Source organism: Pogona vitticeps, chromosome 3 (genome assembly GCF_051106095.1).
Source record: "Pogona vitticeps strain Pit_001003342236 chromosome 3, PviZW2.1, whole genome shotgun sequence".
NCBI lineage: Eukaryota > Metazoa > Chordata > Lepidosauria > Squamata > Agamidae > Pogona > Pogona vitticeps.
The window spans coordinates 132,587,736-132,876,093 of NC_135785.1; the positions used below are offsets into that span (position 1 = coordinate 132,587,736).

Below are 288,358 nucleotides of genomic sequence, written 5' to 3' on the forward strand. Positions count from 1 at the left end.
TGAAGGAAACTATCAGTCTTTGCATTGTTTCACATCGGTGGCGTGGTGCGTCCTTAGGCGCCTTTCATCTTGGATTAGGCGACGTATTTCCTCTACCCGTCTTGAGTGATTGGTTGTCAAGGAAATCCCTTCCGTGGGCTTTCCTGAACAGAAGTGGTGATTTCTCTTCTGTTCAAAGACAACATCAGGCTTGGCTTCGTCGTAATTGGGGGGGGGGCTGGGTTCGTAGTGCGATTTTCATTACGAAAAGGATTTCCTTTACCCGTCCTGTGTGATGGGATTTCTAGGAAATTACTTTTATGGCTTTCTTGAAGAGAAGAACTAATTTCTCTTCTGGTTGAAGGAAACTATCAGTCTTTGCATTGTTTCACTTTGGTGGCGCGGTGCGTCCTTAGGCGCCTTTCATCTTGGATTAGGCGACGTTTTTCCTCTACCCGTGTTGAGTGATTGGTTGTCAAGGAAATCCCTTCCGTGGGCTTTCCTGAACAGAAGTGGTGATTTCTCTTCTGTTCAAAGGCAACATCAGGCTTGGCTTCGTCGTAATTGGGGGGGCTGGGTTTGTAGTGCGATTTTGATTACGAAAAGGATTTCCTTTACCCGTCCTGTGTGATTGGATTTCTGGGAAATGACTTTCATGGCTTTCTTGGAGAGAAGAAGTAACTTCTCTTCTTGTTGAAGGAAACTATCAGTGTTTGCATTGTTTCACTTCAGTGGCGTTGTGCGTCCTGAGGCGCCTTTCATCTTGGATTAGGGGACGTATTTCCTCTACCCGTCTTGAGTGATCGGTTGTCAAGGAAATCCTTTCCGTGGGCTTTCCTGAACAGAAGTGGTGATTTCTCTTCTGTTCAAAGGCAACATCAGGCTTGACTTCGTCGTAATTGGGGGGGCTGGGTTCGTAGTGCGATTTTCATTACGAAAAGGATATCCTTTACCCGTCTTGTGTGATGGGATTTCTAGGAAATGACTTTTATGGCTTTCTTGAAGAGAAGAACTAATTTCTCTTCTGGTTGAAGGAAACTATCAGTCTTTGCATTGTTTCACTTCGGTGGCGTGGTGCGTCCTTAGGCGCCTTTCATCTTGGATTAGGCGACATATATCCTCTACCCGTCTTGAGTGATTGGTTGTCAAGGAAATCCCTTCCGTGGGCTTTCCTGAACAGAAGTGGTGATTTCTCTTCTGTTCAAAGACAACATCAGGCTTGGCTTCGTCGTAATTGGGGGGGCTGGGTTCGTAGTGCGATTTTCATTACGAAAAGGATTTCCTTTACCCGTCCTGTGTGATTGGAGTTCTAGGAAATGACTTTCATGGCTTTCTTGAAGAGAAGAAGTAATTTCTTTTCTGGTTGAAGGAAACTATCAGTCTTTGCATTGTTTCACTTTGGTGCCGTGGTGCGTCCTTAGGCGCCTTTCATCTTGGATTAGGCAACATATATCCTCTACCCGTCTTGAGAGATTGGTTGTCAAGGAAATCCCTTCCGTGGGCTTTCCTGAACAGAAGTGGTGATTTCTCTTCTGTTCAAAGGCAACATCAGGCTTGGCTTCGTCGTAATTGGGGGGGGCTGGGTTTGTAGTGCGATTTTGATAACGAAAAGGATTTCCTTTACCCGTCCTGTGTGATTGGATTTCTGGGAAATGACTTTCATGGCTTTCTTGGAGAGAAGAAGTAACTTCTCTTCTTGTTGAAGGAAACTATCAGTCTTTGCATTGTTTCACATCGGTGGCGTGGTGCGTCCTTAGGCGCCTTTCATCTTGGATTAGGCGACGTATTTCCTCTACCAGTCTTGAGTGATTGGTTGTCAAGGAAATCCCTTCCGTGGGCTTTCCTGAACAGAAGTGGTGATTTCTCTTCTGTTCAAAGACAACATCAGGCTTGGCTTCGTCGTAATTGGGGGGGGGCTGGGTTCGTAGTGCGATTTTCATTACGAAAAGGATTTCCTTTACCCGTCCTGTGTGATGGGATTTCTAGGAAATGACTGTCATGGCTTTCTTGAAGAGAAGAAGTAACTTCTCTTCTTGTTGAAGGAAACTATCAGTCTTTCCATTGTTTCACTTCAGTGGCATGGTGCTTCCTTAGGCGCCTTTCATCTTGGATTAGGTGACATATATCCTCTACCCGTGTTGAGTGATTGGTTGTCAAGGAAATCCCTTCCGTGGGCTTTCCTGAACAGAAGTGGTGATTTCTCTTCTGTTCAAAGACAACATCGGGCTTGGCTTCGTCGTAATTGGGGGGGATGTGTTCATAGTGCGATTTTCATTACGAAAAGGATTTCCTTTACCCGTCCTGTGTGATTGGAGTTCTAGGAAATGGCTTTCTTGAAAAGAAGTAATTTCTCTTCTTGTTGAAGGAAACTATCAGTCTTTGCATTGTTTCACTTCGGTGGCGTGGTGCGTCCTTAGGCGCCTTTCATCTTGGATTAGGCGACATATATCCTCTACCCGTCTTGAGTGATTGGTTGTTAAGGAAATCCCTTCCGTGGGCTTTCCTGAACAGAAGTGGTGATTTATCTTCTGTTCAAAGACAACATCAGGCTTGGCTTCGTCGTAATTGGGATGGGTGGGTTCATAGTGCGATTTTCATTACGAAAAGGATTTCCTTTACCCGTCCTGTGTGATTGGAGTTCTAGGAAATGGCTTTCTTGAAGAGAAATAATTTCTCTTCTTGTTGAAGGAAACTATCAGTTTTTGCATTGTTTCACATCGGTGGCGTGGTGCGTCCTTAGGCGCCTTTCATATTGGATTAGGCGACGTATTTCCTCTACCCGTCTTGAGTGATTGGTTGTCAAGGAAATCCCTTCCGTGGGCTTTCCTGAACAGAAGTGGTGATTTCTCTTCTGTTCAAAGGCAACATCAGGCTTGGCTTCGTCGTAATTGGGGGGGCTGGGTTCGTAGTGCGATTTTCATTACGAAAAGGATTTCCTTTACCCGTCCTGTGTGATGGGATTTCTAGGAAATGACTGTCATGGCTTTCTTGAAGAGAAGAAGTAACTTCTCTTCTTGTTGAAGGAAACTATCAGTCTTTCCATTGTTTCACTTCAGTGGCATGGTGCTTCCTTAGGCGCCTTTCATCTTGGATTAGGTGACATATATCCTCTACCCGTGTTGAGTGATTGGTTGTCAAGGAAATCCCTTCCGTGGGCTTTCCTGAACAGAAGTGGTGATTTCTCTTCTGTTCAAAGACAACATCGGGCTTGGCTTCGTCGTAATTGGGGGGGATGTGTTCATAGTGCGATTTTCATTACGAAAAGGATTTCCTTTACCCGTCCTGTGTGATTGGAGTTCTAGGAAATGGCTTTCTTGAAAAGAAGTAATTTCTCTTCTTGTTGAAGGAAACTATCAGTCTTTGCATTGTTTCACTTCGGTGGCGTGGTGCGTCCTTAGGCGCCTTTCATCTTGGATTAGGCGACATATATCCTCTACCCGTCTTGAGTGATTGGTTGTTAAGGAAATCCCTTCCGTGGGCTTTCCTGAACAGAAGTGGTGATTTATCTTCTGTTCAAAGACAACATCAGGCTTGGCTTCGTCGTAATTGGGATGGGTGGGTTCATAGTGCGATTTTCATTACGAAAAGGATTTCCTTTACCCGTCCTGTGTGATTGGAGTTCTAGGAAATGGCTTTCTTGAAGAGAAATAATTTCTCTTCTTGTTGAAGGAAACTATCAGTTTTTGCATTGTTTCACATCGGTGGCGTGGTGCGTCCTTAGGCGCCTTTCATATTGGATTAGGCGACGTATTTCCTCTACCCGTCTTGAGTGATTGGTTGTCAAGGAAATCCCTTCCGTGGGCTTTCCTGAACAGAAGTGGTGATTTCTCTTCTGTTCAAAGGCAACATCAGGCTTGGCTTCGTCGTAATTGGGGGGGCTGGGTTCGTAGTGCGATTTTCATTACGAAAAGGATTTCCTTTACCCGTCTTGTGTGATGGGATTTGTAGGAAATGGCTTTCTTGAAGAGAAGTAATTTCTCTTCTTGTTGAAGGAAACTATCAGTCTTTGTATTGTTTCACTTCTGTGGCGTGGTGCGTCCTTAGGCGCCTTTCATCTTGGATTAGGCGACGTATTTCCTCTACCCGTCTTGAGTTATTGGTTGTCAGGGAAATCCCTTCCGTGGGCTTTCCTGAAGAGAAGGGGTGATTTCTCTTCTGTTCAAAGACAACATAAGGCTTGGCTTCAATATTCGGGCGGGGGACATATGTCTCAGACCCTATCTGTGTTCGATGTCAAGGAAATGCTTTTCATGGTCTTCCCTGAAGAGGATTCAGTCAGTTATTACGAGTCTCTCTTGGTGTAGAGAGGAGAAAACACCTCTGATAGACTGGATTTCATTTTCCCTTATATACCCAAGAAAATAACATTCCTTTCTTCTCATTCACCTCCATTAAGCAAATAAACCCCTCTTGTCCATCCCTCTTCACTCCCAGGCCCACCCCTTTCCTTTCACAAACCCTCCCGCAATGCCCCCTCTGCTCCCCGCTGCGTGCCCTGCCTACCACAAATCCCCCTTCACCCCCAACCCTCTTCTCTCTCCTCCCCTCAAGCCCCCTCTATCCCCACCCTGCCTTTCTGGCCCAACCCATGCATGGTCCCTCCCACCCGCCCTGCTCTCTTGTCAGTCCCTCCTCGACACATCTCAACTAATGCCCATGGTCTTTTCCTGCCCACCTGAAGTGCGGTTCAAAACCCTCCCCTACCTACAAATCCCTGGCTAGAGTTGCTATAAGTTGGAATTTAATTGATGGCAAACAATGATTATTATCGGACATAATGAGTGCCAGGGCTTGTTTATTTTATTTAATTTTACTTGATTTACTTTTCTGTACTGCAGTAGCTGGAGGCTAAATTTAGACTCTTGAACTGGTATCATCCTTCAGCCATGAATTAAAGAAACAATTTAGTTATGCTTACAAAACGGGAGCATTCCCAGAAAGCATACGGCAAACTTGGCCACCTCCCTGCTTATCCCTGCCTCCAGGTCATTTCTGAACAGATTGAAAAGTACTGGTCCCAGGACAGATCTCTGGGGCACACTGCTTTTCACCTCTCGCCATTGTGAAAATTACCTGTTGACTGGACCTACTCTCCTGGTTTCCTGGTTCTCAACCCATTCATAAGAGGACCTCCCTACTTATCCCCTGACTGTGGGGTTTTCTCAGCAGCCTTCGGTGAGGGACCACGTCAAACATCTTCTGAAAATCCAAATAGATAATATCTAATGGTTCGCCCACATCCACATGCCTGTTGACCTTTTCTACGAATTCTAAAAGGTTTCTCCCTGGAACAGACGTTGGGCTAACTGGCCTGTAGTTTCCCGAGTCCCCCCTTCCTCCCTATTTACAGATTGGTGTGACATCTGGCACTGTGACTGTTTTAAGAGACAAGGTGTATATTTTAGTTAAGAGATCAGGAACTTGATTTCTCAGTTCCTTAGTAACCCTTGGGTGGCTGCCATCTGGGCGCAGTAACTTATTGATCTTCCGTTTATCAATTAGGTCTAAAACATTGTCTTTTTTAACCTGTATAATGATTATGTATTATGATATGAATAAAAATGTGCTGTAGAACAGAAAAGATAGAATTAGATTTTCTTTTCAGTACTTGTGAGAAGTATGACTCTCAGAATAACAGTATGCTGCCTGAAAACCAGGATGCTTGTTTCGTTTCCTTGCTTATTTATTCTATGACGGAAATCCTGTTGCATCGTTAAACAAAAGATGTAGCATTTGGAATTGAATGGTTGTAAGTTAAGAAATCTCTGAGAATGTATCGGTTGCATGCCAGTTTGTGTAACTCAGTATCAGACTATGGAAATTTCTTAACATATAGCAGTTTACTTTCAGAAGTTATATCCTTTGCATATCTGCAGATTCCCTGCTCTGCCTTTACAGGTACATTATTCCCAGTGCAGCAACAGCAAAAATCTTTTGACTTGCATATTGTGGGCTTATTGTGATGCTTTCCACGTAGCTCCATTTCATGCTGCACTCCCCTGCCTGATTGTTTTTGCTTTATTATTTGGGTTGTGTTTCTCTTGTCTGGATTTGTTATGGCCCCAACCAACCAACCAACCAACCAATTATTCCTATTGTGCTGATGTGACACAACCAAGCAGAATTACTGGCAAAAGTGGCAACAGAGGGAGGACAGGATCAGCAGCGCAGACAGTCCTGTTTTGATTTTCCGTCTGCTATGTCTTGCACATTCTTTTGCTTATCGGTCAAAACTTCTGTTGTCCTCTCCCACCTTACAAGCAAGCAGGTTTGGATCTGTAGATGGAGAAATGAAGCTTGGTTGTTCCGTATCATTATAACCCAAAGACTCTCCAGATTAGTCAAGGACAACAAAAGGGAGAAAGCATGAGGATTTACAAGCTCACAATATCTGGTATCACCTGATTTGTCACAGACGGTTTCCTTGCAATTTGCTGGTCATGGCTGTGGCATATCTGGAATGTTGTTGGTATAACCAACCTTGCATCAAATATGAGAGACCAGGGCTGGGGACCCTTTAGCCCTCCAGATACTTTGCATTACAAATGTCCATTGTCATTTATCATTAGACATGCCGTAAGAACTACTGGGAACTGCATTGCATAATACCGGGAGGACAAAAAAAAAAATCCCCATCTTAATGATAGCAATTAAGCTAGTGCTACTCAGCTTTAGGGCTAATTTGCTAGAAACATTCTTATAATTGTCATCTGCAATCATAACAGAAGAATATGTACATGCATATCATTTGCACGGCTCTTTCTTTCCAGTAAATGCAAATTATGAGATTATGAGTTGTCATATCATACGGTTCTTCTTGACACAACTTCAGCCAGGAGAAGTGTGTTTCTTCCTTCCTTCGCAAACAACTCTTTGGAGAGTAGGTGTCAGATAACTGTACAGGGCAAACAAGTTTAGCCCACTTAATTTATCTGTGTAAATCATGCCTTGTGTGCGCTTGAACATCCCTGCCCTGGCAGTAAAAAGGGAAGGAGCTTTTTCGAAGATGGGGTTGTTTGGAGTCTTTACAACAAGTGGTTGTATTCTGGGTGCCGTGACCAGATGAAGTAGCCTAGTCGTGTGTGTCCTCCCCCCGTGGTAAAACATCCACCCCCACACAAAGTCACTCACTCTGTTTCTTCCTTGATTGGAAATGAAAATTGTAGGCCAGAAATTAACACATTCCAGATATTGCCTTGAGAGACCCCTGAATACCATAAATAAGGTGTGGGCCGGGGCCCATGGGAGGGGGGAAAGGGGAATTTTGGAAGATTTTCCGACCTGCTTCTTGACTTTGGAACACTTTGTGCCTCTAAATGTGTCTCTAGAAAGGATGAATAGCCTTAGGGAGAAGAAATCTGGGTGGTGTTTGGAAAACAGTGTGACAACTTGGGTGCCCATGTGCTCTCCATCGGAGGTGACCGAGTTCAGCCCAGCTTACCGAGAGGATGCATGCCTTTGTTTGGGGAGGGTTTCCGAAGATGTCCTTTACCTGTCCTGACCTGTGCTGGCCTTCCTCCCACCCAGTTCTAAGGGATGCTGATGTCAGTCGCTTCCTTTCTTCTCACATTTCCTTCCTGACCCTCGGGGTGGGGGTGGGGGTGGGGGTGGGGGTGGGTGGAGGAGAAGAGGAGACATCTTGCCTTTGCTTTCAAGAGCTAAGGAGGCAAATGTAGCTCCTTCAATCTGCATCTGAGTGAATTAGAACCAGGAATCCTATCATCTTTTATATATCAAAGTATGCCTCTAAGACATACTAGCTTTATACATTTTTCTCCTAAACCAATGTCTGAATGTGATTTCTTTCTAAAAGTAAAGAGGCTTCCACTAACCACCTTTTGATGGTCAGGGGCTGAATCCACAGGTTAAATCTACTGCTCTGCTAGCACTGTAGTGGCGGTTAGAGGTCTTGACTGGAGCTCAGAAAGCCAGCTTTGCTTCTTAGTACCTTTAATTAATTGCATTTAATGTGGTGGCACGGCGGGTTAAACCACAGAAGCCACTGGACTGCAAGGTCAAAAGACAAGCAGGTTGAATCCACGCGACGGAGTCAGCTCCCGTCGCTTGTCCCAGCTCCTGCCAACCCAGCAGTTCAAAAGCATGTTAAAAACGCAAGTAGATAAATAGATACCACCACGGTGGGAAGGTAATGGTGTTCCGTGTCTAGTCGCGCTGGCCACATGACTACAGAAACTGTCTTTGTACAAACACTGGCTCTACGGCTTGGAAACGGGGATGAGCCTCATGCCCTAAAGTCGGACGCGACTGGACTAATTGTCACGGGGAACCTTTAACGTTACTCTAACTTTAATTCATGCTGCCTTTCTACTAGGTCTGGGACTGAAAGCAGCTCACAGTTTAATAAATACACTAAAATAAAGTATGGGCTAATTCAGACAGGTATTGTTTGATGTGCTTCAGGAGCAAATGGTTTGCTCTTTTTTCTTACAACCACATAATGTAACTGCTAGTGTGAACCAATTTGCCCCTACAACCCCCCAACGTGCACAGTTTTAAATCCCTGTCAGGGGCTTCTATATTTTAGGTGCAGGTTTGTGCAACTCTAGTCTGTTCCCCGTGTGTGTAATTGCTGGGAATGCACTGAAATTTAGCCTTGCAGCTCCATAGTCAGTGTCAATGTCCAGTATTGTGAAATGACTTTAAAAATAAGCTGCTTCAAGATATTGGCAAATTGAACACTTCCCCTGATCCTATGTGGAGGGACAGGGGAATAATAATAATAATAATAATAATAATAATAATAATAATAATAATAATAATAATAATAATAATAACAATAATAATAACAACAATAATAATAACAATAATAATAATACATACATACATACATACATACATACATACATACATACATACATACATACACCAGGCAATCAAAATTTTAAAAATATTGACTGCCATTCTTTGGCTGGGGGCAAGAGTTTATAGAAGTTTGTAGAAAACAAAAACTCCTCCTTCTCCGCAATAGTTCCATGACAAATTATCCCCTAATTCTGAGACCTTAACTATGCAGCCAGAATGGGGTGGAATGTTGACTTCATTTTCAACTGCTCCAGTGCCCCCCACTGGATAAGCCATGGTGCTGGCAAGCTGCTTTTTTCTGAAACTTGGCCTTTCTCCCTTACTCCTCCCATCATCTGGGTTGTGCTTGCTCTTTCTGAGCACGTAGAAGGGCAGGGAGTCTGTGGTTATAAAATCCAAAATATTTAGGCAGACTACCCACGAATGGGGCAGCCTGTTTATCTAAACCAATATTTTCCAGTCATTGCAGTAGTTCTGACTGACTACCATAGGCTAGAATCAACTTAGGTTGCCCTGTTTTGTGTATATATTTAACTTGACAGCTGCTCCAAAGAGGTTTCTGCAATCTGAACAGTGAGTGCAAAAAAGCTATTCATAAAAAAGATGCTTCTGTTTAGTAATGGCAAGGGTTTGTTGATTATTCTGGCTTGTGCAGTTGGCTGCCAATTAGAGTACTCCAGCAGAAGTTAAAAAGTTACTTTTAAGAAGAATGAGTGTAGTTACAGGCTACAGCTAAGCAACAGAAGGATAGTGCTTTGAGGCAGCGGTTCACAAATATATATAGACACACAGAGAGTATATTCCTAACAGTGTTGTTATTGCATGCCATTGAGTCACCTCTGACTTAGTACATAAAAATAGAGTTTAAGTTGTAGGCATGCACTTTCATTTGAAATACAGGAGCATAATATTTTTTAGAGTAAAAACTGTTTTGAAAGTAAAAAAGAACAATGAGAATGTGTTGAATTCATTCTAAAAAATATAATGGCTTATAGCCTTAAAATAAGGCACAATAAAACAGCAGAAAACAGAAATATATCTCTTACAGTCTTGAAGTTTTAAAATGTAAAAACATGTAAAGTTTATGCACACACACACACACACATACACTTAGCTCTAAGCATTTTTAAACACACAGAAAAACATTTCTAAATAAAGCTCACCTATTTACTTTTTTTCAGTTTAAGTGAAATCCAGACTTACATCACAAACCTCTGCTAGTAAACAGCCATAGCAATATATGTGCACCATTTACCCATTAGATATCAGCATTTCCTATTTTCAAGGGAAGGATTCGTCTGAATATGCGAAGAGGTCCTCACTGCCGCCTCTCTTCGTGCCATGGAAGACAATTTACCCATGTTGACCAAAGCTTTCCTCTTTAGACGGTCACTCCAGATGCAAGGAGACCAACAAGGGCTAGAAGTCTCACCTTCCTCAGGCATTCAGTTTAACCCTTTTCTGAACATCTGGATGGGGCAATTATGACTGAGCTACATTTCAGATTTCTCTACAGTATATGAACTGACAACCTATGTCCTCTATTGCAGTGATCCCTAACCTTTTCCAAACCGTGGACTCTTTGGGGGGACGGGGCACCTGTGGGGGTGGGTGGGCCATGTGTGCAGTGGGTGTGCGTGCATGTGAGGGGGTGTTCATGCAGGGGGGGCAGGAGATCTGTTTCCACGGCCCGATCCTGACAAGGCCACAGCCCGGTTACCAGGCCATGGACCGGGGGAGTTGGGGACCCCTGCTCTGTTGGCTCAATACTGGCAATCGAAAGGAGGGACCAGACAAGCAACAAACATCCAGTAGTAATTCACTGCATACAGCAGCACCTCTCTTCAATATAAGAAAATAAAATTTCAGAACCAAAAGGAAGGGAGATCAGAGGCTCAAAGGAAGGATGGAACCCCCCAGTAGATGACAATGGGGGAAATAACATGTATGTGCCCAGCCAGAACTTAGCACGTTAGGAAAAGCACTTATCTGCATTGATGCCCTGGTCCCTCTGGGATCCAGCCAATCCTTTGCAGAACTTGAAGAGTGACTTTCAAGGAGATGGCTGAAGCCGTTCATAGCCGAGCAACCATATCCCTGATAAAAAGACATGAGATAGGTGTCAACATCCTCTCTAGGATAGACTACTTTGGACATGGCTCATTCATAGCAATTGTACCTACAACTTTGCTCAGAGCTGTAAGGATTATTTTAAAGCACCGTATAAAATATAGAAGCAATGTGGAAAACAACTTGAAGAAATTAAAAACTTTTAAAGTTGCCTGGAATTATTGCAACAAAGAAAATACCTACACTTAAGGTAATCAGATGAAATTTTGAAATGCTTGTTCATGATTGTCTGATTTCATTGTGGAACTAAACTTTTACTGGGGTAATGTCAGCTATGATGAACCTAGAAAACCTTGGTCATCTATAAAGGCGTCTCTGATTTGCCCTTTAGGTCTGCTTTTAAGTTGGCACGTAGGGGGAATTGTACTGAGCTCTCCCAAATAGGGTCGGAACATAGTCATGGTCCGTGCTGGCCGGGGGATTTCTTGAGGCACAATAATAAGAGTAACAATAACAACATGTTTGCCAACTTAATTCATTAATTAAATCATTCATTCATTCATTCAACTGGGATGACCTTGTGGGTCAGGCAGATGACATTAAGGAGAGACACTCTGACAAGTAACATGGGCCCAAACCACGGAGGGCTTTGTATGTGATTGTCAGAACCTTGAACCTAATCCAGAACGCGATGGGCATCCAATGGAGGCGAGCTAGACCTGGAGTGGTCAAATTTACTTGCAGCAACCCTCAGTCTGGTTGCCGCATTCTGGACCTGCTGAAGTCTCCAGATCAGGTTCAAGGCCATTGCAGCAGTCGATGTGGGAGATGACCGGGGCCTGCACCAAAGTCCTGAAGGAGTCCTTGTCTAGATAGGGGCAACATTGGGTGATTAGCCTAAGCTTTTTGAAGGCTGATCTGGACATGGCTGCAATTTGGGACTGCCAAGAGAGAGACAGGTCCAGAAGAACACCCAACTTACGCACTTGGTCTCTAAACTGGAGGTGAGTATCATCCAGCCTAAGGACCACCCCCCAACCTATCAGAGGTCTCCCCAAGGAACAAAATCTCAGTTTTGTCTGGGTTCAGTTTGAGCCTGGGTCCATTCCAGTACTGTGACCAGGCAACGCTCCGGCTTCCAGGCAGCATCCACTGCAGAGGGGTTAACAGAGATATAGAGTTACATGCTCATCAGCAACCTTTCAGGGTGGGGCAAATTCTGCACACCAGCTCCCCACCGCACCGCGACTGTGCTGCGCATCGAGGACTGATGTTGCCACTGCTGCGGCTCCACAGATGACTTCTTCCACCTTTTGCTGAACTCCCAGCGGCTGCAACAATCAGCCGAGGAAGGGACACGAACATCTGACAGGTGAGGACCCTTGGCTAGGAAGCTGTGAGTGACTCTGCCCCCCCCCGATTAGCGGTGAAGAGGAGAGCGGCAGGAGCAGCGAAAAGGGGCAGCAAGTCACTCCGGCACCAAGGCTGGTCTCCAGCCCTTGTCCATGGTTGGGAAGCGCAGAGCGGCTATGTGACCACATTCTGCTGAAAGAATCGATCAAGGGGCGTTTGCTGTTCGGTAGGGAGGAGTGTGTTAAATGTCATGTCGTTCCTCCCCTCGACTTTATCAGACCCTTTGCAGTCCAGTTTACCCTACACCAAATGTGCAGTGTAACAGGATACCTTTCAAAACACACAAGTAGTTAGGTAGCATAGCATTCATCAAATCAATCGTTGACAGCTACAACAGCCCTGTAAGGCGGGACATCCGGGCAAGGATCAACCCTGGCCCCCTCCGCCGGAAGGGGCGGGGTTTGGGGTGACGTCAGGGGGTTGTGGAGGCCCCTGTGGACCTATAGGAGGTTTACCTAGAGTTGGGGGACCCCCGTGACCCTAGGGAGACCTGAGGATTGGCTCCTGAAGGGTAGGGCCAGCCTGCTTCCTTGTAGACCAATAGGCGCCGTTGGAGTGTCTGTGTAGAAAAGTGGGTGGTCCTAAGGCATGCCCTGAGGCTTCCTGGGTCTGAAACTCCACAGCGGCGAATTCGGGGCCCTTCTGCACGCACTTGTTGCTCTTTGCAGGGGCTGTGACGCTTTGGAGATGATGGGCAACAAGGAAACCTGGAATAAGTTCAAGAGTACAGACAATAAAAACCCACATTTGTAGTGAAACTATTTTATTTATTTATTTATTTATTTATTTATTTATTTATTTATTTATTTATTTATTTATTTATTTTAATTTAATTTAATTTAATTTAATTTAATTTAATTTAATTTAATTTAATTTGTGTGTGTTTAGTCGTTTAGTCGTGTCCGACTCTTCGTGACCCCATGGACCAGAGCACGCCAGGCCCTCCTGTCTTCTACTGCCTCCCGGAGTTGTGTCAGGTTCATGTTGGTTGCTTCGCAGACACTGTCCAGCTATCTCATCCTCGGTCGTCCCCTTCTCCTCTTGCCATCACACCTTCCTAACATCAAGGTTTTTTCCAAGGACTCTTTTCTTCTCATGAGATGGCCAAAGTACTGGAGCCTCAGCTTCAGGATCTGTCCTTCCAGTGAGCATTCAGGGTTGATTTCCTTTAGAACTGATAGGTTTGTTCTCCTTGCAGTCCAGGGGATTCTCAAGAGCCTCCTCCAGCACCACAATTCAAAGGCATCAATTCTTCGGCGGTCTGCTTTCTTTATGGTCCAGCTCTCACTTCCATACATCATGACAGGAAAAACCATAGCTTTGACTATTCGGACTTTTGTTGGCAAGGTGATGTCTCTGCTTTTCAAGATGCTGTCAAGATTTGTCATCGCTTTCCTCTCAAGAAGAAGGCGCCTTTTAATTTCAGGGCTGCTGTCTCCATCTGCAGTGATCATGGAGCCCAGGAAGATAAAATTTGACACTGCCTCCATATCTTCCCCTTCTATTTCCCAGGAGGTGATGGGACCAGTGGCCATGATCTTAGTTTTTTTGATGTTGAGTTTCAGACCGTTTTTTGCACTCTCCTCTTTCACTCTCATTACAAGGTTCTTTAATTCCTCCTCACTTTCTGCCATCAGAGTGGTATCATCTGCATATCGGAGGTTGTTGATATTTCTTCCGGCAATCTTAATTCCGGCTTGGGTTTCTTCCAGTCCAGCCTTCCGCATGATGTATTCTGCATATAAGTTAAATAAGCTGGGGGACAATATACAGCCTTGCCGTACTCCTTTCCCAATTTTGAACCACTCAGTTGTTCCATGACCAGTTCTAACTGTTGCTTCCTGTCCCACATATAGGTTTCTCAGGAGACAGATAAAGTGGTCAGGCACTCCCATTTCTTTAAGAACTTGCCATAGTTTGCTGTGGTCCACACAGTCAAAGGCTTTCGCATAGTCAATGAAGCAGAAGTAGATATTTTTCTGGAACTCTCTGGCTTTCTCCATAATCCAGCGCAAGTTAGCAATTTGGTCTCGAGTTCCTCTGCCTCTTCGGAATCCAGCTTGTACTTCTGGGAGTTCTCGGTCCACATACTGCTGAAGCCTACCTTGCAGGATTTTGAGCATAACCTTGCTAGCGTGTGAAATGAGTGCAATTGTACGGTAGTTGGAGCATTCTTTGGCACTGCCTTTCTTTGGGATTGGGATGTAGACTGATCTTTTCCAATCCTCTGGCCACTGTTGAGTTTTCCAAACTTGCTGGCATATTGAATGTAGCACCTTAACAGCATCATCTTTCAAGATTTTAAATAGTTCAACTGGAATGCCATCACCTCCACTGGCCTTGTTGTTAGCCAGGCTTTCTAAGGCCCACTTGACTTCGCTCTCCAGGATGTCTGGCTCAAGGTCAGCAACTACATTGTCTGGGTTGTCTGGGATATCCAAATCTTTCTGATATAATTCCTCTGTGTATTCTTGCCACCTCTTCTTGACGTCTTCTGCTTCTGTTAGGTCCCTCCCATTTTTGTCTTTTATCATGTTCATCTTTGCGCAAAATGTTCCTCTAATATGTCCAATTTTTCTGAACAGATCTCTGGTCTTTCCTTTTCTGTTATCTTCCTCTATTTCTTTGCATTGTTCATTTAAGAAGGCCCTCTTGTCTCTCCTTGCTATTCTTTGGAAGTCTGAATTCAAGTTTCTGTAACTTTCCCTATCTCCCTTGCATTTTGCTTCCCTTCTCCTCTCTGCTATTTCTAAGGCCTCGTTGGACAGCCACTTTGCTTTCTTGCATTTCCTTTTCTTTGGGATGGTTTTCGTTGCTGCCTCCTGGACAATGTTACGAGCCTCTATCCAAAGTTCTTCAGGCACTCTGTCCACCAAATCTAGTTCCTTAAATCTGTTCTTTACTTCCACTGTGTATTCATAAGGGATTTGGTTTAGATTATATAATTTATATGCCAACCACTCTACCCAGAGACCAGTCTAGAGTAAAACATTTCCCACATTTTATACCCATGGTCTTTTCCTAGAACCTGTCTGTGTGTGTTTTTAATTTTCTTTTTATTATATAAAATCCATCCCTGTTGATTTAACATCGTGTCACCTGGGTACAGCTAATAATCATTTGTTAAAACAAATACCATATACATGACACTCCTAATGTATACAACATCCTTCTAACCATTGATAGAACAAGGCCCATGTTTGATAATATTTTGTATCTTCTTTTCCTTTGATTTTCAGTGTTAGTCTATCCAACTCGGCGCTGTCCGATATCTTTTTAGTTACTGTATTTCTTGATCTGTAGCTGTTTCTTCATTTTTACCAGTACTGAGCATAGATAAGCCTCGCATCTGTTGAAATATGCAGTAATAAATATACATTTTGTTTATCAACACTTTTTGGTATTATACCTAACAGAAAGAGCTGCGACCTAAAACCTGCATGTTTTTGGATTTTTTTCACAAACCATGTGTGTATTTTGTTTACGTGTGTGGGTGGGTGTATTAAACCCCCTTTTTAAGGGTCTAGGAACCATCCCCTAGTTTTAAGCCAAAGGATTCAGACAGAGTTTGAACAGCCATTAACAAGCCACAAAAGACAGCTTTCATAATGCCTACAGACTTTTGAAAAAATGGTGTAACTTAAAGACAATATGTAACTATCAAAAAAAACAACAGGCGGCTCTGTAGACCAACGGGTTTGTTTGAAGGGATTGTGTAGAAAAGGGGATGGTCATAAGGCATGCCTGAACAGGCCTTAGCCGCTCAGAAAGTCCCACAGCCGCGTTTTTGGAGAGTTCTCCGGTGTTGACCTTTCTTTGCAGTAGAAACCTGCAATAAGTTGAAGAGTACAAAAATAAAAAATAAAAACCCACATTTTAGTAAAACTGTTTTAAGACTGTCCAAAGTAAAACATTTTCCACATAACAACACACAAAATAGACAACACTCATAAGGACTACACATTTTTTAAAAAAGCTTGCAACTTAAAGACAATGTGTAATTATACAAAACATCAGGCGGCCCCTATAGTCCAACGGGGAGCGATTGGAGGGGTGGGGTGGGGTGGTTTGGTTTGGTTAGAAAGGGGTGTGCCATGTCTCAGCATGCCCTTAGGCAAGCCCACAGAGGTTGCTGAAAAGCCACGGAGGTGTTTTCGGGGCCATTCTGCGTAACTTGTAGCTCTTTGCAGAGATCGCTGCATCTTGGAGGAGATGGAGGACAAAGAAAACCTGATCCCCGCAACAAGCCAAAAGGATACAGGGAGACCCAAAAGGCGTTTGCGACCTCTAGGTTACTACTATGGGCCTGTGGGTTTTTCCCAGCCCTTGTGTCCCTTAGTAGTCCCTCCAAGGCCTAGGGAGAGCCTGCCTGAAGAAAAGCTAAGAAGAAAAGGCAAGTCTGCAGAAGACCTCTTTGTCTTTACCGCAAAATCCAAACAGGAAAGCAGAAGAAAGATGGCCTGTACTCTAATGGGGGGTGCTGAGGAAGATGAGGAGACTACAGAGCATCAAGTCAATGAGTCTCAAGTCAACATGGTAAGATCAATTTTCTAAAAGACGTAGCTAGGGTCTGTTATAAGGGCTTTAAAAAGCCATAGTTAGGGGATTTGTGCTAGGGTTGGGGGTTTAAGGTCCTTTTAGAAATGACTAAAAGCTTGTTTCATTTTCAATCACAGGAGAGCTTGTTTCAAGCTCAAACACAGGAGGACCCTGGGCATGATGATGATGGGCTTGAGTGCGACTGCGGGTATGGGCCGCACAGAAATTACCTGAAAGAGGCAGACGACAATGTTTCGAACGCATCCACTGGAGAGGGTCAGGCTGTTGATGATGAGAAATCGCCCTGCAGGAATATAGAAACTGTAAATCTGTCCTGTATTTCATGTGTTTCTACAAACCCCTGAGGTTTAGATGTATGTTTTACAATACCCCTTATAATATACTGTTTTTAATAAAGTTTTTATTCTACCATAACTTGTGCATATTTGTAGATATTTATAACAGGTTAAAACAAAATTAAGCTAATCTGAATGTCATGTCAATCCATGAAAGAGGATTGCTTTACAATATACTTTTAATAGGTCTTCTAATAAACAGGCTTTTAGTATTGTACCATACCTTGTGTATATATGCATACATTTAGAAGAGGTTATTTCAGACATTTGAACTCACGTCAGCTCAGGACCAAATAGGTACAAAACCGAACTGTCAAAAGGGTGCCCCAGAAAGATCTGTGAGGGAGTGCCCGCGGTATATGAATGAAACTCAGTTTCAATATTCAGAATCCTCAGTGCTTTCCTGCAGCACACAAAGGGAAAAGAAGTGTTTGTTTCTTTGCAGAGGCACATCTAGTATAAGTGAAACTCCAGCCATGGCGCATGTAAAAGCAAAAAGCTACATAACCTAGCTTTAACCAGTAGCCCTCATAAAAGTAAGAACCAGCAATCGTTTGTCTAAGGCTTTGTCCGATTCATGAATTCCACAGGTTACTAGAGCTGTAGTGATGAAAAGTTTTGAAAAAATGGTTCAGAGTTATAATATACCAGCTCTCACTCAGAGTTTTGATACCCATCAGTGTGCATATAGAACAAATAGATCAGCGGGGTGGGGTGGGGTGCTGCAGCGTTTTAATTTTTATTATAACAGCATACTGTATTGTCACACGTGGTGCAGTAGAGGAATTATGTACAGCTGATTTTGTGGACTTCAGATCGGCCTTTCATAACAGCCACCCTCAGAGGCTGATGGTTAAACTAGGGGGCGGTGCATGACATTTAACACTTCTATGTGGATAGTTTGTTGTTGAGCCTGTCCAGCAGACAGTACACTTTTCCTGCAACACAGAAAGGGAAAAGAAGGGTTTGTTTCCATTTTTCCCCTGAGGACAGTCAGACTGCTAGAGTAGCTCAAGAGGACAGGTATTATACAATCTCACCAGCGGGGAGTTTTGGTGGTCTGAACCCAACCCTCTCTTTTAGGGCAGCCAAAAAACAGATCAGAACATTGAAGGCAGGGGATGCTTCTCAAATGGTTTTATGATCAAGAGGCCTATACAGTGTATAGAGAACACTACAAAAACCCCACATTTTAGTAAAAGTAATTTAAGACTATTCAAAATAATTTTTCCACACCTTTTTACAACCAAACCAGCAAGGCTGCTGTTCTGTGAGATGTAGTCTAAATTCTGAATTAATATAAATAATAGTCACAAAGAACTAAAAAATATCAGCTGTAATTTTATGTTGGAGTTATTTCAGCCTCATATGATGCCTTTTAGTAGATTTTGATTGGGAGATACCTTTCTGGGGGTGAGGTGACTATCAGTAACCAAAGGCTTCCAGGCGTTTGCTACCCTGGCTCTGTTTATATATTTTAACTCTAAGATAAGTCTGTATCATCATTCCATTCTACAAATATGAACTGTAGCTGAGAGAGGTGGTGTTCCTAGGAGCACCTAGCAAGGTGAATGTTGATTTGAACCAGGGGGTGTCACACAATTGATATCCTAAGAAAACAGGGCACTGATAAAAACAGGATAATAAGCATACATCTAGAATATCACCTTGCTTATAAGATATTTGGAAATCTAAATTTACTTAAATCACGACTTCCCCCATTTTTTATTCCTTAACAATGCAAAAATCTGCAATAAGATGAAAGCAGTAATTTCCAAGCAAAACACTGAATTTTCTTGGGTATTTTTTCCCCATTAATTAATTACTAAGCATTTGTTTGCATGTGTGTTTGATTTTTACAACTAGGTCAAGCTAATAACATAGACTTTTTCCTTGCAGGAAAAAAGTGCAATAGAAAAGTAAAAAACTGTAACAATGTAAATGGTTTTACCTTTTAAAAGAACTTCCCATTACCTGATTTTAAAGAGCAAATATATACAAAAGGATGAGAAAAATCTAGAAAATAAAAATCTAGAAAATAAAAATCTGGAAAGAGCTTTCCCAGTAACATCCCTTAATATTTAAAGAAAACAATTCACCTTTTTTCCAGATGTACGTATCTTTTATTTTTGCTTTTTGTAAACTTTGTCCAATATGTTTGTCTTTCATAGGAAATAGTGGGCAATTAATTTGATTTCATATAGTGTTACAAAAATATTCTGGTTTTGCCAAAATAAATCCAAAATGCCAATTGCCAGGTTCAGACAATAGAAAGATTGAAGTTGGTCACAGAGACAAAACTATTCACAAAGTTCACTGACTGTAATTTACTCAACAAAAAGAACATCATACTAATGCAGATAACATAACCTATTTGAAATTCCACTGGCTTAACTAATTCTAATGTAAACATATAGAACGGGGGGGGGGGGGGATATAGCCAACCTCTACTTCCATAAATTATTTCCGAAGCAAGGAGACACACAGAGAGAAATGGGGGTATGGGGGGGGCACGCTGAAACATAAAGAACAAACAGAAGGTTGTAACATTTTGTGTGTGCCAATTAATGAATCAGCAGCATGGAACTGTTTAAAGGAAGAAATCATAGGGGTATAATCTGCTTTATAGTTAAGAGGCATAAAGAAAGCCTCTTCTTGTTTAGAAGACAAGATGCCTTGTTAAGCATTGGTAAGAAAAGAAAAAAAAGGCCCACGTTAGTGGAAAGAGAACTAGGAGGCACAATACATGTATGAAGAACAGTACCCCTATAGCTCTGCCGCTTCTCTCTATTGCAACATCTAGAAATGCCAACTGAGGATGAGATACAAACATGTTGTGACTTTTTCTGCTACCGTTCTTTTTCTTTTGCCATCTATGAGTAGGAATGGTCATATATTTTGTATTATTAGGGGGTTCATATATTTTGTATTATTAGAGGGTGCAAGGCAGAAAGAAGGAGCCAATCATAGGCTACTGTTTTCAGTGGCAGCTACGTAGATGCCAGAACAATTCAGACCTGCCTTAGAATGTGATCCTAACTCAGACCTGTTGATTGGAGGCAAGCAAGCCTGTTTGTTGATGGGGGAAAGTACCTGTTGGTCCCCAGTACAGTCCTAGAAAACTCTGCAGGTACAGAGCTATTGCTAGCAGTAGGGCCCTCCTAAAATGGCAATGCCGGGGTGAGCCTGCTAGGCCTTGTAGTTCTACACAGCAGACAGAGTCTCAAGAACACTCACAATGCTCAGAACCTGTGCAGGCTCCTGAGAGCTCTGAGGCTGCTAGGCAGTGGGGGGATTCAAATAAATTAACAACAGGTTCTAAGTCCTAATGACAAACAAACAAACAAACAAACAAACAAACAAACAGACAAGTAAATAAATAAATAAATAAATAAATAAATAAATAAATAAATAAATAAATAAATAAATAAATAAATAAATAAATAAATAAATAAATGCCCAGGGCAGTGGGATCCGATGAGGGTTTCTTCCACAGTGGTCTCCCTACTGCCTATCATCATAACTACTTCTCACATGATTAAGACATCTAGAGAAGTGTATCTGTTTGGGCATACCACTGCTGTTACCCTCACCGTGGGCATGTGCCAAACACACACAAACAAACACACACCTCACAGTGGGTGCTTATGACCAAGTTTGACAGAGAACTGACACATCTCGTCTTCCCTTTACCTCCTATTTCACCCTATAGCTCACCAGTAAAAATTGCTTCCATCCCCTTTCCTGCTCCTGAAATGACTGATAGCCCTGCTTGTTATTACCTGGAGGCTGGCCGCCTTTGCGCACCTGTTGTGGAGTTCTTCTCCCCCTCCCCCACTTCCTTCTGGCTTGGAAGGTATGGTGTCTTTTCAATCTGTCGCCACTCCACCTCAACCCCACCACTTCAATCGGTCCTTCAGTTACTGACTCCTCTGAGGTCTCCTCCTCCTCCATCTTTACCATCCACCCTGCACCCACCGCTTCTCCTCGCCAGTTGCTTTGAGGGGCGTTGGTGTTGGTGGCGGCGCTGGTTGTGATGATGACTTCCCTCAGAGCCCTGGCAGGCTCCACCTCCCCCACTCACCCTCAGCAGCCACTTCCTCCTCTCATTTCCCTCTTTCCCTTCATGCCACCGTGGCACACGTGGCAGGGCTGGTGAGTTGTCCTCATAGCACACCAGACTCATGGTACATCCCATCCAGCCATGGTACATCCCATACAGTACCCACCATGGCGGGTAGGTGCTTTTGACTGTGGCACCTACAGCGCCCTTCGGTGTCACTGAGCTCCAGCTGTCCAGAGGGGCAGGTCAGAACTCCCTCTCCCCCCCCACATACACACACCCAATGCCCAGAGTGCAGGCTCTGCACCGGGCACTTGCAGCTGTGCCTGAGCATGGAAGGGTCTGCCGAGCCTTCTCTCACAAACGCACCCTGCTCTTCCCCCTGCTGCCCTCTCTGTTTTGGATGCCTGTCCCCCCCCGCACCCCACTATTCCCTGCTTCCATGCCGATCTCTCCCCCCCCCCCGGCATGCCATAAAATGGGTAATTCAAGGTTGAAGCTCCCCCCCTCCCGAAACACCTCAGGGAGTGGCAAAGAGGGGAGGAGAGCAGCCTTAGTTGCCCAGCCAGAGGAACTGGTCGAATTAGGTGGCACCGTGCCCAGAGGGAGAGAAAGAGGGAGCGGGGAAATGACTTTTCCCATGAGTGAGACAGACGGACACGGAGACACCAGTCCGGTGACAGTGTCTCAGAAACAAAAGGCGGCTGAGGTATGGGAAGCTGGTGGTGGGGCAAGTTCATGGAAACTGGCACACACGATTAAACTATCCTCTGAGAGCAACAAAGAGAAGCAGTGTTGGATGGAGAATGAAAGGCATGGCATAATAATAAGGAAGAGCGGGGCACTCCGACCCTGGAGCGGTCAAGCAGGAGCAGGCAAGGCACAGGGTCAGGATGGAAAAAGGTAATAAAGAGCACAAAAGCTCATCTCCCTTCCCACCAACAAACACACAGATAGTACGGATCCAAATAACTGTTTCCTATTCATTGGAGAGGGCAGCTCTTGTTTACTTCAGCCTCCAGCATACACTCAGGGTGCAGGGTTAAATCTGAACGCGCAGATAGTCAACATGACAATCTTCCTAAGCTGGGTCCCAAAGAGAGTCCCACAATGCCCACAGCTGTATTGAGCCATGGCAACAAACAGGTGCTAGCAATTTTCATTTCCACCAGGGACAGGTATTTTGTCAAGTTTATGGGTTTTAACTGTCAATTCCAGACCAGCCCATCTCCAAATGCTGCATATTATTATTATGACAGGAGGGATCACTCGCAGCAGTATGTTGTTGTTAGAAATATGGATTTCCCCACCACCAGCTACTGTGAGAATTGCAGCTAAATTCAGGAAACAAAAAGGGGGTGTTGCTTCGGGTTGGAGAAGATCCGTTGGAGCTGCTTTCCTGGGGAAGTCAAGAAGATAACTATTTATCCTGCCCTGTGCCTGCCAGGCGGTTTACAGAACTTCAATAGAACTCGAGGTGTTCCCCCAGAAAGAACTCCGGATTCATCATATGGAAGTTAAACTCGCTTTGACTCACTCCAAAAACTCTCCCCCCCCCGTAATCTTCCGGTTTATAAATGATATTTAATCTATGCACAACCGGATCTCTCCATATTTACACAGGAGAAGTCCCCTTGAGATCAAGATGGTTTAAGTAAGGAGAATACACCTGTTTCAATTCACACGTGCATAGACACAAACAGCCATGCTTGGATCATCCCTTTTCCCCTCCTGCTAAGAATGGAATCAATCCTGATAATGTTCAGGGGATGGCCTTCCTTTCTCCTTTTACACCCGGGATTTCCCCCCCACACACACACAGAAATGGTATGGCCTGTACTCATTTTGGTCAATATAGCACCTTGGAAAGGTTGTGTACCATTCTACATATCTATATTTCATCATATGCTAAATTACATGTCTCATATTTTTAAAAAAATCCTATGAACAAAAAGAAGCATTCTTACTTGAAAGTAATCTCAGAAATGAAAGCTTGAAAGTCAATCTCAACACTCCAGTCCTCTGAAAATGCCGGCTACAGAGACTGACGAAACGTCAGGAAGAACAACCTTCAGAACATGGCCAAAGAGCCCGAAAAACTCACAACAACCAATATCAACAAATGCTTGATTAGTATGCTCTCATGTATGTCTTTTCTGGAGAATGCTGCCTTCTCATGATGGTCCCTCCCCCTCGGAGTCCCTCCAGCCCCCACCCACCCCCCATGTTGACCTGTGGTCAAGATGCGCCTGAATGTCTGGAGAGAAGAGTTTAGATTCCCCTTATCTATTTATATGTTTATGTGTTTTCTTTTCTTGGCCCTGGATATATGGCTTTCAAGAATAGCAAATCTTACTAGTGTTAAAATACTGATAGCTATCTTCCTCTTTCTAACAGAGTGGGCCATTTGTGTGCCATTTGTCTCCCGAAATTGTCAGTTTTGGGGCAGGAGGAAGAGTTCTTTGTTATTCTAAATGAGGCTTGGAGGTTTGGGTGTGATCTCTTTGTGGTGTGAGTGGCTTTTCTATTGCATACCTTGCTTGCATGGATCAGTGAGACCGTCATCGGTTCATGCATTGGATATTCTCTGAGATTTAAAAAAAACTGTTTCTAGGCAGAGCAACAGTCTTATGTGGTACCTTTAACTTGAAAAAAATCATAGTAAAACCAGGACGGTTGGGTGTTTGACTGAAGTGGTCTCACCCCAAAACTTTTTCCATCTGTGTCCTGCCCTCATGCCTTGTCAATCACCCCCCGCCTCGAGGCCATCCAGTGATGTCAAGGACTCATCCTCCCCCCTCTTTCCCCCAGTGACGCCGCTGCTCTTTCCAGGGCTTTATCTCTCTCACCCACACCTCAACTCAGATGGCTCAGTGTGGCGTGGGGAGGGAGGCAGCTAATTGTGCCCCCTCCCCCCGCTCGTCGTTGGTCACCTGGCCCCTCCTCCTTCATTCATCTCAGGCCAGCAAACGGTTCTAAGAACCAATAGTACATTTAGGAAGCGGTTCTATAGAATAGGTGCGAACCTGCTGAATCCCACCTCTGCTGCTAGGCCTTGTAGTTCTACACAGCAGACACAGTCTCAAGAATGCTCACAAGACTCAGAACCTGTGCAGGCTCCTGAGAGCTCTGAGGCTGCTAGGCCTTGTAGTTCTACACAGCTGTTATATTGTTACATCTTTATTAACACACGGAAATGGGGATTGTCAATATAATTGTTAGTAGGTTTATTTAAAATTAAAATGGCATGAATTATAAATGTTTCTATAGAACATGGCTCTTTAAAACACATGTTTTGAGACCTTTTCCAAGAAAATGGGGTGGATTCCTTCAGATAAACGACAAACAGGGTGGGATGGGTGCCCCCGAAAAACACCCTCCACACCCTTCTAATCTATAGAACACATATTGGCCCAGCCCTTGAACTACATGTTAGCCCATGTGGCTTTTCCTTAAGGCTAGAGGGTATAAAAGCTCTGTGTGTTTTTGGGGTGATATCCCACGTGTCTGGTGGGATCGAGCTTGCTCTCTCTTGAAGCTGTGAATGGTCAAAGCTCATTGCTGTTACAAGAGTTCTTATATCTGACTCACAGAAGATATGGCTAAGGTAAGACTCTTTCAAAAGTTACTATGGCAAATGGAATATTTTGTAACAATAATAGGTTTAATAGCCAATATTTCTATGCTCTTTTTTCTTTCTTTCTAGAATTTCATCACCAAGCCCCAGGTTCATTACAAAGGTGAGAGAATGTCTGTTTTAAAGATGTTGTTCTGTTACATTAAGTAGCATAAGACAGATCCAGGTTTTAAAATTTTAATAAATGAACCTAAGTCACTTTATATTGTGTTTTGTACTGGCAGGAGTTGTATTCTGGCAGTGTGGCAGGAAACAAATACAATAAATAAAGTTTATTTCCTGTTTATGATAACGTAAAATGTCTTCTGCCATCTGAGATGTCCCAACTGTAGGTTAGACTGGGTTCCACTCTAAAATCAGGCAAGGAGGTCCAAGAAAAGATCTGTGGAATTTTCTCTTTAAAAAGGGAACACTTGGGAGGAGGAGCTTCGTCTTGGTGAAGCTAGCGGCTCTCGGGAATAGCTCCCGGGGAAAGCTAGAACCACTTCGGTCTGGGACCCTTCCAGAAATGGGGGGGACCAAGGAAGAGTCAGGAGAGACCCTTCTGCAGCAGCTGGTGAGACACAGAAGTTAGAAGATTGGGCAACAACTCAATTTGTCTTTCTTCTGGAAATTCACATTAGCACAGACGAAGATGGGCGCCATTTTTGGCAACTAGCCAAAGACAGCTCCGTTCGCTGAGAATAAGAAAACAGAAGCACGGCGAAAGTATACATCAAAGTAAGTGGAAGCCCTTGTTCTATGAAAAACCTCATTAAATGAAGAACAAGTGATTGTGTGCAAATTTATGACCAAATGAGATAAGGAGCGGCATTCCTAGCATTCCAGCTTTACCCAAGCTGAAGGTCGAGTTATTTCGAAAGGAACAGCCAGGCAGAAATAGCTCGTGTTTCCATTAAAGGAGGAAAAATAACTCTTGAAGAATCAACTGACGGGCCTTGAAAAAATAAATTCTGTTGCAAGCTGTTCACTTTGGACCCCTTTTCCTCTGTGGTTATATATTTTTAGACTGTGTGGGACTCTGCTTTCCATGGATAATATATTGCCGGGACTCTGATTGCTGGATCTCCCTGTTCGGGGGAGGAGAAGGAAGTCTTTGGAAGTAAAAGGAAGAAACGGACTGTGAGCTGTGAACTGGGGGCTATGTGGTTTGAACTGAACTGGGATCTTGACAAATGACATTCTAATGATAGAGTCTTGCCGATAAGGAAATTGAGGTTGAAAAGCAAACTTTGAATGATATTGTTTCCCCTTTTAAAATATGGAAGAAACAAGAGTCGCAGAAACAAAACAAGCACAGGGAGGAAAGGGGAGGGGAGAGCAGGATTTATATTATTTTGGGTCTGCTGAGTGTATTCTCAAGAAAAAAGGAGGGTGAAAGAGGGGATATATTTCACAATTGGCCTTGGTGTTCTGATGCTGTGGGAATAACATAGATTTAAGCTGTATTATACGTATAAGTTGAAAGCTAAAGAGGTTAATACATAGACAAAATAGTCAAAAGAAGAAGAAGAAAAAGAAGAAAGATGAACCTTTATCGGAACATGAATAGATTAGATGTTTATATACTTGATATGTAAGATTGAATGATTATGCATTTGATGTTTTCTTATTCTCAAAACCCTTTTTCCATTCCCCCCCACTGCCCTTTGCCTTTTGTATTCCTTCCCCATTACCCAATAGTTTTGAAAATAAAATTAAAAAAAAAAACATTCACCTTGCTAGGTGCTCCTAGGAACACCACCTCTCTCAGCTACAGTTCATATTTGTAGAATAGAATGATGATACAGACTTATCTTACAGGATTGTTTTAAATTTTGAGGGAAGCACATGCAAATTAGCTCTGGCACTTAAGATTTATTTAAAACAAAAACTTGAGTAATTTCTTTTAGCCTGTTGGCCCTGTATCAACCCCACAATAGCAGGATTCTTTCAGAGTACAGTTCTTGTCATATTATGATAGCCTGAAGACGAATTGCCCCTACATATGCTATGCAGTTCATTTAAAATATAATGCAGTCACTTCTGTTAGTGGTGGGAAGTGGATGGATACAAAGCAAAAATGTAACAGCAATTCTACAAAATCTTTGGAAATGTTAGACAATCCATCTATCTGAAATGTTATTCTCAATCTCTTTTTAAAATGCCTCAAGCGGTAGTCAGTATTTCTTTCCTGGCAGCCTCTGTGAATCTCAGTGGAGACATCTGCTCCACAGCTTCCCAGACTCTGTCTGTGTTCACATGAGAAGAGCTTGATCCAAAGGCCTTGCTGGAGTTCCACTGCGTAGAGTTAAAATATATAAACAGAGAGCCAGGGTAGCAAAGGCCTGGAAGCCTTTGGTTACTGATAGTCACCTCACCCCCAGAAAGGTGTTGTGAGTGGGCCAAGATGAAACCTTATTTTAACAAGCAATATTATGCTTCATTTTATGCTTCATTCTTATTTATAGTTAATGCTTGATGTATATTTTCCATGATAGATTTTTCTGTAATGAGTCTTAAGCACTGTATGGGTTATGTAGTCTGTAATCAAAATACCTTGTAACCTTTGGTGTATGTATATCTCTTTTCTGGGTGCCTTTAATTCAACCCGGGAACTCCTGACCTTTGGGCCAGAAAGACTTACACCTAGCATTTCACATTCTTGCATGTCAAAGCAGATAATGTCTCCAAGAAGAGAGTATTTGGGTTTCTTGTTTCCAATAACAATTAGAGACTGAATTGCATCAACAAGGGTTGTTATGAAGACAATTCAGGAGATAGATGGCCCATCGGAATGAGGGGGGCAGGAAGCTACAGTCATCTGGAGTTTAACACATTGAGGAGAATTGCTTCTTTTGAAGGCCATATATCAAGGCCCAGGAAGACAGACAAGAGTTACATAAACATGCGACTAGAGATAAGGGAAATCCAGACATGCTCAGAGTAGACACGTTGACACTTTTTGGGGTAGGGACACAAGGTACTAGATGAGAGATTCAAACGGGACCAATAGAATGAATTTACAAAATATCTTTGGCCAATAACAGGCAGGATTGAAAGGTATGGGTTCAAGGCACCAATCGTAATACTTCTCTTTATGGCTGTTTGTCTGTAACCATTATAAAACATAGGCTCACTCTTTATTCTGGGTCTCCCTCTGCTTTTAAGATGGGAGGCCCAGCTGAACTTTTGTACTTTAATAAAATTGGCTTGTTCAGCTGTCTTCTGTCTTAGCCTGTGATCCTTGCCAGAGAACTCGAACCCACTACTGCTCTAATCTCAATTCAGATTTGGCCGGTAACAGTATCTCCCAATCAAAATCTACTAAAAGGCATCATATGAGGCTGAAATAACTCCAACATAAAATTACAGCTGATATTTTTTAGTTCTTTGTGACTATTATTTATATTAATTCAGAATTTAGACTACATCTCACAGAACAGCAGCCTTGCTGGTTTGGTTGTAAAAAGGTGTGGAAAAATTATTTTGAATAGTCTTAAATTACTTTTACTAAAATGTGGGGTTTTTGTAGTGTTCTCTATACACTGTATAGGCCTCTTGATCATAAAACCATTTGAGAAGCATCCCCTGCCTTCAATGTTCTGATCTGTTTTTTGGCTGCCCTAAAAGAGAGGGTTGGGTTCAGACCACCAAAACTCCCCGCTGGTGAGATTGTATAATACCTGTCCTCTTGAGCTACTCTAGCAGTCTGACTGTCCTCAGGGGAAAAATGGAAACAAACCCTTCTTTTCCCTTTCTGTGTTGCAGGAAAAGTGTACTGTCTGCTGGACAGGCTCAACAACAAACTATCCACATAGAAGTGTTAAATGTCATGCACCGCCCCCTAGTTTAACCATCAGCCTCTGAGGGTGGCTGTTATGAAAGGCCAATCTGAAGTCCACAAAATCAGCTGTACATAATTCCTCTACTGCACCACGTGTGACAATACAGTATGCTGTTATAATAAAAATTAAAACGCTGCAGCACCCCACCCCACCCCGCTGATCTATTTGTTCTATATGCACACTGATGGGTATCAAAACTCTGAGTGAGAGCTGGTATATTATAACTCTGAACCATTTTTTCAAAACTTTTCATCACTACAGCTCTAGTAACCTGTGGAATTCATGAATCGGACAAAGCCTTAGACAAACGATTGCTGGTTCTTACTTTTATGAGGGCTACTGGTTAAAGCTAGGTTATGTAGCTTTTTGCTTTTACATGCGCCATGGCTGGAGTTTCACTTATACTAGATGTGCCTCTGCAAAGAAACAAACACTTCTTTTCCCTTTGTGTGCTGCAGGAAAGCACTGAGGATTCTGAATATTGAAACTGAGTTTCATTCATATACCGCGGGCACTCCCTCACAGATCTTTCTGGGGCACCCTTTTGACAGTTCGGTTTTGTACCTATTTGGTCCTGAGCTGACGTGAGTTCAAATGTCTGAAATAACCTCTTCTAAATGTATGCATATATACACAAGGTATGGTACAATACTAAAAGCCTGTTTATTAGAAGACCTATTAAAAGTATATTGTAAAGCAATCCTCTTTCATGGATTGACATGACATTCAGATTAGCTTAATTTTGTTTTAACCTGTTATAAATATCTACAAATATGCACAAGTTATGGTAGAATAAAAACTTTATTAAAAACAGTATATTATAAGGGGTATTGTAAAACATACATCTAAACCTCAGGGGTTTGTAGAAACACATGAAATACAGGACAGATTTACAGTTTCTATATTCCTGCAGGGCGATTTCTCATCATCAACAGCCTGACCCTCTCCAGTGGATGCGTTCGAAACATTGTCGTCTGCCTCTTTCAGGTAATTTCTGTGCGGCCCATACCCGCAGTCGCACTCAAGCCCATCATCATCATGCCCAGGGTCCTCCTGTGTTTGAGCTTGAAACAAGCTCTCCTGTGATTGAAAATGAAACAAGCTTTTAGTCATTTCTAAAAGGACCTTAAACCCCCAACCCTAGCACAAATCCCCTAACTATGGCTTTTTAAAGCCCTTATAACAGACCCTAGCTACGTCTTTTAGAAAATTGATCTTACCATGTTGACTTGAGACTCATTGACTTGATGCTCTGTAGTCTCCTCATCTTCCTCAGCACCCCCCATTAGAGTACAGGCCATCTTTCTTCTGCTTTCCTGTTTGGATTTTGCGGTAAAGACAAAGAGGTCTTCTGCAGACTTGCCTTTTCTTCTTAGCTTTTCTTCAGGCAGGCTCTCCCTAGGCCTTGGAGGGACTACTAAGGGACACAAGGGCTGGGAAAAACCCACAGGCCCATAGTAGTAACCTAGAGGTCGCAAACGCCTTTTGGGTCTCCCTGTATCCTTTTGGCTTGTTGCGGGGATCAGGTTTTCTTTGTCCTCCATCTCCTCCAAGATGCAGCGATCTCTGCAAAGAGCTACAAGTTACGCAGAATGGCCCCGAAAACACCTCCGTGGCTTTTCAGCAACCTCTGTGGGCTTGCCTAAGGGCATGCTGAGACATGGCACACCCCTTTCTAACCAAACCAAACCACCCCACCCCACCCCTCCAATCGCTCCCCGTTGGACTATAGGGGCCGCCTGATGTTTTGTATAATTACACATTGTCTTTAAGTTGCAAGCTTTTTTAAAAAATGTGTAGTCCTTATGAGTGTTGTCTATTTTGTGTGTTGTTATGTGGAAAATGTTTTACTTTGGACAGTCTTAAAACAGTTTTACTAAAATGTGGGTTTTTATTTTTTATTTTTGTACTCTTCAACTTATTGCAGGTTTCTACTGCAAAGAAAGGTCAACACCGGAGAACTCTCCAAAAACGCGGCTGTGGGACTTTCTGAGCGGCTAAGGCCTGTTCAGGCATGCCTTATGACCATCCCCTTTTCTACACAATCCCTTCAAACAAACCCGTTGGTCTACAGAGCCGCCTGTTGTTTTTTTTGATAGTTACATATTGTCTTTAAGTTACACCATTTTTTCAAAAGTCTGTAGGCATTATGAAAGCTGTCTTTTGTGGCTTGTTAATGGCTGTTCAAACTCTGTCTGAATCCTTTGGCTTAAAACTAGGGGATGGTTCCTAGACCCTTAAAAAGGGGGTTTAATACACCCACCCACACACGTAAACAAAATACACACATGGTTTGTGAAAAAAATCCAAAAACATGCAGGTTTTAGGTCGCAGCTCTTTCTGTTAGGTATAATACCAAAAAGTGTTGATAAACAAAATGTATATTTATTACTGCATATTTCAACAGATGCGAGGCTTATCTATGCTCAGTACTGGTAAAAATGAAGAAACAGCTACAGATCAAGAAATACAGTAACTAAAAAGATATCGGACAGCGCCGAGTTGGATAGACTAACACTGAAAATCAAAGGAAAAGAAGATACAAAATATTATCAAACATGGGCCTTGTTCTATCAATGGTTAGAAGGATGTTGTATACATTAGGAGTGTCATGTATATGGTATTTGTTTTAACAAATGATTATTAGCTGTACCCAGGTGACACGATGTTAAATCAACAGGGATGGATTTTATATAATAAAAAGAAAATTAAAAACACACACAGACAGGTTCTAGGAAAAGACCATGGGTATAAAATGTGGGAAATGTTTTACTCTAGACTGGTCTCTGGGTAGAGTGGTTGGCATATAAATTATATAATCTAAACCAAATCCCTTATGAATACACAGTGGAAGTAAAGAACAGATTTAAGGAACTAGATTTGGTGGACAGAGTGCCTGAAGAACTTTGGATAGAGGCTCGTAACATTGTCCAGGAGGCAGCAACGAAAACCATCCCAAAGAAAAGGAAATGCAAGAAAGCAAAGTGGCTGTCCAACGAGGCCTTAGAAATAGCAGAGAGGAGAAGGGAAGCAAAATGCAAGGGAGATAGGGAAAGTTACAGAAACTTGAATTCAGACTTCCAAAGAATAGCAAGGAGAGACAAGAGGGCCTTCTTAAATGAACAATGCAAAGAAATAGAGGAAGATAACAGAAAAGGAAAGACCAGAGATCTGTTCAGAAAAATTGGACATATTAGAGGAACATTTTGCGCAAAGATGAACATGATAAAAGACAAAAATGGGAGGGACCTAACAGAAGCAGAAGACGTCAAGAAGAGGTGGCAAGAATACACAGAGGAATTATATCAGAAAGATTTGGATATCCCAGACAACCCAGACAATGTAGTTGCTGACCTTGAGCCAGACATCCTGGAGAGCGAAGTCAAGTGGGCCTTAGAAAGCCTGGCTAACAACAAGGCCAGTGGAGGTGATGGCATTCCAGTTGAACTATTTAAAATCTTGAAAGATGATGCTGTTAAGGTGCTACATTCAATATGCCAGCAAGTTTGGAAAACTCAACAGTGGCCAGAGGATTGGAAAAGATCAGTCTACATCCCAATCCCAAAGAAAGGCAGTGCCAAAGAATGCTCCAACTACCGTACAATTGCACTCATTTCACACGCTAGCAAGGTTATGCTCAAAATCCTGCAAGGTAGGCTTCAGCAGTATGTGGACCGAGAACTCCCAGAAGTACAAGCTGGATTCCGAAGAGGCAGAGGAACTCGAGACCAAATTGCTAACTTGCGCTGGATTATGGAGAAAGCCAGAGAGTTCCAGAAAAATATCTACTTCTGCTTCATTGACTATGCGAAAGCCTTTGACTGTGTGGACCACAGCAAACTATGGCAAGTTCTTAAAGAAATGGGAGTGCCTGACCACTTTATCTGTCTCCTGAGAAACCTATATGTGGGACAGGAAGCAACAGTTACAACTGGTCATGGAACAACTGAGTGGTTCAAAATTGGGAAAGGAGTACGGCAAGGCTGTATATTGTCCCCCAGCTTATTTAACTTATATGCAGAATACATCATGCGGAAGGCTGGACTGGAAGAAACCCAAGCCGGAATTAAGATTGCCGGAAGAAATATCAACAACCTCCGATATGCAGATGATACCACTCTGATGGCAGAAAGTGAGGAGGAATTAAAGAACCTTGTAATGAGAGTGAAAGAGGAGAGTGCAAAAAACGGTCTGAAACTCAACATCAAAAAAACTAAGATCATGGCCACTGGTCCCATCACCTCCTGGGAAATAGAAGGGGAAGATATGGAGGCAGTGTCAAATTTTATCTTCCTGGGCTCCATGATCACTGCAGATGGAGACAGCAGCCCTGAAATTAAAAGGCGCCTTCTTCTTGAGAGGAAAGCGATGACAAATCTTGACAGCATCTTGAAAAGCAGAGACATCACCTTGCCAACAAAAGTCCGAATAGTCAAAGCTATGGTTTTTCCTGTCATGATGTATGGAAGTGAGAGCTGGACCATAAAGAAAGCAGACCGCCGAAGAATTGATGCCTTTGAATTGTGGTGCTGGAGGAGGCTCTTGAGAATCCCCTGGACTGCAAGGAGAACAAACCTATCAGTTCTAAAGGAAATCAACCCTGAATGCTCACTTGAAGGACAGATCCTGAAGCTGAGGCTCCAGTACTTTGGCCATCTCATGAGAAGAAAAGAGTCCTTGGAAAAAACCTTGATGTTAGGAAGGTGTGATGGCAAGAGGAGAAGGGGACGACCGAGGATGAGATAGCTGGACAGTGTCTGCGAAGCAACCAACATGAACCTGACACAACTCCGGGAGGCAGTAGAAGACAGGAGGGCCTGGCGTGCTCTGGTCCATGGGGTCACGAAGAGTCGGACACGACTAAACGACTAAACACACACAAATTAAATTAAATTAAATTAAATTAAATTAAATTAAATTAAATTAAATTAAATAAATAAATAAATAAATAAATAAATAAATAAATAAATAAATAAATAAATAAATAAAATAGTTTCACTACAAATGTGGGTTTTTATTGTCTGTACTCTTGAACTTATTCCAGGTTTCCTTGTTGCCCATCATCTCCAAAGCGTCACAGCCCCTGCAAAGAGCGACAAGTGCGTGCAGAAGGGCCCCGAATTCGCCGCTGTGGAGTTTCAGACCCAGGAAGCCTCAGGGCATGCCTTAGGACCACCCACTTTTCTACACAGACACTCCAACGGCGCCTATTGGTCTACAAGGAAGCAGGCTGGCCCTACCCTTCAGGAGCCAATCCTCAGGTCTCCCTAGGGTCACGGGGGTCCCCCAACTCTAGGTAAACCTCCTATAGGTCCACAGGGGCCTCCACAACCCACTGACGTCACCCCAAACCCCGCCCCTTCCGGCGGAGGGGGCCAGGGTTGATCCTTGCCCGGATGTCCCGCCTTACAGGGCTGTTGTAGCTGTCAACGATTGATTTGATGAATGCTATGCTACCTAACTACTTGTGTGTTTTGAAAGGTATCCTGTTACACTGCACATTTGGTGTAGGGTAAACTGGACTGCAAAGGGTCTGATAAAGTCGAGGGGAGGAACGACATGACATTTAACACACTCCTCCCTACCGAACAGCAAACGCCCCTTGATCGATTCTTTCAGCAGAATGTGGTCACATAGCCGCTCTGCGCTTCCCAACCATGGACAAGGGCTGGAGACCAGCCTTGGTGCCGGAGTGACTTGCTGCCCCTTTTCGCTGCTCCTGCCGCTCTCCTCTTCACCGCTAATCGGGGGGGGCAGAGTCACTCACAGCTTCCTAGCCAAGGGTCCTCACCTGTCAGATGTTCGTGTCCCTTCCTCGGCTGATTGTTGCAGCCGCTGGGAGTTCAGCAAAAGGTGGAAGAAGTCATCTGTGGAGCCGCAGCAGTGGCAACATCAGTCCTCAATGCGCAGCACAGTCGCGGTGCGGTGGGGAGCTGGTGTGCAGAATTTGCCCCACCCTGAAAGGTTGCTGATGAGCATGTAACTCTATATCTCTGTTAACCCCTCTGCAGTGGATGCTGCCTGGAAGCCGGAGCGTTGCCTGGTCACAGTACTGGAATGGACCCAGGCTCAAACTGAACCCAGACAAAACTGAGATTTTGTTCCTTGGGGAGACCTCTGATAGGTTGGGGGGTGGTCCTTAGGCTGGATGATACTCACCTCCAGTTTAGAGACCAAGTGCGTAAGTTGGGTGTTCTTCTGGACCTGTCTCTCTCTTGGCAGTCCCAAATTGCAGCCATGTCCAGATCAGCCTTCAAAAAGCTTAGGCTAATCACCCAATGTTGCCCCTATCTAGACAAGGACTCCTTCAGGACTTTGGTGCAGGCCCCGGTCATCTCCCACATCGACTGCTGCAATGGCCTTGAACCTGATCTGGAGACTTCAGCAGGTCCAGAATGCGGCAACCAGACTGAGGGTTGCTGCAAGTAAATTTGACCACTCCAGGTCTAGCTCGCCTCCATTGGATGCCCATCGCGTTCTGGATTAGGTTCAAGGTTCTGACAATCACATACAAAGCCCTCCGTGGTTTGGGCCCATGTTACTTGTCAGAGTGTCTCTCCTTAATGTCATCTGCCTGACCCACAAGGTCATCCCAGTTGAATGAATGAATGAATGATTTAATTAATGAATTAAGTTGGCAAACATGTTGTTATTGTTACTCTTATTATTGTGCCTCAAGAAATCCCCCGGCCAGCACGGACCATGACTATGTTCCGACCCTATTTGGGAGAGCTCAGTACAATTCCCCCTACGTGCCAACTTAAAAGCAGACCTAAAGGGCAAATCAGAGACGCCTTTATAGATGACCAAGGTTTTCTAGGTTCATCATAGCTGACATTACCCCAGTAAAAGTTTAGTTCCACAATGAAATCAGACAATCATGAACAAGCATTTCAAAATTTCATCTGATTACCTTAAGTGTAGGTATTTTCTTTGTTGCAATAATTCCAGGCAACTTTAAAAGTTTTTAATTTCTTCAAGTTGTTTTCCACATTGCTTCTATATTTTATACGGTGCTTTAAAATAATCCTTACAGCTCTGAGCAAAGTTGTAGGTACAATTGCTATGAATGAGCCATGTCCAAAGTAGTCTATCCTAGAGAGGATGTTGACACCTATCTCATGTCTTTTTATCAGGGATATGGTTGCTCGGCTATGAACGGCTTCAGCCATCTCCTTGAAAGTCACTCTTCAAGTTCTGCAAAGGATTGGCTGGATCCCAGAGGGACCAGGGCATCAATGCAGATAAGTGCTTTTCCTAACGTGCTAAGTTCTGGCTGGGCACATACATGTTATTTCCCCCATTGTCATCTACTGGGGGGTTCCATCCTTCCTTTGAGCCTCTGATCTCCCTTCCTTTTGGTTCTGAAATTTTATTTTCTTATATTGAAGAGAGGTGCTGCTGTATGCAGTGAATTACTACTGGATGTTTGTTGCTTGTCTGGTCCCTCCTTTCGATTGCCAGTATTGAGCCAACAGAGCAGGGGTCCCCAACTCCCCCGGTCCATGGCCTGGTAACCGGGCTGTGGCCTTGTCAGGATCGGGCCGTGGAAACAGATCTCCTGCCCCCCCTGCATGAACACCCCCTCACATGCACGCACACCCACTGCACACATGGCCCACCCACCCCCACAGGTGCCCCGTCCCCCCAAAGAGTCCACGGTTTGGAAAAGGTTAGGGATCACTGCAATAGAGGACATAGGTTGTCAGTTCATATACTGTAGAGAAATCTGAAATGTAGCTCAGTCATAATTGCCCCATCCAGATGTTCAGAAAAGGGTTAAACTGAATGCCTGAGGAAGGTGAGACTTCTAGCCCTTGTTGGTCTCCTTGCATCTGGAGTGACCGTCTAAAGAGGAAAGCTTTGGTCAACATGGGTAAATTGTCTTCCATGGCATGAAGAGAGGCGGCAGTGAGGACCTCTTCGCATATTCAGACGAATCCTTCCCTTGAAAATAGGAAATGCTGATATCTAATGGGTAAATGGTGCACATATATTGCTATGGCTGTTTACTAGCAGAGGTTTGTGATGTAAGTCTGGATTTCACTTAAACTGAAAAAAAGTAAATAGGTGAGCTTTATTTAGAAATGTTTTTCTGTGTGTTTAAAAATGCTTAGAGCTAAGTGTATGTGTGTGTGTGTGTGTGCATAAACTTTACATGTTTTTACATTTTAAAACTTCAAGACTGTAAGAGATATATTTCTGTTTTCTGCTGTTTTATTGTGCCTTATTTTAAGGCTATAAGCCATTATATTTTTTAGAATGAATTCAACACATTCTCATTGTTCTTTTTTACTTTCAAAACAGTTTTTACTCTAAAAAATATTATGCTCCTGTATTTCAAATGAAAGTGCATGCCTACAACTTAAACTCTATTTTTATGTACTAAGTCAGAGGTGACTCAATGGCATGCAATAACAACACTGTTAGGAATATACTCTCTGTGTGTCTATATATATTTGTGAACCGCTGCCTCAAAGCACTATCCTTCTGTTGCTTAGCTGTAGCCTGTAACTACACTCATTCTTCTTAAAAGTAACTTTTTAACTTCTGCTGGAGTACTCTAATTGGCAGCCAACTGCACAAGCCAGAATAATCAACAAACCCTTGCCATTACTAAACAGAAGCATCTTTTTTATGAATAGCTTTTTTGCACTCACTGTTCAGATTGCAGAAACCTCTTTGGAGCAGCTGTCAAGTTAAATATATACACAAAACAGGGCAACCTAAGTTGATTCTAGCCTATGGTAGTCAGTCAGAACTACTGCAATGACTGGAAAATATTGGTTTAGATAAACAGGCTGCCCCATTCGTGGGTAGTCTGCCTAAATATTTTGGATTTTATAACCACAGACTCCCTGCCCTTCTACGTGCTCAGAAAGAGCAAGCACAACCCAGATGATGGGAGGAGTAAGGGAGAAAGGCCAAGTTTCAGAAAAAAGCAGCTTGCCAGCACCATGGCTTGTCCAGTGGGGGGCACTGGAGCAGTTGAAAACGAAGTCAACATTCCACCCCATTCTGGCTGCATAGTTAAGGTCTCAGAATTAGGGGATAATTTGTCATGGAACTATTGCGGAGAAGGAGGAGTTTTTGTTTTCTACAAACTTCTATAAACTCTTGCCCCCAGCCAAAGAATGGCAGTCAATATTTTTAAAATTTTGATTGCCTGGTGTATGTATGTATGTATGTATGTATGTATGTATGTATGTATGTATGTATGTATGTATTATTATTATTGTTATTATTATTGTTATTATTATTATTATTATTATTATTATTATTATTATTATTATTATTATTATTATTATTATTATTATTATTCCCCTGTCCCTCCACATAGGATCAGGGGAAGTGTTCAATTTGCCAATATCTTGAAGCAGCTTATTTTTAAAGTCATTTCACAATACTGGACATTGACACTGACTATGGAGCTGCAAGGCTAAATTTCAGTGCATTCCCAGCAATTACACACACGGGGAACAGACTAGAGTTGCACAAACCTGCACCTAAAATATAGAAGCCCCTGACAGGGATTTAAAACTGTGCACGTTGGGGGGTTGTAGGGGCAAATTGGTTCACACTAGCAGTTACATTATGTGGTTGTAAGAAAAAAGAGCAAACCATTTGCTCCTGAAGCACATCAAACAATACCTGTCTGAATTAGCCCATACTTTATTTTAGTGTATTTATTAAACTGTGAGCTGCTTTCAGTCCCAGACCTAGTAGAAAGGCAGCATGAATTAAAGTTAGAGTAACGTTAAAGGTTCCCCGTGACAATTAGTCCAGTCGCGTCCGACTTTAGGGCATGAGGCTCATCCCCGTTTCCAAGCCGTAGAGCCAGTGTTTGTACAAAGACAGTTTCTGTAGTCATGTGGCCAGCGCGACTAGACACGGAACACCATTACCTTCCCGCCGTGGTGGTATCTATTTATCTACTTGCGTTTTTAACATGCTTTTGAACTGCTGGGTTGGCAGGAGCTGGGACAAGCGACGGGAGCTGACTCCGTCGCGTGGATTCAACCTGCTTGTCTTTTGACCTTGCAGTCCAGTGGCTTCTGTGGTTTAACCCGCCGTGCCACCACATTAAATGCAATTAATTAAAGGTACTAAGAAGCAAAGCTGGCTTTCTGAGCTCCAGTCAAGACCTCTAACCGCCACTACAGTGCTAGCAGAGCAGTAGATTTAACCTGTGGATTCAGCCCCTGACCATCAAAAGGTGGTTAGTGGAAGCCTCTTTACTTTTAGAAAGAAATCACATTCAGACATTGGTTTAGGAGAAAAATGTATAAAGCTAGTATGTCTTAGAGGCATACTTTGATATATAAAAGATGATAGGATTCCTGGTTCTAATTCACTCAGATGCAAATTGAAGGAGCTACATTTGCCTCCTTAGCTCTTGAAAGCAAAGGCAAGATGTCTCCTCTTCTCCTCCACCCACCCCCACCCCCACCCCCACCCCCACCCCGAGGGTCAGGAAGGAAATGTGAGAAGAAAGGAAGCGACTGACATCAGCATCCCTTAGAACTGGGTGGGAGGAAGGCCAGCACAGGTCAGGACAGGTAAAGGACATCTTCGGAAGCCCTCCCCAAACAAAGGCACGCATCCTCTCGGTAAGCTGGGCTGAACTCGGTCACCTCCGATGGAGAGCACATGGGCACCCAAGTTGTCACACTGTTTTCCAAACACCACCCAGATTTCTTCTCCCTAAGGCTATTCATCCTTTCTAGAGACACATTTAGAGGCACAAAGTGTTCCAAAAGTCAAGAAGCAGGTCGGAAAATCTTACAAAATTCCCCTTTCTCCCCTCCCATGGGCCCCGGCCCACACCTTATTTATGGTATTCAGGGGTCTCTCAAGGCAATATCTGGAATGTGTTAATTTCTGGCCTACAATTTTCATTTCCAATCAAGGAAGAAACAGAGTGAGTGACTTTGTGTGGGGGTGGATGTTTTACCACGGGGGGAGGACACACACGACTGGGCTACTTCATCTGGTCACGGCACCCAGAATACAACCACTTGTTGTAAAGACTCCAAACAACCCCATCTTCGAAAAAGCTCCTTCCCTTTTTACTGCCAGGGCAGGGATGTTCAAGCGCACACAAGGCATGATTTACACAGATAAATTAAGTGGGCTAAACTTGTTTGCCTACTTAACTTGCCCGGTACAGTTATCTGACACCTACTCTCCAAAGAGTTGTTTGCGAAGGAAGGAAGAAACACACTTCTCCTGGCTGAAGTTGTGTCAAGAAGAACCGTATGATATGACAACTCATAATCTCATCTTAATTATTCATTTGCATGTACTGGAAAGAAAGAGCCATGCAAATGATATGCATGTACATATTCTTCTGTTATGATTTCAGATGACAATTATAAGAATGTTTCTAGCAAATTAGCCCTAAAGCTGAGTAGCACTAGCTTAATTGCTATCATTAAGATGGGGATTTTTTTTTTGTCCTCCCAGTATTATGCAATGCAGTTCCCAGTAGTTCTTACAGCATGTCTAATGATAAATGACAATGGACATTTGTAATGCAAAGTATCTGGAGGGCTAAAGGGTCTCCAGCCCTGGTCTCTCATATTTGATGCAAGGTTGGTTATACCAACAACATTCCAGATATGCCACAGCCATGACCAGCAAATTGCAAGGAAACCGTCTGTGACAAATCAGGTGATACCAGATATTGTGAGCTTGTAAATCCTCATGCTTTCTCCCTTTTGTTGTCCTTGACTAATCTGGAGAGTCTTTGGGTTATAATCATACAGAACAACCAAGCTTCATTTCTCCATCTACAGATCCAAACCTGCTTGCTTGTAAGGTGGGAGAGGACAACAGAAGTTTTGACCGATAAGCAAAAGAATGTGCAAGACATAGCAGACGGAAAATCAAAACAGGACTGTCTGCGCTGCTGATCCTGTCCTCCCTCTGTTGCCACTTTTGCCAGTAATTCTGCTTGGTTGTGTCACATCAGCACAATAGGAATAATTGGTTGGTTGGTTGGTTGGTTGGTTGGGGCCATAACAAATCCAGACAAGAGAAACACAACCCAAATAATAAAGCAAAAACAATCAGGCAGGGGAGTGCAGCATGAAATGGAGCTACATGGAAAGCATCACAATAAGCCCACAATATGCAAGTCAAAAGATTTTTGCTGTTGCTGCACTGGGAATAATGTACCTGTAAAGGCAGAGCAGGGAATCTGCAGATATGCAAAGGATATAACTTCTGAAAGTAAACTGCTATATGTTAAGAAATTTCCATAGTCTGATACTGAGTTACACAAACTGGCATGCAACCGATACATTCTCAGAGATTTCTTAACTTACAACCATTCAATTCCAAATGCTACATCTTTTGTTTAACGATGCAACAGGATTTCCGTCATAGAATAAATAAGCAAGGAAAAGAAACAAGCATCCTGGTTTTCAGGCAGCATACTGTTATTCTGAGAGTCATATTTCTCACAAGGACTGGAAAAAATATCTAATTCTATCTTTTCTGTTCTACAGCACATTTTTATTCATATCATAATACATAATCATTATACAGGTTTAAAAAGACAATGTTTTAGACCTAATTGATAAACGGAAGATCAACAAGTTACTGTGCCCAGATGGCAGCCACCCAAGGGTTACTAAGGAACTGAGAAATCAAGTTCCTGATCTCTTAACTAAAATATACACCTTGTCTCTTAAAACAGTCACAGTGCCAGATGTCACACCAATCTTTAAATAGGGAGGAAGGGGGGAATCGGGAAACTACAGGCCAGTTAGCCCAACATCTGTTCCAGGGAGAAACCTTTTAGAATTCGTAGAAAAGGTCAACAGGCATGTGGATGTGGGTGAACCATTAGATATTATCTATTTGGATTTTCAGAAGATGTTTGACGTGGTCCCTCAACGAAGGCTGCTGAGAAAACTCCACAGTCAGGGGATAAGAAGGCAGGTCCTCTTATGAATGGGTTGAGAACCAGGAAACCAGGAGAGTAGGTCCAGTCAACAGGCAATTTTCACAATGGCGAGAGGTGAAAAGCGGTGTGCCCCAGAGATCTGTCCTGGGACCAGTACTTTTCAATCTGTTCAGAAATGACCTGGAGGCAGGGATAAGCAGGGAGGTGGCCAAGTTTGCCGTATGCTTTCTGGGAATGCTCCCGTTTTGTAAGCATAACTAAATTGTTTCTTTAATTCATGGCTGAAGGATGATACCAGTTCAAGAGTCTAAATTTAGCCTCCAGCTACTGCAGTACAGAAAAGTAAATCAAGTAAAATTAAATAAAATAAACAAGCCCTGGCACTCATTATCTCCGATAATAATCATTGTTTGCCATCAATTAAATTCCAACTTATAGCAACTCTAGCCAGGGATTTGTAGGTAGGGGAGGGTTTTGAACCGCACTTCAGGTGGGCAGGAAAAGGCCATGGGCATTAGGTGAGATGTGTCGAGGAGGGACTGACAAGAGACCGGAGCGGGTGGGAGGGACCATGCATGGGTTGGGCCAGAAAGGCAGGGTGGGGATAGAGGGGGCTTGAGGGGAGGAGAAAGAAGAGGGTTGGGGGTGAAGGGGGATTTGTGGTAGGCAGGGCACGCAGCGGGGAGCAGAGGGGGCATTGCGGGAGGGTTTGTGAAAGGAAAGGGGTGGGCCTGGGAGTGAAGAGGGATGGACAAGAGGGGTTTATTTGCTTAATGGAGGTGAATGAGAAGAAAGGAATGTTATTTTCTTGGGTATATAAGGGAAAATGAAATCCAGTCTATCAGAGGTGTTTTCTCCTCTCTACACCAAGAGAGACTCTTAATAACTGACTGAATCCTCTTCAGGGAAGACCATGAAAAGCATTTCCTTGACATTGAACACAGATAGGGTCTGAGACATATGTCTCCCACCCGAATATTGAAGCCAAGCCTTATGTTGTCTTTGAACAGAAGAGAAATCACCCCTTCTCTTCAGGAAAGCCCACGGAAGGGATTTCCCTGACAACCTATAACTCAAGATGGGTAGAGGATATATGTCGCCTAATCCAATATGAAAGGCGCCTAAGGACGCACCACGCCACAGAATTGAAACAATGCAAAGACTGATAGTTTCCTTCAACCAGAAAAGAAATTACTTCTTCTCTTCAAGAAAGCCATGAAAGTCATTTCCTAGAACTGCAATCACACAGGACGGGTAAAGGAAATCCTTTTCGTAATGAAAATCACACTACGAACCCAGCCCCCCCAATTACGACAAAGCCAAGCCTGATGTTGCCTTTGAACAGAAGAGAAATCACCACTTCTGTTCAGGAAAGCCCACGGAAGGGATTTCCTTGACAACCAATCACTCAAGACGGGAAGAGGAAATACGTCGCCTAATCCAAGATGAAAGGCGCCTAAGGACGCACCACGCCAACGAAGTAAAACAATGCAAAGACTGATAGTTTCCTTCAACAAGAAGAGAAATTACTTCTTCTCTCCAAGAAAGCCATTTCCTAGAACTCCAATCACACAGGACGGGTAAAGGAAATCCTTTTCGTAATGAAAATCGCACTACGAACCCAGCCCCCCAATTACGACGAAGCCAAGCCTGATGTTGTCTTTGAACAGAAGAGAAATCACCACTTCTGTTCAGGAAAGCCCACGGAAAGGATTTCCTTGACAACCAATCACTCAAGACGGGTAGAGGATATATGCCGCCTAATCCAAGATGAAAGGCACCTAAGGACGCACAACACCACTGAAGTGATACAATGCAAAGACTGATAGTTTCCTTCAACAAGAAGAGAAGTTACTTCTCTCCAAGAAAGCCATGAAAGTCATTTCCTAGAAATCCAGTCACAAAAGACGGGTAAAGGGTATCCTTTTCGTAATGAAAATCGCACTACGAACCCAGCCCCCCCAATCACGACGAAGCCAAGCCTGATGTTGCCTTTGAACAGAAGAGAAATCACCACTTCTGTTCAGGAAAGCCCACGGAATGGATTTCCTTGACAACCAATCACTCAAGACGGGTAGAGGAAATACGTCGCCTAATCCAATATGAAAGGCGCCTAAGGACGCACCACGCCACCGAAGTGAAACAATGCAAAGACTGATAGTTTCCTTCAACAAGAAGAGAAATTACTTCTTCTCTCCAAGAAAGCCATTTCCTAGAACTCCAATCACACAGGACGGGTAAAGGAAATCCTTTTCGTAATGAAAATCGCACTACGAACCCAGCCCCCCCAATTACGACGAAGCCAAGCCTGATGTTGTCTTTGAAAAGAAGAGAAATCACCACTTCTGTTCAGGAAAGCCCACGGAAGGGATTTCCTTGACAACCAATCACTCAAGACGGGTAGAGGAAATACGTCGCCAGTCCAATATGAAAGGCGCCTAAGGACGCACCACGCCACCGAAGTGAAACAATGCAAAGACTGATAGTTTCCTTCAACAAGAAGAGAAATTACTTCTTCTCTCCAAGAAAGCCATAAAAGTAATTTCCTAGAACTCCAATCACACAGGACGGGTAAAGGAAATCCTTTTCGTAATGAAAATCGCACTACGAATCCAGCCCCCCCATTACGACGAAGCCAAGCCTGATGTTGTCTTTGAACAGAAGAGAAATCACCACTTCTGTTCAGGAAAGCCCACGGAAGGGATTTCCTTGACAACCAATCACTCAAGACGGGTAGAGCATATATGTCTTATAATCCAAGATGAAAGGAGCCTAACGACGCACAACGCCACTGAAGTGATACAATGCAAAGACTGATAGTTTCCTTCCACCAGAAGAGAAATTACTTCTTCTCTTCAAGAAAGCCATGAAAGTCATTTCCTAGAAATCCCATCACACAAGACGGGTAAAGGGTATCCTTTTCGTAATGAAAATCGCACTACGAACCAAGCCCCCCCAATCACGACGAAGCCAAGCCTGATGTTGCCTTTGAACAGAAGAGAAATCACCACTTCTGTTCAGGAAAGCCCACGGAAGGGATTTCCTTGACAACCAATCACTCAAGACGGGTAGAGGAAATACGTCGCCTAATCCAAGATGAAAGGCGCCTAAGGACGCACCACATCACTGAAGTGAAACAATGCAAAGACTGATAGTTTCCTTCAACAAGAAGAGAAATTACTTCTTCTCTCCAAGAAAGCCATTTCCTAGAACTCCAATCACACAGGACGGGTAAAGGATATCCTTTTCGTAATGAAAATCGCACTACGAACCCAGCCCCCCCCAATTACGACGAAGCCAAGCCTGATGTTGTCTTTGAACAGAAGAGAAATCACCACTTCTGTTCAGGAAAGCCCACGGAAGGGATTTCCTTGACAACCAATCACTCAAGATGGGTAGAGGATATATGTCGCCTAATCCAAGATGAAAGGCGCCTAAGGACACACAACGCCACTGAAGTGAAACAATGCAAAGACTGATAGTTTCCTTCAACAAGAAGAGAAGTTACTTCTTCTCTCCAAGAAAGCCATGAAAGTCATTTCCTAGAAATCCCATCACACAAGACGGGTAAAGGGTATCCTTTTCGTAATGAAAATCGCACTATGAACCCAGCCCCCCCAATCACGACGAAGCCAAGCCTGATGTTGCCTTTGAACAGAAGAGAAATCACCACTTCTGTTCAGGAAAGCCCACGGAAGCGATTTCCTTGACAACCAATCACTCAAGACGGGAAGAGGAAATACGTCGCCGAATCCAAGATGAAAGGCGCCTAAGGACGCACCACGCCACCGAAGTGAAACAATGCAAAGACTGATAGTTTCCTTCAACAAGAAGAGAAATTACTTCTCTTCAAGAAAGCCATTTCCTAGAAATCCAATCACACAGGACGGGCAAAGGAAATCCTTTTCGTAATGAAAATCGCACTACGAACCCAACCCCCCCAATTACGACGAAGCCAAGCCTGATGTTGCCTTTGAAGAGAAGAGAAATCACCACTTCTGTTCAGGAAAGCCCACGGAAGGGATTTCCTTGACAACCAATCACTCAAGACGGGTAGAGGATATGCGTCGCCTAATCCAATATGAAAGGCGCCTCAGGACGCACAACGCCACTGAAGTGAAACAATGCAAAGACTGATAGTTTCCTTCAACCAGAAGAGAAATTACTTCTTCTCTCCAAGAAAGCCATAAAAGTCATTTCCTAGAACTCCAATCACACAGGACGGGTAAAGGAAATCCTTTTCGTAATGAAAATCGCACCACGAACCCAGCCCCCCCAATTACGACGAAGCCAAGCCTGATGTTGTCTTTGAAGAGAAGAGAAATCACCACTTCTGTTCAGGAAAGCCCATGGAAGGGATTTCCTTGACAACCAATCACTCAAGACGGGTAGAGGACATACGTCGCCTAATCCAAGATGAAAGGCGCCTAAGGACGCACCACGCCACCGAAGTGAAACAATGCAAAGACTGATAGTTTCCTTCAACAAGAAGAGAAATTACTTCTCTTCAAGAAAGCCATTTCCTAGAAATCCAATCACACAGGACGGGTAAAGGAAATCCTTTTCGTAATGAAAATCGCACTACGAACCCAGCCCCCCCAATTACGACGAAGCCAAGCCTTATGTTGTATTTGAACAGAAGAGAAATCACCACTTCTGTTCAGGAAAGCCCACGGAAGGGATTTCCTTGACAACCAGTCACTCAAGACGGGTAGAGGAAATACGTCGCCTAATCCAAGATGAAAGGCGCCTAAGGACGCACCACATCACTGAAGTGAAACAATGCAAAGACTGATAGTTTCCTTCAACCAGAAGAGAAATTACTTCTTCTCTCCAAGAAAGCCATAAAAGTCATTTCCTAGAACTCCAATCACACAGGACGGGTAAAGGAAATCCTTTTCGTAATGAAAATCGCACTACGAACCCAGCCCCCCCCCAATTACGACGAAGCCAAGCCTGATGTTGTCTTTGAAGAGAAGAGAAATCACCACTTCTGTTCAGGAAAGCCCACGGAAGGGATTTCCTTGACAACCAATCACTCAAGACGGGTAGAGGAAATACGTCGCCTAATCCAATATGAAAGGCGTCTAAGGACGCACCACATCCCCAAATTTAAACAATGCAAAAACTTGCCAGAACGAACCCTTCTTCAAAATGCGACGATGCCAAACCTGCTATGACAATGGAGCAGAAGAGAAACTAATAATTCTCAAATGCTTAAGTGCTCTCCTTGACACCCTCCCTCCAATGACGGGTAGAAGGAGCTCTCCTGCCTGAAGATTAGAACTTCAGCCAGCTGCAGCATGAGACGATGCCAAGCCTGCCTATTTGCCGCTAAGGGAAGAGAAACCAATGCTTCCCTTCCTGAAAAAATTGAATACCAGGATTATCTTAACACCCACCCACGAGACGGGTATTTGAAATATTTCTCCTGTCTCAGCTTTAAAACAGCACCGCTCTCTAAAAGGCGAAGACGAAAGCCTGCTGAATTCACAATAACACGGGAGAAACTATCGCTTTCCATCAGCCAAGGAAATAAGCAGCCTTTGCGTTGTCTCATTTCAGGAAGTGCCACTGACGGGTCAATTTTAATATTGGGGTAGGGGACATGTTTCTCAGCCCCTACCTGGGTGGATGTCAAGGAAATGCTTTCCATGGTCTTCCCTGAAGAGGATTCAGTCAGTTATTAAGAGTCTCTTTTGGGGTAGAGAGAAGAAAACAACTCTGATGGGGTCGTTTGTAGCTTCTGGGAATAGCTGATTTGAACTTTGGGGTGCAGCACACTATTTTAAGCAGAAGTGTGCATTAAATGGGTAGAAACACACCCATAAAAAGACTGTTTCTCTTTCCCCTTATATACCCAAGAAAATAACATCCCTTTCTTCTCATTTATCTCTATTGTGCAAATAAACCCCTCTTGTCCATCCCTCTCCACTCCCAGGACCACCCCTTTCCTTTCACAAACCCTCCCGCAATGCCCCCTCTGCTTCCCCGCTGCGTGCCCTGCCTACCACAAATCCCCCTTCACCCTCAACCCTCTTCTCTCTCCTCCCCTCAAGCCCCCTCTATCCCGACCCTGCCTTTCTGGCCCAACCCAAGCATGGTCCCTCCCACCCGCCCCGCTCTCTTGTCAGTCCCTCCTCGACGCATCTCATCTAATGCCCATGGCCTTTTCCTGCCCACCTCAAGTGCATTTCTGCCCCCTCCCCTCCCCTCACTCCCTCCTCGACGCGAGCCCTGTCTATCTCCCCATATTTTTCTGGCCACCATGAGCGTGGATCCCCACCCCCCATTCTGCAGTCATTCCCTCCATGACCCAAGCCCTGTCCATTTCCTCCCCCGCCCCACAAGTTTGCTTCTCTCCCCCATCCCCCGAGGAAGTTCTGTCATTCCGTGCTTGCCACACCATCTGTCTTTCCCCTCTCAGGTCATTTCCTCCCCAACACACATCCCTTCCTGATGCCAGCTGTATTCTATTGTTTTTCTTTTGCTATCAAGGGGGCCAACTCAAGTCTCTCATAAGGAGGCATTTTCCCCTCGTTTTGCCAATGGTCGTTGGCCACAGGTTGAAAGAAAAAAGAATGGCTGGACTATGTTTCAAGTTCAGGTTTGGCAAATATAGCACTTCCACATGGTCTAGTGTGGGAACGCTCCCCTCCAGGTCACTAGCTGATGTCTGTTCTTCAGTGCAGAGTACACTCTCCTGGCATAGTGAGAGCGGCTCCTGACGGGGAGGGGTGACTCACCCATTCTGCCTATTTTCCCTTAGAGTTAGAGCGTAACTTCAAAGGATTTCTCCGGCCTATCCTGAGTGGCCATGAGGTAACTAGTGTCCCATCTGAATTCTGTCAACAATCTGTAAGCTTGTTAAGGTTCATAAAAGGGACTTCTCAGGGCCTTGCCTAAAGAATTCCGCTGGCGGACATCTACATGTCCACTGACTTCTTGCTTCTCTCTAAAGTTAATTGCTTTCTCTTTGTTCTGTGATCACCTAAACCTTTAGTCTTTGTTTCCTGATCACTATAGTCTAGGATGTCTCTCAGGAGTGAGACATTTCCACAGATGCAGAAGCCACTTTGTTTTATATGCCGTCACTCCAGTTCTTTCAACCAAGAGTTCATGTGCTTGCATTTGATGGCTCACTGAGCTTTCTAATGCAAAGTGCACATCTCCGACGTTCTGCAGGGAGAAAAGAAGACAAAATTGCAATGGTCAGAACACTGATTTTTTTTGCAGGAATAAGTACTTTTGTACTGAAATACTTCTGCTGCAAGTTCACAAAAGCATTAAAGGCAACACACCTGCATTGTTAGAGTTTGCATTTGGAAACACAGCTCTAAGCAGAAAAACACACTGGAGGCACTAGAACCCTGACATTTCCATCCATGAAAAATCAGTCAAGAATATTAGAATATTAGAATGAGATATGTAGAATAGAAATTTAAAATCTGGCACAGAAGATCTTTCTTCTTTACATAAGAAAAGAACTGTCAGAAGAGAATACTGTAAATGTGGGGAAATGCACCTTTATTTTGGCCATTTGACAATCCTGAATCAACTGTACGCTTTGATCTTAACTCCCGAAACTCTCTCATTCACTCTTTTTGACTGCTGCTTTTATTTTTTTTATTCTGAAGTAACCTAAGTGATGCCGTGTACACTCTTCTAATCTTTGATCCTTACATGGATGAACACTAGTTTTCACCTATTCATAACCATGTTCTCAACCACTGTGTTACAGTTCTCAACATTAGGTGGAGAACTTTCAAAAAGAATTTACAATGTCATAACATTGTCCAATCCTACGTTTCTTTATCTCTGTAAAGGCGGCTCAGATGCACCCTTTCTCTGAACCTGAAAAGTCGCTTGCACTCTTAGAGAGGCATTTGGCAGGCACATCTGGTTTGCTATGAACGGAAAAGGCCTTGCGACACACGTCCCTTAATAGCTCCTGGACAGACTGTGAAGACAGTCCAATTCCAACCAGCTTTTAATGACGTACTGTGCAAGAACAGGTTTACCTTTGCCACTGCTTTAATGATACTTTGCCCACTACTGATTTTGTTTTAATTTTTTTAAAAAATGCTGTACATCTGTTTATTTTACGTGCCTTAAATAAGTTTCTTTAAAATGAACAAGAAAAGAAATACTTCCTTCTAAGGTTTACCTGACTTATTCAACAGTTTTCAGTCAAGAGTTTTCATTTCAACCAGACAATCATAGCATTTGGCATCCCGTTTCTGCCATGTTTCTTCCTTGCTACCCATTATGCTCATTCAACCATCGGCGCACAGACGTACTTCAAAAGTCTGAAAACACAATGCACACCAAATGAACCAAAATGACAATGCAGCAGCTGACAAGACATAACATGCAAAACAATAAGTACACCGTTAACATAACAACATATATCTTCATGTATTGCTTCATATGGACAATATGAAATGGGGGGAAAATGTACCTCTTAACACCTAAAACTGAAAAGGAAAGCAGTCAAAAACTGTGCAATCTTTTCCTTATCATACCTTAGATGAAGGGGTTTTATTCCCACCCAGACACTTAAGATCAAAAAGCCCTGCAGAAATGATCAGTTTAGAAGAGACTCTACAAGGGTGACTCCCGCCCCCAATGCCCCCCCCCAAGCAAGCTGGGACCTTTGAAGGGAAAAAGAGAGACAGAAAGAGGTGGCAGGCAACAAGGCAGCCCCTGGGCTGGCATTTTCTTCCACCCCCCTCCCCACTCCTGGTCTTTGGCAAACTGCGGAGTGCTCCGACACTGGGGTAATGAAACAAGAACCTACGCTGACTGGGGCCAGGAGCCCAGCCCTCGGTCCAAAGGGTCACCACCCTCTCCCGCCAGGCGCAGCGACCTACCTGCCTTGCCGCGCCCATCCAGCTGCCGATGCCCCTTCCGCCAGAGCACGGCAGGCCAGGGAATGCCAGAGGGTTGCTCGGCAACAGGCTTGAGCCCTGCCTCAGGGCAGAGCAGCACCAGCCTTCGCGGGAATCCTCCCAGGGCGATTTGGGCAGTGAGAGAGCGGAGGACGAGGCTTTCGCTTCACTGGGCGGGGCTTGCAGGCCCTTCACAAAAGAGGCTGTGGGACAGACAAGGGCCCTGGCCTCCGCCTTGGGGGGACACATCCAGTTGCCATAGGCAGCAGCTCTGGTAAAGCACCCTGTCCACGCCTCACTCTACCTTGGAAGAGGAAAGGCAGACAGAGAGAGAGAGACACCATCAACCTTGAGAACCAGAGAAGGCATGGCTAGAGAAAGAGAGAGAGAGACAGAGAACTGCTCTGCTGCCACCTACAGCTCAGACTAAGCCTTGCATGCAGAGAGAGTCAAAGGCCCTTTTATTGCACCGGCTAGGGATGCCCCCAATGGATGGGAGGCAAACGCAAGGCCATCAAAAGGGCCCACCAGAAATAAAGGAAGCTGAACAAGTCTTCTGCCTAATCAATACTCAAAGACTAAGAGCAAAGTCAACACCGTTCAGGGGAAATGCATTCCCCAGAGTAACCCAGCTTAATTGTTTTTTTTCCTAGACTCTTCCAGGTTCACTATTAGTGAAGTCTCTTACAGAGAGGATGCACTGACCACTTTAGTCAGACTTTGAGCCAGGGTGATGCAAAAGCACATCCAGGCTCAAAAGCAACCTTAAGGACAAAACCTATTCTGAGATTTAGGCAGCTAAGAGCTGTTCCCACCAAAAACAATAACAGCTTCTTACCTCCCAGCTCTCCCCACAGAGTAACAAGGTTCCAGTGCTCAAGCAGAGTTCCTCATAACAGCAAGCTGGACGACATGTTCCAGCCAGAATAAAGCTGCTGCCCAGAACTGCTGAGCTCAGCCATTCCCTCTGGCTGGCCTTATATCCCATCTCCCTCCATCAGAGCCTGCAGCCTTTCCAACCAATCAGGTGCAGTCCTTTCTGAAGCCAACTAATTGGTAACTCCTGGAAGAGCAGCTCCTGGAGGTCACCAGGTGTGCCTAATTAGCACACCAAGGGAAGCCAAAAAATTCCTCCCCAGTTTCAAGGCTTATAGATAGCATTCTTCACAGCCAGGATGGCTCCTTCATTGCCTGAGCCTTCTTTCTCTCTTCTCCACTCTTTTTGTAGCTGTGAAATGAATAAGACATCCAAAATATATAAACAGGTAGCTGTTAGCTATAAGGGAGCTGAACATGTAGGTACACTTGAATTCATACAAAATGCATTTGTGACTGTTTGTGATTTTTGAGCTCAAAATAAAATGTGTTTTTGCTCCAAGAAACTCTCTGGTCTTTCCTCTGCCCTGTTTTCTGAGAGGTGGTTAGAGTGGCAGCTTTCCTGGTACCAAAACTAGGCATCTCTGAGTCAGGGAGAGGGACTGAGTTTTAAACTCTTTTGAACTCCCCCACTGCTGGCACCAGGGAGGCAAGGGTCTCTCTGAAGACAGGCAAACGACGGTGTGGTGATGCACTTGGCAAGCCCTCTGGCCGAACGCAGTCTTTTTGACTGATGGGTTTCTCGACACTTCTCCAGCAGAATCATTGTTCTGTCCCCTTTGGGGAGAATCTTCCTGAAGCGAAGAGCATTTGGTCCCCTTCGGAGGAGGGGGTTTGGGGAGCCCAGCCTCTGGTAATGCCCAGGGAACTTTCACCTATGTGAATGACACTATGCCTGGATCGGATCATGATGCCCAGGTGCTGGAGGCATCTGGTCTGCTTCCTTTGGTAGAGAGCTGACCTGCCGCCCGAGGTTGGTGGCTGGGTAAGTTTAATGTGTGGCAAATGGGAGGGAACAAAGAGGACTCATACAGATGCTGATGACTATGTTTCCCCCACTCCAGCTGATTGGGGCTATCCTCTCCTGCCATTCCTGCAGACACCGTATCCTAAGGACCTCCATGGATGCATCAGCCCCTATAATGAAGCACACAGGAAAACCAGAATGGTGACAGAGCGAGTGATCCTTTGGGGTGGGGAATATGTCTTTCTGTCTTTTGCAGCACGTAGGGGGTCGCCGGCTCCGCAAATCAGAAAAGGTGTCAAAGACCTTGCTAGTGTGTGCTGTGCTACATAACTTGCCCCCCTAGATCCCCCCAGATGTGGGGACTCTTATAGCTATGACTTCCCATGTGTGCTTTGAATTTGATGGGAGAAACATCCCAGGGCCGGGATCCACAGGAGGTACAGTTGCGAGACAACGTGGCCCATGCCTACTTTGGGCCACGAGGCAAGCAAGCTGCTGCAGGATGTGATCTGTCTTGCCCTCTCCCCACTTTTTTGGAACTGCAGAGCTGTCTTTCACATTCCCAAGCATTTCCCAAGGATTCTCTTGCAGAAACCCACCCCGTTACTCCTAGCTACCTCCTTGCACACGATGCCACACTCCTTCCGTGGGATGGCCTCGTCTTATTCCCTTTTCCCTCCCTTCTAACTCGTCATCAGTGGCAAATATAGCAACCAGAGCTGTGCAGAGTTGTACTTTGGGCAACCATTCCTAGGCTGGGCATGTTAGGGATCACGGGGGCTCTCGTCCCTCTGACACAACTCTACACAGCTCAGGGTCTGACCTTTCACTGTCCATCTTCCTGTCTTCTTTTCTAGTTGGGTAATGTTTAGGGACTTAACTTGGGCTCTTTCCCCCATGATTAGGCAGCCGGGTTGGCTCAAACCCACTCCCTCCGCCTCCTGGCTCATGATTGGGGGGCTGCGTGGATCCATCCAACCCTAATCCTGCCCACCCTCAGCCTCCTGGTTAATGTCTGGGAGGGTAGTTTGAGTAGCAATTCTGCCCACCCTCAACAACTTCACTTCAGCCCTAGAAGACACAGGCACGAGAATAAGTCAAGTCTTATTTGTTGCTAGTGAGAAGTACTCTCATGAGAAAGGCAAGACTGACATTTCATGGCTTTCCTCCCGTCATTTACCTGGGTTTTCTTTTCTAGAAGCTGAAAGCCACAGGTTTTGGGGTGTTTGTGTCTTGCAGCTGCATTCCTGGATGGCTCTACCTTTTAGGATAGGAGGCAGACAGATTAGTGGCTCTACCTGTTAGTACAGTGGTCTCCAACCTTGGGCCTCCAGATATTCTTGGACTACAACTTCCAGAAGCCTTCACCACCACCTCTGCTGGTCAGGATTTCTGGGGGTTGAAGTCTCTACCTGTTAGGATACGAGGCAGCATGCGAGGCAGACAGATATTAGAGAAGAGAACTTACACGCTTTGGAGTGGGTCTTTTGTGTGTTTTGTGTTGCAAAGTGCCATTTCCCATAGTGAGCTGCCACCACCACCCCGACTCAAGTGTCTCCTCGTGAGTCCAAAGTCAGTATGCTGCAAAGCCAGAGAGAAAGAGTCCCCTGGCCCGTATGTTGACATCTGAGTGAGGGGTATATATACCGGTGATGGTGTGCTGTATCGTAATCTCAGCTGAGTGTGTCTCCCTGAGAGGTGGGAGGATTGGGCCTTAATTATTTTGCAAGCTCCCATTGGGTTCCATGTGCTGGAAATTACTTTGGAGTATTTTTTTTCCTGGCCTGACTTGTGCCAGCATAAGGGTGAGGAGTTTGAGCTTGGTGTAACTCAGCTCCTCCCCTCCCCCTCCCTTTCTCCTCCGCTTCCCCTCCCCCTTTTGGCCCTTCTCCCCACTGATCAGATGGGGGATCAGCCCGCACAGAGGGTTAGGCCAGCCTCAGGGGGCTAGGCCGGCAGAAGGATAGTTGTGCCAGCAAAAGGGACTTAAAGGCCAATCCAAACCTTCTACAGCAAGCCTATCTGGGATTTTGGATTCTGCCCTAAATTGGTGCATTAATCCTATTTTCATATTGCAGTCATCTACTGATAGCTCAATAAAGATTTTGTCTGCCTCATACTGACTGGGAAAATAATCCATTGAAAATTAAGGCCAGATGTGACTAATGCTTCCGTAGCCTCTCATCAACCACTGGAACTCAATCTATCGTGGGACAAAAGGAGGAAGGATAGAGCCAGACTTGTAGTTTATCCCTCACAGCGGCATTTCAGCGAAGGCTGGTGTCTTCAAGGTCAGCGGTGTGGCCTATCTCCTCTGGGTTTTAGTTTAGACTTTGAAACTCCTGTGTGAGATGCTAAGCTCCTTTTGACAAGAAGGTTCCCTACTTTGGATGGCTCTTGTAAAGTTCAGAATAAAAACCTAGAGCAGGTTCACTGACATATTGACCTCTCGAAGCCATCAACCTCCACTACGCCATCCAGTTCAGGCAAGAGCCTATATTCTTCTATGGGCCGAGTCTCTCTCTGCATTTTCTCGTCCTCAAACTGCAGTGCCGTGATGCTCAGTTGAATGGCGAAACGAGTCCACTGGTTGTCTCTTTTGCTTAGAAAACTCCAAAGGGCACCTCTTCCCTCTCCATGTTTAAATCTACTGCCTTAAATGTACACAGTCATAGTGCACAGTTATGTACCGTAACCATTTAACTATATAACTCAGAGTTCTGTTACCCAATGTTCACCAAACGTCCTGGACTTGTAGAAAAGTGCCTGAAGAAGCTTCCCTGCAGATATAGTGTCTCTAGGTGTTTGGTGGCCAGTTTTATAGGCTTTTAAATTGAAGACAAATTGACAAAATGATTTGTCGATGAATATTCATAAATTCATATTAATTGATTCGGTAACATTGATGAATCATGAATAAAAAAAATTGTCATTGAGATGTTACTTCTGCTGGGGCGGGATGCAGGATGTCTCCTCACCCTGTGGAACGTAAATAGGGTGATAAATGCCTTTTCCCCTACTGGAAATGTGAGTAAACATGCTTAAATTCTTTGTGAAAATTTCAAGCGAGATAGAAGTGCTTTTTAAATTGCAAAAGACTGGCTGCATATCTGAGGAATGTACTTTTGTTTTCACTCAGAAAGAATCCCAGTGAAGTTATACAGCTACAGAACTGTTAAAGACTGTTAAAGATGGCTTGTCTTCTTGTGTTATGAATATTTGCTCTGCTTATGAGGAAAAACAGAGATAAAAGAGCTAGAAGTTGGACAAGAGAAGCAGAAGAACCATCAGATCATAGCCTTGAATGTTTAAGACAAGTGGAGGAAGAGCCCCTTCCTAAAGAAGCTTCTAGAGAGATTCAGGAAGCTGTGGGAAAGGAGGAGGGAGGGGCTACCTCTTTGAGCAGTCTTACTGAAGCCAGCTTGGGGAAAAAATGTGGAATTAGCTGTTTGTGTAAAGGAGAGCCCAATTGATACAAAACTGGAACAGGTTTTCTCCAAAATGGACTCTTTAATAAAAGAAAATCAACAGATGGGAAAAGACTTGAAAGCAATCCAGGGAGAAATGGAGAACATGAAGGCAAGCTGAGAGGGCAGAGTTCAACAATTGGAACACTTCCAAGGGAAAATGAAGGTGCAACAACAGAAGACAGATGATTTGCAAAAGAAAGTTATCTATCTGAAAGGTAACTCAAGATGTAACAACATAAAAATAATGAATGTTGAACATAAAAAAGGAACTGATCTTAAGCAGGAAGTGGTGGCCTTGATTAATTCTATTATGATTTCCCAACATCTCGCAAAGGAAGATATAGAGAGAATACATTTTGTTTGGAATCCCAGAAGCAAGAGATCAAAACCTGTAATATTGAAATTTTTCAACTATGTCAAGAAAGAACAATTTCTTAAGGTCATTAAAGAAAAACCAGAATGGCTAGTTTATAGATCAAACCCAGTTCAGATCTACCAGGTTTTAAGGAATGAATCTATACAGTGGAGGAAAACGATGAAACCCGTCACTTCAATTCTAATCAAGAATGGTAGAAAATGCAACTGGGTTCGTCCTGTCTTTTTAAAAATATGGAAGGATGAAGTAGTTTTCAAAATCTACTCTTTTGAAGAAGGCAAGGATTTGCTGACTGTGAGGGGGCTTTGGCAAGAAGATGAAGGCGACCAAGGTACAAGTAAGTAAGCGTGCAAGGAGTGGAAATTTGAAAGAGAAAGATATCTCGATTGGAAGAAACCATTGGATGTTATCGGATGTTTGACTACTCCCCCCTCCCCCCACTCTTTCTATCTTCCTTTTTTTAACACTGTAGTTTTTATTTCTTTTCCCTTTTTCTTCCTTTTCTTTTTATTAACACTGTCTTTTTTCATTGGGTTGTTTTGTTTGTTTGTTTTGGGGTTATGATAAAAATATAGGGTAGGGTGAAACAGGAATGAAGATTTGGCTGGGGCCCAGACTGGTGTGTGTGGCATCTCCCTCCCTCCCAGAGCTCGCATCAAACTTTATTGAGACATGGGAAAATGGGAGGGAGGAAAAGAGTTTACATGTAGAGAGGGATGTTAGGGATAGAAGATTAGATAGAGATGTAGGTGAATTTGGTTTCTTAGGGTGTTTTTGTTTTTGTTTTGTGGGATACACAACGGGACCAAATAAAAGTCAGACTATGGAGAAAAACATAAGTTTAGTTACTTTAAATGTGAAAGGCCTAGGGTCTGTAACAGAAAGAAAGAGAATAGAATCACTACTGAAGAAAAACAAGGCCGACATTATTTATTTACAAGAGACTCATCAATCAAAGGATGGAGTTAATGAACTGAAATTACAAAATATACATATTTATGAAAAAGGATTTGGGACTTCCAAATCCAAAGGTGTAGCGACATTGATATCTAAAAAATGTGAATTTGCAATAAAAGAAGTAGTAAAAGATAGAAATGGTAGATATTTGATAATACAGGGTCAAATAGGGGAAGACAGTTATACATTAGTAAATATTTATGCACCACATATGAATCAAAGAGAATTTTATAGAAATGTGATTAAAGAGATGGAGAAGGTTAGAAAGGGATATGTGATTATGGGAGGAGATTTTAACATGATTTTGGATAAGGTACATGATAAATCTGTATGTAAAAAAATGAGTTGAATAAAAGTACACTTTTGAGCAAGATGTTGAAAATTACAGATTTAAAAGATATATGGAGAGAATTGAAAGAAGATTTACGTATTATCTTCTGTACATAATAATTATTCAAGTATAGATTTTATCTTTATATCGCAAAATTTAATTTCAAAGGTAGTAGATACAAATATTAATGTGATAAAAATAATGGTTCATGTGTTGATTGTGATGGATATGGAAGTTAGGAAGGACTATAGAGAAGCTAGAAGATGGAGAATAGATTCCAAAATTTTTCAGCATAGAGATGTAGTGTATAGAGTTAAGAAAGAATGGTTGAAAATATAGTCAAGTAATGAAGCAGATGGGAGTAAAATAGGAGTGTTATGGGACACTATTAAAGTAATTATGAGAGGAATTGCTATAAGAGAATCCTGTAGAATAAAAAATTTGAGAGAAGAAAACATTAAAAAGAAGAATCATTAAAAGATTTAGAAAGTAAATACTTTATAGAGATAATAAAAAAATTAATTAGAGATTCAAGCTATTATTATCATTAGAGATTTCTATACAGAAAGTGTAGAGTTAGAAAAGGTCCAGAGGAATTTGATATATATGAAGAGGATTTTTTTGAATATAGTAATAAAAATTCAAAGTTTTTAGCTAGAATAGCTCAAACTAAAAGATCAAAAAATACAATTGGAGTGATTAAAGATGAAACAGGAAAGATTTGTAGTCTAAAGAATTCTATTAAAATTTATATAAAGCTAATAGTACACTGAAAGAAGGTATAGAAAATTATATTAAAGAAAATGTTAAGAGTAAACTATTAGAGAATGATAAAAGAGAATTAGAAAAAGAGATAACGGATGAAGATATTATAGAACTAAAAAATGGTAAAACTCCAGACATTGATGGAATCGGATCAGAATGTTATAAAGCTTTTAAGTCAATACTGATCCCTAAGTTAAAATACTTTACAATGAGATACTGGAAGGAGAGAAAATACCAGATTCTTTGAAACATTCATTAATAACTCTTATCCCAAAACCTAATAAAGGTTTAACAGACCCAAGTTCTTATAGACCTATTTCACTATTAAACCAAGATGCAAAGATATTCACTGCAATACTGGCAAATAGAATGAACACGTTTATTACAAAATATATTAAAGAGGATCAGAAAGGGGTTTTTAAAGGGAAGACAAATGGAAAATTTGACTAGGAGGGTTTTGAATATTATATATAATATAGAGAAAGATAAATCAAAGGTAGGTATTTTATCATAAGATATTTTCAAGGCATTTGATTGTGTAGAGTGGCCAACATCAAAGATTCTTTTAAAGGGCTGGGGTTTTGGAAAGAAATTTAGGGGGATAATAGATCAATATTATGTGGAGAATACTTCCGCAGTAATAGTTAATGATGGGATGACAGAACAGATTACTCTAGGCCAAGGCTGCTCCTGTCCTCTGAAGATGCCCACCACAGAGTCTGGTGAAATGTTAGGAAGAACAACCTTCAGAACGTGGCCAAAGAGCCCGAAAAAGCCATAACAACCAGTTCTGTTTCTCCAGTTCTGTTTTGTTTGATTATTGAAATGCTAGCAAATGTAATAAGGAATGACAATTTAATTGAAGGTATGGGTGAAAATAATAAAATAAGGATTAATTTGTTTGCTGATGATTTCCTATTGACAGTGAAAAATCTGTTGGAAAGTATAAGTAGAATTAAAACTCATTTGGAAAAATTTGGAAAAATAATTGGATTATGCGTAAATTGGCAAAAATCTGAAGTAACGTTGTTTAATAATAATAAATTTGAACATGAAAGGTTTGCTTGATAAATATGACTTTAAGATATGTAAATCAATTAAATATTTAGGTATAGACTTAGTAAAAGACATTCAAAAATAAAGGAACATAATTATAATAAATTAAAATAAGAAATTAAAAAGAAATTACAGGAATACAATAATTTAAAACTTTCTTGGTTTGGAAGGATTGCACTGATAAAAATGAAAATTTTGCTACAAATTAATTTTTTATTTAGAATGTTACCAATACAGTTAACAGAGAATGATTTTAAATTTTGGCAAGGAATAATTAACAAATATTGTAATGAAGGGAAGAGAACAAGAATAAATAAAAAGTATTAGTATAAAACAACAAAAAGGTGGTATAGGTTTACCAAATATAAAGAATGATTGTTTGGCTAATCAATTAAGGTTTATTGGAGAAATTATATATAACCCAGAAAAGTTAATTTGGTGGAAAATGTAACCATCACAATTACAGGTAGATATTGAAAAATAGCTATTTGGTATAGTCAAGAAATATAAAATAAATGAAATTAATAACCCGTTTTTAAAGACAATGTTAAACATATGGTATAAATATAGAAAGAATTTATGCCCATTTAACTCTCCACTAGGATTAATGACTGAAATAGAGAATTTTCCTGTCAATATTAAAGTGTATGTGGAATTATTTAAAGAGAAAAGGCGATTAGATTGAAAGGCTGGTTGTATAAAATGAGATTGAAAGATCAAATGAAACAAATCCTTCAGAATAAGAATATTTCATGGTTGAATTATATGCAATTAGAAAGATGGACTAATGAATGGGTAAAGAAATATAACAAAGGTAGAGAATACACAAAGTATGAACAATTTTTATTATCATATGAAGATATTCAGATGACTGATTCAGTAAAGGGTACAGTGAGTAAAATTTATGGATTCCTGCTTCACTTAGAAGAAGAAGAAAGTGAGAAAGAAGGATTGAAAGTATGGGAACAAAATTTTAGAAAAAGAATAAATGAGGAAGAATGGAGGAAGATGTGGAAAATGAGGGTTTTGAGATTTATGTCAGTGAGAATAAGAGAAATTTTTAAAAAATTGGGCTTAAGATGGTATTTAAAACCAACAAAATTAAATGAAATTGCCGCTAGTTATCTGAATGTCTGTTGGAAATGTGAGAAGGAAATTGGTACATACTTTCATATGTAATGGGAATGTGAAAAAGTACAAAGATTTTGGAAACTAATCTTTAAAGAATTAAATGGCATATGTGGAAAAGATATAGAATTTAATCCTGAGATAGCTCTGTTATCAATATTTGAGAATGTGGAATATGATATAATGACTAGAGAGTTGATTACCAATTTATTAAGAGCAGCCAGATTAATAATAGCTAGGAATTGGAAATCAAAATCTGAATTTCAAATGGAAAAATGGTATAATGAAATATGGAACGTTGCTATAAACGATAAGCTAACTTGTAATTTAAAGGTTAAGAAAGGAAAGATGAAAAGGAATAAATTTTATGATATATTGGGCAGATTTCTTGAATATGTGCTAAGAAGAGGAAAAAGGAAATCTCCAAATCAGGAATCAATGCAGTTCTGGAGAAGAGAACAATAAAGGAAGAAGAAGAAGAAAGATTATTATTATTATTATTATTATTATTATTATTATTATTATTATTATTATTATTATTATTATTATTATTATTATTATTATTATTATTATTATTATTATTATTATTATTTATTTTATTTTATTTTATTTTATTTTATTTTATTTATTTATTTATATCCTGCCTATCTGGTTGGTTAAGACCACTCTAGGTGGCTAACAGCCTAAAACAGTACAAAAAATAAATATAAAAACAATTATTACATAGATAATTGTAAAGGATAAAGGAAGAAGAAGACTGCTGCAAGAGGTCCTGATTATGGTGGTGGGAAACACAGTTGATTTGTATTTTGGTTTATGTATTTTATGCTTTTGTTTGGAAGGCAGTGGAAGACAGGAGGGCCTGGCGTGCTCTGATCCATGGGGTCACGAAGAGTCGGACATGACTAAACAACTAAACAACAACAACAACAATAACAACAACAACATGCTTTGGTTTATGTTGTAGTTGAATATTTTTTTAAAAAAAAGAATTGTCATTTTTTTGATTTGTCCCCATCTCTAATGCCTACAGTGTTATTTGAAAGACAGATTTGGACTTCCATATAGGAGAGTTCTTTTATGGACTCTAGGACTCCGAAGGCCATGTGCAGAACAAGGAGAGGTGGATAATAGGATGGACAAAGCACCAGAACAATCAGGAATACAGATCATGCAGCCTGTGCTGCTTGCAGGGTTTAGATACCATTTTTCAGATTTTCCAACATGCTGAGGGCAGCATTCCCTAATCTGTGTATTTCCATGCTTATCAACCATAATGGTTGCTACAACAGTTTTTTGTTAATGGAAAAGTAGATTTCACGTGAAAATTGGGATTATCTGACAAACCAAGTCCCCTTGCATTTTCTAATGGCTTTTTGAAAAGTGTCAATAAATCCTTTTTTTCTTTTTTGTTTTGGAGTCATGGTTTGGTCGACACATGCTAGCGGGCGGTGTATTATACTGAGTTGGCGGTTTTACATCACTGTTTACTTTACATGTGACACCAAGATTAGAACAGTGGTGGATAAGCCATTAAATAATTCAAGTGTTGGGTTTGCCTATAATGCAAATTAGTTTGCACAATATGCAAATTAGTCTGCCTGGGCTTGCAGAATTAGAATGTGGTAACTCTAATCACCAATTTGAAATCTTGCTGGCTTCAGACTGGAGTTCAAGCTGTTCTTCGTTGCCTCAAATGCTGCATAACACCATGCAGGTTTAAGCTATAAGGCTGTGTGATGTTATGAAGCACTTAAACCATCCTGAGCTAGTTTGAACTCTAGTCTTAAACAAACAGGCTTTAAGAAGAAATACGATTAATTATATGCATCATCCTGGAGATGGGAAACATGCCTTGGGAGATCTAAGCTATGAAGTTTTTAAAATTCTGCTTCTTGCATACCGCAGGGACATCTTAGGAGAACCTGAGAGGAAAGGAATTCTGTTTCCTTTTCTTTACAAAGCTCCTGGTGACCATTACAGTGCTGCCTCGCTAGACGATGATAATCCGTTCCACTGAAATCGCTGTTTAGCGAAACCATTGTCTAGTGAATTGGAATGCACTGAAACCTGTTTAATGCGTTCCAATGGGGAAGAATTGTCATTGTCTAGCGAAGATCGGCCATAGGAAAGCCACTTTGCGAACCACCGATCAGCTGTTTAAATTGCTGTCTTGCGAAACTTAGGTCCCGAAAACACCTGTTTTGCTAGCGCGGAGGAAGCTGTCAAAATCATTGTCTAGCGAAAATTGGTTTGCGAAGCAGGGACCAAACATTGTCCAACGAATTTCCCCCATAGGAATCACTGTTTTGTGAATCGCTATAGCGATCGCAAAAAGTCAATGTCTAGCGAAAAAACTGTCATGCGGGGTAACTGTCTACCGAGGCACCACTGTATAGCCAAGCAATTTCCTTGTTGATTCCATACTTAGTGACGGAATTCAGTAAACACAGAGATCAGGCACAGTCGCTCTTCCCTGAACCTGGTGAATGTACAACCGTTGGAGTCCCTGGGGCCTGGGGGCAAAACAGACTTTGTACATTCTTTGGCTGCAGACTTTGGACATTCAGAGACACGATGTAAAGCCTGTAGCTAAAGCTGGCAAACCTCCTAAGAACTGGATGCTGAGAACCTCTTTTGCTGAGCTGTGTAAAAATAAAACACATAGAAGTGCTCAGGCATGTGGCTAAAAGTGTGAAACCTGAAGTCTTACATAGCAAAGGAATATGAAAGAGGGGAAAGGTGACTTTTCCCCTTTGCTCTCTTCATCCTCCTTTCAAACTCTTCTCTTTCCACCCCAGTTTTACCCATCCAACCACAGAATAATACAAGGCTCCTGGAGCTCTAAACAGGAGTGCTCGGTTTATGTGGCATTTCAGATACCCTGCAGCATTTTATTGCCAATCTTCACTTGTTCCGATACACTGCTGGAGATGCTCAGGTTACTTCTAGATCCTTTCCATGATCCTTTCCATCCCATACATGTCAGTATCAGCCCTGGGAGCTATGCTCGGTGCTACACTTTCTGTCTTCTCTGAGCAATTGAAGCCTGCAGCCTTTATCTTTGCCCTGTGAGGACACCTTGCCTCTTCATTGTATGGGAATAGGGCACAGTTGCTCTATATTGATAGGAAAGCATGCAGAGGCAGTTCAGGATTAAATTCGTACTGGTTTCTTTAAAGACCAAGTGCAACCACTGATTGGAAGGGACAATGCTAAAAACGCATAGCTGAAGAAGGAAGGCTGAGGATACAAGACTGCCATTTTCTGAAGGAATTCTTCTGTTCTGCTCTGCCTGCAGCTATCTTGAGAGGTCACTTACCCTCTGTGGTTGCCCTATTCCAGAACAACATTCTTGCCCCCAAATTTCTCGCCAAACAAGTCTTTGACATCATTTGGGCTTCTTGAACACTCAGCCACTCCAGCCTGTCCAGATAAGTGATAATCTCAACTATCCTGTTGGGACAGACTCAGCTATCTGACCTAAGATGGTGAGATAGCTAGGAATTGTGTGCCTAAGTTCCAAAGGCCATTTGTATTTCCCAATGTTTCCAGCTAATCTTCCCAGGGTATAAGAGGCAGCAGAAAAAGACTCCAAAGGTTTCACAAAAAAGTCAAAACCATTTGGCTAATGGCATTCACTCAGCCCGTTCTACCCCACAGAAGTGTCTGATTAACTGAGAACTCCATTTTGTCTATCAACACTTTCTGGTATTATACCTAACAGAAAGAGCTCTGGCCTAAAATCTACATGTTTTTTGATTATTTTAACAAGCCATATATGTATTTTGTACCAAATTTTTTTGCTTTATCACAAGTCCACCAGAGGCGATAATAGGTTCCAGTTTTTTTATGACATTTCCAACATTTACTTGACCTGTTAGAGTACATCTTAGCCAATCTATCAGAAGGTAAATGCCATCTATAAAACATTTTGTATAAATTCTCTTTATAAGATGTTGCCATTGTCATCTTATAGTTTCTAGACCACAGCACTTGCCATTTTTCTAAGTCAATATTGTACCCAAAATTTTTTGCCCATTGAACCATCATTTCTTTGACCTGTTCATCCTCCATTTTCCAATTTAGAAGGAATTTGTATATTTTCCTAATTAATTTGTCATCTGATATTAACAATATTTGGTCAAAAGTTGTCTGTCCTTTATAAAAATCATACATTTTTAGGTCCCATTCATATCTTGATTGTATTTGCATTATAGACCACCACGATGCATCTAACCCCTGGTCTATAAGGTCTTGTTTTGGCTTTAATTGCCTATCTTTGTCTAAAATATCTGTATAAGTCAAAATTTTTCTAACATTCAAAAGGTTGGGATGAACAAATGCTTCTATGGGTGAAACCCATCCTGGTATTTTCGTGTACATTTTCATTTTTATTTTTTCCCATATTATATACAGGGAGTTTCTAATATAATGGTTTTGAAAATACCTATGAGATTTGGCTTTCTGATACCATAAAAAGGCATGCCAACCCAACTGTAGATCATGTCCTTCTAAATACAGAAGTCTCTTGTTTTTCAGGCTAATCCATTCTTTCAGCCAAGTTAGAGCAGATGATTGGTAATATAAGGTCCAGTCCGGTAGACCAAATCCTCCGTTTTCCTTGGATTCTTGGAGCATTTTTAGTTTGATTCTGGCTCTCTTCCCTTGCCAAATATATTGTAGTATCACTTTGTTTAGATCGTCAAAATATTTCTTCTCTATTTTCACTGGCACTGTTTGGAACAAGAAAAGTAGCTTTGGCAAAATGTTCATTTTGATTGTTGCAATTCTTCCTAATAGTGATAGTTGTAAGTTTTTCCATTTTTCTAGATCTATTTTTATTTGATTAAATAGTTTCATATAATTATCTTATTTTATAGTTACACATCTAGCAGTTAAATATATTCCTAGGTACTTAAATTTTTTAACTATTTGTAAATCTGACATCTTTGAGAGTTGATTTTTTTGCTTGGCTGTTAAGTTTTTCACTATAACTTTAGTTTTTTCTTTATTTATCTTCAATCCTGCTACTTTCCCAAATTCATCGATTTTGTCCAGTAGTCTCAATGTTGTTTCCAACGGGTCTTCCAATATGAACACCAAGTCGTCTGCAAATGCTTGTAGCTTGTAGCTCTCGTCCTTTATTTTGGTACCTTTAATCTCTGGGTCGTTCCTCACATTCCTATTTAATACCTCCAGAGTTAATATAAATAGCAATGGAGAGAGCGGACATCCTTGTCTTGTGCCTTTTTTTATATTAATATTATCCGTCAGTTCACCATTTACAATTACTTTAGCTATTTGTTCATTGTAGATTGCCTCAATTACATTTGTAAAGTTTTTGCCAAAATCCATAGCTTTTATTTGCTGTATCATAAATTGCCAGTTCACATTATCAAAGGCTTTTTGGGCATCCAAGAAGATTAATGCCATTTGCTTCTCTGAATGTACCTCATAATATTCTAATATGTCCAAAATTATCCTTAGGTTATACCTTAGTTATCTTTTTGGCAAAAATCCGTTTTGGTCTGAGTGGATGAACTCCATTAAAAACTTTTTCAATCTTTCCGCTATAATTACTGCAAAGATTTTATAGTCCACATTCAACAGTGATATTGGTCTAAAAATTTTTATATGTGTGGAGTCCATATCTTCTTTTGGTATTAACGTGATATATGCCTCTAGCCATGTCTTGGGTATTTTAGCTTCTAGTAGGACTTCATTGCAGACCTCTTTTATTGGTAAGCTTATTATATCTTGGAAGGATTTATAAAATTCCGCTGGTAATCCGTCTGGTCCTGGAGTCTTATCATTTTTTTGTTTTTTAATTGCTTCCGTTACTTCCATCATTGTTATTTTCTCATTTAGGAGATTTTAAATGTTTTCTGGTACTTTAGGGAGATTTGCTTTTTTAATATATTGTATTATCTTTTCAAGAGAAACTTCTTGAGTGTCATAGAGATTAGCATAATATTCTTTAGTTATTTTTTTATTTGCTCTTTTTTATATTGGAGGTCTCCGTTTTGATCTTGTAGCTTCGTTATCAGTCTTTTTTGTTTTTCTTTTTTCAATCTATAGGATAGCCATCTTCCAGGTTTGTTGGCATTCTCAAAGAAATTTTGTTTAGCTCTTTTGACTTGTTGTGCTAATTCTTCTGATTCTATTAAGTTTAATTTATGTTTCACTATCTCCATCTGGTTTTTAAGAGTTTTCTTCTGCGGTTCTTTTTGTAGCTCTAGCTCCAGTTTTTTGAGTTCTTCTTTCAGTTTTGTAAGTTGTTGATTTTTCCTTTTATTCCTCTTGGCTATATATGATATGGCCAATCCTCTGAAGTATGCTTTAGCTGTGTCCCAGATTGTCTGCAGGGATGTTTCCTCTTTTTCATTCTCTTTGAAGAAGAGTTCCATTTCTTTTTTAGTTCTTTCCACAAATTCTTTATCCTTCAAAATTTCCTGATTTAAAGTCCATCTTTTCTTTTCTTTTCTCTCTCCTTTCCACCGCATTTTCATTGGATTATGGTCTGCCCAAATATTGGTTTCTATTTCTACTTCCTGTATTTCAGTTTTTAATTCTGAGGATAGCCAGATCATATCTATTCTCGACCAGGATTTATGTCTATTTGAATAGAAGGTAAAATGAGAGCTTTTAGTATTTGTTTCTCTCCATATATCTTGTAGTCCTAGTTCTTCTGCCATCTGAAAGAAAACATTTGGCAGTCTTCTCCTTCCATTTTTCCCTTTTTTGCCATTTTTATAATCTAATCTCTCATCTACAATTGCATTAAAGTCACCTAATATGCAGATGTTTTGGTATTCTTTTTCCAATATTGTTTTGTATAGCTTACGATAAAAATTTTCTTGTTTACTATTAGGTGCATATATATATCAAGACCTTTTTTGATTTATTGTTATTTCTACCATTAAGATTCTCCCTTCTTCATCAGAATAGATATGTTTAGAGTTTAACTTTTCTTTCACATACAAAGCTACTCCTCTTTTCTTTTGTTGTGCAGCTGAGCAGTAGAGCTTCCCAATCTTCGGGTAGATCAGATATTTGTAATGCTGCTGTTTGATGTGTGTTTCTTGAAGACAAATTATATCTGCTTTGGTTTTTTTTAGTTTTGAAAAAACATGATTTCTTTTTCTTGGTGCGTTCAAACCGTTAATATTCACTGAGAAGATCCCAATTTCATTCTCCATCTTGTTTACTTGTATTTAGGTTTTACTGCCCTAGTGTTCCTTTTTTCTCTTTGTGTTTATTTCAAATCTTGTTCAGTATCCTTTTTCTGACTCTCTTCTTCACTTAGCTCACTCTCCTCTTCTGGTGTTTTCTCTCTCTTCTTTCTACTTTCTCCTTCATTTATATCTTGTCCCTGTGCTTCTTCTTCAAAGAAGGTTATATGTCTTTCAAGGAATTCTCTTGCTTTTTGGATAGAGTCAAGTCTGTGTCTTCTTGAGTTCCAATTGACCAGGATCCCTTCAGGTACCAGCCATCTGAAATTCACTCCTTTTCTAATCAATTTAGTGGTCAAAAATTGATATTGTTTCCTCCCCTCTCTTATTCTCCAAGGTATCTGTTTCAATACCACAATTTCCTTTTGTTGGTACTGTATTGGTTCTTCACTGGCCCTTTGCAGTATTTCATCTCTTGTCAATCTTTTCACAAACTTTACATGTACTTCACGTGGTATTCTATTCTTTCTCGCATAGCTTGAATTTAATCTATATGTTTGGTCTATCTCACTTTCCAACTCTTCTTTTTCAATTCCCAGTGCCTCTGCCAAAATGGTTGCCATCAGTTCTGGTAAGTCCTCCTGTTTATCTTCTGCTATGTTTTGAAATCTAAGAATGTTTGAGGCTCTTTCCATCTCCATCACTGCAGTTGAGTCTTGTAAATTTTTATTAGCCTGAACAAGTTCGTGGTTTTCTCTTTTCAGTTCATCCAGTCTCTTCTCTGTTTCTTCTGCCTTATTTTCCAATTTTTCAATTCTTTGTTGGTTCTTTATAGTATTTTGCTGAATATCTTGGAGTTGCGTATTCATCATCCCGATCTGTTCATTGATTTTATCCATTTTCTCTTCCAATTTCTGTTGATTGAGCTTGGCTTCTTCATGGTTTCTTCTTGCTTCTTCTTGATTTTTCTTTGTCTCCTCTTTGTGTGATACAACTGTACCTTGAATCGCTTGGAGTGTTGCTTGTAGATCTTTCTGAAATTTTTCTTGAAATAACATTGTATCAATAGACCTTTGCTTTACTGGACTGGGAGGCCCAGATGATGGTGCAGAGGCTGTTTTTTTAACAGTTTTAGATAAATTTGGTAGACTCATTATGAATATTTCCCCCCAAATATCAGACCAACCCTCCAAAATTCTATTGATCTACTACACTATCTTTTCCACCCTTTAGGTATTCAAATATTGTCAATATATCATTATATCAGCAATACCTTATATTCAATGGTCATCAATAATACCTGATCATCACAGCTCTATATTCTAAGCAAACTATTAGCTTTACAATTTTACAATTTGATATAACAAAGTTTCAAGGATTATTCCCACTGTCCAGTTCTCGACGTATATATCCAAGTCTGACCAGATGATCTAGAGTTTTTAATTGTAAATCCAGCTCGATCTGAAAGCCATCAGGTTTATTATTTGTAATCCAAGAGTTAATTGTCTGTAATCATCTGTAATTAATCCAAGCTGCAGGTCCAAAAGGGAAACTGAAAAAAAACAGGCTTTAAAAGTTTTAGCTAAGCCAATGTCATCATAAGAGATAACTGTTGCTCTTCATCTGGGCTCACCGCCAGTTCCATCGTTTAGACACAACAAAGTTTCAGAGTTTGCGTCCACTCTTTAATGCCTGGAAAGATGATTCCCGATCTCCATTTGCAATATTAGGTCCAAAAAAACACCAGTTATTTCCCCTCTATTGCTTTCGAAGAGTTTCTAACAAATACAGATTAATGTTCGATAGGATAGACTTGCCGTGTCTTCTTAGCCTCCCCTTCAGAGCAGCGGACCGCTCCTCTCTTCTGTCGCCGCTTCCTTTCACCAGCTAGGGGACGGCTTAGAATCTTTCTTTCTTTTAAGGAGTTATTTTAGTCAGGAATGTTGACAGAGTTAGTAAAAGGGGAAGAAAAATAGTCTCACCCAGGTTGATAACACGATGTAAAATATCCAAAACTTAGTGCTGTTTTTCTTCTGCAGCCGATGACTTGGACAAACCGCTAGCAAGCAAGCGGTTTGTTTTCGTCCTGCTGGTTTGGGGAGTTTCCTGGATCAAACGAAGACAATTGCCATTATCTTCATGATCTACAGGTATCTCCCCCTCGCTCGTCACCTCTCCGGGGTGACTTAAGCCCCTTGGGGCTCCCTAGCAGGCTGAAAAGCAGTCTCGGGGAGCAGAGCTCTGTCTCCCTGGACTGTATCGTCACGACGTCAAGCCGGAAGTCTCTCCATTGCAGCTCTTTTTGAATGCTTTTGTTTTTGTTTTAATTTAAATTGTGCTTGAACTTACTTCGATCTACCCATACTATTTAGTTTCCTCCCTCTCTTGCACATACCTACCTCCACAGAGAGAGAAAAGGGGAAAGGGAGGAGGGATAGACAGAGACTTGAGGCAGAGGGAGAGTGAAATTGTGCTATTGCAGCCATCATGATGTTCTGGAGTATTAAATCAACTAGTTCCAATCTGTGCTGGATGGATGTTACATTCCTCCTGAAAACTCAGGTTCACAGCCTGGGTGTACTTCTGGATTAATCCCGGGGCCTGGATGCCCAGGCTTTTGGGGTGGACAGGAGTGATTTTGCACAGTTAAAACTGGTGTGCCAGCTGCACCCATTCCTTGAGATTTCTGACTTGGCTACAGTGACACCTGCCTTGGTTACATCCTGCTTGGATTTCTGTAATGCGCTCTAGGTGGGGCTGTCTGAAGATGGTTCAGAAACTTCAGCTGGTGCAAAATTCAGCAGCCAGACTACTGACGGGGGGCAGTTTTAGTGAGCATATAATGCCCCACTTTCAAAAACTGCACTGGATATTAGTCCATTTCTAGGCCCAACTCTAAGCCCTTTTCAGCTGAGCTCCTTCCTATCTGAAGGATAGAACCATATCTCCCCATATGAGCCTTCTAGGCTTATAAGATCATCAGAAGAGGCCCTTCTATTGGTCCATTTGCCGGCACAGGCACAGATGATGGGGATATAGGAAAGGGCCTTCTCTGTGGCTGCTCCCACATATGGAATGCTCTCCCTTGGGATATGAGGCTGCCTCCCTCCCTTTTATCCTTCTGATAATAGCTGAAGACTCACCTTTTCAGGCAAGCTTTTGACAACCATGATTGAATCCCTAAATGCCTTCTTAGAGTTAAGATAGTTGTTATTGTTTACTTGTTTTAAATTTTTCCATTGTATTTTAATTAGTGTAGATTTTAATTTTTTTTAATGTTTAACTTATTATGTTTCTAATTCTATGTTTTTTAATATTGTGAGCTGCATTGGGTCCCCTTTTTGGGAGAAAAACAGCTTATAAATAAAACAAGCAAATAAACAGCAACCCAGCTAGCTCTGAGCCAAACTGAGTTACAAAAAAGGCAAAGGATCTGAACTTTGCAAACATGTAATGAGAGTAGAATGTTGCTATCTTACTTTCTTACTTAATGCCCCATAGTGCAACACACTCTTTGGGTGGTTTGTGGGACAAATGTGGCAAGCAAGCATTTCTGGCAAGCAGAAGGCCATCTTGGTCCCTTTTCTCAGAATGAACATTTCTCAGAATGATAAGGTTGTAACTGTACACTGGTGCTTTAGTTTGCTTTTTCTCTTTCTTCCTAATCCCTTTTCCTTTTCTTTCATGCTTGTTGGATTAAAATTCTGAGAACAAAGATTGTTTTAATTGCTGTAAAATGCTATGGATTTTTTTCAGCAAAGAAGCTGAGTTAAAAATTGATTACATATGTAGACAAAGGTTGAATAAATAGAGGGGGGTAGGGAATATATTTTTAATGCTCCTGTCTGTTAAAAAAATTAAAACAAATTTCTGTGCACATAAACCTGTATTTATGTGTAGTATGTATGCCATGCCTTTTCCACAAATGGCTCCAGGATGATTAATGCTCCAGGCAGAAGTGATTAATATAGAAAGCCACACGAAACAACAAATTACAGTAAAAATAAAACAGGAAAAAAGCCAAAAAAATCCAGATAAAAATCTATAAAGCAGCAGAAAGGCAATTAAAGGACTTTACATTAGAACAAGAGAGAATCTTTGTTGCACTCAGAAGTCAACAGATAATGCACCAGGCAATGTGTGTGCATTGTCATAGTGGTTTTACTGCCCATAGAAAAAAGGGATCTTTCTCCAGTAGTCACTTGTCAAACTTATAAAAGTGGAGGACCTGGTGAAAATGCCTGTCCCCAACTTAAAAAAATAAAACTACCATGTTGTTTGCAAAATGTTCCTTGTTATATAACAAGTTATATAATTGATTCATTTTGAAGTAAAACAATTCATGCTAGTAAATTAATTTCTGAATCCATGAATTAGCCTCGTGGCGCAGTGGTTAAAACACTGTACTGCAGCTAAAACTGTGCTCACGACCTGGGGTTCAAATCCCAGGTAGCCGGCTCAAGGTTGACTCAGCCTTCCATCCTTCCGAGGTCGGTAAAATGAGTACCCAGCTTGCTGGGGGGGCAATGTGTAGCCTGTATAATTAAAAATTGTAAACCGCCCGGAAAGTGCTTGTAGCGCTATGGGGTGGTATATAAGTCCAATAAATAAAATAAATAAATAAATAAATAAATAAATATAGCAAAACATCCAGCACAGAATATTGTACGTATTTAAAGTATGCGAAGTATTTCCTCAACATTTTGAAAATAAGTGGTCTAAAAGACAGCTGATTTGCAAAGGAGATTAGGAGTGGAAGGAGTCTCCATTGAAAAACCCTCAGAAGCTTTCAAGTTAGTTTTAATTTACTAAAAATAAAACAAAATCCAGCACAGTAGTTAATTGCAGAAAGGATTTATCACTGTTTTCCAAAGAGTTAAGGTGAAAAGCAGCTGATTTCCAAAGATGATTAAAAATTAAGCACAATGCATGCATAATACGTGCATTTCAAATTAGTTAAGCGCATAGAAAATATTTTAAAGAAATATTACAGATGGCATTTTAAAACTGGAAAATACTTTGCTTGTGAGGCATGTATAGTGAGATATTAAATATGCATGATCATAATAGTGACAATGCTGATAAGATTAAGAGGCCAATCCTGGTTTGATGACACTGGAGCTATAAATAAAAATCAGAAAGGGGGAAGTTACTTGCTGAATAAATAATAGAAGTCAATTGATTTAAGATAGATATACTGTAATTAACATATAAAGCAATATGACTAATATACTATAAGCAAATTTGGCCAGACATGAAATCTAAGGTTAGACAAGCGTATGTGATTTATAAATTTTAGAAATGATGATAAATAATAATATTGGATGTTTTGTTTTAAGGCATTGTGGCAACCCCAGACCTACTGGAGTATGCCACACTCTAATTATGCTGCCACCAACCATTCCATATAAGGAGTCACACAGACCAGAAATGGATTTTTAACAAACAAAAGAACAAGGTTTATTTAAATAACAAACAGGGTAAATAAAAAGATCAAGTAAATAAGATACTGTAACGTGGCGTAGTCTCAATCATATACATACAACAGTTTGGTTCACACAGAACACTTTAAAGTAAAGCACAGACCCTGAACCTATCAGTTCTGGCTACCTATAAAGAAACCTGAACCTATCAGGTATGTACGAACTGACACACAGTTGTACCCAGTCTGACACACAGACTCCAACTCCTGCTTCTCCACACAAGCTCCAAATATATATACAGTACAGCCCCTGTGATGATTTGTGTTTTTATGTGTATTAGAATGGGATATGTAGTCCTAAGATTGTCCCAATAGCATCCATTTTGATTTAAAGTCTGTTCTGTAGTAGGAAAGTTTTACATGCTGTTTCAGAGAAGCTTCGCTCTCTGGTTATCTCGTTGCTAAGCTGAGTAGAGAGCAGAGACTTTCGTAGTCAAAATAATTCTGCCACAAAGTATGATAACAACTGAAGCTCCATGAGAAAGTTAGGCGGAACAACAAGACCCAGGAGGGGGTGTTCCTTATGAAGAATTCTGGGAAGAAGAAGGAAGTTAGTGAGGAGTTGGAAAAAGATGGAGATGGTCTGAGAAAGGGCAGACACGTGCTTTTCCCATAATGGACTATTTTTCCTACCTTGGACTGATGGAAGTCAACAGGTTTTCATCTAGCATCAGCCTATGAAGACTCAAGACACGTGAGATGGACTATGTTACCCTTTATATTAGTTAGCATAGTTTCATTTCTTTATTTTTCCAGCTGGAGTGGGGGGAGTGGAGTGTTCCGTTTGACTTGATATGACCTACTGAACTATTTTACTATCAACTGAAACCTTTTCTAAAGCAATTCTTTTTAATAAAACAGTAATGATTGATTTCTATCTAGAAGCATTGTTTCTTGTTCAGACTAGCTGAGGAATATTAATTGGCCTTATATGTTCGCTACCAAAGATTTCTAGAGCCCAGATTAATCTGAGTATATCTCATGGTTGTGTCTGTGTTGCTTTCTTAAAAAAGGGGATTGGCTTTTGAGGAAGAAATTTAGACAAGACCTGGCTGGGAACTAAGTGGCTCTGCTCAGTTAGAGGTCTGTCTGGATTTCGTACTCATCCCAGTCTCCGGCACCCCCATAAATCTCTTTGGAGATAAGGGGCTGCTTACATGGAGGCAGCATGGGACGGAACACGTGCTTTAGTGTGATTTATGGATTTATGGTGCTTGCTTTGTAAGTGAAGCTGCAGGCATTCTTCCGGAAGACTTGGCTGAGGGAGTGCGTGCATGCTGACAGGCTGTAAATTAGCCAAATTGCTTTTCTCTTTCCAGCTAAGGATCTTACGGAAAGACTTAGCTGCAGTGAGGTCTGATAAGAAACAACGCTTAGGTTTTAACAGACATTAAAATCTGTTTAATTGGGCTGTTTAATGAGTGGGCATTTTCATGCAAGTAAGCGGTCGCCCTTCTGAAGCTCCAGGGTAGGGCTGTTTTTTTTTGTTTTTTGTTTTTTTGCCAGAATGTTTTATGGCTTGCCCACACCCTACAGTTTAGGCTGCAGGAGTGGGGAGAGGATTTTTCCTTTTGGAATTGCTTGGCGTCTGCGTTAGTTGCAGCTTGCATGGAGCAACACTTAGAAGGAGAAGAATTTTTGGAGTTGCCTGGAGAGCAGTTTGTGACTCAGAGAAAAGTTAAGATTGGTGGTGCATCTGCTAGGCTGCCTTTGGTTAGTAAAGATGTGAAGCCCTTGCATCAAGAGCTTTTGGAGGCTGTTGAGCACGACGTCTTGACTCAAAGTGGAGCTAAGCAAAGAATTACTTATGGTTCTTCACAACTAAGAAGGGAATTACAAAAGGGCAATATAATGGCTAAACTCCCAGCACAGGACATCAAGGACCTACTTGGATCTGATCCAGATCAGACTTGGTCTAAGTTGCAACAGATGGATCAGGCAGAGGAAATGGCGAGTACCAGCACTCCAGTAGGGAGAGGAGTGCCAGTCAGACATTTCTGATGGGACAGCAGGAGCAGCGGCAGCAGCAGCAGCCGGTGCTGAGGGCCCTGATCCTAACAAGAGTCTATCACCAGTGGATAAGTTAACCCTTATGTTTGCTAATTTTGTTGCTTGTCACACTCAATCTATTCATAATCAGAACATTGCTGATGAGTTATTGAAGCAGTACAGAGAGGCAAAGGTGGAGCGTTTGGTTAATGAGCTGAAGGAAAAAGAGGAGTTTAAGAACTCAATAGCCAGTGTTGATAGAAGCAATCTACCTTACTACCATGATGGCGATGATATCTTATCATTTTTATCTCTTTATGAACAAGCGTGTCGAGATCTTAGGATACCGGAGGCCTGGTACCTCAAGCTATTGCGTACTCAGTGTTCTGGGCAACTTGCCAACATAGTAGCCAAATTATCTGATGAGGACCCTGACTGGCCTATTTTTAAAGAGGTGGTAAAGAAAAAATTTGGTTTCACTTCGGAAATACTGAGGCAGAACTTTAGGAAACCGAAAAAGCAGCCTAATGAGTGTTATTCTGCACTAGCTGACAAAATAGAACATCTAGGTGATCAGTGGTTGAGCTCCTTGGGCGCCAGTACTTTTGAGGATTTAAGAACTGCGTTGTACATGGAGCATTTTCTTAATTTAGTGCCTTCAGAAATAAGGAGTACTTTGTTGGAGAGAGGCTACAAAGACTTGCAAACCCTTGCTTTAAAAACTGATGAAATTCTCTCCTTTAAAACGCATGAACCTGCTGTTAGGGCAAAGACTGTACCTGTAGCGCCTAAGAGACAGAGTCAGCCTGATTTTAGAAAGTCTTTTTCTCAAGAGCCCAGGCAAAGTTCATTTGAGCAACGCAGGAGCCTAGCTCCTAGCCAGAGTAAAACACCTCTTAAATGTTTTGAATGTGGTGGCTCTCATCTGCGACGAGACTGCCCAAGGTTGAATGTGCCAGCTAGCCAAGTTAAGGAGCCAGCTAGAAAAACACCTGTTCCAGCTCCACGCAGATCTAAAGCAGGCACTCCCAAGATGGCGTATGTAAGTTCTGTGCCAGCGGGAACTCAGCAAGTGCCAGCTGCCAGTAATGCAGTTTCTGTGCCTCACCAGTCAAGCATTGTGCCTTCACAGAGTCAGGAAGGAGTTAACCTAACTGTAACCCCTTCGCAAGCCAGTGGAGTGCAGGCAGCAGTAAACCAATATGTGCCTAGAGTTTTGGACTTACAAATTGCTTCAGTTTCCTCAGAAATTGTAAAAGAGACTGCATCAGGAGAGAGGTTTTCTGTTATGGATCCTGATTGCATAGTACCAACTGCGCAAAGGGACTGGGCAACCCGCACATTTTCTGAGGTGGTTTTTCTTCACACACCTGGAGGTGATATGGCTTTAAGTGCTTTTCGTGACTCGGGTGCCGACATTTCTTCGATAAGCAAACATTTTCTAGACCCCACCTTGATCTTGAACAACCTGAGGTGTCCAGTAAAAACTTATGGATCTATAGAGACTGATCAGCATTTCAGTCCTCTAGCTTATGTAAAAATTACCTATAAGTCCTGGTCAGGTGCAAAACATATTTTAACCCATGAGGGAAAACCTGATTTTCTTCTTGGAAATGATCTTGCTTTTTTGGATCACATGCAGAGTCAAAATGCAACTTCGATGTCGGTAGTTACGCGTTCTCAAAGTAGGGAGATGCATAATCCTGAACGGGAGCAGGAATCCACTGAGGATAGCTCAGATGGAGACCTTACCCAACAGCAGCCTCTTGTGACCGAACCTGATAATGCAGCTACAACTGAAACTACAATAGAGGAGGTGATACCTAAGGGATCAGAGGACTTTAGACTGAAGCAACTTAATGATCCCTCTCTAGCTTCTTTGAGGTCACAAGCAGACAACTATGCTGAACGTCCTGCGCATCAGCAAGTTAGTTTCCTGTGGGGAGAAAATGGACTTTTGTACAGAGAATATTTCCCCAAATCCAACTTGGATGCCCAACCTGTTCAACAGTTAGTCGTGCCTACTGAATATAGACTGAGAATACTAGAAATGGCTCATGACCATCCGAGTAGTGGGCACCAAGGAATACAAAAAACCCTAAAGAGAATTTCTCAACATTTTTACTGGCCTGGTATTTCAAAAACTGTAAAGGACTATGTCAGTTCTTGTGACTATTGCCAACGCACAGGCCATCAAACTGACAAGGTAAAGGCCGAAATGCAGATTATGGAAATTCCTGACCAAGTGTTCCAGTGTTTGCAAATGGATATGCTAGGACCTTTTGTTCCTACTAAATCTAAGAAGAAATACATCATTTCTTTCATCTGTTCCGCCAGTCGGTGGATCGAGGCCTACGCTATTAGCAACCTGACAGCTACCACCATAGCTAGAATCATCGTGGACTTGTGCTCGCGTATTGGAGTACCATCCAAAATAATTTGTGATCAAGCCGGAGCCTTTACAAGTGAACTTATGCGTAAGATCTGCGAGATAAGTGGAATAACCATCAGTTTTAGCACGGCCCATCATCCTCAATCTCATGGTATGGTGGAAAGAGGTCAACAAACTTTGCTTAGGATGATTAAAACTTTGACCCAAGAATATGGAAACATTTGGGATGATCTTTTGCCTTTTGCTTTGTTTGCTTACCGTAGCTCAGCTCATTCTTCACTAGGTGGCTTTTCTCCAAGTGAGGTGGTGTTTGGAAGAAATCTACAAGGACCATTGGACTTCCTGAAATCCGATTGGGAAGGTGTGGTTAAAAGTAGTACTGTGCCAGTTGCTGATTTTGTTAGAAAACTTCAAGAGAAACTCTTGGCTGTCCAGGAGTTGGCCAGAGACAATTTGTTGGACGCTCAAGCAAGTCAGAAGTTCTTCCATGACAAGAGATCCAGACACAGGGAATTTTCTGTGGGTGATTTGGTACTTGTTCTGAACCCACTCAGACCTTCTAAGCTAGAAGTTGTCTGGGAAGGTCCAGGTGAAATTGTTAAAAAATTGGGAAATGTCAATTATCTTGTCAAAATGTTAGATTCTAATAAGAAACCTGTTCTTTACCATGTCAATAGTTTGAAACTGTACAAAGATAGATCTGCAATGGTTTTCCAATGTCATGCTGAATATTTTCATGCTGCAAATGAACCTATTGATATGTTGTCTGAATTGCAAGATGCAGGTACATGGTCTGATAATCTTGTTTTAACAGGTACCGTTGATCAGAAAGAAAGGTTGTTTCAAATTTTGGAACAATACCAAGATGTGTTTTCAGATAAACCAGGTTACACCAAATTGATCAGCCATGTGATAACTACTGAGAACAATGCCCAGCCCATACGGTCTAGCCCATATAGAGCAATTGGTAATCATGCTATCCAAATTGAACAAGAGATACAAAAGATGTTATCTTTCGGGGTGATTGAACCGTCATTCTCCCCTTGGGCTTCTCCGGTGGTTCTGGTGCCAAAACGTAATGCTCTGGGTGAAATTCTCGAGGAAGTAAGATTTTGTGTTGATTACAGAAAGTTAAACAGTGTTACTGTTCCAGATCCATACCCATTGCCTAGAATGGATGATTTAATTGAACATCTTTCAAAGGCTAAGTTTATCAGCATTCTCGATCTAAAGAATGCTTATTGGCAGCTCGATTTAGCTGAAGATTCACGAGATAAGACCGCTTTCATCACGCACGTGGGAACTTTCCGTTTCCGCAGATTGCCATTTGGTTTGAAGAACGCCGGTGCGTCATTTCAAAGAATGATAGACAAACTTTTACAAGGTTTACCTTTTGCAAGTGCTTATCTTGATGATGTTGCCATTTTCAGTTCTGATTTTGATTCTCACATGTCTCACATTGAAACTGTTTTGTCCAGACTTCAGCAAGCAGGACTGACAGTCAAAGCCAGCAAATGTCAATGGATGCAAGGAAAAGTCATGTACTTAGGTCATTTGATTGGGCAAGGAGAAATTCAGACTTTGCAAGCTAAAGTACAATCTATTAATGATTGGCCTATTCCAAAAACTAAGAAACAGGTACGCTCGTTTTTGGGCCTAGTTGGCTACTACAGAAAATTCATTCCTGATTTCAGTCATTTGGCTTCACCTCTGACAGAGCTCACTAAGAAGAGACAGCCTGTCAAGGTAAAGTGGACACCAGAGTGTCAAGGTGCCTTTGATGCTTTAAAAGCTAAGATTATGGATGCGCCTATACTGAAATCCCCTGATTTTGACAAACCATTCATTTTACAAACAGATGCCTCTGAATTAGGACTTGGAGCAGTTTTGTTACAGCAAGGAGAAGATGGGAACCTTTACCCTATCTCCTACTTCTCTAGAAAACTCTTGGATAGAGAGAGAAGTTACGCAGTACCTGAAAAAGAGGCTCTTTCTATATTTTGGTCTCTCAATTTACTTAGACCTTACCTATGGGGTCGTAAGTTTACACTCCAAACAGATCACAGAGCTTTAGTTTGGTTACAGAAGATGAAATCTCACAACCAAAAATTGTTGAGATGGAGTCTAGCGTTGCAAGATTTTGATTTTGAAGTTCAACACATTCCTGGAAAATTGAATGTAGTGGCAGATGGTCTTTCTAGAATGTACTGTGAAGATTCGTATGAACCTGAACGTTGAAACAATGTATTCAACAGTGTGCTATGTTTCAGTATTGTAATAGTTAATTTGTAGTTGAATTTTGAGATATAACCAGTTAATTACTTTGAATTACTTTCTAGTTACTTTTACTTGATTTCTTAAAATTAGATCAGATTAACTGCTCTGAATTTTAACGATAATCAGGGGGGGCATGTGATGATTTGTGTTTTTATGTGTATTAGAATGGGATATGTAGTCCTAAGATTGTCCCAATAGCATCCATTTTGATTTAAAGTCTGTTCTGTAGTAGGAAAGTTTTACATGCTGTTTCAGAGAAGCTTCGCTCTCTGGTTATCTCGTTGCTAAGCTGAGTAGAGAGCAGAGACTTTCGTAGTCAAAATAATTCTGCCACAAAGTATGATAACAACTGAAGCTCCATGAGAAAGTTAGGTGGAACAACAAGACCCAGGAGGGGGTGTTCCTTATGAAGAATTCTGGGAAGAAGAAGGAAGTTAGTGAGGAGTTGGAAAAAGATGGAGATGGTCTGAGAAAGGGCAGACACGTGCTTTTCCCATAATGGACTATTTTTCCTACCTTGGACTGATGGAAGTCAACAGGTTTTCATCTAGCATCAGCCTATGAAGACTCAAGACACGTGAGATGGACTATGTTACCCTTTATATTAGTTAGCATAGTTTCATTTCTTTATTTTTCCAGCTGGAGTGGGGGGAGTGGAGTGTTCCGTTTGACTTGATATGAAAATGTACCTACTGAACTATTTTACTATCAACTGAAACCTTTTCTAAAGCAATTCTTTTTAATAAAACAGTAATGATTGATTTCTATCTAGAAGCATTGTTTCTTGTTCAGACTAGCTGAGGAATATTAATTGGCCTTATATGTTCGCTACCAAAGATTTCTAGAGCCCAGATTAATCTGAGTATATCTCATGGTTGTGTCTGTGTTGCTTTCTTAAAAAGGGGGATTGGCTTTTGAGGAAGAAATTTAGACAAGACCTGGCTGGGAACTAAGTGGCTCTGCTCAGTTAGAGGTCTGTCTGGATTTCGTACTCATCCCAGTCTCCGGCACCCCCATAAATCTCTTTGGAGATAAGGGGCTGCTTACAGCCCCTCCTCCCTGATGTCCCGCCTTCCACTCCCCATAGGATGGAACTTTCCCTCCAAACCCATGACAGACAGGTAACATCAGTGCTGTATGTAACACCTCCCCTCTTTATAAGTTGTTTTGCAGGGGAAAAGCTAAAGTGCTTTTCTCCAAAAAACAACCAGGATCAAAACACAAAACAGTTATACAATAACACAATCCCATACTTACACTCTAGGTTAAACATATCAATTAGGCATTTAAACATTAACATTTACCATACATTAAGTTACCTTTATTAATACAAACCAAGACTGATCAATAAACAGGTACAATTAACTTTTGGTCACCAAAATATACATAGTCCATGGTTTCTTCGCCGTCTTCACTCGTCGGGTCTTCTTGACAAGGCGTCAGCAACACAGTTCATTGACCCTCTGACCACCTTCACTTCAAAGTCATAATCTTGCAGGTTTAAAGCCCACCTCATAAGTTTACTATTATGGGTTTTCATTGTCTTTAACCACTGCAGTGGTGAGTGGTCAGTGCACAGAATATAATGTCTTCCCCAGATGTAAGGCTTGGCCTTCTGGATCGCGTAGACTATGGCCAGGCACTCCTTTTCCACGGTTGCCAAATGTCTCTCACCTTTCTGGAGTTTCCTACTCAGGTAGGACACCGGATGCTGGTCACCATTCTCATCCTCCTGGCAAAGAACTGCTCCTACCCCGCTGTTAGATGCATCGGTGTAGATGATGAACTCCCGGTCGAAGTCTGGAGCACGCAGCACTGGATAATTGATGAGCGCCTCCTTCAACCTCCGGAACGCCTCCTCACAGTCGCTGGTCCACGGGATGCGGTCATCAGTCTTCTTCCGCGTCAGATCGGTCAGCGGAGTCGCTATCTCGCTAAACCTCGGGATGAACTTCCTGTAGTAGCCCACCAACCCAAGAAATGATTTGACTTTTTTCTTGGTGTTGGGTCTGGGCCAATCCCGAACGGCTTCTATCTTGGCCTCTAGGGGTTTGATCATTCCTCCCCCTACTATGTGACCCAAGTATTTTATTTCTGGGCTACCCAGCTGCAGTTCGTTCTCTTTGCAGGGCCTAGGCCAAAGCACTTTTTCCCCTGGGTTAAAGTGCCTCTCCCTGGCTTGCTGGTCATACCAGGTTTTCTGTCTAACCTTCTGAGCTTGCAGGTTCTCTGCTGCTAGCTCTAAGTTTCTCTTTAGGTCAATCATTAAAGAGTCTATATATGTCACAACGTCTTGTGGGTCATCCTGGGTGATCTGTTCCCAATTTTGTTTGATTAAATCAAGTGGCCCTTTCACCCTTCTCCCAAACAAAAGTTCAAACGGACTGAACCCGGTACTGGCTTGTGGCACTGATCGATAAGCAAACAAAAGGGATTGCAGCTTCTGGTCCCAATTGTTTGGATTCTCTGCCAAGTAAGCCCTAATCATGCGCATCAGAGTCCCATTGAACTTCTCCGTTAACCCATTACTTTCAGGGTGATAGGCAGTGGTTTCCTTGTGTTTAATTCCACAGATTTGCCATAACCGTTTCATGAGCTTTGATGTAAACGATGTGCCCAAATCTGTGATTATTTCTGAGGCAAATCCCATCCTGGACATATACCCCACCAAGGCATCTGCCACTGTGTTAGTTTCAATGTTAGTCAAGGGAATGGCTTCGGGGTACCTCGTGGCATGGTCCACAATGGTGAGAATGAACCGGTTCCCCCTCTTTGTGGCCTTGGGCAAAGGTCCCACAATATCCACTCCTTTACATTTGAACGGGGTGTCAATCACAGGCAAAGGGCACAACTTCGCTTTGGTCCTGTCACAGTTATTCCCCTGCCTCTGACACACATCACATTGTTTACAGAACTCCTTGATCTGCTTCCCTATTTCAGGCCAGTAAAAATTCTGTGTGATTCTCTGCTGTGTTTTGTTCACCCCTAAGTGCGCAGCAAACATGTCAGAGTGCCCCCTTTGTAAGATCATGGGGCGATACTTTTCAGGTACCACTAGCTGACTTCTGATCCCATCTCCCCCTTTTGAGATATTCATCAGGGTCTCTCTATATAAAATTCCCTTTTTCTCGCGAAATCTCGCTGGGGTTTCAGGTGTTAACTGGGCGTCTGTCACCTTTTCAAAACACTTTTGGAGAGTGGCGCCTGCCTTTTGCTCTTGGCCAAATTTGCTGTCTGTGGTTAAGGTTTCTACCACAGCTTCGGGACTACCCTCATCTGCTTCAGCCTTGGGCTCGTCAGTACCCCCCTGAACTGTCTCCGTGGTGGCTTGTGAGCGTGTAATCACTAGCACCCGTTTCACATGTTCAGCCAGGTCATTTCCCACGAGCACGGCTGCTGGCAGAGTCGATGAAATCGCTAGCCGCCAAACTCCCCTCCAGCCTTGAAAGCTCACAGGTACCTCAGCTACTGGCAGTGAGATCACCTGTCCCTCAATCCCTGCCACCTTTAGGCTCTCATTTGGGATTATATACTCCCTAGGAATAATGTCTGGATGGCACAGGGTCACCTGGGAACAAGTATCCCTTAGCCCCCTATACTGATGGTCAAGTATTCCTACGTCCACTCCTGCGGTCTCAAACAACTGCGAATCTGTCCTCACTAGTAAGCAGCGCTTGACCTCCACAAGAGGACCATTTTCCCCAGCCTGATCAGCAGATGTAACTGTTCCAGATTGAGTAGCCATGGTAACAGGCTCCCTCAATGGCAAGGAGCTTTGCTCTGTCTGGACACAGAACACAGCTTTTGGCTTGGTTCCACTCAAATCATGAGGCACATTTCCCTTCAGCTGCTTTAATTTCTCACACTCTGAGATTAGATGGCCCTTTCCTTGACAGAAATAACATTTTCTGCTATACTTGGAGTCTTTCTCCTCTGGTTTTGGTTTTCCCTCCAAAATCTGAGGTCTTTGTGGTTTCATGTCTGAGGGCTTCCCTTCAACATGGGCCCCTCCCCCTTGCTGGTTTTTCCCTGGTCCCTGAGAGTACTTGCTGTAGGTTTCTTTGGGTTTACCTACAGATTTCCCCTCAGCACCTAAGGGCTTTCTTATTTGGTAAATAAAATCTGCGATCTCTGCCGCCTCTGTCACCGATTTCGGTCTCCTCTCCCTCACCTGGAACTTCAGTTCCCCATGCAGGACTGAATAAAACTGTTCCAGCGCTATCAGGTCTTTGAGCTGCTGGAAGGTCTCTGTCCCCTCCTGAGACAGCCATTTCTCTAGCAACCTCACCAGTTGGGCCCCCACTTGGGTAAAAGTCTGCTCTGGTTTTTTTGTGAGTGACCTGAATCTTTGCCTCAGCTGTTCCGCATTTATCCCATGTCTGGCAAACACCAGTTTTTTAAACTCAGCGAAGTCTTTCATCAGTTCCACTGGCATCTCTGCATAGACTTCTGCCAGGCTGCCACTGATCAAAGATCGCATAATAGTCATCTTCTCAGTTTCCCTTACTGAGAAGTCCACAAACGCTCTTTCCACGAGGGAAAAGAACACCTCAGGGCAATCTCCCTTGTGGTACACAGGGAATTTCTTCAAGTCAGTTTTAGACAATTGGCCCACCTCAGAATCTCTATTGTTATTATTATTCTGGTTCATCATTTCCAATTTTCTTAACTCAAACGCCATCTTCTCTAACTCAAATTGTCTTTGCCTCTCCCTTTCCCTTTGCTCCATTTCCCTCACCCTCAGTTCATGCTGTTGGGCTAGGAGCATTTTTCTGAGTTCTGGGTTCTGTTCTCCCGTGCTCTCATCCTGCACTGAGCCAAATTCCTCCTCAGAACCTTGGTCTACCTGTGGTTCTCTCACTTCACCCATTTCCGCCATTTGACTTCGAGTCAAGGGCATAATCCCCCCCAGAACAGGCTGCCTTCAAAAGTCAAGCCTCAAAATAAAATGACGACTTTTTTTCTTTTGCCTCAGGAACAGCCTTCTATAGATTCCTGCTGTTCCTTCAGCACTAACTTGCAACTGTTGCCAGGCAGAATCCACCCCCTCTGCTAGGCCTCTCAGCAGACAGGCTAGATCACTGTTACTTCACACAGCTTTGCCTCAGCCCTTTCCCACCAAAACGGGTTGCCTCAGAGCTCCCTAATCTAGTCCCCAATCTGAGTGTGCACGTTCTTCCACTAGCGCACCTCCCCGTGAGGTAAGCCCAGAAGACTACCTACGCGCTCTCAGATTCTCCCTGACTAGACCCCCCTTGCTCTGGGCACACTTGCCAAGGCTTTGCTGGACCACTGGACAACTGGACCAGTCGTATCCCACACGCTGGACACCAATCAATGTGACAACCCCAGACCTACTGGAGTATGCCACACTCTAATTATGCTGCCACCAACCATTCCCTATAAGGAGTCACACAGACCAGGAATGGATTTTTAACAAACAAAAGAACAAGGTTTATTTAAATAACAAACAGGGTAAATAAAAAGATCAAGTAAATAAGATACTGTAACGTGGCGTAGTCTCAATCATATACATACAACAGTTTGGTTCACACAGAACACTTTAAAGTAAAGCACAGACCCTGAACCTATCAGTTCTGGCTACCTATAAAGAAACCTGAACCTATCAGGTATGTACGAACTGACACACAGTTGTACCCAGTCTGACACACAGACTCCAACTCCTGCTTCTCCACACAAGCTCCAAATATATATACAGTACAGCCCCTCCTCCCTGATGTCCCGCCTTCCACTCCCCATAGGATGGAACTTTCCCTCCAAACCCATGACAGACAGGTAACATCAGTGCTGTATGTAACAGGCATGTATATGGAAATATCAAATATGTATGAACTATAAGAAGGATTATGCTGAAAAGATTAAATACATAGTTTACTGTATATAAGAATGGAGATCATCAAGGAATGATCAGGCCTGTGTGGATATTATGGTGGATAAGAAATTTTAAAGAGGAAACGAGGAATGTGTATGATAAGAGACAGATGTATGGCAATGCAGATGAGAGAATTTAAAACATTTATTACAAATTTAGGATGTTATATACTTAATTAGGTATATAAAATAGCGATGTGGAATATAACATGTGCAGATGCACATGGATATATTATTTCTGTAGTCAGAACTTATATAACAGATAAGCTGGTATGGGAAATACCTCCCCATCTATATGTTTGTCTTGTTAGTCTTGTAAGTTTTGTTAGTTTTATGTGTTATTGTTTTGTAGGTATTTCTGTTGTTGTTTGCTGTAGGTATGTATGTTATAAAAATAATAAAATGTTTTTTAAAACAGAAAAATTAGGAGTAGATGTGGTGTTGTTACAGGAGACTCATCAAAATAAGAACAAAAAAGAGATCATTAAGCACCCAATCTTAGGTGAACAATATATCGCAAATGGAACAAATAAGGCTAGAGGGGTGGCAATAATCTTCATGAAGAATTCAAAATTTGAAGTGATTGATTATGTGGAAGACCCTGAAGGCAGATATGTTATAGAAAAAGGAAAATTGGAAGACAAATTATTAACTATTGGTTCTTATTACATCCCCAACATAGGTCAAGCAAATTTTATGCAGAACTTTTTAAAGAAATGTAAAAGAATTTGTCTGGGGAGAAATTATCCTAGGCGGAGACACAAATTGTATTTTAAACAAAAGCAATACATCAGAAAATAGAAAGGTATCAAATGATGGTAATAAAATAAGGAAGCTAATAGAGAGATCAGGTTTAATTGATGGGTGGAGATACTTAAATCCTAAAGTGAGAGAATATATATATTTTTCTAAAAGATATTGTACCTAAGAATTGATCACTTCCTTATTTCAGAGCCTGGTCTCAAATCTGGACAAAATACAATCTGCCCCAGAGATAGCCTCTGACCATGCACCATTAAAGCTTTCTTGGGTCAATGAAGCAAAGAGTGAATCTAGAATTTGGAGATTAAGTTCTAATGTATGTTTAAATATATAAATTATTGGAAAAATAAAGAAATTAAAATTTTCTATGAAATAAATGATATTGCAGAAATAAAATCAGCATTGCTATGGGATGCCCTAAAAGCCTACCTAAGAGGAATTTTTATTATGGAAACCTCTATAATAAAGAAAGAACGAAATAAGCTCCAAGAACAATTAAAAAGTAAAATAAAAAACACAAACAATTAGGAACCAAGAACATAATGAACTAATAAAAACTAGAGCAGAGTTAGAAGCATTGGATATAGCAAAGGTTCAGACTGCTATGAACTATTTAAAGAAATAATATTATGAACATGGAAATAAAAACACTAAACTGCTATCATATGCAGTTAAAAAGAATGGCAGCAAAAAGAACAATTGTCTCATTCAAAACGAAGGAAGGAATAATGGTAAATTCACAGCAACAAATACTCTCTATATTTATGGAATATTATAAAGAAGAAGTAACAGCAGATATAAACAACAAGAAATTTATACATACATTACCAATAAACCAAATTTTAGAGAAACATAAAGATTATTTAAACAGCCCAATAATGAAAACTGAAATAAATTCAGTTATTAAAAAACTTAAAAAAGGAAAAGCACCAGGCTGTGATGAATTCACAGCTGATTTCTCTAAAGTATGGGAAGAAGATGTCATAGAACATCTTCTAAAGCTATTCAATTCAATTTTGGGTGGTGAGAAAATACCAGAGTCATGGCATATGGCCAGAATAATAACTATATTAAAACCAGAAAAAAATCCAATGTCTCCTTCATCTTACAGACCTATAACACTGCAAAATCAATATCAAAAATTTTCTCAACAATGTTCGCACAAATATTAAGTAGTTTTGTAACTAAATATGTTCATGCAGATCAATATGGTTTTATGCTAGAAAGACAAATGTGAGATGCTATCCGGAGAGTACTGAATATTATATATACAGCTAATAAAGAAAAAAACAAGATAACAATACTCTCACTGGATGCCCTTAAGGCCTTTGATTGGGTGGAATGGATATTTATGTTTGATCTTTTGGAAAAGATGAATATGGGTAAAATTTTATTAAAGGAATTATACATAGGAGCAGCTGCTATGGTACTTATTAATGGATTAGAATCTAACAAATTTACATTATTTAGGGAAACTAGACAAGGTGATCCCTTTTCTCCAATTTTATTCGCATTAATAATAGAACCTCTTGTGGCAAATATAAGACAAAGTGGAAACATTAGAGGACTGATCATGAAAATAGATAACACAAAATAAATTTATACACAGACAATATGCTCCCTTTTTTGGGAGGACCCGTTACAAAGAATAGAACGCTTAAAAGAAATATTACAGGAAGATAGTCAGTATACAGGTTTAAAAATTAATTTCCAAAATCCATGTCTAAATATCTCTATTATAGAACAAAATGAAATTTAAAAAGCATCTCAGTTAGAGTTATGCTATTCAAGTTTTAAATATTTAGGAATATGGGTAACAAAAAACCTTAATAAATTAATTTATAGAAACTATACAAATCTATTTAAATTAGCAAAAGAAAAAATGACAAAGGGGGTCAATTTAAACCTATCAATGTTGGGGAGAATTGCTCTAATTAAATCATATATATAACCAAAATTTCAATTTCTATTTCGAAATATTCCACTACAGCCAGATAAAAAAAAGTAAAAACATGGCAAGGAAAGCTATAAAAATTCATTGCTGGAAAGGGAAATAAGATAAGATTCATAAATAGTGTTAAATATAGACAGGGTCAAAAGGGGGGATTAAGGATACTACAGCTCCAAAAATATTATGAAGCTCTACAAATAAACCAAATTATTAAATCTATACAAATCAATGAGACTTGCAAGAATCCTGATTGGGTGGAAATGGAAGATGAAATGAAAATGGACAAAGTAAATAAGTACAGTGGTGCCCCGCATAGCAACGTTAATCCGTTCCAGGAAAAACATCGCTATCCGGAAACATCGCTATACGGAATTGAAAACCCCATAGGAACGCATTAAACCTGAACCGAATCAATTTTTATTCTGCTTAAACACTTATACATCATTTTGTGAAATCAGAAAAGATTTTTATAACAATGTAAGAGTTATAGCTAATTTGTTAAAGGCCTGTCCAATAGTGTTCATATGTACAATAGTGTCCATATGTACAATAGTGCCCTCCCATTTGTGTTCTCCCATGGTTGGTGTGCAAAGGCATGCTTTCTCTCATATTAGAAAGAATATATATTCAATATGACTAGTTGCAACGGATTACTTTATTCTCTATGCAGCTTCCTAGTTCCCCTTTTAAAGTCATCCAAGTTGGCAAACATTGCTACATTCTCTAGTAGCAAAATCCATAGTTTATGTGCTGTGTAAAGAATTACTTTATATCAATGTCCCACATCTCCCAGTAATTTGCTTCAGTGGATAAGGCTTAATTATAGAATTCTATAGGACCCAATATATGCACAACTACTCCTGAATAATGAGGCAAGACAAGTATTATGGGATATACATGGGCCACACTTTTTTGAATAGCCATTATAGTCTCTCTTTTTTTAAAAAATTTAAATTTTATTTTTAAAGAAAAGACAATCCATCATGTTACAAGTAATAAATACAAAGCTTAACATAGTAAACTGTCATCTTACATTGTTATATAATCTAACTGTTGACCAATTGCTATTCCCCATGATTCTCAAAATCATATTTACACCATTCCCCATCACATCTTAAAGAAATATCGACCAACAATTTAAATGCCCCAAATTGTTTTCCAAACCACGTGTCTCGAAATTTATTTTATTGGCATATTTTAATAAAGGCTTCCAATTTTCAATGAACTGACTGTGCCTTATTTGTCCTCTATATAGTCTAACTTTATTAGTCATTTTTTCCATCAACATTGTACGCCATATCTCATTCGTAAATACTTGTAATGAGATACCTTGAGTGTTTTTCCAATTTCTAGTGATCTCAGATGTTTGTTTGTTTGTTTGTTTATTTAATATCCCGCCTATCTGGTCTTGCGACCACTCTGTTGTGATGCCTATATGATTTGCAACTACTGTAATTCTTTATTTTCAAGTTTCTCATTCCCCCTTGTAAATAATGAAAACAATAATAATGTTTCATTCATATCTATTTTTTGATAGTTCAGGATCTCTATCCATCTAATTACCTCGTGCTAGAATGCTTCTATTTTGGGGCAAGAAATCCACATATGTTCCAAAGTTCCTTTTTGTCCATAGTTCCTCCAACATGTATCCGATATATTTTTATTAATTCTGTGTAGCTTTTTAGGATTTAAATGGCACCGATGCACTACCTTCAAAACCGTTTCTTTCACATTTGTGATATAAATTTATATGTGTACAGTGGTGCCCCGCATAGCGAGGTTAATCCGTTCCGGATTAACCCTCGCTATGCGAAATCGTCGCTAAACGGGTAGGGGAAATGTATTGGAACGCATTAAACTTCGTTTAATGCATTCCAATACCTTTGTTACTTACCCGTTCAGCGAGGATTCCAGGTGCCGGCAGCCATTTTCGCGCCTTCGCTAAGCGAGGGCAGGGCGCGAAAACGGCTGCCGGCAGCCAATTCCGGGCTTCCGGCGGCCATTTTGGAACCGCCGATCAGCTGTTCGGCGGCTCCAAAATGGCCGCCGCAATACCTGATCTTCGCAATGCGGGTTTTCCCCATTGCGATGATCGGGGATGTTTCCGTATAGCAATCCCGAAAAAGGGATCGCTATACGGAAACATCGCTATACGGTGCACTCGTTAAGCGAGGCACCACTGTATTTATTCCATATTCCTGTCCAGATTTCCTCAGGTATATTAACATTTACATTTGTTTCCCACACTGTTTTAGGTCCTCTACCTTTTCCATATTGTTTCTCAATAATACTTTTATATATTAGTGAGGTTAGTCCTCTCTTTTTATTTTTATGTTCTTGAATATAATATTGTTCAAATTCAGTTAATGTTCTTAGAAAGCCAGGTTTTTGTTGTAAGTGAATAGTGAAACTCTTATTTGTTTTATTTATAGTCAATTGGATTTTATTTGCTTTGTTTTCTCTTCTATTTGCCTAATAGTTATTGGTTCTCCTGAATCAAATGTCAGTAATTTTATATATTCCAATTTGTCTCCACTCCTTAAATTGTGCATATTTCTCTTAAAATCTGGGTGATCCAAAAGGGTACATAAAGGGGATATTGGCAGGACCAAAGTTTTACTGTGTTTTCGCCATATCCTTAATGTTTTCAAAATGAATGGGTTCTGTATTCTCTTTTTCTAATTATTCCCGTGGTATAAATATACAGTGGTGCCTCACTTAACGGGCACCCCGTTTAATGACGAATCCGCATAGCGATGCGGATTTTGTGATCGCAAAAGCGATCACATTGCGATGTTCCCTATGGGGATCATCGCCCGCTGGTCAGCTGGGGAAAATGCCGGCGGGCTCCCAAAGACCCCATTTTCGCACAGCTGATCGGCGGTTCCAAAATGGGCGTTGGATGACTATTACTACTAAGGAGGAAATATACCTAGGTTCCATAAACAGCTGATAGCTAAAAAGTTTATGAAAATATAGAGCTTTTATTTGCAGACATATAAACACTTTTGTTACAGTACATATTCTCAGAACTCAAGAAATGTGTTCAGCTTGTGCATAACACTAAGTTGCCTCATCTTACACAGATTAAATTTGATGCAAGCATCTCACATTACAGTTTTCCAGTTCTTATAATCAATGTTAGAGGTGTGTATTGCTGATAGTCCATCTGCTGTGCAGCAACAGAGGCAGACAGGTATCTCAGTCTCTGAAGAACTATGTCACCAGTTTGAAGAATAAAAGCTTGATCCAGGATGCTAAGCTACAAAACTGAAAATTTGTTACCAAAGAGGTGGCACAATCTTTCCATCTTAAGGATCTAATTCAGAAACATTCCAGCACTTGGTTCATGGAGCACACGAGGTGTGGAGGTGGATGGCGAGGTAATATTCCTCAGTGAGAAGAGGCGGATTCTAGACCCCAGTCCAAACAGCCTTGCACACTACACCTCACTCCCTTGGGCCTCAACAGATGATGATTGTAAGCTCTAGTAGCACTGAACACAATGATAGCTTAGGGGGGATTTCTGGAATCATCCTTTTGGTAGTGTGTGAGTGATATATGGGATAATGTTTTTTTTACCCTGATGTGCTATTATTACTTTAAAGGATAGGAGCCAGAATAACAGTTCTTAGATGGAAGTCCGTTTCCAAATATGGATTGCCTTGCTGGGTGTGGCTATTCAGTTACTGGGCCCCACTATGCTCACACCTTTGAAATAATTAGCATTTCATCATCCCTTTACTTTATTGCATTTAGAGTGTGCACTTTATTTCATGACAGAGTTGGGGAACCTGTGGGCCATGACATGTTTTGAGAGTCAACTCTCTTCAGCACCACCCAGTATAGTAATAGGTTATGGGAAATAGCATTCACAGTGTATGAAGGACCAACAGTTCTCTGCTATTGGCTTACTAGGGGGGAAATCCAATGGAGCTGGTTGTGACAGCTTTCAAATAAACAGGATTAGACTTTTTGTGTGTTGGGAGGAGGGCAGCCACAATTCTACTGATAGCTTATAAAGTATCTTGCAAGGCTTAGGATGTTTTACAGAAACACACTTGATGGAACTCTGGGCTGCTACAGCAGACAGGAATGATGGTATCATAACACCCTCCCTATCCAGTGCACATAGGGCTAATTGCTTTGGGTCCCACATAGCATATTTTCAATTGTTGCAATAATATTGATTATAGTATTTCAAAACAGAGGGCAGCATTGAAGGGGAAGTGAACATGTTTGTTCTGTTCACAATATCAAAAGGGTTAGTGGACACCCTCAAGAAATTGCACTTCTTCTTAATGCCTTTCATTCACTAACATGAGGTAATAAAATATTCTATTTTGATTTACCAGTGCATATTTTCTTACTATCTTCACATATATACAATAGAACATATATTTAATACATCTCAAACCCATATTTTTTTTCTTTTCTGGTTATAAAAAACCCAATACAGTTTAAAATATAATGTTGATTTTCTTTAAACAGTCCAATTTACAGAAATAGCTGATTATGCCCTCTTGTGTTAAAAATGATTTAATACAACTAGAGAATGTAACAACATGTGCATCATTCTCTTACATTTCACTTCATGAATAATGATTTGGTTTGTGGATGGGTCTTGTGATGATATATCTACCCAGCCAAGTCATTAGCTGTTAGCAGTATGGTTTCATTTTTTCAAAAAACTGTATATTGTATTTGATTTTCCCCACTCTTCTCCTTCTTTTTTTTAAAAAAAGACTCTGAAAACAGCTATTTAAAATTATAATACATTATAAATCAGTGGTCCTTCATCACAGCTACTGCCAGCAACCTCCAATTTCGGAAGTTAATTACTATCAAAAAATTTAGCTTCTGGTTGAAATTGTCCATTTAAAACCATCAGATATTAGAAATTTCAATTGGTTTCTTCTCCAACACATGCAGATCAATTCTTCTGTTTAATGGAATCTGTACTTCCAAACTTTCATCTCCTCTGTGGTATTTTCTCTCTTTCCTTAAGCAGATATAAATACCCATCCCAGTTACCAATGTTATTGACCCCAAACTTACTATTGACAGGGCCACCAACGTAGCCATGCAAGATGCTGATTCTACTCTTTCGGTGGGTTGTCATTTATGTCCAGCAAAAGAACAGTTATTTTTGCAGTAGAAGACAATGCAGGGTCACCTCCATCCACTGCTTCCACCCATATGATGTACGAGCTCTGCTGTTCCCTGTCCAGGGAAACCTTAGCTCTTAACACCCCCTTACCAGTATCTATAACAAAGATGTCACTCCCATTTACAACAGAGAGGGCTACCCATCCATTTTGATCTATATCTGCATCTGTGACACCTATAATTCCAATTTCACCAAAGCCCAGAAAATTCTCTGGCACAAAAAAACTGAAATCCTTGTTAATAAACCTTGGACTGTTGTCATTTTTATCCAAAACAGAAAGAGTAACTGTGGCAATTGATTCTCTTGGTGGCACTCCTGAATCAACTGCTAAAACTGTATAGCGGTATTTTTCTCTTTCTTCTCTGTCCAGCTGGGTGGAAACTGTTAGGACTCCTGTGACTTTATCTAAAGAAAAATATGAAGGAGCCTCCGGCCCTAGGAAGTAAGAAACCTGCCCCATTTCTCCACTGTCTGCATCTGTTGCATGAAACTTGGTCAGAAAAGCATGGGGAGCATTATTTTCTTCTATTGATAATTCTATCAGTGGTTGAGAGAAAACAGGTGAGTTGTCATTATCATCCACAACTTGCACTTTAATCACTTTTTTCACATGAAATCCTTCTGTATTCCATGCTATTATGGATATTTCATACTGCTGTTGAGTTTCATAATCCAATGGTTTTGTAATTTCCAGTAAGTACTCGTTGTGATATGGTTTATATTGGGACAATTTAAATGGGCCATCACCATCCAAATAGCAATCAACTTCGTATTTTTCATCTGGGTCTTTTATGGTAAAAAGTGCAATTGGTGTGTTAACAGGTTCTAACTCCCTCAAGTAAACTACCCATTCTGCTTCATTAGCTATAAAACGGGGAATCACTTCAGGAGGTCTCATCATGACTTTGATTATGGATACCGATACCATGATCACAGCTGGGATACAACCAGGACCATTGGCCAGGACACTCAACCGGTGTAGACGAGGAGTATCACCATTAATCCTCTTGGACAGCTTGATAATTCCTGTGTTTTCATCAAGGTGGAACAAAGTACGGGACAACTGTGACATCTTCTGGCTATAAGAATAGGTGACCTTAGCATTGATGCCCTGGTCCACATCCACAGCATGGATACAGGCTATTTGCAACCCGATGCTGGAGTTCCCAAAGACAGTGACATTGATCTGGGTCTCATTGAACTGGGGACAGTTGTCATTGATGTCACTGATACCAACAATAAGAGTAGCACTGCCCACCAGTGGTGGAACTCCTCCATCCTCTGCAATTATGAGTGTAACATATTTATCTCTGGCTTCCCTGTCCAAGACACCCATAACAATCAGATAAGGCATTCTTTCCCCACTTTCATTCTCCTCCACGTCCAATGTAAAAACTCCATAGTCATCTTGGAGCTGGTAAATCTGTACCCCATTGGTACCCATATCTGGGTCAACTGCTGAGTGCTCTATAGCTAAGCGGGTGTTGATGGGCGAGTTCTCAGGGACAAAGAGGTGTATCTGAGGCATGGGAAAGTATGGTGCATTGTCATTGACATCATGGATGGCAATCTTCACCTTGACAAGGCAGAAATACTCCTGAGGCAACACCAGAATATCCAGCAACAACAAACATGATTCAGAGGATAGTAATGGCAAGGAGGAGGAAGAGGCAACCATGCTAGAGCCAAGATTATCCTCTGTGCACAGTACCTCCCGGTCAATCTCTTGGTCAGAGGTGTGCAGCTCTCCTGACTGGTTGTTTAAGTTGACATACCTACCTCCCAATCCCTGGGAGGCAAGGCTGAAAAAGAGAGGAAAGTTTCCCCATCGGGACTGCTGCTCTTCCTCATCTTCTGCTGCCCTCTGTAGCTGTAAATCCTGGGCCAGATTTCCAATAAGGAACCCAGCAGGCAGCCCTTCACTGATACTGTAGAAGAGTTCAGTGGCACGGCTGTAGCTCACAAAGCAGTTAAAAGGTCAAAGGAACACTAGGAAAATGAATACATTCTGAAAGAGATACACAAAGTTTAAGTGAATGACAAAAAGTTTTATTCGCACCTGTCACACATCACACCTCCTCCCCTTCTCCTGCTTTCCCACAGGTCTTCTCCTGTGAAGAAACTGAAACACATCTGCTAGTTTCTACCAGGCAACAACTCCCCCCCCCCCAATATGAGTATGTCAACTTGTACATATTCAGCACACCTTGATTTTTTTTACTTCTCAGAATTCCAGTTGTAATGTTCACCCTTTTTATGCAAAATAAGTCATGTATTAGTCATGTCCATGGCTAATATGTTTGAGAAGCAGAGCCACAAGAGATGTTAAAAGGCAGAGCCTGGAAGTCTAAGGGAGTTAGAGTCAGGAGAGTCAGAGTTTGGTTAGTCAGAGAGAGGGGGAAACAGATACAGAGTGATAAGACTGGTTAAGAAAATAGGTAGAGAAGGTGGCAATGATACTGTAAGAGAAAAGTGCTTGTGTACAATGATTATCTGAAGAACATCTGGTATTATTAAATCTGTTTCACTTCAATAAATAAGGTCTGTTTGTATTCACAAGACAAGTGTTCTGACAAATGTCATTTATATTGTGGATTGAAGTAATCCACTGGTGGCAGCGAGAGGAAAGCGCGACATGAGCCTTTGTGAGGGCAGAACACGCAGGTGCCACTAAAGTGAACACCACACCAGTCTTCAATCTAAACTGATCATTTCCTCTGCCATATGCTACCTCCTGGCCATGAACCATAAAGTTCCTATGTTCACCACAAATAAATGCCCTTGTGTTTATCCTTGTGTGTATGTTTTCTAAATATACAGTATACTTATATTAAAAAGTCAAAATGATCCGTATGTGTATATACACACATCAAACTTATTCTTTAAATCTCCATCGTGCAACCTCTAGGACACTGTTCAATGTAAACAACAACATAAGAACTAAAGGGGAAAATGCCATTGCTATTTAACTTTCATTTTAATTTTTCTACTGTCATCCTAGGCTTCTAGAATGTACCACCCCTATCTGTATAATAGGCCTCACAGTTGTATGTGGTCTTTAAAAGAAAGAAACAACAAACCAAACCTGCAAATAATGTAAGTGGCCAGGTAATAAGTGCCAATGCATAATTCACTCTTATTTAGATTAATTCATCAGGATTGGTTCCTTTGGTCTTTAGATCACTGAAAGACCATGTTTCCAAAATACTGCAATTAAATATGTCTCTGCTACAGACTAACCCTTTCATTGCCTCTTTTGGGAGAGCACACATATACTAAATCCAACTGCAAATCATCATAGACATTGACTTCTGAGGTCCCCTCCCTCTGGAGTTTAATGTGCACTCTTTCTAGACCAGTGCTTAGACTAGTAAAACTCCCAGAAGCCTTCACCACCAGTTGTGCTGGCCTGGATTTCTGGGAGTTGTAGTCTAAGAACATCTGAGGACCCAAGATTGGGAATCATTGCTCTAGAGCAGTGGTTCTTAACGTGGGCGATAATGCTCCTCAGGGGGCGATTTCATTTTTCAGGGGGGGCGGTAGAACGAAAAGGGGCGGTGTGGGGGCGGTGGAGCAAACCAAACCTGTGAAGGCAGCTGCAGCCGCTGTGCTGGCAGTGGATCCGGTGCCACCACCGCCAGACATTCCAGCTCTTTCTGCCTGCCACGCCTCGCCTTTCTCCCTTAGGGGAGCACCAAGTGTGGATTGGATGGAAGGAAAGGGTCTCTCGGGTCCCCGTCCTTGCCCGGTGAAGCGCTGCCTTGCACCTGGGTGCGGAAGGACAGACAAGCCCCGTTTGACCATCCTGCCTTCCCGCCCACCTTCCTGCCTGTTGCAAGGGAAGCGTGGAGAGAAATGGGTCGGTTTAGGGTGGTGTGGCAGGATTTCTAGGGACAGGGCTGGCTCGGGTCATCCTGGGTGGGTGGGAATTTGGCAGCTTTTCCGGCTTTTCTTGTTGTCCTGTTGTAGCTGGCTGGCTGTCAGAGGGGAAGAAAGTTCACCTGGCCAACTTTAAATGGCTTTGAGGGATGTCAAACTTGAGATCTTCCCCTGTCTTCTGTGTACACGGGTGTGATGTGCCTCTATGTGTAAATCCTCTGGGAGAGAAAGCTCTCAGATTGAACTGAGAGCGCTGAGGGCAAAATCCACGGGGCTGTCATGGAGAGACAAGCAAACGCACTGTGGAAAGTCAGCCGCTCCTCTTTCTCCCCAAACCCTGAGGATCCGTTGAGTGAAGGCGAAAAGGGCAGCATGTCAGTGGCTTGAGTATAACAGTTTGCTTCAAGAAGGGGGTGGCAGGGGCGCTCCAAAAAGTTTAGACTACAACTCCCACAATCCCCTGCCCTTGGCCTACCTTCCTGCTCATTGCAATGGAAGCGCGGAAAGAAACGGGTCAGTTTGGGGTGGTGTGCCATCTCTCATTGAGCTATTCAGCAGTTCAGTTGTTTATTGTTCTGTTGGATACTTGGAAAGTTGTTTTTAAGGTAATTTGTTATGTATGTTGTTGTAACCCTCCTCCCCCAAAGTAATTTGTGTGAGTAAGTGTTAGTTACTCATTACTTTCTGACTACTGCAAAACCCTTAGGACTGTGAAGTGATTGGCATAAAACTTGAAAATTCTTCTCAAAATCTTCTGAAAAGATAATGTGAAAATGTTACATTAAATAAGTTTCATGTGTAGAAGGTTGCTTTGGTCAACAGACTTTTGCATTATTCTAACAATGCTCCTTGAATTAAAAAAAAGAATTTAAATCTGCTACAAGGCAATATACAATCCTAATTTGCTTCTCTATTTCCTTAATATAAAGTATATCTATAGAATTTCTCTCTAACATTGCTCTGCTTTTTCAAAAAAATTATTTTGAGACCCAAATGGGTTGCTATCTTGAATTTAGGGTTCAGACAGGAGCAAAATCAATATTCCTTTCCTTTCAAACAAATACTCTATTATTCTAAGATTCTCCAATTCTTAAAATTCTGTTAGGACTTGTAGCTGAAGTGACAAAACCAATTGCTACCATATTATTGCCAGCAATGGCAATAATATGCCAGCTGACATATTATTGGTCAGTATGAAGACTAAGTCTTTTGGTGAAACTAGAATGGGCCATTAATACATAGTCCTGTCTATGTTTTCATCAGGATGTGGCTAGAAGCCATGGAGACATATTGTTTTTAATTGCCACCTTTTAGTATCAGAGGTAGTTTGTGGAAGATAAAGTGAAGCTTTTATCAAGCTGCATTTTTCAAGCTTTGGAATACATAGGCTTGTGTCCAGTAAGGATCATTTTGCTGGTGGAAGGAGAAATTAGGCTGTTTCCCTACCTTAATTTTCTGTCTCCTGTGCTGCCCTCATTCTCCATTGCCACCACACCAAGCTCAGTTACCCAACTCACACTTAACAGCAGATCTGAAGTGGTCTGCAAGAGGGAGGAGCATCACTGAAAAATGTCTCCTTCCCTCTTCTGAAAGGGGACAGTGCCTTCTATCAGTGGAGTGACTTCCACTGGATAAAAACCTCAGCGCCCTTTTTTCATTTTCATGTCTTGTTTTGTGTTTTGCCCATGAGTGATTGATTAGGCATCCTTCAGTCTCAAGAGACTATGCTAACGTGCTCTGTATGGAGGACTTGGAACAGCATATCGTGTGGCTGAAAAGGCCAATTTGAGAGTGACCATCCCTTCCACACTGAACACAAATACAGTCTGTCCCCTGTCCAGCTCCCTGATTTTGCTGTTTTCGTGACTGCCTCTTTGCCTCGGCTTGCTGGACAAGGGTCACTTCAAATTGGGAGAGGCTGTGATGCAATGCCTGCCTCCAGGCTGAACACTCAGATGTCAAGGTTTCCAATCTGTTGAGGTCCATTCCTAAGGCCTTCAGATCCTACTTGCAGAGATCCTTGTATCGCAGCTGGGGTCTCCCTTTGGGGCAATTTTGCTGCACTAATTCTCCATACAGGAGATATTTTGGAATCCGATGTCAAAGGGATCTGATGTTGAGCTATCAAAAACTATGGTGCCCTTCATTCCCCCATGAAAGGACCTGATGATGTTAAGGAGTCGAGGTGGACATCGAATCTTGGGAAGTATTTTAAAAAGGCCCTCCCTGCTAACCAAATCAAAGGCCTTTGTGAGATCTATGAAGGCCACAAAGAGTGGCTGTTGTTGTTCCCTACATTTCTCCTGCAACTGTCTGAGGGAGAATACCATGTCAGTGGTGGATCTGTTAGCTCGAAATCCACACTGTGATTCTGGAAAGACTCTGTCTGCAAGGACCTGAAGTCTCTTCAGCACAACACGGGCAAGCAATGCTGAGAAGAGAGATGCCAGGGTAGTTATTGCAGTCGCCCCTGTCTCTTTTGTTCTTATACAGTGTGAAGATGTTTGCTTCATTTTTGAATTCTTGTTGTGCTCTGTAAAACATTTTGTGTTTCTCTTTGTATTGTACTGTACTTTTTAACGTGCACTCCAGTTCGATATTATATTTTGATTTCTCAGTTTTATGGTTTCAATTTTTTGTGCTCTTCGGATAAACTTTTTATGTAGAGATATATATACAGTGGTGCCTCGCTTGACGACGATAATCTGTTCCAGCAAAATCGCCGTACAGCGAAATCATCGTCAAGCAAAAGTAAAAAAACCAGTAGAAAGCATTAAAAACTGGTTAATGCGTTCTAATGGGGAAAATACCTCATCGTCCAGCGAAGATCCTCCATAGGGCAGCCATTTTCCGGTGCCTGTAAAGCGAGCAATCAGTCCTAAGCACAGCGGGGAGCCATTTTGCACAGCGGGGAGCCATTTTGTGACCCACCGATCAGCTGTTTCAAAACTATCATTAAGCGAAAAATCAGTTCCCGAAGCAGGGAACCAATTGTCGTAAAGTGGATTTCCCCCATTTGAACATCGTTTTGCGATCGCTATTGCAATCGCAAAAAACTCATCGTAAAGCGGATTCGTTGTGGAGCGGGGTAATCGTCAAGCAGGGCACCACTGTATATAATTTGTCGCTCTGATTTTTGTTGCTTTCCTTCTGTAAAAATTTTCTTTGTGTCTTTTTAACCCTTTTTGTAGTGTGCATGAATATGTATTTTCCTCAAATTTTAATTTAATTTCAGAGTTTTCGTCTTGAAATTTTTAGTTCCTTCATTGCGGTTTGTTTTTAAGCCCTTTTTATATTTCTTTTTGCATCTTAAAATTCACTTGTAACTAAATCATTAAATGTTACTGTTTTTTTCGGGCATTTCATTTTCTTGCAATTGAATTTTATTTTCAGGGTCATTGGATTTAAGTGCCTTGAATGAATGAATGAATGAATGAATGAATAAGATATCGCCGTGGGGAGGGGGGCAATGATAACTTCCTCAATGGCTCAAGGGGGCGTTTCTTTCAAAAAGGTTAAGAACCACTGCTCTAGAGCAACTCCCTAAAGGGAAAGTGAGATTAATTTGAATTAATGAGCAAATATAGATAGGAATGCCCAGCTGGCACAAAACTTCAGTAGCTTTCTTTTCTTTCCTCCCCCCCCAACTCCTATTTAGAGACCAAGGTAATATTTCCTGGAATTTATAACCCACTTCCCTTTCATTCACTTCTCCTGTGGAACACCAACTCTTCTCGGAGTTCACAGACTACCCCATGTAAGTTATTGCCAAAAAGGGCACGTTTATTCTTGAAATGTTTTGCCCACAACCCTGTATATCTCTTCTCCCCACTCCTGTTTGCAAATGATGCACATTTGGATGAAAGGCTGAGGAAAGCTGATATCCAGTTTTTCCACAACGAATTACTTAAAAGTAATTCAGTGTTGGATCAGGTAAGCATAGTTGCCGGGATTTACCCTCAAGTAGGTGCATGGGATTCGGTATTAATTCTTCGGCAATCTTAGCACGCTTATCGATTAACATTCAGAACTAACAGGTTTGCTTCCTGAAACTGTTGTTTCGGTGCTTAGTGCCCCCTTCCCCCACCCCTTCCAAGAGAACCACAGCGCCCGTTCTCTCTCTCCCAACACCCCACCCCCGCTCCTCAGGATCGTTCCTCCTAAAACTGACAGAAAGAAATGTGTAATTTCGCCTCCCGAATTGGAAACTTTCTCTCGATCCTTTTAGGGACCAACTTCTTCATGGGTTTATTGATCTCAAACCGAACATCTCGCCTCGGTGACGTCCCGCTGATTTCTGCGGAAATCTCTCAAATTAAGCGCTGGTAACCTCGCCCGAATTCCAGCCTCGAGGCTTATTTTTTTTAAAAAAAGATATACCCTCAGCCCAAATAAGGTGAGAGAGCGAGAGAGAAGATGTGGGTTACCGGAAGGTTCCTTTGACTGGTGGCTGTACTGCTCCAGGAATAAGCTCGCTGCCCCATAGCCAGCTGTCGATATCTCTTCCTCCCAAGGAGCCCTCTAGATCCTAGGGCTGGTGGCAAGCTCAGCCTCGTCTCATTCCCTCGGCAGCACATTCAAAATGCGGTCACTGAGGTTCTCCGACAGGAGGAAGAAAAGCAGGCGAAGGGGGAGGATTTTTTTAAAAAAAATTTTTAAACCAAACCACCGATCCTTGGCGGGAGGCGTTTGGGAATAAATCAATAAATTGGAGTCACTCCCTCTTTCGGCTCGGTGGCTCTACTTATGCAAATATCTCAGAGAACTCCAGCCAATAGCCTCGCACGACGCTCAATTAACAATGAACAGCAATGGGGTTGCGGGGCGGGGGAGGCGAGCGAGAGTGAAGTGTCCGCCGGCGTGCGAGGGCAGTCACCGCTCGTGATCGAGCTGCGGGACTGTGCTTGCCCGGCTTGTGACGTCGAGGAGCAAACGCTCCTTTGAGGCGCTCGGCGGCCGGCCTTGTCCCTCGCCTCTGTTGCGCCTGCAGAGCAGCCCGTGCCAATGCCGTGCGTCGGGGTGGGGTGACGGGCACGAAAAACAGGAGGAAAGAGCGGGCGGCGCTCTTCAGTCCTCAGTCGGATGCCTCCAGAGGCAGGCGTTCACTCGTAGTGAGCCGTCTCGCTTGCAACTGGGCTTGGCTCCCTCCTGCGTGAGGGAACGAACGGGCAGGCAGGCAGGCACCGGAGAGCTTAAGCAGCTCCGCCGGATTAAGGACGGGATCGTCAACGGGAGCGCCTCTTTCGTTTTCCCGACGAAAAGAAAAGAAAAAGGCAACGGGATGTATGCGTATGTATGAATGAATGAATAAATGAATGAATGAGAAAGAAAGAAAAAGAAAGAAAGTCGGTGATCTGGCGACAGGCAAGTAATCGTCCGGGCGGGCTCCCATCCTCGGGTAACTGCGTGCCTGGCGAGGTTCCTGCAGGGAAAATCCCTTCCGAAGGATCTGGGCCTCAGGAACGTTGTCTTTGAGGTCCTGGGAGAGAAGGCGTAGAGGAACGAGTGTAGGTGTACGTGAGGGCTTCCTTTGCCGGTCTTGGTAGCCTTCCAGTTTGGTTGCCCCGCACTGTGTCTCAGATCGCCGGAGTGTCGTCCTGTAATGTGGAGCAGCAATCAGCTCTCTCTTTGCCCACATTCATCCTGGAACAGGCCCATGAAATAGTAAGAAAAAAAATGCTGCGGCTTCCTCGCTCTTCATTCTGCTTCTCACGTCTTGCGGGTTTCATGTGTAGGTATTCTAAGGGGTGTGAATGCGAGAAATGCATTTGGGAGCAGCCAGGGTGGACCAGACTAAAGGCCTGGCTTGTCTACCGCTTTGCTCCTGCAGAGGCCAGGACGTGGACAGAGAAAGCCTACCATCGGACTTGAGTGCAGGAACACTGCTCCTCAACTACTGAAATCCATAGATTTACTTTGTACTATTAAAAGCATTCCAGTACTGTACTCCCTTCTCTCCCCATGTGACATTAGAATGTGACAAAACCATGGGAACTAGAATGTATTTGAAAGTCTATGCTTTTAAAAAATATTTCCATTCTTTATGCCGACTTACTTGTTTTTCCTTTCCTCCTTTATTTTTCTGCTGTTCCTCTTTGTAAAAAACAAACTATAGTGGTGCCTCGCAAGACGATGTTAATCTGTTCCACGGAAATCGCTGTCTTGAGAAAATATTGTCTTGCGAAATCAAATTTCCCATAGGAATGCATTGAAAATGAATTAATGTGTTCCTAGGGGGAAATTTTTTTTAAAGGAACTTAAGGGGTAGGGAGCTGGGGAAGCACCATGGGAGGACTGGTGGGGGGGTCACCTCACCGCAATCACCAGCTTTGGAGGTCCCCCGCCAGTCCTCTGATGGTGCAGGAAAAGCCTCCGAAGTGCTTGAAAGTGGGCACAGGTGGTTTGGGGGTACCCCCGCCAGGGCTTTGATGGTGCAGGAGAGGCCATCAGAACCCTGGCAGGGTGCCCCGAAGCCACACGCCCTGGCTTTGAGGGTCCCCCGGTGCTTACCTTGCACCATGGGAGGACTCGCGCGGGTCCCTCTGCACAGCGATCGGGGCTTGACGGTGCATGGAAAGCCTCCAAAGTGCTCAAAAGTGGGCGCGGGTGAGGTGATTGTAGAGTGAAAAAGCCCCATTTGAACCATCGTTTTGCAATCGGTAAAACGATCGCAAAAAACAATCGTAAAGTAATTTTGTCGTAAAGCGGGGCAACCGTCTAGCAAGGCATCACTGTATATACTTCATTCTTTCTCCATATCCTTTCTCCCTTGTTGCTCTCTCTAGAATTCTTTAACTCTTGAGACACTTAAGTTGGTATGTTTAACTGAATTTTCTAAAACATAGGCACTTGCATTTGATATCCCACTCTACATTTGCCTTCTTTTTTGTGTCTTAACTTCCTAGATTGTAAGATTAATGATAGTGTTTGTATGTTGTATATTATTTTGTTTGCAACCTGTAGTTACTGTAGGCACACCTAAATCAGCATCATTAATCTTGATTTAAAATTTTCTTTGATCACATGGAAGATATAACTTATTTCTCTTTTTAAATTTCATTTCTTTCCACTGGTTATAATAGTTCATTTTGTTTCTATATGCATGTAATTAAAGAGTTTCATTTAGGATTCCAACCCTATTTATTTCACCTTTCACCTTTGCTCCTTGTCTTGTCATTAAAAATTTTATGGATTTCATTAGTGAATCATTTCTTGAGACTTTTCTTTTGGGTATAGGAATTATCTTTGCATTCTTCCCTGACAGTATGTTTGTTTGTTTGTTTGTTTGTTTGTTTATACCCCGCCCATCTGGTCTGGTCAACCACTCTGGGCGGCTTCCGATAAGGTGTATACGTATGTATTGTTTTTGACCTCATTTCTATGGTTCACAGTGAATTCAATTTAATAAAGTAAATTTGCATTTTATGTGATCTTTGGCTGAATAGTTCCATGGTTTAGGTATCTGGGTATGGAGCAAGATGTTGGGAATTTGATTCCGCACTGTGCCTCTGGAGAGAAGAGGCAGCTTTTGTGGCCTTGGACAAGCTTTGCAGTCCCAGGGTTCCCCCAGAAGAAGGGAATGGTAGACCATTTCCGAGTACTCTCTACCTGGAGAACCCTAAAAAGAATCACCATAACTCAGGATTGACTTGATGGCATATGATTATTTTTTTGCATTCTTCAGGAAAAATATATCTAAATTATATTGGCATTATTATAGTTTTTCTTTTCTTCAGGTTTACTCTAATTTTTTATATTAATGGTTCATGATCTCTATGGAGAAACTGGGGCATATAAGATACGGGGTCCTTCTTAGAATTAGCTGTAACAGTCAGAATTTTGTCCAGCAACAGAGATGAGAACATCTCTTTTTATCTCATGTGAAGAAGCTTCCAAGGTCATCTTGTCTATACTAGGGTGGTATGGCTCTCGTTAAAAGAAGTTGTCTCAGCGGTGTAAGCTTTAGGGTCCCAATGCATTACCCCGACCTCAGCTATCCTATACAGCCTGCTGACATTTTGAACTCTGAGGGATTCTTCTCATAGATTCCTCCTACACCAGACATTCCTCTCTACAGGAAGAGTTCTGTTGTTTGCACAGAACTCACATAGTTCTTAGAACTTTAAAATGAAAATTCATCTGAGTATCCTTGTATAAATACATAATCCCTCTTCTGGGCAAAAGAATGAGGTATATCCTAGCGAATTAGTTCTTTCTTCAAATATTTTGTCTTTTTATTTTGCTTTTCAAAATAGAAAATTAAATCAGCAAATTCAATACTATTTTGTATGTAATCTATATTTCATGTACAAAAAACTATCATTCAAAAATGTAAAAATACTAATAAAAATATGTCAGAAGATATTTTATCTACACATTAAAATGTGAAAAATATAATTCATAGCCTTAAGCAGTTATAACTTGGACACATATCTGCATTTCTAAAAGGAACGTTTTATAGATAACATACATTTCATTAGTTGTTGCTTTCTCCTTCCTACTCTGCCTTAAATGAGCTGCATTATTTAATTGTCTTTCTGTGCTAGTATATAAATCATAATTATCAAAGATTTAGGCTAAAGAAGTAGTGGTTTGCTATCTGAACATAAAAAGATATACACAATGACTGCTACTCAGGCAAATCTAGGTATAAACATCAGAAATTGCAAAAGAAATTCAAGGAGATAGAGATAGTTTTTACTATAATCTAAAGTAAACAGCATCATTTCACTTCCATAAAAAGTAACATTGACATTTCACCAAGTAGTTTCAATACTAGAAACACACACAGTTACTTTGGGCACATGTTGTTAAAAAGTAGCTTTCAGTCCTTGCAATTTGAACAAAGCCTCATGGTGCAGAGGTTGAACTGCTGTACTGCAGCCAAAACTGTGCTCACGACCTGGGGTTCAATCCCAGGTAGCCGGCTCAAGGTTGACTCAGCCTTCTATCCTTCCGAGGTCAATAAAATGAGTACCCAGCTCGCTGGGGAGGCAATGTGTAGCCTGCATAATTAACTTGTAAACCGCCCAGAGAGTGCTTGAAGCACTATGGGTGATATATAAGCAGCATGCTTTGCTTTATTTTTGAATCTACTGTGACTACTAAAATAATTAGTAAACTTTATGTTCTTTAGCAATGTATTTTTAAAAAAGAAAACATATTTTAAACAAAGCATTCTTGCAGCTGTGGCCGAATTTTTCAAAATTTCTGCTCAGAATTTATTTATTTATTTATTTATTTATTTATTTATTTATTTTATTTCTATCCCGCCTATCTGATCATATTAGACCACTCTAGGCGGCTTACAGTAAAAACAACAATGTAATTTTAAGACTTTACAGCAGAAACGTAAATAAAAAAAAAATAAAGAACAGAATAAGAAAAAAGATCGTCAAGGGTTTTCTGTTGGGAAGGCCCGCCTATACATCAATGTTTTTAGTTGTTTCTTAAAAATGCCCAGCGAGGGAGCCGCGCGAATCTCAGGGGGCAAGTTGTTCCAAAGGCGAGGAGCCACCGCCGAGAAGGCCCGATTTCTGGTCTTTTCCTTTCGGGCCTCTCTCGGCGTTAGGCTCCTCAGCCTTATCTCCTGGCTCGCGCGAGTGACACGGGTAGATCTAGGTGGGAGAAGGCGTTCCGCCAAGTATCAAGGTCCTAAACCGTTTAGGGCTTTGTAAGTAAGCGTTAACACTTTGAAATCAATGCGGAATCGGATGGGCAGCCAATGCAATGCGGCCAGAGTGGGGGAGATATGTTGGTATCTTCTCAGCCCACTGAGTAGTAGAATCAAGATAAAAAAAGAACATTACTTGTTCCTATTTATAATTGTTGGTGAAAGACAAGCGGCTTGTAAAAAAAATAAAGTAAGCAATTTAGAATTCCTTACATGCGCAGGTTTTTAATAACTGTGATAGAGGGGTGTCATGTTCCTGTGTGGCCCTTGCTCATTTCACCAAGCAAGGGCACATGCTACGTGTTGTTCAGCTGCCACCAGTTGATTATATCAACTTTGTTCACTATTAAAGACAGAGGTCCAGGCAATGTATCATTTAAAAACCAAGTAGAAATTGTTTATTTTTTACAAGTGATAGAAGTCCAGTCAATGTCATTAACTCTCAACTAAACAACCTTCTTTCTTCACTATCAACCACCTACTTTCTCCCCCTCTCTCTCCTTTTCTCTTATTTATTTATTTATTTATTTATTTGATTTATATCCCGCTCATCTGGTAAATCTATACCACTCTGAGCGGCTTTACATGCCTCTGCCTCTGCCCCACCTTTACATAGCTCTGCCCCCACCTACTCCCATTGGTGCATGCAAATTTCAACATAAATATTCATGAGCATGGTGAGGGTGAATGCTACATCCCTCCCCCCTTAATTAGTTTGTTTTAGGAGGGGAAACTTAACGCTTTGCCCTCTTAAACAAATGAAGGTTCATGGAAGAATGCAAATAGGCCTTTTAATTTTTTTAAACAGATAATCAGATTTCACATGGTGAAGCCAACATATCAGGGCACTTGGTCCTAGTTTTGTGAATACTTTAGTGCATATCCACATACTAAAAAAGGGATTTATTTATTTCCAAGATTGGTTTGGCATAAAATTATTGAGCCATGCTAAAAACATAATGATAAAATAGTTACATTCACTAAAAATTACCTTTTAGCAGTTTCCAAACCTTACATTAAGATAACTTCTGTGGAGCTCAAACATATTGCAAACAATTCTTGGATGTCTTTTAGGGAGCATATATTCTTTTACGTGGGACATTATACAGGTGTCAGCTGTTTTTAGAGTTAACCTGTTGAACCTGGAACCTAAGGGTCAGTGCAGAGAACAACAGTGGAAGCCAGACCTCCCTGAAGAGACTTTGGGCTCAGGCATAAAAGTCACAAGAGTAGAAATGTCCATGCCAGTCACCTTGGCACTCAGGAAAAGAGGGAACTGCATACAAAGCACCTTTCCAGATCATTGGATAACTAAAAGTTGAGGGTAGAATCTCCTGCTGCTATAAATGTCCTTATTTTGCTTTATTTCTGAAACAACAGCTGCTTTAGAGCTCCAGGCTCCAGTGCATAATCTTTTTGAAATGAGGAAATCGGTATCTTTTAGGCTTGACTTTTATTTTGCTTGAACTGGGAGTCTGCAATAGAATGTAGCATCGTTCCACAGCTACTGAGCAACCTTCATAAGCTTTTATTTATAAGGTAATTTTCTCTAATTAAAATTCACAACTGTCAGGGAATAGTGGTCTCCATTGTATTTGAGCATTTTCAATGAACCTCTGGATTTTCTAAACAGATCAAGCAACACTTAGCTTCAAAACTGGAAAGCACTAGAATAATTTAGTGAGTTGGGCTCACTAGAACAAGCACGTGGGATAGTGATTACTCTGATATTTTTAATTAGGACATATGTGTGTTCTGATGAATTGTGCTCAGGAGGGCTGAGAAAATGTGAAAGTTGTTATATATACACATCAGGTTTTTTACATGTAGTAAAGCCTATTGTTCATTACGCCACATTCCTGGTTCTCTCACACATGGCTTGTGCCAGTCTTTGAAGGGGGGGGGATTTCTCCTGAATCTATAACAGCAAGCAGGTTCCTCTCCTTATGTACTCCTTGTTCCCAGAACAAGGTTTATAACATCACCAGAACTGTGTTTGAGTTCTACTTTACATGGGCATTTAACTAGAGAAGGTTTATGTGGAAAAATGCTAACAGCTGACGTCATTCCTGCCTGTCCATCACAGAAGCTCAAAAGAAAGGAGCCAAGGATAGGGCAGTAGGGGCAGAGTTGGAGAGACAGTTAGACAGAGAGACAGTTGGGAAGGTGAAATGGCAGTTAGGGTTTAGGAGAGAGAAGAAGCTAGGACTATTGTGGAGCGAAGCAAATCAACAGCCAGTGAGAGCATGTCCTAAAGCTGCCTACTGCCCACCCAGTAAAAATTAAAAGGAACCGACAAGCATTCACCAAATGCCAAAAATTTTATTTATTTATTTATTTATTTATTTATTTATTTATTTATTTATTTATTTATTTATTTATTTATTTATTTATTTATTTATTTATTTATATGCCACCCATCTAGACATGGTCTACTCTATGGGAGAATAAAATCTCAGAATGCCTTCCCATGGGCATGATATTGTTAAAAGTTCAAAGAAATTCACTTTCCAATATGTTTAAACCTGGTTCCTCAGCCATTTATTAAACAGATTTCACAGGACCTTAGGTGACTTCTGGAATTTCTTACTATCGAAAGCCCTGTATCCCCCCCTCCATTCTCTTTTTTTATTCGGGCAGGCTTTGACAGATGGCTGGTTGTTGAGGAAGGACCTTTTCATCAGATGGGTATTCTTGTTTCTCTGATTATGTCTTTTACACTGTATTTTAAATTTGTTGTGTTTCTGTTTATTTTGTGCTTTAGTTACTTTTTAACAATCTTATTTTAAGCTGTCTTGAGTACTTTTTCAAGAGAAATACTGCATGTGATAAAACTAGAGTCAGTCAATATATCAGTCAAGTTGTCTACTACTCTACAACAGAAGTTATCTGGGTAGATTGCAAACCAAAGTGCCACAAATTATGCCACAAAATGATTAAAACTAAAATTCTTCCCACAAATCTTTTTTTCTAAACAAATAACTGTTTTTCTTCAGCGTTTGTGTTGGTTTCCTAACAGTAAAATCCAACTGATTATTGTTAAAATCCAGAGAGAGAAAGAGAAGAAAATAATAGAGAGAGAGAAAGGGTATAAGCGGAGCCATGAGAAGCGAGAATAGGGGAAATTCCAGGGCTCTGGTGGTTTGGTTTTGGAGCAAAATAATGTATGATCACTGATTGTAGATTTCTCCCCCTTTACATTTTTTCTTTTCGGAACAGTCTTGAGATACTTTCTCCCTTCCCAGCCCCCCCCCTTTCATCTTTTTTAGGCAACTTTTGAAGAAAAGGCGTCTTCTTCTCTCTCTCTGACGACGGGAGTTGTTGAATAAGTTCCAGGATTTGTCTGTACTGCTTTGAGGCAATGTCTCTCTCTGACGATAATGGCTGTTCATTAAAGATTTGGTTAAGTTATTTGTCCTTACTCTCTATCTTTTCATGCAGAGCAGAAAAAGTCATCTTCAAGTCTGTTCTGATCTCAGCAAGCTGAGTCTCGAAATGATTGATTATATTGAACTGACATTCTTGAAGAAATCCCTTAAAATAATCCATTGTGTGTTGCAATAATGAGTCTCCCCCACCATCCATGGCTGTAGCAGTCAGGACGTTAATTACTCAGATTTCCCTCATGATTTATTAGCTAGTCCGCACTTAAAGTCTTATGAGAGGGGACCCCGAGGATGTTATTTGATTTATAATACACCTTGTCGCTAGATGTAGAGTCATGTAGGTTAAATTGTGCAGAGTTATTTAGAGTTCTTAAGTCGTCAGTTTATAGATTTATGAAAAGCCAGTTTCTGTGGGAGAAACGGTTAAGAGAGAAAAAGAACAGTTGGTTTCATTTTCCGAGCTGTGGCATAGTAAGAAAACTCCGATGTTACGGGCATTAACAAAGTTATGCCGCTTGAGATCTTCCTTCTCATCAGCTTTCAAAGAGCAGATTTGATAATTTACTTGCTATAGTTTAGCAGCAGATCATTAATCTCTGTTCTGCAGTCAGATAATAAATCTTATTTCTCCCCTCTCCGGGCAGCTAACTCACCACCATGGCGACTTCACGAGACAAGTTGCGTGTGGGAAGGGAAACTCTTCCGAAAGACAGACTGCAATCTGAAATTCGGTGTTTCCAAAGCCCCCACTTGCAACAAGTCCCACTATCCTGTGGAAACTTGCCCCCCTTCTCCTGGGGGGGTCCTCTGACTCGGAGTAAACCCAGGCGAATCCAGAACCCTGGAATTTCCCCTGTTCTCGCTGCTCGTTGCTCCGCTTATATACCCTTTCTCTCTCTGGATTATTTTCTTCTCTTTCTCTCTCTGGATTTTAACAATAATGAGTTGGATTTTACTGTTTTGTTCTTATTTTAGTGAAGTTATTTTAATCATTGTAACTGCTGGAGATGCCTAATATTTATGCCTTTTAAAGCTGCAACTGTGATCTAATGAAACTACTTTGTTTTCTTAATAAAAACAAATATAATTCTTCAACAGAGAACTGGTCTCTTGAACAGCAGGACTTGCACCTAAATCCAGTGAGGATTTGAGAAGGTCACTAATTGCTACTATAAGTATTGAGAGATCCTACCTGACTAGGCTGTTGTGCTATCAAAGGAACCATATAGTCAATGATTTGCTGCCTTGTAAGTCGGCAAGTGTTCTCTTTTAGGTTGGGCTTTTTTGTGGGGCATGAACTATGCACTTCTAGCCCTAAAGGACCTACATCATGTACTCAAATTGGTAGTTTTGCATCCACAGTGACTCCTTGGCTGAGATAATTATCCCTTTAGGGAGAGATGATTGTGAGAGCGATTATTGTATTATTAGTTATGGCTGCACAGGAGTGGAGCACTAATTATCAATATTCTATACGGAAATTCTAAAAATGCGGGCAGCCCAAAGGAAAAAATATGTAACTTTTAAGCTGGGTTCCAAATCAATACCAAATGCAGAATATTTTTAGCAGACAGTTTACCCTTGATCTGTGTCAAAAATTCATAATCCTTATGGCCATTATCCAGATTGTCTCTCAATTTTTAAATTAATGTATGCTTGCAATAATTTTATCAGTTAAAGTGTAAACAATGTGTCTCTAATCTTTGATTAAAGCTATTGTTTAATTAAACCTATTGTTTTGTATTTACTCAAGCTGAAATTCCAACAACTTTGGTTGGATCCAGTCTTAATGTATTCGTTTAATATGAACAGACACGTTCTATGTCTGAGCTTACAGAACTTCTCTATGAACATTTTGTTCAAATACCTATCAAAGGATAATTTTGGTCCCCAATTTGGACTTCTCTATAGCATTCTCCCTTTCTGACTGCCATTCTCACATTCAAGATATGGGTTTAAAAATACCAAATTTATTCAAATTAAGAAATGGCAATTTATAAACAATAGATTATTAATATAAACAATATCAAAAAGGTATACTTTATGTTGAAGATGTGACAACTTCTTCCAAGCTCTCAATGTGACCATGAAACTCTGTTTCATTTGGCCTGATATTAATTCAAGGATGTCTGCTTGAAGGAGATGCAAAATTATCATTGGAATATATCCTGTTTCAGCAGTGAACAATAGCAAATTGCAATAAATTCTGTTAAGCAAAAAAGCAGGGACAAAGCAATGCATTAAAGTTCAGGCTGAAATGAAAAGAAGGGAGTATTATGCAAATAGGCACTGCAAAACTGTGTCCAGCATGTGCAAAACAGAACTACTGAGAAAGGAAAGAGCAGTGATCAAGTGATTACTTATGAAAGGCAAACTCCCTGAGGTTCTGCAGTGAGGAGGGCAAACAATTGGGGCGTAATCAGGAAATATTCATTCTTGTGTGGTTTTGGAAGTGGAAGCCATGTTAGTCTATGCTAGCAAGTCAGCAAAAACAAAAGTAAAATAAAATATAAAGACAATGAAAGCATTGTGGCATCTTAAAAACTAATTATTTTATTTACTGGTGTGGGAAAACTTTGAAAACTAGAAGAGGGACAAGGATAAATCTGGAAAGACATCCACAAGGGACCAGCAGTGTCCAGTCTAGAACATCGCTGTAGGGATTGATAATCAAAGTTTGTAGAAAGAATCTGATCAAATACTACAGCTGTGCTAGCAACCTGCTTACCAATTAGATTTAATACAGCTGTGGAAATAAAATGCTAGAGAAGAAACCTGTAGAAGATAATCTCTAATTGGCCACAAGGGGCAATAAAGCAAACAGCCTCAGAAGACTGTTTGTTGGGGGATTGGTTGAATGAAGAGAAGAAGGAGCTTCTCTGTAGGATTGATTTATGAAGCAGACTCTTACTATGGACTCTGGATTTGTGTCATGATAAATGGACTGACATTGAATCAATCAATTAACCTTTATTTGCAGCCTCTGTCCCATTAAAATATATACATATAATATTTAAAATAAGAGGAAGCAATTAAAACATTTCAAGACAGTTAAAACACTATAAAGTAATAAGATAGATTACCCATATATTATTTTTTATATTAATATTATATGCAATGAATTAATTTTAATTCTGTGGTCTCTGACCCATTAAAATACATACATGTAATATTTAAAACAGATGGAAGCAATTAAAACATTTCAAGATAGTTAAAACAGTGAAAATTAATAAAACAGTTTACCCATATATTGCTTTTTTATTTTTGTTGTTTCCATTATGACGGGGTTAGGTAGAGGTCAAGATTGTTTTTCGTATTCTTTGAGCAGAGAGAAGGAATTTGGTCACTGATTCAGTGGTTATCTTGTTTGTGTCACTTCAGAAATATTTTGTATCCCAAATCAGAGTCCTACCTGAAAGACATTCATTATGGGCTTGAGGAATTTGATACACTCACTTCTGTAAAAATTACACTCCAAAAGGACGCGCATCAAAGGTACAAATTCTGCATCCTTACAAGGCCACAATCTTGTGCCAGAATATCACCCATTTAAAACTGCGGATTGGAGACAGTTAAATCAGGCTCTTCAAAAGACGTGCCTGTATTTTGGGATAATCAAATTCTCTAAATACCTAGCACTTTGGGAGAAATTATAGTTCAGGACAAGGTGCAAGATGGAGCATGTTTTGCAAGCCATTGAAATGGAAGACTGGAAGTCAATGTCCCTGATCCGCTTTTCTAAGATAGAGTTGGCTGCCTTGGGTTCCTGGGCATAAAGAAAGTCAAAAGAGAGCCCTAATAGATGCTGTTTGGCTGGAAGGGGGCACTCAGGCACAGGTAGGCTCTGTTTTGGGAGTACATTTTCTCTGGGAGAGGTATATTTTTCTTCCTTCTCTTTGTCCTTGCTAACTGCCTGGGCTGAGGGGGGGGGAGATTGGAATGAGAATGTGTAGGGCGTTTGGGCCCCAACCGGAAGGGGGCACTCAGGCATCAGGTAGGCCATTTTCTCTGGGAGAGGTATATTTTCTACCTCCCCTTTGTTCTCACTAACTGCTGGAGCTGAGGGGGGGCAGATTTAAATGAGCATGATGAGAGGCAATTTTCTTACCCCAATCTGGTAAATTGGAAAGCCGAACAGCATTGCATACACCTAAGGGGCAGGAAAACCTTAGGTGCTGGACCATACCTCAGCGCTATTAGGGGGCAGGCCGGGTGGATGGGGCTCGTCAGCCTTGGAAGGCAGCCCATCTAGGAGAAGGAAAACTCCAATTTCAAACCTCCACTACCTTGTGGCTATATCCACCGATGGAAAAGGCTTCAGGAGATAACCTCGAGGCAAAATCCGGAGCCGGAGTCCCGGAGGCAGTTCGTGTCGTTCTGTCAACTCCTGCGAAGTCGCTGGAACCAGTTGTATTGGCTCTTGCCTTTCCACTGGAACATTTCAGTGACGTGGAGAGGGGGGATTTGCTGCCTGGGTAACAGCCTGTCCTCCATATTGCTTTACCCAGGCTTCGTGCTCTGGAGAGGACACTCCAGCTTCGCATACAGCATTGAAACAACACGGGAAGTAGCAGTTACCTGTTATAAGTCTTTGCTCAATTGGCGTAGAGCAGGACGCCAGGGGCTACTTCTGACGGTGGGAAAGGTCATTGCACCTCACTAGGTAGCTACCGCCCGCCTTAAGCTGGGCAGCCCCCAGCCAGTAAGGTGCTACCTCGCCACGGTCTGTTAACTTCACGGGGTGCGTGGGGTTTAGGGTGAAACCCGACAAGCAGATCGATAACCGTGCACCATGCAAGAAGCGTAAGAAAACTCCTGCCCTAAAGCTGGGCACCTGGAATGTACGCACAATGACCCCTGGCTTTTCTGACTATGGCTTTTCTAACGACCTGCAGAAAATAGATGACGTGCGCAAGACAGCTGTCATTGACATGGAACTTAGTAGAATGCAGATTGACATCGCTGCCCTGCAAGAGACGAGATTGCCAGACTCGGCATCTGTCAAAGAAAAAAACTTCACATTCTTCTGGCAGGGAAAACCATCAAATGAGACCAGGGAATATGGTGTGGGCTTTGCAGTCAGAAATACTCTGCTGAGATCCATTGTTCCACCTACTATGGGGAGTGAAAGAATCCTGTCTCTGCAGCTCCACTCATCAGCAGGACTGGTCACCCTCATTAGCGCATATGCACCAACGCTGTCATCCACAACAGAAGTGAAAGACAAATTTTATGATGAACTGGCTGCCACTATCAAAAAAGTCCCTGAGAGAGAGCCACTGTTCATTCTTGGAGACTTTAATGCTAGAGTTGGTGCTGACAACAACTCTTGGCCCACCTGTCTAGGCCGTTTTGGCATTGGAAAGATGAATGAAAACGGCCAACGCTTGCTGGAGTTTTGTTGCTATTATGGTCTTTGCGTCACTAACACGTTCTTCAATACAAAGCTTCAACACAGAGTTTCTTGGAGACATCCAAGATCCAAGCATTGGCATCAGCTCGATTTGATCCTCACTAGACGTTCAAGCCTTCCTAGCACTACGATCACACGCAGCTACCGGAGTGCTGACTGTGATACTGATCACTCTCTGGTGTGTAGTAGAGTAAAACTGCGAACAAAGAGACTGTACCACACAAAAAAGGAAGGAAGACCATGTATTGACATCAGCAAGACTCGCGATCAAAGAAAAGTGGAGAAATTTGCCCAAGCGCTTGAGGAAACCCTTCCAGGCCCAGCTGAGGCAAGTGCACCTGAACGTTGGGAACATTTCAAGAACGCTGTTTATAACACTGCCTTGTCCACATTTGGCAAGAAGACCAAAAAGACGGCCGACTGGTTCGAAGCCCACTCGGAGGAGTTGATTCCAGCCATCGAGGATAAGAGGAGAGCTCTAGCAGCATACAAAGCCTTCCCTAGTGAGTACAACTTGCAAGCTCTTCGAGCTGCTCGTAGCCAAGTCCAACAGACTGCCAGGAGATGTTCCAATGATTATTGGCTCCAGCTCTGCTCTCAGATACAGTTAGCAGCAGACACAGGTAACATCAAGGGAATGTATGATGGGATCAAGCAGGCCTTAGGTCCAGTACAGAAGAAAACTGCTCCCCTGAAGTCTACCACAGGCATGTTCATCCAGGACCGAACACAGCAGATGGACCGCTGGGTGCAGCACTACTCTGAGCTGTATTCCAGAGAGAATGCAGTAACTGAAGAAGCATTAAATAACATTGAGTGTCTCCCTGTCCTGGAAGAGTTGGACAGTGAACCAACCTTAGCAGAAATCAAAACGGCCTTGGATTCCCTTGCCTCTGGCAAGGCACCTGGAAAGGATAACATCCCTGTTGAAGTGCTGAAATGCTGCAAAGAGACCATCACCACCGAACTGTATGAAATCTTTCATCTTTGCTGGAGCGAAGGTAGAGTACCACAGGACATGAAGGATGCAAACATCGTCACATTGTACAAGAACAAAGGAGACAGGGGTGACTGCAATAACTACCGCGGCATCTCTCTTATTAGCGTTGTAGGAAAGCTGCTTGCCCGTGTCGTGCTGAAGAGGCTCCAGGTGCTTGCAGACAGAGTCTACCCAGAATCACAGTGCGGATTCCGAGCAAATAGGTCCACCCTCTGTCTGATGCATCAGTTTGAACTATGAATGGTCTAGAGAAATCCGGAGCATATCTACTTGGTAATTCAGCTAAAATCTGTTTCAACTCTTCAAAAGCTGTGGCTTCTTCTTCTCCCCAACAAACTATCTTTGTCTTTTTCTTCTTTGTAAGGTCACTGAGAGGTACAGTTATGTGTGCAAAATTGGGAACAAATTGTCTATAGTATCCAGCAAGAGCTAAGAATCTTCGTAGTTCTTTCTTTGTTCTAGGGGTGGGCCATGCTGTTACTTGGTCTACCTTATCAGACACAGTTTGGATTCTTCCCTGTATCACCTGGAACCCCAAAAACTTCACTCTCTTGCGAGCAACCTTGCACTTGGCAGGGTTGACCTCGAGCTTGGCATCTTGTAACACCTGTAACACCTTCTCTAAATGTTCTAGATGCTCCTCCCAGTTTTTACTATATATAAGGATATCATCAATGTACGCTCCAGTGAAATCTTTAACAGGGGATAATATTTTGTCCATTAGACGTTGAAACATTGCAGCCGCTCCATGCAAGCCAAATGGCATTTGGGAGAATTGGAAAAGGTCTTTGGGTGTCACAAAAGCTGTTTTTTCTTTGTCCTCATGCCTTAATGGTATCTGCCAATAACCTTTAGTTAAGTCTTACAAGGTCAGATTCTCTGCCCCTCCCAGCCTCTCTAATAGGTCATCTATTTTAGGCATTGGGTACGCATCGAACTTAGACACTTCATTCAATTTACGGTAGTCAATACATAATCTAATACCACCGTCAGGTTTTGGCACAACCACTGGGTAACTCCTCCAAGGACTGCTGGAAGGTTCTGTCACTCCCAATTGCAACATTTCTTCTATCTCTTTATTTATAGTTTCCCTTAAATGTCTCGGCCAATTTCTACTACCAGATCTGACTACTACTTGAGGTTGTGTATCAATAGCATGTTCAATTAAATTAGTATTACCTGGTTTCCCTGAGAAAACACTTTTATATTTATACTCTAGTTTTCTCATCAGATCTTCTTGTTCTAATGTCAGATCTTCACCCAAGTCTAAATTTGTCCATTATTCAAAAAATCTTTCACTTCAGGTCCAAATTCCTCATCTCTGACTTCTCCCCACAACGCTTCTCTTTCCTTCCACTCCTTCAACAAATTCACATGAAAAATGCCCTTCTTTTTAGTTTTGTCTGGCATCCATATTTCATAATCCACCTCCCCTATCTTCCTTAACACTTTGTATGGATCTTGGCAGGTAGCAAATAATTTCGCTGACGCGGCGGGCATCAACAACAAGACCTTTTGCCCGGGTTCAAATTGTCTTACCTTTACCTTGGCATCATATCTACATTTTTGTCCCTCTTGGGCTCAGGATAGATTCTCTTTGGCCATGGATGCCACCATGCGTAGGTGTTCCCTCATCTCTGTAACATGTTTAACATTAGTTTGTACTTCGTCCTTTCCACTCTCCCATTTTTCTTTTACTAGGTCTAATATTCCACGAGGGTTCCACCCATACATCATCTCGAATGGCATAAAGCCAGTCGAGGCTTGTGGAACTTCCCTGACCGCAAACATTAAAGGGGCCACTAACAAATGCCACCTCTTAGGCTTCTCCATTACAAGTTTCCTTAACATTCCTTTGAGTGTCTTTTTAAATCTCTCCACTAATCCGTTGATTTGAGGGTGATACACGGCAGTATGTAAAGGTTTTACCCCCAACAACCCCCACAACTCCTTTAAGGTTTGCCCCATGAAATTCGTGCCTTGGTCGGTTATACCTCCTTTGGAAATCCTAGCCTTGTGAATACCTGCAACAATTCTCTCGCCAACACTTTGGATGTTGTAGACCTTAAAGGGATGGCTTCAGGGTATCTTGTTGCATAATCTATTATCACTAAAATGTGAGTGTGACCCCCAGCAGACCTAATCAGAGGTCCTACAATGTCAATCCCTATTCTTTGGAATGGTTGGTCTACTAGGGGCATGGGTATCAAAGGAGCTCCTGGTTTCGGTTTAACTTGTGTTTTTTGACATTTGGGGCATGTGCAACAATAATCTTCCACCTCTTTGTCTAACCCTGGCCACCAAAATCTTTGTTCAATCCGTGGTTTCATTTTATCACCTGCTAGATGTCCTGCCATTGGTATATCATGGGCTAGATGTAGGATCACCATACGCCATTTCTGTGGGACAACTAGACGTTTCTCCCCCTTTTCAGTCACACTATACAACAATCCGTCTTCCAAAACCATCCCCTCCTCTCCCTTCCCCAAAGTCTCCACCTCACGTGCGGCGCGAAGGTGTTCTTGCAGCGTTGGATCGTCTTGCTGCAACATACGCACTTGGTCTCTGGTGGTTTCCTGTAAAAAATCATCTCTTTCTTCAATCTTTACGCATTCGCCTTGCATCCTTTCTTTACTTTCAAATAATGTCTTGTCCCCCACCCAGTCTCTTCATTTCTCTGGAAAGTCCTGGAACGATCCCTACTTTCACCTTCCGTTTTTCCTCTCCAACCCTCACTTCGGCCCACACTGTTTTATACGTCTTAGAGTCCCCATGTATGCATCTTACTGTAAATCCTTCTTCAACTCCCTCCATCTTCAAGTCACAAACCAGTGTCCTCCCACAACCAGTGTCGATCAATGCCCTCTTCTTTTCTCCGTTCACCCATGCAACCACCTCCCAACCTACTTGTTTCCCTGGTGCTTCTCGGTTAACATTCGAGCCTCCTACCCAAAAGCAATCTGTCTCTGGGCAGTCCCGACGCACGTGGCCAGGAGTCCCGCAGCCGAAACACACTAGCCCCCCTTAAAGCTCGATCGTCTACCGTGATGGGTCGCACCGGACGGGGACCCATCGGTTCAAAGGGGTGACCGCGTGTTTGAGAGCTGCCTGGCACGTCCATGTTTCGTCAAACTCCTCCACCTTGTATCGGCGTTACCACCTTCTCATGAGGCCTCCCACGTTCTCCAGCCAAGGCGGGACTTTCCTTTCTTACTTCCTCTGAGGCGCAATAGTCTTCAATCAGTCAGATCGCTTCCTCCAATTGCTTTGGGTTATTTCTTTGAACCCACCCCTTCAGGTTCCCGCTCAAAGTTGTCACTAAATGTTCCAATACAAATGCCTCCATAACTTTTTCTTTTGATTTATCATCAAGCTTAATCCATCTCATCATATTGGCTTTCATTCTTTGTACCAAGGTCCAAGGATGAACACCCGGTTTCCACTTCAACTCCCTGAACTTCTTCCTATACGCCTCTTCTGTAAGACTGAGAGTTCGAAGTATCGCAGTTTTCACTGATTCATACTGTGCTGCCTCCTGGGGGCTTAATGTATCTACGACTTCTTGCAATAATCCAGTTAAACATGGCACTAGTATTAAGGTCCATTGTTCTTTGGGCCACCCAGCCGCCATTGCTACGCGTTCAAACGTATAGAGATACGCTTCTGGACCATCACTAGCGCTCATCTTTTGTATTCGTATAGGGGTGGGCCCCGCTACCAAGCCATTCTTTATTAGCACATTATTAGTCCTTTCTCTTCTTCCATCCCTTGCCTCATCATTGGTCAGGTGAACATCGTCTGTTATTCTGTCAAATTCTCAATCATTCTTTCTTGCCTCTGTATGGTCCTCAACACCCTTGTCATTTCTTCTCTGCCTACCCATTGGACCGCCCCACGTTGGGCGCCACTGTGATTGGGTTCTTTGTTCAGAATAGGCGGGCCTAAGGATTTGGCAGGAATGACAGCCGGCGTAGACATTATAGTTCCAAACGGTTTAACTTTATTGCTTTTAACATCAGATAACTCAGGACCAAACGGGTCTAACAACTCAGCATCAGTCAACAAATTATACTTTTTGGGTTTAACAGCATTACCCACGTCTCCAACTCTTATGGTTTCTTCGCCCCAAAAAGGGGGGTTACATTCTGGTTCATTACGGGAGTGCTCAACACTGCACAAGTTGTCCCACAGCAGGGATGCTTCACGACGGTACCCTCCAGCCTGGGCAGAAAGGGGCTGGCCCCATAATGGGTCTCACAATCCTCCGGGGGTGGGATAGTCGAACCCACTTCCCAACTCCATCCCTTCTTGTGCTCACCTACTCCGAGCCTTTTTAACTCTTTAGGTAGAGGCAGCAGTCCATCCTCTTTCATAAGGTTAGGAAAACTCTTTACTAGTTTAGCTATCCTCTCCCTTTCAGCTCCCATTTCCTCTGTCTGTACTTCTCTGTTCACTCCAGTCGTTCTGGCTCCTCCCCCTTTCCCCCTTCTTTTATATCATCATCCCATCTCCATTCACCAGACTCCTCCCCCAATCTCTAGCCCTCTCCGCTAAGAATACTTCAACTGCTTTATTAGTTCCACCTTCATCCTCATCGAGTTTAATCAATTCTCCCACTGCGCAACCTTCGCGTTCTTCCTTTGTTTTCTCAAGTGAGGACAGCTCAGTCTTGATCTTCCGCTCACATATGTTTAGTTTTTCCTTTCTATAGTTGTTATATACCTCTCTCAGTTGTTTTTTAACTACATATGACATTCTCTGTCAAACCACTTGGGGCCGTTCATCTTTAATGAGGCTTGTGGAAGCAGTTGTTTGGAGGTCAGGGCCATGTTCATCGCATTGATTAGGATTGAATCTTTATATTTGGCAGGAGTGGCATTTGTGGCTCCTATGATTGAATTTTTAGGGACTCCCCCTCAGCGGAGCCAAAGAAGCCTTCTAGCTTATTGTGAGTTTCCTCAGTCCAATGTATTCTCTCTTGTTTGAAGCTTAGGAATTTATCTTGGAGATGAGGTTTTGCACTCAGATGGACAAACTGTGAAAGTAGGCGGATGGTATTAAGGGGCAGGTGGTCACTATCCACCCTTAGGCCTACAGAAAATTCCACTCCCTCTCTAGATAAAGAGTGGGGGATTAGCACAAAATCCACAGCACTGCTTACATAGATGAATTCAGGGTGTTTGTCATAGTGGGGGTTCCCATTTAATATTATAAGACCAAGGCCAGGCACCATTTGGATCATACAGATGCCACCATAATTCACCTTAGTATCTTTGGAAATTCCTCATAGCTAGGGGCAAAGAACTTATTGTCAACTACCCCCCCCCTTAAACTAGAAGAAAAGAGTGCATTGTTATTTGAGCCTAATCTGGCATTAAAGTCCCCCATTATGAGTAACTTGGCTCTAGGGAGTTTGCATTCTAGTCCTATTATATAGTTTTCCAGGTCTTCCCAACCTTGTTTTGTGCTTTTTTGAGATGAGAAGGGTGGGATACTAACCTTGACCCCAAAAAATGGTCTTAGGTCCAAAGACTATATGCCCAGCCATTGCTATTTTCGCACAAGTGGGGAGCCAGTTGGCAGGTGCCTGGAGAAGAGTAGATATCAATATTGCTAAACCTGCTTTAGGTCTACCTTTCCTTTTGGTGGTCTCAGCGGGCATACCATATACAGCATATCCATTTAGCTTAATTTGTTTGGTGAACCATGTTTCCTGAATAAAAATTATATCATGAGCCCTCAGATGTTCCAGAAAGTTAGGATCATTTTGCTTCGAGGTCCACCCTGCTGTGTTCCATGAGATAACTTTGAGTTGATCATGTGTTACATTCAAGATCTCCCCTTTATCCCATGGATAGCTATCAGGTTGTCTGGAACAGATTCTAGCTATGCTATCATTATGTTGCGGGGTTTGTCAATTTATCTTAGTAATATCAGGAAAGTTTCTCTGGGCTTCATCTAGGGGTGCCTCACCTATCAGGCACAGCTCAGGATGGTTCGCAGGTACTGTCAAGTTTGAATTGAGTGTTCTTTTGTTTATTGTTATTATGGGCTCCAGAGGGGGTTTAACACTATCCTTTGTCACTGTCACTACTGGGGAGCCAGGTACGGGCAATTGATGGTTTGCTAGGTCTTCGTTGGTATTTGGTGGCTGTCCCAAATTCCTCAAAGTAGGCATTCCAGTAGGTGTACTATAGACATCTGCTCACAAATTGGCAGTCTGCTAAAGGAGGCGATTTGGCCAAGGAAGACCTGGAATGGTCTTTTTCGTTGAATGGCTATCATCCTTGCATTTTTATGTGGGATAACCATAAGCATTTTGCCATCATTTGAATGGTCTTCTAAAATTTGAATAAGATCTTCATCAGTGTGCTTCTCCTGGGCATAGACTGCTTTCTCTTTTTCTCTCTCCTTGCATATGGGGTAGCGGGTGCTAAATTTTGGAAGTACCTAACAACTGTTATACGTCTTGCAGCTAGATCCTTTCTTCTGCCATAAATCCTGCCATTTAATAGAGAAACCCCATGTTCTTTGTAACCCTATTTAGTAAAAAAAAAAAAACATTATCTGACAAGAACAGCTGTATTACTTGTAGTAAGCATATAAATATACCCTACCAGTAATAAAAGAAGATACAGTGTGCAAAAGGTCAACAAACTCTACCCAGCCACAAGGAGAGGGTATCACTACACACACAAGAGTAGCTAATGACACCCAGCAACCACAGTGACAGAAAGTCTCTGCTCCTTATCACAATAATACACCCACAACAAGATACACTAATCACCCATCTACAGAAAAAGACAAAAGCCTATCTCACAGCCATAAATACTCCACTCCCAAGCAAACTACACCAGAACACAGAGTGCTGTCCTCTGAAGGTGCTGGCCACAGAGAGTGGCAAAATGTTAGGAAGAACAACCTTCAGAACACAGCCAAAGAGCCAGAAAAACCCACAACAACCATTACATACTGGCCATGAAAGACTTCGTGAATATGCTTGCTTGCTTGCTTGCTTGCTTGCTTGCTTGCTTGCTTGCTTGCTTGCTTGCTTGCTTGCTTGCTTACTTACCATTTTCCCCCTCCCCCTTCTCCTTTCAACATTTTCAACATTTAATATCAGCGATATCTTTCTTTAGATCATGCTGCTTATTGAAATTTGTCTGGTTGAATTTAGCTGAGAGGAAGCACTGATCATGTAGTTGGGTGTAAATAATCCTAGTTTGTTCACTCTTGGGCCCTTGAGCATCTTGGGGACCTACATTTCCTTTCATATGGTTCTCCTTGGGCCCAGGTGTTGATAAATTTAGATGTTTATAGAATGATTCCATAGAGGCAGAGAGAGCCTTCTCTAGGAGGTCTGGGTCCAGAGACCAATTGCCGATTTCTCCTGCAGAGTGCTGAGTTCCGACTGCAACCCCCTGGTATGTCTCTCCATTAGTTATGCCTACATTGTCCATAGTAAGTGGGGCACTTGATGTAAATTCCCTCAGTGGCCTTTGATTGTAAGAGGAAGTATGTTCACGTTGGCTGATGAGATCTGAGGCCACACAGACGTCTGCTCTTGATTTCTGATTTGGCTTTTTGGAAGCCCTTTTTATCTTGCCATAGGTTTTTTTGGTCCTAGTAGTGACCATAGCTATACTCTACAGATTTATCTTAATTAGTGTCCCCTTCTTCTTCTGCAGGTACAAACTTCCATTCAGAAGGAGAAGAATCTGGGTTTCACAGTTACGGTCAGTAGGTGCTGTAGAAAAACACTTCTTAGCTCCAGTAAACATTCAGACATAAGCCATTAAAGGGCAGGTTATTCCACCCTGTTCCTTGGAGGACTTTTACTCATTGTGAGCCAGTTGTAGATTGATGAAGATGGCAGATCCACCCCTGCTGCATGCCAAATAACTCCCCAAAGACAGATGGCTTTTCTTAAACAAATTAAATGATTTTCTTGCAGACTTGATTCAAGCAGGTGCTTACTGTCCACAGTAATGGTGTTATTTTCTTCCCAAGGCTTCAATTGTATAATTTCGTGATACAGAGGTATTTCTAATATCTCTCGGCAGCTCTACTGGTCATTATCTCTGTGTTTACTTTTACCAAGGTTAGTATCATATCTCCAACCGGAAAGTATAATAGGAGCTTAAACTAAACAAAAGCGATAAAATCACCGCTGCGTAGCCACAAGCAGCTTGCCTGACTGAGCCGGATCCGGAAGGCCCCCCACCCCATGCCAGAGTATGTACGTAACTCATTTGCTTTGATAATCTTTTACTTGATCTTTAACTGAACCAATATTTGTTTTGTCCATCTAAAACATTTTTTTATCCTCTGATCAAGTGTGACTACGTGGAAGTACATCGAGAGGTATAGCAAGTGAGTCAGAAAAAAGAAGACTCTCAGAATGCTTTTAAGAAAAAACATCTTTTAGCTCAGGACTAGTTATCATTCTCAACACCTTCCCCAAATACTACCTTTCAGAGAGGTCATTGTACTAAAATTAAATTTAACTGTAAATTTAGCTGGTCCACATCATGAATGAGAATTGACTTGACAGCATGTGATTGTGAGGAAACAGAAGGAAACTGGGACTTGTAGTCATACAAAGATGGAGTCTGTTAGGTTCTGTGAAAGATAGATTTGAAAGCACTGAAATGTTCTCATGAGATTGTTGTTAGAATTGTGCTGCCAGAAATAAAGATAAGGGAGCAAGGCCAAAGAGGCCCAGAGAAGATGAAAAATAGCATACTACTTAATAGGGGAAAGATAAGTCACCTGGGCTCGGATCTTCTCCTGTGAAATGTGGGAGGTGAACTCTTTTACACCCACTTGCTCTTAATTCTTTAACAGCTTGGAAGTGTCATAAAAGAGGTGACCAAAGGTATGTAGAAAATGGTTCATGTATGTGATCCTTGTTCATTTGTTCGTGAATATTGTGGAATGTGAGAGGTTAGTTTTTTTTGAAGAAGAAGAGGGGGGAGAAATAGCCCAGCTTCTCTAGATACTGACATATAGAGAGTGCAAAGATGGTTACTTAGCTTAATTTTAGTTGTTATTATTTTACTTAGGAATAGTTAACTTATTTTAATGATTGTAACTGCTGGAGATGCCTGATGTTTATGCCTTTTAAAGCTACAACTGTATCATAATGCAACTACTTTGTTAAGTAAACAAATATAATTCTTCAACAGAGAAGTGGTCTCTTGAACAGCACGACTTGCACCTAAATCCAGTGAGGATTTGAGAAGGTCACAAATTGCTACTGTAATTATTGAGAGATCCTACCTGACTAGGTTGTTTTGTGATCAAAGGAACCATATAGTCAACGATTTGCTGCCTTGTAAGTCGGCAAGTGTTCTCTGTTAGGTTGGGCTTGTTTGTGGGGCATGTACTATGCACTTCTAGCCCTAAAGGACCTACATCATGTACTCACATTGGTAGTTTTGCATCCACAGTGACTCCTTGGCTGAGATAATTATCCCTTTAGGGAGAGATGATTGTGAGAGTGATTATTATATTATGAGTTATGGCTGCACAGGAGTGGAGCAATAATTGTCAATATTCTATAAGGAAATTCTAAAAATGCAGGCAGCCCAAAGAAAAAAATATACATAACTTTTAAACTGGGATTCAAATCAGTACCAAATGCAGCATATTTATAGCAAACAGTCTACTCTTGATCTGAGCCAAACTCGGGGAGACTTCGGTAGAGTTTTTGAGTTATTATTTTTTAAAAATGAGAATGTTCACCCAGCAATCCTCAGATCATACAATAAGCTGCCTTGGGTCTCTGGTAGGTAAGAAAAGTAGGATAGAAATAAAATAAAAGATTTCCCACTGTGACATTGCTCTGTCTATACCTTTGCTACAAGAAGGCTTTTAAGAAAAATATAAGAAAAGTATATGAAAATACTAGAGTCAAAAATTCATAATCCATACGGCCAGTTATAGTGTAAACAACCAATTGTTTAATTAAGCCTATTGTTTTCTGTTTACTCAAGCTGAAATTCGAACAACTTTGGTTGGATCCAGTCTTAATGTATTTGTTTAGTATGAACAGACACGTTCTATGTCTGAGCTTACAGAACTTTTCTATGAACGTTTTCTTCAAATACCTATCAAAGGATAATTTTGGTCCCCACTTTGGACTTCTCTATAGCATTCTCCCTTTCCGACTGCAATTCTCACACTCAAGATATGGGTTTAAAAAATCCCGAAGTTTATTCAAATAAAGAAATGGCAATTTATAAACAATAGATTATTAATATAAACAATATCAAAAAGATATATTTTATGTTGAAGATGTGACAACTTCTTCCAGGCTCTCAATGTGACCATGAAACACTATTTCATGATATTAATTCAAGGATGTCTGCTTGAATGAGATGCAAAATTATCATTGCAATATATCCTGTTTCAGCAGTGAACAATAGCAAATTGCAATAAATTCTGTTGAGCAAAAAAGCAGGGATAAAGCAATGCATTAAAGTTCAGGTTCAATGAAAAGAAGGGAGTATTATGCAAACAGGCCCTGCAAAGCTGTGTCCAGCATGTGCAAAACAGAACTACTGAGAAAGGAAAGAGTAGTGATCAAGTGATTACTTATGAAAGGCAAACTCCCTGATGTTCTGCAGTGAGGAGGGCAAACAATTGGGGCATAATCAGGAAATATTCATTCTTGTGTGGTTTTGGAAGTGGAAGCCATGTTATTTTATGCTAGCAAGTCAGGAAAAACAAAAGAAAAATAAAATATAAAGACAATGAAAGCATTGTGGCATCTTAAAAACTAATTATTTTACATACTGGTGTGGGAAAACTTTGAAAACTAGAAGAGGCGCAAGAAAGACATCCACAAGGGACCAGTAGTGTCAGGTCTAGAACATTGCTGTAGGGATTGATAATCAAAGTTTGTAGAAAGAATCTGATCAAATACTACAGCTGTGCTAGCAACCTGCTTACCAGTTAGATTTAATACAGCTGTGGAAATAAAATGCTAGAGAAGAAACCTGTAGAAGCTAATCTCTAATTGGCCACAAGGGGCAATAAAGCAAACAGCCTGAGAACACTGTTTGTTGGGAGGGGGGGTTGAATGAAGAGACGAAGGAACTTCTCTGTGGGATTGATTTATGAAGCAGACTATTACTATGGACTCTGGATTTGTGTTATGATAAGTGGACTGACATTTTATCAATGAATTAATCTTTCTTTGCGGGCTCTGACCCATAAAAATATATATAATATTTAAAATGTGTTGTTGTTGTTTAGTCGTTTAGTCGTGTCCGACTCTTCGTACCTTGGGCTCCTGGGCATAAAGAAAGTCAAAAGAGAGCCCTCATAGATGCAGTTTGGTTGGAAAAGCTTTAAACCATGAGCTGTTATGGAATATTTCTGTAGAAAGTTAAGATATCCCATAGATGGATCAGCATGTATTACCTTGTTCCAAAATCTAAGACCAGATAGCCACGCGCTGCATTCTAGTGATGTTAGACCAGTCTCTAATCGTAAGGCAGCTGCAGGGACGCATCTTGCCATTCCCAGAATGGATCTTAGAAAATTTGAAAGAACACTCTCTATACTTGCGTGAAATCCTAGGATCCAAGTTGGTATACCATATAACAGTTGGGGCAGAATCTTGAGCTTAAAAACCTGAATAACAGCTGATATAAATTATCCCCCCTTAGTAAAGAAAAAAAATGCAAGATAGCTTTCTGCATGTTCTGGGTTGCTTGGATTATGGTCTGTCTATGGGCAGCCCAGGAAATTTTATGGTGGAATCTAATACCTAGGTACTTTAGCAGTTTTATTTGCTCAATGCAAGAACCATTAATTGTCCATTTTCTAGGTGTTACAGAATGAGTGAAAACCATAATTTTGGTTTTAACAAAATTTAGAACCAATTGGTTGTTCCCTACTGGAATCTAAAGTGTTTTCTGCAACTTCTAACCCTGTCTCCAGGTCAGGATCATAATCTTCCTTATTTGTTTCTATTATTGAACATTGATACTCAACTGACCAGTCTAGATTGGGGGCTGGTGATTATATCATTGTAATTTCATTGGTATTTTTAGTGCCGTCCTTTTTGGGAGAGGAGAAATTTGTAATTATTTTTTGTCTCTCTTTCCTCTCTGCTAATAAGTTTCCATTTAATAGAGAAACCCCATGTTCTTTGTAACCCTATTTAGTAAAAAAAAAAAACATTATCTGACAAGAGCAAGTGTATTACTTATAGTAAGCATATAAATATACCCTACCAATAATAAAAGAAGATACAATGTGCAAAAGGTAAACAAACTCTACCCAGCCATAAGGATAGGGGATCACTACACACAAAAGACCAGCTAATGACACCCATCAACCACAGTGACAGAAAGTCTCTGCTCCTTATCACAATAATACACCCACAACAAGATACACTAATCACCCATCTACAGAAAAAGACACCCACCACTGTTCCCAGGTTTTCAGAAGGCATAGCTACAGCAGAATTATTTTAACAAACTGCAGACAAAAGTCCATTGCCATTTTCCCCCTCCCCCCTTCTCTTTTCAACCTTCTGGGTGCTCTAGCACAACTTTGTTGTAGTTCTGGCACCAAGCCTTTCAAAAGAAAATAAGTATTATTAGCATTATGAACGAAGGTCCAAAGTCTCCTTGACTGGAATATCGTGTGTGTGTTTAGTCATTTAGTCGTGTCCGACTCTTCGTGACCCCATGGACCAGAGCACGCTAGGCCCTCCCATCTTCCACTGCCTCCCGGAGTTGTGTCAAATTCATGTTGGTTGCTTCGCAGACACTGTCCAGCTATCTCATCCTCGGTCGTCCCCTTCTCCTCTTGCTGTCACACCTTCCTAACATCAAGGTTTTTTCCAAGGACTCTTTTCTTCTCATGAGATGGCCAAAGTACTGGAGCCTCAGCTTCAGGATCTGTCCTTCCAGTGAGCACTCAGGGTTGCTTTCCTTTAGAACTGATAGGTTTGTTCTCCTTGCAGTCCAAGGGATTCTCAAGAGCCTCCTCCAGCACCACAATTCAAAGGCATCAATTCTTCGGTGGTCTGCTTTCTTTATGGTCCAGCTCTCACTTCCATACATCACAACAGGAAAAACCATACTGTAGCTTTGACTATTTGAACTTTTGATGGCAAGATGATGTCTCTGCTTTTTAAGATGCTGTCAAGATTTGTCATCGCTTTCCTCCCAAGAAGCAGGCGTCTTTTAATTTCGTGGCTGCTGTCTCCATCTGCAGTGATCATGGAGCCCAGGAAAATCAAATCTGTCACTGCCTCCATGTCTTCCCCTTCTATTTCCCAGGAGGTGATGGGACCAGTGGCCATGATCTTAGTTTTTTTGATGTTGAGTTTCAGACCTTTTTTTGCACTCTCCTCTTTCACTCTCATTACAAGGTTCTTTAATTCCTCCTCACTTTCTGCCATCAGAGTGGTATCATCTGCATATCTGAGGTTGTTGATATTTCTTCCGGCAATCTTAATTCCGGCTTGGGTTTCATCCAGTCTAGCCTTCCGCATGATGTATTCTGCATATAAGTTAAATAAGCAGGGGGATAATATACAGCCTTGTCGTACTCCTTTCCCAATTTTGAACCAATCAGTTGTTCCATGACCAGTTCTGACTGTTGCTTCCTGTCCCACATATAGGTTTCTCAGGAGACAGATAAGTGGTCAGGCACTCCCATTTCTTTAAAACCTTGCCACAGTTTGCTGTGGTCCACACAGTCAAAGGCTTTTGCATAGTCAATGAAGCAGAAGGAGATATTTTTTCTGGAACTCTCTGGCTTTCTCCATAATCCAGCGCAAGTTAGCAATTTGATCTCTAGTTCCTCTGCCTCTTCGGAATCCAGCTTGTACTTCTGGGAGTTCTCGGTCCACATACTGTTGAAGCCTACCTTGGAGGATTTTGAGCATAACCTTGCTAGCGTGGGAAATGAGGGGGATTGGTAATTATCATTAAATATCAAGGAAAATAGGCCTTTTGGGTTTAACTGTCCCTTTAGCCACTTGTATGTAGATTGAATGGAAGGCAGCCCATCTAGGAGAAGGAAAACTCCGATTTCAAACCTCCACTGCCTTGTGGCTATATCCACTCATGGAAAAGGCTTCAGGAGTTAACCTAGAGGCAAAATCCGGAGCTGAAGTCCCGAAGGCAGCTCGTGTCGTTCTGCCAACTCCTGCGACATTGCTGGAACCAGTTGTATTGGCTCTTGCCTTTCCATTGGACCATTTCAGCAATGTGGAGAGGTAACAGCCTATCCTCCATATCACCTTACCTGGGCTTCATGCTCTGGAGAGGACATTCCTCAATTCAGAGCATGTCTCCATAGTCTCTCAAGACTGAAGGATGCCTATGATATAGATTGAATCCTAATCCAGGCTTCTACTTTAAGGCATCATGTTTCTAGCCTTATCCTTGCATTTGACACGCATCTCGGGACCTGAAGTATAGATCTTAGAAATTTGGATTGAACTATTTCTTGTGATGCAAAGTGAGAGCTGGGTGGCCCCATGAATGAGCCGTACAGCAGCTGAGCTAATGCCTTTGCTTTATACAATTTGAGGCCTGCTGGAATAAAGGACCCTCCTTGGGTGAGATGTAATTTTACTATATTATTTGGAGATCTTTCTCCCTGATCTGCCACATATTTACTATGCTGAAGCCTAGATCCAGAGGCCTGTAGTACTACCCCCATATATTTGAAGCTGTTCACCTGCTCAATACTGTGTTCATTTATTTGCCATGACCGAATCTTGGGTCTCTGTCCAAAGGCGACTATCTTGGTCTTCTGATAGTTGATAGTTAGGGATTTAGTATATTCACAGTATGAGGCAAGCTTCTTAAGTGCCCTCCTCAGCTCTATGGGGGTTCTGGATAGATATCATCAGCATAGAGTAAAGCTGGCACTGTTCTATCTAGAAGTTAAGGAGAATGGAGATCAGCTGTGTTAAGCCAGCTTGATAAGTCATTTACTGTATGTAAAGGATGAATAATGCTGGTGCCAGTAGGCATCGTTGCCTAACACCTCTGTGCGTTTGCACAGATTTCGTGAGGTGTCCTTGTCTGCTGCACCTGACTCTCAAGTACGTTTCTTCGTGTAGGGCCCTGATTAGATGTAGAAGTCTTCAGTCTAAAGATGAGTTTGTTAGTTTGTCCCAGAGGTGTGTTCTCGATATAGAATCAAGTGCTGATTTAAAATCCACAAAGGCGGCATAGAGTGATGTTTATTCCTTTGGCCGAGTATTTCTCTGTAAGATGCTGTATAATTAGGCACTGTTCTATTGTGGATCTCCCTGGCTGAAAGCCTGCTTGTTTGGCCCCAATGATATTTTCTGCTTTGAGCCACTCCAGGAGTTTGTCTAGGAGGTGCCTTGCATATAGTTTGCTTATAATATTCAGCAAACTTATTGGCCTGTAGTTGGCTGGATCTTCCCTTTTCCCCTTCTTATAAAATGGGACCACTATGGCCATTTTCCATGATATTGGGATATGGCCTGTGTCACTGATATGCGTGAGAGAGGTGCTAGAAAAGAGCCCCACCATATCTTGTTTTCTTTTAGGAGTTCTGGAGGGATGCCATCAAGGCCTGGGGCTTTTCCATTTTTTAGCTGATGTAAATGAGCTATTATTTCACCTGGGGTCACTGGGGGCCATTTGGGAGTCCTTCCAAGCATTAGTGAGGAAGGGGGTACAATGACATCCTCGTACATACTTGTAAAGTGGAATACCCCTTTATCTGGTGGAATACAAGAGGATAACGGGTGTTTGGGCTCTCATAGTCTGCCTGAGATTAGTTTCCAGAAAAGGGATGGATTTTTGTCTTTTACTGCTTCTATCACCTTCCTCCATAGTTCTCTCGTGTGTTCTCTGTTACTGTGTTCTATCCGCTGTTTGTATTCTTTTTTATGTATCATTAGTTTTAGGAGGGCCTCTTTTTTGACATGGTCTTCTGCTCTCAGGTATTCCTTGTATGTCTGATTTACTAATTGTTTTGCTGCCTTACAGCTCTGGTTGAACCAAGGTTTGGATCGATTATATGATTTCTGAAGGTTTCTGCTATATGAATGGACAAGATGTGGATTTAACTGTTGTAGGAGATTTTCATATATATCTATAGGATTCCGGTGGACTGTTTGGCTTCCTACTGAAATAAAAGCGTCAATTAGATTTTTCGTAGTTAAAAGTTGTTTTAGATTTTGTGCCAGTTTAGGTGACCATCTTATTCGGCAACATAATGCTGTAATTTCAGTATGATATCTCGGTTCTGTGTCTAAATTTCTAATGTTTAGGTGGAATCTTAGATGTAGGGGGAAATGATCCCCCTCCATGTAAGGCAGTACTTGGAGAGTTTCAACCATGGAAAGGAGCCCCCTGCACACCAGGATGTAGTCAATTGTACTAGCTTTAGATGCTACCATAAATGTGTATTTTCCTGGGGTATCACCTGTGATTGTGCCATTTAAAATTGAGAGCCCCAGTCTATAGGCAAATTTCTACAGAGGCCCCGGCATAGTTTGCATGTTGATCTTTAGATGCCCTCTCCTGATTCAGGTTCCCCACATTATCATTCCTTATGTTGGCTATCCTCTTAAATTTGGTTCCCAGATCTGCTCCCATATGGGCGTTTAGATCCCCACCAGTCAGGACCAAAGCGTCTGGATGTTCCATGATAAGCTCTCTTACATAGTTTTCAAGGTCTGTCCAATTTCCTTCTGTTTCTGCTTTTCTAGATGTAGGAGGTAAGTATATGTTAATGATCAATAGGGTTTTCATACTTCCTGTAAGTACTACTGCCATGGCCAGCTGTCTCAAGGGGGGTTTTGTCGTAGATTTCACTTTCAGAGCCGTTGATACCAGAATGCTCACCCCCCCTTCAGTCTCCCCAGTCCTCACCCTGGGATTGCCTTTACCATGAAAGAGTAGAAACCATTTAGTATTATATCTTTTTCAGACCATGTTTCTTGCAAAAGAATGATGATATTTGCTGCGAAAGAAAGGAGTCTCATGGGTATGAGAGATACATCTGGTCCAACCTGCCACATTCCATGATAAAAGTTCAGCTTTAGATGCTGATTTTGGTTGCTTTCTGGAGCACACCGCCATAATTGAGTGTCTGGTGCCTCCTTCTGCTCCTGAATGCTCAGTTCTTCTGCCTTTGGAGTCATTTCCCCTCTTGTGGCAGAGAATTTGAATGGGGTTCCCTTCCTTGTATATTCTTAGCTTCTCCAGAGCAGGCTGGAGATCAGATACATCTGATGACTGACATCCTCTGTAGGTGAGGGGAGCAGCTGGTGTGGGTAAAGGGTAATCTTTATCGGCCCAGTCTTTGTTGTTTTCATTTTTGTGTGTCTCTTCCAAAAGAAGATCTTTCAGCTCTACCTGGGTAGGTAGTCCTTGATGCGTTTGGATCTATGGAATCTTTGTGAAGTTGGGCTTTTTGTTTGTTTTTTCCCCATGCAGTATTCCAGGCTGAAGACTTCTTCAAATGTTTTTGTTTTTTTGTCTTCCGATAGTCAGTTCTGGGGATAAGCTACTAAAGGGGCATAGCTATTGCCCATATGCGACTCAGAGTTGGCGTTGGAAATAGTTCCAACTGAGAAGGCTGGATGTATTTTCTCTTTCTATGGATGGTGCTCATTTCTGGAAGATATAATACCTTTTGAAAGATGCCTTGTCTTTGAGAGAATTTTCACCTGATTACTCTGGTTTTTTATTTTGCTTGTAGGATCACGGGGCATGTTAATTGGGATATTGTTTGGAAAGGTTGCAAAATTGGTGTGCGTTTCCTTTTCTCTGCCATCTGATTTGGTTTTGGAAGGTGATCTGCTGTAAATGGTGGACGCTTCAGCCCTGTATCTATACAGGTCGTAGATGAGATCGGCTGTTATCCTCCTTCCCTCCTCTCTTTGTTCTGGAACCTGAATTTCTCTGGACATATTTGTTAGTTTGTGGGTGTCCAATTTTGTGATTGGTCTGAAGTTGATATTTGAATAACTTGTATGTATTCCCCATTTGAATGATACTGCTATTTTTTCAAACTTGAATAACAGGCTCCAAAAATGATTGGCCTGTTTACTATTGGGGAAGACCCTGCCTCTTAGTTGCCCGGGCTTACTGAGATCAATACAGTAACATTTTGTGTTCGTTTGAGCATCCCAACCCTTGCCCAGAATTTCTGTTATTGTCTGTAATACTTCTGAATTGGAGGCCCAGGTGCCATTTGATTTTCTTAGTGCCCAGTTATAGATGGTGATATGGTTCATGGGCTTGGATGATGGGGTTTCAACTGGGGTGGACTCTTCACTGTCTGAGGTTGCTGACCATTGGGGGTTTTCTATCTGTATATTTTTCTTGCATGCTGTCACAGGAAGTGGATGCTGAGGATAGGGTTCTTCTTGGGTGTTTCCCCACCATTCATCTATGGTTATTAGCTCTAGATTGGAGGATGTTACGTCAGCTCCCTCTGTGTCCTCACGTCGGTCATATGGGTCTGCCCAAGCCTTTAGGGTCACACCACAGTTGGGCATTCAGTCCTGAGTTGGTTTTTTCCAATAGCTGTAGGTAACTCTGACCTTTAAAGGCTGGGGAGTTATCTTTTTGTGTTTGATCTTTCGTGCCCAGCTCCTTTTTTGCCTGAAGTCCTCTCTGTTCAGTATTCCGAGGGTTTGAGGGAGGTGCTGCTTTTAGAATCCCCAACTTTATCATGTCAGCAATGCATTGTAGTATTGCTTTAATATCAGCGATTTCTTTCTTTAGAACATGCAGCTTATTGAAAATTGTCTTGTTGAATTTAGCTGAGAGGAAGCACTGATCATGTAGTTGGGTGTAAATAATCCTAGTTTGTTCACTCTCGGGCCCTTGAGCATCTTGGGGACCTACATTTCCTTCCATATTGTTCTCCTTGTGCCCAGGTGTTGATAAATTTAGATGCTTATAGAATGATTCCATAGAGGCAGAGAGAGCCTTCTCTAGGAGGTCTGGGTCCAGAGACCAATTGCCGATTTCTCCTCCAGAGTGCGGAGTTCCGACTGCAACCCCCTGGTATGTCTCTCCATTACTTATGCCTACATTGTCCGTAGTAAGTGGGGTACTTGACGTAAATTCCCTCAGTGGCCTTTGATTGTAAGAGGAAGTATGTTCACGTTGGCTGATGAGATCTGAGGCCACACAGAAGTCTGCTCTTGATTTCTGATTTGGCTTTTTGGAAGCCTTTTTTATCTTGCCATAGGTTTTTTTGGTCCTAGTAGTGTCCATAGATATATTTCACAGATTTAGCTTATTTATTTATTTATTTGTTATTTATTTTTGGACTTATCTACCACCCCATAGCACTACAGGCACTCTCCGGGCGGTTTACAATTTAATTATACAGGCTACACATTGGCCCCCCAGCAAGCTGGGTACTCATTTTACCAACCTCGGAAGGATAGAAGGCTGAGTCAACCTTGAGACGGCTACCTGGGATTTGAACCCCAGGTCATGAGCACAGTTTTAGCTGCAGTACAGCATTTTAACCACTGCGCCACGAGAAGGAGAAGAATGTGGGTTTCACAGTTACGGTCAATAGGTGCTGTATAAAAACACTCTTAGCTCCAGTAAACGTTCAGACATAACCATTGAAGGGCAGGTTATTCCACTCTGTTCCTTGGAGGACTTTTACTCACTGTGAGCCACTTGTAGATTGATGAAGACGGCAGATCTGCCCCTGCTGTCTGCCAAACAACTCTCCAAAGACAGATGACTTTTCTTAAACAAATTAAATGATTTTCTTGCAGACTTGATTCAAGCAGGTGCTTACTGTCCACAGTAATGGTGTTATTTTCTTCCCAAGGCTTCAATTGTATAATTTTATGATACAGAGGTATTTCTAATATCTCTCGGCAGCTCTAGTGGTCATTATCTCTGTGTTTACTTTTACCAAGGTTAGTATCATTTCTCCAACCGGAAAGTAAAATAGGAGCTTCAAGTATACAAAAGCGATAAAAAACCATATATATTATATAAAATAGAGATAAAATCACTGCTGCGTAGCCACGAGCAGCTTGCCTGGCTGAGCCGGATCCAGAAGGCCCCCCACCCCATGCCAGGGTATATATGTAACTCATTTGCTTTGATCATCTTTTACTTGATCTTTAACTGAACAAATATTTGTTTTGTCCATCTAAATTTTTTTTTATCCTCTGATCATGTGTGACTACGTGGAAGTACATCAAGAGGTATAGCAAGTGAGGCAGAAAAAAGAAGACTCTCAGAATGCTTTTCAGAAAAAACATCTTTTAGCTCAGGACTAGTTATCATTCTCAACACCTTCTCCAAATATTACCTTTCAGAGAGGTCATTGTACTAAAATTAAATTTAACTGTAAATTTAGCTGGTCCACATCATGAATGAGAATTGACTTGACAGCATGTGACTGTGAGGAAACAGAAGGAAACTGGGACTTGTAGTCATACAAAGATGGAGTATGTTAGGTTCTGTGAAAGATAGATTTGAAAGCACTGAAATGTTCTCATGAGATTGTTGTTAGAATTGTGCTGCCAGAAATAAAGATAAGGGAGCAAGGCCAAAGAAGCCCAGAGAAGATGAAACATAGCATGCTACTTAATTGGGGAAAGATAAGTCACCTGGGCTCGGATCGTCTCCTGTGAAATGTGGGAGGTGAACTCTTTTACACCCACTTGCTCTTAACAGCTTGGAAGTGTCATAAAGAAGGTGACCAAAGGTATGTAGAAAATGGTTGTTCATGTATGTGATCCTTGTTCATTTGCTTGTGGATGTTTTGGAATGTGAGAGGTTAGTTTTTTTTGAAGGAGAAGAGGGGGGAGAAACAGCCCAGCTTCTCTAGATGCTAACATATAGAGAGTGCAGAGATGATTACTTAGCTTAATTTTAGTTGTTCTTATTTTACTTAGGAATCGTTAACTTATTTTAATCATTGTAACTGCTGGAGATGCCTAATGTTTATGCCTTTTCCAGCTACAACTCTATTCTAATGCAACTACTTTGTTTTGTTATTTTAAACAAACATAATTCTTCAACAGAGAAGTGGTCTCTTGAACAGCACGACTTGCACCTAAATCCAGTGAGGATTTGAGAAGGTCACTAATTGCTAACTGTAAGTATTGAGAGCTCATACCTGACTAGGCTGTTGTGTGATCAAAGGAACCATATAGTCAATGATTTGCTACCTTGTAAGTTGGCAAGTGTTCTCTTTTAGGTTGGGCTTGTTTGTGGGGCATGTACTATGCACTTCTAGCCCTAAAGGACCTACATCATGTACTCAAATTGGTAGTTTTGCACCCACAGTGACTCCTTGGCTGAGATAATTATCCCTTTAGGGTGAGATGATTGTGAGAGTGATTATTATATTATGAGTTATGGCTGCACAGGAGTGGAGCAATAATTATCAATATTCTATAAGGAAATTCTAAAAATGCAGGCAGCCCAAAGGAAAAAATATAGGTAACTTTTAAGCTGGGTTTTAAATCAGTACCACATGCAGCATATTTTTAGCAGAGAGTCTACTGTTGATCTGAGCCAAACTAGGGGAGATTTCGTTAAAGTTTTTTGAGTTATTATTTTTTAAAAATGAGAGTGTTCACCCGGCAATCCTCAGATCATACAATAAGCTGCCTTGGGTGTCTGGTAGGAAAGAAAAGTAGGATAGAAATAAAATAAAAGATTTCCCACTGTGGCATTGCTCTGTCTATACCTTTGCTGCAAGAAGGCTTTTAAGAAAAATATAAGAAAAGTATATGAAAATACTGTAGTCAAAAATTCATAATCCATATGGCCATTATCCAGATTGTCTCTCAATGTTTAAATTCATGTATGCTTGCAATAATTTTTATCAGTTATAGTGTAAACAACCAATTATTTAATTAAGCCTATTGTTTTGTATTTACTCAAGCTGAAATTCCAACAACTTTGGTTGGATCCAGTCTTAATGTATTTGTTTAATATGCACAGACACGTTCTATGTCTGAGGTTACAGAACTTTTCTATGAACGTTTTCTTCAAATACCTATCAAAGGATAATTTTGGTCCCCACTTTGGACTTCTCTATAGCATTCTCCCTTTCCGACTGCCATTCTCACACTCAAGATATGGGTTTAAAAAATCCCAAAGTTTATTCAAATACAGAAATGGCAATTTATAAACGACAGATCAAAAGGATACACTTTTTGTTGAAGATGTGACTACTTCTTCCAAGCTCTCACTGTGACCATGAAACTCTATTTCATTTTCTTGAAAACTCCCTACGGTCTTTCAGTGAGGAGGGCAAATAATTGGGGCATAATCTTTGAAAGATTTCAAAGAACACTCTCTATATGTGTGAAATCCTTGGGTCCAAGTTGGTATACCATATAACAGTTGGGGCAGAATCTTGAGCTTAAAAACTTGAATAACAGATGGAATATATTGTTCCCCCTTAGTAAAGAAAAAAATGCAAGATAGCTTTCTGCATGCTCTGGGTTGCTTGAATTATGGTCCGTCTATGGGCAGCCCAGGAAAGTTTATGGTGGAATCTAATACCTAGGTACTTTAGCAGTTTTATTTGCTCAATGCAAGAACCATTAATTGTCCATTTTCTAGTTGTTACAGAATGAGTGAAAACCATAATTTTGGTTTTAAGAAAATTTAGAACCATTTGGTTGTTCTCACAGTAGGTCATAAATGTGCGGTTCAGCCGTTCAAGTCCTATTTTCGATAGCAACAGAAGGACCGCATCATCTGTGTAAAGCAGTAGGGGGCATTTCGTCTCCGCCAATCTAGGAGGATGAAAGTCTGTTCCAAAACACCACCCAAACAGATCCTTTAAATACAGGTTAAATAGTGTGGGGGCCCTGTCGAACTCCTTTATTAGCCTGAATAGGTTTTGTCAGGTTTCCTTCTGTACCACATCTAACACGGAGTGTGGTGCCTGATAAAGACATTTAATAAGATACAGGAGTCTCTTATCTATAGAGGTTTTGTATAATTTTGACCATAGAATGTCTCTTGGGACAGAATCAAAGGCTGATTTTAAATCTCTGAATGTAGTATAGAGCCCATTTCCATGAGAGGACATATATTTCTCCGCAAGATGGCTCAAAATCATACACTGTTCAATTGCTGATCTACTCTTTGTAATTCCTGCCTGTTCCTTCCCCAAGATATTTTCCTCCTCTATCCAAGTAAGTAGTCTTTGATTTAAGTGATTAGAGTACAATTTACCCCGCACTGATTGGTCTGCAGTTGGTCTTTCTCCTTTCTTAAAGATAGGTATTATTATGGCTTCGGACCAAGTGATGGGAAATTTACCTGAGTTGTTGATATGGGTAAACAAGTTTGCCAACAAAGGTGCCCACCAATCCATGTTAGCCTTTAGCATTTCAGGGAGAATGGCATCTGTTCCCGGGGCCTTGCCTGATTTCATATTTCTAATCAGGGTTATTTTTTCAGTCACTGTGGCCGGCCTCCATGGAGGAGTGTCATTTAAATTTATAGGTGGAGAGAAATCTGTAGAATTCTCTTTGATGTCCCCAAATAGAGTAGAGAAAAGCTGTTCCCAGCTACCTGCCAGGATGTTACTGCTGAGCTGGTTCGAGAACAAGCTCAGGGCATCAGTGACGAGAGCCCAAAAGAGTTTAGATTTTTTATTTAAAGTGCATTCTATTAATGCATTCCATCCCTTTTGAATTGCTTGTCTCTTTTTACATGCTATTAATTTGTTATTAATATTATAATAATATTCTGCTGGTAATATAGGTTTTCCTTTCTATAGTTGTTATATACCTCTCTCAGTTGTTTTTAACTACATATGACATTCTCTGTGAAACCACTTGGGGCCGTTTATCTTTAATGAGGCTTGTTGGAAGCAGTTGTTTGGAGGTCAGGGCCATGTTCATCGCATTGATTAGGATTGAATCTTTATATTTGGCAGGAGTGGCATTTGTGGCTCCTATGATTGAATTTTTAGGGACTCCCCCTCAGCGGAGCCAAAGAAGCCTTCTAGCTTATTGTGAGTTTCCTCAGTCCAATATATTCTCTTTTGTTTGAAGCTTAGGAATTTATCTTGGAGATGAGGTTTTGCTCTAAGATGGACAGATTGTGACAGTAGGCGGATGGTATTAAGGGGCAGGTGGTCACTATCCACCCTTAGGCCTACAGAAAATTCCACTCCCTCTCTAGATAAAGAGTGGGAAATTAGCGCAAATTCCACAGCACTGCTTACATAGGTGAATTCAGGGTGTTTGTCATAGTGGGGGTTCCCGTTTAATATTATAAGACCAAGGCGGGGCACCATTTGGATCATACAGATGCCACCATAATTCACCTTAGTATCTTTGGACATTCAACATAGCTAGGGGCAAAGATCTTATTGTCAACCAACCCCCCCCCCTTAAACTAGATGAAAAGAGTGCATTGTTATTGGAGCCTAATCTTGCATTAAAGTCCCCCATTATGAGTATCCTGGCTCTAGGGAGTTTGCATTCTAGTCCTATTGTATAATTTTCCAGGTCTTCCCAACCTTGTTTTGTGCTTTTCTGAGATGAGAAGGGTGGGATACTAACCTTGACCAAAAAAAGAAAAGGATCTAAGTTCCAAAAAGACTATATGCAAGTGGGGAGCCAGTTGACGGATGCCTGGACAGCAGAAGATATCAATATTGCTAAACCTGCTTTAGGTCTACCTTTCCTTTTGGTGGTCTCAGCGGGCATACCATATACAGCATATCCATTTAGCTTAATTTGTTTGGTGAACCATGTTTCCTGAATAAAAATTATATCATGAGCCCTCAGATGTTCCAGAAAGTTGGGATCATTTTGCTTCGAGGTCCACCCTGCTATGTTCCATGAGATAACATTGAGCTGATCATGTGTTACATTCAAGATCTCCCCTTTATCCCATGGATAGCTATCAGGTTGTCTGGAACAGATTCTAGCTATGGTATCATTATGCTGCAGGGTTTGTCAATTTCTCTTAGTAATATCAGGAAAGTTCTCTGGGCTTCATCTGGGGGTGCCTCACCTATCAGGCACAGCTCGGGATGGTTCTCAGGCACTGTCAAGTTGGAATTGAGTGTCCTTTTGTTTATTGTTATTATGGGCTCCAGAGGGGGTTTAGCAGACAAATTGGCAGTCTGCTCAAGGAGGCAATCTGGCCAAGGAAGACCTGGAATGGTCTTTTTCGTTGTACGGCTATCATCCTTGCATTTTTATGTGGGATAACCATAAGCATTTTGTCCATCATTTCAATGGTCTTATACTGTACTATCCTTAAATTTTACAATTGCCCATGCGTGGGTATAATTATGCTACTTCATTTGGCCTGATATTAATTCAAGGATGTCTGCTTGAAGGAGATGCAAAATTATCATTGGAATATATCCTGTTTCAGCAGTGAACAATAGCAAATTGCAATAAATTCTGTTGAGCCAAAAAGCAGGGACAAAGCATTGCATTAAAGTTCAGATTCAATGAAAAGAAGGGAGTATTATGCAAACTGGCAGTGCAAAACTGTGTCCAGCATGTGCAAAACAGAACTACTGAGAAAGGAAAGAGCAGTGATCAAGTGATTACTTATGAAAGGCAAACTCCCTGAGGTTCTGCAGTGAGGAGGGCAAACAATTGGGGCATAATCAGGAAATATTCATTCTTGTGTGGTTTTGGAAGTGGAAGTCATGTTAGTCTATGCTAGCAAGTCAGCAAAAACAAAAGAAAAATAAAATATAAAGACAATGAAAGCATTGTGGCATCTTAAAAACTAATTATTTTACTTACTGGTGTGGGAAAACTTTGAAAACTAGAAGAGGGACAACGATAAATCTAGAAAGACACCTACAAGAGACCAGTAGTGCCAGGTCTAGAACATCCCTGTAGGGATTGATAATCAAAGTTTGTAGAAAGAATCTGATCAAATACTACAGCTGTGGTAGCAACCTGCTTACCAGTTAGATTTAATACAGCTGTGGAAATAAAAAGCTAGAGAAGAAGCCTGTAGAAGCTAATCTCTAATTGGCCACAAGGGGCAATAAAGCAAACAGCCTCAGAAGACTGGTGGGAGGGATTGTCGAACGAAGAGACGAAGGAGCTTCTCTGTGGGATTGATTTATGAAGCAGACTCTTACTATGGACTCTGGATTTGTGTTATGATAAATGGACTGAAATGGAATCAATCAATTAATCTTTATTGCAGCCTCTGACCCATTAAAATATATACATATAATATTTAAAATAAGAGGAAGCAACTAAAACATTTCAAGACAGTTAAAACAGTATAAAGTAATAAGATAGATTGGCCATATATATTTTTTAATATTAATATTATATGCAATCAATCGATTTTAAATCTGTGGTCTCCGACCCATTAAAATACATACATGTAATATTTAAAGTAGATGGAAGCAATTAAAACATTTCAAGACAGTTAAAACAGTGAAAATTAATAAGATTACCCATATATTGCTTTTTTATTTTTGTTGTTTTTTTTATGACGGGGTTAGGTAGAGGTCAAGATTGTTTTTCGTATTCTTTGAGCAGAGAGAAGGAATTTGGTCACTGTTTGTGTCACTTCAGAAATATTTTGTATCCCAAATCAGAGTCCTACCTGGAAGACATTCGTTATGGGCTTGAGGAATTTAATAATAATAATAATAATAATAATAATAATAATAATAATAATAATAATAATAATAATAATAATAATAATAATAATCTTTAATTTATTGTCATTGTAAGCATATACACAGTATACCCATACAACGAAATTCACAGACACCCAGAGACCAGACACATGCACACACATAAAATTCCCCAAACACTCCCCACCCACTAAAAGTCTCCCACTAAAATTACAAACATCTACACCGCTGGCCAAGTAATACAGTCCAACTAATTATTCACTACTGGTGGTCTTTAAGCCATTATTAATTTCAATTATAGCTCTGGGATAAAAACTATTCAGAAAACGTGTGGTCCGAGTCTTAATTGTTCTATATCTTCTGCCAGATGGTAACAGTTCAAAAAAGTTATAAGCAGGATGGGAAGAGTCTCTCAGGATGCTGTGTGACTTCCTCAGACAGCGGGATGTGAAGGTGTCATCCAGGGTTGGGAGCTGGAGCCCGATGATATTCTGGGCAATTTTAATGGTTCTCTGTAGAGCTTTTATATCCACTACAGAGCTACTCCCCAACCATGCCAGAATGCCATAGGTTAGGACACTCTCAATGGTGCTACGATAGTATGACAGAAGTAAATGCTGAGATGAATTTAACTTGCCGAGCATTCTCAGGAAATACAGCCTCTTCTGTGCCTTCTTCATTAGCATGTTGGCATTTATAGTCCATGAGAGGCCCTCTGAGATGTAAGTACCCAGAAATTTAAAACTACCAACTCTCTCCACTTCCTCACCGTTTATATACAGTGGTAAATGTACATTTCTCTTCCTCCTAAAATCAATTATATGTTCTTTAGTTTTTTTATGTTAAGTGTGAGATGATTTTCTTTACACCAAAGTATCAATCTTTGTACTTCCTTTCTATAAGAAGAATCATTGTTCTTATTTATGAGCCCCACCACTGTCATATCATCCGCAAATTTAATAATTGCATTGGTGTTATACAGTGGGGTGCAATCATGTGTGTACAGGGAATAGAGGACGGGACTTAGCACACAGCCCTGGGGAGCTCCTGTACTTAGTACCAGGGTAGAAGAATGGTGAGATCCTATCCTTACTGACTGTGGCCTATCTGTCATCAAATCCTTTATCCACATGCAGATCTCCTGAGGTAATCCCAGGTTGATCATTTTTAAAAACAACCTATTTGGTAGAATGGTATTAAAAGCAGAGCTATAATCTACAAACAACAGCCTCGCATAAATTCCCTGTTGTTCTAAGTGGATCAATACAATATCAATTTGATACACTCACTTCTGCAAAAATTACACTCCAAAAAGACATGCTTCAAAGTTTCAATTTCTCTATCCTTACAAGGGCACAATCTTGTGCCAGAATATCACCCATTTAAAACTGCGGATTGGAGACCATTAAATCAGGCTCTTCAAAAGACATGCCTGTATTTTGGGAAAATCAAATTCTCTAAATACCTAGCACTTTGGGAGAAATTATATTTCAGGCCAAGGTGCAAGATAGAGCATGTTTTGCAAGCCATTGAAATGGAATTCTGGAAGTCAATGTCCCTGATCCGCTTTTTTAAGATAGAGTTGGCTGCCTTGGGTTCCTGGGCATAAAAGAAAGTCAAAAGATAGCCCTAATAGATGCAGTTTGGTTGAAAAAGATTTAAGCCATGAGCTGCTACGGAATATTTCTGTCGAAAGTTAAGATGTCCCATAGATGAGCCCTCAGATGTTTCAGAATGTTGGGATCATTTTGCTTCAAGGTCCACCCTGCTATGTTCCATGAGATAACTTTGAGTTGATCATGTGTTACATTCAAGATCTCCCCTTTATCCCATGGATAGCTATCAGGTTGTCTGGAACAGATTCTAGCTATGCTATCATTATGCTGCAGGGTTTGTCGATTTATCTTAGTAATATCAGGAAAGTTTCTGGGCTTCATCTGGGGGTGCCTCACCTATCAGGCACAGCTCAGGATGGTTCGCAGGCACTGTCAAGTTAAAATTGAGTGTCCTTTTGTTTATTGTTATTATGGACTCCAGAGGGGGTTTAACACTATCCTTTGTCTCTGTCACTACTGGGGAGCCAGGTACGGGCAATTGATGGTTTGCTAGGTCTTCGTTGGTATTTGGTGGCTGTCCCAAATTCCTCAAAGTAGGCATTCCAGTAGGTGTAGTATAGACATCTGCGCACAAATTGGCAGTCTGCTAAAGGAGGCGATTTGGCCAAGGAAGACCTGGAATGGTCTTTTCCGTTGTATGGCTATCATCCTTGCATTTTTCTGTGGGATAACCATTAGCATTTTGCCCATAATTTGAATGGTCTTCTAAAATGTGAATAAGATCCTCATCAGTGTGCTTCTCCTGGGCATAGACTGGTTTCTCCCTTTCTGTCTCCCTTGCATATGGGGTGTGCTAAATTTTGGAAGTACATAACGACTGTTATACCTCTTGCAGCTAGATCCTTTCTTCTGCCATAAATCCTACTGGTTATTATACTATCCTTAAATTTTACAATTGCCCATGCGTGGGTGTAATTGTGGAACAAATATTCCACATTTAGAATTTTAGATGTGGAAGTTAATTCAGGGATTATGGGTTCTAATATATTTATCAGATTCCATTTGTGCTCATTCTGTCTAAGTATCCCTTTTGGGTTTGGGTATCCACAGAAAGCTAGAGTGTGAGTCATTAGTCTCAGTTTCCATGTTGCATTGTTCTCGGGCTTTGTCGGCTGGATTATTGATTGAGTGTTCTTCTCTATGTTGCTCTTCAGCACATCAATCCAGGGGTCATTTCTCACTTCATTTATACCATCCTCACTAATATCCTGTATGGTAGAGGTGATTGCTGATTGGTGAATATTTGTCAAACTTCACCAGTACCTAACTTTTCAGAGTTTTAAGTCTCGAAGAGTTTTCCTCTTTATTTCAGTTGATCTCAAGATGTTTAAATAGGTTAAGATAGTTCATTTTTTGGGATGGTTTTCTTGATTTATTTGCATTCTTAATATTCTTGGGCTTTTTAATTAATGACGTTGTGGTCTTATTTTTTTTGCTAACTTTATTCTCTTTTTTTACTTGTACATCCATAAAGAGATCCTTCTTATCCCCTATTCCTCGTTTCCTGTTTGGAATTTTTACCCTCTTTGGCAGAACCGTCCTGTAACAATGCAATATCTTGATCAGGTTTTTTTTTGTTGTTGTTCTTTGCTACCTTTTTAACTCAGTTAGTTTGGTTAGAGTACTTAATAGCTCATAAGATTCATAGAGGAAAAATTTAATTAACTTAATCTCCTCTAAAATGTCTTTTACCCACTGGAGTAGTGTATAAGTGTCAGGCTCTCCTCTTCCCTTTAGCTGGCTTTGGAAAGGGCTCTTTTTCTCTTTGGATGCATCCTTGTGCCAATTCATCTATTTGTTTTAACATAAGATCATCTACCTCCTTTTTCCCCCTTCTCTTCTACCCTACTGGAATCTAAAGCATTTTCTGCAACTTCTAACCCTGTCTCCAGGTCAGGATCATGATCTTCCTTATTTGTTTCTATTATGGAACATTGATACTCAACTGACCAGTCTAGATTGGGGGCTGGTGATGATATCGTAATTTCATTGGTATTTTTAGTGCCCTCCTTTTGGGGCGAGAAGAAATTTGTAATTATCTTTTGTCTCTCTTTCCTCTCTGCTAATAAGTTTCCATGTAATAGAGTTCTTTGTAACTCTATTTAGTAAAAACCATTATCTGACAAGAGGAGGTGTATTACTAGTAATAAGCATATAAATATACCCTACCAGTAATAAAAGAAGATACAGTGTGCAAAAGGTCAACAAACTCTACCCAGCCACAAGGAGAGGGGATCACTACACACACAAAACCAGCTAATGACACCCAGCAACCACAGTGACAGAAAGTCTCTGCTCCTTATCACAATAATACACCCACAAAAAGATGCACCAATCACCCATCTACAGAAAAAGACAAAAGCCTATCTCACAGCCATAAATACTCCACTCCCAAGCAAACTACACCAGAACACAGAGTGCTGTCCTCTGAAGGTGCTGGCCACAGAGAGTGGCAAAATGTTAGGAAGAACAACCTTCAGAACACATCCAAAGAGCCAGAAAAACCCACAACAACCATTACATACTGGCCGTGAAATTCTTCGTGAATATACTTACTTACTTACTTACTTACTTACTTACTTACTTACTTACTTACTTACTTACTTACTTACTTGATACTTTCCCCCTCCCCCTTCTCCTTTCAACATTCTGGGTGCTCTAGCACAACTTTGTTGTAGTGCTGGCACCAAACCTTTCAAAAGAAAATGAAAAGTATTATTAGCATTATGAACGAAGGTCCAAAGTCTCCTTGAGTGGAATATCACAATGCCTTAGTTGCCTTTAAGTTCAGTTCCCTTAAAGGGGGTGCTTGGTTGAGGGGAACCGATTCCTCTCTCCCAACCCCACCAACTACTAGCACCTCTATACACTGGGTGTTCTGTGTTGGCCCAAGCAATCACACCACCTGAACTTATGCAAAAATATGAACTAAAAAGAAAGAAAAAAGTAGAATCCTCAGGACCATATGCAAATACTTTGATCGGAAGAGCTCCAAACTGATTCACATTGAATTGTGCATCATGTAGTCAATGAAAAATAATGTGAATCTGATCATCCCAATCCCAGGACATTTTCTCTATTATTTACCTTTCAGTTGCCACCTGAAAAGTTTTAAAGTGGAAAGGTAGACCTTTAATAAATGGAATGAATGCAATAATATCTCCTCCTGAGCCTGTGACTCTGGCAAGCCATAAGGTTGGTCTGGTTTCTGGTTTTTTTTTTTCCCCCCTTTAAATCTCTCTTACAGCATTGTGTAATTTTTACTATTGCTATATTTAATTAAAACAATTTTGAAACCTAATAATTATCCTGAATGTCACCATGCCAGTGTAATAATAAATAATAATAATAGTTTATTTATGGTCCTTAGACCAGTCACATAAGTATAAAACCGTAGAAAAAAATTAAAATTTCTAACTTTCAGTATTCCATTAGAACATGTTGGCATACATACAACTGGGAACTGCAATCTAATTGGTATTTATCTTCCGCAGTCAAAGTATTGCTGCACAGAACCTCGCAACCCGACAGGTGATCTGCACATCAACATCTGATAGAAGGAACTCAAGCCTATTTTCCTCCGAACGTCCTGGGAATATATTTATTAAAGGGGTTATAGTCTCTTTTTGCACTGCTTCATACAATGGGCAGGTGAAGAACATATGCTGTATGGTCTCAATCTCCCTCAGCTGGCAGGAGCATAGACTTTCAGCAAAAGGGGTATTTTTATACTTCCCTTCTAGTACAGCAGAGGGGAGGGCCAAACACCTTGCCAAAGTAAAGGCTCTTCTAGTTCCTTTAATATCCAAAGACGTTAGATATTTATTTGGTTGGTTTGGTTTTGGTTTTGGTTTTGGTTTTGGTTTTGGTTTTGGTGTGGGTTGGTTGGGTGGGTGGGTGGGTGGGTGGGTGGGTTGGTTGGTTGGTTGGTTGGTTGGTTGGTTTTATATCCTGCTCCTCGCCTCATGCGAGTGACACGGGTAGATCTTGGTGGAAGTAGGCGTTCCGCCAAGTATCGAGGCCCTAAGCCGTTTAGGGCTTTATACGTAAGCATCAACACTTTGAAGTCGATGCGGAATCGGATGGGCAGCCAATGCAATGCAGCCAGAGTGGGTGAAATGTGTTGGTATTTTTTCACACCAGTGAGAAGTCTGGCCGCGGCATTCTGCACCTCCTGAAGTTTCCGCAGCAGCCTCAAAGGCAGCCACATGTAGAGCACATTACAGTGCTCTAATCTTGAGATTACAAGTGTATGCACCAAGGTAGTGAGGGCCCCAACATCAAGATAGGGCCGCGGCTGGGCTATCCGCCTAAGATGATAGAAGGCGGTTCGGACCACGGCCGCCACCTGGGATTCCATAGTGAGTGCCGGGTCCAGATGGATCCCCAAACTGCGGACCCCATCCTTGGCAGGGAGGGTCACCCCCCCCGAAGGAGATGAAGTTTCCCAAACCCCCACTGTGGGGACACCAACCCTTAGTACCTCCGTCTTGTCAGGTTCAGCCTCAGCCCATTCTCCTGCATCCATTGCAGTATGGTTCCCAGGCAGCGCTGAAGGGACAGAACGGCATCACCTGCGGTAGGTGGAAAGGAGATGTAGAGTTGATTATCATCAGCGTACTGATGACACCGAGCTCCACACCCCCGGATGACCCCTCCCAGCGGCCTCATATAGATGTTAAACAGCATTGGGGAGATAATCGACCCCTGTGGAACCCCACAATTGAGACTCCACGGGGCTGAAACGCTCTCCCCAAGCTGTACTCTCTGGGGACGGTCTTCCAAGAAGGAACGGAGCCAGGCCAATGCAAGGCCCCCAATTCCCAGCTCAGAGAGCCTCCCCAGGAGGATACCGTGGTCAATGGTATCAAAGGCCGCTGAGATGTCGAGGAAGACCAGCAGGGACACTTTTCCCCTGTCAGCCTCCCTCAATAGGTCGTCACACAGGGCGACCAATGCCGTTTCTGTACCATGGCGCGGCCTGAAGCCCGACTGAAATGGATCCAGGGCATCTGTTTTGTCCAGGTGCGCCTGAAGCTGGTCGGCCACCACCCTCTCAACTACCTTGCTTAGGAAAGAAACGTTGGCGACGAGCCTGTAGTTGCCAATTTCATCCGCCGCCAAACTTGGTTTCTTCCTAAAGGGCCTAATGAGTGTCTCCTTGAGGGCAGATGGGAATTTGCCCTCCAGGAAAGACCCATTAATTATTACAGTGGCCCATTCCGTTGTTTTTTTTTTAATTTTTTAATTTTATTTTCAAAACTATTGGGTAATGGGGAAGGAATACAAAAGGCAAAGGGCAGTGGGGGGGATGGAAAAAGGGTTTTGAGAATAAGAAAACATCAAATGCATAATCATTCAATCTTACATATCAATTATATAAACATCTAATCTATTCATGTTCCAATAAAGGTTCATCTTTCTTCTTCTTTTTCTTCTTCTTCTTTTGACTATTTTGTCTATGTATTAACCTCTTTAGCTTTCAACTTATACGTGTAATACAGCTTAAATCTATGTTATTCCCACAGCATCAGAACACCAAGGCCAATTGTGAAAGACCCTCCTTTTTTCTTGAGAATGCACTCAGCAGACCCAAAATAATATAAATCCTGCTCTCCCCTCCCCTTTCCTCCCTGTGCTTGTTTTGTTTCTGCGACTCTTTTTTCTTCCCTATTTTAAAAGGGGAAACAATATCATTCAAAGTTTGCTTTTCAACCTCAATCGCTACATCTCTTACTGGGTGGTCCTCCATCCCTTGTATATTATCTGATATCTTCATCAATACAGCCGGTTCTGAGATCTCTTTTTGGTGTAATTTAACCTCTGCTACCTTCCCTCCCCTAGAGCCTCCAATCACGTCTTCCATCTGGTCAATATAATAATTTACCTGCATAAATTTTTGCAGCAGTGACATCTGAAAAGAAGTTTTCCAGTCTAGCCACCGATCTGTATTTTTCTCAGGGGGAGGTTCCATTTTCTGTTTCCACTATTTTCACTTAAAATTCCCTCTCCTCTTTACCCCAGTACACATCCAATATTTCTAATATTTCACCTTACAACTATACCATATTAGCAATAAGATAGCAGGTACATTCAAATAAGAGATGGAATCTAAAACATAAATCTCTCAAGTGTCTTTGTAGTCGCTAATATCTTCAGACCGGTTGCTTCTTTTTTTTCCCCTTCTTTTCTCTTCTCCAAGTTTGTTTTAACCTTCACCCGGCAAGACTCTATTATTAGAATGTCATTTGTCAAGATCCCAGTTCAGTTCAAACCACATAGCCCCCAGTTCACAGCTCACAGTCCGTTTCTTCCTTTTACTTCCAAAGACTTCCTTCTCCTCCCCCGAACAGGGAGATCCAGCAGAGTCCCGGCAATATATTATTCACGGAAAGGAGAGTCCCACACAGTCTAAAAATATATAACCACAGAGGAAAAGGGGTCCAAAGTGAACAGTTTGCAACAGAATTTATTTTTTCAAGGCCCGTCAGTTGATTCTTCAAGAGTTATTTTTCCTCCTTTAATGGAGACACGAGCTATTTCTGCCTGGCTGTTCCTTTCGAAGTAACTCGACCTTCAGCTTGGGTAAAGCTGGAATGCTAGGAATGCCGCTCCTTATCTCATTTGGTCATAAATTTGCACACAATCACTTGTTCTTCATTTAATGAGGTTTTTCATAGAACAAGAGCTTCCACTTACTTTGATGTATACTTTCGCCGTGCTTCTGTTTTCTTATTCTCGGCGAACGGAGCTGTCTTTGGCTAGTTGCCAAAAATGGCGCCCATCTTCGTCTGTGCTGATGTGAATTTCCAGAAGAAAGACAAATCGAGTTGCTGCCCAATCTTCTAACTTCTGTGGCTCACCAGCTGCTGCAGAAGGGTCTCTCCTGACTCTTCCGTGCCCCCCCCCCCGTTTCTGGAAGGGTCCCAGACCGAAGTGGTTCTAGCTTTCCCCGGGAGCTATTCCCGAGAGCTGCTAGCTTCACCAAGATGAAGCTCCTCCTCCAGTGGCCCATTCCGTTGTTGTAGGCCTGGCCGCTTTGATTAGCCAGGCAGGGCAAGGGTCAAGGGAGGAGGTGGTGGCACGACAGCGATCAAGCGCCCTGGCCACAGTGTCAGGCGTGACAGGCTGAAAGGAATCAAAAATTACTGGGCAAGACGGAGCGCTGGACATCTCAGCTTGACTCACTGTGTTCAAAAAAGGAGACAGGTCCCGGCGGATGGCCTCCACTTTAGCTTTTAAAAATGCTGCAAATTGGTCCGGTGAAAAACTAGGGGGAGGCCCATCACCCGGACCAATTCCGGATAGGTCGCGCACTATACGGAATAATTCCGCCTGCTGGTTAGACACTTCGCTTATCCAGTTAGCGAAGTATGCTCCACTGGCAGACTTTACCTTAGCCAGATAAAGGTTAGTGGCGACCTTAACAGCTATCCAATTATAATCCGTCGGATCCTTTCTCCATTTGCGCTCTAGCCGTCTCCTAATCTGCTTCCACGCCCTGAGGTCCTGGTTAAACCAGGTGGGCTCTGCGTTGGAGAGGGCGTTTAGGTGCGATCATATCTACAGCCCTAGCCGCCGCAGTAAACCAGCTGCTGGTCAGAGCCTCGACAGGAGCGCCAGCCAGGTCAGCCGTAACACCTCTCATGGCATCCTGGAATACAATCGGATCCATTAGCCTTTGAGGGCGGACCATAACAATAGGTCCCTGCTCCCTCCGAGGGGGGAGGGCCATGTTGAGGTTACATTTTATCAGGTTTCATACAGTTTTTGATATAAATCCTTGCTGCCATGTTTTGGATGCTGGGGATAAGCTACTAAAGGGGCATAGCTATTGCCCATATGCGACTCAGAGTTGGCGTTGGAAATAGTTCCAATTGAGCAGGCTGGATGTATTTTCTCTTTGTATGGATGGTGTGTTCTGTCATTTCTGGAGGATATAATACCTTTTGAAAGATGCCTTTGAGGTCATTTTCACCTGATTACTCTGGTTTTTTATTTTGCTTGTAGGATCACGGGGCATGTTAATTGGGATATTGTTTGGAAAGGTTGCAAAATTGGTGTGCGTTTCCTTTTCTCTGCCATCTGATTTGGTTTTGGAAGGTGATCTGCTGTAAATGGTGGAAGCTTCAGCCCTGTATCTATACAGGTCGTAGCTGGGATTTTCGGCTGTTATCTTCCTTCCCTCCTCTCTTTGTTCTGGAACCTGAATTTCTCTGGACGTATTGGTTAGTTTGTGGGTGTCCAATTTTGTGATTGGTCTGAAGTTGATATTTGAATAACTTGTATGTATTCTCCATTTGAATGATACTGCCATTTTTTCAAACTTGTATAACAGGCTCCAAAAATGATGGGCCTGTTTACTATTGGCGAAGATCATGTGTACCCTGCCTCTTAGTTGCCCAGGCTTACTGGGATAAATACAGTAATATTTTGTGTTTGTTTGAGCATCCCAACCCTTGCCCAGAATTTCTGTTATTGTCTGTAATACTTCTGAATTGGAGGCCCAGGTGCCATTTGATTTTCTTAGTGGCCAGTTATAGATGGTGATATGGTTCATGGGCTTGGATGATGGGGTTTCAACCGGGGTGGACTCTTCACTGTCTGAGGTTGCTGACCATTGGGGGTTTTCTATCTGTATATTTTTCTTGCATGCTGTCACAGGACGTGGATGCTAAGGATAGGGTTCTTCTTGGGTGTTTCCCCACCATTCATCTATGGTTATTAGCTCCAGATTGGAGGATGTTACGTCAGCTCCCTCTGTGTCCTCACGTCGGTCATATGGGTCTGCCCAAGCCTTTAGGGTCACACCACAGTTGGGCATTCAGTCCTGAGTTGGTTTTTTCCAATAGCTGTAGGTAACTCTGACCTTTAAAGGCTGGGGAGTTATCTTTTTGTGTTTGATCTTTCGTGCCCAGCTCCTTTTTTGCCTGAAGTCCTCTCTGTTCAGTATTCCGAGGGTTTGAGGGAGGTGCTGCTTTTAGAATCCCCAACTTTATCATGTCAGCAATGCATTGTAGTATTGCTTTAATATCAGCGATTTCTTTCTTTAGAACATGCAGCTTATTGAAAATTGTCTTGTTGAATTTAGCTGAGATGAAGCACTGATCATGTAGTTGGGTGTAAATAATCCTAGTTTGTTCACTCTCGGGCCCTTGAGCATCTTGGGGACCTACATTTCCTTCCATATTGTTCTCCTTGTGCCCAGGTGTTGATAAATTTAGATGCTTATAGAATGATTTCATAGAGGCAGAGAGAGCCTTCTCTAGGAGGTCTGGGTCCAGAGACCAATTGCCGATTTCTCCTCCAGAGTGCGGAGTTCCGACTGCAACCCCCTGGTATGTCTCTCCATTACTTATGCCTACATTGTCCGTAGTAAGTGGGGTACTTGACGTAAATTCCCTCAGTGGCCTTTGATTGTAAGAGGAAGTATGTTCACGTTGGCTGATGAGATCTGAGGCCACACAGAAGTCTGCTCTTGATTTCTGATTTGGCTTTTTGGAAGCCTTTTTTATCTTGCCATAGGTTTTTTTGGTCCTAGTAGTGACCAAAGTTATACTCCACAGATTTAGCTTAATTAGTGTCCCCTTCTACTTCTGCAGGTACAAACTTCCACTGAGAAGGAGAAGAATATGGGTTTCACAGTTACGGTCAATAGGTGCTGCATAAAAACACTCTTAGCTCCAGTAAACATTCAGACATAACCATTAAAGGGCAGGTTATTCCACCCTGTTCCTTGGAGGACTTTTACTCACTGTGAGCCAGTTGTAGATTGATGAAGATGGTAGATCCGCCCCTGCTGTATGTCAAACAACTCCCCAAAACCAGATGGCTTTTCTTAAACAAATTAAATGATTTTCTTGCAGACTTGATTCAAGCAGGTGCTTACTGTCCACAGTAATGGTGTTATTTTCTTCCCAAGGCTTCAATTGTATAATTTTGTGATACAGAGGTATTTCTAATATCTCTCGGCAGCTCCAGTGGTCATTATCTCTGTGTTTACTTTTACCAAGGTTAGTATCATGTCTCCAACCAGAAAGTAAAATAGGAGCTTCAAGTAAACAAAAGCGATAAAAACCATATAAAATTATATAAAATAGAGATAAAATCACCGCTGCGTAGCCACGAGCATCTTGCCTGGCTGAGCCACATCCGGAAGGCCCCCCACCCCATGCCAGGGTATGTACGTAACTCCTTTGCTTTCATCATCTTTTACTTGATCTTTAACTGAACCAATATTTGTTTTGTCCATCTAAACATTTTTTTTATCCTCTGATCATGTGTGACTACGTGGAAGTACATCGAGACGTATAGCAAGTGAGTCAGAAAAAAGAAGACTCTCAGAATGCTTTTCAGAAAAAACATCTTTTAGCTCAGGACTAGTTATCATTCTCAACACCTTCCCCAAATACTACCTTTCAGAGAGGTCATTGTACTAAAATTAAATTTAACTGTAAATTTAGCTGGTCCACATCATGAATGAGAATTGACTTGACAGCATGTGATTGTGAGGAAATAGAAGGAAACTGGGACTTGTAGTCATACAAAGATGGAGTCTGTTAGGTTCTGTGAAAGATAGATTTGAAAGCACTGAAATGTTCTCATGAGATTGTTGTTAGAATTGTGCTGCCAGAAATAAAGATAAGGGAGCAAGGCCAAAGAGGCCCAGGGAAGATGAAACATAGCATACTACTTAATAGGGGAAAGATAAGTCACCTGGGCTCGGATCTTCTCCTGTGAAATGTGGGAGGTGAACTCTTTTACACCCACTTGCTCTTAATTGTTTAACAGTTTGGAAGTGTCATAAAAAAGGTGACCAAAGGTATGTAGAACATGGTTCATGTATGTGATCCTTGTTCATTTGTTCGTGAATGTTGTGGAATGTGAGGGGTTAGGTTTTTTTGAAGGAGAAGAGGGGGGAGAAATAGCCCAGCTTCTCTTGATACTGACATATAGAGAGTGCAAAGATGATTACTTAGCTTAATTTTAGTTGTTCTTATTTTACTTAGGAATCGTTAACTTATTTTAATCATTGTAACTGCTGGAGATGCCTAATGTTTATGCCTTTTAAAGCTACAACTGTATTCTAATGCAACTACTTTGTTAATTAAACAAATATAATTCTTCAACAGAGAAGTGGTCTCTTGAACAGCACAACTTGCACCTAAATCCAGTGAGGACTTGAGAAGGTCACTAATTGCTACTGTAAGTATTGAGAGATCCTGCCTGACTAGGCTATTGTGCTATCAAAGCAACCATATAGTCAATGATTTGCTACCTTGTAAGTTGGCCAAGTGTTCTCTTTTAGATTGGGCTTTTTTGTGGGGCATGTACTATGCACTTCTAGCCCTAAAGGACCTACATCATGTACTCAAATTGGTAGTTTTGCACCCACAGTGACTCCTTGGCTGAGATAATTGTCCCTTTAGGGAGAGATGATTGTGAGAGTGATTATTATATTATTAGTTATGGCTGCACAGGAGTAGAGCAATAATTGTCAATATTCTATAAGGAAATTCTACAAATGCAGGCAGCCCAAAGAAAAAAAATAGGTAACTTTTAAGCTGGGTTTCATATCAGTACCAAATGCAGCATATTTTTAGCAGACAGTCTACTCTTGATCTGAGCCAAACTAGGGGAGATTTCGGTAGAGTTTTTGAGTTATTATTTTTTTAAAATGAGAGTGTTCACCCAGCAATCCTCAGATAAGCTGCCTTGGGTGTCTGGTAGGGAAGAAAAGTAGGATAGAAATAAAATAAATGATTTCCCACTGTGACATTGCTCTGTCTATACCTTTGCTACAAGAAGGCTTATAAGAAAAATATAAGAAAAGTATATGAAAATACTATAGTTAAAAATTCATAATCCATACGGCCATTATCCAGATTGTCTCTCAGTTTTTAAATTTATGTATGCTTGCAATGATTTTTATCAGTTATAGTGTAAACAACCAATTATTTAATTAAGCCTATTGTTTTGTATTAAGCTGAAATTCCAACAACTTTGGTTGGATCCAGTCTTAATGTATTCGTTTAATATGAACAGACACGTTCTATGTCTGAGCTTACAGAACTGTTCTATGAACGTTTTCTTCAAATACCTATCAAAGGATAATTTTGGTCCCCACTTTGGACTTCTCTATAGCATTCTCCCTTTCCGACTGCCATTCTCACACTCAAGATATGGGTTTAAAAAATCCCAAAGTTTATTCAAATACAGAAATGGCAATTTATAAACAACAGATTATTAATATAAACAATATCAAAAAGATATACTTTATGTTGAAGATCTGACAACTTCTTCCAAGCTCTCAATGTGACCATGAAACACTACAGTGGGGTCTTGACTTGAGAACTTAATCCGTATTGGAAGGTGGTTCTCAAGTCAAAAAGTCTGTAAGTCAAGTCTCCATTGACCTACAGTGCATTGAAAACCGATTAATCCCGTAACAGTCCGTTTTTGTTCCATTTTGGTTTTTTTCTGGTCTGTAAGTCAAATCTCAGTCTGCAAGTCAAACCTAAATTTTGCAGCCAGAGAAGTCTGTAACTCAAAAAGTCTGTAAGTCAAGCCGTCTGTAAGTCAAGGGTCCACTGTATTTCATTTGGCCTGATATTAATTCAAGAATGTCTGCTTGAAGGAGATGCAAGAGTATCATTGGAATATATCCTGTTTCAGTAGTGAACAATAGCAGATTGCAATAAATTCTGTTGAGCAAAAAATCAGGGACAAAGCAATGCATTAAAGTTGAGGCTCAAATGAAAAGAAGGTAGTATTATGCAAACAGGCACTGCAAAACTGTGTCCAGCATGTGCAAAACAGAACTACTGAGAAAGGAAAGAGTAGTGATCAAGTGATTACTTATGAAAGGCAAACTCCCTGAGGTTGCGCAGTGAGAAATGCAAACAATTGGGGCATAATCAGGAAATATTCATTCTTGTGTGGTTTTGGGAGTGGAAGCCATGTTATTCTATGCTAGCAAGTCAGCAGCACCAAAAGAAAAATAAAATATAAAGAAAATGAAAGCATTGTGGCATCTTAAAAACTTACTGGTGTGGGAAAACTTTGAAAACTAGGACAAGGATAAATCTAGAAAGACAAGGGACCAGTAGTGTCAGGTGTAGAACATCGCTGTAGAGATTGATAATCAAAGTTTGTAATCAAAGGGGGCTCTAGTGGTGAAGGCGGGAAAAAGACAAGGAGGCTCAGCTTGATCTTCATTAACAATGCTTTTATTACAAACAGCATCCAACTCAAAAGGATCAAACGGATCCTGTAACAAGTGATCTGGCAACAGGTGATATTTCTTTGGACGAACAAGTGGGGTGGTGGCTTGATTCCCTAATAGGGAGCCGGCCCAAACTTCTCGCGGTCTGTCATTTGTCATAAGGGTGCACTCCTCATGGCACATACCGTGCCGCAGCACGGGTGGCAGGCCCAACCGCCCTCCAAGGGCCTCTTCTGGAACTCCGGCCCAGGACGAATCACCCGCCGCCCGCCTCCAGGATAATTCAGGGGGAAAACTGATACGTTCCATTCCAGAGGTTCGATAGGTCTACCTCTGACCCCCGCGAGCAATGGATCTGGAAGTAGTCCACCTCCGGTCATTAAGTTAGGGAATCCCGATGTTGCATCTGCTAGCGGACCAAGGCCGAGAATGGGTTCGGTTTGCACCCCTCTATGCCTCGGCCGGTCGGGGTTCAGATCCGTCCACGTTCTAAAATCCCGCGCCCTTTCCCCCTCCTTTATATCCTCCCATATAATTAAGTCCAACTCCTCCCCTCCTTCCTCCACAAGACACACCTTTCTGTCACCACCTCAGTCTGATCCAGTTCTATCAACACCCCCTCCACACATCCTCCTTCCTCAATGTCTTCTTTCTTAGTAGAGGACGGCGCACTCCCTTGAGCTCCTTCACATGATGTTAGATCAGTCTCTAATCGTAAGGCAGCTGCAGGGACGCATCTTGCCATTCCCAGAATGGATCTTAGAAAATTTGAAAGAACACTCTCTATATGTGTGAAATCCTAGGATCCAAGTTGGTATACCATAAAACAGTTGGGGCAGAATCTTGAGCTTAAAAACTTGAATAACAGCTGGAATAAATTGTCCCCCCTTAGTAATGAAAAGAAAATGCAAGATAGCTTTCTGCATGCTCTGGGCTGCTTGAATTATGGTCCGTCTATGGGCAGCCCAGGAAAGTTTATGGTGGAATCTAATACCTAGGTACTTTAGCAGTTTTATTTGCTCAATGCAAGAACCATTAATTGTCCATTTTCTAGTTGTTACAGAATGAGTGAAAACCATAATTTTGGTTTTAAGAAAATATAGAACCAATTGGTTGTTCTCACAGTAGGTCATAAATGTACGGTTCAGCCGTTCAAGTCCTATTTTTGATAGCGACAGAAGGACCGCATCATCTGTGTAAAGCAGTAGGGGGCATTTGGTCTCCGCCAATCTAGGAGGATGGAAGTCTGTTCCAAGACACCACCCAAACAGATCCTTTAAATACAGGTTAAATAGTGTGGGGGCCCTGTCAAACCCCTTTATTAGCCTGAATAGGTTTTGTCAGGTTTCCTTCTGTACCACATCTAACACGGAGTGTGGTGCCTGATAAAGACATTTAATAAGATACAGGAGTCTCTTATCTATAGAGGTTTTGTATAATTTTGACCATAGAATGTCTCTTGGGACAGAATCAAAGGCTGATTTTAAATCTCTGAATGTAGTATAGAGCCCATTTCCATGAGAGGACATATATTTCTCCACAATACACTGTTCAATTGCTGATCTACACTTTCTAATTCCTGCCTGTTCCTTCCCCAAGATATTTTCCTCCTCTATCCAAGCAAGTAGTCTTTGATTTAAGTGATTAGAGTACATTTTATCCAGCACAGAGAGTCGACTGAATGGTCTGCAGTTGGTTGGGTCTCTCATTTCTTAAAGATAGGTATTATGAAGGCTTCGGACCAAGTGATGGGAAATTTACCTGAGTTGTTGATATGGGTAAACAAGTTTACCAACAAAGGTGCCCACCAATCCATGTCAGCCTTTAGCATTTCAGGGAGAATAGCATCTGTTCCCGGGTTCTTTCATACTTCTAATCAGGGTTATTGTTTCAGTCACTGTGACTAGCCTCCATGGTGGAGTGTCTTTTAAATTCATAAGTGGAGAGAAATCTGTAGAATTCTCTTTGATGTCCCCAAATAGATAGATGTCCCCAGATATCTGCTGGGATGTTACAGCTGTGCTGGTTCGAGGACGAGCTCAGGGCATCAGTGACAAGAGCCCAAAAGAGTTTAGATTTTTTATTTAAAGTGCATTCTATTAATGCATTCCATCCCTTTTGAATTGCTTGTCTCTTTTTACATGCTATTAATTTGTTATTAATATTATAATAATATTCTGCTGGTAATATAGGTTTTCCTTTCTATAGTTGTTATATACCTCTCTCAGTTGTTTTTAACTACATATGACATTCTCTGTGAAACCACTTGGGGCCGTTTATCTTTAATGAGGCTTGTGGAAGTAGTTTTTTGGAGGTCAGGGCCATGTTCATCGCATTGATTAGGATTGAATCTTTATATTTGGCAGGAGTGGCATTTGTGGCTCCTATGATTGAATTTTTAGGGACTCCCCCTCAGCGGAGCCAAAGAAGCCTTCTAGCTTATTGTGAGTTTCCTCAGTCCAATATATTCTCTTTTGTTTGAAGCTTAGGAATTTATCTTGGAGATGAGGTTTTGCACTCGGACAGATTGTGAAAGTAGGAGGATGGTATTAAGGGGCAGGTGGTCACTATCCAGCCTTAGGCGTACAGAAAATTCCACTCCCTCTCTAGATAAAGAGTGGGAGATTACCACAAAATCCACAGCACTGCTTACATAGGTGAATTCAGGGTGTTTGTCATAGTGGGGGTTCCCGTTTAATATTATAAGACCAAGGCGGGGCACCATTTGGATCATACAGATGCCACCATAATTCACCTTAGTATCTTTGGACATTCATCATAGCTAGGGGCAAAGATCTTATTGTCAACTACCGCCCCTAAACTAGAAGAAAAGAGTGCATTGTTATTTGAGCCTAATCTTGCATTAAAGTCCCCCATTATGAGTATCCTGGCTCTAGGGAGTTTGCATTCTAGTCCTATTGTATAATTTTCCAGGTCTTCCCAACCTTGTTTTGTGCTTTTCTGAGATGAGAAGGGTGGGATACTAACCTTGACCCAAAAAAAAAAAAGGATCTTAGGTCCAAAGACTATATGCATGGGCATTGCTATTTTCGCACAAGTGGGGAGCCAGTTGACAGATGCCTGGAGAGCAGTAGACATCAAGATTGCTAAACCTGCTTTAGGTCTACCTTTCCTTTTGTTGGTCTCAGCGGGCATACCATATACAGCATATCCATTTAGCTTAATTTGTTTGGTGAACCATGTTTCCTGAATAAAAATTATATAATGAGCCCTCAGATGTTCCAGAAAGTTGGGATCATTTTGCTTCGAGGTCCACCCTGCTATGTTCCATGAGATAACATTGAGCTGATCATGTGTTACATTCAAGATCTCCCTTTTATCCCATGGATAGCTATCAGGTTGTCTGGAACAGATTCTAGCTATGGTATCATTATGCTGCAGGGATTGTCAATTTCTCTTAGTAACATCAGGAAAGTTCTCTGGGCTTCATCTGGGGGTGCCTCACCTGTCAGGCACAGCTCGGGATGGTTCTCAGGCACTGTCAAGTTGGAATTGAGTGTCCTTTTGTTTATTGTTATTATGGGCTCCAGAGGGGGTTTAGCAGACAAATTGGCAGTCTGCTCAAGGAGGCAATCTGGCCAAGGAAGACCTGGAATGGTCTTTTTTGTTGTATGGCTATCATCCTTGCATTTTTCTGTGGGATAACCATAAGCATTTTGCCCATCATTTGAATGGTCTGCTAAAATGTGAATAAGATTCTCATCAGTGTGCTTCTCCTGGGCATAGACTGGTTTCTCCCTTTCTGTCTCCCTTGCATATGGGGTGTGCTAAATTTTGGAAGTACCTAAAGACTGTTATACCTCTCGCAGCTAGATCCTTTCTTCTGCCATAAATCCTACTGGTTATAATACTATCCTTAAATTTTACAATTGCCCATGCATGGGTATAATTATGCTACTTCATTTGGCCTGATATAAATTCAAGGATGTCTGCTTGAAGGAGATGCAAAATTATCATTGGAATATATCCTGTTTCAGCAGTGAACAATAGCAAATTGCAATAAATTCTGTTGAGCAAAAAAGCAGGGACAAAGCAATGCATTAAAGTTGAGGCTCAAATGAAAAGAAGGGAGTATTATGCAAACAGGCACTGCAAAACTGTGTCTAGCATGTGCAAAACAGAACTACTGAGAAAGGAAAGAGTAGTGATCAAGTGATTACTTATGAAAGGCAAACTCCCTCAGGTTCTGCAGTGAGAAGGGCAAACAGTTAGGGCATAATCAGGAAATAGTCATTCTTGTGTGGTTTTGGGAGTGGAAGCCATGTTATTCTATGCTAGCAAGTCAGCAAAACCAAAAGAAAAATAAAATATAAAGACAAGGAAAGCATTGTGGCATCTTGAAAACTAATTATTTTACTTACTGGAGTGGGAAAACTTTGAAAACTAAAAGAGGGACAAGGATAAATCTAGAAAGACATCCACAAGGGACCAGTAGTGTCCGGTCTAGAACATCGCTGTAGGGATTGATAATCAAAGTTTGTAGAAAGAATCTGATCAAATTCTACAGCTGTGCTAGCAACCTGCTTACCAGTTAGATTTAATACAGCTGTGGAAATAAAATGCTAGAGAAGAAACCTGTAGAAGCTAATCTCTAATTGGCCACAAGGGGCAATATGGCAAACAGCCTCAGAAGACTGCTTGGTGGGAGGGATGGTCGAATGAAGAGAAGAAGGAGCTTCTCTGTGGGATTGATTTATGAAGCAGACTCTTACTATAGACTCTGGATTTGTGTTATGATAAATGGACTGACATGGAATCAATCAATTAAACTTTATTTGCGGCCTCTGACCCATTAAAATATATACATATAATATTTTAAAAAAGAGGAAGCAACTAAAACATTTCAAGACAGTTAAAACAGCGAAAATTAATAAAACAGTTTACCCATATATTGCTTTTTTATTTTTGTTGTTTCCATTATGACGGGGTTAGGTAGAGGTCAAGATTGTTTTTCGTATTCTTTGAACAGAGAGAAGGAATTTGGTCACTGATTCAGTGGTTATCTTGTTTGTGTCACTTCAGAAATATTTTGTATCCCAAATCAGAGTCCTACCTGAAAGACATTCATTATGGGCTTGAGGAATTTGATACACTCACTTCTGTAAAAATTACACTCCAAAAGGACGCGCATCAAAGGTACAAATTCTGCATCCTTACAAGGCCACAATCTTGTGCCAGAATATCACCCATTTAAAACTGCGGATTGGAGACAGTTAAATCAGGCTCCTCAAAAGACGTGCCTGTATTTTGGGATAATCAAATTCTCTAAATACCTAGCACTTTGGGAGAAATTATAGTTCAGGCCAAGGTGCAAGATGGAGCACGTTTTGCAAGCCATTGAAATGGAAGTCAATGTCCCGGATCCGCTTTTCTAAGATAGAGTTGGCTGCCTTGGGTTCCTGGGCATAAAGAAAGTCAAAAGAGAGCCCTAATAGATGCTGTTTGGCTGGAAAAGCTTTAAGCCATGAGCTGTTATGGAATATTTCTGTAGAAGGTTAAGATATCCCATAGATGGATCAGCATGTATTACCTTGTTCCAAAATTTAAAAGCAGATAGCCACGCGCTGCATTCTAGTGATGTTAGACCAGTCTCTAATCGTAAGGCAGCTGCAGGGCATTCCCAGAATGGATCTTAGAAAATTTGAAAGAACACTCTCTATACTTGCGTGAAATCCTAGGATCCAAGTTGGTATACCATATAACAGTTGGGGCAGAATCTTGAGCTTAAAAACTTGAATAACAGCTGGAATAAATTGTCCCCCCTTAGTAAAGAAAAAAAATGCAAGATAGCTTTCTGCATGCTCTGGGTTGCTTGAATTATGGTTCGTCTATGGGCAGCCCAGGAAAGTTTATGGTGGAATCTAATACCTAGGTACTTTAGCAGTTTTATTTGCTCAATGCAAGAACCATTAATTGTCCATTTTCTAGTTGTTACAGAATGAGTGAAAACCATAATTTTGGTTTTAAGAAAATTTAGAACCATTTGGTTGTTCTCACAGTAGGTCATAAATGTGCGGTTCAGCCGTTCAAGTCCTATTTCCGATAGCGACAGAAGGACCACATCATCTGTGTAAAGCAGTAGGGGGCATTTGGTCTCCGCCAATCTAGGAGGATGGAAGTCTGTTCCAAGACACCACCCAAACAGATCCTTTAAGTACAGGTTAAATAGTGTGGGGGCCCTGTCGAACCCCTTTATTAGCCTGAATAGGTTTTGTCAGGTTTCCTTCTGTACCACGTCTAACACGGAGTGTGATGCCTGATAAAGACATTTAATAAGATACAGGAGTCTCTTATCTATAGAGGTTTTGTATAATTTTGACCGTAGAATGTCTCTTGGGACAGAATCAAAGGCTGAGTTTAAATCTCTGAATGTAGTATAGAGCCCATTTCCATGAGAGGACATATATTTCTCCGCAATACACTGTTCAATTGCTGATCTCCTCTTTCTAATTCCTGCCTGTTCCTTCCCCAAGATATTTTCCTCCTCTATCCAAGTAAGTAGTCTTTGATTTAAGTGATTAGAGTACAATTTACCTAGCACAGAGAGTCGCCTGAATGGTCTGTAGTTGGTTGGGTCTCCTCTTTCTCCTTTCTTAAAGATAGGTATTATTATGGGTTCGGACCAAGTGATGGGAAATTTACCTGAGTTGTTGATACAGTATGGGTAAACAAGTTTACCAACAAAGGTGCCCACCAATCCATGTCAGCCTTTAGCATTTCAGGGAGAATACCATCTGTTCCCAGGACCTTGCCTGATTTCATACTTCTAATCAGGGTTATTGTTTCAGTCACTGTGGCCGGCCTCCATGGAGGAGTGTCATTTAAATTTATAGGTGGAGAGAAATCTGTAGAATTATCTTCGATGTCCCCAAATACAGGTGTGTTTTCGATATAGAATCAAAGGCTGATTTACAATCCACAAAGGCGGCATAGAGTGATGTTACTCCTTTGGCCGAGTATTTCACTGTAAGATGCTGTATAATTAGGCACTGTTGTTCTATTGTGGATCTCCCAGGTGTTTGTCTAGGAGGTGCCTTGCATATAGTTTGCTTCTAATATTGAGCGAACTTATTGGCCTGTAGTTGGCTGGATCTTCCCTTTCCCCCTTCTTATAAAATGGGACCACTATGGCCGTTTTCCATGATATTGGGATATGGCCAGTGTCACTGATGTGCGTGAGAGAGGTGCTAGAAAAGAGCCCCACTATATCTAGTTTTCTTTTAGGAGTTCTGGAGGGATGCCATCAAGGCCTGGGGCTTTTCCATTTTTTAGCTGATCTAAATGAGCTATTATTTCACCTGGGGTCACTGGGGGCCATTTGGGAGTCCTTCCAAGCATTAGTGAGGAAGGGGGTACAATGACATCCTCGTACATATTTGTAAAGTGGGATACCCCTTTATCTGGTGGAATACAAGAGGATAACGGGTGTTTGGGCTCTGATAGTCTTCCTGAGTTTAGTTTCCAGAATAGGGATGGATTTTTGTTTTTTTGCTGCTTCTGTCACCTTCCTCCATAGTTCTCTCGTGTGTTCTCTTTTACTGTGTTGTATCCTCTGTATTCTTTTTTTATGTATCATTAGTTTTAGGAGGCCTCTTTATTGACATGGCCTTTGCTCTCAGGTATTCCTTGTCTGTCTGATTTAATGTTTTGCTGCCTTACAGCTTAAGTTGAACCAAGGTTTGGATCGGTTATATGATTTCTGAAGGTTTCTGCTATATGAATGGACAAGCTGTTGTAGGAGACAAACTGTTGTAGGAGAATTTCGTATGTATCTATAGGATTCCGGTGGACTGTCTGGCTTCCTACTGAATTAAGGGTGTCAATCAGTGTTTACGAAGTTAAAAGTTGTTTTAGATTTTGTGCCAGTTTAGGTGACCATTTGACTCGGCAACACACTCTTTCTAATGCTGTGATTTCCGTATGATATCTTGGTTCTGTGTCTAAATTTCTAATGTTTAGGTGGAAGATGTAGGGGGAAATGATGCCCCTCCATGTAAGGCAGTACTTGGAGAGTTTCAACCATGGAAAGGAGGCCCCTGCACACCAGGATGTAGTCAATTGTACTAGCTTTAGATGCTACCATAAATGTGTATTTTCCTGTGCCATTTAAAACTGAGAGGCCCAGTCTATAGGCAAATTTGTACAGAGGCCCCGGCATAGTTTGCATGTTGATCTTTAGATGCCTTCTCCTGATTCAGGTTCCCCACATTATCATTTCTTATGTTGGCTTTCATCTTAAATTTGCTTCCCAGATCTGGTCCCATACGGGCATTTAGATCCCCACCAGTCAGGACCAAAGCATCCGGATGTTCCATGATAAGCTGTCTTACATAGTTTTCAAGGTCTGTACAGTTTCCTTCTGTTTCTGCTTTTCTAGATGTAGGAGGTATATGTTCATGATCAATAGGGTTTTCATACTTCCTGTAAGTACTACTGCCATGGCCAGTTGTCTCAAAGGGGGGTTTGTCGTAGATTTCACTTTCAGAGCCATTGATACCAGAATGCTCAGGGCCCCCCTTCAGTCTCCCCAGGATTGCCTTTACCATGAAAGAGTCGAAACCATCTAGTATTATATCTTTGTCAGACCATGTTTCTTGCAAAAGAATGATGTCATATTTGCTGCGAAAGAAAGGAGTCTCATGGGTATGGTACATCTGGTCCAACCTGCCGCATTCCATGATAAAAGTTCAGCTTTAGATGCAGATTTTTGGTTGCTTTCTGGAGCACACCACCATACTTGAGTGTCTGGTGCCTCCTTCGGCTCCTGAATGCTCAGTTCTTCTGCCTTTGGGGTCATTTCCCCTTTTGTGGCAGAGAGAATTTTAATGGGGTTACCATCCTTGTATACTCTTAGCTTCTCCAGAGCAGGCTGGGATACATCTGATGACTGACATCCTCTGTAGGTGAGGGGAGCAGCTGGTGTGAGTAAAGGGTAATCTTTATCGGCCCAGTCTTTGTTGTTTTGATTTCTTTGTGTGTCTCTACTAAAAGAAGATCTTTCAGCTCTACCTGGGTAGGTAGTCCTTGATGCGTTTGGATCTATGGAATCTTTGTGAAGTTGGGCTTTTTGTTTGTTTTTTCCCCATGCAGTATTCCAGGCTGAAGCCTTCTTCAAGTGTTTTTTTTTTTTTTTTTTTTGCCTTCCAATAGTTGATTGGAAAGGTTGCTAAATTGGTGTGCGTTTCCTTTCCTCTGCCATCTGATTTGGTTTTGGAAGGTGATCTGCTGTAAATGGTGGAAACTTCAGCCATCTATACAGGTCACAGCTGGGATTTTCAGCTGTTATCTTCCATCCTTTCTCTCTTTGTTCTGGAACCTGAATTTCTCTGGACGTATTTGTTAGTTTGTGGGTGTCCAATTTTGTGATTGGTCTGAAGTTAATATTTGAATAACTTATATGTATCCCCCATTTGAATGATACTGCTATTTTTTCAAACTTGTATAACAGGCTCTAAAAATGATGGGCCTGTTTACTATTGGCGAAGATCATGTGTACCCTGCCTCTTAGTTGCCCGGGCTTACTGGGATAAATACAGTAACATTTTGTGTTCGTTTGAGCATCCCAACCCTTGCCCAGAATTTCTCTTATTTTCTGTAATACTTTTGAATTGGAGGCCCAGGTGCCATTTGATTTTCTTAGTGGCCAGTTATAGATGGTGACATGGTTCATGGGCTTGGATGATGGGGTTTCAGCCGGGGTGGACTCTTCACTGTCTGAGGTTGCTGACCATTGGGGGTTTTGTATCTGTATATTTGTCTTGCATGCTGTCACAGGAAGTGGATGCTGAGGATAGGGTTCTTCTTGGGTATTTCCCCACCATTCATCTATGGTTATTAGCTCTAGATTGGATGTTAGGTCAGGTCCCTCTGTGTCTTCACTTCGGTCATATGGGTCTGTCCAAGCCTTTAGGGTCATCCCGGAGATGGCCATTCGGTCCTGAGATGTTTTTTTCCGATAGCTGTGGGTAACTCTGACCTTTAAAAGCTAAGGAGTTATCTTTTTGTGTTTCATCTTTTGTGCCCAGCTCCTTTTTTTGCCTGAAATCTGTTTTCAGTATTCTGAGTGTTTGGGGGAGGTGCTGCTTTTAGAAAGAATCCCCAGCTTTATCATTTCAGCAATGCATTATAGTATTGCTTTAATATCAGCGATTTCTTTCTTTAGGTCATGCAACTTATTGAAAATTGTCTGGTTAGATTTAGCTGAGAGGAAGCACTGATGTCATAGTTGGATGTAAATAATCCTAGTTTGTTCACTCTCGCACACTTGAGCAGAGTGCAGAGTTCCAATGGCAACCCCCTGGTATGTCTTTCCATTACATTGTCCGTAGTAAGTGGGGTACTTGACGTAAATTCCCTCAGTGGCCTTTGATTGTAAGAGGAAGTATGTTCACGTTTCCTGATGAGATCTGAGGCCACACCGAAGTCTGCTATTTAGTTCTGATTTGGCTTTTTGGAAGCCTTTTTTATCTTTTGGTCCTAGTAGTGACCATATTTATACTCCACACATTTAGCTTAATTAGTGTCCCCTTCTACTTCTGCAGGTACAAGCTTCCACTCAGAAGGAAAAGAATATGGGTTTCACAGTTACGGTCAGTAGGTGCTGGATAAAAAAACTCTTAGCTCCAGTAAACATTCAGACATAACCGTTAAAGGGCAGGTTATTCCACCCTGTTCCTTGAAGAACTTTTACTCACTGTGAGCCAGTTGTAGGTTGACGAAGACGTCAGATCCGCCCCTGCTGTATGCCAAACAACTCCCCAGAGAAAGATGGCGTTTCTTAAACAAAGTAAAAGCCTTTCTTGCAGACTTGATTCAAGCAGGTGCTTACTGTCCCCAGTAAGGGTGTAGTTCTAATATCTCTCGGCAGCTCCAGTAGTCATTATCTGTTTGTTTACTTTTACCAAAGTTAGTATCATGCAAGTAAAATAGGAGCTTCAACTAAGCAAAAGCGATAACCATATAAAATTATATAAAATAGAGATAAAATCATTGCTGCGTAGCCACGAGCATGTTGCCTGGCTGAGCCAGATCCAGAAGGACTCCCACTCCATGTAACTCATTTGCGTTGATCATGTTTTACTTGATCTTTAACTGAACAAATATTTGTTTTGTCCTAAAAAAAATTTTTATCCTCTGATCAAGTGTGACTATGTGAAAAAGAAGACTCTCAGAATGCTTTTCAGAAAAAACATCTTTTAGCTCAGGACTAGTTATCATTCTCAACACCTTCTCCAAATATTACCTTTCAGAGAGGTCATTGTACTAAAATTAAATTTAACTGTAAATTTAGCTGGTCCACATCATGAATGAGAATTGACTTGACAGCATGTGATTGTGAGGAAACAGAAGGAAACTGGGACTTGTAGTCATACAAAGATGGAGTCTGTTAGGTTCTGTGAAAGATAGATTTGAAAGCACTGAAATGTTCTCATGAGATTGTTGTTAGAATTGTGCTGCCAGAAATAAAGATAAGGGAGCAAGGCCAAAGAGGCCCAGAGAAGATGAAACATAGCATACTACTTAATAGGGGAAAGATAAGTCACCTGGGCTCGGATCTTCTCCTGTGAAATGTGGGAGGTGAACTCTTTTACACCCACTTGCTCTTAATTATTTAACAGCTTGGAAGTGTCATAAAAAAGGTGACCAAAGGTATGTAGAACATGGTTCATGTATGTGATCCTTGTTCATTTGTTCGTGAATGTTGTGGAATGTGAGAGGTTAGTTTTTTTTGAAGGAGAAGAGGGGGGAGAAATAGCCCAGCTTCTCTAGATACTGACATATAGAGAGTGCAAAGATGATTACTTAGCTTAATTTTAGTTGTTATTATTTTACTTAGGAATAGTTAACTTATTTTAATCATTGTGACTTCTGGAGATGCCTAATGTTTATGCCTTTTAAAGCTACAACTGTATTCTAATGCAACTACTTTGTTAATTAAACAAATATAATTCTTCAACAGAGAAGTGGTCTCTTGAACAGCACGACTTGCACCTAAATCCAGTCAGGACTTGAGAAGGTCACTAATTGCTACTGTAAGTATTGAGAGATCCTACCTGACTAGGCTATTGTGCTATCAAAGCAACCATATAGTCAATGATTTGCTACCTTGTAAGTTGGCAAGTGTTCTCTTTTAGGTTGGGCTTTTTTGTGGGGCATGTACTATGCACTTCTAGCCTTAAAGGACCTACATCATGTACTCAAATTGGTAGTTTTGCACCCACAGTGACTCCTTGGCTGAGATAATTGTCCCTTTAGGGAGAGATGATTGTGAGAGTGATTATTATATTATTAGTTATGGCTGCACAGGAGTGGAGCAATAATTGTCAATATTCTATAAGGAAATTCTAGAAATGCAGGCAGCCCAAAGAAAAAAAAAAGGTAACAGCATTACATATTGGCCGTGAAAGTCTTAGCGAATATACTTCTTTCTTTCTTTCTTTCTTTCTTTTTTTCTTTCTTTCTTTCCTATTGAGTGGTATATCACAATACTTTATTTGCCTTTAAGTTCAGCTCTCATAAAGGGAGTGCTTGGTTGAGAGTGTTATCCGGTTCTCTAAAAGGGAAAGCTCTTAAAAATGAGAGAACTGAGACACGGAGGCTTTCTATTGAAGTTTGTTTATTGCAAAAATAGAAACGCTGCTGCAGGAGCGGGGAGAAAGCTAATCACCAAATTAAGGTGATAATGGGTTTCTCCAAAGAACAAAGGAACTGGTACAATCTCTTATAGCCTGTCCCTTCAGGGCGATTGGGGTGGGCTCACAATCTCCTTAAAAGGTCATTAAGTTAGTTAGCAATAATTCATTGGATTAGTGAAAACACATTTTAAACATGCGCAGAACAATTAAACAGATCACTTTCCCTAAATCGTCTTTTGTCTTTTGTTAACCTCTGCATTCCATTCTTATCTACTGTAGAGATGTTGCTTCTCAGGAAGCGTTAGTCCTTGAGCAGCGAAGAAAGAAAGGGGGAGGGGGGTCGGGCCTGCTTTTACGAGGCTAGATAATCTCTCTTCTGAATAAGTTTCTAACGACCTGTTTCAAGTGAGAACAATAGCCTGCTTTTACGAGGCTTCTGCCTAATTGAATAAGTCAAACATTTTTACTACTATCAATTCCCCATTTCCTTTTTCTACTTACTTTGACTTATTCACAATTATAGTTCTTCCTCGTCTTGAGCTGGGATAATTTTGTAACTTATCTCTGATTCTCTTATGACCATCTGCGTTTTCGGCATCGCTGCTTGGACTGCAGAGTTAATCATGTTTCTTATGATGGGGAGGACACAGGGGAGCAACATTAGCCCCAACACAAACATTCCCATAAAGAACAATGCTTGCTTCCAATTATTGAAAATTCCGCCCAACCATCCAGCATTGTCCATGATTCCTGTCCAGTTTTGCACAGGAACATGAGCTACTTCCCTCATTCCCCCCGTAATTTCTGCAATTGCCTCTTGGGTGTCTCCTATTTCAAGACAGCAATTTGTTAAATTAAACTTTCCACACACCCCTCCTTCTGCAGCTAATAAGTAATCTAAAGCTAACCTATTTTGAAATATAGCATTTTTAATCTTGGTATTTTGCTTTGCTAACAATAATAAAGCTTGCTCATTTTCCCTTGTAAGCAATTCTACTACAGCTTGAAGCCTTATAATTCTATTGAGCATATAAATTGGCGTTCTATAGCCATAGGAGCCGTCTCGGGCCCAGCTCGCAGGATCATAGTAGGCTATTACTCGTTCAGGGGGCCACTCGTAATCCTTCCACTGGCCTATTTGCAGAGACCATTTCTGTCTGTTTGGGGATTCTTCAGCATGTCCTAAGTCTGCCCCCTTACTCAAGGGAATCATGAAAAAGAAAGGTTTTAAGTGCCCCAAGAAGCATGTTCCAGTCCAATTAGGCACTAGATGGGAGTAGGCTACCCTTCCGCATATCCAATACAACCCTGCAGGAGCGTGTCCGTCTCCAGTTAAACTACCGTTATGCCACAGGGTTGCAGCTTCCTCTGTCAGGTTTACCCAAGGGTTGCTTGACACATTTCCCCATACAGATAACTGTGTGTTATTAATGATGCGTATACTCTGACAGTTCGAATCTCCTAACGCAGTAGGTTTCCCTATTCCATCAGGGGTTCGTTGAATGCATGCTTCTCCTACTAAGTTATTAGATAAGTCCCACCTAGTGTTACTAGAGTGTTTTGGCAAACCTGTAAGGTTATAGGGTTCAGTTGAGTTCCATTCGATCACTTCCCAAGGCCATTGGTCTCCCTTAAGAGTACCTCCACAGATATAACAATTTGTAACATTCATGGTGGTAGCTATTGTTTGTGCCAATTCAACAAATAGATTTGTTGTCCTGGGAGTTAAGGACTGTTCCCAGGGGTCAGATTCCATTTCCTTCCAGAAAGTTTGATATACCACCCTATCTTCTCCAATTATTCCCTCTTTAACTTGTTTTACAGTAAAGAACCCTCCGGGATCATCACCCTTTCCATCAATTCGTAAGCCAAAAACTTTAGACCACAGATTACGGTTATCCCATTTCTGGAAGTTCAATATGGTGAGGTTGACAGGATTACAATGTCCCCTGGCACAGTTAGGACCCGCATCGGTCCTTCTCTGGAGACTTGCAGCTGACCTGGGTGCCCCTCCCCAAGTTGCCCACCAAACACACGACCAATACGGGACAAACCATTGTCTCCAGCTATTGCACCCGGTCCAAGCAGTAGATTGGATCCCTATGTATTTATGTTGTGCTTGATATGATCGTTCCCACCAGAGGTTCCCACAACTTCCCCAATAGTCGTAGTATAGGAGTTCGCAAGCATCAAAGATAAAGGATACTGGACCTGACTCTGGTCGCATTTCTCTACCAAATATGTGGCCGTGTCCAGTTTTTCCCGCCCTCAATTCTATCCATATCCTTTCTGGTTTTTGCTGTGGGTCATAACAGACAGGTTTTGAGTTACCCACAGTGCAGACACTGTATTCTACTTTGTTAAATGTACACTTAAATACAGTGCCCGTACACTTATAAACTGACTTGTAGATTAAGGTCTGATGCTCTTGACTTCCCTTTCTTGTAGTTGTTACACAAGGGCAAGAGCTGGAGTCTGCTCCTTCCGCCTGTAGGGCACAGCTCATCAAAATCCCTAATACTATAATCAATTTGCCATCAACCCTTGGTTTGCCACTAAACATATGTCCAATATTCTTCCAAGACACAAGAGGGGTTGGCTTTACCTTCGCCTGTAGTGGGGGTTCCATTCCTCGTCCGGACTGGGTGCTGACCAGGGGCTTTCGTTCCTGCACTTCTAACACGTCTCGTGGTGCACCGAAGATGCGTAACGGAGTCATCCCTTGAGAATTGGTCTCTGGTGTCGCCGAGCTATCGGATCGAATTCTCCACGGATAGCTTGCAGTTGGCGTTTTTATAGCCCACAAGCTTTCGTCCCACAGCCCTTCAGGATATCCCACCTTCAGCCGTACCACCTCAAGGTCGGGTTCTCGTCAAATTTGGTTTCTCTGACACTCCAGTGGTGAGGGCAAAAATGACAATACAAGAAAAGGGGTTTACTCCTATCTGGGGAACCCAAACTACCGGGAGGTGAAAGTGCGAGGGCAGAGAGGTCACTCCCCTCGGAGAATGGTCTAATTAGAGTCTGACCCCGAGCTAGGGAAACCTATCCGGCAATCCTCGTCAATGCCTTCTTCCTCAGAGTAGCTATCAGTATCAGTACTTTCACACAGCTCTGAGTCCTCTGTAATGGGACAGACTTTGCAGTACTGATTATGTCACCACCGTGAATCCCACAAATCGGTAAAAACCCCGTTGAAGATTTTCCTTTCCCCTACCCACTTACGGGTTCTTTCGTCCTCCAGTACCACCTGATCACCAATGGAATATCCCTTGAAAATGCAAAGTCCCCTGAGACTCCTGTCTATTCTCAAATGTACCTGCCAAGTCTGGACCAGATTATTAACCTCGTTTCTCTCTATAAATACACTAAAGAAAGGACAACAATGGTGTGCTAATCGACTGAGAGACATTACACACGTCGTCTGAAAACAGTCTTTAGTCCGTCTTTGGACACAGGCACAGCTTCCCACCGTCCCTCAGGGTTGACTGCGTGTTTGGCTCGAGTATGATGAGTCCAGCCTAATTCTTTGGTTCTTATAGCAGTTTCAGTTGTCAACAGTATCTGGAACGGACCAAGCCATCTTGGGGCAAGCAGCTCACTCTTCCATGCCTTGATATAAGCCCAATCTCCGGGGTGGAAGGAATGCACTGCTACCTCCAATGCCGTTCGTTGCACTGAGATGCCTCGCTCCCTGTTATCGGAAAGAATAGAAAACAGGGCCAGCAAATATTTTCTTATAAAGGCATCCTTGAACAAATCTAGATTAGGGCTCACTCTCTGTGTACTAACATCCCAAATTCCCATTCCGTACAGGCTTTCAAAAGGCGAGAGTCCTGTAATGCTATGCGGCTTAGTTCTTATAGCGTATAAAGCTAGGGGCAAAACCTTCGGCCAGGGCAACTGCGCTTGTTGCATCAACTTATTAATTTGTTTCTTTAAAGTCTGGTTCATCCTTTCAGTTTTTCCTGAACTCTGAGGATGCCACGGAGTGTGTAGCTTCCAAGCTATGCCCAAAGTATCAGCTACTCGCTGTAGCACCTTCTGAGCAAAGTGCGTACCCCTGTCACTATCCATTGATTGGATTAACCCATATCTACAAATAATTTGTTCCAATAAGATTTTACACACTGTCCCTGCCGTTGCCCGAGCCGTAGGGTAAGCCTCTACCCAGCCAGTGAGCTGATCAGTTATCACCAAACAATGATTCCAAGGTCCTGACTTTGGCATATCAATAAAGTCACACTGTAAATGTTCGAAGGGGTGGATGGCCAGAGGCCTTCCTCCCATTTCTGCTTTTCTCGGGTTATTCTTATTTACTCTCTGGCAAGGAATGCAGTGGGCTAAAATGATATTGGCGTGTGACCACACTTTCTTTCCTGCGTATCGTTGCAGAAAGGCTGAGACCAAAGCCTTGACTCCCCAATGTCCTCCCTCGTGCAGTGCCTTGAGAACTTCTCTAATCACCCCCTCTGGTAACCATTGCCTTCCATCTTTTACTTTCAATATGCCATTTACCATTGTAGCTCCTTGCGCTTCTGCCAATTCCAGCTCCCTTTGTGAATATACTAAAGGGGTGGGTATTTCTTTGCTAGTAGGTATAAGAGCTGCCAAGAGAACAGGGTTCAATTCCTTCTCTGCTGCCTTTCTCGCTATCTCATCGGCCAACCGATTTCCTACTACTTCTTGGGCATTTCCTTTTTGGTGGCCTGGTATGTGAATAATGGCCACCTTGGATGGGAGACTCAATGCTTCCAAGGTTTCTAGTACTAATTGATGATGGGCCAAATTCTTCCCTTGGGACGTTAGTAGCCCCCTTTCACTCCAAATTTTTCCAAAAACGTGTACTACTCCACATGCATACTTAGAGTCCGTCCAGATATTCACAGATTTTTCTTTCCCTATCTCTAAGGCTCTTTTTAGGGCATATAATTCTGCAGTCTGAGCTGACATGGACGGGGGAAGGGGTCCAGATTCAACTTCAAGCCCCCCATCCTCTACCACCGCATATCCCGTTATTCTTTTCCCATTCACTACTCTAGAGGAACCGTCAGTGTACAAGTTCCATGCCCCCTCTATTGCCTCTTCCTGTAGGTCTTCCCTAAACTTTGTCTGTAGATCAGTCAGGGCAATACAATTATGCTCGTTACACAGTTCCTTCCTGACAGTTTCTGATAAACCTTCTGCTGGGCCACAATGGTCGGTGGTGGTCAGTATTAGATCGGGCTTTTCAAGGAGAATAGCCTCGATCTGTAGCAGCCTACTGTCTGTCATCCACCGCCTAGCTGTATGGGTGAGAATGGTTCTAAGCTGGTGCGAAGAATGCAGGACAATCGCCTCAAAGGGATACAGTTTTCGAGTTAACTTCACCAATTCGGCCGCTGCTGCGCGAGCTTGCAGACAAGTAGGCCATCCTAGCACTACAACGTCCAGATGTTTAGACAAATATCCAATTGGTTGGTATCGTCCTGCCTTCTTCTGTGCTAGTACTCCCTTGGCCACCCCGTTACTCACGGTTACAAATAGGTGGCTAGGTTTCTTTGGCTCTGACAGCCCCAAAGCAGGGGCCGAGGACAAAATTTCCTTGATTCTTTCAAACAACTTATAGTCTGACCTTTCAAGCACCAGCACTTTGGGCTCATCCTTTAATAATTTCTTCAAGAAAGGTTGAATTAACTCTGAAAAACCTTCTATCCACTGCCTACAAAAATTGATTGTTCCAATAAAACTCCTGAGCTGTCACTTAGTCTTTGGCATTTCTAGACTACGGATTCCCTCCAACCTCTCGGGATTGATGCACTTAGTTCCTTGTTTTAATATTAGTCCCAGGTATTTTACTTCTGACTCACAAAACTGCAATTTCTCTTGAGATACTCTGAGTCCTTGTTCGCCTAAGAAGTTGAGGAGGCTTATGCTAGCCCTTCTAACTATTTTTCCTTCTGCCCCACTCAAAAGCAGATCACATATTGCGTCAGAAGTACTCCCGGAGGGGGGGGTCCATTTTTGAAGCAATTCCGCTAAAATTTCCCCAAAAATAGTGGGAGCTTCCGTGTAACCTTGGGCGAGCACGCGCCACTGGTACCTGGTTAGCTTACCTGTCTCTGGGTGTGGCCACTGAAAGGCAAGTATTGGGCGCGATACTGGGTCCACGGGCACACAGAAGAAAGCTGACTTTAGATCGATGACTGTATACCAAATATGAGTGTCGGGGATTTTTCGCATGATTGTATGGGGGTCTGGTACTATGGGTGCCCTAGGGATTACTACCTTATTTACTTCTCTCAAGTCTTGAACCATTCGCCATGTCCCATTAGGTTTCTTTACGGGTAGTATTGGACTACAGTAAGGTGAATCGCTGGGTTCAATAAGGCCATCTTTCAGCAATTCTTTTACTACAGGCTTAAGGCCTTCTTCAGCTTCTGGCCTAATAGGATATTGAGGTCTATAGACCGGTACTTCTGTCTTTAGATGCATTCTCACTGGAGTGACCTTCATAAGACCGGGGTTTCCTGGCTTTGCCCACACTATTGGGTTGATCTCGGCCTCGTCCTTAGTCCTAAGGGTGGCCATCCTGACTTCACACACCTGATCTTTGAGCAATATTTGTACTCCTAATTTAGCCATCAAATCCCGACCTAGCAAGTTCACTCCTGAATTTGGGGTCCATATGAAATCATGCCACAACTTTTCATATGTCCCGGGGTTTAGCACTTCTAAGGGTTTTAAAACGGGAACTCTCTGTGTTAAGTTTTCTATTCCTATTATATTACAGTACCCTCCAGAAAGAGGGAGTTGCCCTTCCCAGGCAGGTTGACTCAGGCTGGACCTTGTGGCCCCTGAGTCTATCAAAAATTCAATTTCCCTTCCCTCTTTGCCCACCTGCAAATTTAACATAGGCTCTGCGCAGGCAGGACTTTTTACCAGGCAGCCCCGACATCCCTATTCGCAGTCCTCATAACAGGCTGCCAATCTAGTCAACTCTTCCGCTTCTTTTTTATTCAAATAACATTCTCGCTTCCAGTGGCCAACCTGGCCACATTTAGCACATACATCACGGGGCAGTGGGGGCCGCCGCGTATCCTTCACCTGCTCTGGTTCCACTTCACTCTTTCTACTTTCGTCTGACCATCCTCTACCTCCCTGGTTACTGTACGTTCCTCTCCCATGGCTCCTTCCACGGGTCTTGGTCCATGGAGGGTTACTTCCGGAAGTCTTTTTATCTATCACTTTCTCCACCATCTGCGTCATCAATTTCAACTTTCTCTTCTCTTTCTCTTCTCTTCTAGCCACTACTTTCTGAGCTTCTGCCAACAGTTCTCCTATAGGTTTAGTTGTCATGTCATCAATTTTCTGTATTTTAAATTTTATGTCTGGATAGCATCCTGACACAAACTCCAACCTCAGGATATTTTCATTTGCCTGGTCCTCTGGGTCTAATCCAGTGTACCGTCGCATGTTTCGTTTTAGCCTCTCTAAGTACTCCACTGAACTCTCATCCTTTCCTTGGGGCTGCCCGAAAGCTAATTTCATGCTAACGGTCTTAGGGATCGTTGCTTCTAATCCTTTTAATAAGAATTCTTTCATTTCTCCACACTGCTCCCTAATATTGTCAGCCTGGAAGTCCCAATCTCCCGGTGTTACCTCCGGGAATCTTTCCCTAGCCATCTGTTCTGTTCGGACGGCGGCCTGCGCCTGCCAAAGCCTTCTGGCATGACCTAATGCCTGGCTGGTATATGTTACTCCTGCCAGTTGTTTGCAAATATGTAACAATTCAGTGGGCTTATAAACCATAGTCCCTAAAGCATCTCTGAGGCCCGTCACGAACCCAATAGGGTCCTCAGGAAGATTGGGCAATTGCTGCTTTATTATTCGAATATCAGAATTGGTTAAAGGGACTTCCACGTATCCGACGGCCGTTCCCATTGGAACTTCCCTTAATGGATACTGCGTACAGGCTCCTGACTGCTCCCCTCTTTCCTTTGCTTTGGAGCGGGTTACTGGTCCGGTAGGCAGTGTCTCATCCTCAATTCTATTAATAATTTCCTTGCATTTAGTAGTTAATTCCTTAACCTCCTCTTCTCTTAATGGGGTGGAGCAGTCCACAGTCGAAGCAGTGCTTCCAGGACTCCTACTCCGGAGAGGACTCAGCTGTTCTTCCTCTCTCAGTACCTCGTTATACCCTGGCGGCTGAACCAGAGCTGGGGCCAGCGCGGCCGCTTGTGCCGGCACCAGCTCCTGTTCCAGCACAACTCCGGGCAGGGCCGTTGGAGGTGGAGGCTGATGGCTTACAAACTCCAACGGGTCGAATTTTGACATTTCCTCACCTTGTAACTTAGAACTTATCAAGTCTCTACTTACTGCCAACCTTACTCCTTCTCCCAATTTGATTAGGTACCACATCCAAGAATCTACATAAGGGGTACGGGGTGGATGGGCAAGGTAGACACCATCTACCCGCTTGATGTCCTCAAAATTATTAGAGCCAAATTTTGGCCATTTAGGACGAATATCAAATTGTGTCCAAACTTCAGTGCACATACGGACCATTTCCTGCTCTGTCTGAAACTCCTGTATTTTCACCGATTCCCAATGCAGCAACAGTTTCCCCAGCGGACTGTTGCTGGGAATTCCTAGCTCCCTTCCGCCTCTCGGAGTTGGAGCCGGGGCGTCCCCCTCGGAATTCCGGTCCCCACTGGACCTCCCCTTTTCTTTTGGTCCCCACCGGACCTCCTTTCCTTTTCTAGAAACTTGGTTTCCCATCCCACGGGAGACAAAAGACAATAGGGAAAGGGGTTTTGCGGCAAGAGTAAGGGGTCTCTTGAACGCAGACACAATAGGGTTATGACAGTCACTCTCTCGACCTGACCCAGGGTACCGGATCACACAACGGTTACCGTAGGGAACTGCAGGTTCACTCAATCCTCCACTCATTCAACGACAACCAACCCTTTCGGAGTTTCCCACCTTAACTTACCAATGTCCGTTGGTCCGTTGGCCCGTTGGCCAGCCGGCTTGAAAAACCTCTCGCGTTCGTGCCACTTTCCGAGTTCTTGATGCCAAGCAGCCAAAGCGTCGGCAAGGAAGCGGCTGCCTGAAAGGAGGCAGAGGCGCCCTCCGATTCACTTTACCGCCGCCTGTTCTGCCTGACCTCAACTGGACCGAAGCCCAGCCCCAATCGGGGCGTTTAGAGATCCCGGACGAGCCCCCAAAATTGTTATCCGGTTCTCTAAAAGGGAAAGCTCTTAAAAATGAGAGAACTGAGACACGGAGGCTTTCTATTGAAGTTTGTTTATTGCAAAAATAGAAACGCTGCTGCAGGAGCGGGGAGAAAGCTAATCACCAAATTAAGGTGATAATGGGTTTCTCCAAAGAACAAAGGAACTGGTACAATCTCTTATAGCCTGTCCCTTCAGGGCGATTGGGGTGGGCTCACAATCTCCTTAAAAGGTCATTAAGTTAGTTAGCAATAATTCATTGGATTAGTGAAAACACATTTTAAACATGCGCAGAACAATTAAACAGATCACTTTCCCTAAATCGTCTTTTGTCTTTTGTTAACCTCTGCATTCCATTCTTATCTACTGTAGAGATGTTGCTTCTCAGGAAGCGTTAGTCCTTGAGCTGCGAAGAAAGAAAGGGGGAGGGGGGTCGGGCCTGCTTTTACGAGGCTAGATAATCTCTCTTCTGAATAAGTTTCTAACGACCTGTTTCAAGTGAGAACAATAGCCTGCTTTTACGAGGCTTCTGCCTAATTGAATAAGTCAAACATTTTTACTACTATCAAGAGGAACTGATTCCTCTCTGTACCCCACCAACTGCTAGCACCTGTATACATTGGCTGTTTTGTGTTGGCCCAAGAAATCAGAATATTTATGGAAATATATGAACTAAAAAGAAAAAAAGAAAAAAGTAGAATCCTCAGGACCATATTCAGATCGGAAGAGCTCCAAACGGATTCACATTGAATTGTGCATCAATGAAAACTAATGTGAAACATTTGCACCTGAAAAGTTTTAAAGTGGAAATGTAGACATTTAATAAATGGAATTAATGCAATATCTCCTCCTGAGCCTGTGACTCTGGCAAGCCATGAGGTTGGTTTGGGATCTGGCTTCTCTTTTTTTTTTTTTTCCTTTAAATCGCTCTTACACTATTGTATAATTTTTACCATTGCTATACTTAATTAAAACAATATTGAAACCTAAGAAATATCCTGAATTTCACCATGACAGTGTAATAATAATAAATAATAATAGTTTATTTACGGTCCTTAGACCAGTAACATGTATAAAACCTTATAAAACATTAAAATTTCTGTCTTTTAATATTCCGTTAGAACTGGGAACTGCAATCTAATTGTTATTTATCTTCCGCAGTCAAAGTATTGCTACACAGAACCTCGCAACCCGACAGGTGATCTGCACATCAACATCTGATAGAAGGAACTCAAGCCTATTTTCCTCCGAACGTCCTGGGAATATATTTATTAAAGGGGTTATAGTCTCTTTTCGCACTGCTTCATACAATGGGCAGGTGAAGAACATATGCTGTATGGTCTCAATCTCCCTCAGCTGGCAGGAGCATAGCCTTTCAGCAAAAGGGGTGTTTTTATACTTCCCTTCTAGTACAGCAGAGGGGAGGGCCAAACACCTTGCCAAAGTAAAGGCTCTTCTAGTTCCTTTAATGTCCAAAGACGTTAGATATTTGGCCGGTTTGTTTGTTTGTTTGTTTGTTTGTTTGTTTGTTTATGTATTACTGCTCCTCAGCCTCACCTCCTGGTTCGTGCGAGTGACACGGGTAGATCTTGGTAGAAGTAGGCGTTCCGCCAAGTATCGAGGCCCTAAGCCGTTTAGGGCTTTATACGTAAGCATCAACACTTTGAAGTCGATGCGGAATCGGATGGGCAGCCAATGCAATGCAGCCAGAGTGGGTGAAATGTGTTGGTATTGTTTCACACCAGTGAGGAGTCTGGCCGCGGCATTCTGCACCTCCTGAAGTTTCCGCAGCAGCCTTAAAGGCAGCCCCACGTAGAGCACATTACAGTGGTCTAATCTTGAGATTACGAGTGTATGCACCAAGGTAGTGAGGGCCCCAACATCAAGATGGGGCCGCGGCTGGGCTATCCGCCTAAGATGATAGAAGGCGGTTCGGACCACGGACGCCACCTGGGATTCCATAGTGAGTGCCGGGTCCAGATGGATCCCCAAACTGGGAGGCAGGGAGGGTCACCCACCCCGAAGGAGAGGAAGTTTCCCAAACCCCCCACTGTGGGGACACCCACCCTTAGTACCTCCGTCTTGTCCAGGTTCAGCCTCAGCCCATTCTCCTGCATCCATTGCAGTATGGTCCCCAGGCAGCGCTGAAGGGACAGAATGGCATCACCTGCGGTAGGTGGAAAGGAGATGTAGAGCTGATTATCATCAGCGTACTGATGACACCGAGCTCCACACCCCCGGATGACCCCTCCCAGCGGCCTCATATAGATGTTAAACAGCATTGGGGAGATAATCGACCCCTGTGGAACCCCACAATTGAGACTCCACGGGGCTGAAACGCTCTCCCCAAGCTGTACTCTCTGGGGACGGTCCTCCAAGAAGGAACGGAGCCAGGCCAATGCAAGGCCCCCAATTCCCAGCTCAGAGAGCCTCCCCAGGAGGATACCGTGGTCAATGGTATCAAAGGCCTCTGAAATGTCGAGGAAGACCAGCAGGGACACTTTTCCCCTGTCGGCCTCCCTCAATAGGAGGGCGACCATCACACAGGGCGAAGAAATGCCGTTTCTGTACCATGGCGCGGCCTGAAGCCCGACTGAAACAGATCCAATGCATCTGTTTCGTCCAGGTGCGCCTGAAGCTGGTTGGCCACCACCCTCTCAACTACCTTGCTTAGGAAAGAAATGTTGGCGACGGGCCTGTAGTTGCCAATTTCGTCCGCCGCCAAACTTGGTTTCTTCCTAATGGGCCTAATGAGTGTCTCCTTGAGGACAGATGGGAATTTGCCCTCCAGGAAAGATCCATTAATTATTACAGTGGCCCATTCCGTTGTTGTAGGCCTGGCCGCTTTGATTAGCCAGGCCGGTCAAGGGAGGAGGTGGTGGCACGACAGTGATCAAGCGCCCTGGCCACAGTGTCAGGTGTGACAGGCTGAAAGGAATCAAAAATTACTGGGCAAGACGGACCGCTGGACATCTCAGCTTGACTCACTGTGTTCAAAAAAGGAGACAGGTCCCGGCGGATGGCCTCCACTTTAGCTTTTAAAAATGCTGCAAATTGGTCCGGTGAAAAACTAGGGGGAGGCCCATCACCCGGACCAATTCCGGATAGGTCGCGCACTATACGGAATAATTCCGCCTGCTGGTTAGACACTTCGCTTATCCAGTTAGCGAAGTATGCTCCACTGGCAGCCTTTACCTTAGCCAGGTAAAGGTTAGTGGCAACCTTAACAGCTATCCAATTATAATCCGTCGGATCCTTTCTCCATTTGTGCTCTAGCCGTCTCCTAATCTGCTTCCACGCCCTGAGGTCCTGGTTAAACCAGGGCACCGGGTGGGCTCTCCATTGGAGAGGGCGTTTAGGTGTGATCATATCTACAGCCCTAGCCACCGCAGTAAACCAGCTGCTGGTCAGAGCCTCGACAGGAGCGCCAGCCAGGTCAGCCGTAACACCTCTCATAGCATCCTGGAATCCAATCGGATCCATTAGCCTTTGAGGGCGGACCATAACAATAGGTCCCTGCTCCCTCCGAGGGGGGAGGGCCATGTTGAGGTTACATTTTATCAGGTTTCATACAGTTTTTGATATAAATCCTTGCTGCCATGTTTTGGATGCTGGGGATAAGCTACTAAAGGGGCACAGCTATTACCCATATGCGACTCAGTTGGCGTTGGAAATAGTTCCAATTGAGCAGGCTGGATGTATTTTCTCTTTGTATGGATGGTGTGTTCTGTCATTTCTGGAGGATATAATACCTTTTGAAAGATACCTTTGAGAGCATTTTCACCTGATTACTCTGGTTTTTTATTTTGCTTGTAGGATCACGGGGCATGTTCATTGGGATATTGTTTGGAAAGGTTGCAAAATTGGTGTGTGTATCTTTTCCTCTGCCATCTGATTTGGTTTTGGAAGGTGATCTGCTGTAAATGGTGGAAGCTTCAGCCCTGTATCTATACAGGTCGTAGCTGGGATTTTCGGCTGTTATCTTCCTTCCCTCCTCTCCTTGTTCTGGAACCTGAATTTCTCTGGACGTATTGGTTAGTTTGTGGGTGTCCAATTTTGTGATTGGTCTGAAGTTGATATTTGAATAACTTGTATATATTCCCCATTTGAATGATACTGCTATTTTTTCAAACTTGAATAACAGGCTCCAAAAATGATGGGCCTGTTTACTATTGGCGAAGACCCTGCCTCTTAGTTGCCCGGGCTTACTGAGATATAAATACAGAAACATTTTGTGTTCGTTTGAGCATCCCAACCCTTTCCCAGAATTTCTGTTTTTGTCTGTAATACTTCTGAATTGGAGGCCCAGGTGCCATTTGATTTTCTTAGTGGCCAGTTATAGATGGTGATATGGTTCATGGGCTTGGATGATGGGGTTTCAACCGGGGTGGACTCTTCACTGTCTGAGGTTGCTGACCATTGGGGGTTTTGTATCTGTATATTTGTCTTGCATGCTGTCACAGGAAGTGGAAGCTGAGGATAGGGTTCTTCTTGGGTGTTTCCCCACCATTCATCTATGGTTATTAGCTCTAGATTGGAGGATGTTACGTCAGCTCCCTCTGTGTCCTCACGTCGGTCATATGGGTCTGCCCAAGCCTTTAGGGTCATCCCAGATTTGGGCATTCAGTCCTGAGTTGGTTTTTTCCAATAGCTGTAGGTAACTCTGACCTTTAAAGGCTGGGGAGTTATCTTTTTGTGTTTGATCTTTCGTGCCCAGCTCCTTTTTTGCCTGAAGTCCTCTCTGTTCAGTATTCCGAGGGTTTGAGGGAGGTGCTGCTTTTAGAATCCCCAACTTTATCATATCAGCAATGCATTGTAGTATTGCTTTAATATCAGCGATTTCTTTCTTTAGATCATGCTGCTTATTGAAAATTGTCTGGTTGAATTTAGCTGAGAAGAAGCACTGATCATGTAGTTGGGTGTAAATAATCCTAGTTTGTTCACTCTTGGGCCCTTGAGCATCTTGGGGACCTACATTTCCTTTCATATGGTTCTCCTTGGGCCCAGGTGTTGATAAATTTAGATGCTTATAGAATGATTCCATAGAGGCAGAGAGAGCCTTCTCTAGGAGGTCTGGGTCCAGAGACCAATTGCCGATTTCTCCTCCAGAGTGCGGAGTTCCGACTGCATCCCCCTGGTATGTCTCTCCATTACTCATGCCTACATTGTCCGTAGTAAGTGGGGTACTTGACGTAAATTCCCTCAGTGGCCTTTGATTGTAAGAGGAATTATGTTCACGTTGGCTGATGAGATCTGAGGCCACACAGAAGTCTGCTCTTGATTTCTGATTTGGCTTTTTGGAAGCCTTTTTTATCTTGCCATAGGTTTTTTTGGTCCTAGTAGTGTCCATAGATATATTTCACAGATTTAGCTTATTTATTTATTTATTTGTTATTTATTTTTGGACTTATCTACCACCCCATAGCACTACAGGCACTCTCCCGGCGGTTTACAATTTAATTATACAGGCTACACATTGGCCCCCCAGCAAGCTGGGTACTCATTTTACCAACCTCGGAAGGATAGAAGGCTGAGTCAACCTTGAGACGGCTACCTGGGATTTGAACCCCAGGTCATGAGCACAGTTTTAGCTGCAGTACAGCATTTTAACCACTGCGCCACGAGAAGGAGAAGAATGTGGGTTTCACAGTTACGGTCAATAGGTGCTGTATAAAAACACTCTTAGCTCCAGTTCAGACATAACCATTGAAGGGCAGGTTATTCCACCCTGTTCCTTGGAGGACTTTTACTCACTGTGAGCCAGTTGTAGATTGATGAAGACGGCAGATCCGCCCCTGCTGTCTGCCAAACAACTCTCCAAAGACAGATGACTTTTCTTAAACAAATTAAATGATTTTCTTGCAGACTTGATTCAAGCAGGTGCTTACTGTCCACAGTAATGGTGTTATTTTCTTCCCAAGGCTTCAATTGTATAATTTTGTAATACAGAGGTATTTCTAATATCTCTCGGCAGCTCTAGTGGTCATTATCTCTGTGTTTACTTTTATCAAGGTTAGTATCATGTCTCCAACCGGAAAGTAAAATAGGAGCTTCAAGTAAACAAAAGCGATAAAAACCATATAAATTATATAAAATAGAGATAAAATCACCGCTGCGTAGCCACGAGCATCTTGCCTGGCTGAGCCACATCCGGAAGGCCCCCCACCCCATGCCAGGGTATGTAGGTAACCCGTTTGCTTTGATCATCTTTTACTTGATCTTTAACTGAACAAATATTTGTTTTGTCCATTTAAACATTTTTTTAATCCTCTGATCATGTGTGACTACGTGGAAGTACATCGAGAGGTATAGCAAGTGAGTCAGAAAAAAGAAGACTCTCAGAATGCTTTTCAGAAAAAACATCTTTTAGCTCAGGACTAGTTATCATTCTCAACACCTTCTCCAAATATTACCTTTCAGAGAGGTCATTGTACTAAAATTAAATTTAACTGTAAATTTAGCTGGTCCACATCATGAATGAGAATTGACTTGACAGCATGTGATTGTGAGGAAACAGAAGGAAACTGGGACTTGTAGTCATACAAAGATGGAGTCTGTTAGGTTCTGTGAAAGATAGATTTGAAAGCACTGAAATGTTCTCATGAGATTGTTGTTAGAATTGTGCTGCCAGAAATAAAGATAAGGGAGCAAGGCCAAAGAGGCCCAGAGAAGATGAAACATAGCATACTACTTAATAGGGGAAAGATAAGTCACCTGGGCTCGGATCTTCTCCTGTGAAATGTGGGAGGTGAACTCTTTTACACACACTTGCTCTTAATTGTTTAACAGTTTGGAAGTGTCATAAAAAAGGTGACCAAAGGTATGTACAACATGGTTCGTGTATGTGATCCTTGTTCATTTGTTCGTGAATGTTGTGGAATGTGAGAGGTTAGTTTTTTTGAAGGAGAAGAGGGGGGAGAAACAGCCCAGCTTCTCTAGATGCTAACATATAGAGAGTGCAGAGATGATTACTTAGCTTAATTTTAGTTGTTATTATTTTACTTAGGAATAGTTAACTTATTTTAAGCATTGTAACTGCTGGAGGTGCCTAATGTTTATGCCTTTTAAAGCTACAACTGTATTCTAATGCAACTACTTTGTTAATTAAACAAATATAATTCTTCAACAGAGAAGTGGTCTCTTGAACAGCACGACTTGCACCTAAATCCAGTGAGGACTTGAGAAGGTCACTAATTGCTACTGTAAGTATTGAGAGATCCTACCTGACTAGGCTATTGTGCTATCAAAGCAACCATATAGTCAATGATTTGCTACCTTGTAAGTTGGCAAGTGTTCTCTTTTAGGTTGGGCTTTTTTGTGGGGCATGTACTATGCACTTCTAGCCTTAAAGGACCTACATCATGTACTCAAATTGGTAGTTTTGCACCCACAGTGACTCCTTGGCTGAGATAATTGTCCCTTTAGGGAGAGATGATTGTGAGAGTGATTATTATATGGCTGCACAGGAGTGGAGCAATAATTGTCAATATTCTATAAGGAAATTCTACAAATGCAGGCAGCCCAAAGAAAAAAAATATAGGTAACTTTTAAGCTGGGTTTCAAATCAGTACCAAATGCAGCATATTTTTAGCAGACGGGCTACTTTTGATCTCAGCCAAACTAGGGTCGATTTCGGTAGAGTTTTTTAGTTATTATTTTTTTTTAAATGAGAGTGTTCACCCGGCAGTCCTCAGATCATACAATCGTGTTCTGGGATCTTCTAGCAATAAGCTGCCTTGGGTCTCTGGTAGGTAAGAAAAGTAGGATAGAAATAAAATAAATGATTTCCCACTGTGACATTGCTCTGTCTATACCTTTGCTACAAGAAGGCTTTTAAGAAAAATATAAGAAAAGTATATGAAAATACTAGAGTCAAAAATTCATAATCCATACGGCCATTATCCAGATTGTCTCTCAGTTTTTAAATTAATGTATGCTTGCAATAATTTTTATCAGTTATAGTGTAAACAACCAATTATTTAATTAAGCCTATTGTTTTGTATTAAGCTGAAATTCCAACAACTTTGGTTGGATCCAGTCTTAATGTATTTGTTTAATATGAACAGACACGTTCTATGTCTGAGCTTACAGAACTTTTCTATGAACGTTTTATTCAAATACCTATCAAAGGATAATTTTGGTCCCCACTTTGGACTTCTCTATAGCATTCTCCCTTTCCGACTGCAATTCTCACACTCAAGATATGGGTTTAAAAAATCCCAAAGTTTATTCAAATAAAGAAATGGCAATTTATAAACAATAGATTATTAATATAAACAATATCAAAAAGATATCCTTTATGTTGAAGATGTGACAACTTCTTCCAAGCTCTCAATGTGACTATGAAACACTATTTCATTTGGCCTGATATTAATTCAAGGACGTCTGCTTGAAGGAGATGCAAAATTATCATTGGAATATATCCTGTTTCAGCAGTGAACAATAGCAAATTGCAATAAATTCGGTTGAGCAAAAAAGGAGGGACAAAGCAATGCATTAAAGTTCAGGCTGAAATGAAAAGAAGGGAGTATTATGCAAATAGGCACTGCAAAACTGTGTCCAGCATGTGCAAAACAGAACTACTGAGAAAGGAAAGAGTAGTGATCAAGTGATTACTTATGAAAGGCAAACTCCCTGAGGTTGTGCAGTGAGGAGGGCAAACAATTGGGGCATAATCAGGAAATATTCATTCTTGTGTGGTTTTGGAAGTGGAAGCCATGTTATTCTATGCTAGCAAGTCAGCAAAACCAAAAGAAAATTAAAGACAATGAAAGCATTGTGGCATCTTAAAAACTAATTGTTTTACTTCCTGGTGTGGGAAAACTTTGAAAACTAGGTGTTACATACAGCACTGATGTTACCTGTCTGTCATGGGTTGGAGGGAAAGTTCCATCCTATGGGGAGTGGAAGGCGGGACATCAGGAGGAGGGGCTGTACTGTATATATATGTGGAGCTTGTGTGAAGAAGCAGGAGAAGAAGCTAAAGGAGAAGCTGAGAAGAAGAAGCTGGTGTGGGAGTCTGTGTGTCAGACAGGGTACTACTGTGTGTCAGTCAGTACCAACCTGATAGGTTCAGGTGTCCGTATGGTTAGCCAGAACTGATAGGTTCAGGGTCTGTGCTTTATTTAAAGGTGTTCTGTGTGAACCCAACTGGTGTATGTATGATTGAGACTAAGCCACGTTACTGTATCTTATTCACTTGATCATTTTATTTTCCCTGTGTGTGATTTAAATAAACCTTATTCCTTTATTTGTTAAAAATCCATTCCTGGTCTGTGTGACTCCTTACAGGGAATGGTTGGTGGCAGCTTAGTGAAAGTGTGGCACACTCCAGTAGGTCTGGGGTTGTCACATTGATTGGTGTCCAGCATGTGGGATACGACTGGTCCAGTTGTCCAGTGGTCCAGCAAAGCCTTGGCAAGTGTGCCCAGAGCAAGGGGGGTCTAGTCAGGGAAAATCTGAGAGCGCGTAGGTAATCTTCTAGGCTTACCTCACGGGGAGGTACGCTAGTGGAAGAACGTGCCACCTCAGATTGGGGACTAGATTAGGGAGCTCTGAGGCAACCGGTTTTGGCGGGAAAAAGGCTGAGGCAAAGCTGTGTGAAATAGCAGTGATCTAGCTTGTCTGCTGAGAGGCCTAGCAGAGGGGGGTGGACTCTGGCTGGCAACAGTTGCAAGTTAGTGCTGAAAGAACAGCAGCAATCTATAGAAGGCTGCTCCTGAGGCAAAAGAAAAAAAAGTGGTCGCTTTATTTTGAGGCTTGACTTTTGAAAGCAGCCTGTTCTGGGGGGGGATTATGCCCTTGACTCGAAGCCGAATGGCAGAAATGGGTGAAGCGAGGGAACCCCAGGTAGACCAAGGTTCTGAGGATGAATTTGGCTCAGTGCAGGATGAGAGCACGGGAGAACAGAACCCAGAACTCAGGAAAATGCTCATAGCCCAACAGCATGAACTGAGGATGAGGCAATTGGAAAGAGAAGAAAGATTAGAGAGAGAGAGAATGGAAATGGCATTGGAGAGAGAGAAAATGGCATTTGAGTTAAGAAAATTGGAACTGATGAATCAGAATAATAATAACAATAGAGATTCTGAGGGGGGCCAATTGTCTAAGACTGACCTGAAGAAATTCCCTGTATACCACAAGGGAGATTGCCCTGAGGTGTTCTTTTCCCTCGTGGAAAGAGCGTTTGTGGACTTCTCAGTAAGGGAAACTGAGAAGATGACCATTATGCGATCTTTAATCAGTGGCAGCCTGGCAGAAGTCTATGCAGAGATGCCAGAGGAGCTGCTAAAAGACTTCGCTGAGTTTAAAAAACTGGTGTTTGCCAGACATGGGATAAATGCGGAACAGCTGAGGCAAAGATTCAGGTCACTCACCAAAAAACCAGAGCAGACTTTTACCCAAGTGGGGGCCCAACTGGTGAGGCTGCTAGAGAAATGGCTGTCGCAGGAGGGGACAGAGACCTACCAGCAGCTCAAAGACCTGATAGCGCTGGAACAGTTTTATTCAGTCCTGCATGGGGAACTGAAGTTCCAGGTGAGGGAAAGGAAACCGAAATCTGTGGCCGAAGCGGCCGAAATCGCAGATTTTATTTCCCAAATAAGAAAGCCCTTAGGTGAGGGGAAATCTGTAGGTAAACCTAAAGAAACCTACAGCAAGTACTCTCAGGGACCAGGAAAAAACCAGCAAGTGGGAGGGGCCCATGGTGAAGGGAAGCCCTCAGACATGAAACAAAGACCTCAGATTTTGGAGGGAAAACCAAAACCAGATGAGAAAGACTCCAAATACAGCAGAAAATGTTATTTCTGTCAAGGAAAGGGCCATCGAATCTCAGAGTGTGAGAAATTAAAGCAGCTAAAAGGAAATGTGCCTCATGATTTGAGTGGAACCAAGCCAAAAGCTGTGTTCTGTGTCCAGAAAGAGCAAAGCTCCTTGTCACTGAGGGAGCCTGTTGCCATGGCTACTCAATCTGGAACAGATACATCTGCTGATCAGGCTGGGGAAAATGGTCCTCTTGTGGAGGTCAAGCGCTGCTTGCTAGTGAGAACAGATTCACAGTTGTTTGAAACCGCAGGGGTGGACGTAGGAATACTTGACCATCAGTATAGGGGGTTAAGGGATACTTGTTCCCAGGTGACCCTGTGCCATCCAGATATTATTCCTAGGGAGTATATAATCCCGAATGAGAGCCTAAAGGTGGCAGGGATTGAGGGACAGGTGATCTCGCTGCCAGTAGCTGAGGTACCTGTGAACTTTCAAGGCTGGAGGGGAGTTTGGCGGCTAGCGATTTCATCGACTCTGCCAGCAGCCGTGCTCGTGGGAAATGACCTGGCTGAACATGTGAAACGGGTGCTAGTGATTACACGCTCACAAGCCACCACGGGGACAGTTCAGGGGGGTACTGATGAGCCCGAGACGGAAGCAGAGGGGAGTTCCGAAGCTGTGGTAGAAACCTTAACCACAGACAGCCGATTTGGCCAAGAGCAAAAGGCAGACGCCACTCTCCAAAAGTGTTTTGAACAGGTGACAGACGCCCAGCTAACACCTGAAACCCCAGTGAGATTTTGTGAGAAAAAGGGGATTTTATATAGAGAGACCCTGAGGAATATCTCAAAAGGGGGAGATGGGATCAGAAGTCAGCTAGTGGTACCTGAAAAGTATCGCCCCATGATCTTACAAAGAGGGCACTCTGACATGTTTGCTGCGCACTTAGGGGTGAACAAAACCCAGCAGAGAATCACACAGAATTTTTACTGGCCTGAAATGGGGAAGCAGATCAAGGAGTTCTGTAAACAATGTGATGTGTGTCAGAGGCAGGGGAATAACCGTGACAGGACCAAAGCAAAGTTGTGCCCTTTGCCTGTGATTGACACTCCGTTCAAATGCATAGGGGTGGATATTGTGGGACCTTTGCCCAAGGCCACAAAGAGGGGGAACAGGTTCATTCTCACCATTGTGGACCATGCCACGAGGTACCCTGAAGCCATTCCCTTGACTAACATTGAAACTGACACAGTGGCGGATGCCTTGGTGGGGTATATGTCCAGGATGGGATTTGCCTCAGAAGTAATCACAGATTTGGGCGCATCGTTTACATCGAAGCTCATGAAACGGTTATGGCAAATCTGTGGAATTAAACACAAGGAAACCACTGCCTATCACCCTGAAAGTAATGGGTTAACGGAGAAGTTCAATGGGACTCTGATGCGCATGATTAGGGCTTACTTGGCGGAGAATCCAAACAATTGGGACCAGAAGCTGCAATCCCTTTTGTTTGCTTATCGATCAGTGCCACAAGCCAGTACCGGGTTCAGTCCGTTTGAACTCTTGTTTGGGAGAAGGGTGAAAGGGCCCCTTGATTTGATCAAACAAAATTGGGAGCAGATCACCCAGGATGACCCACAAGATGTTGTGACATATATAGACACCTTGATGAATGACCTAAAGAGAAACCTAAAGCTAGCAGCAGAAAACCTGCAAGCTCAGAAGGTCAGACAGAAAACATGGTATGACCACAAAGCCAGGGAGAGGCACTTTGACCCAGGGGAGGAAGTGCTCTGGCTTAGGCCCTGCAGAGAGAACAAACTGCAGCTCAAATGGGCAGGACCATATAGGGTCATTTCCAAGATGTCAGACCTGAACTACCTTATAGAGCAGGAGGAAAACCAAGCAAGGAGGGTGGTACATGTGAATGCCCTAAAACCCTACTACAGAGGGGAACAGAGGGTTTTATTTGCAATAAAAGCAGCTGAGAGTGAGGAAGCTGAATTACCCTTCTGGGAGGGTAGAGGGGAAGTAAAATACAACCCAGATGAGGTAAAGATCAGTCCTGCACTCACCCAAGACCAGCAGCAAGAACTAAAATTGCTGCTCAGCAAATATCAACAGGTGTTCTCAAATAAGCCGGGGATAGTGAAGGGAGTGATGCATCGGATCCACACAGGGGATGCACCCCCGCAAGCAGTATCCCCATACCGAGTAACGGGACCCTATAGGGACAAGGTGCGGAAGGAGCTGGACGAGATGCTTAGGGAGAACATAATCGTCCCCTCTTCTAGTCCTTGGTCCTCTCCGATCGTCCTGGTGGACAAGCCTGATGGGAGCATTAGGTTTTGTGTAGATTACAGGAAATTAAACGGCGTAACCACTCCTGATGCCTACCCAATGCCCAGGCTAGACAACCTGATTGAAACCATAGGGGGTTGTCGGTTCATTTCATCATTGGACCTGGTAAAGGGATATTGGCAATTAAGAATTGATCCCAGGGATCAAGAAAAGACCGCCTTTTGCAGCCCTTTTGGTCTCTATGAGTTTAGAGTCCTGAGTTTTGGTCTCAGAAATGCACCAGCCACAGTCCAAAGGCTGATGGACCAGACCTTAGCAGGGCTCAGTGACTTTACTGTGGCCTACATTGATGACATAGGGATCTTCAGCAATACCTGGGAAGATCACCTGAAACACCTGGAGTTAGTGCTGCAGAGGTTAAGTGCAGCAGGGCTAACAGTAAAGGCGAGCAAGTGTCAGCTGGGTAGCCCAGAAATAAAATATTTGGGTCACATGGTAGGGGGAGGAGTAATCAAACCCCTAGAGGCCAAGATAGAAGCAGTTCGTGATTGGCCTAGACCCAACACCAAGAAAAAAGTCAAATCATTTCTTGGGTTGGTGGGCTACTACAGAAAGTTCATCCCGAGGTTTAGCGAGATTGCGGCTCCGCTGACCGATCTGACGAGGAAGAAGACTGATGACCGCATCCCGTGGACCAGCGACTGTGAGGAGGCGTTCCAGAGGTTGAAAGAGGCCCTCATCAACTATCCAGTGCTGCGTGCTCCAGACTTCGACCGGGAGTTCATCATCTACACCGATGCGTCTAACAGCGGGGTAGGAGCAGTTCTTTGCCAGGAGGATGAAAATGGTGACCAGCATCCGGTGTCCTACCTGAGTAGGAAACTCCAGAAAGGTGAGAGACATTTGGCAACCGTGGAAAAGGAGTGCCTGGCCATAGTCTACGCGATCCAGAAGGCCAAGCCTTACATCTGGGGAAGACATTTTATTCTGTGCACTGACCATTCACCACTGCAATGGTTAAAGACAATGAAAACCCACAATAGTAAACTTATGAGGTGGGCTTTAAACCTGCAAGACTATGACTTTGAAGTGAAGGTGGTCAGAGGGTCAGTGAACTGTGTTGCTGACGCCTTGTCAAGAAGACCCGAAGAATGAAGACGGCGAAAGAAACATGGACTATGTATATATTTTGGTGACCAAAGGTTAAATGTACTTGCTTATTAAACATGCTTGGTTTGTATGAATAAAGGTAATTTGATGTATTGTAAATGGTAAATGTTTAAATGCCTAATTGATATGTTTATCCTAGAGTAAGTATGGTATTGTATGTTATTGTATAACTGGTTTTGTATGTTTGGATCCAGGTTGTTTTTTGGAGAAAAGCACTTTAGCTTTCCCCCTACAAAACAACTTATAAAGAGGGGAGGTGTTACATACAGCACTGATGTTACCTGTCTGTCATGGGTTGGAGGGAAAGTTCCATCCTATGGGGAGTGGAAGGCGGGACATCAGGAGGAGGGGCTGTACTGTATATATATGTGGAGCTTGTGTGAAGAAGCAGGAGAAGAAGCTAAAGGAGAAGCTGAGAAGAAGAAGCTGGTGTGGGAGTCTGTGTGTCAGACAGGGTACTACTGTGTGTCAGTCAGTACCAACCTGATAGGTTCAGGTGTCCGTATGGTTAGCCAGAACTGATAGGTTCAGGGTCTGTGCTTTATTTAAAGGTGTTCTGTGTGAACCCAACTGGTGTATGTATGATTGAGACTAAGCCACGTTACTGTATCTTATTCACTTGATCATTTTATTTTCCCTGTGTGTGATTTAAATAAACCTTATTCCTTTATTTGTTAAAAATCCATTCCTGGTCTGTGTGACTCCTTACAGGGAATGGTTGGTGACAGCTTAGTGAAAGTGTGGCACACTCCAGTAGGTCTGGGGTTGTCACACTAGGACAAGGGTAAATCGAGAAAGACATCCACAAGGGACCAGTAGTGTCAGGTCTAGAACATCGCTGTAGGAATTGATAATCAAAGTTTGTAGAAAGAATCTGATCAAATACTACAGCTGTGCTAGCAACCTGCTTACCAGTTAGATTTATGGCGTCCTGTGACCCCTCCCGGATTACATTTACTAGAGAAGAAATTGTAAACATTAGCAAAGCCCTCCCATGTATGTATCCTCCTGTTTTTGTGGACGAAGAAAGTAGTATAATAGCTTTGGTCAAGAGAGGTGCAGCAGCTGTGTATGATACTCGGAGAAGAATTCACCAAAGAGGACGACGTGCTGGCACGTTAAATAGGCTGAGATAGCGTGGAATGAGATCTGCACTTCCATCTATTCATCTTTCCAACCTCCGTTCACTTGTTAACAAAATGGACGAACTGCATCTCATTAATCAGGTTAACCCTGACTTCTCACGCTCAGCTGCTCTTTGTTTTGCAGAAACATGGTTAAACGGTTCTGTTCAGGACAGTATAATTGAACTATCAGGGTTCCAGATCTACAGAGCAGACCGCGTACTTGAAACATCTGGGAAATCGAAGGGTGGAGGTATTTCTTTTTATATAAACAGAGATTGGTGTAGAGATGTGACTGTGTTAGAGAAAACCTGCTGTGAGGACTTGGAAGCTTTGTTTATTAATTGCCATCCGTTTTATTCCCCAAGAGAATTCTCTTCGATAATCTTAGGTGGAATTTATATTGCCCCCCAAGCTTGTACCAATAGTGCAGTATGTATTCTTGCTGACTTGATAAATAGACTAGAGAGGAAATATCCTGACTCTCTGCTTATAGTCCTAGGGGATTTTAACAAGGCAAATTTATCACATGAATTGCCTAGATACAAACAGCATGTTAGTTGTTCCACCAGCGATAAGAATACATTAGACCATTGCTACACCACAATTAAGGGTGCTTATCGTTCTGTCCCTTGTGCTGCCCTCGGTCGCTCTGACCACTGCCTGATTTTTCTTATTCCAACTTATAAACAGAAACTGAAAGCTGTTAAGCCAGTGGTTAAGACAGTCAAGCGTTGGACTGAGGATGCAAAGTTAAAGTTGCAGGCTTGTTTTGACTGCACTGATTGGAATATGTTTGAGTCTACTTCCAATAACCTAGACGAACTTACTGAAACCATAACATCTTATATTAAGTTCTGTGAAGACTTATGTGTGCCTACTAAGACCGTGCGTATCTACAATAATAACAAAGCCTGGTTTACAGCAAGGCTCAAGAAATTTCGACATGCCAAAGAGGTAGCTTATAGGAACGGAGACAGAACCCTGTATAATCAGGCTAGAAATATACTGAATAAGGAAATTCGAGCGACAAAAAGAACATACAGTGACAAGTTGAAGACACAAATGGAAAATCATGACTCTGCTACTCTCTGGAGGAACTTACAGAACATTACAGGTTATAAGAAAACATCTTCCCCGGTTCTGGAAAACCAGAAATTGGCAGATGACCTAAACGAGTTTACTGCAGATTTGAAACACCATCATCTACACCTGCGGTAAACCATTTGGGTTCAGAAGTATTAAAAACCGCCTCTCCTACTGTTGTTCCTTTATCTCAGGAACCTACTTCCTTGGTGATTTGCGAAAAAGATGTGCGTGATCTTCTGCAGATACAAAAGGTTAGGAAAGCTCCGGGAGCAGATGGGGTGACTCCCTTCTGTTTGAAAGTGTGCGCTGCACAATTAGCGCCTATCCTAACATGGATTTTCAACAGCTCGTTGGAATTGTGTAGTGTCCCTACATGTCTTAAAACTTCCATTATTACCCCAGTACCTAAGAAAGCTTCTATTAGCGGACTGAACAACTACAGACCCATCGCCTTAACATCTGTAGTGATGAAAGTCTTTGAGAGATTGGTGCTGACCCATCTGAAGGACATCACTGATCCTTTGTTGGACCCTCTTCAGTTTGCATATCGGCCTAACAGATCAGTAGATGATGCTGTCAGTATGGCTATGCACTATATCCTACAACATCTGGATTCCTCAGGATCTTATGCACGGGTTCTTTTTGTCGACTTCAGTTCTTCGTTTAATACAATTGTACCATCTAAATTGTATCTTAAATTGATTCAACTAAAGGTACCCATTTCTGTTTGTAAATGGATACATAGCTTTCTGATAAATAGGAAACAGCAAGTGAGACTGGGGAAAACAACATCTAATATCCGTACAGTTAGTATGGGAGCCCCCCAAGGGTGTGTACTTTCCCCATTACTTTTCTCCTTATATACGAACGATTGTATTTCCACGAATCCCTCTGTTAAGATTCTGAAGTTTGCAGATGATACGACGGTCATTGGACTTATTAAGAACGGTGACGAGTCGGCATACAGACGGGAAGTTGAGCATCTTGTCGCATGGTGCAACAGTAATAGCTTAGTGCTCAACCCACAGAAAACGGTGGAGATGGTAGTGGACTTTCGAAAACACCCCCCAGGTATACTCCCACTTTCCGTCTTAGGCAGCACGGTCTCTGTAGTAGAGTCGTTCAGGTTCCTGGGCTCTGTACTCTCTCGGGACCTGAAATGGTCAATTAACATCGATGGCATCATTAAAAAAGCTCACCAGCGTCTATTTCCTACGACAACTTCGGAAATTCAATCTGCCTCGGGAGCTGCTTGTCCAATTTTACAGAGGCATTATTGAATCTGTCCTCTGCTCTTCCATAACTGTTTGGTTCGGTTCGGCAACCAAACTGGACAAGAACAGGCTTCAGAGGACTGTCAGAACTGCTGGAAAAATAATAAGACATAAGGCATAAGAAATTTATTTGTCATTGCGCTCACAACGAAATGAGGTGCTCTTCCCCAAGGTAAAACTGGACAACACTACAAAAAAAGTTAAAATATACACAACTTTCACCATCCAAATATAGATACCCCATTTTCTCTCAGCAATTAAAATTCCACCAAAAACCTATGGCCCCGCATTTAAACTCAATACTGCACTTGGGTAAAAACTGTTCTTGAATCTGCTTGTCCTTGCTTCCAATACCCTGAATCTCCTTCCTGATGGTAATAATTTAAAGAGCTGATGTCCCGGATGAGAGGAGTCTTTCAGTATGTTAGATATCTTCCTCTTACATCTGTTCTTATACAATTCTTCCAAAGAGGGGAGTGAACAGCCAATGATGTTTTGGGCCGTCTTAATCACCCTTTGAATTGCCTTTTTCTCTGCCACTGTGCAGCTCGTGAACCATACACAGAGACAGTAGGATAATATGCTCTCAATTGAACTCCGATAGAAGGTGATCAACAAACTCTCAGTCAATTGTTGCTTTCTAAGAATCCTTAGAAAATACAACCGTTGTTGTGCCTTCCTGATTAATGCAGCGGTGTTTGCACTCCAAGTCAGGTCATTTGTTATGATAGTCCCCAGAAACTTACATTCAACCACCTGTTCCACACAAACTCCATCTATATACAGTGGCTGAATGTCTGCTCTTTTTTTCCTATAGTCCACTATGAATTCCTTGGTTTTTTTGGATGTTAAATAAAAGATTGTTTTTTTTGCACCAGCGGGATAGCTGTAATACCTCGTCCCGATACGCAGACTCATCATCCCCAGAGATAAGTCCTACTAGTGTAGTATCGTCTGCAAATTTGATAATCCTATTACTGGGATGGTTATTGGTGCAATCCGATGAATAAATGGAGAACAGTAGTGGACTAAGGACACAGCCTTGTGGAGTGCCAGTGCTGAGTATCTTGTCAGTAGAGATGTAGTCATTCAGTTTAACCCTTTGTGGACGATTTGTTAAAAAGTCCAAAATCCACAGACAGATAGAATCTGGAAAATCAAGATCTTTAAGTTTGTCTATTAATCTGTGGGGTATAATGGTGTTAAAAGCAGAGCTAAAGTCCGCGAACAGCATTCTTACATAATTCCCTTGTGTTTCCAAGTGGGATAAAGCCGTATAAAGTACAGTATTGATCGCATCCTCGCTTGATCTATTTTCTTTATAAGCAAACTGAAGCCCATCAAAGGGATCAGGAAGGCAGGAGATAATATATTTCCGAACTAACTGCTCAAAGCACTTCATTAAGATTGAAGTTAGTGCCACCGGCCTGTAGTCATTCGGACTGTTTGTAGGCAACTTTTTAGGCAGTGGAACGATGACGGAAGCCTTGAGACAGACGGGAACTGCGCATAGTGTCAGGGATCGATTAAAAATTACAGTCCATATCCCGGCTAGCTGATCAGCACAGTCTTTTACCACCCGACCAGGAATTAAGTCGGGTCCAGCTGCTTTTCTGGAGTTAACCACTTTCATAGTCTGTCTCACATCCTGCTCATTCACAATGAAGGGGGGACTCTGCTGAGTAAATGATGGCAAACGAACAGTTTCAGAGCTGATTTGCCATCATTGGAAGAGTTGTACATTGCACGGGTTAAAAAGGGAGTGGAAAAGATCGCGGCAGATCCACGGCATCCTGGTCACAACTTGTTTAATCTTCTCCCCTCTGGTCGGCGATACAAGACGCTGTATACTAAAACATCGAGGCACAAAAATAGCTTTTTTCCCTGCTGAATTTGTAACCATCTGACGCAACTGGGAGTTGAGGCAATCGGTTTTTGTAGAATTTGCTCTTAATTGTCTTCTGAATTTTTCTGCTTATGGTGTGTGTGTGTGTGTGTAGTGTTTTTAAGTGTGGCCGGTAGCCATATTAAATTCCGGGTATGGTTTACATACCTGGCCAGTAAATTAATAATAATAATAATAATAATAATAATAATAATAATAATAATAATAATAATAATAATAATAATAATAATAATAATAATAATAATAATAATACAGCTGTGGAAATAAAATGCTAAAGAAACCTGTAGAAGGTAATCTCTAATTGGCCACAAGGGGCAATAAAGCAAACAGCCTCAGAAGACTGTTTGGTGGGAGGGATGGTCGAATGAAGAACGAGCTTCTCTGTGGGATTGATTTATGAAGCAAACTATTACTACGGACTCTGGGTTTGTGTTATGATAAATGGACTGACATGTTATCAATCAATTAATCTTTATTTGCGACCTCTGACCCATTAAAATATATACATATAATATTTTAAAAAAGAGGAAGCAACTAAAACATTTCAAGACAGTTAAAACAGTATAAAGTAATAAGATAGATCACTGGTTCTTAACCTTGGGTTACTCAGGAGATTTGGACTGCAAATCCCAGAAGCCTTCACCACCAACTGTGCTGGCTGGGGTTTCTGGGAGTTGCAGTTCAAAAACATCCGAGTAACAAAGGTTAAGAACCACTGAGATAGATTACCGATATATTGTTTTTAAAATTAATATTATATGCAAACAATCAATTTTAATTCTGTGGTCTCCGACCCATTAAAATACATACATGTAATATTTAAAGTAGATGGAAGCAATTACAACATTTCAAGACAGTTAAAACACTGAAAATTAATAAAACAGTTTACCCATATATTGCTTTTTTATTTTTGTTGTTTCCATTATGACGGGGTTAGGTAGAGGTCAAGATTGTTTTTCGTATTCTTTGAGCAGAGAGAAGGAATTTGGTCACTGATTCAGTGGTTATCTTGTTTGTGTCACTTCAGAAATATTTTGTATCCCAAATCAGAGTCCTACCTGAAAGACATTCATTATGGGCTTGAGGAATTTGATACACTCCAAAAGGACGCGCGTCAAAGGTACAAATTCTGCATCCTTACAAGGGCACAATCTTGTGCCAGAATATCACCCATTTAAAACTGCGGATTGGAGACAGTTAAATCAGGCTCCTCAAAAGACGTGCCTGTATTTTGGGATAATCAAATTCTCTAAATACCTAGCACTTTGGGAGAAATTATAGTTCAGGCCAAGGTGCAAGATGGAGCACGTTTTGCAAGCCATTGAAATAGAAGTCAATGTCCCGGATGCGCTTTTCTAAGATAGAGTTGGCTGCCTTGGGTTCCTGGGCATAAAAAAAGTCAAAAGAGAGCCCTAATAGATGCTGTTTTGCTGGAAAAGCTTTAAGCCATGAGCTGTTATGGAATATTTCTGTAGAAGGTTAAGATATCCCATAGATGGATCAGCATGTATTACCTTGTTCCAAAATCTAAAAGCAGATAGCCACGCGCTGCATTCTAGTGATGTTAGACCAGTCTCTAATCGTAAGGCAGCTGCAGGGATGCATCTTGCCATTCCCAGAATGGATGTTAGAAAATTTGAAAGAACACTCTCTATGTCTGTGAAATCCTAGGATCCAAGTTGGTATACCATATAACAGTTGGGGCAGAATCTTGAGCTTAAAAACTTGAATAACAACTGGAATAAATTGTCTGGAATCTAATACCTAGGTACTTTAGCAGTTTTATTTGCTCAATACAAGAACCATTAATTGTCCATTTTCTAGTTGTTACAGAATGAGTGAAAACCATAATTTTGGTTTTAAGAAAATTTAGAACCAATTGGTTGTTCTCACAGTAGGTCATAAATGTGCGGATCAGCCGTTTAAGTCCTCTTTTCGATAGCAACAGAAGGACCGCATCATCTGTTTAAAGCAGTAGGGGGCATTTGGTCTCCGCCAATCTAGGAGGATGGAAGTCTGTTCCAAGACACCACCCAAACAGATAATTTAAATACAGGTTAAATAGTGTGGACGCCCTGTCGAACCCCTTTATTAGCCTGAATAGGTTTTATCAGGTTTCCTTCTGTACCACAATTTACCTGAGTTGTTGATACAGTATGGGCAAACAAGTTTACCAACAAAGGTGCCCACCAATCCATGTCAGCCTTTAGCATTTCAGGGAGAATGGGATCTGTTCCCAGGACCTTGCCTGATTTCATACTTCTAATCAGGGTTATTGTTTCAATCACTGTGGCCGGCCTCCATGGAGGAGTGTCATTTAAATTTATAGGTGGAGAGAAATCTGTAGAATTCTCTTCGATGTCCCCAAATACAGGTGTGTTCTCAATATAGAATCAAAGGCTGATTTACAATCCACAAAGGCGGCATAGAGTGATGTTACTCCTTTGGCCGAGTATTTCACTGTAAGATGCTGTATAATTAGGCACTGTTGTTCTATTGTGGATCTCCCAGGTGTTTGTCTAGGAGGTGCCTTGCATATAGTTTGCTTCTAATATTGAGCGAACTTATTGGCCTGTAGTTGGCTGGATCTTCCCTTTCCCCCTTCTTATAAAATGGGACCACTATGGCCATTTTCCATGATATTGGGATATGGCCAGTGTCACTGATGTGCGTGAGAGAGGTGCTAGAAAAGAGCCCCACCATATCTTGTTTTCTTTTAGGAGTTCTGGAGGGATGCCATCAAGGCCTGGGGCTTTTCCATTTTTCAGCTGATCTAAATGAGCTATTATTTCACCTGGGGTCACTGGGGGCCATTTGGGAGTCCTTCCAAGCATTAGTGAGGAAGGGGGTACAATGACATCCTCGTACATATTTGTAAAGTGGGATACCCCTTTATCTGGTGGAATACAAGAGGATAACGGGTGTTTGGGCTCTGATAGTCTTCCTGAGTTTAGTTTCCAGAATAGGGATGGATTTTTGTCTTTTGCTGCTTCTGTCACCTTCCTCCATAGTTCTCTCGTGTGTTCTCTTTTACTGTGTTGTATCCTCTGTATTCTTTTTTTTATGTATCATTAGTTTTAGGAGGCCTCTTTATTGACATGGCCTTTGCTCTCAGGTATTCCTTGTCTGTCTGATTTAATGTTTTGCTGCCTTACAGCTTAAGTTGAACCAAGGTTTGGATCGGTTATATGATTTCTGAAGGTTTCTGCTATATGAATGGACAAGCTGTGGATTTAACTGTTGTAGGAGAATTTCATATGTATCTATAGGATTCCCGTGGACTGTCTGGCTTCCTACTGAATTAAGGGCGTCAATCAGTGTTTACGAAGTTAAAAGTTGTTTTAGATTTTGTGCCAGTTTAGGTGACCATCGGACTTGGCAACACACTCTTTCTAATGCTGTAATTTCCGTATGATATCTTGGTTCTGTGTCTAAATTTCTAATGTTTAGGTGGAAGATGTAGGGGGAAATGATGCCCCTCCATGTAAGGCAGTACTTGGAGAGTTTCAACCATGGAAAGGAGGCTCCTGCACACCAGGATGTAGTCAATTGTACTAGCTTTAGATGCTACCATAAATGTGTGTTTTCCTGTGCCATTTAAAACTGAGAGGCCCAGTCTATAGGCAAATTTGTACAGAGGCCCCGGCATAGTTCGCATGTTGATCTTTAGATGCCTTCTCCTGATTCAGGTTCCCCACATTATCATTTCTTATGTTGGCTTTCATCTTAAATTTGCTTCCCAGATCTGGTCCCATACGGGCGTTTAGATCCCCACCAGTCAGGACCAAAGCATCCGGATGTTCCATGATAAGCTGTCTCACATAGTTTTCAAGGTCTGTACAGTTTCCTTCTGTTTCTGCTTCTGATGTAGGAGGTATATGTTAATGATCAATAGGGTTTTCATACTTCCTGTAAGTACTACTGCCATGGCCAGTTGTCTCAAAGGGGGTTTCGTCGTAGATTTCACTTTCAGAGCCATTGATACCAGAATGCTCAGGCCCCCCCTTCAGTCTCCCCTGGGATTGCCTTTACCATGAAAGAGTCGAAACCATCTAGTATTATATCTTTGTCAGACCATGTTTCTTGCAAAAGAATGATGTCATATTTGCTGCGAAAGAAAGGAGTGTCATGGGTATGGTACATCTGGTCCAACCTGCCGCATTCCATGTTGAAAGTTCAGCTTTAGATGCAGATTTTTGGTTGCTTTCTGGAGCACACCACCATACTTAAGTGTCTGGTGCCTCCTTCTGCCTTTGGGGTCATTTCCCCTCTTGTGGCAGAGAGAATTTTAATGGGGTTACCATCCTTGTATACTCTTAGCTTCTCCAGAGCAGGCTGGGATACATCTGATGACTGACATCCTCTGTACTGTAGGTGAGGGAGCAGCTGGTGTGAGTAAAGGGTAATCTTTATCGGCCCAGTCTTTGTTGTTTTGATTTCTTTGTGTGTCTCTACTAAAAGAAGATCTTTCAGCTCTACCTGGGTAGGTAGTCCTTGATGCGTTTGGATCTATGGAATCTTTGTGAAGTTGGGCTTTTTGTTTGTTTTTTCCCCATGCAGTATTCCAGGCTGAAGACTTCTTCAAGAGTTTTTTTCTTTTTTTCTTTTTTTTTTTTTTTTTTTTTTGCCTTCCAATAGTTGATTGGAAAGGTTGCTAAATTGGTGTGCGTTTCCTTTCCTCTGCCATCTGATTTGGTTTTGGAAGGTGATCTGCTGTAAATGGTGGAAACTTCAGCCATCTATACAGGTCACAGCTGGGATTTTCAGCTGTTATCTTCCATCCTTTCTCTCTTTGTTCTGGAACCTGAATTTCTCTGGACGTATTTGTTAGTTTGTGGGTGTCCAATTTTGTGATTGGTCTGAAGTTAATATTTGAATAACTTATATGTATCCCCCATTTGAATGATACTGCTATGTTTTCAAACTTGTATAACAGGCTCTAAAAATGATGGGCCTGTTTACTATTGGCGAAGATCATGTGTACTCTGCCTCTTAGTTGCCCGGGCTTACTGGGATAAATACAGTAACATTTTGTGTTCGTTTGAGCATCCCAACCCTTGCCCAGAATTTCTCTTATTTTCTGTAATACTTCTGAATTGGAGGCCCCGGTGCCATTTGATTTTCTTAGTGCCCAGTTATAGATGGTGACATGGTTCATGGGCTTGGATGATGGGGTTTCAGCCGGGGTGGACTCTTCACTGTCTGAGGTTGCTGACCATTGGGGGTTTTGTATCTGTATATTTGTCTTGCATGCTGTCACAGGAAGTGGATGCTGAGGATAGGGTTCTTCTTGGGTATTTCCCCACCATTCATCTATGGTTATTAGCTCTAGATTGGATGTTAGGTCAGGACCCTCTGTGTCTTCACTTCGGTCATATGGGTCTGTCCAAGCCTTTAGGGTCATCCCGGAGATGGCCATTCGGTCCTGAGATGTTTTTTCCGATAGCTGTGGGTAACTCTGACCTTTAAAAGCTAAGGAGTTATCTTTTTGTGTTTGATCTTTTGTGCCTGTGAGGAATTAAGTTAGGCAGCAAGAACTTTCACCTAGTTTTTTCTGCACATTGCTTATCTGGTAACTGGAAAAAAAAAATATAGCTGGCCGAAGGGAGTGGGAGTTTCCCTAGATAAAAAGACAGTTTAAAAAACAGCAAGGAGAGAGTTCGTTTTTGCTGCTGGGAGGAAGAAGACAAGATGGAGATTTATGATGGACTGAAGAAACATTTACATGATTGATTTTATAGTCGTTGCTGAAATATCCCTACAACTAAAAAAACTTCTGTGCTTTACCAGCTGTATTCAAGGACGTGAGATAATAATTTTTTTTATTTAGAGAATGTGTTTAATTATTTTTCTAGAGAAATGCAATGAAGGGGAGGGAAACTGCTTAGAGTAAAAAATTGTACAAATATCTATTTATATTATATTAGAGTTATGTTGATTTAATTCTTTAATAAATACTTCTGTCTATTTGACAGTTTAAAATTATGTTCTTTCCTGACCAAACCGAATGCATTTTGAGTACTGAATTTACGCTACCTAATTAATTGATGATTCAGCCCAACCAATTAAAATCTTATATGTCTGTGTTGTGTTATTTAAAATCAAGTGGGCTTTTTGGAACAGACAAGAGTAAAGCTCCTAGCTGTTTGCATTTGGGCTGACGGACAGCAGAGAAAGGGGTTTGCTTTGTTTGTTTATCAAATCCCTACTTGTGCTTCTCTAATTACTTTATTACAGATTCTTAGGAACTGAATGAAGTAAATAAGAGTCGTTATATGGTGGCAGCGGTGGGATGAAACACGTGCTTTGTTTATTTTTGCTGGCAACAGTTTGAAGATTTATAGCTAGGCAACGATCGTAAAAGTAAGACGTTAGCCTACTATATATTTGATTTATGGCATTAAAAGCAGTGTCTGCTTAAAGCAGAGCTGTGTGAGTAAGTGAAAAGCTAATGGGTTTTCTTTGATAAAAACATTAGCCATGCAGGAGTTTGGTAGGAAAGAACGTTTTTAAAGTTAAATTGGCTTATTAAATGTACATTTTTCTCTGAGTGAATTCCTTGAACTTCACAAGCATTTCTGCAGTGATTTTTTTTTCCCTATGTGCTAATTTCATTTTTAAAGCACATGGACAGTTTTGCATCTTTTTTGGCATCAGAGAGAAGGAGAAGGGCGACATCTCGTGGTCTACGGGGTACATTGCTCCGAGGAGATGTCGAAGTGACACCTGGTGGTCTGCAGACATTATTGCAGCATGACATTTCAGATTCTTACGAAGCTGATACAGAAAGTGCAGCTCATCTATCTCCAGTAAGCAGACGGTTGCAACTAAGTGAGATGATGGCTGGAGTTCAAGAAGATCAAGCTATTGAAGACATCGTTGTGCGCCCAAGACCCAGGCATACCAATTTAGAGGAAGACCAAAGAGGAGAAGAAGTAAGGTTAGATGATGAAGAAGCAGCAGCAGCAGCAGCAGCAGCAGCAGCATCCCAACTGGATGAAGAATTAGACCCAATTGACAAACTATCCAAGATGTTTGCTAGTTTTATTGCTAACCAAAATCAAGAGAAGAGAATCAGAGAATTGGAGTTAAGGTTGTCCAAACAGTACAGAGAAGCAAAACTCCAGCAAATGGAAAAGGAAAGGAAGCGAAAAGAGGAATATGACAAATCGATTGCCAGTGTGAACAGAAATAACCTACCTTTTTATCACGAGGGTATGGACGTTTTATCATTCCTATCTTTGTATGAGAAAGTTTGCCAAGATTTGAAGATCCCTCAGAAATGGTACATACCTTTGATTCGTACACAATGTAGTGGACTTCTTGCTGAGATTGTGGCAACTGTACCTAATGAGGACGTCGAGTGGGAGATTTTTCGTGAATATATCAAACGAAAATTTGGATACACTCCAGAAATTTTGAGACAAAATTTCAGGAAACTGAAGAAACAACCTAATGAGTGCTACTCTGCAATGGCTGATAGATTAGAAAAACTTGGGGATCAATGGCTAGACTCAGTAGGCGCCAGTACTTTCCAAGACATGAGAACACTGATGTATCAAGAACATTTTCTTTCTTTAGTACCTGCAGAGATCAGAAGTGTCTTGATGCAGAAGAGGTTCAAGGATCTGCAAGAATTGGCCTTAAGAACCGATGAGTTACTTTCCTTCAAACGACCTGACCCGACGGTTAGGCCGAAGACTGCACCAGTGTTCCCCAGGAAACAGAGTTCATTTCAAACTAGAGAGTCTTTTGAGCAAGATCCCAGACGAAGGACAGAAGATACACGTAAGAGTATAGCACCGGGACAGACAAGACCACCTCTCAAATGTTTCGAGTGTGGTGGTTCTCATTTGAGAAGAGACTGTCCGAAGTTAAACATTCCGGTTAAACAAGAGAAAGAGCCTGGGAGAAGAACATCTGCTCCAGTACAACCCAAAGGCAGACCTAGTGCTCCTAAGATGGCTTATACGAGTATAGAGTCAATAGGAACTGTTCAAGACCATATTCACAGTACTACATCATCAGTACCCTTCCAGTCAAGCATTCGACATTCACATAGTCAAGAGGGTGGAAGAGCAACTAGAACCTCAACTCAAGCTAATGGGGCTCAAGCCAAAGTTAATTATGGTGTACCTCGTGTTTTGAACTTACGAATGGATTCTGTAACCTCAGACTACATCGGAGAAACTGCTGATGGACAAAAATACTCTATTTTAGATCCTGACACCATAATACCAGATTACCAAAGGAACTGGACTATAAGGAAGTTCACCGAGACTGTTTTCTTGCATACACCATCCGGAGATGTAGCTTTATGTGCTTTCAGAGATTCTGGAGCTGAACTTTCTTCAATAAGCCGTCAGTTTCTTGATCCAGCTTTGGTCTTGTATAACTTGAGATGCCCCATAAGAACTTATGCAAGCGAAGGAGATGAGCTAAAACATATTCCTGTCGCGTATCTGAAAATTACCTACAAGTCCTGGACTGGAGTAAAACATATTTTGACCCATGAGGGGAAACCTGACTTTCTTCTAGGAAATGATCTCGCTGTGTTGGACGAAATACAAAGCCAAGGTCCACCTGTAATTCAAGTAGTTACCCGATCCCAGAGCAAGAAGATGCGAGAAGTTGAACCAATAGAAGAACTAGACTTAGAACCAGAAGAGGAGGAGCCAGATCAAAGTTATGAGCCAGATGAGGAACAAGATTCAGAATATGAACAAGAGCAAGTATTTCCAGATGATATTCCAGAGGAAGAGCCTACTCCTGATGATATTCAAGGAGAAGAGTCTACACCGCAACAGCTCTTTGAGACCGAATCTGATGACTCAACTACAATTGAGGCCGGAATAGAAGAAATCGTTCCTAAAGGATCGGAGGTCTTTAGACAAAAGCAACTTAATGATCCCTCTTTAGCATCTTTAAGAACCCGTGCAAACGAATACGCTCAACAGCCTGTCCAACAGTCAGCATACTTTCTATGGGGAGAAAATGGACTGTTATACCGTGAGTACTATCCCAAGGATTTTATGGCAGCTCAACCCGTGCGACAGTTAGTAGTGCCCTCAGATTATAGACTGAGAATTCTTGAAATGGCACACGATCATCCTTCCAGTGGACACCAAGGTATGAGAAAGACACTCAAGAGAATTTCTCAACATTTCTACTGGCCTGGTCTTTCCAAAGCCGTAAAGGAATATGTTGGTTCCTGTGATGTTTGCCAAAGAGTAGGACACCAAACAGACCAAACCAAGGCTGAAGTGCAAGTTATGGAGATACCCGACCAAGTGTTCAAGTATCTACAAATGGATGTGTTAGGACCATTCATCCCTACTAAGACCAAGAAGAAGTACATCATCACTTTCATTTGTTCTGCAAGCAGATGGATTGAAGCTTATGCAATCAGCAACTTGTCAGCTACCACCATAGCTAGAATCATCGTGGACTTATGCTCACGTATTGGTGTTCCATCCAAAATCATTTGCGATCAAGCAGGAGCTTTCACTAGTGAACTCATGAAGAAAATCTGCGAAATAAGTGGTATCACCCTTAGCTTCAGTACTTCTCATCATCCTCAATCACACGGAATGGTGGAAAGAGGTCAACAAACTTTACTTCGTATGATCAAGACGATGACCCAAGAGTATGGGAACATTTGGGACGAACTCTTGCCTTTTGCTTTATTTGCCTATAGAAGTTCCGCTCATTCTTCACTAGGTGGATTTTCCCCGAGCGAGTTGGTATTTGGAAGAAATCTTCAAGGACCTTTGGATATCCTGAAATCCGAATGGGAAGGTGCGGTCAAATCTAGTTCAGCACCAGTTGCAGAATTCGTCCGACAACTTCAAGAGAAACTTTTAGCTGTTCAAGAGACAACTTGATGAACGCTCAAGCTGAACAGAAATACTATCATGACAAGAAATCCCGACACAGAGAATTTGCAGTGGGTGATTTGGTGTTAGTACTGAACCCGCTCAGACCTTCTAAGTTAGAAGTGGTCTGGGAAGGTCCAGGAGAAATTGTCCAAAGATTTGGAGATTTTAATTATCTTGTTAAAATGCTGGATTCTAAAAAGAAACCTGTTCTTTATCATGTCAATAGACTGAAACGTTACAAAGATAGATCTGCAATGGTTTTTCAATATCATGCTGAGTATTTCCATTCTTCCAATGAACCAATTGATATGTTGTCAGAATTGCAAGATGCGGGTGATTGGTCTGATAATATTATCTTAACAGGTAATCAAGATCAGAAGGATCAGTTGTACCAGGTCCTAGAACGACATCAAGATGTGTTCTCAGACAAACCAGGTTACACAAATTTAGTCAGTCATGAAATCACTACAGATAGTGATGCTCAACCTATACGGTCGAGCCCATACAGAGCAATTGGTAATCATGCTAAACAAATTGAGCAAGAGATTCAAAAGATGTTATCTCTAGGAGTTATTGAAGAGGCAATCAGCCCTACTTGGACTTCACCTGTGGTACTAGTCCCTAAAAAGACTGCTACAGGTGAAATTCAAGAAGAAGTGAGATTTTGTGTTGATTATAGGAAGTTGAACAGTGTTACCAAATCGGATCCTTACCCTTTGCCTAGAATGGATGATTTGATTGAACACCTTGCTAAGGCTAAATTTATAAGTATCCTTGACCTAAAGAATGCTTATTGGCAATTAGATATGGCAGAAGAATCACGAGATAAGACCGCTTTCATCACTCATGTGGGAACTTTCCGGTTCCGCAGAATGCCATTTGGTTTGAAAAATGCAGGTGCTTCATTTCAAAGGATGATTGATAAACTTTTACAAGGTTTACCTTATGCTAATGCTTATCTTGACGATGTTGCGATTTTTAGTAATGATTTTGAATCTCATTTGGCACACATTGAAACTGTTTTGTCCAGACTTCAACAAGCAGGACTGACAGTAAAAGCCAGTAAATGTCAATGGATGCAGGGAAAAGTCATGTATTTAGGACACTTGATTGGGCAAGGAGAAATTCAAACTATACAAGCAAAAGTTCAAGCTATCAATGATTGGCCTATTCCTAAAACTAAAAAACAAGTACGCTCGTTTCTAGGTCTAATTGGCTACTACAGAAAATTTATTCCGGATTTTAGTAATTTGGCAGCACCTTTGACAGAGCTAACTAGAAAAAGAGAACCTGTCAAAGTAAAATGGACTCCTGAATGTCAAAAGGCTTTTGATGCCTTAAAAACTAAAATTGTTGATGCGCCTATTTTGAAATCTCCTGATTTCAACAAACCTTTCGTATTACAAACTGATGCATCTGAATTAGGTCTAGGAGCTGTTTTATTACAACAAGGAGAAGATGGAAACCTTTATCCGATATCCTATTTCTCTAGAAAACTTCTGGAACGCGAGAAACACTATGCTATTCCTGAAAAAGAGGCACTTTCAGTTTTTTGGGCATTGAATCTTTTGAGACCGTATTTATGGGGGCGCAAATTCACGCTTCAAACCGATCACCGAGCTTTAGTGTGGTTACAAAGTATGAAATCTCACAACCAAAAATTGTTAAGATGGAGTTTGGCATTACAAGATTTTGATTTTAATATCCAACATATTCCAGGAAAATTGAATATAGTAGCAGATAGTCTTTCTAGAATGTATGAAGAAGAAAACTCATGCAACACTGAGCGTTGACTTAGATATCTGATGTAATTTCATAGAATGTAGTGTTTCATTATTTCATATATACTTTTGTAGTAGAGTTTTGATATATAACATGTTTTATATTTTCTTAATTCCTTGTATCAAATTACTATAAATTAGATAAGTAGACTAATCTGAATTTCTGTGTAATTTCGGGGGGCGTGTGAGGAATTAAGTTAGGCAGCAAGAACTTTCACCTAGTTTTTTCTGCACATTGCTTATCTGGTAACTGGAAAAAAAAAATATAGCTGGCCGAAGGGAGTGGGAGTTTCCCTAGATAAAAAGACAGTTTAAAAAACAGCAAGGAGAGAGTTCGTTTTTGCTGCTGGGAGGAAGAAGACAAGATGGAGATTTATGATGGACTGAAGAAACATTTACATGATTGATTTTATAGTCGTTGCTGAAATATCCCTACAACTAAAAAAACTTCTGTGCTTTACCAGCTGTATTCAAGGACGTGAGATAATAATTTTTTTTATTTAGAGAATGTGTTTAATTATTTTTCTAGAGAAATGCAATGAAGGGGAGGGAAACTGCTTAGAGTAAAAAATTGTACAAATATCTATTTATATTATATTAGAGTTATGTTGATTTAATTCTTTAATAAATACTTCTGTCTATTTGACAGTTTAAAATTATGTTCTTTCCTGACCAAACCGAATGCATTTTGAGTACTGAATTTACGCTACCTAATTAATTGATGATTCAGCCCAACCAATTAAAATCTTATATGTCTGTGTTGTGTTATTTAAAATCAAGTGGGCTTTTTGGAACAGACAAGAGTAAAGCTCCTAGCTGTTTGCATTTGGGCTGACGGACAGCAGAGAAAGGGGTTTGCTTTGTTTGTTTATCAAATCCCTACTTGTGCTTCTCTAATTACTTTATTACAGATTCTTAGGAACTGAATGAAGTAAATAAGAGTCGTTATAGTGCCCAGCTCCTTTTTTTGCCTGAAATCTGTTTTCAGTATTCTGAGTGTTTGGGGGAGGTGCTGCTTTTAGAAAGAATCCCCAGCTTTATCATTTCAGCAATGCATTATAGTATTGCTTTAATATCAGCGATTTCTTTCTTTAGGTCATGCAACTTATTGAAAATTGTCTGGTTAGATTTAGCTGAGAGGAAGCACTGATGTCATAGTTGGATGTAAATAATCCTAGTTTGTTCACTCTCGCGCACTTGAGCAGAGTGCAGAGTTCCAATGGCAACCCCCTGGTATGTCTTTCCATTACATTGTCCGTAGTAAGTGGGGTACTTGACGTAAATTCCCTCAGTGGCCTTTGATTGTAAGAGGAAGTATGTTCACGTTTGCTGATGAGATCTGAGGCTACACCGAAGTCTGCTATTGAGTTCTGATTTGGCTTTTTGGAAGCCTTTTTTATCTTCTGGTCCTAGTAGTGACCATATTTATACTCCACACATTTAGCTTAATTAGTGTCCTCTTCTACTTCTGCAGGTACAAGCTTCCACTCAGAAGGAAAAGAATATGGGTTTCACAGTTACAGTCAGTAGGTGCTGGATAAAAACACTCTTAGCTCCAGTAAACATTCAGACATAACCGTAAAAGGGCAGGTTATTCCACCCTGTTCCTTGAAGAACTTTTACTCACTGTGAGCCAGTTGTAGGTTGACGAAGACTTCAGATCCGCCCCTGCTGTATGCCAAACAACTCCCCAGAGAAAGATGGCATTTCTTAAACAAAGTAAAAGCCTTTCTTGCAGACTTGATTCAAGCAGGTGCCTACTGTCCATAGTAAGGGTGTAGTTCTAATATCTCTCGACAGCTCCAGTGGTCATTATCTCTTTGTTTACTTTTACCAAAGTTAGTATCATGCAAGTAAAATAGGAGCTTCAACTAAGCAAAAGCGATAACCATATAAAATTATATAAAATAGAGATAAAATCATTGCTGCGTAGCCACGAGCATGTTGCCTGGCTGAGCCACATCCAGAAGGACTCCCACTCCATGTAACTCATTTGCTTTGATCATGTTTTACTTGATCTTTAACTGAACAAATATTTGTTTTGTCCTAAAAAAAATTTTTATCCTCTGATCAAGTGTGACTATGTGGAAAAGAAGACTCTCAGAATGCTTTTCAGAAAAAACGTCTTTTAGCTCAGGACTAGTTATCATTCTCAACACCTTCTCCAAATATTACCTTTCAGAGAGGTCATTGTACTAAAATTAAATTTAACTGTAAATTTAGCTGGTCCACATCATGAATGAGAATTGACTTGACAGCATGTGATTGTGAGGAAACAGAAGGAAACTGGGACTTGTAGTCATACAAAGATGGAGTCTGTTAGGTTCTGTGAAAGATAGATTTGAAAGCACTGAAATGTTCTCATGAGATTGTTGTTAGAATTGTGCTGCCAGAAATAAAGATAAGGGAGCAAGGCCAAAGAGGCCCAGAGAAGATGAAACATAGCATACTACTTAATAGGGGAAAGATAAGTCACCTGGGCTCGGATCTTCTCCTGTGAAATGTGGGAGGTGAACTCTTTTACACCCACTTGCTCTTAATTATTTAACAGCTTGGAAGTGTCATAAAAAAGGTGACCAAAGGTATGTAGAACATGGTTCATGTATGTGATCCTTGTTCATTTGTTCGTGAATGTTGTGGAATGTGAGAGGTTAGTTTTTTTTGAAGGAGAAGAGGGGGGAGAAATAGCCCAGCTTCTCTAGATACTGACATATAGAGAGTGCAAAGATGATTACTTAGCTTAATTTTAGTTGTTATTATTTTACTTAGGAATAGTTAACTTATTTTAATCATTGTGACTTCTGGAGATGCCTAATGTTTATGCCTTTTAAAGCTACAACTGTATTCTAATGCAACTACTTTGTTAATTAAACAAATATAATTCTTCAACAGAGAAGTGGTCTCTTGAACAGCACGACTTGCACCTAAATCCAGTCAGGACTTGAGAAGGTCACTAATTGCTACTGTAAGTATTGAGAGATCCTACCTGACTAGGCTATTGTGCTATCAAAGCAACCATATAGTCAATGATTTGCTACCTTGTAAGTTGGCCAAGTGTTCTCTTTTAGGTTGGGCTTTTTTGTGGGGCATGTACTATGCACTTCTAGCCCTAAAGGACCTACATCATGTACTCAAATTGGTAGTTTTGCACCCACAGTGACTCCTTGGCTGAGATAATTGTCCCTTTAGGGAGAGATGATTGTGAGAGTGATTATCATATTATTAGCTATGGCTGCACAGGAGTGGAGCAATAATTGTCAATATTCTATAAGGAAATTCTACAAATGCAGGCAGCCCAAAGAAATAAAATAGGTAACAGCATTACATATTGGCCGTGAAAGTCTTAGCGAATATACTTCTTTCTTTCTTTCTTTCTTTCTTTTCTTTCTTTCTTTCTTTCTTTCTTTCTTTCTTTCTTTCCTATTGAGTGGAATATCACAATACTTTAATTGCCTTTAAGTTCTCTCTCATAAAGGGAGTGCTTGGTTGGAGAAACAATATCAAAAAGATATCCTTTATGTTGAAGATGTGACAACTTCTTCCAAGCTCTCAATGTGACTATGAAACACTATTTCATTTGGCCTGATATTAATTCAAGGATGTCTGCTTGAAGGAGATGCAAAATTATGATTGGAATATATCCTGTTTCAGCAGTGAACAATAGCAAATTGCAATAAATTCTGTTGAGCAAAAAAGCAGGGACAAAGCAATGCATTAAAGTTCAGGCTGAAATGAAAAGAAGGGAGTATTATGCAATCAGGCACTGCAAAACTGTGTCCAGCATGTGCAAAACAGAACTACTGAGAAAGTAGTGATCAAGTGATTACTTACGAAAGGCAAACTCCCTGAGGTTGTGCAGTGAGGAGGGCAAACAATTGGGGCATAATCAGGAAATATTCATTCTTGTGTGGTTTTGGAAGTGGAAGCCATATTATTCTATGCTAGCAAGTCAGCAAAACCAAAAGAAAATTAAAGACAATGAAAGCATTGTGGCATCTTAAAAACTAATTGTTTTACTTCCTGGTGTGGGAAAACTTTGAAAACTAGACCAAGGGTAAATCGAGAAAGACATCCACAAAGGACCAGTAGTGTCAGGTCTAGAACATTGCTGTAGGAATTGATAATCAAAGTTTGTAGAAAGAATCTGATCAAATACTACAGCTGTGCTAGCAACCTGCTTACCAGTTAGATTTAATACAGCTGTGGAAATAAAAGCTAGAGAAGAAACCTGTAGAAGCTAATCTCTAATTGGCCACAAGGGGCAATAAACCAAACAGCCTCAGAAGACTGGTGGGAGGGATGGTCGAATGAAGAGAAGAAGGAGCTTCTCTGTGGGATTGATTTATGAAGCAAACTATTACCATGGACTCTGGGTTTGTGTTATGATAAATGGACTGACATGTTATCAATCAATTAATCTTTATTTGCGACCTCTGACCTATAAAATATATGCATATAATATTTAAAAAAAGAGGAAGCAACTAAAACATTTCAAGACAGTTAAAACACTATAAAGTAATAAGATAGATCACTGGTTCTTAACCTTGGCTTAGGAGTTTTGGACTGCAACTCCCAGAAGCCTTCACCACCAACTGTGCTGGCTGGGGTTTCTGGGAGTTGCAGTTCAAAAACATCCGAGTAACAAAGGTTAAGAACCACTGAGAGAGATTACCGATATATTGTTTTTAATATTAATATTATATGCAACCAATCAATTTTAATTCTGTGGTCTCCGACCCATTAAATTACATACATGTAATATTTAAAGTAGATGGAAGCAATTACAACAAACATTTCAAGACAGTTAAAACAGTGAAAATTAATAAAACAGTTTACCCATATACTGCTTTTTTATTTTTGTTGTTTCCATTACAACGGGGTTAGGTAGAGGTCAAGATTGTTTTTCGTATTCTTTGAGCAGAGAGAAGGAATTTGGTCACTGATTCAGTGGTTATCTTGTTTGTGTCACTTCAGAAATATTTTGTATCCCAAATCAGAGTCCTACTTGAAAGACATTCATTATGGGCTTGAGGAATTTGATACACTCACTTCTGTAAAAATTACACTCCAAAAGGACGCGCGTCAAAGGTACAAATTCTGCATCCTTACAATGGCACAATCTTGTGCCAGAATATCACCCATTTAAAACTGCGGATTGGAGACAGTTAAATCAGGCTCCTCAAAAGACGTGCCTGTATTTTGGGATAATCAAATTCTCTAAATACCTAGCCCTTTGGGAGAAATTATAGTTCAGGCCAAGGTGCAAGATGGAGCACATTTTGCAAGCCATTGAAATGGAGGACTGGAAGTCAATGTCCCGGATCCGCTTTTCTAAGTTGGCTGCCTTGGGTTCCTGGGCATAAAAAAAATCAAAAGACAGCCCTAATAGATGCTGTTTTGCTGGAAAAGCTTTAAGCCATAAGCTATTATGGAATATTTCTGTAGAAGGTTAAGATATCCCATAGATGGATCAGCATGTATTACCTTGTTCCAAAATCTAAAAGCAGATAGCCACGCGCTGCATTCTAGTGATGTTAGACCAGTCTCTAATCGTAAGGCAGCTGCAGGGAGGCATCTTGCCATTCCCAGAAAATTTGAAAGAACACTATATGTGTGAAATCCTAGGTTCCAAGTTGGTATACCATATAACAGTTGGGGCAGAATCTTGAGCTTAAAAACTTGAATAACAGCTGGAATAAATTGTCCCCCCTTAGTAAAGAAAAAAAATGCAAGATAGCTTTCTGCATGCTCTGGGTTGCTTGAATTATGGTCCGTCTATGGGCAGCCCAGGAAAGTTTATGGTGGAATCTAATACCTAGGTACTTTAGCAGTTTTATTTGCTCAATGCAAGAACCATTAATTGTCCATTTTCTAGTTGTTACAGAATGAGTGAAAACCATAATTTTGGTTTTAAGAAGATTTAGAACCAATTGGTTCTTCTCACAGTAGGTCATAAATGTTCGGTTCAGCCGTTCAAGTCCTATTTTCGATAGTGACAGAAGGACCGCATCATCTGTGTAAAGCAGTAGGGGGCATTTCGTCTCCGCCAATCTAGGAGGATGAAAGTCTTTTCCAAGACACCACCCAAACAGATCCTTTAAATACAGGTTAAATAGTGTGGGGGCCCTGTCGAACCCTTTTATTAGCCTGAATAGGTTTTGTCAGGTTTCCTTCTGTACCACATCTAACACGGAGTGTGGTGCCTGATAAAGACATTTAATAAGATACTAAAATTAAATTTAACTGTAAATTTAGCTGGTCCACATCATGAATGAGAATTGACTTGACAGCATGTGATTGTGAGGAAACAGAAGGAAACTGGGACGTAGTCATACAAGCATGGAGTCTGTTAGGTTCTGGCTGAGATAAATATCCCTTTAGGCAGAAATGATTGTGAGAGTGATTATTATATCATTAGTTATGGCTGCACAGGAGCAATAATTGTCAATATTCTGTTAGGAAATTCTAAAAATGCAGGCAGCCCAAAGAAAAAAAATAGGTAACAAAATTACGTGTTGGCGTTGAAAGTCTTAGCGAATATACTTTCTTTCTTTCTTTCTTTCTTTCTTTCTTTCTTTCTTTCTTTCTTTCTTTCTTTCTTTCTTTCTTTCTTATTGAATGGAATATCACACTTTAATTGCCTTTAAGTTCTCTCTCATAAAGGGAGTGCTTGGTTGGAGAAACTGACTCCTCTCTGTACCCCACCAACTGCTAGCCCCTGTATACATTGGCTGTTTTGTGTTGGCCCAAGAAATCAGAATATTTATGGAAATATATGAACTAAAAAGAAAAAAAGAAAAAAGTAGAATCCTCAGGACCATATTCAGATCGGAAGAGCTCCAAACGGATTCACATTGAATTGTGCATCAATGAAAACTAATGTGAAACATTTGCACCTGAAAAGTTTTAAAGTGGAAATGTAGACATTTAATAAATGGAATTAATGCAATATCTCCTCCTGAGCCTGTGACTCTGGCAAGCCATGAGGTTGGTTTGGGATCTGTTTTCTCTTTTTTCCTCCCCTTTAAATCGCTCTTACACTATTGTATAATTTTTACCATTGTTATATTTAATTAAAACAATATTGAAACCTAAGAATTATCCTGAATTTCACCATGACAGTGTAATAATAATAAATAATAATAGTTTATTTACGGTCCTTAGACCAGTAACATGTATAAAACCTTATAAAACATTAAAATTTCTGTCTTTTAATATTCCATTAGAACTGGGAACTGCAATCTAATTGTTATTTATCTTCCGCAGTCAAAGTATTGCTACACAGAACCTCGCAACCCGACAGGTGATCTGCACATCAACATCTGATAGAAGGAACTCAAGCCTATTTTCCTCCGAACATCCTGGGAATCTATCTATTAAGGGGGTTATAGTCTCTTTTCGCACAGCAGGTTAAAAACATGTGCTGTATGGTCTCAATCTCAGTTGGCAGGAGCATAGCCTTTCAGCAATAGGGTTATTTTTAACTTCCCTTCTAGAACAGCAGAGGGGAGGGCCAAACACCTTGCCAAAGTAAAGGCTCTTCTAGTTCCTTTAATTTCCAAAGGTATTGGCCGGTTCCATATAGTTTTTTATATACATCCTTGCTGCCATGTTTTGGATTCTAGAGAGGTCTGTTTGATAGTCATTGTCCTCTATTCTTTAACTTTTTGCTTTGTGTGCTCTATTCCAGAAGATACTATATAAGTTTCTGAGACTTAACAATACTAGCAGTTCTAGGAGGAGAAAAAAAAATCAAATACACTGTATATAATGCCAAGCATATATTATGTACTAATATTGTACTAATATTGTGTTTCCTCTGGGGAGATATTTTAGTCAGAAGGTCTGGCTTCTTCAATCTGCTTTTTGTTTGATTATCCTTTCTCTGCCAGGTAAATGTGCAGCTACAAGCAGAAAGGCAGGCTGTCAGGCCCTGAGAATGTATGGTTCACCCAAAGTTGTAAAGGCAAATTCACTTCCGCTAGCTTTTAACGACTTGGAAAATCACCAGAATGCAAACTGTAAATCTCTGGCCATGTTTCGCACTACTTTATTATGAATGAGGAACGTGCTTCTCCACCTGGCTTGCCTTCTCTGGTGACCTCGACCAACCTCTGGCTGAAGATAAATTCTTTCGTTGGAGGATAGGTATGAGTGTCACAATTCAGAGCGGTAGGTCAGGAATTCAGTTGTTTGTTCTCCCCCTTGTTGTGTTGATGAAAACGGCAGGAAATTCCAAAGGTTGTTTTGGCTCCCTAAATGCTTGGCTACAAAAGATTCTTCAAGAGCTATTTAGAAGCTATTTGGAGGGAAGCTATTTGCAGTTTTTAAAGAACTATGTATAAAAGTTAAAAGCATTGAATGAAATAAAAACAAGAGAGCAGGAATGCGAGGGAGAGAATGCTGCTTCCGCACCCTACCAGAACCGGAATGCTGTAAAGTGTACGACAAAAGGACTAAAGAAAGGACAACTCTGTATGTACTGCTACAATATTGCTACAATACAATTTTCTTTATTGCCCTCACTTCCATTGTCTGTCTGATTACTGGTAGCTGAATTGGATAAACCTCTGCTGGGGCAAAGAGCACCCCCTTATCTGTAAAGTCCCTGCCAAGTAGGATTGCTTAAGAAGTTGCTGACGAATATGGTATGGAGCATGTTTTGGTGTGATTTTTTTTATTTTATTCATTGATCCCCATAGTATTGTATACTTATATTTACGGACTGTCTTTTAATTACAGTATTATAATCCTCCTTGGTTCTTCTTAAGGAGAAAGGCAGGTTAATTTTTTTACAAAAATTATAAATAAGAATCTTCTCATGCTGGTGGACAGTAGGAACTTCTCACTCATGAAGTATTTTTTCTATGCTCTGTTCACTTACTGACACTTCCTGGCAAGGAGGATGGAGAAATAAGCAGGAGAAAGAAACATCATTCTCTGAAAGAAAATCTGCAGGGTTTTGAAGGCTTCCATATCTGCATGATAATTAAAGCAAGTCATGCAAGCTTTGTGTTAATTACAGTATTTCCCATTGAGAGAATCAGGACAGAACTGAACCTTTCAAGCGTCTTTATGGTTGTCAGGAACATGACTGAAGTGACTGAGGGTCAGATAGTACAGCTTTTACTGTACTATCTGACCCTTCTTGGGTCAGATAGTACTTTGTAATCTCCTTTTGCTTACCAGCAGGATTAGTAGAGCCTTCTGCAAGCAGACAGCAATAGAGGAAATCATGAAAGCATGCCATTATTTTGATACATTTTCTACAGATCTCAAATAAAACATTCCTGAACCTGTCACAAAAATTGAATCAAATTTACAGAAAATAAAATCCGAAATTCAAATTATGCAGTAGCATTATCTGGTACTCATCTTTATTTTTTAAAACAAAGCAATGTGGCTGAACACAATATGGCACCAGAGGCCTTTTGATGGAGAGGATTTATATACAATTCTGCTCTGCTTCACTTGTAAGGAGGTTCGTTATTCCCCTCAGGCGACACCTTCATTTCGGCTGAGTCTTTATACCTTTAACATCAGGAACTTTATTTTCGCCTACATCCACCAGCACATTCTTAAACGGTAACATCCGTTCCAACATAGGCAACTGGCCATTCTCAACATCATTCAAACTTTGGTTATAGTCCCAAGGAGTCAGTGGTGTTGTGCCCCATAAAGTCCCTTGGGCGCCGGTTGAGGGGGTGGGAGACTCCTCATCGCGCAAATCGAACCACAGCACGAGTGTCTTATCCACCCCCTCTCATCAGGACCTTCTGGAAACGGAGCTGTCAAATTCTCACGTTCACGTTGTAATTCTGCCTCTCGAGGTTTCACTATAACGTTCCACTCCTGGACCTCAACTTTTGACATGTCTCCTGAGGAGCCGAAGGGTTGGGTAAAAGTCCTCCCACCCTCAGATTTGGGAAATCCCGTAAAAGCCCTTGATTCTGGACCTTCTCAAACGCCCTCCTTCTTTCCTCCCGCTTCTTTCTTTTGTATTCCTTCACTACTGTACTGAACCAAACTACCCCCTTATATTCCTCCCCAACCGTCACCTCTTGCTCCTCCCACTCTCCCTCAGCCAAGCACACTTCCAACTTCCCCTCTACTCCTGTCAACTCCTTTCCCTTTTCGTCTCCACTTTCACTATTATCCCGCTGTTCTTTTCCTTTGTCACTGTCCACTTTGATCTTTGCCGACGGCTCACTTCGATTCTCCACACCTTCACGCCACTCCTGCCGCAACCTACAATAAAGAGATAATATTCTCTAATACAGTTTACTGAAATCACGCATGCAACAGGTTTATTGAACATTTTACAAAATGCTGTGTGATCTAGTTGTTCTGGCAGAAGAGCTTGTGTAATTACTGAAAGGAATTGCATTTATACTTCCAAGAATCCCAAAACATTGCCTCCCCCACTCCAGAATAAAGAGGTGAAACATGTTATAGATAAATTATGGGCCACACTTTATTATTAACAAATATAATAAACATCAAACTTTCAAAGAATTAGAGGTGCCTGCCATCGGAGGTCGGTGAAATGAGTACCCAGCTCGAGGGGGGAGACAATGCGTAGCCTGTATAAATAACATGTAAACTGCCCAGATAGTGCTTATAAGCAGCACACTTTGATAGTGTGGAATCAGGTTTGCAGCTGGACCCCTTAATCAAGAAAATGGGAGAATCCCAAGCCCCAAGGCAACCTTGGGTGTTGAGCCCTTATTCCATTGGTGACCATCGGCCCAGGTGTGGCCCCAGCTCATCCTCCCCCACACTATAATCTCACAATCCACAGCCTTCACCAAACGATCTTCATTTTGCACTACCCACCATAGCACTGGAACCAGCTACGTGCCCGCCAACAATCCTCCACCACCTTAAATCAAGAAAGAACAAGAGGAGGTAGCAAAAGAGATTATCTTTTAAAATAAAGTAGATCAAGATGGTAAAACAGGAACAAAATAAAGACGTTGTTTGAGTGTATTAAGGCCTAGAATGAAGGACATCAAGAAAGAAAGAAAGAAAGAAACAACCTATAGAAAGCTTCTCCGAGTCCCTCCAATCAAGATTGGTTAATCAAGAACAACAGAAAGAAGCGAAAGAGATCGTTTTAAGAGAGAGCTAGAATGAAGTCAGTAAAGAACAACAGAAACAACCCAAAGAAAGCTTCTTGTTTAGAAGTAAATCAAGAAAGAACGAAAAGATGCAAAAGAGAAGAGGTGGAAGAGTATTGGCTAGAAGTAAGTCAGTAAAGAACAAAAGAAACAACCGTGTGTATTAAGGCTAGAATGAAATAATTCCAGAAATAACCTGAAAAAAACCTAAAGAAAGTTGCTTCGAGTGTATTAAGGCTGGAATGAAGTAAATCAAGAAAGAACGCCAGAAACAACTTAAAAGTTTCATCGAGTGTATTATGGCTAGAATGAAGTAAAGCAAGAAAAAAACAATAACCTAAAGCAAATTTGTTCAAGTGTGTTAAGCGTAGAATGTAGTAAATCAAGACAGAACAACAGAAACAACCTAAAGAAATCTTTTTCAGTCAACTAAGACTAGAATGAAGCAAATCAATAAACAACAGAAAGTGAAATACATCTTTTTAAAGCGGGAATGAAATCAAGAAGGAACGGCAGAAAGAAAAGTGATAATATTTAAGGCTAGGAGGTAAATCAAGAATGAACAACAGAAATAACCAAAAAGCGTCTTCGAGTATGGCTAGAATGAAGTAAATCAAGAAAGGAGAAAGATGTTTTAGGGACGTAAGGCTAGAATTGTTAAAAATACCAACAGAAAGAAGCGAAAGAGATCGTCAAAGAGTTTTAGAAAAATTAAATCAAGAGAAAATAGGTGAAATAGATCATGTTTAAGACTAAAGGCTAGAATGAAATAAAGATCAACAGAAAAAACCTAAAGCTTGTTTGAGTGTACTAAGGTTAGAATGATATTAAAGAACAACAGAAAGAAGCGAAAATGATCATGTTTCAGGGTAAAAATGAGGTAAATCAAGAAGGAACAAAAGAAACAATAAACATATCAATAAATAAAAAAATATCATTTCTGCTGCTTTCTGTTGTTTTTTCATGACTTACATTCTATCAATAAACTAAAACATGACCTCTATTCCTGTTGTTCTTTCTTCATTAACCATTCTATCATTAATTACAAGCTATCAGCTTGTTTCTCGATCTTTCTTTTATTTTATTCTAGCCCCAATAAGCATTCGCTTCTGGTTTTTCTTCATTTACTTGATTCTAGCATTAAAACATTAGAACAAGCGTTCTTTAGGTAGTGTCTGTTCTTTATTTTTACTCCATCCTAGCCTCAATACTCTTAAACGTGGTCTGTTCCGCTTCTTTCTGCTATTTTTTCTTGATATACTTCATTCTGGCATGTACACAAGAACAAACTAGGTTGTTTCTCTTCTTGATATATTTAATTCTAGCTTTATTACACTAGAACAAGCGTTCTTTAGGTTGTTTATTGGTTTACTTCATTCTATCATTCCGAACACCCTTAATCATCTGTTTCCATTTCCTGTTCTCTATTGATTTACCTCATCCCCTTAATATACTACAAGCGTTCTTGGTTTTCTGTAGCTCTTTATTACCACTCTATCCTTGATACCCTTAAAATGTCCTTTCTTGATTTACTTCTACCATTAATACATTGAAAACATGACTTCTTTCGCCTCCTCTTGTTTTTTCTTGATTTACCTGATTCTAGCTTTAATAATCTTAAATATTAACTCTTCCATTTCTTTCTGTTCTTTAATGAATTACCTTAATGTAGGCTTAATACATTCGAAAAAGCTTTCTTTAGTTTGCTTCGTGGTTCTTTCTTGATATACTTCTTTCTAGCCTTAATACTCTTACAACCATTTCTGTTGTTTTTTTCCTAATATCCTTCATTCAAGCCTTAATAAACTCAAACAAGGTTTCTTTAGGTTGTTTCTGTTCTTTCTTGATTTACTTCATTCGAACCCTAACAGTAAAATAACGGTTAGGGTTAGCGTTAGGTTTAGGGTTAGGGTTCGGGTTAGGGACAGGGGTTAGGGGTTAAGGTAAAGTTAAGTTTAGGGTTTCAGTTAGGGTTACGCTTAACGTTAGGGTACGCTTTAGGGTTAAGGTTAGGATTAGGGTTATATTAAGGCCTAAATTTAGGGTTAGGGCTAGGGTTACGGATAGGGTTACAGATAGGGTTAAAATAAGGGCTAGGGTTAGGGTTAAAATTAAGATTAAGATTAGGATTAGGGCTAGATTAGGGTTCGGGTTCTGATGAGAGTTAAAGTCAGAGTAAGAGTTAGAGTTAGCCTTAAATTAAGGGCTATGGTTAGGGTGACCGTTAGGGTTATGCTAATGGTTAGGGTACTAAAGCTAGAATCAAGTAAATCAAGAAAGCGAACGAGATCATGTTTAAGGCTATTAAGGCTAGAAAGGATATCGGTAAAGAAAAACAGAAACTACCTAAAGAAAGCTTGTTTGAGTGATGAAGGAAATGAAGAAGGAACAGAGGAAATCGAAACATCATGTTTCAGTGTAGTAAGGGTAGAATGTAAATCAATAAAGAAGCAACCTAAAGAACGTTTATAAGGAGTGTATTAAAGCTAGAATAAAGTAAACCAGGAAAGAAAGAAGCGCTAGAGATCATGTTTATTAAGGCTAGAATACAGGAAACCGGTAAAGAACAGAAAGCCTAAAGAAAGCTTGTTCTGGTGTAAGGCTAGAATGAAATGTCAAGAAAGAACAAAAGTAACAACCTGAAGAAACCTTGTTCTAGGTATTAAGGCTAGAAAGAAGTATATCAAGAAAGAACAGAAAGCGACATTCATGTTTAAGGGTATTACGCCTAAAATGAAGTAATTTAAAAAGAACTGAAACAACATAAAGAAACATTCGAGGGTATTGTTAGGATGAAGTCAAGAAAGAACAACGAAGCAAACTAGAGAAAGTTTTAGAACGTATTAAGCCTACAATAAGGTAGTTCATTAGAGCAGAAGGAAATTTTAAGATTATTAAAGCTAGAATCCAGTTAAGTCATGAAAGAACATGTTTCTGTTCTTTCTTGATTTCTGTTGTTTCTGTTGTTTCTGTTCTTTCTTGGTTTACTTCATTCTAGCCTTGTACACTGAAACATGATTCGCTTATTCTTGTTTATTGATCTAGCATTAATACACGTTTTTTTCTTGACACTGAAACATGATCTCTTTCGATTTCCTCCTTTCTTTTCCTTCATCACCCAAACAAGCTTTAGGTAGTTTCTGTTTTTCTTTACCGATATCCTTTCTAGCCTTAATAGCCTTAAACATGATCTCTTTCGCTTCTTCCCCTTTTATTTCTTGATTTACTTAATTGATTTAGCTTTAATATCCTAAAAGGTAAAGGTAAAGGTTCCCCTTGACAATTTTTGTCCAGTCGTGTTCGACTCTAGGGGGCGGTGCTCATCCCCTTTTCCAAGCCATAGAGCCAGCGTTTTGTCCGAAGACAATCTTCCGTGGTCACATGGCCAGTGCGACTTAGACACGGAACGCTGTTACCTTCCCACCGAGGTGGTCCCTATTAATCTACTCGCACTTGCATGCTTTCGAACCGCTAGGTTGGCGGGAGCTGGGACAAGCGACGGGCGCTCACTCCGTCGCGTGGATTCGATCTTACGACTGCTTGGTCTTCTGACCCTGCAGCACAGGCTTCTGCGGTTTAGCCCACAGCGCCACCACGTCCCGTGTTAATACCCTAACCTTTAGCATAACCCTAACCCTAACGGTCACCCTAACCCTAGCCCTCGATTTAAGGCTAACCCTTAGTCTGACTTTAACTCTCATCGGAACCCGAACTTTAACCCTAACCCTATCCGTAACCCTAGCCCTAACCCTATTTAGGACTTATTTTAACCCTAATAATAAACCTTAACCCTAAAGCCTACCCTAGTAACCCCAAGCCTAACCCTAAACCTAGCGCGAACCCTAACCGTTACTTTACTGTTAGGGTTAGAATGAAGTAAATCAAGAAAGAACCAAAAAAACCCTAAAGAAACCTTGTTCTAGTATTTAAGGCTAGACTGAAGTAAATCACGAAAGAACAACAGAAAGAAGCAAAAGAGGTCATGTTTAATATTAAAGCTAGAATGTAGATCAAGAAAGTTCAACAGAAAGAAGCAAAAGAGATAATGTTTGAAGGAATTGTGAACAACAGAAATTTATAAAGCTTGTTTGAGTTTATTAAGGCTTGAATGAACGCTATAAAAAAAAACAGAATGAAGAAAAAGGCCAGGTTTAAGAAATTTGAGGGTGTTAGAAAAAGGTTAGAAAAAAATTAAATCAAGAGAAAACAACAGAAGGAAGCGAAATAGATCTTGTCTAAGACCAAAGTTAGAAAGAATTAAATCAAGATAGAACACGAGAAACAACATAAAGAAAGCTACTATAAGGCTAGAATGAAATCAAAAAAGAATAGAAAGAAGCGAAAATCATTTTTCAGTGGTTTAAGGATGGAATGAGGTAGGTCAAAAACGAACAAAACATGAACCGTCCTTAATATTAAACCTGATCTATTTTGCTTCTTTCTGTTCTTTCATGATTTACTTCATTCTAGCCTTAGTAATTTTAAACATCAGCTTCTAAGCTTCTTTCAGCTTTTCTTTCTTGATTTGATTCTAGCCTTAGAAGAAGCGTTCTTTAGGTAGTCTGTTTTTCTTTTTTGGTTTACCTTAGCCTTTACACTGTTAAACATGCTCTTTCGCTTCTTTCTGTTGATCCTTTACTTCATTCTAACCTTAATACACTGAAACATCTTTTGCATCTTTCTCTTGTTCTTTCTTGATCTAATTCATTCCCTTTAATACAATAGAACAAGGTTTCTTTAGGTTATTTCTGCTGTTTTTATTACTTCATTGTAGCATTAAAACGCTTAGATTTTCGCTTCTTTCTGTACTCATTTACTTAATTCTGGCCTTCATAGCCTTAAACAGCTTTCCCTCATTTGTTCCTTCTTGATTTACTTCATTCTAGTCTTAATACCCTGAAACATAATCTTTTTCGCTTCTTGTTTTTCTTGATTTGCTTTTCAAGCTTTAAAACTATTATCTTTCATTTCTTCCGATTTTCTTTTTTGATATACCTTATTGTAGACTCAATACACTCGAACAAGGTTTCTTTAGGTTCTTTGTTGTTTTACTTCATTCTAACCTTAAAAACCCTGGAACAAGGTCTTTTTAAGTTTCATTTGTTCTTTCTAAATTACTTCATTTTCGGCTTAATACCATTAAACATGATTTTCGTTTTTTATTCCTGTTTTTTCATCTTTCTAGCCTTACTACACTTTACCATGATCCCTTTCGCTTCTTTCTGTTGTTCCTTCTTGATTTACATCATTCTAAGCTTAAAACTGTTAAATATGATTTTGCTTCTTTTTTACTTACTTCATTCTAGTTCCTTTATGTTCCTGGATTTCTTTCTAGACAGTATCAAACATCTCTTTTTCTTCTTGTTCTTTCTTTTTACTTCGTTGTAGCTTTAATATTCTGAAACATGATCTCTCTTCTTTCTGGTGTTCTTTCTGGATTTATTTCATTTTAGCGAAACATTAGGCTTAAGAAATTTCCGGTATAATAGTAAAAAAACAACAGAAACAGCCAAAAGAAAGCTTGTTTGAGTGTATTAAGACTAGAATGAAGGAAATCAAGAAGAACAGAGATCATTTAAAGAGAAGTAAATCGGTAGAACAACAGAAATAAAGGAAACAGCTATTTAATGGTATTAAGGCTAGAATGAAGTGAATCAGGACAGGACAAAGAAGTGAAAGAGATCTAAGAGGTTTACGGCTACAATGAAGTAGATCAATAAGGAACAACAGAAAACCTAAAGAGCACGTGTATTAATGCTGGAATGAAATCCAGAAAGAAAAACAGAAATAAGCAGATGATAAAATGTTTAAGAATATTAAGCCTAGAATGAAAAATCAAGAATTACAGAAACAATAGAACAAGGGTTATTTAGGTTGTTTCTTGAAAGGTAGAATGAAGTAAATCAAGAAGAAAAGAGATGCAAAAGAGATCATGTTTCATAATCTCATTCGCTTCTTTCTGTTGTCGACTGCTTTCTAGCCTTAATAAGCTTTTTGTTGTTTCTGTTTTTCCTTACTGATTTCCATTCTAACCTTACTACCCTTAAACATTATATCTTTCCCTTATTCTTGTTCTTTCTTGATTTAATTCATTCTAGCATTAATAAACATCTCCTCTTTCGTTTTTTTCTGTTGTCCTTTCTTGATTTACTGAATTCTAGAACTTAATACTTAAATATGATCTCTTGCTTCTTTCTGTTGTTCTTCATTTACTTCAGAAGTCTAGCCTTAATACACTAGAACAAGGTTTCTTTAGGAAGTTTCTTTTGTTCTTTATTTCCATCCAGCAGTAGACTAGAACAAACTTTCTTTAGGTAGTGTCTGCTTTTTATTGATTTACTTGATTCTATGTTTAATTATTTCATTCATTTCTTTCCTTAATACACCAGAATATGGTTTCTTCGGACTTTCTGTTTTTTCTTGATTTACTTCATTCTAGCTTTTTTTGAAACCCTAAAGATAACCCTAACCCTAGGCCTTAATTTAAAACTAACTCTAACCCTAACTCTGACCATAACTAATCAGAACCTGAATCTTAACCCTAATCAAATCCCTTACTTTAACCCTAAACCTATCCCTAACCCTAACCCTAAACGTAACCCTAACCCCAAATGTAAAACTAACCCTTACCCAAAACCTAACGCGAACCTTACATTAACCCTAAACGTAGCCCTTACCTAGCTGTTAATTTACAGTTGGGGTTAGAACGAAGTAATCAAGAAAGAACAAGAGATGTAAAAATCATATTTAATATTAAGACTAGAAGTATATCAAAAAAGAAGACGCTACCTAAGGAACGCTTATTCTAATGTATTATGTTCTAGAATTCAGTAAATCAAGAAAGGACAACAGAAAAAAACGAAAGCGGTGATGTTTAAGATTATTAATGCTAGAATGAATTAAATCAAGAAAGAACAAGAATAAGGGAAAGATATAATGTTTAAGGGTAGTAAGGTTAGAATGGAAATCAGTAAGGAAAAACAAAGAAAGCTTGTTTGTGTATTAAGGCTAGAAAGCAGTAGACAACAGAAAGAAGCGAATGAGATTATGAAACATGATCTCTTTTGCATCTCTTTTCTTCTTGATTTACTTCATTCTACCTTTCAAGATTTACAGAAGCAACCTAAATAACCCTTGTTCTATTGTTTCTGTAATTCTTGATTTTTCATTCTAGGCTTAATATTCTTAAACATTCCAGCACTAATACACGTGTTCTTTAGGTTTTCTGTTGTTCCTTATTGATCTACTTCATTGTAGCCGTAAACCTCTTAGATCTCTTTCACTTCTTTGTCCTGATTTACTTCATTCTAGCCTTAATACCACTAAATAGCTGTTTCCTTTTTTTGTTGTTCTACCTTGATTTATTTCTCTAAATGATCTCTGTTCTTCTTGATTTCCTTCATTCTAGTCTTAATACACTCAAACAAGCTTTCTTTTGGCTGTTTCTGTTGTTTTTTTACTGATTTCCATTACAGCCGCAAATTTCTTAAACCTAATGTTTCGCTTCTTTCTGTTCTTGATTTTCTTCATGCTAGCCTTTATGCAAAGAAACAAGCTATAGGCAGTCTCTGATGTTCCTTACGGATTTCCTTCATTCTAGCCTTAATTACCTTAAATATGATCTCTTTTGCTTCTGTTGTACTTTCTTGATTTGCTTCATTCTTACAATAGTAAACATTATCTTTCATTTCTTTTGTTTTTTTTCTTGATTTCATTCTCGTTCATTGAAATTTTAATTGATAGTGGGAAGTGGTCACTGTCAATGCGGGCGCCAATGGAGAAGTTGCTGCAACTGGTCAATAGCTCAGGTGAAACCAAAATGTAGTCCAACACACTGGCACCGAGGGGGGAGAGGAAGGTAAAATTGTCAGCGTGGGGATACGTGCCCGCCAACAATCCTCCACCACCTTAAATCAAGAAAGAACAAGAGGAGGTAGCGAAAGAGATTATCTTTTAAAATAAAGTAGATCAAGATGGTAAAACAGGAACAAAATAAAGACGTTGTTTGAGTGTATTAAGGCCTAGAATGAAGGACATCAAGAAAGAAAGAAAGAAAGAAACAACCTATAGAAAGCTTCTCCGAGTCCCTCCAATCAAGATTGGTTAATCAAGAACAACAGAAAGAAGCGAAAGAGATCGTTTTAAGAGAGAGCTAGAATGAAGTCAGTAAAGAACAACAGAAACAACCCAAAGAAAGCTTCTTGTTTAGAAGTAAATCAAGAAAGAACGAAAAGATGCAAAAGAGAAGAGGTGGAAGAGTATTGGCTAGAAGTAAGTCAGTAAAGAACAAAAGAAACAACCGTGTGTATTAAGGCTAGAATGAAATAATTCCAGAAATAACCTGAAAAAAACCTAAAGAAAGTTGCTTCGAGTGTATTAAGGCTGGAATGAAGTAAATCAAGAAAGAACGCCAGAAACAACTTAAAAGTTTCATCGAGTGTATTATGGCTAGAATGAAGTAAAGCAAGAAAAAAACAATAACCTAAAGCAAATTTGTTCAAGTGTGTTAAGCGTAGAATGTAGTAAATCAAGACAGAACAACAGAAACAACCTAAAGAAATCTTTTTCAGTCAACTAAGACTAGAATGAAGCAAATCAATAAACAACAGAAAGTGAAATACATCTTTTTAAAGCGGGAATGAAATCAAGAAGGAACGGCAGAAAGAAAAGTGATAATATTTAAGGCTAGGAGGTAAATCAAGAATGAACAACAGAAATAACCAAAAAGCGTCTTCGAGTATGGCTAGAATGAAGTAAATCAAGAAAGGAGAAAGATGTTTTAGGGACGTAAGGCTAGAATTGTTAAAAATACCAACAGAAAGAAGCGAAAGAGATCGTCAAAGAGTTTTAGAAAAATTAAATCAAGAGAAAATAGGTGAAATAGATCATGTTTAAGACTAAAGGCTAGAATGAAATAAAGATCAACAGAAAAAACCTAAAGCTTGTTTGAGTGTACTAAGGTTAGAATGATATTAAAGAACAACAGAAAGAAGCGAAAATGATCATGTTTCAGGGTAAAAATGAGGTAAATCAAGAAGGAACAAAAGAAACAATAAACATATCAATAAATAAAAAAATATCATTTCTGCTGCTTTCTGTTGTTTTTTCATGACTTACATTCTATCAATAAACTAAAACATGACCTCTATTCCTGTTGTTCTTTCTTAATTAACCATTCTATCATTAATTACAAGCTATCAGCTTGTTTCTCGATCTTTCTTTTATTTTATTCTAGCCCCAATAAGCATTCGCTTCTGGTTTTTCTTCATTTACTTGATTCTAGCATTAAAACATTAGAACAAGCGTTCTTTAGGTAGTGTCTGTTCTTTATTTTTACTCCATCCTAGCCTCAATACTCTTAAACGTGGTCTGTTCCGCTTCTTTCTGCTATTTTTTCTTGATATACTTCATTCTGGCATGTACACAAGAACAAACTAGGTTGTTTCTCTTCTTGATATATTTAATTCTAGCTTTATTACACTAGAACAAGCGTTCTTTAGGTTGTTTATTGGTTTACTTCATTCTATCATTCCGAACACCCTTAATCATCTGTTTCCATTTCCTGTTCTCTATTGATTTACCTCATCCCCTTAATATACTACAAGCGTTCTTGGTTTTCTGTAGCTCTTTATTACCACTCTATCCTTGATACCCTTAAAATGTCCTTTCTTGATTTACTTCTACCATTAATACATTGAAAACATGACTTCTTTCGCCTCCTCTTGTTTTTTCTTGATTTACCTGATTCTAGCTTTAATAATCTTAAATATTAACTCTTCCATTTCTTTCTGTTCTTTAATGAATTACCTTAATGTAGGCTTAATACATTCGAAAAAGCTTTCTTTAGTTTGCTTCGTGGTTCTTTCTTGATATACTTCTTTCTAGCCTTAATACTCTTACAACCATTTCTGTTGTTTTTTTCCTAATATCCTTCATTCAAGCCTTAATAAACTCAAACAAGGTTTCTTTAGGTTGTTTCTGTTCTTTCTTGATTTACTTCATTCGAACCCTAACAGTAAAATAACGGTTAAGGTTAGCGTTAGGTTTAGGGTTAGGGTTCGGGTTAGGGACAGGGGTTAGGGGTTAAGGTAAAGTTAAGTTTAGGGTTTCAGTTAGGGTTACGCTTAACGTTAGGGTACGCTTTAGGGTTAAGGTTAGGATTAGGGTTATATTAAGGCCTAAATTTAGGGTTAGGGCTAGGGTTACGGATAGGGTTACAGATAGGGTTAAAATAAGGGCTAGGGTTAGGGTTAAAATTAAGATTAAGATTAGGATTAGGGCTAGATTAGGGTTCGGGTTCTGATGAGAGTTAAAGTCAGAGTAAGAGTTAGAGTTAGCCTTAAATTAAGGGCTATGGTTAGGGTGACCGTTAGGGTTATGCTAATGGTTAGGGTACTAAAGCTAGAATCAAGTAAATCAAGAAAGCGAACGAGATCATGTTTAAGGCTATTAAGGCTAGAAAGGATATCGGTAAAGAAAAACAGAAACTACCTAAAGAAAGCTTGTTTGAGTGATGAAGGAAATGAAGAAGGAACAGAGGAAATCGAAACATCATGTTTCAGTGTAGTAAGGGTAGAATGTAAATCAATAAAGAAGCAACCTAAAGAACGTTTATAAGGAGTGTATTAAAGCTAGAATAAAGTAAACCAGGAAAGAAAGAAGCGCTAGAGATCATGTTTATTAAGGCTAGAATACAGGAAACCGGTAAAGAACAGAAAGCCTAAAGAAAGCTTGTTCTGGTGTAAGGCTAGAATGAAATGTCAAGAAAGAACAAAAGTAACAACCTGAAGAAACCTTGTTCTAGGTATTAAGGCTAGAAAGAAGTATATCAAGAAAGAACAGAAAGCGACATTCATGTTTAAGGGTATTACGCCTAAAATGAAGTAATTTAAAAAGAACTGAAACAACATAAAGAAACGTTCGAGGGTATTGTTAGGATGAAGTCAAGAAAGAACAACGAAGCAAACTAGAGAAAGTTTTAGAACGTATTAAGCCTACAATAAGGTAGTTCATTAGAGCAGAAGGAAATTTTAAGATTATTAAAGCTAGAATCCAGTTAAGTCATGAAAGAACATGTTTCTGTTCTTTCTTGATTTCTGTTGTTTCTGTTGTTTCTGTTCTTTCTTGGTTTACTTCATTCTAGCCTTGTACACTGAAACATGATTCGCTTATTCTTGTTTATTGATCTAGCATTAATACACGTTTTTTTCTTGACACTGAAACATGATCTCTTTCGATTTCCTCCTTTCTTTTCCTTCATCACCCAAACAAGCTTTAGGTAGTTTCTGTTTTTCTTTACCGATATCCTTTCTAGCCTTAATAGCCTTAAACATGATCTCTTTCGCTTCTTCCCCTTTTATTTCTTGATTTACTTAATTGATTTAGCTTTAATACCCTAAAAGGTAAAGGTAAAGGTTCCCCTTGACAATTTTTGTCCAGTCGTGTTCGACTCTAGGGGGCGGTGCTCATCCCCTTTTCCAAGCCATAGAGCCAGCGTTTTGTCCGAAGACAATCTTCCGTGGTCACATGGCCAGTGCGACTTAGACACGGAACGCTGTTACCTTCCCACCGAGGTGGTCCCTATTAATCTACTCGCACTTGCATGCTTTCGAACCGCTAGGTTGGCGGGAGCTGGGACAAGCGACGGGCGCTCACTCCGTCGCGTGGATTCGATCTTACGACTGCTTGGTCTTCTGACCCTGCAGCACAGGCTTCTGCGGTTTAGCCCACAGCGCCACCACGTCCCGTGTTAATACCCTAACCTTTAGCATAACCCTAACCCTAACGGTCACCCTAACCCTAGCCCTCGATTTAAGGCTAACCCTTAGTCTGACTTTAACTCTCATCGGAACCCGAACTTTAACCCTAACCCTATCCGTAACCCTAGCCCTAACCCTATTTAGGACTTATTTTAACCCTAATAATAAACCTTAACCCTAAAGCCTACCCTAGTAACCCCAAGCCTAACCCTAAACCTAGCGCGAACCCTAACCGTTACTTTACTGTTAGGGTTAGAATGAAGTAAATCAAGAAAGAACCAAAAAAACTTCCTAAAGAAACCTTGTTCTAGTATTTAAGGCTAGACTGAAGTAAATCACGAAAGAACAACAGAAAGAAGCAAAAGAGGTCATGTTTAATATTAAAGCTAGAATGTAGATCAAGAAAGTTCAACAGAAAGAAGCAAAAGAGATAATGTTTGAAGGAATTGTGAACAACAGAAATTTATAAAGCTTGTTTGAGTTTATTAAGGCTTGAATGAACGCTATTAAAAAAAAACAGAATGAAGAAAAAGGCCAGGTTTAAGAAATTTGAGGGTGTTAGAAAAAGGTTAGAAAAAAATTAAATCAAGAGAAAACAACAGAAGGAAGCGAAATAGATCTTGTCTAAGACCAAAGTTAGAAAGAATTAAATCAAGATAGAACACGAGAAACAACATAAAGAAAGCTACTATAAGGCTAGAATGAAATCAAAAAAGAATAGAAAGAAGCGAAAATCATTTTTCAGTGGTTTAAGGATGGAATGAGGTAGGTCAAAAACGAACAAAACATGAACCGTCCTTAATATTAAACCTGATCTATTTTGCTTCTTTCTGTTCTTTCATGATTTACTTCATTCTAGCCTTAGTAATTTTAAACATCAGCTTCTAAGCTTCTTTCAGCTTTTCTTTCTTGATTTGATTCTAGCCTTAGAAGAAGCGTTCTTTAGGTAGTCTGTTTTTCTTTTTTGGTTTACCTTAGCCTTTACACTGTTAAACATGCTCTTTCGCTTCTTTCTGTTGATCCTTTACTTCATTCTAACCTTAATACACTGAAACATCTTTTGCATCTTTCTCTTGTTCTTTCTTGATCTAATTCATTCCCTTTAATACAATAGAACAAGGTTTCTTTAGGTTAGTTCTGCTGTTTTTATTACTTCATTGTAGCATTAAAACGCTTAGATTTTCGCTTCTTTCTGTACTCATTTAATTCTGGCCTTCATAGCCTTAAACAGCTTTCCCTCATTTGTTCCTTCTTGATTTACTTCATTCTAGTCTTAATACCCTGAAACATAATCTTTTTCGCTTCTTGTTTTTCTTGATTTGCTTTTCAAGCTTTAAAACTATTATCTTTCATTTCTTCCGATTTTCTTTTTTGATATACCTTATTGTAGACTCAATACACTCGAACAAGGTTTCTTTAGGTTCTTTGTTGTTTTACTTCATTCTAACCTTAAAAACCCTGGAACAAGGTCTTTTTAAGTTTCATTTGTTCTTTCTAAATTACTTCATTTTCGGCTTAATACCATTAAACATGATTTTCGTTTTTTATTCCTGTTTTTTCATCTTTCTAGCCTTACTACACTTTACCATGATCCCTTTCGCTTCTTTCTGTTGTTCCTTCTTGATTTACATCATTCTAAGCTTAAAACTGTTAAATATGATTTTGCTTCTTTTTTATTTCATTCTAGTTCCTTTATGTTCCTGGATTTCTTTCTAGACAGTATCAAACATCTCTTTTTCTTCTTGTTCTTTCTTTTTACTTCGTTGTAGCTTTAATATTCTGAAACATGATCTCTCTGATTTCTGGTGTTCTTTCTGGATTTATTTCATTTTAGCGAAACATTAGGCTTAAGAAATTTCCGGTATAATAGTAAAAAAACAACAGAAACAGCCAAAAGAAAGCTTGTTTGAGTGTATTAAGACTAGAATGAAGGAAATCAAGAAGAACAGAGATCATTTAAAGAGAAGTAAATCGGTAGAACGACAGAAATAAAGGAAACAGCTATTTAATGGTATTAAGGCTAGAATGAAGTGAATCAGGACAGGACAAAGAAGTGAAAGATTTAAGAGGTTTACGGCTACAATGAAGTAGATCAATAAGGAACAACAGAAAACCTAAAGAGCACGTGTATTAATGCTGGAATGAAATCCAGAAAGAAAAACAGAAATAAGCAGATGATAAAATGTTTAAGAATATTAAGCCTAGAATGAAAAATCAAGAATTACAGAAACAATAGAACAAGGGTTATTTAGGTTGTTTCTTGAAAGGTAGAATGAAGTAAATCAAGAAGAAAAGAGATGCAAAAGAGATCATGTTTCATAATCTCATTCGCTTCTTTCTGTTGTCGACTGCTTTCTAGCCTTAATAAGCTTTTTGTTGTTTCTGTTTTTCCTTACTGATTTCCATTCTAACCTTACTACCCTTAAACATTATATCTTTCCCTTATTCTTGTTCTTTCTTGATTTAATTCATTCTAGCATTAATAAACATCTCCTCTTTCGTTTTTTTCTGTTGTCCTTTCTTGATTTACTGAATTCTAGAACTTAATACTTAAATATGATCTCTTGCTTCTTTCTGTTGTTCTTCATTTACTTCAGAAGTCTAGCCTTAATACACTAGAACAAGGTTTCTTTAGGAAGTTTCTTTTGTTCTTTATTTCCATCCAGCAGTAGACTAGAACAAACTTTCTTTAGGTAGTGTCTGCTTTTTATTGATTTACTTGATTCTATGTTTAATTATTTCATTCATTTCTTTCCTTAATACACCAGAATATGGTTTCTTCGGACTTTCTGTTTTGTCTTGATTTACTTCATTCTAGCTTTTTTTGAAACCCTAAAGATACCCTAACCCTAGGCCTTAATTTAAAACTAACTCTAACCCTAACTCTGACCATAACTAATCAGAACCTGAATCTTAACCCTAATCAAATCCCTTACTTTAACCCTAAACCTATCCCTAACCCTAACCCTAAACGTAACCCTAACCCCAAATGTAAAACTAACCCTTACCCAAAACCTAACGCGAACCTTACATTAACCCTAAACGTAGCCCTTACCTAGCTGTTAATTTACAGTTGGGGTTAGAACGAAGTAATCAAGAAAGAACAAGAGATGTAAAAATCATATTTAATATTAAGACTAGAAGTATATCAAAAAAGAAGACGCTACCTAAGGAACGCTTATTCTAATGTATTATGTTCTAGAATTCAGTAAATCAAGAAAGGACAACAGAAAAAAACGAAAGCGGTGATGTTTAAGATTATTAATGCTAGAATGAATTAAATCAAGAAAGAACAAGAATAAGGGAAAGATATAATGTTTAAGGGTAGTAAGGTTAGAATGGAAATCAGTAAGGAAAAACAAAGAAAGCTTGTTTGTGTATTAAGGCTAGAAAGCAGTAGACAACAGAAAGAAGCGAATGAGATTATGAAACATGATCTCTTTTGCATCTCTTTTCTTCTTGATTTACTTCATTCTACCTTTCAAGATTTACAGAAGCAACCTAAATAACCCTTGTTCTATTGTTTCTGTAATTCTTGATTTTTCATTCTAGGCTTAATATTCTTAAACATTCCAGCACTAATACACGTGTTCTTTAGGTTTTCTGTTGTTCCTTATTGATCTACTTCATTGTAGCCGTAAACCTCTTAGATCTCTTTCACTTCTTTGTCCTGATTTACTTCATTCTAGCCTTAATACCACTAAATAGCTGTTTCCTTTTTTTGTTGTTCTACCTTGATTTATTTCTCTAAATGATCTCTGTTCTTCTTGATTTCCTTCATTCTAGTCTTAATACACTCAAACAAGCTTTCTTTTGGCTGTTTCTGTTGTTTTTTTACTGATTTCCATTACAGCCGCAAATTTCTTAAACCTAATGTTTCGCTTCTTTCTGTTCTTGATTTTCTTCATGCTAGCCTTTATGCAAAGAAACAAGCTATAGGCAGTCTCTGATGTTCCTTACGGATTTCCTTCATTCTAGCCTTAATTACCTTAAATATGATCTCTTTTGCTTCTGTTGTACTTTCTTGATTTGCTTCATTCTTACAATAGTAAACATTATCTTTCATTTCTTTTGTTTTTTTTCTTGATTTCATTCTCGTTCATTGAAATTTTAATTGATAGTGGGAAGTGGTCACTGTCAATGCGGGCGCCAATGGAGAAGTTGCTGCAACTGGTCAATAGCTCAGGTGAAACCAAAATGTAGTCCAACACACTGGCACCGAGGGGGGAGAGGAAGGTAAAATTGTCAGCGTGGGGATACGTGCCCGCCAACAATCCTCCACCACCTTAAATCAAGAAAGAACAAGAGGAGGTAGCGAAAGAGATTATCTTTTAAAATAAAGTAGATCAAGATGGTAAAACAGGAACAAAATAAAGACGTTGTTTGAGTGTATTAAGGCCTAGAATGAAGGACATCAAGAAAGAAAGAAAGAAAGAAACAACCTATAGAAAGCTTCTCCGAGTCCCTCCAATCAAGATTGGTTAATCAAGAACAACAGAAAGAAGCGAAAGAGATCGTTTTAAGAGAGAGCTAGAATGAAGTCAGTAAAGAACAACAGAAACAACCCAAAGAAAGCTTCTTGTTTAGAAGTAAATCAAGAAAGAACGAAAAGATGCAAAAGAGAAGAGGTGGAAGAGTATTGGCTAGAAGTAAGTCAGTAAAGAACAAAAGAAACAACCGTGTGTATTAAGGCTAGAATGAAATAATTCCAGAAATAACCTGAAAAAAACCTAAAGAAAGTTGCTTCGAGTGTATTAAGGCTGGAATGAAGTAAATCAAGAAAGAACGCCAGAAACAACTTAAAAGTTTCATCGAGTGTATTATGGCTAGAATGAAGTAAAGCAAGAAAAAAACAATAACCTAAAGCAAATTTGTTCAAGTGTGTTAAGCGTAGAATGTAGTAAATCAAGACAGAACAACAGAAACAACCTAAAGAAATCTTTTTCAGTCAACTAAGACTAGAATGAAGCAAATCAATAAACAACAGAAAGTGAAATACATCTTTTTAAAGCGGGAATGAAATCAAGAAGGAACGGCAGAAAGAAAAGTGATAATATTTAAGGCTAGGAGGTAAATCAAGAATGAACAACAGAAATAACCAAAAAGCGTCTTCGAGTATGGCTAGAATGAAGTAAATCAAGAAAGGAGAAAGATGTTTTAGGGACGTAAGGCTAGAATTGTTAAAAATACCAACAGAAAGAAGCGAAAGAGATCGTCAAAGAGTTTTAGAAAAATTAAATCAAGAGAAAATAGGTGAAATAGATCATGTTTAAGACTAAAGGCTAGAATGAAATAAAGATCAACAGAAAAAACCTAAAGCTTGTTTGAGTGTACTAAGGTTAGAATGATATTAAAGAACAACAGAAAGAAGCGAAAATGATCATGTTTCAGGGTAAAAATGAGGTAAATCAAGAAGGAACAAAAGAAACAATAAACATATCAATAAATAAAAAAATATCATTTCTGCTGCTTTCTGTTGTTTTTTCATGACTTACATTCTATCAATAAACTAAAACATGACCTCTATTCCTGTTGTTCTTTCTTAATTAACCATTCTATCATTAATTACAAGCTATCAGCTTGTTTCTCGATCTTTCTTTTATTTTATTCCAGCCCCAATAAGCATTCGCTTCTGGTTTTTCTTCATTTACTTGATTCTAGCATTAAAACATTAGAACAAGCGTTCTTTAGGTAGTGTCTGTTCTTTATTTTTACTCCATCCTAGCCTCAATACTCTTAAACGTGGTCTGTTCCGCTTCTTTCTGCTATTTTTTCTTGATATACTTCATTCTGGCATGTACACAAGAACAAACTAGGTTGTTTCTCTTCTTGATATATTTAATTCTAGCTTTATTACACTAGAACAAGCGTTCTTTAGGTTGTTTATTGGTTTACTTCATTCTATCATTCCGAACACCCTTAATCATCTGTTTCCATTTCCTGTTCTCTATTGATTTACCTCATCCCCTTAATATACTACAAGCGTTCTTGGTTTTCTGTAGCTCTTTATTACCACTCTATCCTTGATACCCTTAAAATGTCCTTTCTTGATTTACTTCTACCATTAATACATTGAAAACATGACTTCTTTCGCCTCCTCTTGTTTTTTCTTGATTTACCTGATTCTAGCTTTAATAATCTTAAATATTAACTCTTCCATTTCTTTCTGTTCTTTAATGAATTACCTTAATGTAGGCTTAATACATTCGAAAAAGCTTTCTTTAGTTTGCTTCGTGGTTCTTTCTTGATATACTTCTTTCTAGCCTTAATACTCTTACAACCATTTCTGTTGTTTTTTTCCTAATATCCTTCATTCAAGCCTTAATAAACTCCAACAAGGTTTCTTTAGGTTGTTTCTGTTCTTTCTTGATTTACTTCATTCGAACCCTAACAGTAAAATAACGGTTAGGGTTAGCGTTAGGTTTAGGGTTAGGGTTCGGGTTAGGGACAGGGGTTAGGGGTTAAGGTAAAGTTAAGTTTAGGGTTTGAGTTAGGGTTACGCTTAACGTTAGGGTACGCTTTAGGGTTAAGGTTAGGATTAGGGTTATATTAAGGCCTAAATTTAGGGTTAGGGCTAGGGTTACGGATAGGGTTAAAATAAGGGCTAGGGTTAGGGTTAAAATTAAGATTAAGATTAGGATTAGGGCTAGATTAGGGTTCGGGTTCTGATGAGAGTTAAAGTCAGAGTAAGAGTTAGAGTTAGCCTTAAATTAAGGGCTATGGTTAGGGTGACCGTTAGGGTTATGCTAATGGTTAGGGTACTAAAGCTAGAATCAAGTAAATCAAGAAAGCGAACGAGATCATGTTTAAGGCTATTAAGGCTAGAAAGGATATCGGTAAAGAAAAACAGAAACTACCTAAAGAAAGCTTGTTTGAGTGATGAAGGAAATGAAGAAGGAACAGAGGAAATCGAAACATCATGTTTCAGTGTAGTAAGGGTAGAATGTAAATCAATAAAGAAGCAACCTAAAGAACTTTTATAAGGAGTGTATTAAAGCTAGAACAAAGTAAATCAGGAAAGAAAGAAGCGCTAGAGATCATGTTTATTAAGGCTAGAATACAGGAAACCGGTAAAGAACAGAAAGCCTAAAGAAAGCTTGTTCTGGTGTAAGGCTAGAATGAAATGTCAAGAAAGAACAAAAGTAACAGCCTGAAGAAACCTTGTTCTAGGTATTAAGGCTAGAAAGAAGTATATCAAGAAAGAACAGAAAGCGACATTCATGTTTAAGGGTATTACGCCTAAAATGAAGTAATTTAAAAAGAACTGAAACAACATAAAGAAACGTTCGAGGGTATTGTTAGGATGAAGTCAAGAAAGAACAACGAAGCAAACTAGAGAAAGTTTTAGAACGTATTAAGCCTACAATAGAGCCTACATTAGAGCAGAAGGAAATTTTAAGATTATTAAAGCTAGAATCCAGTTAAGTCATGAAAGAACATGTTTCTGTTCTTTCTTGATTTCTGTTGTTTCTGTTGTTTCTGTTCTTTCTTGGTTTACTTCATTCTAGCCTTGTACACTGAAACATGATTCGCTTATTCTTGTTTATTGATCTAGCATTAATACACGTTTTTTTCTTGACACTGAAACATGATCTCTTTCGATTTCCTCCTTTCTTTTCCTTCATCACCCAAACAAGCTTTAGGTAGTTTCTGTTTTTCTTTACCGATATCCTTTCTAGCCTTAATAGCCTTAAACATGATCTCTTTCGCTTCTTCCCCTTTTATTTCTTGATTTACTTAATTGATTTAGCTTTAATACCCTAAAAGGTAAAGGTAAAGGTTCCCCTTGACAATTTTTGTCCAGTCGTGTTCGACTCTAGGGGGCGGTGCTCATCCCCTTTTCCAAGCCATAGAGCCAGCGTTTTGTCCGAAGACAATCTTCCGTGGTCACATGGCCAGTGCGACTTAGACACGGAACGCTGTTACCTTCCCACCGAGGTGGTCCCTATTAATCTACTCGCACTTGCATGCTTTCGAACCGCTAGGTTGGCGGGAGCTGGGACAAGCGACGGGCGCTCACTCCGTCGCGTGGATTCGATCTTACGACTGCTTGGTCTTCTGACCCTGCAGCACAGGCTTCTGCGGTTTAGCCCACAGCGCCACCACGTCCCGTGTTAATACCCTAACCTTTAGCATAACCCTAACCCTAACGGTCACCCTAACCCTAGCCCTCGATTTAAGGCTAACCCTTAGTCTGACTTTAACTCTCATCGGAACCCGAACTTTAACCCTAACCCTATCCGTAACCCTAGCCCTAACCCTATTTAGGACTTATTTTAACCCTAATAATAAACCTTAACCCTAAAGCCTACCCTAGTAACCCCAAGCCTAACCCTAAACCTAGCGCGAACCCTAACCGTTACTTTACTGTTAGGGTTAGAATGAAGTAAATCAAGAAAGAACCAAAAAAACTTCCTAAAGAAACCTTGTTCTAGTATTTAAGGCTAGACTGAAGTAAATCACGAAAGAACAACAGAAAGAAGCAAAAGAGGTCATGTTTAATATTAAAGCTAGAATGTAAATCAAGAAAGTTCAACAGAAAGAAGCAAAAGAGATAATGTTTGAAGGAATTGTGAACAACAGAAATTTATAAAGCTTGTTTGAGTTTATTAAGGCTTGAATGAACGCTATAAAAAAAAACAGAATGAAGAAAAAGGCCAGGTTTAAGAAATTTGAGGGTGTTAGAAAAAGGTTAGAAAAAAATTAAATCAAGAGAAAACAACAGAAGGAAGCGAAATAGATCTTGTCTAAGACCAAAGTTAGAAAGAATTAAATCAAGATAGAACACGAGAAACAACATAAAGAAAGCTACTATAAGGCTAGAATGAAATCAAAAAAGAATAGAAAGAAGCGAAAATCATTTTTCAGTGGTTTAAGGATGGAATGAGGTAGGTCAAAAACGAACAAAACATGAACCGTCCTTAATATTAAACCTGATCTATTTTGCTTCTTTCTGTTCTTTCATGATTTACTTCATTCTAGCCTTAGTAATTTTAAACATCAGCTTCTAAGCTTCTTTCAGCTTTTCTTTCTTGATTTGATTCTAGCCTTAGAAGAAGCGTTCTTTAGGTAGTCTGTTTTTCTTTTTTGGTTTACCTTAGCCTTTACACTGTTAAACATGCTCTTTCGCTTCTTTCTGTTGATCCTTTACTTCATTCTAACCTTAATACACTGAAACATCTTTTGCATCTTTCTCTTGTTCTTTCTTGATCTAATTCATTCCCTTTAATACAATAGAACAAGGTTTCTTTAGGTTATTTCTGCTGTTTTTATTACTTCATTGTAGCATTAAAACGCTTAGATTTTCGCTTCTTTCTGTACTCATTTACTTAATTCTGGCCTTCATAGCCTTAAACAGCTTTCCCTCATTTGTTCCTTCTTGATTTACTTCATTCTAGTCTTAATACCCTGAAACATAATCTTTTTCGCTTCTTGTTTTTCTTGATTTGCTTTTCAAGCTTTAAAACTATTATCTTTCATTTCTTCCGATTTTCTTTTTTGATATACCTTATTGTAGACTCAATACACTCGAACAAGGTTTCTTTAGGTTCTTTGTTGTTTTACTTCATTCTAACCTTAAAAACCCTGGAACAAGGTCTTTTTAAGTTTCATTTGTTCTTTCTAAATTACTTCATTTTCGGCTTAATACCATTAAACATGATTTTCGTTTTTTATTCCTGTTTTTTCATCTTTCTAGCCTTACTACACTTTACCATGATCCCTTTCGCTTCTTTCTGTTGTTCCTTCTTGATTTACATCATTCTAAGCTTAAAACTGTTAAATATGATTTTGCTTCTTTTTTACTTACTTCATTCTAGTTCCTTTATGTTCCTGGATTTCTTTCTGGACAGTATCAAACATCTCTTTTTCTTCTTGTTCTTTCTTTTTACTTCGTTGTAGCTTTAATATTCTGAAACATGATCTCTCTTCTTTCTGGTGTTCTTTCTGGATTTATTTCATTTTAGCGAAACATTAGGCTTAAGAAATTTCCGGTATAATAGTAAAAAAACAACAGAAACAGCCAAAAGAAAGCTTGTTTGAGTGTATTAAGACTAGAATGAAGGAAATCAAGAAGAACAGAGATCATTTAAAGAGAAGTAAATCGGTAGAACAACAGAAATAAAGGAAACAGCTATTTAATGGTATTAAGGCTAGAATGAAGTGAATCAGGACAGGACAAAGAAGTGAAAGAGATCTAAGAGGTTTACGGCTACAATGAAGTAGATCAATAAGGAACAACAGAAAACCTAAAGAGCACGTGTATTAATGCTGGAATGAAATCCAGAAAGAAAAACAGAAATAAGCAGATGATAAAATGTTTAAGAATATTAAGCCTAGAATGAAAAATCAAGAATTACAGAAACAATAGAACAAGGGTTATTTAGGTTGTTTCTTGAAAGGTAGAATGAAGTAAATCAAGAAGAAAAGAGATGCAAAAGAGATCATGTTTCATAATCTCATTCGCTTCTTTCTGTTGTCGACTGCTTTCTAGCCTTAATAAGCTTTTTGTTGTTTCTGTTTTTCCTTACTGATTTCCATTCTAACCTTACTACCCTTAAACATTATATCTTTCCCTTATTCTTGTTCTTTCTTGATTTAATTCATTCTAGCATTAATAAACATCTCCTCTTTCGTTTTTTTCTGTTGTCCTTTCTTGATTTACTGAATTCTAGAACTTAATACTTAAATATGATCTCTTGCTTCTTTCTGTTGTTCTTCATTTACTTCAGAAGTCTAGCCTTAATACACTAGAACAAGGTTTCTTTAGGAAGTTTCTTTTGTTCTTTATTTCCATCCAGCAGTAGACTAGAACAAACTTTCTTTAGGTAGTGTCTGCTTTTTATTGATTTACTTGATTCTATGTTTAATTATTTCATTCATTTCTTTCCTTAATACACCAGAATATGGTTTCTTCGGACTTTCTGTTTTTTCTTGATTTACTTCATTCTAGCTTTTTTTGAAACCCTAAAGATAACCCTAACCCTAGGCCTTAATTTAAAACTAACTCTAACCCTAACTCTGACCATAACTAATCAGAACCTGAATCTTAACCCTAATCAAATCCCTTACTTTAACCCTAAACCTATCCCTAACCCTAACCCTAAACGTAACCCTAACCCCAAATGTAAAACTAACCCTTACCCAAAACCTAACGCGAACCTTACATTAACCCTAAACGTAGCCCTTACCTAGCTGTTAATTTACAGTTGGGGTTAGAACGAAGTAATCAAGAAAGAACAAGAGATGTAAAAATCATATTTAATATTAAGACTAGAAGTATATCAAAAAAGAAGACGCTACCTAAGGAACGCTTATTCTAATGTATTATGTTCTAGAATTCAGTAAATCAAGAAAGGACAACAGAAAAAAACGAAAGCGGTGATGTTTAAGATTATTAATGCTAGAATGAATTAAATCAAGAAAGAACAAGAATAAGGGAAAGATATAATGTTTAAGGGTAGTAAGGTTAGAATGGAAATCAGTAAGGAAAAACAAAGAAAGCTTGTTTGTGTATTAAGGCTAGAAAGCAGTAGACAACAGAAAGAAGCGAATGAGATTATGAAACATGATCTCTTTTGCATCTCTTTTCTTCTTGATTTACTTCATTCTACCTTTCAAGATTTACAGAAGCAACCTAAATAACCCTTGTTCTATTGTTTCTGTAATTCTTGATTTTTCATTCTAGGCTTAATATTCTTAAACATTCCAGCACTAATACACGTGTTCTTTAGGTTTTCTGTTGTTCCTTATTGATCTACTTCATTGTAGCCGTAAACCTCTTAGATCTCTTTCACTTCTTTGTCCTGATTTACTTCATTCTAGCCTTAATACCACTAAATAGCTGTTTCCTTTTTTTGTTGTTCTACCTTGATTTATTTCTCTAAATGATCTCTGTTCTTCTTGATTTCCTTCATTCTAGTCTTAATACACTCAAACAAGCTTTCTTTTGGCTGTTTCTGTTGTTTTTTTACTGATTTCCATTACAGCCGCAAATTTCTTAAACCTAATGTTTCGCTTCTTTCTGTTCTTGATTTTCTTCATGCTAGCCTTTATGCAAAGAAACAAGCTATAGGCAGTCTCTGATGTTCCTTACGGATTTCCTTCATTCTAGCCTTAATTACCTTAAATATGATCTCTTTTGCTTCTGTTGTACTTTCTTGATTTGCTTCATTCTTACAATAGTAAACATTATCTTTCATTTCTTTTGTTTTTTTTCTTGATTTCATTCTCGTTCATTGAAATTTTAATTGATAGTGGGAAGTGGTCACTGTCAATGCGGGCGCCAATGGAGAAGTTGCTGCAACTGGTCAATAGCTCAGGTGAAACCAAAATGTAGTCCAACACACTGGCACCGAGGGGGGAGAGGAAGGTAAAATTGTCAGCGTGGGGATACGTGCCCGCCAACAATCCTCCACCACCTTAAATCAAGAAAGAACAAGAGGAGGTAGCGAAAGAGATTATCTTTTAAAATAAAGTAGATCAAGATGGTAAAACAGGAACAAAATAAAGACGTTGTTTGAGTGTATTAAGGCCTAGAATGAAGGACATCAAGAAAGAAAGAAAGAAAGAAACAACCTATAGAAAGCTTCTCCGAGTCCCTCCAATCAAGATTGGTTAATCAAGAACAACAGAAAGAAGCGAAAGAGATCGTTTTAAGAGAGAGCTAGAATGAAGTCAGTAAAGAACAACAGAAACAACCCAAAGAAAGCTTCTTGTTTAGAAGTAAATCAAGAAAGAACGAAAAGATGCAAAAGAGAAGCGGTGGAAGAGTATTGGCTAGAAGTAAGTCAGTAAAGAACAAAAGAAACAACCGTGTGTATTAAGGCTAGAATGAAATAATTCCAGAAATAACCTGAAAAAAACCTAAAGAAAGTTGCTTCGAGTGTATTAAGGCTGGAATGAAGTAAATCAAGAAAGAACGCCAGAAACAACTTAAAAGTTTCATCGAGTGTATTATGGCTAGAATGAAGTAAAGCAAGAAAAAAACAATAACCTAAAGCAAATTTGTTCAAGTGTGTTAAGCGTAGAATGTAGTAAATCAAGACAGAACAACAGAAACAACCTAAAGAAATCTTTTTCAGTCAACTAAGACTAGAATGAAGCAAATCAATAAACAACAGAAAGTGAAATACATCTTTTTAAAGCGGGAATGAAATCAAGAAGGAACGGCAGAAAGAAAAGTGATAATATTTAAGGCTAGGAGGTAAATCAAGAATGAACAACAGAAATAACCAAAAAGCGTCTTCGAGTATGGCTAGAATGAAGTAAATCAAGAAAGGAGAAAGATGTTTTAGGGACGTAAGGCTAGAATTGTTAAAAATACCAACAGAAAGAAGCGAAAGAGATCGTCAAAGAGTTTTAGAAAAATTAAATCAAGAGAAAATAGGTGAAATAGATCATGTTTAAGACTAAAGGCTAGAATGAAATAAAGATCAACAGAAAAAACCTAAAGCTTGTTTGAGTGTACTAAGGTTAGAATGATATTAAAGAACAACAGAAAGAAGCGAAAATGATCATGTTTCAGGGTAAAAATGAGGTAAATCAAGAAGGAACAAAAGAAACAATAAACATATCAATAAATAAAAAAATATCATTTCTGCTGCTTTCTGTTGTTTTTTCATGACTTACATTCTATCAATAAACTAAAACATGACCTCTATTCCTGTTGTTCTTTCTTAATTAACCATTCTATCATTAATTACAAGCTATCAGCTTGTTTCTCGATCTTTCTTTTATTTTATTCCAGCCCCAATAAGCATTCGCTTCTGGTTTTTCTTCATTTACTTGATTCTAGCATTAAAACATTAGAACAAGCGTTCTTTAGGTAGTGTCTGTTCTTTATTTTTACTCCATCCTAGCCTCAATACTCTTAAACGTGGTCTGTTCCGCTTCTTTCTGCTATTTTTTCTTGATATACTTCATTCTGGCATGTACACAAGAACAAACTAGGTTGTTTCTCTTCTTGATATATTTAATTCTAGCTTTATTACACTAGAACAAGCGTTCTTTAGGTTGTTTATTGGTTTACTTCATTCTATCATTCCGAACACCCTTAATCATCTGTTTCCATTTCCTGTTCTCTATTGATTTACCTCATCCCCTTAATATACTACAAGCGTTCTTGGTTTTCTGTAGCTCTTTATTACCACTCTATCCTTGATACCCTTAAAATGTCCTTTCTTGATTTACTTCTACCATTAATACATTGAAAACATGACTTCTTTCGCCTCCTCTTGTTTTTTCTTGATTTACCTGATTCTAGCTTTAATAATCTTAAATATTAACTCTTCCATTTCTTTCTGTTCTTTAATGAATTACCTTAATGTAGGCTTAATACATTCGAAAAAGCTTTCTTTAGTTTGCTTCGTGGTTCTTTCTTGATATACTTCTTTCTAGCCTTAATACTCTTACAACCATTTCTGTTGTTTTTTTCCTAATATCCTTCATTCAAGCCTTAATAAACTCAAACAAGGTTTCTTTAGGTTGTTTCTGTTCTTTCTTGATTTACTTCATTCGAACCCTAACAGTAAAATAACGGTTAGGGTTAGCGTTAGGTTTAGGGTTAGGGTTCGGGTTAGGGACAGGGGTTAGGGGTTAAGGTAAAGTTAAGTTTAGGGTTTGAGTTAGGGTTACGCTTAACGTTAGGGTACGCTTTAGGGTTAAGGTTAGGATTAGGGTTATATTAAGGCCTAAATTTAGGGTTAGGGCTAGGGTTACGGATAGGGTTAAAATAAGGGCTAGGGTTAGGGTTAAAATTAAGATTAAGATTAGGATTAGGGCTAGATTAGGGTTCGGGTTCTGATGAGAGTTAAAGTCAGAGTAAGAGTTAGAGTTAGCCTTAAATTAAGGGCTATGGTTAGGGTGACCGTTAGGGTTATGCTAATGGTTAGGGTACTAAAGCTAGAATCAAGTAAATCAAGAAAGCGAACGAGATCATGTTTAAGGCTATTAAGGCTAGAAAGGATATCGGTAAAGAAAAACAGAAACTACCTAAAGAAAGCTTGTTTGAGTGATGAAGGAAATGAAGAAGGAACAGAGGAAATCGAAACATCATGTTTCAGTGTAGTAAGGGTAGAATGTAAATCAATAAAGAAGCAACCTAAAGAACTTTTATAAGGAGTGTATTAAAGCTAGAACAAAGTAAATCAGGAAAGAAAGAAGCGCTAGAGATCATGTTTATTAAGGCTAGAATACAGGAAACCGGTAAAGAACAGAAAGCCTAAAGAAAGCTTGTTCTGGTGTAAGGCTAGAATGAAATGTCAAGAAAGAACAAAAGTAACAGCCTGAAGAAACCTTGTTCTAGGTATTAAGGCTAGAAAGAAGTATATCAAGAAAGAACAGAAAGCGACATTCATGTTTAAGGGTATTACGCCTAAAATGAAGTAATTTAAAAAGAACTGAAACAACATAAAGAAACGTTCGAGGGTATTGTTAGGATGAAGTCAAGAAAGAACAACGAAGCAAACTAGAGAAAGTTTTAGAACGTATTAAGCCTACAATAGAGCCTACATTAGAGCAGAAGGAAATTTTAAGATTATTAAAGCTAGAATCCAGTTAAGTCATGAAAGAACATGTTTCTGTTCTTTCTTGATTTCTGTTGTTTCTGTTGTTTCTGTTCTTTCTTGGTTTACTTCATTCTAGCCTTGTACACTGAAACATGATTCGCTTATTCTTGTTTATTGATCTAGCATTAATACACGTTTTTTTCTTGACACTGAAACATGATCTCTTTCGATTTCCTCCTTTCTTTTCCTTCATCACCCAAACAAGCTTTAGGTAGTTTCTGTTTTTCTTTACCGATATCCTTTCTAGCCTTAATAGCCTTAAACATGATCTCTTTCGCTTCTTCCCCTTTTATTTCTTGATTTACTTAATTGATTTAGCTTTAATACCCTAAAAGGTAAAGGTAAAGGTTCCCCTTGACAATTTTTGTCCAGTCGTGTTCGACTCTAGGGGGCGGTGCTCATCCCCGTTTCCAAGCCATAGAGCCAGCGTTTTGTCCGAAGACAATCTTCCGTGGTCACATGGCCAGTGCGACTTAGACACGGAACGCTGTTACCTTCCCACCGAGGTGGTCCCTATTAATCTACTCGCACTTGCATGCTTTCGAACCGCTAGGTTGGCGGGAGCTGGGACAAGCGACGGGCGCTCACTCCGTCGCGTGGATTCGATCTTACGACTGCTTGGTCTTCTGACCCTGCAGCACAGGCTTCTGCGGTTTAGCCCACAGCGCCACCACGTCCCGTGTTAATACCCTAACCTTTAGCATAACCCTAACCCTAACGGTCACCCTAACCCTAGCCCTCGATTTAAGGCTAACCCTTAGTCTGACTTTAACTCTCATCGGAACCCGAACTTTAACCCTAACCCTATCCGTAACCCTAGCCCTAACCCTATTTAGGACTTATTTTAACCCTAATAATAAACCTTAACCCTAAAGCCTACCCTAGTAACCCCAAGCCTAACCCTAAACCTAGCGCGAACCCTAACCGTTACTTTACTGTTAGGGTTAGAATGAAGTAAATCAAGAAAGAACCAAAAAAACTTCCTAAAGAAACCTTGTTCTAGTATTTAAGGCTAGACTGAAGTAAATCACGAAAGAACAACAGAAAGAAGCAAAAGAGGTCATGTTTAATATTAAAGCTAGAATGTAAATCAAGAAAGTTCAACAGAAAGAAGCAAAAGAGATAATGTTTGAAGGAATTGTGAACAACAGAAATTTATAAAGCTTGTTTGAGTTTATTAAGGCTTGAATGAACGCTATAAAAAAAAACAGAATGAAGAAAAAGGCCAGGTTTAAGAAATTTGAGGGTGTTAGAAAAAGGTTAGAAAAAAATTAAATCAAGAGAAAACAACAGAAGGAAGCGAAATAGATCTTGTCTAAGACCAAAGTTAGAAAGAATTAAATCAAGATAGAACACGAGAAACAACATAAAGAAAGCTACTATAAGGCTAGAATGAAATCAAAAAAGAATAGAAAGAAGCGAAAATCATTTTTCAGTGGTTTAAGGATGGAATGAGGTAGGTCAAAAACGAACAAAACATGAACCGTCCTTAATATTAAACCTGATCTATTTTGCTTCTTTCTGTTCTTTCATGATTTACTTCATTCTAGCCTTAGTAATTTTAAACATCAGCTTCTAAGCTTCTTTCAGCTTTTCTTTCTTGATTTGATTCTAGCCTTAGAAGAAGCGTTCTTTAGGTAGTCTGTTTTTCTTTTTTGGTTTACCTTAGCCTTTACACTGTTAAACATGCTCTTTCGCTTCTTTCTGTTGATCCTTTACTTCATTCTAACCTTAATACACTGAAACATCTTTTGCATCTTTCTCTTGTTCTTTCTTGATCTAATTCATTCCCTTTAATACAATAGAACAAGGTTTCTTTAGGTTATTTCTGCTGTTTTTATTACTTCATTGTAGCATTAAAACGCTTAGATTTTCGCTTCTTTCTGTACTCATTTACTTAATTCTGGCCTTCATAGCCTTAAACAGCTTTCCCTCATTTGTTCCTTCTTGATTTACTTCATTCTAGTCTTAATACCCTGAAACATAATCTTTTTCGCTTCTTGTTTTTCTTGATTTGCTTTTCAAGCTTTAAAACTATTATCTTTCATTTCTTCCGATTTTCTTTTTTGATATACCTTATTGTAGACTCAATACACTCGAACAAGGTTTCTTTAGGTTCTTTGTTGTTTTACTTCATTCTAACCTTAAAAACCCTGGAACAAGGTCTTTTTAAGTTTCATTTGTTCTTTCTAAATTACTTCATTTTCGGCTTAATACCATTAAACATGATTTTCGTTTTTTATTCCTGTTTTTTCATCTTTCTAGCCTTACTACACTTTACCATGATCCCTTTCGCTTCTTTCTGTTGTTCCTTCTTGATTTACATCATTCTAAGCTTAAAACTGTTAAATATGATTTTGCTTCTTTTTTACTTACTTCATTCTAGTTCCTTTATGTTCCTGGATTTCTTTCTGGACAGTATCAAACATCTCTTTTTCTTCTTGTTCTTTCTTTTTACTTCGTTGTAGCTTTAATATTCTGAAACATGATCTCTCTTCTTTCTGGTGTTCTTTCTGGATTTATTTCATTTTAGCGAAACATTAGGCTTAAGAAATTTCCGGTATAATAGTAAAAAAACAACAGAAACAGCCAAAAGAAAGCTTGTTTGAGTGTATTAAGACTAGAATGAAGGAAATCAAGAAGAACAGAGATCATTTAAAGAGAAGTAAATCGGTAGAACAACAGAAATAAAGGAAACAGCTATTTAATGGTATTAAGGCTAGAATGAAGTGAATCAGGACAGGACAAAGAAGTGAAAGATTTAAGAGGTTTACGGCTACAATGAAGTAGATCAATAAGGAACAACAGAAAACCTAAAGAGCACGTGTATTAATGCTGGAATGAAATCCAGAAAGAAAAACAGAAATAAGCAGATGATAAAATGTTTAAGAATATTAAGCCTAGAATGAAAAATCAAGAATTACAGAAACAATAGAACAAGGGTTATTTAGGTTGTTTCTTGAAAGGTAGAATGAAGTAAATCAAGAAGAAAAGAGATGCAAAAGAGATCATGTTTCATAATCTCATTCGCTTCTTTCTGTTGTCGACTGCTTTCTAGCCTTAATAAGCTTTTTGTTGTTTCTGTTTTTCCTTACTGATTTCCATTCTAACCTTACTACCCTTAAACATTATATCTTTCCCTTATTCTTGTTCTTTCTTGATTTAATTCATTCTAGCATTAATAAACATCTCCTCTTTCGTTTTTTTCTGTTGTCCTTTCTTGATTTACTGAATTCTAGAACTTAATACTTAAATATGATCTCTTGCTTCTTTCTGTTGTTCTTCATTTACTTCAGAAGTCTAGCCTTAATACACTAGAACAAGGTTTCTTTAGGAAGTTTCTTTTGTTCTTTATTTCCATCCAGCAGTAGACTAGAACAAACTTTCTTTAGGTAGTGTCTGCTTTTTATTGATTTACTTGATTCTATGTTTAATTATTTCATTCATTTCTTTCCTTAATACACCAGAATATGGTTTCTTCGGACTTTCTGTTTTTTCTTGATTTACTTCATTCTAGCTTTTTTTGAAACCCTAAAGATACCCTAACCCTAGGCCTTAATTTAAAACTAACTCTAACCCTAACTCTGACCATAACTAATCAGAACCTGAATCTTAACCCTAATCAAATCCCTTACTTTAACCCTAAACCTATCCCTAACCCTAACCCTAAACGTAACCCTAACCCCAAATGTAAAACTAACCCTTACCCAAAACCTAACGCGAACCTTACATTAACCCTAAACGTAGCCCTTACCTAGCTGTTAATTTACAGTTGGGGTTAGAACGAAGTTAATCAAGAAAGAACAAGAGATGTAAAAATCATATTTAATATTAAGACTAGAAGTATATCAAAAAAGAAGACGCTACCTAAGGAACGCTTATTCTAATGTATTATGTTCTAGAATTCAGTAAATCAAGAAAGGACAACAGAAAAAAACGAAAGCGGTGATGTTTAAGATTATTAATGCTAGAATGAATTAAATCAAGAAAGAACAAGAATAAGGGAAAGATATAATGTTTAAGGGTAGTAAGGTTAGAATGGAAATCAGTAAGGAAAAACAAAGAAAGCTTGTTTGTGTATTAAGGCTAGAAAGCAGTAGACAACAGAAAGAAGCGAATGAGATTATGAAACATGATCTCTTTTGCATCTCTTTTCTTCTTGATTTACTTCATTCTACCTTTCAAGATTTACAGAAGCAACCTAAATAACCCTTGTTCTATTGTTTCTGTAATTCTTGATTTTTCATTCTAGGCTTAATATTCTTAAACATTCCAGCACTAATACACGTGTTCTTTAGGTTTTCTGTTGTTCCTTATTGATCTACATTGTAGCCGTAAACCTCTTAGATCTCTTTCACTTCTTTGTCCTGATTTACTTCATTCTAGCCTTAATACCACTAAATAGCTGTTTCCTTTTTTTGTTGTTCTACCTTGATTTATTTCTCTAAATGATCTCTGTTCTTCTTGATTTCCTTCATTCTAGTCTTAATACACTCAAACAAGCTTTCTTTTGGCTGTTTCTGTTGTTTTTTTACTGATTTCCATTATAGCCGCAAATTTCTTAAACCTAATGTTTCGCTTCTTTCTGTTCTTGATTTTCTTCATGCTAGCCTTTATGCAAAGAAACAAGCTATAGGCAGTCTCTGATGTTCCTTACGGATTTCCTTCATTCTAGCCTTAATTACCTTAAATATGATCTCTTTTGCTTCTGTTGTACTTTCTTGATTTGCTTCATTCTTACAATAGTAAACATTATCTTTCATTTCTTTTGTTTTTTTTCTTGATTTCATTCTCGTTCATTGAAATTTTAATTGATAGTGGGAAGTGGTCACTGTCAATGCGGGCGCCAATGGAGAAGTTGCTGCAACTGGTCAATAGCTCAGGTGAAACCAAAATGTAGTCCAACACACTGGCACCGAGGGGGGAGAGGAAGGTAAAATTGTCAGCGTGGGGATACGTGCCCGCCAACAATCCTCCACCACCTTAAATCAAGAAAGAACAAGAGGAGGTAGCGAAAGAGATTATCTTTTAAAATAAAGTAGATCAAGATGGTAAAACAGGAACAAAATAAAGACGTTGTTTGAGTGTATTAAGGCCTAGAATGAAGGACATCAAGAAAGAAAGAAAGAAAGAAACAACCTATAGAAAGCTTCTCCGAGTCCCTCCAATCAAGATTGGTTAATCAAGAACAACAGAAAGAAGCGAAAGAGATCGTTTTAAGAGAGAGCTAGAATGAAGTCAGTAAAGAACAACAGAAACAACCCAAAGAAAGCTTCTTGTTTAGAAGTAAATCAAGAAAGAACGAAAAGATGCAAAAGAGAAGCGGTGGAAGAGTATTGGCTAGAAGTAAGTCAGTAAAGAACAAAAGAAACAACCGTGTGTATTAAGGCTAGAATGAAATAATTCCAGAAATAACCTGAAAAAAACCTAAAGAAAGTTGCTTCGAGTGTATTAAGGCTGGAATGAAGTAAATCAAGAAAGAACGCCAGAAACAACTTAAAAGTTTCATCGAGTGTATTATGGCTAGAATGAAGTAAAGCAAGAAAAAAACAATAACCTAAAGCAAATTTGTTCAAGTGTGTTAAGCGTAGAATGTAGTAAATCAAGACAGAACAACAGAAACAACCTAAAGAAATCTTTTTCAGTCAACTAAGACTAGAATGAAGCAAATCAATAAACAACAGAAAGTGAAATACATCTTTTTAAAGCGGGAATGAAATCAAGAAGGAACGGCAGAAAGAAAAGTGATAATATTTAAGGCTAGGAGGTAAATCAAGAATGAACAACAGAAATAACCAAAAAGCGTCTTCGAGTATGGCTAGAATGAAGTAAATCAAGAAAGGAGAAAGATGTTTTAGGGACGTAAGGCTAGAATTGTTAAAAATACCAACAGAAAGAAGCGAAAGAGATCGTCAAAGAGTTTTAGAAAAATTAAATCAAGAGAAAATAGGTGAAATAGATCATGTTTAAGACTAAAGGCTAGAATGAAATAAAGATCAACAGAAAAAACCTAAAGCTTGTTTGAGTGTACTAAGGTTAGAATGATATTAAAGAACAACAGAAAGAAGCGAAAATGATCATGTTTCAGGGTAAAAATGAGGTAAATCAAGAAGGAACAAAAGAAACAATAAACATATCAATAAATAAAAAAAAACATTTCTGCTGCTTTCTGTTGTTTTTTCATGACTTACATTCTATCAATAAACTAAAACATGACCTCTATTCCTGTTGTTCTTTCTTAATTAACCATTCTATCATTAATTACAAGCTATCAGCTTGTTTCTCGATCTTTCTTTTATTTTATTCCAGCCCCAATAAGCATTCGCTTCTGGTTTTTCTTCATTTACTTGATTCTAGCATTAAAACATTAGAACAAGCGTTCTTTAGGTAGTGTCTGTTCTTTATTTTTACTCCATCCTAGCCTCAATACTCTTAAACGTGGTCTGTTCCGCTTCTTTCTGCTATTTTTTCTTGATATACTTCATTCTGGCATGTACACAAGAACAAACTAGGTTGTTTCTCTTCTTGATATATTTAATTCTAGCTTTATTACACTAGAACAAGCGTTCTTTAGGTTGTTTATTGGTTTACTTCATTCTATCATTCCGAACACCCTTAATCATCTGTTTCCATTTCCTGTTCTCTATTGATTTACCTCATCCCCTTAATATACTACAAGCGTTCTTGGTTTTCTGTAGCTCTTTATTACCACTCTATCCTTGATACCCTTAAAATGTCCTTTCTTGATTTACTTCTACCATTAATACATTGAAAACATGACTTCTTTCGCCTCCTCTTGTTTTTTCTTGATTTACCTGATTCTAGCTTTAATAATCTTAAATATTAACTCTTCCATTTCTTTCTGTTCTTTAATGAATTACCTTAATGTAGGCTTAATACATTCGAAAAAGCTTTCTTTAGTTTGCTTCGTGGTTCTTTCTTGATATACTTCTTTCTAGCCTTAATACTCTTACAACCATTTCTGTTGTTTTTTTCCTAATATCCTTCATTCAAGCCTTAATAAACTCAAACAAGGTTTCTTTAGGTTGTTTCTGTTCTTTCTTGATTTACTTCATTCGAACCCTAACAGTAAAATAACGGTTAGGGTTAGCGTTAGGTTTAGGGTTAGGGTTCGGGTTAGGGACAGGGGTTAGGGGTTAAGGTAAAGTTAAGTTTAGGGTTTGAGTTAGGGTTACGCTTAACGTTAGGGTACGCTTTAGGGTTAAGGTTAGGATTAGGGTTATATTAAGGCCTAAATTTAGGGTTAGGGCTAGGGTTACGGATAGGGTTAAAATAAGGGCTAGGGTTAGGGTTAAAATTAAGATTAAGATTAGGATTAGGGCTAGATTAGGGTTCGGGTTCTGATGAGAGTTAAAGTCAGAGTAAGAGTTAGAGTTAGCCTTAAATTAAGGGCTATGGTTAGGGTGACCGTTAGGGTTATGCTAATGGTTAGGGTACTAAAGCTAGAATCAAGTAAATCAAGAAAGCGAACGAGATCATGTTTAAGGCTATTAAGGCTAGAAAGGATATCGGTAAAGAAAAACAGAAACTACCTAAAGAAAGCTTGTTTGAGTGATGAAGGAAATGAAGAAGGAACAGAGGAAATCGAAACATCATGTTTCAGTGTAGTAAGGGTAGAATGTAAATCAATAAAGAAGCAACCTAAAGAACGTTTATAAGGAGTGTATTAAAGCTAGAACAAAGTAAATCAGGAAAGAAAGAAGCGCTAGAGATCATGTTTATTAAGGCTAGAATACAGGAAACCGGTAAAGAACAGAAAGCCTAAAGAAAGCTTGTTCTGGTGTAAGGCTAGAATGAAATGTCAAGAAAGAACAAAAGTAACAACCTGAAGAAACCTTGTTCTAGGTATTAAGGCTAGAAAGAAGTATATCAAGAAAGAACAGAAAGCGACATTCATGTTTAAGGGTATTACGCCTAAAATGAAGTAATTTAAAAAGAACTGAAACAACATAAAGAAACGTTCGAGGGTATTGTTAGGATGAAGTCAAGAAAGAACAACGAAGCAAACTAGAGAAAGTTTTAGAACGTATTAAGCCTACAATAGAGCCTACATTAGAGCAGAAGGAAATTTTAAGATTATTAAAGCTAGAATCCAGTTAAGTCATGAAAGAACATGTTTCTGTTCTTTCTTGATTTCTGTTGTTTCTGTTGTTTCTGTTCTTTCTTGGTTTACTTCATTCTAGCCTTGTACACTGAAACATGATTCGCTTATTCTTGTTTATTGATCTAGCATTAATACACGTTTTTTTCTTGACACTGAAACATGATTTCCTCCTTTCTTTTCCTTCATCACCCAAACAAGCTTTAGGTAGTTTCTGTTTTTCTTTACCGATATCCTTTCTAGCCTTAATAGCCTTAAACATGATCTCTTTCGCTTCTTCCCCTTTTATTTCTTGATTTACTTAATTGATTTAGCTTTAATACCCTAAAAGGTAAAGGTAAAGGTTCCCCTTGACAATTTTTGTCCAGTCGTGTTGGACTCTAGGGGGCGGTGCTCATCCCCTTTTCCAAGCCATAGAGCCAGCGTTTTGTCCGAAGACAATCTTCCGTGGTCACATGGCCAGTGCGACTTAGACACGGAACGCTGTTACCTTCCCACCGAGGTGGTCCCTATTAATCTACTCGCACTTGCATGCTTTCGAACCGCTAGGTTGGCGGGAGCTGGGACAAGCGACGGGCGCTCACTCCGTCGCGTGGATTCGATCTTACGACTGCTTGGTCTTCTGACCCTGCAGCACAGGCTTCTGCGGTTTAGCCCACAGCGCCACCACGTCCCGTGTTAATACCCTAACCTTTAGCATAACCCTAACCCTAACGGTCACCCTAACCCTAGCCCTCGATTTAAGGCTAACCCTTAGTCTGACTTTAACTCTCATCGGAACCCGAACTTTAACCCTAACCCTATCCGTAACCCTAGCCCTAACCCTATTTAGGACTTATTTTAACCCTAATAATAAACCTTAACCCTAAAGCCTACCCTAGTAACCCCAAGCCTAACCCTAAACCTAGCGCGAACCCTAACCGTTACTTTACTGTTAGGGTTAGAATGAAGTAAATCAAGAAAGAACCAAAAAAACTTCCTAAAGAAACCTTGTTCTAGTATTTAAGGCTAGACTGAAGTAAATCACGAAAGAACAACAGAAAGAAGCAAAAGAGGTCATGTTTAATATTAAAGCTAGAATGTAAATCAAGAAAGTTCAACAGAAAGAAGCAAAAGAGATAATGTTTGAAGGAATTGTGAACAACAGAAATTTATAAAGCTTGTTTGAGTTTATTAAGGCTTGAATGAACGCTATAAAAAAAAACAGAATGAAGAAAAAGGCCAGGTTTAGGAAATTTGAGGGTGTTAGAAAAAGGTTAGAAAAAAATTAAATCAAGAGAAAACAACAGAAGGAAGCGAAATAGATCTTGTCTAAGACCAAAGTTAGAAAGAATTAAATCAAGATAGAACACGAGAAACAACATAAAGAAAGCTACTATAAGGCTAGAATGAAATCAAAAAAGAATAGAAAGAAGCGAAAATCATTTTTCAGTGGTTTAAGGATGGAATGAGGTAGGTCAAAAACGAACAAAACATGAACCGTCCTTAATATTAAACCTGATCTATTTTGCTTCTTTCTGTTCTTTCATGATTTACTTCATTCTAGCCTTAGTAATTTTAAACATCAGCTTCTAAGCTTCTTTCAGCTTTTCTTTCTTGATTTGATTCTAGCCTTAGAAGAAGCGTTCTTTAGGTAGTCTGTTTTTCTTTTTTGGTTTACCTTAGCCTTTACACTGTTAAACATGCTCTTTCGCTTCTTTCTGTTGATCCTTTACTTCATTCTAACCTTAATACACTGAAACATCTTTTGCATCTTTCTCTTGTTCTTTCTTGATCTAATTCATTCCCTTTAATACAATAGAACAAGGTTTCTTTAGGTTATTTCTGCTGTTTTTATTACTTCATTGTAGCATTAAAACGCTTAGATTTTCGCTTCTTTCTGTACTCATTTACTTAATTCTGGCCTTCATAGCCTTAAACAGCTTTCCCTCATTTGTTCCTTCTTGATTTACTTCATTCTAGTCTTAATACCCTGAAACATAATCTTTTTCGCTTCTTGTTTTTCTTGATTTGCTTTTCAAGCTTTAAAACTATTATCTTTCATTTCTTCCGATTTTCTTTTTTGATATACCTTATTGTAGACTCAATACACTCGAACAAGGTTTCTTTAGGTTCTTTGTTGTTTTACTTCATTCTAACCTTAAAAACCCTGGAACAAGGTCTTTTTAAGTTTCATTTGTTCTTTCTAAATTACTTCATTTTCGGCTTAATACCATTAAACATGATTTTCGTTTTTTATTCCTGTTTTTTCATCTTTCTAGCCTTACTACACTTTACCATGATCCCTTTCGCTTCTTTCTGTTGTTCCTTCTTGATTTACATCATTCTAAGCTTAAAACTGTTAAATATGATTTTGCTTCTTTTTTACTTACTTCATTCTAGTTCCTTTATGTTCCTGGATTTCTTTCTAGACAGTATCAAACATCTCTTTTTCTTCTTGTTCTTTCTTTTTACTTCGTTGTAGCTTTAATATTCTGAAACATGATCTCTCTTCTTTCTGGTGTTCTTTCTGGATTTATTTCATTTTAGCGAAACATTAGGCTTAAGAAATTTCCGGTATAATAGTAAAAAAACAACAGAAACAGCCAAAAGAAAGCTTGTTTGAGTGTATTAAGACTAGAATGAAGGAAATCAAGAAGAACAGAGATCATTTAAAGAGAAGTAAATCGGTAGAACAACAGAAATAAAGGAAACAGCTATTTAATGGTATTAAGGCTAGAGTGAAGTGAATCAGGACAGGACAAAGAAGTGAAAGAGATTTAAGAGGTTTACGGCTACAATGAAGTAGATCAATAAGGAACAACAGAAAACCTAAAGAGCACGTGTATTAATGCTGGAATGAAATCCAGAAAGAAAAACAGAAATAAGCAGATGATAAAATGTTTAAGAATATTAAGCCTAGAATGAAAAATCAAGAATTACAGAAACAATAGAACATCTGTTTCCATTTCCTGTTCTCTATTGATTTACCTCATCCCCTTAATATACTACAAGCGTTCTTGGTTTTCTGTAGCTCTTTATTACCACTCTATCCTTGATACCCTTAAAATGTCCTTTCTTGATTTACTTCTACCATTAATACATTGAAAACATGACTTCTTTCGCCTCCTCTTGTTTTTTCTTGATTTACCTGATTCTAGCTTTAATAATCTTAAATATTAACTCTTCCATTTCTTTCTGTTCTTTAATGAATTACCTTAATGTAGGCTTAATACATTCGAAAAAGCTTTCTTTAGTTTGCTTCGTGGTTCTTTCTTGATATACTTCTTTCTAGCCTTAATACTCTTACAACCATTTCTGTTGTTTTTTTCCTAATATCCTTCATTCAAGCCTTAATAAACTCAAACAAGGTTTCTTTAGGTTGTTTCTGTTCTTTCTTGATTTACTTCATTCGAACCCTAACAGTAAAATAACGGTTAGGGTTAGCGTTAGGTTTAGGGTTAGGGTTCGGGTTAGGGACAGGGGTTAGGGGTTAAGGTAAAGTTAAGTTTAGGGTTTGAGTTAGGGTTACGCTTAACGTTAGGGTACGCTTTAGGGTTAAGGTTAGGATTAGGGTTATATTAAGGCCTAAATTTAGGGTTAGGGCTAGGGTTACGGATAGGGTTAAAATAAGGGCTAGGGTTAGGGTTAAAATTAAGATTAGGATTAGGGCTAGATTAGGGTTCGGGTTCTGATGAGAGTTAAAGTCAGAGTAAGAGTTAGAGTTAGCCTTAAATTAAGGGCTATGGTTAGGGTGACCGTTAGGGTTATGCTAATGGTTAGGGTACTAAAGCTAGAATCAAGTAAATCAAGAAAGCGAACGAGATCATGTTTAAGGCTATTAAGGCTAGAAAGGATATCGGTAAAGAAAAACAGAAACTACCTAAAGAAAGCTTGTTTGAGTGATGAAGGAAATGAAGAAGGAACAGAGGAAATCGAAACATCATGTTTCAGTGTAGTAAGGGTAGAATGTAAATCAATAAAGAAGCAACCTAAAGAACGTTTATAAGGAGTGTATTAAAGCTAGAACAAAGTAAATCAGGAAAGAAAGAAGCGCTAGAGATCATGTTTATTAAGGCTAGAATACAGGAAACCGATAAAGAACAGAAAGCCTAAAGAAAGCTTGTTCTGGTGTAAGGCTAGAATGAAATGTCAAGAAAGAACAAAAGTAACAACCTGAAGAAACCTTGTTCTAGGTATTAAGGCTAGAAAGAAGTATATCAAGAAAAAACAGAAAGCGACATTCATGTTTAAGGGTATTACGCCTAAAATGAAGTAATTTAAAAAGAACTGAAACAACATAAAGAAACGTTCGAGGGTATTGTTAGGATGAAGTCAAGAAAGAACAACGAAGCAAACTAGAGAAAGTTTTAGAACGTATTAAGCCTACAATAGAGCCTACATTAGAGCAGAAGGAAATTTTAAGATTATTAAAGCTAGAATCCAGTTAAGTCATGAAAGAACATGTTTCTGTTCTTTCTTGATTTCTGTTGTTTCTGTTGTTTCTGTTCTTTCTTGGTTTACTTCATTCTAGCCTTGTACACTGAAACATGATTCGCTTATTCTTGTTTATTGATCTAGCATTAATACACGTTTTTTTCTTGACACTGAAACATGATCTCTTTCGATTTCCTCCTTTCTTTTCCTTCATCACCCAAACAAGCTTTAGGTAGTTTCTGTTTTTCTTTACCGATATCCTTTCTAGCCTTAATAGCCTTAAACATGATCTCTTTCGCTTCTTCCCCTTTTATTTCTTGATTTACTTAATTGATTTAGCTTTAATACCCTAAAAGGTAAAGGTAAAGGTTCCCCTTGACAATTTTTGTCCAGTCGTGTTCGACTCTAGGGGGCGGTGCTCATCCCCGTTTCCAAGCCATAGAGCCAGCGTTTTGTCCGAAGACAATCTTCCGTGGTCACATGGCCAGTGCGACTTAGACACGGAACGCTGTTACCTTCCCACCGAGGTGGTCCCTATTAATCTACTCGCACTTGCATGCTTTCGAACCGCTAGGTTGGCGGGAGCTGGGACAAGCGACGGGCGCTCACTCCGTCGCGTGGATTCGATCTTACGACTGCTTGGTCTTCTGACCCTGCAGCACAGGCTTCTGCGGTTTAGCCCACAGCGCCACCACGTCCCGTGTTAATACCCTAACCTTTAGCATAACCCTAACCCTAACGGTCACCCTAACCCTAGCCCTCGATTTAAGGCTAACCCTTAGTCTGACTTTAACTCTCATCGGAACCCGAACTTTAACCCTAACCCTATCCGTAACCCTAGCCCTAACCCTATTTAGGACTTATTTTAACCCTAATAATAAACCTTAACCCTAAAGCCTACCCTAGTAACCCCAAGCCTAACCCTAAACCTAGCGCGAACCCTAACCGTTACTTTACTGTTAGGGTTAGAATGAAGTAAATCAAGAAAGAACCAAAAAAACTTCCTAAAGAAACCTTGTTCTAGTATTTAAGGCTAGACTGAAGTAAATCACGAAAGAACAACAGAAAGAAGCAAAAGAGGTCATGTTTAATATTAAAGCTAGAATGTAGATCAAGAAAGTTCAACAGAAAGAAGCAAAAGAGATAATGTTTGAAGGAATTGTGAACAACAGAAATTTATAAAGCTTGTTTGAGTTTATTAAGGCTTGAATGAACGCTATAAAAAAAAACAGAATGAAGAAAAAGGCCAGGTTTAAGAAATTTGAGGGTGTTAGAAAAAGGTTAGAAAAAAATTAAATCAAGAGAAAACAACAGAAGGAAGCGAAATAGATCTTGTCTAAGACCAAAGTTAGAAAGAATTAAATCAAGATAGAACACGAGAAACAACATAAAGAAAGCTACTATAAGGCTAGAATGAAATCAAAAAAGAATAGAAAGAAGCGAAAATCATTTTTCAGTGGTTTAAGGATGGAATGAGGTAGGTCAAAAACGAACAAAACATGAACCGTCCTTAATATTAAACCTGATCTATTTTGCTTCTTTCTGTTCTTTCATGATTTACTTCATTCTAGCCTTAGTAATTTTAAACATCAGCTTCTAAGCTTCTTTCAGCTTTTCTTTCTTGATTTGATTCTAGCCTTAGAAGAAGCGTTCTTTAGGTAGTCTGTTTTTCTTTTTTGGTTTACCTTAGCCTTTACACTGTTAAACATGCTCTTTCGCTTCTTTCTGTTGATCCTTTACTTCATTCTAACCTTAATACACTGAAACATCTTTTGCATCTTTCTCTTGTTCTTTCTTGATCTAATTCATTCCCTTTAATACAATAGAACAAGGTTTCTTTAGGTTATTTCTGCTGTTTTTATTACTTCATTGTAGCATTAAAACGCTTAGATTTTCGCTTCTTTCTGTACTCATTTACTTAATTCTGGCCTTCATAGCCTTAAACAGCTTTCCCTCATTTGTTCCTTCTTGATTTACTTCATTCTAGTCTTAATACCCTGAAACATAATCTTTTTCGCTTCTTGTTTTTCTTGATTTGCTTTTCAAGCTTTAAAACTATTATCTTTCATTTCTTCCGATTTTCTTTTTTGATATACCTTATTGTAGACTCAATACACTCGAACAAGGTTTCTTTAGGTTCTTTGTTGTTTTACTTCATTCTAACCTTAAAAACCCTGGAACAAGGTCTTTTTAAGTTTCATTTGTTCTTTCTAAATTACTTCATTTTCGGCTTAATACCATTAAACATGATTTTCGTTTTTTATTCCTGTTTTTTCATCTTTCTAGCCTTACTACACTTTACCATGATCCCTTTCGCTTCTTTCTGTTGTTCCTTCTTGATTTACATCATTCTAAGCTTAAAACTGTTAAATATGATTTTGCTTCTTTTTTACTTACTTCATTCTAGTTCCTTTATGTTCCTGGATTTCTTTCTAGACAGTATCAAACATCTCTTTTTCTTCTTGTTCTTTCTTTTTACTTCGTTGTAGCTTTAATATTCTGAAACATGATCTCTCTGATTTCTGGTGTTCTTTCTGGATTTATTTCATTTTAGCGAAACATTAGGCTTAAGAAATTTCCGGTATAATAGTAAAAAAACAACAGAAACAGCCAAAAGAAAGCTTGTTTGAGTGTATTAAGACTAGAATGAAGGAAATCAAGAAGAACAGAGATCATTTAAAGAGAAGTAAATCGGTAGAACAACAGAAATAAAGGAAACAGCTATTTAATGGTATTAAGGCTAGAATGAAGTGAATCAGGACAGGACAAAGAAGTGAAAGAGATTTAAGAGGTTTACGGCTACAATGAAGTAGATCAATAAGGAACAACAGAAAACCTAAAGAGCACGTGTATTAATGCTGGAATGAAATCCAGAAAGAAAAACAGAAATAAGCAGATGATAAAATGTTTAAGAATATTAAGCCTAGAATGAAAAATCAAGAATTACAGAAACAATAGAACATCTGTTTCCATTTCCTGTTCTCTATTGATTTACCTCATCCCCTTAATATACTACAAGCGTTCTTGGTTTTCTGTAGCTCTTTATTACCACTCTATCCTTGATACCCTTAAAATGTCCTTTCTTGATTTACTTCTACCATTAATACATTGAAAACATGACTTCTTTCGCCTCCTCTTGTTTTTTCTTGATTTACCTGATTCTAGCTTTAATAATCTTAAATATTAACTCTTCCATTTCTTTCTGTTCTTTAATGAATTACCTTAATGTAGGCTTAATACATTCGAAAAAGCTTTCTTTAGTTTGCTTCGTGGTTCTTTCTTGATATACTTCTTTCTAGCCTTAATACTCTTACAACCATTTCTGTTGTTTTTTTCCTAATATCCTTCATTCAAGCCTTAATAAACTCAAACAAGGTTTCTTTAGGTTGTTTCTGTTCTTTCTTGATTTACTTCATTCGAACCCTAACAGTAAAATAACGGTTAGGGTTAGCGTTAGGTTTAGGGTTAGGGTTCGGGTTAGGGACAGGGGTTAGGGGTTAAGGTAAAGTTAAGTTTAGGGTTTGAGTTAGGGTTACGCTTAACGTTAGGGTACGCTTTAGGGTTAAGGTTAGGATTAGGGTTATATTAAGGCCTAAATTTAGGGTTAGGGCTAGGGTTACGGATAGGGTTAAAATAAGGGCTAGGGTTAGGGTTAAAATTAAGATTAAGATTAGGATTAGGGCTAGATTAGGGTTCGGGTTCTGATGAGAGTTAAAGTCAGAGTAAGAGTTAGAGTTAGCCTTAAATTAAGGGCTATGGTTAGGGTGACCGTTAGGGTTATGCTAATGGTTAGGGTACTAAAGCTAGAATCAAGTAAATCAAGAAAGCGAACGAGATCATGTTTAAGGCTATTAAGGCTAGAAAGGATATCGGTAAAGAAAAACAGAAACTACCTAAAGAAAGCTTGTTTGAGTGATGAAGGAAATGAAGAAGGAACAGAGGAAATCGAAACATCATGTTTCAGTGTAGTAAGGGTAGAATGTAAATCAATAAAGAAGCAACCTAAAGAACGTTTATAAGGAGTGTATTAAAGCTAGAACAAAGTAAATCAGGAAAGAAAGAAGCGCTAGAGATCATGTTTATTAAGGCTAGAATACAGGAAACCGGTAAAGAACAGAAAGCCTAAAGAAAGCTTGTTCTGGTGTAAGGCTAGAATGAAATGTCAAGAAAGAACAAAAGTAACAACCTGAAGAAACCTTGTTCTAGGTATTAAGGCTAGAAAGAAGTATATCAAGAAAGAACAGAAAGCGACATTCATGTTTAAGGGTATTACGCCTAAAATGAAGTAATTTAAAAAGAACTGAAACAACATAAAGAAACGTTCGAGGGTATTGTTAGGATGAAGTCAAGAAAGAACAACGAAGCAAACTAGAGAAAGTTTTAGAACGTATTAAGCCTACAATAGAGCCTACATTAGAGCAGAAGGAAATTTTAAGATTATTAAAGCTAGAATCCAGTTAAGTCATGAAAGAACATGTTTCTGTTCTTTCTTGATTTCTGTTGTTTCTGTTGTTTCTGTTCTTTCTTGGTTTACTTCATTCTAGCCTTGTACACTGAAACATGATTCGCTTATTCTTGTTTATTGATCTAGCATTAATACACGTTTTTTTCTTGACACTGAAACATGATCTCTTTCGATTTCCTCCTTTCTTTTCCTTCATCACCCAAACAAGCTTTAGGTAGTTTCTGTTTTTCTTTACCGATATCCTTTCTAGCCTTAATAGCCTTAAACATGATCTCTTTCGCTTCTTCCCCTTTTATTTCTTGATTTACTTAATTGATTTAGCTTTAATACCCTAAAAGGTAAAGGTAAAGGTTCCCCTTGACAATTTTTGTCCAGTCATGTTCGACTCTAGGGGGCGGTGCTCATCCCCTTTTCCAAGCCATAGAGCCAGCGTTTTGTCCGAAGACAATCTTCCGTGGTCACATGGCCAGTGCGACTTAGACACGGAACGCTGTTACCTTCCCACCGAGGTGGTCCCTATTAATCTACTCGCACTTGCATGCTTTCGAACCGCTAGGTTGGCGGGAGCTGGGACAAGCGACGGGCGCTCACTCCGTCGCGTGGATTCGATCTTACGACTGCTTGGTCTTCTGACCCTGCAGCACAGGCTTCTGCGGTTTAGCCCACAGCGCCACCACGTCCCGTGTTAATACCCTAACCTTTAGCATAACCCTAACCCTAACGGTCACCCTAACCCTAGCCCTCGATTTAAGGCTAACCCTTAGTCTGACTTTAACTCTCATCGGAACCCGAACTTTAACCCTAACCCTATCCGTAACCCTAGCCCTAACCCTATTTAGGACTTATTTTAACCCTAATAATAAACCTTAACCCTAAAGCCTACCCTAGTAACCCCAAGCCTAACCCTAAACCTAGCGCGAACCCTAACCGTTACTTTACTGTTAGGGTTAGAATGAAGTAAATCAAGAAAGAACCAAAAAAACTTCCTAAAGAAACCTTGTTCTAGTATTTAAGGCTAGACTGAAGTAAATCACGAAAGAACAACAGAAAGAAGCAAAAGAGGTCATGTTTAATATTAAAGCTAGAATGTAAATCAAGAAAGTTCAACAGAAAGAAGCAAAAGAGATAATGTTTGAAGGAATTGTGAACAACAGAAATTTATAAAGCTTGTTTGAGTTTATTAAGGCTTGAATGAACGCTATAAAAAAAAACAGAATGAAGAAAAAGGCCAGGTTTAAGAAATTTGAGGGTGTTAGAAAAAGGTTAGAAAAAAATTAAATCAAGAGAAAACAACAGAAGGAAGCGAAATAGATCTTGTCTAAGACCAAAGTTAGAAAGAATTAAATCAAGATAGAACACGAGAAACAACATAAAGAAAGCTACTATAAGGCTAGAATGAAATCAAAAAAGAATAGAAAGAAGCGAAAATCATTTTTCAGTGGTTTAAGGATGGAATGAGGTAGGTCAAAAACGAACAAAACATGAACCGTCCTTAATATTAAACCTGATCTATTTTGCTTCTTTCTGTTCTTTCATGATTTACTTCATTCTAGCCTTAGTAATTTTAAACATCAGCTTCTAAGCTTCTTTCAGCTTTTCTTTCTTGATTTGATTCTAGCCTTAGAAGAAGCGTTCTTTAGGTAGTCTGTTTTTCTTTTTTGGTTTACCTTAGCCTTTACACTGTTAAACATGCTCTTTCGCTTCTTTCTGTTGATCCTTTACTTCATTCTAACCTTAATACACTGAAACATCTTTTGCATCTTTCTCTTGTTCTTTCTTGATCTAATTCATTCCCTTTAATACAATAGAACAAGGTTTCTTTAGGTTATTTCTGCTGTTTTTATTACTTCATTGTAGCATTAAAACGCTTAGATTTTCGCTTCTTTCTGTACTCATTTACTTAATTCTGGCCTTCATAGCCTTAAACAGCTTTCCCTCATTTGTTCCTTCTTGATTTACTTCATTCTAGTCTTAATACCCTGAAACATAATCTTTTTCGCTTCTTGTTTTTCTTGATTTGCTTTTCAAGCTTTAAAACTATTATCTTTCATTTCTTCCGATTTTCTTTTTTGATATACCTTATTGTAGACTCAATACACTCGAACAAGGTTTCTTTAGGTTCTTTGTTGTTTTACTTCATTCTAACCTTAAAAACCCTGGAACAAGGTCTTTTTAAGTTTCATTTGTTCTTTCTAAATTACTTCATTTTCGGCTTAATACCATTAAACATGATTTTCGTTTTTTATTCCTGTTTTTTCATCTTTCTAGCCTTACTACACTTTACCATGATCCCTTTCGCTTCTTTCTGTTGTTCCTTCTTGATTTACATCATTCTAAGCTTAAAACTGTTAAATATGATTTTGCTTCTTTTTTACTTACTTCATTCTAGTTCCTTTATGTTCCTGGATTTCTTTCTAGACAGTATCAAACATCTCTTTTTCTTCTTGTTCTTTCTTTTTACTTCGTTGTAGCTTTAATATTCTGAAACATGATCTCTCTTCTTTCTGGTGTTCTTTCTGGATTTATTTCATTTTAGCGAAACATTAGGCTTAAGAAATTTCCGGTATAATAGTAAAAAAACAACAGAAACAGCCAAAAGAAAGCTTGTTTGAGTGTATTAAGACTAGAATGAAGGAAATCAAGAAGAACAGAGATCATTTAAAGAGAAGTAAATCGGTAGAACAACAGAAATAAAGGAAACAGCTATTTAATGGTATTAAGGCTAGAATGAAGTGAATCAGGACAGGACAAAGAAGTGAAAGAGATTTAAGAGGTTTACGGCTACAATGAAGTAGATCAATAAGGAACAACAGAAAACCTAAAGAGCACGTGTATTAATGCTGGAATGAAATCCAGAAAGAAAAACAGAAATAAGCAGATGATAAAATGTTTAAGAATATTAAGCCTAGAATGAAAAATCAAGAATTACAGAAACAATAGAACATCTGTTTCCATTTCCTGTTCTCTATTGATTTACCTCATCCCCTTAATATACTACAAGCGTTCTTGGTTTTCTGTAGCTCTTTATTACCACTCTATCCTTGATACCCTTAAAATGTCCTTTCTTGATTTACTTCTACCATTAATACATTGAAAACATGACTTCTTTCGCCTCCTCTTGTTTTTTCTTGATTTACCTGATTCTAGCTTTAATAATCTTAAATATTAACTCTTCCATTTCTTTCTGTTCTTTAATGAATTACCTTAATGTAGGCTTAATACATTCGAAAAAGCTTTCTTTAGTTTGCTTCGTGGTTCTTTCTTGATATACTTCTTTCTAGCCTTAATACTCTTACAACCATTTCTGTTGTTTTTTTCCTAATATCCTTCATTCAAGCCTTAATAAACTCAAACAAGGTTTCTTTAGGTTGTTTCTGTTCTTTCTTGATTTACTTCATTCGAACCCTAACAGTAAAATAACGGTTAGGGTTAGCGTTAGGTTTAGGGTTAGGGTTTGGGTTAGGGACAGGGGTTAGGGGTTAAGGTAAAGTTAAGTTTAGGGTTTGAGTTAGGGTTACGCTTAACGTTAGGGTACGCTTTAGGGTTAAGGTTAGGATTAGGGTTATATTAAGGCCTAAATTTAGGGTTAGGGCTAGGGTTACGGATAGGGTTAAAATAAGGGCTAGGGTTAGGGTTAAAATTAAGATTAGGATTAGGGCTAGATTAGGGTTCGGGTTCTGATGAGAGTTAAAGTCAGAGTAAGAGTTAGAGTTAGCCTTAAATTAAGGGCTATGGTTAGGGTGACCGTTAGGGTTATGCTAATGGTTAGGGTACTAAAGCTAGAATCAAGTAAATCAAGAAAGCGAACGAGATCATGTTTAAGGCTATTAAGGCTAGAAAGGATATCGGTAAAGAAAAACAGAAACTACCTAAAGAAAGCTTGTTTGAGTGATGAAGGAAATGAAGAAGGAACAGAGGAAATCGAAACATCATGTTTCAGTGTAGTAAGGGTAGAATGTAAATCAATAAAGAAGCAACCTAAAGAACGTTTATAAGGAGTGTATTAAAGCTAGAACAAAGTAAATCAGGAAAGAAAGAAGCGCTAGAGATCATGTTTATTAAGGCTAGAATACAGGAAACCGATAAAGAACAGAAAGCCTAAAGAAAGCTTGTTCTGGTGTAAGGCTAGAATGAAATGTCAAGAAAGAACAAAAGTAACAACCTGAAGAAACCTTGTTCTAGGTATTAAGGCTAGAAAGAAGTATATCAAGAAAAAACAGAAAGCGACATTCATGTTTAAGGGTATTACGCCTAAAATGAAGTAATTTAAAAAGAACTGAAACAACATAAAGAAACGTTCGAGGGTATTGTTAGGATGAAGTCAAGAAAGAACAACGAAGCAAACTAGAGAAAGTTTTAGAACGTATTAAGCCTACAATAGAGCCTACATTAGAGCAGAAGGAAATTTTAAGATTATTAAAGCTAGAATCCAGTTAAGTCATGAAAGAACATGTTTCTGTTCTTTCTTGATTTCTGTTGTTTCTGTTGTTTCTGTTCTTTCTTGGTTTACTTCATTCTAGCCTTGTACACTGAAACATGATTCGCTTATTCTTGTTTATTGATCTAGCATTAATACACGTTTTTTTCTTGACACTGAAACATGATCTCTTTCGATTTCCTCCTTTCTTTTCCTTCATCACCCAAACAAGCTTTAGGTAGTTTCTGTTTTTCTTTACCGATATCCTTTCTAGCCTTAATAGCCTTAAACATGATCTCTTTCGCTTCTTCCCCTTTTATTTCTTGATTTACTTAATTGATTTAGCTTTAATACCCTAAAAGGTAAAGGTAAAGGTTCCCCTTGACAATTTTTGTCCAGTCGTGTTCGACTCTAGGGGGCGGTGCTCATCCCCGTTTCCAAGCCATAGAGCCAGCGTTTTGTCCGAAGACAATCTTCCGTGGTCACATGGCCAGTGCGACTTAGACACGGAACGCTGTTACCTTCCCACCGAGGTGGTCCCTATTAATCTACTCGCACTTGCATGCTTTCGAACCGCTAGGTTGGCGGGAGCTGGGACAAGCGACGGGCGCTCACTCCGTCGCGTGGATTCGATCTTACGACTGCTTGGTCTTCTGACCCTGCAGCACAGGCTTCTGCGGTTTAGCCCACAGCGCCACCACGTCCCGTGTTAATACCCTAACCTTTAGCATAACCCTAACCCTAACGGTCACCCTAACCCTAGCCCTCGATTTAAGGCTAACCCTTAGTCTGACTTTAACTCTCATCGGAACCCGAACTTTAACCCTAACCCTATCCGTAACCCTAGCCCTAACCCTATTTAGGACTTATTTTAACCCTAATAATAAACCTTAACCCTAAAGCCTACCCTAGTAACCCCAAGCCTAACCCTAAACCTAGCGCGAACCCTAACCGTTACTTTACTGTTAGGGTTAGAATGAAGTAAATCAAGAAAGAACCAAAAAAACTTCCTAAAGAAACCTTGTTCTAGTATTTAAGGCTAGACTGAAGTAAATCACGAAAGAACAACAGAAAGAAGCAAAAGAGGTCATGTTTAATATTAAAGCTAGAATGTAAATCAAGAAAGTTCAACAGAAAGAAGCAAAAGAGATAATGTTTGAAGGAATTGTGAACAACAGAAATTTATAAAGCTTGTTTGAGTTTATTAAGGCTTGAATGAACGCTATAAAAAAAAACAGAATGAAGAAAAAGGCCAGGTTTAAGAAATTTGAGGGTGTTAGAAAAAGGTTAGAAAAAAATTAAATCAAGAGAAAACAACAGAAGGAAGCGAAATAGATCTTGTCTAAGACCAAAGTTAGAAAGAATTAAATCAAGATAGAACACGAGAAACAACATAAAGAAAGCTACTATAAGGCTAGAATGAAATCAAAAAAGAATAGAAAGAAGCGAAAATCATTTTTCAGTGGTTTAAGGATGGAATGAGGTAGGTCAAAAACGAACAAAACATGAACCGTCCTTAATATTAAACCTGATCTATTTTGCTTCTTTCTGTTCTTTCATGATTTACTTCATTCTAGCCTTAGTAATTTTAAACATCAGCTTCTAAGCTTCTTTCAGCTTTTCTTTCTTGATTTGATTCTAGCCTTAGAAGAAGCGTTCTTTAGGTAGTCTGTTTTTCTTTTTTGGTTTACCTTAGCCTTTACACTGTTAAACATGCTCTTTCGCTTCTTTCTGTTGATCCTTTACTTCATTCTAACCTTAATACACTGAAACATCTTTTGCATCTTTCTCTTGTTCTTTCTTGATCTAATTCATTCCCTTTAATACAATAGAACAAGGTTTCTTTAGGTTATTTCTGCTGTTTTTATTACTTCATTGTAGCATTAAAACGCTTAGATTTTCGCTTCTTTCTGTACTCATTTACTTAATTCTGGCCTTCATAGCCTTAAACAGCTTTCCCTCATTTGTTCCTTCTTGATTTACTTCATTCTAGTCTTAATACCCTGAAACATAATCTTTTTCGCTTCTTGTTTTTCTTGATTTGCTTTTCAAGCTTTAAAACTATTATCTTTCATTTCTTCCGATTTTCTTTTTTGATATACCTTATTGTAGACTCAATACACTCGAACAAGGTTTCTTTAGGTTCTTTGTTGTTTTACTTCATTCTAACCTTAAAAACCCTGGAACAAGGTCTTTTTAAGTTTCATTTGTTCTTTCTAAATTACTTCATTTTCGGCTTAATACCATTAAACATGATTTTCGTTTTTTATTCCTGTTTTTTCATCTTTCTAGCCTTACTACACTTTACCATGATCCCTTTCGCTTCTTTCTGTTGTTCCTTCTTGATTTACATCATTCTAAGCTTAAAACTGTTAAATATGATTTTGCTTCTTTTTTACTTACTTCATTCTAGTTCCTTTATGTTCCTGGATTTCTTTCTAGACAGTATCAAACATCTCTTTTTCTTCTTGTTCTTTCTTTTTACTTCGTTGTAGCTTTAATATTCTGAAACATGATCTCTCTGATTTCTGGTGTTCTTTCTGGATTTATTTCATTTTAGCGAAACATTAGGCTTAAGAAATTTCCGGTATAATAGTAAAAAAACAACAGAAACAGCCAAAAGAAAGCTTGTTTGAGTGTATTAAGACTAGAATGAAGGAAATCAAGAAGAACAGAGATCATTTAAAGAGAAGTAAATCGGTAGAACAACAGAAATAAAGGAAACAGCTATTTAATGGTATTAAGGCTAGAATGAAGTGAATCAGGACAGGACAAAGAAGTGAAAGAGATTTAAGAGGTTTACGGCTACAATGAAGTAGATCAATAAGGAACAACAGAAAACCTAAAGAGCACGTGTATTAATGCTGGAATGAAATCCAGAAAGAAAAACAGAAATAAGCAGATGATAAAATGTTTAAGAATATTAAGCCTAGAATGAAAAATCAAGAATTACAGAAACAATAGAACATCTGTTTCCATTTCCTGTTCTCTATTGATTTACCTCATCCCCTTAATATACTACAAGCGTTCTTGGTTTTCTGTAGCTCTTTATTACCACTCTATCCTTGATACCCTTAAAATGTCCTTTCTTGATTTACTTCTACCATTAATACATTGAAAACATGACTTCTTTCGCCTCCTCTTGTTTTTTCTTGATTTACCTGATTCTAGCTTTAATAATCTTAAATATTAACTCTTCCATTTCTTTCTGTTCTTTAATGAATTACCTTAATGTAGGCTTAATACATTCGAAAAAGCTTTCTTTAGTTTGCTTCGTGGTTCTTTCTTGATATACTTCTTTCTAGCCTTAATACTCTTACAACCATTTCTGTTGTTTTTTTCCTAATATCCTTCATTCAAGCCTTAATAAACTCAAACAAGGTTTCTTTAGGTTGTTTCTGTTCTTTCTTGATTTACTTCATTCGAACCCTAACAGTAAAATAACGGTTAGGGTTAGCGTTAGGTTTAGGGTTAGGGTTCGGGTTAGGGACAGGGGTTAGGGGTTAAGGTAAAGTTAAGTTTAGGGTTTGAGTTAGGGTTACGCTTAACGTTAGGGTACGCTTTAGGGTTAAGGTTAGGATTAGGGTTATATTAAGGCCTAAATTTAGGGTTAGGGCTAGGGTTACGGATAGGGTTAAAATAAGGGCTAGGGTTAGGGTTAAAATTAAGATTAAGATTAGGATTAGGGCTAGATTAGGGTTCGGGTTCTGATGAGAGTTAAAGTCAGAGTAAGAGTTAGAGTTAGCCTTAAATTAAGGGCTATGGTTAGGGTGACCGTTAGGGTTATGCTAATGGTTAGGGTACTAAAGCTAGAATCAAGTAAATCAAGAAAGCGAACGAGATCATGTTTAAGGCTATTAAGGCTAGAAAGGATATCGGTAAAGAAAAACAGAAACTACCTAAAGAAAGCTTGTTTGAGTGATGAAGGAAATGAAGAAGGAACAGAGGAAATCGAAACATCATGTTTCAGTGTAGTAAGGGTAGAATGTAAATCAATAAAGAAGCAACCTAAAGAACGTTTATAAGGAGTGTATTAAAGCTAGAACAAAGTAAATCAGGAAAGAAAGAAGCGCTAGAGATCATGTTTATTAAGGCTAGAATACAGGAAACCGGTAAAGAACAGAAAGCCTAAAGAAAGCTTGTTCTGGTGTAAGGCTAGAATGAAATGTCAAGAAAGAACAAAAGTAACAACCTGAAGAAACCTTGTTCTAGGTATTAAGGCTAGAAAGAAGTATATCAAGAAAGAACAGAAAGCGACATTCATGTTTAAGGGTATTACGCCTAAAATGAAGTAATTTAAAAAGAACTGAAACAACATAAAGAAACGTTCGAGGGTATTGTTAGGATGAAGTCAAGAAAGAACAACGAAGCAAACTAGAGAAAGTTTTAGAACGTATTAAGCCTACAATAGAGCCTACATTAGAGCAGAAGGAAATTTTAAGATTATTAAAGCTAGAATCCAGTTAAGTCATGAAAGAACATGTTTCTGTTCTTTCTTGATTTCTGTTGTTTCTGTTGTTTCTGTTCTTTCTTGGTTTACTTCATTCTAGCCTTGTACACTGAAACATGATTCGCTTATTCTTGTTTATTGATCTAGCATTAATACACGTTTTTTTCTTGACACTGAAACATGATCTCTTTCGATTTCCTCCTTTCTTTTCCTTCATCACCCAAACAAGCTTTAGGTAGTTTCTGTTTTTCTTTACCGATATCCTTTCTAGCCTTAATAGCCTTAAACATGATCTCTTTCGCTTCTTCCCCTTTTATTTCTTGATTTACTTAATTGATTTAGCTTTAATACCCTAAAAGGTAAAGGTAAAGGTTCCCCTTGACAATTTTTGTCCAGTCATGTTCGACTCTAGGGGGCGGTGCTCATCCCCTTTTCCAAGCCATAGAGCCAGCGTTTTGTCCGAAGACAATCTTCCGTGGTCACATGGCCAGTGCGACTTAGACACGGAACGCTGTTACCTTCCCACCGAGGTGGTCCCTATTAATCTACTCGCACTTGCATGCTTTCGAACCGCTAGGTTGGCGGGAGCTGGGACAAGCGACGGGCGCTCACTCCGTCGCGTGGATTCGATCTTACGACTGCTTGGTCTTCTGACCCTGCAGCACAGGCTTCTGCGGTTTAGCCCACAGCGCCACCACGTCCCGTGTTAATACCCTAACCTTTAGCATAACCCTAACCCTAACGGTCACCCTAACCCTAGCCCTCGATTTAAGGCTAACCCTTAGTCTGACTTTAACTCTCATCGGAACCCGAACTTTAACCCTAACCCTATCCGTAACCCTAGCCCTAACCCTATTTAGGACTTATTTTAACCCTAATAATAAACCTTAACCCTAAAGCCTACCCTAGTAACCCCAAGCCTAACCCTAAACCTAGCGCGAACCCTAACCGTTACTTTACTGTTAGGGTTAGAATGAAGTAAATCAAGAAAGAACCAAAAAAACTTCCTAAAGAAACCTTGTTCTAGTATTTAAGGCTAGACTGAAGTAAATCACGAAAGAACAACAGAAAGAAGCAAAAGAGGTCATGTTTAATATTAAAGCTAGAATGTAAATCAAGAAAGTTCAACAGAAAGAAGCAAAAGAGATAATGTTTGAAGGAATTGTGAACAACAGAAATTTATAAAGCTTGTTTGAGTTTATTAAGGCTTGAATGAACGCTATAAAAAAAAACAGAATGAAGAAAAAGGCCAGGTTTAAGAAATTTGAGGGTGTTAGAAAAAGGTTAGAAAAAAATTAAATCAAGAGAAAACAACAGAAGGAAGCGAAATAGATCTTGTCTAAGACCAAAGTTAGAAAGAATTAAATCAAGATAGAACACGAGAAACAACATAAAGAAAGCTACTATAAGGCTAGAATGAAATCAAAAAAGAATAGAAAGAAGCGAAAATCATTTTTCAGTGGTTTAAGGATGGAATGAGGTAGGTCAAAAACGAACAAAACATGAACCGTCCTTAATATTAAACCTGATCTATTTTGCTTCTTTCTGTTCTTTCATGATTTACTTCATTCTAGCCTTAGTAATTTTAAACATCAGCTTCTAAGCTTCTTTCAGCTTTTCTTTCTTGATTTGATTCTAGCCTTAGAAGAAGCGTTCTTTAGGTAGTCTGTTTTTCTTTTTTGGTTTACCTTAGCCTTTACACTGTTAAACATGCTCTTTCGCTTCTTTCTGTTGATCCTTTACTTCATTCTAACCTTAATACACTGAAACATCTTTTGCATCTTTCTCTTGTTCTTTCTTGATCTAATTCATTCCCTTTAATACAATAGAACAAGGTTTCTTTAGGTTATTTCTGCTGTTTTTATTACTTCATTGTAGCATTAAAACGCTTAGATTTTCGCTTCTTTCTGTACTCATTTACTTAATTCTGGCCTTCATAGCCTTAAACAGCTTTCCCTCATTTGTTCCTTCTTGATTTACTTCATTCTAGTCTTAATACCCTGAAACATAATCTTTTTCGCTTCTTGTTTTTCTTGATTTGCTTTTCAAGCTTTAAAACTATTATCTTTCATTTCTTCCGATTTTCTTTTTTGATATACCTTATTGTAGACTCAATACACTCGAACAAGGTTTCTTTAGGTTCTTTGTTGTTTTACTTCATTCTAACCTTAAAAACCCTGGAACAAGGTCTTTTTAAGTTTCATTTGTTCTTTCTAAATTACTTCATTTTCGGCTTAATACCATTAAACATGATTTTCGTTTTTTATTCCTGTTTTTTCATCTTTCTAGCCTTACTACACTTTACCATGATCCCTTTCGCTTCTTTCTGTTGTTCCTTCTTGATTTACATCATTCTAAGCTTAAAACTGTTAAATATGATTTTGCTTCTTTTTTACTTACTTCATTCTAGTTCCTTTATGTTCCTGGATTTCTTTCTAGACAGTATCAAACATCTCTTTTTCTTCTTGTTCTTTCTTTTTACTTCGTTGTAGCTTTAATATTCTGAAACATGATCTCTCTTCTTTCTGGTGTTCTTTCTGGATTTATTTCATTTTAGCGAAACATTAGGCTTAAGAAATTTCCGGTATAATAGTAAAAAAACAACAGAAACAGCCAAAAGAAAGCTTGTTTGAGTGTATTAAGACTAGAATGAAGGAAATCAAGAAGAACAGAGATCATTTAAAGAGAAGTAAATCGGTAGAACAACAGAAATAAAGGAAACAGCTATTTAATGGTATTAAGGCTAGAATGAAGTGAATCAGGACAGGACAAAGAAGTGAAAGAGATTTAAGAGGTTTACGGCTACAATGAAGTAGATCAATAAGGAACAACAGAAAACCTAAAGAGCACGTGTATTAATGCTGGAATGAAATCCAGAAAGAAAAACAGAAATAAGCAGATGATAAAATGTTTAAGAATATTAAGCCTAGAATGAAAAATCAAGAATTACAGAAACAATAGAACATCTGTTTCCATTTCCTGTTCTCTATTGATTTACCTCATCCCCTTAATATACTACAAGCGTTCTTGGTTTTCTGTAGCTCTTTATTACCACTCTATCCTTGATACCCTTAAAATGTCCTTTCTTGATTTACTTCTACCATTAATACATTGAAAACATGACTTCTTTCGCCTCCTCTTGTTTTTTCTTGATTTACCTGATTCTAGCTTTAATAATCTTAAATATTAACTCTTCCATTTCTTTCTGTTCTTTAATGAATTACCTTAATGTAGGCTTAATACATTCGAAAAAGCTTTCTTTAGTTTGCTTCGTGGTTCTTTCTTGATATACTTCTTTCTAGCCTTAATACTCTTACAACCATTTCTGTTGTTTTTTTCCTAATATCCTTCATTCAAGCCTTAATAAACTCAAACAAGGTTTCTTTAGGTTGTTTCTGTTCTTTCTTGATTTACTTCATTCGAACCCTAACAGTAAAATAACGGTTAGGGTTAGCGTTAGGTTTAGGGTTAGGGTTCGGGTTAGGGACAGGGGTTAGGGGTTAAGGTAAAGTTAAGTTTAGGGTTTGAGTTAGGGTTACGCTTAACGTTAGGGTACGCTTTAGGGTTAAGGTTAGGATTAGGGTTATATTAAGGCCTAAATTTAGGGTTAGGGCTAGGGTTACGGATAGGGTTACAGATAGGGTTAAAATAAGGGCTAGGGTTAGGGTTAAAATTAAGATTAAGATTAGGATTAGGGCTAGATTAGGGTTCGGGTTCTGATGAGAGTTAAAGTCAGAGTAAGAGTTAGAGTTAGCCTTAAATTAAGGGCTATGGTTAGGGTGACCGTTAGGGTTATGCTAATGGTTAGGGTACTAAAGCTAGAATCAAGTAAATCAAGAAAGCGAACGAGATCATGTTTAAGGCTATTAAGGCTAGAAAGGATATCGGTAAAGAAAAACAGAAACTACCTAAAGAAAGCTTGTTTGAGTGATGAAGGAAATGAAGAAGGAACAGAGGAAATCGAAACATCATGTTTCAGTGTAGTAAGGGTAGAATGTAAATCAATAAAGAAGCAACCTAAAGAACGTTTATAAGGAGTGTATTAAAGCTAGAACAAAGTAAATCAGGAAAGAAAGAAGCGCTAGAGATCATGTTTATTAAGGCTAGAATACAGGAAACCGGTAAAGAACAGAAAGCCTAAAGAAAGCTTGTTCTGGTGTAAGGCTAGAATGAAATGTCAAGAAAGAACAAAAGTAACAACCTGAAGAAACCTTGTTCTAGGTATTAAGGCTAGAAAGAAGTATATCAAGAAAAAACAGAAAGCGACATTCATGTTTAAGGGTATTACGCCTAAAATGAAGTAATTTAAAAAGAACTGAAACAACATAAAGAAACGTTCGAGGGTATTGTTAGGATGAAGTCAAGAAAGAACAACGAAGCAAACTAGAGAAAGTTTTAGAACGTATTAAGCCTACAATAGAGCCTACATTAGAGCAGAAGGAAATTTTAAGATTATTAAAGCTAGAATCCAGTTAAGTCATGAAAGAACATGTTTCTGTTCTTTCTTGATTTCTGTTGTTTCTGTTGTTTCTGTTCTTTCTTGGTTTACTTCATTCTAGCCTTGTACACTGAAACATGATTCGCTTATTCTTGTTTATTGATCTAGCATTAATACACGTTTTTTTCTTGACACTGAAACATGATCTCTTTCGATTTCCTCCTTTCTTTTCCTTCATCACCCAAACAAGCTTTAGGTAGTTTCTGTTTTTCTTTACCGATATCCTTTCTAGCCTTAATAGCCTTAAACATGATCTCTTTCGCTTCTTCCCCTTTTATTTCTTGATTTACTTAATTGATTTAGCTTTAATACCCTAAAAGGTAAAGGTAAAGGTTCCCCTTGACAATTTTTGTCCAGTCGTGTTCGACTCTAGGGGGCGGTGCTCATCCCCGTTTCCAAGCCATAGAGCCAGCGTTTTGTCCGAAGACAATCTTCCGTGGTCACATGGCCAGTGCGACTTAGACACGGAACGCTGTTACCTTCCCACCGAGGTGGTCCCTATTAATCTACTCGCACTTGCATGCTTTCGAACCGCTAGGTTGGCGGGAGCTGGGACAAGCGACGGGCGCTCACTCCGTCGCGTGGATTCGATCTTACGACTGCTTGGTCTTCTGACCCTGCAGCACAGGCTTCTGCGGTTTAGCCCACAGCGCCACCACGTCCCGTGTTAATACCCTAACCTTTAGCATAACCCTAACCCTAACGGTCACCCTAACCCTAGCCCTCGATTTAAGGCTAACCCTTAGTCTGACTTTAACTCTCATCGGAACCCGAACTTTAACCCTAACCCTATCCGTAACCCTAGCCCTAACCCTATTTAGGACTTATTTTAACCCTAATAATAAACCTTAACCCTAAAGCCTACCCTAGTAACCCCAAGCCTAACCCTAAACCTAGCGCGAACCCTAACCGTTACTTTACTGTTAGGGTTAGAATGAAGTAAATCAAGAAAGAACCAAAAAAACTTCCTAAAGAAACCTTGTTCTAGTATTTAAGGCTAGACTGAAGTAAATCACGAAAGAACAACAGAAAGAAGCAAAAGAGGTCATGTTTAATATTAAAGCTAGAATGTAAATCAAGAAAGTTCAACAGAAAGAAGCAAAAGAGATAATGTTTGAAGGAATTGTGAACAACAGAAATTTATAAAGCTTGTTTGAGTTTATTAAGGCTTGAATGAACGCTATAAAAAAAAACAGAATGAAGAAAAAGGCCAGGTTTAAGAAATTTGAGGGTGTTAGAAAAAGGTTAGAAAAAAATTAAATCAAGAGAAAACAACAGAAGGAAGCGAAATAGATCTTGTCTAAGACCAAAGTTAGAAAGAATTAAATCAAGATAGAACACGAGAAACAACATAAAGAAAGCTACTATAAGGCTAGAATGAAATCAAAAAAGAATAGAAAGAAGCGAAAATCATTTTTCAGTGGTTTAAGGATGGAATGAGGTAGGTCAAAAACGAACAAAACATGAACCGTCCTTAATATTAAACCTGATCTATTTTGCTTCTCTTCTGTTCTTTCATGATTTACTTCATTCTAGCCTTAGTAATTTTAAACATCAGCTTCTAAGCTTCTTTCAGCTTTTCTTTCTTGATTTGATTCTAGCCTTAGAAGAAGCGTTCTTTAGGTAGTCTGTTTTTCTTTTTTGGTTTACCTTAGCCTTTACACTGTTAAACATGCTCTTTCGCTTCTTTCTGTTGATCCTTTACTTCATTCTAACCTTAATACACTGAAACATCTTTTGCATCTTTCTCTTGTTCTTTCTTGATCTAATTCATTCCCTTTAATACAATAGAACAAGGTTTCTTTAGGTTATTTCTGCTGTTTTTATTACTTCATTGTAGCATTAAAACGCTTAGATTTTCGCTTCTTTCTGTACTCATTTACTTAATTCTGGCCTTCATAGCCTTAAACAGCTTTCCCTCATTTGTTCCTTCTTGATTTACTTCATTCTAGTCTTAATACCCTGAAACATAATCTTTTTCGCTTCTTGTTTTTCTTGATTTGCTTTTCAAGCTTTAAAACTATTATCTTTCATTTCTTCCGATTTTCTTTTTTGATATACCTTATTGTAGACTCAATACACTCGAACAAGGTTTCTTTAGGTTCTTTGTTGTTTTACTTCATTCTAACCTTAAAAACCCTGGAACAAGGTCTTTTTAAGTTTCATTTGTTCTTTCTAAATTACTTCATTTTCGGCTTAATACCATTAAACATGATTTTCGTTTTTTATTCCTGTTTTTTCATCTTTCTAGCCTTACTACACTTTACCATGATCCCTTTCGCTTCTTTCTGTTGTTCCTTCTTGATTTACATCATTCTAAGCTTAAAACTGTTAAATATGATTTTGCTTCTTTTTTATTTCATTCTAGTTCCTTTATGTTCCTGGATTTCTTTCTAGACAGTATCAAACATCTCTTTTTCTTCTTGTTCTTTCTTTTTACTTCGTTGTAGCTTTAATATTCTGAAACATGATCTCTCTTCTTTCTGGTGTTCTTTCTGGATTTATTTCATTTTAGCGAAACATTAGGCTTAAGAAATTTCCGGTATAATAGTAAAAAAACAACAGAAACAGCCAAAAGAAAGCTTGTTTGAGTGTATTAAGACTAGAATGAAGGAAATCAAGAAGAACAGAGATCATTTAAAGAGAAGTAAATCGGTAGAACAGAAATAAAGGAAACAGCTATTTAATGGTATTAAGGCTAGAATGAAGTGAATCAGGACAGGACAAAGAAGTGAAAGAGATTTAAGAGGTTTACGGCTACAATGAAGTAGATCAATAAGGAACAACAGAAAACCTAAAGAGCACGTGTATTAATGCTGGAATGAAATCCAGAAAGAAAAACAGAAATAAGCAGATGATAAAATGTTTAAGAATATTAAGCCTAGAATGAAAAATCAAGAATTACAGAAACAATAGAACAAGGGTTATTTAGGTTGTTTCTTGAAAGGTAGAATGAAGTAAATCAAGAAGAAAAGAGATGCAAAAGAGATCATGTTTCATAATCTCATTCGCTTCTTTCTGTTGTCGACTGCTTTCTAGCCTTAATAAGCTTTTTGTTGTTTCTGTTTTTCCTTACTGATTTCCATTCTAACCTTACTACCCTTAAACATTATATCTTTCCCTTATTCTTGTTCTTTCTTGATTTAATTCATTCTAGCATTAATAAACATCTCCTCTTTCGTTTTTTTCTGTTGTCCTTTCTTGATTTACTGAATTCTAGAACTTAATACTTAAATATGATCTCTTGCTTCTTTCTGTTGTTCTTCATTTACTTCAGAAGTCTAGCCTTAATACACTAGAACAAGGTTTCTTTAGGAAGTTTCTTTTGTTCTTTATTTCCATCCAGCAGTAGACTAGAACAAACTTTCTTTAGGTAGTGTCTGCTTTTTATTGATTTACTTGATTTTATGTTTAATTATTTCATTCATTTCTTTCCTTAATACACCAGAATATGGTTTCTTCGGACTTTCTGTTTTTTCTTGATTTACTTCATTCTAGCTTTTTTTGAAACCCTAAAGATAACCCTAACCCTAGGCCTTAATTTAAAACTAACTCTAACCCTAACTCTGACCATAACTAATCAGAACCTGAATCTTAACCCTAATCAAATCCCTTACTTTAACCCTAAACCTATCCCTAACCCTAACCCTAAACGTAACCCTAACCCCAAATGTAAAACTAACCCTTACCCAAAACCTAACGCGAACCTTACATTAACCCTAAACGTAGCCCTTACCTAGCTGTTAATTTACAGTTGGGGTTAGAACGAAGTTAATCAAGAAAGAACAAGAGATGTAAAAATCATATTTAATATTAAGACTAGAAGTATATCAAAAAAGAAGACGCTACCTAAGGAACGCTTATTCTAATGTATTATGTTCTAGAATTCAGTAAATCAAGAAAGGACAACAGAAAAAAACGAAAGCGGTGATGTTTAAGATTATTAATGCTAGAATGAATTAAATCAAGAAAGAACAAGAATAAGGGAAAGATATAATGTTTAAGGGTAGTAAGGTTAGAATGGAAATCAGTAAGGAAAAACAAAGAAAGCTTGTTTGTGTATTAAGGCTAGAAAGCAGTAGACAACAGAAAGAAGCGAATGAGATTATGAAACATGATCTCTTTTGCATCTCTTTTCTTCTTGATTTACTTCATTCTACCTTTCAAGATTTACAGAAGCAACCTAAATAACCCTTGTTCTATTGTTTCTGTAATTCTTGATTTTTCATTCTAGGCTTAATATTCTTAAACATTCCAGCACTAATACACGTGTTCTTTAGGTTTTCTGTTGTTCCTTATTGATCTACTTCATTGTAGCCGTAAACCTCTTAGATCTCTTTCACTTCTTTGTCCTGATTTACTTCATTCTAGCCTTAATACCACTAAATAGCTGTTTCCTTTTTTTGTTGTTCTACCTTGATTTATTTCTCTAAATGATCTCTGTTCTTCTTGATTTCCTTCATTCTAGTCTTAATACACTCAAACAAGCTTTCTTTTGGCTGTTTCTGTTGTTTTTTTACTGATTTCCATTATAGCCGCAAATTTCTTAAACCTAATGTTTCGCTTCTTTCTGTTCTTGATTTTCTTCATGCTAGCCTTTATGCAAAGAAACAAGCTATAGGCAGTCTCTGATGTTCCTTACGGATTTCCTTCATTCTAGCCTTAATTACCTTAAATATGATCTCTTTTGCTTCTGTTGTACTTTCTTGATTTGCTTCATTCTTACAATAGTAAACATTATCTTTCATTTCTTTTGTTTTTTTTCTTGATTTCATTCTCGTTCATTGAAATTTTAATTGATAGTGGGAAGTGGTCACTGTCAATGCGGGCGCCAATGGAGAAGTTGCTGCAACTGGTCAATAGCTCAGGTGAAACCAAAATGTAGTCCAACACACTGGCACCGAGGGGGGAGAGGAAGGTAAAATTGTCAGCGTGGGGATACGTGCCCGCCAACAATCCTCCACCACCTTAAATCAAGAAAGAACAAGAGGAGGTAGCGAAAGAGATTATCTTTTAAAATAAAGTAGATCAAGATGGTAAAACAGGAACAAAATAAAGACGTTGTTTGAGTGTATTAAGGCCTAGAATGAAGGACATCAAGAAAGAAAGAAAGAAAGAAACAACCTATAGAAAGCTTCTCCGAGTCCCTCCAATCAAGATTGGTTAATCAAGAACAACAGAAAGAAGCGAAAGAGATCGTTTTAAGAGAGAGCTAGAATGAAGTCAGTAAAGAACAACAGAAACAACCCAAAGAAAGCTTCTTGTTTAGAAGTAAATCAAGAAAGAACGAAAAGATGCAAAAGAGAAGAGGTGGAAGAGTATTGGCTAGAAGTAAGTCAGTAAAGAACAAAAGAAACAACCGTGTGTATTAAGGCTAGAATGAAATAATTCCAGAAATAACCTGAAAAAAACCTAAAGAAAGTTGCTTCGAGTGTATTAAGGCTGGAATGAAGTAAATCAAGAAAGAACGCCAGAAACAACTTAAAAGTTTCATCGAGTGTATTATGGCTAGAATGAAGTAAAGCAAGAAAAAAACAATAACCTAAAGCAAATTTGTTCAAGTGTGTTAAGCGTAGAATGTAGTAAATCAAGACAGAACAACAGAAACAACCTAAAGAAATCTTTTTCAGTCAACTAAGACTAGAATGAAGCAAATCAATAAACAACAGAAAGTGAAATACATCTTTTTAAAGCGGGAATGAAATCAAGAAGGAACGGCAGAAAGAAAAGTGATAATATTTAAGGCTAGGAGGTAAATCAAGAATGAACAACAGAAATAACCAAAAAGCGTCTTCGAGTATGGCTAGAATGAAGTAAATCAAGAAAGGAGAAAGATGTTTTAGGGACGTAAGGCTAGAATTGTTAAAAATACCAACAGAAAGAAGCGAAAGAGATCGTCAAAGAGTTTTAGAAAAATTAAATCAAGAGAAAATAGGTGAAATAGATCATGTTTAAGACTAAAGGCTAGAATGAAATAAAGATCAACAGAAAAAACCTAAAGCTTGTTTGAGTGTACTAAGGTTAGAATGATATTAAAGAACAACAGAAAGAAGCGAAAATGATCATGTTTCAGGGTAAAAATGAGGTAAATCAAGAAGGAACAAAAGAAACAATAAACATATCAATAAATAAAAAAATATCATTTCTGCTGCTTTCTGTTGTTTTTTCATGACTTACATTCTATCAATAAACTAAAACATGACCTCTATTCCTGTTGTTCTTTCTTAATTAACCATTCTATCATTAATTACAAGCTATCAGCTTGTTTCTCGATCTTTCTTTTATTTTATTCTAGCCCCAATAAGCATTCGCTTCTGGTTTTTCTTCATTTACTTGATTCTAGCATTAAAACATTAGAACAAGCGTTCTTTAGGTAGTGTCTGTTCTTTATTTTTACTCCATCCTAGCCTCAATACTCTTAAACGTGGTCTGTTCCGCTTCTTTCTGCTATTTTTTCTTGATATACTTCATTCTGGCATGTACACAAGAACAAACTAGGTTGTTTCTCTTCTTGATATATTTAATTCTAGCTTTATTACACTAGAACAAGCGTTCTTTAGGTTGTTTATTGGTTTACTTCATTCTATCATTCCGAACACCCTTAATCATCTGTTTCCATTTCCTGTTCTCTATTGATTTACCTCATCCCCTTAATATACTACAAGCGTTCTTGGTTTTCTGTAGCTCTTTATTACCACTCTATCCTTGATACCCTTAAAATGTCCTTTCTTGATTTACTTCTACCATTAATACATTGAAAACATGACTTCTTTCGCCTCCTCTTGTTTTTTCTTGATTTACCTGATTCTAGCTTTAATAATCTTAAATATTAACTCTTTCATTTCTTTCTGTTCTTTAATGAATTACCTTAATGTAGGCTTAATACATTCGAAAAAGCTTTCTTTAGTTTGCTTCGTGGTTCTTTCTTGATATACTTCTTTCTAGCCTTAATACTCTTACAACCATTTCTGTTGTTTTTTTCCTAATATCCTTCATTCAAGCCTTAATAAACTCAAACAAGGTTTCTTTAGGTTGTTTCTGTTCTTTCTTGATTTACTTCATTCGAACCCTAACAGTAAAATAACGGTTAGGGTTAGCGTTAGGTTTAGGGTTAGGGTTCGGGTTAGGGACAGGGGTTAGGGGTTAAGGTAAAGTTAAGTTTAGGGTTTGAGTTAGGGTTACGCTTAACGTTAGGGTACGCTTTAGGGTTAAGGTTAGGATTAGGGTTATATTAAGGCCTAAATTTAGGGTTAGGGCTAGGGTTACGGATAGGGTTAAAATAAGGGCTAGGGTTAGGGTTAAAATTAAGATTAAGATTAGGATTAGGGCTAGATTAGGGTTCGGGTTCTGATGAGAGTTAAAGTCAGAGTAAGAGTTAGAGTTAGCCTTAAATTAAGGGCTATGGTTAGGGTGACCGTTAGGGTTATGCTAATGGTTAGGGTACTAAAGCTAGAATCAAGTAAATCAAGAAAGCGAATGAGATCATGTTTAAGGCTATTAAGGCTAGAAAGGATATCGGTAAAGAAAAACAGAAACTACCTAAAGAAAGCTTGTTTGAGTGATGAAGGAAATGAAGAAGGAACAGAGGAAATCGAAACATCATGTTTCAGTGTAGTAAGGGTAGAATGTAAATCAATAAAGAAGCAACCTAAAGAACGTTTATAAGGAGTGTATTAAAGCTAGAACAAAGTAAATCAGGAAAGAAAGAAGCGCTAGAGATCATGTTTATTAAGGCTAGAATACAGGAAACCGGTAAAGAACAGAAAGCCTAAAGAAAGCTTGTTCTGGTGTAAGGCTAGAATGAAATGTCAAGAAAGAACAAAAGTAACAACCTGAAGAAACCTTGTTCTAGGTATTAAGGCTAGAAAGAAGTATATCAAGAAAGAACAGAAAGCGACATTCATGTTTAAGGGTATTACGCCTAAAATGAAGTAATTTAAAAAGAACTGAAACAACATAAAGAAACGTTCGAGGGTATTGTTAGGATGAAGTCAAGAAAGAACAACGAAGCAAACTAGAGAAAGTTTTAGAACGTATTAA

At 40.0% G+C, this 288,358-nt stretch overlaps 1 protein-coding gene and 2 long non-coding RNA genes across 21 annotated transcripts; 1 reads left to right on the forward strand and 2 right to left on the reverse strand.

Annotated features, from left to right (window-relative positions):
• Positions 1-4,770: 4,770 nt before the first annotated feature.
• On the reverse strand, positions 4,771-10,137 carry LOC144588269 (uncharacterized). The gene is made up of 2 exons (XR_013543760.1): positions 10,058-10,137; positions 4,771-6,255 (listed from the first exon to the last, which is right to left on the reverse strand). It is a non-coding gene; the product is annotated as an uncharacterized LOC144588269 (long non-coding RNA).
• A 37,962-nt stretch (positions 10,138-48,099) lies between these two features.
• On the reverse strand, positions 48,100-102,228 carry LOC140708050 (protocadherin-20-like). 5 transcript variants are annotated; one of them, XR_013543726.1, is made up of 3 exons: positions 101,834-102,194; positions 49,788-49,929; positions 48,100-48,799 (listed from the first exon to the last, which is right to left on the reverse strand). XR_013543726.1 is itself a non-coding variant. In XM_072994746.2 (2 exons), the coding sequence occupies exon 2, from the start codon at positions 95,203-95,205 to the stop codon at positions 93,457-93,459; it is 1,749 nt and encodes a 582-aa protein (XP_072850847.2). In that variant the 5' UTR covers positions 95,206-95,535; positions 101,834-102,228; the 3' UTR covers positions 88,364-93,456. The 5 variants fall into 5 exon arrangements, 1 of the variants encoding a protein (XP_072850847.2); XR_013543723.1 differs by lacking the exon at positions 101,834-102,194 and adding an exon at positions 51,350-52,407; XR_013543724.1 differs by lacking the exon at positions 101,834-102,194 and adding an exon at positions 50,494-50,866.
• A 718-nt stretch (positions 102,229-102,946) lies between these two features.
• Positions 102,947-220,030, forward strand: LOC140705828 (uncharacterized). 15 transcript variants are annotated; one of them, XR_013543739.1, is made up of 12 exons: positions 102,947-103,070; positions 126,067-126,139; positions 156,255-156,327; positions 166,621-166,710; positions 168,910-168,957; positions 170,328-170,400; positions 181,380-181,536; positions 186,231-186,395; positions 187,348-187,420; positions 203,590-203,679; positions 214,398-214,470; positions 218,772-220,030. It is a non-coding gene; the product is annotated as an uncharacterized LOC140705828 (long non-coding RNA). The 15 variants fall into 15 exon arrangements; XR_013543733.1 differs by lacking the exons at positions 102,947-103,070; positions 126,067-126,139 and adding an exon at positions 133,979-137,995; XR_013543738.1 differs by lacking the exons at positions 102,947-103,070; positions 126,067-126,139 and adding an exon at positions 154,204-155,301.
• Positions 220,031-288,358: the final 68,328 nt, after the last annotated feature.

Excerpts from the sequence above, each read along its gene's own strand:
- LOC140708050 (XM_072994746.2), bottom strand. The coding sequence starts at position 95,205 with ATGGTTGCCTCTTCCTCCTCCTTGCCATTACTATCCTCTGAATCATGT.